Source organism: Gobio gobio, assembly GCF_949357685.1.
Source record: "Gobio gobio genome assembly, chromosome: 19".
NCBI lineage: Eukaryota > Metazoa > Chordata > Actinopteri > Cypriniformes > Gobionidae > Gobio > Gobio gobio.
The window spans coordinates 29,213,394-29,458,503 of record NC_137112.1 but is presented as its reverse complement, the minus strand read 5'-3'; the positions used below and the strand labels follow the sequence as shown (position 1 = coordinate 29,458,503).

At 37.9% G+C, this 245,110-nt stretch overlaps 4 protein-coding genes across 11 annotated transcripts in view; 2 read left to right on the top strand and 2 right to left on the bottom strand.

The window, feature by feature from the left end:
• Positions 1-43,370: 43,370 nt before the first annotated feature.
• On the top strand, positions 43,371-46,091 carry rhol (rhodopsin, like). Its single transcript, XM_079844212.1, has one exon. The coding sequence runs from the start codon at positions 43,417-43,419 to the stop codon at positions 44,482-44,484; it is 1,068 nt and encodes a 355-aa protein (XP_079700338.1). The 5' UTR covers positions 43,371-43,416; the 3' UTR covers positions 44,485-46,091.
• Positions 46,092-47,805: 1,714 nt separating this feature from the next.
• On the bottom strand, positions 47,806-52,292 carry LOC307143121 (uncharacterized protein; the record flags this gene model as incomplete). The annotated part of the gene is made up of 3 exons (XM_079844426.1): positions 47,806-49,640; positions 51,892-52,042; positions 52,215-52,292. 3 exons carry the CDS (start codon positions 52,290-52,292, stop codon positions 48,475-48,477), a joined length of 1,395 nt encoding a protein of 464 aa, XP_079700552.1. The 3' UTR covers positions 47,806-48,474.
• A 97-nt stretch (positions 52,293-52,389) lies between these two features.
• Positions 52,390-210,430, bottom strand: magi1b (membrane associated guanylate kinase, WW and PDZ domain containing 1b). 6 transcript variants are annotated; one of them, XM_079845220.1, is made up of 22 exons: positions 209,630-210,430; positions 128,407-128,523; positions 98,471-98,590; positions 97,114-97,320; positions 93,783-93,999; positions 92,868-92,950; positions 92,176-92,211; positions 88,579-88,636; positions 87,699-87,802; positions 86,404-86,520; positions 84,657-84,842; positions 83,937-84,572; positions 72,290-72,321; positions 70,632-70,875; positions 67,784-67,875; positions 64,737-64,929; positions 62,298-62,600; positions 58,633-58,836; positions 56,283-56,376; positions 55,384-55,471; positions 54,807-54,950; positions 52,390-53,841 (listed from the first exon to the last, which is right to left on the bottom strand). In XM_079845220.1, the coding sequence occupies exons 1-22, from the start codon at positions 209,925-209,927 to the stop codon at positions 53,653-53,655; spliced, it is 3,762 nt and encodes a 1,253-aa protein (XP_079701346.1). In that variant the 5' UTR covers positions 209,928-210,430; the 3' UTR covers positions 52,390-53,652. The 6 variants fall into 6 exon arrangements, with proteins under 6 accessions (XP_079701346.1, XP_079701347.1, XP_079701348.1 ...); XM_079845221.1 differs by having other exon boundaries at positions 70,638-70,875; positions 209,630-210,426; XM_079845222.1 differs by having other exon boundaries at positions 87,717-87,802; positions 209,630-210,426.
• Positions 210,431-239,073: 28,643 nt separating this feature from the next.
• Positions 239,074-245,110, top strand: part of phtf1 (putative homeodomain transcription factor 1) — a 19,074-nt gene continuing 13,037 nt past the window's right edge. Inside the window, exons 1-11 of one of the 3 annotated variants that reach the window (XM_079845241.1) lie at positions 239,074-239,440; positions 239,638-239,736; positions 239,825-239,881; positions 239,980-240,049; positions 241,112-241,270; positions 241,463-241,643; positions 242,535-242,655; positions 242,741-242,914; positions 242,996-243,244; positions 244,382-244,510; positions 244,750-245,019. In XM_079845241.1, the coding sequence (XP_079701367.1) occupies positions 239,686-239,736; positions 239,825-239,881; positions 239,980-240,049; positions 241,112-241,270; positions 241,463-241,643; positions 242,535-242,655; positions 242,741-242,914; positions 242,996-243,244; positions 244,382-244,510; positions 244,750-245,019 (1,461 nt within the window). In that variant the 5' untranslated portion in view covers positions 239,074-239,440; positions 239,638-239,685. Of the gene's footprint in view, positions 239,737-239,824; positions 239,882-239,979; positions 240,050-241,111; positions 241,271-241,462; positions 241,644-242,534; positions 242,656-242,740; positions 242,915-242,995; positions 243,245-244,381; positions 244,511-244,749; positions 245,020-245,110 lie in introns of all 3 variants that reach the window. The other 2 variants (XM_079845239.1, XM_079845240.1) reach the window with 2 other exon arrangements.

Genomic DNA, 245,110 nt, shown 5'->3' with positions numbered 1-245,110 from the left:
TTGTTTATGAGAAGCCAATCAGATTATGTCTGCCCATTTCTTACACACAGGAAAACTCTTCCTCCCAACTGTAAATCTTTACATCAAAGCCATGTGCCTGTATAGGAGGAGGAACCACGGGGCAATATGCTTGGCCTCTCCAGATGCAGTAGCCTGGCCTTTTGTCATATCATATATAGCTTAGAATTCTGGGTCACAAACTCCATTCTCTGGTTGTCATTGGGATGAGAATGGCCTGGCCAGAGCCCCGCTGGCAGGAGCTTGGAGACCTGGGAATGACTGTGACTTCAGCCCCTCAGCGTCTGACAGGATCTCAGCGGTGCGCTCTGGGGCCCCCGCTGGAGAAAAACGGCAGCCCAAATTACCTCTACGCTCCTGTGTGACTGTGGGCATTCACTGAAAAGAGACCAAATGTGTGTGTGTGTGGAGGGTGTGCGGATTTAGAGATTCTGAAAGAGTGAGAGAAAATGCTGAGAGAAATCCTCAATATTTATTACAAAAACTGCACATTTTAGAATTCAGTCAGATGGACAACCTGGCTGAGTCTCAAGACATCAATGATGATGATCATGAGCCTTCATCCTTCAGTATTTACAAACTGCATAAATTGTAACTTGGCTGTCTGAACATTAGCAAATTAGTCATCTTTTGTGAAATGGTGCAGCTCAGTGCTTCTAATCACTGTGATTGACAGCTTTTCAGTCCAAAACATCAGAAGCTGCTGTTGCATGTCAGAAGATCCAACCGTTATAGACAAAAAGTTTGACAAACTTGAGGGAAACGTAATTCATAATTGCAATCCGGTAGAGCTCCTGGCACTATCTGAGAAAACTTGCCTCATTAGTCAAGATCTCTCAATGCATGTGAATTTGAAACCACAACAGAAACTATTGCTTTCACCTTTAAGCGTATCCTATTTCTCAGAACAGGGATATAATTTTATATTTCAAGAGAAATAAATTAACCAAAAATGTCAAAACTCAGAAATGTCAGATCTTTCTGACATTAGCCACCTCAACCAAATATTTCAGACAAGACATCTTAGGACATTTTGAGAAGGTTGCTGCAAAATTTCAACCTAATCAAAAAGCTGTTCAGGTGATCAAGGTTTCACACTGAACAGTTTATATTCTGCTATTTTGGGGGGAAAAGAAGCACCAAGAAGTTACAATACAATAGAAGATACAAATGCAGAAGCAGAAGATCACTATGGATCCTCTCTCTCTCTTTCCCAGCAGTAATGACATTCTGGCCTGAGATTGTCTTTTGTGTATGGCTCAGTTGTGAACTGAGTGGCTGGAGAAGTACAGGAAATATCATATGACAAAAGACTGAAATTCCTATACTTGTATACCCTGAAACACTCATTCCTCAGGAAAAGGCAAGTAAAGCACAGTACTTTATTAAACTGCAATCCTTCTTTGAGGCCAAAAACATTATATTAAACTCAAAATAACCTGTTTTTATAGTGTAAGCTTTGTTGGGTATAAAAGGAATGCTGCTCTGATTAAAAGAAGCAAAAGTGGGAGGATGTTGTGCCCCAAATTTACTATTAGTTTAAAACTACAATCAATCAAACACCCTTCAGAGTCTTACTGGTAAACAATGCGAGACTAGAGATTAAAACTTGCTTTTCTGAATATCACAATCACAAAGTCTTGCGAATGAGTGCAAGATGCAGCAATGAATGCGCTCATGAATGCTGAATTTCAGAAAGAGTGATCCATGAAGTTCACATGTCAAAGGTCCATGTGCTGTGAGAGTAAGCATTAGTCAGAGGTTTAGAGGCAAGTTACTAACACTGTTGTTGCATCAGCCACTACAGAAATAGTCCTGTTCGGAACCATTGTGATCACTGTTCAGGTACGATTATAAAACATTCCCGGTTCTAATTGCTCGGCACAATTAACTAACCATGCTCATAAGGTGGAAAGCTTGGTGGTTTTCATACATGCTCATTTAAAAAAAAAATTCAACAAGGCTTTTTCGTCAACGGTTAAACTCATTAAAACATCATTGTCAGAGTGCATTAATGCCCACCCACTTTTTCAGCAGCCTTGGTTCCAGAAGTATTTTTTTCCATTCATTTGTCCCATAGGGATTTTATAAAAAAGCCTTTGTTGAAGCGTTATAAGCCATGAACCAAGCCAACCAGCGACGAGGTGAATCCCAACATTAAAAACCTTTACCTAAAGCAAAAAAGTTTCTGAAAATTGGACAAAAAGAAGAAAAGACTGTTCGTAACAGCTTTAGTGAGGGAAAGAACTACGATCCCATTAAGCAATGCGCAACGATGGAACAATATATTTTGAGTGTATTTCAAAATAACAAGATATACAAATATTTAAGTATTTCGAAGGCATAGCGGACTAACTTAATTACATCATTCGCGACGCTTCACTGGAGTGGGCATTCCCTGCAAGCTCTTTTGGCATGATTTGCTTGCTATAACTACTGGTGGCATTTTCTGTACAGAAACATGGGTAATGAAGTTACCACTGTTAAATAATTTCAGCTTTTAAACACAATTATTTTCATAATTAATTGAAATAATGCGGACTAATGGCTTCAATTGGCTTCAACACAAGCATATGCCATCGATTAATAACCTCGGAACTCACAGTAGGTCTGTCAGAGTTATAAGTAATCGTTAAAAAATGTACTTCCTTTTAGAGACAATGAATGTTTAGAGTGTTATGCCGTCGCCTATACTCTTGCGTCACTTGCTCATCGTGATCATAGCAACACTGTGGAAAAAGAAACCACATTTACCAGTCCACCATCACTGATACCTTTGCATCACCTCACTTTTCTATATGTTTATGTTTGAAGAATTTCAGTGACTCTTTCTTCACGTTATATTGTTATGCCAGTAGGTGGCAACAAGTGACTGTTATCTATGAGTGAGTCATTGAATCATTCATTCAGCCAATTCATTCAAGCACACTGATTCATTCAGCAATGGAAAGAGTCGGTGCATCCCAATTCACTTACTATCCATCCTAAATAGTATTTGAAAATAAAATTAGTACATCCCAAATCATAGTATGTTAAAAAGAGTATTCCAAAGATAACCGGATGGTCTACTATTTACAGTTAGAATTCGAAGTGCAGCTCTAACGGCTAATATTGCCCACAACCTTTTGTGTGTTGGACAAGGATTCGATTAGAACTACAAAAGCAGATAAAAATAAAAAATAAATACAAACTGACGGACGTGCGAGTCTGACAGTTAAGTAGAGAGATAATTATCAGTATCTAACTTGACAAAAATATATTTATTTAATATCCACATTATATTTAATCTGCAACAGCATTGTGAACTTTTGTAATGATACGTTTGGCCAGTAACTTTATCAATATATTCAAATTGCAAACACATGAGGAAGGTGTCTCACGCGAATGGCAGATCAACGTGCTACCACAATTGTCTCTGATTGTCACAATTCACCAGTGTGAGTGCCTGTGGTTACCACCAGAGGGCACTCCATCCTGGACTGTCACTCCATCACAAACTACATTTCCCATAACTCACTGCTCCTCATCATCCCTGATTACATGCACCTGTGTCTCATTACCCTTTTTACCTCACCCTATATAAACCTGGTTATCTCAGTCATTCATTGCAAAGTCTTGTTTGTTGTAAACTGCATTTCTGAGCGGTTTCCCTGGTTTAATTTCTCTGGTTTTGGATTTCTTGCCTGTTCCATGGATTACCCATTTGCCTGTCTCTCCTGTCTTGTTTGCCTGAATGGACTGATTACCTGTTATGACTTATTGCCTGTTTGTTGACTACGAGTGTGGATTACCCTTTAATAAAGCTGCGTTTGGATCCTCAACCTCGTGTCTCGGAGCAGTTCCGTTACACCAATACGGTAGGAAATTAAATTAAATTGAATGTGGAGGATTTTAAGGATAAGATGATTGACAGGGCAGTTTAAACAGTGACAGGATGCATGTAACTAAGCCACAGAGCTGTACGTTAAAGATGACAAAGTAGTATCAGGGTGTCCGCGGGGTTGTAAAAGGTAGTAAATGAAATTAGCCAAAATTAAGGCCATTAAAAAGTATTAAAAAGTAGTAAACGTCATCTGACGAGGTATTACATTTTTAGAGCCAAATTTTTTTTTAGATACATTTTCAATTTGTGTTAAGTACAGGCCTTTTTTTCTAAAATTCGCGTGGATTTATTTATTTGTTGAGAGTAGGACCTGCGTGATATCATGTGAGGTGGTGTTCGTTCGCGCGCGCGCGCTGGCTGGCTTGCTGCCAAACATGTACGCGAGCTCGCTTCCATTCAGTAATTAAAGCATGGGGAAATGCAAGTTCTCGGACCTCTGGCTGGAGGACTCACGATTTAAAGACTGGCTTAGGCCAGTAGTTTGCAACAGCCGTCCACTAGAGGTCGCCTGTTCAAAACAAAGGCGTAGTTTGATGACGGCACGTTTGAGCGCAGAATCTCGGGACATGTGGTCTTCACCTCACAGCCGGTGGGAAACAGTCAGGATAGAAATCATGGCAGAAACTCGGGCAGAAATCATGTTCATGGATGCGATTATTAACATTACTGTAGTATGAAGCAGAGCAGGACCGAGTGTTGTGGAGCTGAGCAAGGCCGCAGGAACGATTGAAGAGCGGGACTGTTATTATGGCATAGTCGCTGGCGGGACTTTTATTATGACACGATTGCCTGCGCCACTTCCTCTTTTCCAGTCATGAGTTTGAGGTAACGCAACTCTGTTTATCGTATTAGATATATCTGAGTGTGTTGTAAAGGAAGTTATGACGTTCGCTCGGCGGCTGCTATGACACTTGTTCACAATGCAGTGAGAGTAAAGTGTTTCACTGAATTAAACCGGAGACCGAGGGTGACGCAGATATGACGCAATCGACAGGCGACTCCCTCACACACATAGCTCACACGTCCCGGTTCCTTGGTTAAAATAGCAATTTTCTCACGATTTACAAATAGTTGAAAACATTTGGGATATTCTAAGTACTCAACTGAACAAAATATATAACACTGGCCTAGTGGTTTCTGGATATTTTACTGCAAAAATCCTATATAGTTCACCTTTAAAGCTGGGCATACACTGTGCGATTTCAGCAAGGTTATCTACTCACACTGTACGGGTAGATCGCATGCGATGTAAAGCCAAAGCTCACGGTTTATGTGCTCACACCATGTCTCGGATCGTCGATCGCGACTTGTCTGCTCACTGTACGAGTGAAATATGTGGAAAAACCTATAATAGAGAGATAGCCTATCAAATGCATCAGCTATCGATATCAAGAGGATTTAGCATTTACAATTTATGTATATAAATGATTATTATTATTATTAGGGTAGGCCTACTTTTATTATTAAATTGATATTACATTTAATTTGCCCACGTGATAATTTCATAATGCATCAATGGATAACCGACACGCTGCATAATAAAAGAATAGATAGATTAGCTTGCTCCTCATTATTTAAATACATTTTGCCCAATTAAACAAGGAATTATAGGCCTATAATTAAAATGATTATCAGTCTATAATATGTCAGAACACTACAATAATATCAGTATTATCAGAAAGTAAGAGCAGCTTTATTTCAACATATTTCAACAATTTGTTTAACACGAAATGGGCCTATACTTCTCTTCTAATTTGTTTCACAATATGGGCCACGAGAGAAATATTAAGAAAATATAAATTCAGACAGTTATAGGCTATACGTTATCAGCATTAAAGCAGATTTATATAAATAAAGAGATATCTCTTGTCTCTGTGAGAATATGCGCCGAAAGATTTTACTTTCACTTTCTGTAGTGAATAATTGACTAGGTTTGAGACTTCACCGACTCTCGCGCACATTGCGTTTTTGTGTGATGTCCACTGACTTGCCTTCATGATTTAACCTTCTGGTCCTCTTCGTTTAGCGGTCACACTTGTCTCCTTCGCGGTCAAAAGTGACCGAAGCCTTAAAATGTCACTCTTTTTTTCTTCAGGAAAACCAATGTTATATATTTTTGTTCAATAATATTTTTTTATAATTATTTAGAATTTTGAAAGGATTCTATGGTACTATGCAATAATTATACAATTTTAATGAGCAATTTTTTCCATTAGAATTAATATTTAATTATTATAATTTTTTTTTCAAAAATGCAACATTTCACATTACAATAGAGTGCAGGCCTTTAAAATCAATTTTTTTAAAGTGAGAGTGCATTTGAGCGAGAGAGTCACTTTTTTTTTTTTTTTCATTTATTGATTTTATTTAGCAAATTCTCAATTTGCTGCTGCAGTCTTACCTGTTCATTTCTATGTGTGTGTGTGCGGGAGTGTGGGTGTCTAATTTGCACTCTTGACATTTTAGAGTGTCACCCCTTCATTGCTGTGCACTTTTTTTCTGCACAGTGGCTGATTTGTAGATTGTACCACCAAAAGTTTCTCTGAGTTTTCGTATTTTTGCGTATTTCCCATTAATTTCCTAAGTCTGTCTTTTTTGACTGCGAAGGAGACAAGTGTGACAAATTTTTTTTACGCCCTTTAACATATTCGAATCATCTCCTTGATTTTTTTTTTGTGTGTTCACATAGCTAATGCAACAAAAGTCACCAAGTGTCATCCCATTCCGATAAGGCAAAAAAATGAAAAATTTCAAAACGTAAAAGTTTTCGGTCAATTTTGACCGAAGAGGACCAGAGGGTTAAAACGAAAAAGAAAAAAAATCTTTATTGCGGCGTGAAAATTGCTTTCGTTTCCCTCTGTACACTGCACGAACTATGAAGATGATGTCTCCTTCCTCTTCTGTCTTTATTTCTATTCTCATCTCTGTGGGCAGTTGATGTTAAGTTATAATGACCTCGTTACATTGTGATGCAATATGTTATTCCGTTTGGAAAGATATTTAATTTACGCTACTATAGTTGCAGCTTGAAGTCGCGCTGGTATTAAAAAATATTTTGAAGGTATTAAAAAGGTAGTAAAAGGTATTAAATTCAACTTAAGAAGTTCTGTATATACGAGAAAAACTATCATTTGTTTGCCGAATGTTATAGTCATGGCCGAAGCAGCACGGAAAAATAAGAAAGCAAAGGTTTTGTCGGAGGAAAGCAAAAAGAGGAAACGAGAAAGTGATTGGATTAAAGGCAGGACCAGGATCAACATTGGGCCAGCGTTTGCTCGTTGGCGTGAGCTGAAGGAGGAGGGGCTACATTCTTGCAAGTAAATACATAAGACGAATAAAATCATATTTTAGGATACCTAACATGTCTGTGATATTTGTTTATTTGTCTTGCCTCAAGCTATAATGCAAATCGATTTTTCAAATTTGCAGATTCATCTAGGGTAGCTTGATATTATAATATTGACGATATATGGTTATTACCTACCACTCAAACATTGAATTGAAGTATCATATAGATTCTGTAAAACGGGAACCAATAGACTAGGCTACTATAATGATGCTGGCTTGTAAACGTCAGCATCGCGATCATTTGGCGTTTGAAAAAAATAAAACCCATTAAATTATATTCATATGACATGCTGAAACATATGCCACTGTACCTGGGATGAAGACATTTCACAAGCAACGCAAGCAGAACACCTGCATTTGAACTCCTGCAGTGTTCAGGGCTATCATATTTGTCATGTCAATAAATGCACGTGCGATGCATCCACTGATGTAGAATGACAGTTTACGACAGTAGTAGAGGACAATACTGTTTCTCAACTGTAGGGGGACCCTGAGACCAAAAACTACCTAGTGCTGCTTTAAAAGATTCGTTCAACAGTATATACGCAAATTAAACGCTGCCTTTCTTACATATTAGACACAGTATTTCCCCCAACAAAAATAGCTGAAATAGCAAACAAAATCACAACAGTATTAACAGTTACACTTTATTATGTAAGGTGACGTAGTTACACATTACTCATGTACTTACTATAGTAATAACAGTAAATTCTGCATAATTACAAGTAACTAACCCTAAACATTACTCTATAGTAAGTACATGTAGTTAATTAATATTACTCAGTACTTATCTGAGTAAGTACAATGTAACTACAGCACATTAAAATAAAGTGTAACTGTTAATACTGCTGTTTACTTATTAACTTCTTGTTCATTGAACTGTTGTATAAAAGTAATATCACACTCTTAATGGAGTAACAGAGGTAACAGACTATATCTCAATATAGCAAGAATTCTTTCATTTCAAGACAATGGAATTTTCCCCTCCTAATTTGTTGATATAGTCATTGCCCAACAAAGAGCACAGTTTTTGCATGTTGCATTCACGTGGTTATGTACCTATTCATTATTAAACTGCGTCTGCCCTGAAGAAATTGTTTAGGACAGGTAATTATCAACGATCAGGCGAAGAAGAAATTCCACCAATAATGCCGTTCTAATGAGGCTTTGAAACTTGGCAGGAAATCAAAGAGCAAATAGTTGCTTACCCCATAATTTAGATGACCCACCTAGTTCAAAAATAGTTTGTTAATAAATTCAGTCCTAAAGGTTTGCTGTTCAGACTGTGCTGCAATTCAAGGAAGAAAAAATCTTAAATTAAAGGCAGATTCTCTCTTGCTGCACACCACATATAGTCAGTCTATAAGACATCCTATAAGCCTTCAATTTTATTTCAGCTTTATTTTAACTCTTTTACAAGGGTACACTGGTGTTTCCCCTTTGTAGTTTGCACACCAAATGCTATGCCAAATCCCTTCTGGGCTTGCGGTTTCCTGCGACTATCCATCTGTACAAGCTCTGCGATGGACTCCAAAGGAAAACCAAGATGAACTGATGTAAATTTGAGCTGCAAATATACGTTTCATCTCCCAAGGACGTTTTATTTGATTGGGCTGCACATGAGCCTTTGTGCATAGTATCTTATCACATGCAATGCAATCATGTTTTACTCTTTCTGAAGTCACAGACAGAATACTGTCATTTTGTGTCTTTAGAGAGGTAAAACATTGCATACGAAAATCTCAACTACCCTAATGACCTACTTATCTCTGTTAGAAGGAGGGGACCCAAAATGAGAGGAGCAGTGAGCTCAACGGAAGCTACTGTAACTGATAAAAACATGAAAAAGGAAATGTTCTGTTTTATTACTTGCTGCTATCAAAGCTGCACAAAGGAAGTTGTAGGATCTCATGGTCACCAAGAGTATAGTCTTGCTTGCTGTCTCTCACTTCAGTTCTATGGACATAACCCGGAAAAGAGTGATGGAAAGATGCCAGTTATGAAACATGCCACATATAAAATAAAATTAACCAAAGCATATTCAGACCTCCCTTGTTTCAATAACTCTTTCCACTAGATGTTGGAAAAGCACTGATGTTCACTCAGGCACTGATGTTGGGTAATCTGGCCTGTATTCAACATTCCAGTTGACCCTGAAGGTGTTCAGTGGGGCTCAAGTGTGGGCAGGCCAGTCAAGGTCTTCCACGTTAACCACACAAAACATCCCAGTCTAATAAAATTTGTTTGGTTGCTTGATTTTATGCACCTGTTAGTAATGAGTGTAGCTGCATTGGCCAAAACCTGTAAATTAGAATGGAGCGTTTACATGCTTTTGTTCTATTTTGAGGCACACATGGGGGCATCTTTACAAATGAATTGCATTTGATGGAAGATCAGAGCAATGTAGAGTCTTAAGTTATGTCAAAGCACTTATCAAAGATAATTGCGGTCATTTTGTTGTAAAGTCCGTATATCATCTGCACATGGTCAGAGCATTTAATGGATGTTACGGGCCTTGCTGTTTATGCATGCTGTGAAAGAGACAATAATGATTGTAAATGTCAGCCTTTGAACTATGAATCGCCATTTCCGCATCAAGAACACTGCACGTAAAATGTTTGGTTTTTGTTCTTAAATTACACCCCATAATTTTGTTATTCTTTGTCTAAATTGAGAATTTATTTGAAAGCCACAGCAAAACAATCTGGGAAGAAAATAGCCTGAAATGTTTTATAATGTAACTTTCCTTCCCACATATTCCTTCTTCGTTGTGGAAATAATGAGAAAGGGAAATTCAAAGTGTATAATTAAATAAAAAAATAAAAAATGATTTCTCTAAAAGTAACTAGTAACTAAAATACACCTGGTTATGAAACTAACGAGAAATGTCAGAAATTACTATTTTTATTCAGCAATGATGCATATATATATATTTCTCTGTTATACATATCATACTTTTTTATTATTTTTTAAATTCATACCTGTGATGAAAAGCTGAATTTTCAGCATGGTTACTCCAGTCTTTTGTGTCACATGATCCTTCAGAAACTCTTTACTATCAGTTTTGATCAATTGGGTGCATCATTGCTATTAGGGTAGAGAAAAATTTCTGCAGCATTGCAGGTCCCAATGATCACAGCGGACTCCATCATACGTAAATGGAAGAATTTTGGAACCACCAGGACTGTTCTTAGAGCCAAACTGAGCAATCGGGGGAGAAGGGCCTTATAGTCAGGGTGGTGACCAAGAACCAGATGGTCACTCTGATATAGCTCCAGCATTTCTCTGTGGAGAGAGGAGAACCTTCCAGAAGAACAACCATCTCTGCAGCACTCCACTAATCAGGCCTGTATGGTAGAGTGGCCAGACGGAAGCCACTTCTCAGTAAAAGGCCGCTTGGAGTTTGGCAAAAGGCACCTGAAGGACTCTCAGACCACAAGAAAAAAAATTCTCTGGTCTGATGAAACAAAGATTATACTCTTTGGCCTGAATGGCAAGCGTCATGTCTGGAGGAAACCAGGCAGCGCTCATCACCTGGCCAATACCATCCCTACAGTGAAGCATGGTGGTGGCAGCATCATGCTGTGGGGATGTTTTTTCAACGGCTGAAACTACGTTAACTCCTGATGCAGACGATGCTTGTGAAGCAGCAGCGCAAGAGAACTGACCTAATCTATGAACAGTCAAATCCTTACACTGAATGCCACTAAAAATAGATCAGATATCTGATATACATACGATGTATTTTCATTCAAATTAACTGAATCAATAAGTTCAGACCTAAAAGCCTATTATGAACGGATTTCCTCAAATAAGTTAGACTATATACGCCAGCCATATTGTTATTCGCTACCGAGGCAACCACTTGCGTGTCAGGGTTTGAAAGCGCGTCTCATGTATGAAAATTATCTGTACACATGACGGGCGGCAATACTATCGCAAGAAAAGCCTGACATGTACTGACAACTGCATTATTTAACCGTATTTTCTTCATCACAATGTTAAAGCAAGTGTCAAGTCAGTTCATGACAGTTCATACTGGAGTGAAGCCGTTCTCATCATGTGATTGGGGGAAACATTTCTGAGGGCGTGGTGAGCTCGTGCTAGGGGCGCGGATAGTGAGCCGTTGGAAGTACCATCCTACGTCACGATGTACCACAACGTCCAATGGGAAAATTCAACTGCAGTCGCCACCGTTCAACCTTAAGAGGGCAGCACTTTCGCGGTTTTACACCATATTTTATAGAATTAAAATTTATACTCAAATGTCAAAACATTTACTCGAATCAATGAACAGCATTAATAAAGCCCCAGTATTAAAGATCATTAACTAAAAAAAGTTGGTTTAGGGTTTAGTTACCCTTGAATTTGTGTGAAGAAAATCCCCAAAAGCGATCCGCAGCGTCGAGTCCATCCGCCAAAGATCAAAAACAGATTTCAAATGTTACCGCCGGAAGAAACGTTACGTCAGGTTTGACAGCATTGGCTGTCGTATGTCTCGTGACCAATTGCGTCATTACGTCGGCTTTGATTGTAAAATGCCATTGGCTCTCGTGTGTCTCGTGACAGATTGCGTCAAGCTAAAGAGTCGTGTGTATTATTTGAATGAGTCACGGAGCGGCGGGATCATCATTTTAGCGATTAAAACATTAAGATCAACTCTGTTCTTTACATGAAGACATCGTGTGACTTCAGAAGACTTGGAATGCAACATGAGTTAATACTTTTATGCTGTTTTGGGTCAGTTTTTGCAATTAATACCTGTGACTCTACTTGTATTTGCCTGTTATGTGTTTTATATTGTTGAGAGTGGGTAGGTTTAGGGTAGGAGTGGAGTTAGTTGCTCCAAAATATAAAAGTAGCCTATAAATATTCATAAAATCATGTCTACTTTTTACTGTCATTGACTTGCATAGGAATCACTTCCGTGGACCCATCACGGAATTTTCGGCGATTCCGTGAAACTGCCACGGATTTTGAGTTAAGGGTCCCGTGTTCATTTCACAGAATTCTGTGAGACCAGGTTGTCTGAAAATGTCTGTGCACCGACGCTTCCCATCCAACCTGATGGAGCTTGAGAGGTCCTGCAAAGAAGAATGGGAGAAACTGCCCAAAAATAGATGTGCCAAGCTTGTAGCATCATACTCAAAACCACTTGAGGCTGTAATTGGTGCCAAAGGTGCTTCAGCAAAGGCTGTGAATACTTATGTACAGTACATGTGATGTTTTGCGTTTCATATTTTTAATAAATTTACAAAGATTTCAAACAAACTTCTTTTACATCGTCATTATGGGGTATTGTTTGTAGAATTGAGGAAACAATTATTGAATTGAATCAATTTTGTAATAAGGCTGTAACAAAATGTGGAAAAAGTGAAGCGCTGTGAATACTTTCTGGATGCACTGTATATAATAACATGTCACAATATTTCTGTTTTTACTCTATTTTGATCAAATAAATGCGGTCAAGGTTAGCATAAGTGACTTTTTTCAATAACATTAAAATAATTTAAAAAGTAATTAAAAAATCTCAAACTTATGAATGGAAGTGACATTTATTTACAGTTGCAGGTTTCCTTTTTGTTCATGCATATTCCACACACACACACACACACACACACACACAAAATGCTCAAAATGTATCATTTAGAATCAGAATCGTCATTATCATTCATGTTTATAGAACAGACTGGTGTATCTTAGATTTGGGTGGGATGTGAATCCCTATTGGGATTGTGACTATCACCCTCCCATCCTGCCAAATGAATCTAATGGGAGTCTAATGGGAGATGCAAACTTTGAAACTCAAATTCTCAACCAAGACTAAGATCCAAAATTTACCTATCAAGCTATTATCTTTCGTTTCTTTTTGGCAGAGCTGTTCATACTGTAGCGAGTGATTCTCAGTAGGTCATAAAGTGCGTGTTTAATCTTGAGGGACTTCCAGATGTACAACAAGGAAGCAGCTTTAGTTGTTTACGATTATATTGCGTCTCATCTTATCCCTCAACCTTTTTTAAAGTTGTATAAATATCATCCCAGTGGTTTGAAAAGTCAATCTTTGTAGTTTGTTTAAATAAACACTAAATGAAAGCATCCAGTCTTTGAGACATACCTAAAGTCTCTTGCTGTCTGAATACTCAAAAGAAACCACAGGCAACATTTAATTGCCAAGACAGCAATACAGTTTTTATGAGAGCTGAGTTTTTAAATATAATGTACTGTGATCACTACCATTCGTTTAATTTCCAGTGAAATGATTCTGCTATGGATGTTTAGCGCATGGCTTTGTGCCTCATAAAATGTGAGCTTACTGGGTATAGAGAAAAGCAAAGTGCATCATAAATAAAAAGGAATTATTGCATTTAGTGGAATTTGACCCATTTAACCTCTTTTAACACACTGATTCTTGTTTTTCAAACAGAACAATCAAAAGCATCTGGCTGAGCAGATTTCTGAAACCCCATAGAAAGCCAACCCATCTCTTTACAGAAGAGAATGGAAAACATAAGTGCTTAGTTCACAATCTCCCAAAACAATTTGTAATATTGGCCTTGATCCAACTGCTCGAATTATCATCATCTTTAAGAGAATCAACAAAACTGGTCTGAAATCAATACAAGGCGTCAACATTCGTAGTACCAGATGACACCATATGGATTTCTTTGAGAGCTATTTATTTTTTTTAACATACAGCTCTTTGAATAATACAACACTCTTTGAATGAGTCCTTACATGCAGGCTTATCCATTACTACACTTTATTATGACATCAGTGTCTTCTCCTTATAATAAAGAAAGCTAATATACTGTCAACATTCAGTCTAGAGATTCAGTCAGGGATAGGCTGTACATTTAAAAAGTTTACTGAATGTTTTGTGACTGGGAAATGTTTCATCAGTGTCTAAAACCATATGGTTATTATGATCAGCACAGTTGATCAGCGTGTACGAAATGAAAATAAATTCCCTAAGGTTCTGCAAAAAGACAGTTGTTCAGACATTTGCATAATGTGGGATTTTTGATGATGTTTGATGATGATTGATGCCTCGCAGAGTCGCAGCAACAGTGTTGCAATTACCAGAGGAGTTAAAACAATTTGATTTATTCACTATATTAATCATAAATTCAATTTTATTAGTAATATTCCAGTTGCTGATTAATTCAGATCCAGAATAAAAGACTAGCAAAAAAAGCCATGAAACGTCATGAAATATACTTTGACTCAAAAAAATATTACCAATCTCAACAACACTGAAAAAAAAGATTTTTACTGCTTGTTCAAATAGCTCAGTTAAACTGAGCTAAAGCAACACAATTGCTATACATTTTGTCCTAACTTAATTTGATTGTGTTCAATCCACTTAAATATGAGTCAAATTGAAGTTTACTTAATCCGTTTGTGTTGAGATTACATGAATGATTTGTGTTGCATTAACTGAAACTGGGCAGGGCTTGTTAGTTCCCTGCATGCTTTGCATATGGCTAAATCAAGGGAGAGTAAATGTTGTTATTTTATATGTAAAAGTGCTATTTTATGTATTTTGAGCAAGATGAGAAAGGGGGAGACTTGATTGTGTTTAATAATATTTAATAATGTTGGAATTATTAGAACAATTTAGATTAATTCAATTCAATTCAAATGTATTTGTATAGCGCTTTTCACGATACATATCGTTTCAAAGCAGCTTCACAGAAAATGCATCTATTACAATTTAAATTGATTTGTACATGTTATGCATTTCAGAAATGCACAAATACAAAGCACACAGATTAGCTAACAATCTATTATTAATCAATATAATAACTATGGCACAGAAATAAGTGAAATAAGAATACATGTTAATGAATAGGGTTGAGTCGTCTCTTCACAGGTGTTGGTCATCTGAAGTCTTTACGAGAAACTGGATCCAGACTGGAGCTGACGGACTCTCCAGTTACCTCGGGATGGGCGTCCCGAGATAAAACAGAACAGAAAAATAATTAGCGTAGCTGCTGTTCAAAGCAATAAGCAAAGACGATCATGTGCACTGATATAACTATAGAGAACAAGGTTAGGAGATGCATCATGTGAATGCCTGGCTAAAGAGATGCGTCTTTAGATTTAAACTGGAGGAGTGAGTCTGAGCCCCGAACATTATTAGGAAGGTTATTCCATAGTTTAGGTGCCAAATATGAAAAAGTTCTACCTCCTTTAGTGGACTTAGATATCCTCTGTATTACCAGAAGCCCAGAGTTTTGTGATCTTAGAGATTGTGGTGGGTTATAAGGCGATAGAAGATCAGTTAAATACTAAACCATTTAGGGCCTTATAGGTCAGTAGCAATACTTCATAATTGATACGAAACTTAACAGAATTGGTGTTATGTGATCATATTTTCTTGACCTAGTAAGAACTCTAGCAGCTGCGTTTTGGACTAATTGTAGCTTGTTTATTGAGGAGGCAGGACAGCCAGCTAGTAGTGCATTACAGTAATCTAGTCTAAAGGTCATGAACGCATGAACTAACTTTTCCACATCAGAGACAGATAGCATGTTTCGTAACTTAGCGATGTTTCTGAGGTGGAAGAAGGCTGTTTTTGTAGTATTTGAAATATGATTTTCAAAAGACAAGTTGCTGTCTAATATAACACCCAGGTCTTTAACTGTAGCAGTCAGATGAAGTAACAGTACATCCTTCTAAATGTAAGTTATAATTTAAGAGATTCCGTGTAGTTTTTGGTCCAATAAGTAATACCTCAGTCTTCTCTGAATTTAGTAGGAGAAAATTACAGGTCATCCAATATTTTATATCTTTAACACACACAGATTACACCATTGTGGAGAAGAGTGGAGCTTTTGCTTGGCTGTGGACTAATACAACTATTGTCATAACGGCTTTGCTGAAGGAGCTTTAAATGCTTAGCATTTAAGATACCAATCTGTGCTATATAGCTAAAAGTTTGTCAACTAGGTATAGTGCAGTATTATAATTCAGTTGTGTAACATTAAAATATATGAATTCGAAGTGGATGAATAAGTATATGAAATTGAATGCATCAATCATGTCAGGGAGCCATATAAAATTCACTTAGAGACTACTTAATTAAATCACTTAAAATGTTTTCATGCTATGATGTTGAAGTTACATGAACAAATTATGTTTGTTTAACTTAATTGATTCATGTGGGACCGATGTACACAATTAAATCATGTAAATCCAACACACCTTTTTTTCAATGAAGAGGTGAAGCTCACACACATAATTGAAGACATATTACAAAATGCTTTATTTATTTATAATGCTTTTAATACAAGCATTTTATAAGAAATCCGCTACAATTCTGTGTGTGAGCTTCTCCTCTTGTTGCAAAAAAAATAAAAAATACATTAAATAATAATGCATTCATGCTACTTGAATTTAAATCATTCTGCTTAGTTTTCTACATGAAATTCAGTCAGAGGTGCCTGCTTTATTCATTTCCCCATGCAGGAACTATTATTTCAATGACAAGAAGCAATTAGTGTTAGTAAATGTCCTCTGTCCTATATACAGTACCACCCATGCTGCTCATCTGCTCTCTCACGCTAAAAGACTGTGTGGCCTATTAGGATGCATGGAGTTATGTTAACATTTGGGTGCATCGCTTCAGTTTATTGCTTTAACCGAGTATAAAACTTCTGTCCAAAAATCGGAGAAATAAAGTCGTTAATACTAATCCATTATCATGTGGTAATTCTGGTAGGATCATTATTTAAGTGAGTGATCAAAAGCAATTTTAAATGGTCATTTTTGCAGCACAGTCTATGATGGATGTGAGTCAACAAAAATCAAAGTTTCTCATTTTACTCAATACTGTCTTTTTGAATGATTTATGCTTTCTAGCATTAATGAAATACAGATGTTCTCAATATCAGAGAGAGGGGATAAAGAGGAAAAAAGAAAATCAAAACCAAAACCAAAACATTTTCAGATGCTATCTTTACCTTGATAGCCCTCACCAGATACCCAGCGTACCGCACACAAAGCTCAGTGCAGCAGCACCTCATTTTGAACTTCAGAAACAGACACTTCAAACAAAAAGAATCCATGAAGCACAGATGTTTTGTCTCCCTAATGCATCCCTCCTGCAGCACTATTCATAAAAATAAAAATAAAAATCTTATTCATAAAATAATCTTGTGTATATAATCTATAATATTTTTCACCAATGATTAGTAAAGGGAAGGAACTGTAAAAAAAATAAAATAATAATAATAATAAATTCAATATTCATATAAGGTAAACTTACATATTCTGATCTTTTATTTAATAATTATTTGAATCACAAATTATTTTATTTTATTGACGGATAAAATACAAACTTTTTCTCACAGTTTATATTACAATTTATATTAGGAAGGAGATATTCATACATGAGGGTTCAGGGCATTTGAAAACATCTGCTTTAAAGCTGTAATGTTTTGTAATATCCAAAATATAAATCTGTAAGTCTATAATGTTTTTGTTATGTATCTGTTAGGGTGTTGCGGGGACGTGGAGAGATGACGATAAGTGCGGCGGTTTTATTGAAGAAAACACACAAACAAAGATCCAATCATCTTAGATGAACAAAATGTTCCACAATGAGTATTGAGGAGTGTATTTTTTCTGCTAGAAAACCACCTCAGAGCCATTTCACATATTCTTCTTCATCTTGTTTTGTAATTAAGAGTTTTAATTAGAAGCCACCCTTAATGTCACAGTGTTACCGCAGCCCTCAAACACTCAGACAGCCAAACAGGCCTGGAATTCTGCAGAATGTGAAGGAATCATCAGCTCCTCACTCTCTACAACAGATTATCTGTCTGCAACACCCACGCAGTTTTAGGTAAGAATTTGGGGGAAATATCAGATTACTAGTCTAGTGTTGAACCCATTACAGTCTATTTATAGTGGGATGTGGTGAAGAAACACTCAGGAACCACAATGAGAAAGCAGCGTGAACTGACACGGCCTGATGAATAAAGTAGGGAAATTTGAATAAACGGATGTGTTTGCATACTGATTGGTTCCCAGCTATGTGTTCTTGATTATTAATTCTTCCTTCCTGCCGTTTCCTGTTCTTTGCTTGCATTGTGTGAAAGTTCTCCTGATCAACAGGGCTCGGCTCACAGGGGCGCATGAAGGTGGTGATTCAGCAAGTGTTCAACAGCACTGGCTCACGTTCAAGGCAGGCTGCCTGGGTCCTTCGCTGAGCTGGTTAACCACTTTAAATGAGCTGACATGCAGAAGATTCAAAAAGCCTTTGCTGTGGGCTGTTGTACTTGCTGACTTTCTGAAAAGTAAGGCATTTAAAAAAAAAAAAACACTTCTCCAGGTGTATTTCCTGTCACTGTAGTGGGCATGTTGAGTTCCCATGGCATCGTAAAAGCTTGAAGTGCGCTAGTTTGTAAGTGATAAGAAACCACATACCAGGTTTCTCAAGAAATCTCTGAATATTTTTGGTTCCTTTTGGAAGGCCACAGGAATACCAGAGCTGTCTCAAGAGATCAGGGCCCTTATTCATAAAGAATCTTAATGCAAAGAGTAGCTCCTAGTGACAAAATTCTAAGAAATTTCTTAGAAATGTGGGCGTTTACTCTTAAAATTAACTAAAAAATCCTAGTAAAGAAAAAAGTAATTCGGAAAGCATCTTAACCCTTAAAAGAGGTCTTAAGGTCAAATTTGTTAGGAGCACGGACGAGGACTCTTAAGAGGCTTAAGAGTTTCTTTAGCAGCGGAGAAAATGGCAGAAAGACGAAGAGGGAGAAGAAATGTGATGCAGACAATGGATGACAGTGACTTAATAAGACGCTATAGATTAGATCGTGCAGGGATCATGTTTGTTGCATTAAACCCAACTTTCAAACCACCAATTAAATAGACATGCCAGCAATTGGAAAGAGTGGAACAAGAGTTTATAATTCTAAGCCAATCAAATACCTTATAGGAAATTAACAGCATGGTAAATAATAAAAGGATTTATATACAAATATATAATGTGTGTGTGAGTGAGAGAGAATGGTAAAATAGGACAATTTGCGCTTGTAATTTCAAAGTGAAGGCTTAGAATAGACCCTATACTTAAAAGCGCTCCTTTTTCCCCCTTTTTGGACAACCAACCAATCACAGTCTTCAAAAGACTGTGTCATACGTAGCAACGGGGTCAGCCCCGCCTCTTCACTAAGATAAAAGCTTTTGTATTTTTGGAGTTGCTCTCAGATCGGTCCCGAATAGCTCTTAAGCTAAGACTCCTACGTAAAAGTTTTTAAGCTAAATTAGGAGTTTTCTGAGAGGACTCTTAGAATCTTTATGAATACGGGCCCAGGTCTTTTTGAAACGGCCGGCTAAGTGGGAAAATGTTGATCCACTCTGAATATACTATAAATCAAGGAAATGCCTTAAGAGTCACTTCCAAGTCACACTTTGCATGCTTTCTGCATGCAAGCTCTCATTTCACATTTCACATTTCATGTCTCGGTTAACTATAGACCCGATATAGTCTGGCTATGAGTAACCCTCTTCTAGCCAAAATAACCTTGAATTTGGTTACATGTCGTTTTGGCCAAAATAACTTGCGAGATGTATGATTCCATCAAGTAAGCAAAGTCAACAGTGATTACAAGGTGTTTGGTTTTGTTTCTTTGACATGTTCATATTCTAGATGACTAGTGTATTCTTGGGCTATGGTTAGACATCTATTCAATTTTCACTGACAGCCCAAATTTTGTCTTGTTTTAGCCTAGACATCAGGGCTGTTTGACATCTTTTAAATGCAAAATTGCTTGCTGGGCCTTAGCTAGGTTATGATAAATGATTTTCTGGCACCATAAGATAGTTAAAAAATTGTAGTTTTTGGTCCAGTGTATCAAAAATAAGGTATTTGGTTCCATTTGGGGGACAATAATACCTCATGTGTGTGTTTATAGTGTGAAACTGCAGAGGAGTCGTCGAAGAGATGAGAAAGATTGAAGTTGGGGCAATTTTTCTGCATTCAGAACTGGTGGTGCGTTTGGTAAAAGATGGTTAAAAGAGCACACTCGTTAATTTGCAGAAGGATGATGTCAGAACACAGCTGCATTTCATGTCAAGAAATGGGCAGTCAAAAGACATCATACACAAGTATACTTCACTCAGCACGAAGGGAGACAAACCACAAACAAAACGGCTGAAAAAAGTCACACTTGAACACAATAAAGACTACATTTCCAACTTGTGGCCAGATTACATGCAAAGTCCCTGTAGCAAATGTTTGAGAAAATGATTCAGAATAATGGATGAAGAGAGGACAGAATGGAAGATTAAATGAAGAAAGTCGATTGGAGGATATTTTTTTTTTTTATCAAACCAGTAAAAGGGATTGTCCACCCAAGAATGAAAATTCTGTGATCATTTCATCACCCTTGTCGTTCCAAACCTGTATGACTTTCTTTCTTCTGCTGAACATAAAAGAAGAGTGTTCATTTTGTATGAAACCAGCATTTTGTATGGACAAATTGAGACCTTTGAAAAAAAAAAAAATCTTCTTTTATGTTCCACTGAAATAAGAAAATCATACAGGTTTGGAACGACATATGGGTGACACAATTATGACAGAATTTTCATTTTTGGGTGGAGTATCCCTTTAAGTGCAAACCCCACCCCACAGTAGGCTTACTGCGGTAGTCTGTGTTACTTACCGGTAGTGTTGTAGTCAAGACCCCCTAATCCGAGACCGAGTTGAGACCAAGACCAATGTGTATTGAGACCAAGACTTTGAGGGGTCGAGATCAAGACAAGACCAAAGGCAAGGCGAGACCGAGTCAAAACCAAGACCAGACCAGCACTCCTTAAATTCATAAAGATCCACATTATTGCCTGAGAAATTACTTATTTTTAATCAATAAACATAATTAGTATAAGACACTATATATAGAGCTGTTATACCAATCAAATGAAATCATCAACAACAAAATTCAGACTTCATACAAATACTTTTTTGCAATGATATCTTGAATTTTGTGAGCATTTGTATTAATGTTGGTGTCTTTTTTGACACAATCCCTCATTTCTGAACTGGCACAATAAATAAATCAAAGTAGAAATAAGTTATTGATTGCATCCGAAGCAGTACGTTTTACATCCAATCACATTAATAAATCAGACAATGCACCAGCAATTTAGTAATATCCCAGCAGTTGTGGTCTTGACCGGTCTTGAAACAAAATCAAGAGTCCTCTAAGTCTGAGACCGAGACAAGACCGACTACAAATGTGGTCGAGACCAAGGCCAAGACCTTCAAAAAATGGTCTTAAGACCGGTCTCAAGACCAAGACCAGTCTCGAGTACTACAACACTACTTACCGGTATTACATGGTGTTCATCCGTACACCAATTATTCTTTTTTTAAAACTTATTTTTAGGGTAAGCACGGTCGTGCTGGCGTGGCAATTTGTAATTTGAATGTGTCTGGCTTCCGGTGTCATTAGCTTCCAGTTCTTTTTAGCTGTACAAAACAGCTCGTTATGCTGCTTAATATTGCAAACTGGTATTTCTTACCATATTATTTTAATGTACTGTCTTATCTTAATTATAAACAGACTGGTTATAGTTGGTTTTATAGTTCACTGCCCTTTGACATATTCTTCTCGTTATTTCCCTCGCTAATAAATAGCAAGTCTCACATATTCACAGAAAACATCTTACTTCCGCATTGAAAAATAAGGTTGATAGAAATAAAAACCATTTAGTTCAGTTGGATAACAGACATAAACTGAAAGAGTCTGCTCTGCTCCATACAGCACAAGCCTAGGCGCAGCACAATGCACTCAGCTTTCGCTTATCACATGAAGAGAGTAAGGAGAGATGACTGACAAGACTATGGCAGAGGATTTGGTGCGTAACAGATCCTGAGCAAAATGTTTTGTAAAATGTGCGTTCAGTACCGCCGCTCTCTATACAAACAGTACTAGTAAATGTGATCGTGAAAGTAAAAAAGCAAGCGCACATTCAAGTGATTTTAATACCCCACATATTGATAGTGTCTTTCATTGGTCATGTCAATCACAGTGCTGATTGCCTACACAACACTGAAACAATACTAAATCCTAACCCTACCCTAAACCCTAACATAGGCCATGTGTCCACCAAAGTGTTTTTTTTTTTCACGTGGCTGGCGTATTTTTCCAATTGTTTTCAATGGGAGCGCTGTATTTAAAAAAAAAAAAAAGCCATGAGCACAATGAGGCGATTTCACGCTCAAGCACTGAGCGCTCTTAATTTTTTTACCAGTCGCAGAGAGTTGAAGAATGTTCAACTTTGAATAAATTCAGCGCCTATCACTGTCTCTTTTTACCCAGCTGTATAATCACAGTGGAGGAGGGGCGGGACAAATACAACATCAACCAACTGCCACATTCTGCTTGTACAGCGTTGACAGTAACACTTCCGCGGATATTCCGCATCATAGCAAGCAAAGTGTGTTTTCAACTAAAAAAAGAACCCCGCTGCGCTGCCAAAACACTCTCAAGCGCCCACAACTAGGTGTTTTCAGCAGAGCACTTTGGTGGACACGCAGCCTTAAGTATAGCATTGGTAGCGATCGTCTCTATCCATGATTTTTCTGAAGCCTGAACTTTTCTTGACAGGTGGTTTTATTGACCAACAAATTCGACTGTTGGACAGGGTTTGAGCTCAAGTGACTGAGATAAATAAAATCACACTTTGGATCATGGATCACACACAGACACAAACCAACAAGAAGCAGGATCTCAGATGTGCATTTCAACTGGGGAAAAGGTACACTTGTGGAAAAGAGGCCTGTGGACAACCGAGACAAGTAGTGTAGCTCACATTCAAGCAGCTTTTTGGGGGCTGCTGTCTGTCATTCAACACCTCTGAATTATGTTCTTTGTTAAGAATGATGAGAATGATGAGGTGTCTAGAGAGCTGAAAGCTCTCTGAGTGTGTGTGTGTGTGTGTGTGTGTGTGTGTGTGTGTGTGTGTGTGTGTGTGTGTGTGTGTGTGTGTGTGTGTGTGTGTGTGTGTGTGTGTGTGTGTGTGTGTGTGTGTGTGTGTGTGTGTGTGTGTGTGTGTGTGTGTGTGTGTGTGTGTGTGTGTGTGTGTGTGTGTGTGTGTGTGTGTGTGTGTGTGTGTGATATAGAGAGAGATATACCGAGTGGGCCTCCAACAGCTGGCACTGCTGAGGTGGCAAACTCTTGGAATATCTCACTGGCATCTGTCAGTACGTGACAGTGTCTCTGGTAAAGCCTACAAACAGATGTTTACTTAAACTTTGCCACATACTAAAAAATTAACCACATCTCATTATTCCCTGAAGCCTTGACATGCAAGCGTTTCACTTGTGAAGCACCTGCAAAGTTGCAAATGCTTCATAGAGGCTTATCGTAGAAAATTCTGCTGTTATTTATTGGTTTGTGTCTGTAAATATTGTTAATTCCATAATAATTTACCATGCATAATAAGAAATGAAGCTACACCAGTGTTATGGTAATATAAGTGTGAGTGCGTGTGTCTCTCAGACCTTCGATGGCAGTGTGATAATGCATCTCTGTGGGTATGTAGACGATTATTTCCAAAAATCTTTGAAGGAAAAAACGAGACCGATGGAGAGAGAAAGAAACAGAGTGAGGAGGATGAAAAAAGCCAATGAAACTGATAAGAGTAGCCAGATGCCTCACAGGGAATTTCAACTGTTCCAAAACCCAGCGAGGTGAGCTGCACTGCTATCTACTTACTAGCTATATAGGCAGCTGCCTTCTAAAGTAGCATTCTAACTAAAACAGAAACTCAAAAGGCATCACTCATAAGTGGTTTGACATGCTCTACATGGCAATAACATCACACAAATAGCGCTCTACACAGGAGACTCGGCTGACGGTTGTTTCCAGCTAAATTTGACATTAGAGTTTTGCTAAGCTAATGACATAAGCAAATACCCAGCACACAGAAAATACTGAGTAAAACTACCTTGAACTATATCATTTTCAGTAATAAATGAACTAATTCGGCTGGGGCAAAATTTCTCTAAAATTATATTACAATGCTTGTCGCACGTTTCACAACTCTTTCAAAGTGAAATGTCCAGTAAGAGAAGCTGAAATCGAGTTTAATTTTATTTAAAACAGATTCATGTTAATCTGGCAATGTTTTATTATGCTGGTTGTTGTACACACCACAGCAGTTTGGAAATGTCCTGAGTGTGCTCTGTCGCGTTTGAAAAAAACGTACTAAACCATACCCTAAACCTAATGAACAAAGGTTTTGACAACAGCAAACATAAGATAAAAACGCATTTGCTGAAGCTACCATACAAAGCTTGCTTCTACAAGTCTTTGATCTGTTTTATTGTGACTTTTACAGGTCTCCACTGCTCCGCGACTCAACAGTTCCACATTGAAAGTGCAATGCTGTACAAGGAGAGCAAGTTTAGTATGTCAGAAAAGCCATACATATGGAGCTGGTTATGTAATGCAAATGTCAAATTGTACTAGTTTAAAAATCATGCAGTATTGTAAAGGTATTTTGAAGTCATAGTAGGCTTATTGTGCAATGAATTGCACAAAGTGAAGTTTAATTGATTAATTTGACACTGCAACTAATAATAATTTGTGTGAACAGGAAAAGTTTGTTCATGTTTTACTGCCATTTAAGCTAGAAACTACAGTGAATTGTATAGGTACATTTTAGGAGTTTTGCAAAAAAGTTTGATCAATACATGTTTTTTCAGTGAGCCTGCACGGGTGTGGGTACCCGACTGGTGACCCGCGAATATTGCTGAAACGGGTGAAAAATATCCTACTGTGTCGGATACGGGTGCGGGTGGGGTTGGACAAGGAAGAAACACGGGTCTAAACACGGGTTTTAAACAGTCACGTGCAAACGAATATAGGCCTATATATAAAAATATGCATGCATATTGTAGATGTGTTCCTAAAAATATGCATAGGCCTATACAAAAATATGCCTTGCCTGCATTTCAAGATGATAAAATAATATCAAATCCATATCAGTTTATTTGTGGCCGCGCGCCCCCTCCCAGAAGGATCACAACCGCGTGTCAAGATGGACCATGAGGAGTTGAAGAAAAGATAGCCGCAAATGTGGAAGTTCATTGCTGAGGAAGCACGCAGATAACTGTGGTAACAAACCATGCACAAGCAGTTCTATCGAACAGTATTTTTGTTATGTTTCCTGAGTTTGGTCTCTTAATAACTGTGTCTTAGTAGGCTACATTAAGCGCTTTCTTATAATGGTTTTCTATGGGAGGAAAACGCTTAACGGGTTATTAAACGCGTTGCGTTCATATTCTGGGCTCATCTTATTTTTTTGTACATAGTATACGTTATTAGTATTATGTTTACTGAGTTTGGTCTCTTAATAACAGTCTCTTAGTACATTAAGCCACGTTAAGCGTTTTATGAAGTTGTCCTTGTGTTAATGGTCGTGTAATAACTTCTGTCTGCTGTCAATAAACATTTTTGTAAGTGTGTCTATAATGTGATATGCTAAACTGATTTTATTGCGGGTGAGGTTCGGGTGTCGGTTCTATTTTAAGCGGGTCGGGTTGGGTGCGGATTTTATTTAGTGCTGTTGTCGGAAAACGGGTCGGATGCGGTTTTAAGCACTGCGGGTACGGGCGGGTGCGGATTTACAAAATCGGACCCGTGCAGGACTCTGGCCTGGGTTGTAATCAGTGTTGGGGTAAGGCATTACAAGTAAGTAAAGTAATGCTTTACTTTTAAATTTACAAGAAAATACTTTTTCAACTAAGTAACTCAAGTTACTTCGTTTTTTCATTTATTGACTGACACCTCTTTCGTTCCCATGTTTAGAGATATCGAGAGTGAGGTGCAGAGGCGTTGTACTTTTTAGGGAGTAACACAATATTGTAACGCGTTATTTTTAAAAGTAACTTTCCCCAACACTGGTTGTAATATGGTGGGACTTATTCCGCCATATTACACATGTACACTATATTGCCTAAAGTATTGGGACACCCCTCCAAATCATTGAATTCAGGTGTTCCAATCACTTCCATATCCACAGGTGTATGAAATCAATCACCTATGCATGCAGACTGCATTTGTGAAAGAATGGGTTGTTCTCAGGGGCTCAGTGAATTCAAGCGTGGTACCGTGATTGCCACCTGTGCAATGAGTCCATTTGGAAATTTCCTTACTACTAAATATTCCACAGTCAACAGTTAGTACCACAGTTATAATACCACAGTTAGTGGTATTATACAAAGTGGAAGCAATTGGGAACAACAGAAACTCAGCCACAAAGTGGTAGGCCACGTAAAATCACAGAGCGGGGTCAGCACATGCTGAGGTGCACAGTGTGCAGAAGTCGCCAACTTTCTGCAGAGTCAATAGCTACGGACCTCCAAACTTCATGTGGCCTTCAGATTAGCTCAAGAACGGTGTGTAGAGAGCTTCATGGAATGGGTTTCCATGGCCGAGCCGCTGCATCCAAGCCTTACATCACCAAGTGCAATGCAAAGCATTGGATGCAGTGGTGTAAAGCACGCCACCACTGGACTCTAGAGCAGTGGAGACGTGTTCTCTGGAGGGACGAATCACGCTTCTCTGTCTGCAAAGGGTGGGCCAACTCCATTTTAAACCCTACGGATTAAGAATGGGATGTCATTAAAGTTCATGTGCATGGCAGACATCCCAAAACTTTTGTCAATGTAGTGTATTTTGAAGAATTTTACGATTACACAAGTGACAAACAAAGTTGAACAAAGCTCAAATTTATGCAAATGAGTTATGATGTGCCGACTACCAGTTTGAGTGTAGTGATCTTCCACTTGATATAGCAGGATTGGCAGCACAGCTATGTTTTGGAGCAGAGCGATAGTTTCCACTTGAACATTGTATATACAGTAAGAATAGCAGTACCATATTTTTAGTGTAGTATTCTCTGTAACATAAACTGTCTTCTGCCTCTTTGAAACGGCCATTTCCAGCCGGGCTGGCATATCTGTCTCCTCTCAGCATCTACGCTTGCACACACAAACAGTTATACGTCTGTGCTATTCACTCCATCGTACAGGCTGATAGCACGAACATCTAGGGAATGTGCTTTTACAACAACAGTCTCCCACTTACCTAATGGCAAAAGCAAGACCAGAGAGTTGTACAACATGTTTCTCTTCTTTTACATGTTCCCTCGTTTCACTCATCCCTTTCTTCTCAGTCTCCCTCCCTTGTAGAAGATGCAGGTGTTTGGAGGAATAAACAGAAAGAGTATCATTGAAAATAAGTTTAATCCATTCAACAACTGTTCTTCTATTTCCGGTATCTACATCAGGTTGTAAATTCAGAATCAGGTTGGCATTGAAGAAAGCGTGAAAAGCAGAAGAGAAACAAGCCTATCCAAATCTCTACGCACATTTATTTTATAATTTGTTCTTTGGTGATGTTTAAAGTGGTTTGTGGTGTACTACAACAGTCTGGAAGACGATCCTCCAGGCTATGCACACAGTTTTAGATCGCTTTGAGACACTCATCATGACACCTACCCAATTACAAAACCTCAAACACAAGCTCACACACAGACCACAACTCAAAACAGACATTCCAGCTAATTATCTGCAAAAGCCACTGTCTCACATATGCTACAGCAAAACTATGATTAAACTAGTTCTTATGTGCGCTGTAAGAAATTGTTAGGTCAGTGTGCTTAAAAGAGACAAAAGTAGAAGCACTCTTGGCTGTAGTTGAATAGGCTTTATCTACACTAAAGAGGCCAAGTGTGTTCAAGCGATTAACCACTTGTGCATATAAACAGCACAGACCTCCCACACAACATTAATATGAATTTATTCATTTATTGGTTTTCCTCAGACACACTGAAATTATTCTGTCTGTCTTTCTTTTTAAACACCATATGTTTTGATGCATTGTCCCAATTATCATTCTACAGGAATCTCTCTATTAACACAGAATACTTTCTTTGGGTGCGATACAGATTTTAAAAAATGCCACATGTCGGAGTTGGTTTGGGAAAGAAAAATATTCTGAAACAGAGTGCAATCTGTTTAAAAATATTGTATTGAGTTTGGCATGTTCTTGAATGCCATTCATTCAAGATTGAGAAGAAAAATCTTTTGTGAAGTGAAGTGTGAAGTGTGTCATTTATGCACCACTAGAAACACCAAACAGAATTGGAAAAACAATGATTGTTATCAAAAAGTTTCCCTAAACAGTCCCCTGTCTGTCATTGGTCAAACAAACAGACAGCACCTCCCCAAAACTCGTGCCATTGGTTGAGCCAGTGTTGCAGTTGCCGGGCTGGTCGTGATGCTCAAACAAAGAGTGCAATGATAGCGTTTACACTCAAAATGAATGGATTATCTGCATAGTAGACTGGGACTGGAGAAAGTATTTTAATAGTCTTTTAAGTAATAGTTTTTTAATAAGTATTTCACATAAAGCGGATATTATATGGTAATGCTCATCAGATTTTATGTGCAAGATTCAGAAAAGTGAGTAGGGATTGCAACCCTTTCTCAAGCCCCGCCACGTTGTCTTCCCAGAACTCCTTTGTTCACGTCCCTTTCCTTTGCCATCTTCCTTTTCTCTACTCGCTGGTCAGTTCCAAACACACTCAGTAGCTGCAGACGTCACTGTACTCATACACATGCACAGAGATATGAGAGGACTACGTCATTGGGCTCCTCTGCATCTGGGAAACGGCGTAGCTTGAGTGTTCTTTCAAAGCATGACTATAACTCTGTGAACATGGTGGATTTTACAATAATCTGTGTAGCGTCACTCTTTGTTCAATAGAGATATGTTTTTAATCCGGGACAGGCGTGGATTGTAACAGATAGAGGGTTGACATAAAAATAATCTTGAACAAGCATAAATGCATAAATAAACAAGTATAAATAAAATTTACCCAGTGTGTAGATTTCAAAACAGCTTTAATTTGATGTGAACAAATATGGAGACATTATATCAGAGTTTGAAATAAATATTAACACATATAACAGACATTGAAACAAGGCGTTACAGCCATCCCTGGCTTCCCCTATTTAGTTCACAATTTTTGGCTTTACTCCTGATACAGTATCATGGTCTGCTCAGAAATGCTCTGTGTATTTTGGCCAATGTTTGTGTGTATTAGCAAGTGTGTAATCGTTCTATTTTTTGCTCTCACAGCAGGCGTGCTGAATGAGATCTGCTGCTTATCCCGAGAGGCGCAACCAATGGCCTTTGTTCTACAAGGAAGCTGAGCATGCTCACTTGGTTTTTCCCACGGAATTGGGCCGATTCGGCACTCATGACATTCACACTGGCTCCCCTCCCCTCATATGCAACGTCAGAAGCATGTAGCTCGGTCACTTCCTTCTGTCAACCCAACCTATTATTGTTCAGGACATCCTGTGAACACCTTCATTCCATCATCTTCCTACCTCTTCCTAAGTCATGAATGGGATATGACAGTGCCATCCTAGCACAAGTGACCCCACCTCTGTTTCATTGTGCAGGCCATTCCACACGCCTCTCCCAGCAGTCCAGCATTGTCATATCGGAGCTGTAATCATCCTGGGAGGATGCGACCTCCTCCCTACTAGTACTCCTTACTGTAATAGCTGAAACATAAACCAGATTCATTAGCTGAAACATGTAGGCCGACTTTGAGATGAATTTGTGGAAGGAAGTCCTGGCAGACATGGAGAAAAGAAAGATCCGAAAGGGAGACAAGCAGCCTTGCCAAATGTCTGGAAGCAGGAAAGAAGAGAAGCTGACCAAGTTTGATAGTGTTGAAGAAGAAAGTGGCTGAGTGCATCTTCTGGAAGATATTTCCTTTCCAAAAAACTTGTGTGAAGACACCTATCTCGCTGAAAAACTTACCAAGCTGGGCTGTGTTTCTCAAAAGCATTGTAGACCTACCCATGGTCTCTACGGTCAACTTAGCTCACAAACGCAGCCCTGGTTGAAAATATCCCTGTGATACTGACTTTCAAATCTGTGCCGTCTCAGATCTACCAAAAATGAAGTGTGTTAAAGAAAATTTAATGTGGGATCCAAAAGGCAACAGTGAAAATCTAGGACTTTATGTCCAGGACTGAAAATAAATAATTGTTTTTAGTTTTTTTTTTTTTTTATGTAGCCAAAGACTAGAATATATTCTTATTTCTTGAGTAAATACAGTGTAAATTATAATCTTTGCATGCCCACTCACAAAATAAATAAATATGTGATATGTGTACATGCATCATCTTAAGGCTTTGACATTATGGCCCTGTCCAAAATGGCACACTTAATATTCACTTACGAGGCCTGTCCCAATACCCACACTTGCTGTGTGTGCACTTGTCCATTTGTCTACACACAACGTATTTCTGGAGTTTGGCCAATATGTTCAAGTGGGTGTGAAGACCGCAAGTGTTTTAAGACTTTTGTTTACTCAATAGGACACACTTATCGAGTCCATGATTGTGGTGCTTGATTTGCAAACATTGAACAAAATGTAATCTCTGCATTCTCTGCGCAAATAAAATGTGCAACACTTTACATTTTACAACCAAATTTTATGTTACATCGAATTAATTTAAGTTGGAACGTTTTCCTAGACATGGCGTTAGAGAATACCTATTAAAGTAATTTGAGCCAGTGGAATTGCTTGGGGTCCTAACAGATGGTGCATTCAAGTCATGTCGGAAAGATCGTTTTTACGAGTTGAACGCACATGAACAATGTCTTTAATGCAAGTAGGAATCTTGGGATTTTCTTCAAACCCAGGGCCCGTATTCATGAAAAATCTTAATGCAGAGGGTAGCTCCTAAATGACAAAATTCTACGAAATTTCTTAGAAAGGTGGGCATTTCCTCTCAAAATTAAAGAAAAATCCTAGTAAAGAAAGTAATTCAGAAAGCATCTTAAGCCTTAAAAGTGGTCTCAAGGTCCGAAAGTGTCAGGAGTACGGACGAGGACATTTAAAAGGCTTAAGAGTTACTTTAGCAACGGAGAAAATTGACAAAATGCAAAGAGGGAGAAAAAATGTGTTGCACACAATGCATGAGTGAATTAATAAGACACTACACATTAGATTGTGCAGGGATCATGTTTGTGACCAATCTTATTAGAGACACGCTAACATCTCCATCACAGATTAAAACAGGAAAAATTACACCTGTAATTTCAAAGTGAAGGCTTATATAGACCCTATACTTAAAAATGCTCTTTTTTGAACGCACCTGACATCGTAAACACGACTTCCCACCTCGTAATAACAAACTTCCCAGGAGGACTTGAACGTACCAAGAGGACATGATTTTTCACCATAAATATCTGGGGAAATATCTGACCTTCCATGACTGACCAATCAGAATCAAGTATTCCAGTGTGCTGAGTAATAAATAAACTCTGCACTATAGAGTGGTGCAGGTATGACATCTTTTTATAGGCCAACGGACAGTTAGCATCGCACTTGTTCCCTCGATTAAAAACCCAATGGATTTTCCCAAAAGCTTTTGGATTATTGCATAAAACAAGCTCTTTGATCAACAAAAGTTTATGATACTAACACATTTTGTCCATCAAGATAATTATCACAGATGAACACAACCTTTATGAATTTTGAAGCCTAAATGCAGTCGGCAGAAGTAAAAAGCTAAAGGTAGGCTATAAACGAACTACACCACAGTCGCTCAACTTCAACATCACCATCACTAAGCTTCCAAGTCTTTCAGTTTTTATCTCAAAACATTTTCCAAGAATGTTTGAGTTAAACTAGTTTATGAGAGCACAATTATGAGCATAACAAGGCTGTAAAAGCAGACTGAGGTTACCTGCTGTAACGTCCCATTTAACCACTTGTTAGCTTGTTAGCCACAGCTTCCAAAAATCACGAGTGGGGTTATACTGATGTATTTTTTGTCGTAGAATAAAACGGGAAAGTGTCTTGAGCTTGTGTTCACCACGGACCTTATTTCAGCCATTTAAACAAAATCCCATTTTAAAAAAACATTGAGTTTGGGACGAGGAACCGGAAGTGCTAAAATGCTAACTCGCTTCTGTGTTTTGGTCTACAAAGTGATGTCATACTTGCACAACTCTATTTCAAGGTCAGTAGCCGAATCTGAATGATAGCCTACCTCTCACACATTGCCTCACTGCAGTGAAGTGAATTTATTATTGATAAGATGTTAGTAAAGGACAAGGATAATGTCCCTGGAAGTGAGAATTCAGTTGACAGCTGAGTCCAGTATCTTCTGTGGTCATCTTATCTAACTTATGTAATGACAGTCTCCAGATATCATTTTTGTTCTTCACTGCCAAGACATTTTGGTCTGTTCTGCTCATATTTTTTGCTTGCTTATCACTTATTCTGAGTCAAAACAGACTGTTTCACTGCGACTGATTAATCAGCATTATGGAGACCAGTTTAAATGACCCCTACAGTCAGGCCAGTGTTACAAATGAGCTGTACAGTGAAAGCAGTCTGCCTGATGAATCTAGTGGAGAAGCGAGCCTGTTCATATGCAAGCATCCTGAGGATTCAATGCAGACTCCTCTTGCATCAAACCCCTAGTCTGGTGTACGTCTAACAAAGGCTAAACAAACACTTCTAGTCAACAGATTCCAGCTGAGGCAATGTTAGCTTGGTTACGTTTAGTCTGAAATTGACTGAAAATATTCCAGATTAGATTTCTGCCTAATTTATGCCTACGCATACTTTTTAGTTTTTGTATGTTCAGTGCCAACTTCTAACCACATATTGGGTAAGAATGACTGCAGAAGTGATCTCAGATCATTGAAAAATGACAACATTTTACAGACCAACAGATGTCACCCCAAAATCATTCATTGGAAGCAATTGTACACTCTAAAAAAAAAAAAGGTTCTATAAGGCACCAAAAATGGTTCTTGGTTCGTAATCATAGGGGAACCTTTTTAAGTGCTATATAGCACCAATTTCGGTGCTTCAGTGGTTCATCAGCGGTTCTTCAGAGGTTCTTCACCGGTTCTTTGACTAAGGTGCTATATAGCACCGGTAACTAAGGTGCTATATAGCGCCGCTACCATATACAGAACATGTTAAGATATGGTGCTATATAGCACCAAAAGTGGTTCCTCTATGATTACGACGAAGAACCATTTTTGGTGCCATATAGAACCTTTTATTTCTAGAGTGAAGTGTGTTGTTTCTTGTGTGGTGACAAGGTGTTTCATTCTGAACAAATGATCAGAAAGCTCTGCTGAAACACTTGATATTAACAAAGTTCTACCCATCCTGCACTTCTTGTGTGCAGATTATTCATGGATAATTTGATTTTGATTTCAGCAACCAATATACACTACTGTTCAAAAGTTGTTGTTTTTGAATACTTTTATGCAGTAAGGCTGCTTTACGGTCAAAAGTGATCTTGAAGACATTTATAATGTTTAAAAAAACATTTATATTTCAAATAAATGCTGTTCTTTTGAACTTTCTATGAATTAAAGAATCCTGAAAAAAAAAATTTCAGAAAAAAAGCAGCTCTGTTTTCAACACTGATATAATAAGAAACGTTTCTTAAAGCTGCACTATGTAACTTTTCCGTCCACTAGAGGTCGCCTATTCAAAACAAAGGCATAGTTTGATGATGCCACGTTTGAGTGCAGAATCCTGGGACATGTGGGCTGCGTACCAATTCGCCTACTTATACTACGTCCTAAAAGTATGTACTCTTTTTGTGTAGAAAAAGTTAATACTTTTGAGTGTGTAGCAGAAGAGTATGCAAGCTTTGGGACATACTACTTCGTCATCTTTAACGGACTCTGTTACGTGCGTCCCGCCACCGTTTAAACTGTCAATCATCGTCACACTTAAAATCCCCCACTTTAAATTTAATTTCCTACCGTATCGGAGAGAAATGTAGTCGCTCGTTGATCTGCCTTTCGTGGGTCTTTAGACTCCTCTCATGTGTTTGCAAAGTTAATGGCCAAACGTATCATTACAAAAGTTCTCAATGCTGCTGCAGGTGAAATATAATGTGGATAATATTGAATAAATATCTTTTCGTCAGCTTAAATACTGATAATTGCTCACTCAAACCACTTTATCTAATCCTCTCCACTTAACCGTCAGACTCGCGTAACCGTCATGTTTGTAGTTTTTTAACACTTTTTATCCGCATTTGTAGTTCTAATCGAATCCTCGTCCATCTCGCAATGGGTTGTGGGCAATATCAGCCGTTAGAGTGCGCATCGATCTGCACTTCGGATTCTGACCGGAAATAGTAAACCACCCGGGAATCTTTGGAATACTCTTTTCAACATACTACGATTTGGGACATACTAATTCTTTTTTCGAATACTATTTAGTACGGATAGTATGCGAATTGAGACGCAGCAGTCGTCTTCACCTCACAGCAGGTGGAAAAGAATCGGGATAGGACTCGGGCAGAAATCATGTTAATGGATGCAATTATTAACGTTACTGTAGTATGAAGCAGAGCAGGACCGAATGTTGTGGGAGCTGAGCAAGGCCGCAGGAGCGATTGTTAATAAGAGTGGAACACACGCCTCGCGAGCAGAGGGACTGTTATTATGACATAGTCGCCGGCGGGACTTTTATTATGCCTCAGTTGCCGGCGCCACTTCTGCTTTTCCGGTCATTAGTATGAGGTAACGCAGCTCTGTTTATCATATTAGATACATCAGTGTGTTGAAAATGATGTTATGACGTTACTCTGTGCATTCGCTCGGCGGCTGCTATGACACACTGCATTGAGAGTAAAGCGTTTCTGCAAAATAAAACCGGAAACCGAGGGTAACGCAGATATGACGCAATCGACAGGTGACTCCCTCACATGTCCCGGTTCCTTGGTTAAAATAGCAATTTCTCACGATTTACAAATAGTTGGAAACATTTGGGATATTTTAAGTACTCAACTGAACAAAATATATAAGACTGGCCTAGTGGTTTTTGGATATTTTACTGAAAATGTTTTACATAGTGCACCTTTAAACAGCAAATCAGTATTTTAGAATGATTTCTGAAGGATCATGTGACACTGAAGACTGGACTAATTATGCTGAAAATTCACCATACCATCACAGGAATGAATTACATTTTTACATATATTAAAATATAAAACAGCTATTTTGAATTGCAATAATTTCATAATATTACTGTTGTATTTTTGATCAAATAAATGCAGCTTTGGTGACTTTTAAACGGTAGTGCTCTGCTCCTTTTAAAGCCACAATATGTAATTTTTCGCCACTAGAGGTCGCTTATTCAAAACAAAGGCATAGCTTGATGAGGGCTTGATTTCGCTGAGCTTTTATTATGCCGCAGATGAACGCTTCCACTTCTTCTGCTCTTGTATGTGGGGTAACGCAGCGCTGTTTTATAATATTGGATACATTTGAGTGTGTTGAAAGTTATGTTATAATGCTACTCTGTATGTTCGCTCTACGGCTACTATGAGACACTTGTTGCACACTGCAGTAAGCTAGATCGATATTAGGCATGGTAAAACACGGTAAATCAAGAAAACCAGATTTAAACAATAAGACTAACTGTGTTGAGCTATATAACCATGATTCGTTTTCTGTCGATAAATACATCCAAACAGTTGATCACCTGTCTAATAAAAATCAAGGGTAACACAGGTATGATATCACTGATAGGCGACGCACGGAAACCATCCATGTCCTGGTTCAAAATTGCTTATTTCTCCGGATTTAAACATCCAGTGTAAGTACACAAGTCAACAAAATATATAACATTGATCTAGTGGTTTTGGGATATTTTAATCCAAAATCTTACATGTTGTGCCTTTAACAGATTTTGCCATGTTTGCATAAATGGTGTAGATATTCTTCACCAGCACAGAAACTGCACAATAAGTCTGGAAATGCAATCTAGGCCTACTTGTCACTTAAAACAATGTTGAAAGCATATGCTTATTATGTCAGATGGCTCAAGTCTTTGTTCGATTGCCGTTTCAAAATGGGCAAATCTGTTTCTTATGTTAGTATTTCACAACTGCATACAACGGATGGCCCTCTAGCAGTAGGTGTCTGTCTCATTTGTGTATTTTCCTTGGCAGAGGGGAGCTTGATTCGGTATTGTGTTTCTCATGTGCATTGCTCCATGGTGCTTTTTGAGCTTGTTGGACCCAAATTCAGGATCAAAAACTATACAAGAGCCCTGTTGCAATCACAACATGCAGAGTATTTCATTTCAGCATTCCACTCATTTCAGTGTCTTACAGTAAGTGAGTGGATACAGAAATAGAAAGGATGAACTAGTATAGATTTCAGTTACAGTCCACAGTTTTCAAACTTTAATGACCACAGATTTAATTTGGTGATTGATAAATAGTCTCAATGATAACATATTATACAGTAACTTTAGAGTCACATTTACCCGCTTTTATTATCATCATACAATCAGTGTTGTTGTTGTTAAATCAGCTCAACATAAAAATTATAAAAAAATAATTTGGTAAAAAAAAGAAAAAAAGAAACATTACCATGGCAATTTACTGTAACTAATTTACTGTAACTTTATATATATATATATATATATATATATATATATATATATATATATATATATATATATATATATATATATATATATATATATATATATATATATATATATATATATATAAAGCTAATAAAATGAAAAAAGCACATAAAATTAAACCTATACCAAAATTAAAACATAAAAAATACTGAAAAATAAAAAATTACTCAAAATATAAATACTATAGTATATAAATAGGTAACACTTTGTTTTACAGTGTCCTTGTTACATAATGTTACATGTACTTACCATAGTAAATTATGTATAATTACATGCAACTAACCCTAAACCTATAAAGTAAGTACATATGGTTACTAAATATTACTCAGTACTTAAAGGAACTGTATGCAAGAAATGTATTTCAATTAATCATAAAATGGCCCTGATATGTCATTAGACATTAAGAGATCATGTTAATTTCAAATATTTATATCACTGACAACAGTAGTCCGGCCAGGATATTGTAATTTAAAAGTGAAGTTGCATCCCTCAACTGATGTTGATGTTGACATGTTGTGTTTTGGCCTGAAGCGCCACCCTCCACCTGTCTACCAATCACGACGTCAGTAGTGTTTCGGTATCCGGGTTGCCAGCTCTGCTCTAGTTACCACAGCTGCAGCTACACACTTTTTGGATGAAAAATAAAACTTTACGAAACCTAAAAGACCTCGTTATGAATCAGAAAAACTTGAAAAAAAAAACTTGCTGTGTAGGACTCGTCACTTGCCATTGGAAGCTCATTGTAGCAGCTTACGTTCCTGCTGGATCCTGCAGCCTATCTGGCAACCTCGAGTCAGGGGGAGGGGGAGAGGGGATACACCGCTCTACAGTCATTTGAAAGTGATTGCAGTACCAGTTTTGGCCACAATCTTACATACATTTCCTTTAAAGCTGCTGTCCATAACTTTTTTGTGTTGACGATTTACAAAAAATATATAATGAGAATGTACAACATGAATCCATTTTTCCAAACCATGTTTTTGTCTTACCCTGAATCATTACGGTACACTTATAATAAGTGTTTATATTGGGACTATTTCAGACCGGTCTGGTAGGAACTGCTGCGGAGGAGCACAGTCCCTGCGTGATTCGCCATAGACGTAAACAGAAAGAAGTAGCTCCGGCTGCAATGTTCTTCCGCAAGACTCATGCAGTTCTGTTTATTAACCGCTAGAGCGCCAAAAGTTACGGACTGCATCTTTAAATATATAATTACACTGTGACACTGACACCTTAAAATAAAGTGTAACCTATACAATATCAGCACATCAGTGTCAAATTGAAATGGGACATTTGTTCAGATGACGGCCAGCAATTCTGAAAGCATCGAAATACTTTTAACAAACATCAAAGCAGATAGATCCTTAGTCACGGAGTTGAAATTAAAGTTAACAACATGCATCCATTACTTCAAAGATCTGCCTTAAATGAATACATTGTTAGCTAACTGTGTGATTTTGTATATGTATGTTCTGAAATACATGGACACAGTCACCTCTGATAACAGATTACTCTAAATTGTAATGTAGACACATGCATTTTCTGTAAAGCTGCTTTGTAACGATATGTATTGTGAAAAGTGCTATACAAATACATTTTAATTGAATTGAGTCAAAATCCTGGAAGACCTTGAAACTTTTAAGGAGGGTTTTTGAAGTCCACTGTGGCAAAGCGGAAAGAAACAATCCAAGACAAATTGAGCAACTGGTCAATAAGAGCAATTGTTAGACTAAGGGGTCAGTTGCAGCACTAACAGTGTTTCAACGCTCTCTGGCTAAAACTGGAGAGACTATCCAGACATCAGTCGTCTGCTCAACACTGCTCTTTGGTAGAGTGACTAGACGGAACATAAAACCTTTCGGAAGAAAATACTGACAACACTAAAGCTGACTTGAAAGGCAAATGTTATGTCTGGCACAAACCAAATATAGGCTGACACAGAAGTATCACTATTGCCATCAAGTGTGGCAGAAACATGTCCTGGGCTTCGCCTACTGGAAAGCTTACTGCCATCAAAGGGAACATGAATGGTGTCATAATCAGGCAAATATTTCTTAATATCTATACATAATGACAAAGATTCATTTCCAGCAGGACAGTAATCCAAGACACTGTGCCTTTATAGGAGTGAAAGAGAGAGAGAGAGAGAGACCACTGTGTGTGTGTCCAGAGGTGGGTGGGGGGATGTTGGACTGAGAAATGGGCTTCTCCCTTATTTGGAGAAGATACAACAACCCAGAATGTGTCAAAGAAACAGACTGTTACCATCAGTTAGCACAAAACGCTTTTGATCCTGAGGTATTAATAACAGAATAAGTTGTGTAAGTTTTATCCTGAGAACCAGCACTAAATGACCAGAGAGAGAGAGTTTAAGACACACAGGAAGTTCTGCTGATGTGAGAAGAGCTTAGTTTGGTCTTTCTGTGTCACAGGCACAGATCATTTAATACACTACTGGAATGAAATAATTCAACTCCCCAGGACTGATTTCTCGTCAAAGTCAAGAACCCGATTGTCTTCCAAAAGCTCCAGGAGAGTGATGGAGTGATGTTTCAGAAAATACTACATTCATTTCAAAGAAACTTGTGAGGAGTGCAACGGCTACTCCAGTGCTGCAGTTTTAGTGTCTCTGTATAAGTGCATGTACCAATGCATATCAACAATTACTCCTATCAGGTATAACATTGTGTTGGTCACCCTTTTGCTGCCAAAACAGCCCTGACCCGTCAAGGCATGGACTCCACTAGACCCCTGAAGATATGCTGTGGTATCTTAGCAGCAGATCCTTTAAGTCCTATAAGTTGCTAGGTGGGGCCTCCATGGATCGGACTTGTTTGTTCAGCACATGATGCTCGATTGGATTGAGATCTGGGGAATTTGGAGGCCAAGTCAACACCTCAAACTCATTGTTGGGCTCATCAAACCATTCCTGGACCATTTTTGCTTTGTGTCAGGGCGCATTATCCTGCTGAAAGAGGCCACCATGGAATACTGTTTCCATTAAAGGGTGTACATGGTCTGCAACAATGCAGGTGGTACATGTCAAAGTAACATCCACATGGATGGCAGGACCCAAGGTTTCCCAGCAGAACATTGCCCAAAGCATCACACTGCAGCCCCATACACAACAAACTGCGATGCACTGTGTATTCTGACACCTTTCTATCAGAACCAGCATTAACTTCTTGAGCAATTTTAGCTTCAGTAGCTCGTCTGTTTGATCGGACCACACGAGCCAGCCTTCGCTCCCCCGTGCATCAATGAGTCTTGGCGACCCTGACCCTGTCGTCGGTTCACCACTGTTCCTTTCTTGGACCACTTTTGATAGATACTGACCACTGCAGACCGGGACAACCTACAAGAGCTGCAGTTTTGGAGATGCTCTGACCCAGTCGTCTATCCATCACAATTTGGCCCTTGTCAAACTCGCTCAAATCCTTACGCTTGCCCATTTTTCCTGCTTCTAACACCTCAACTTTGAGGACAAAATGTTCACTTGCTGCCTAATATATTCCACCCACTAACAGGTGCCGTGATGAAGAGATAAATTCACTTCACCTGTCATAATGTTATGTATGATCGGTGTATAGTATATAAAACTGCAGACCTAAATTTAACTGAATAGAAAAAGGTAAAGAGAGAAAAAAACTAAATAGAAAAAAAATATATTTTTACAATAAGACATCAATGAAAACTGGACTTTTCTTTGAAAAGCATAAATCCAAGTACTGAATTATAGCAGTTCAGAATTGAGACATTATTAAATAAATTGCATGATGATGATTTGAGATGGTGATGATTTGAGATATAGCTCATGGTTTGATGAGCCCTTGCTCCACTACAAACGCTATATAAACAAACTCTTAAAGTATTAGATAAAAAGCCATCAGGTTATCACTACTGTAATATCATCCAAAAGCACAAACTCTTGACTTTTGACAATTTTATGTGCTTTAGCAATGTTTGTTTAGTTTACAGAGTAATTAATAATCTGGCTGCGCCCCCATTAAAGGAGTTCATATTATTGCTCTCAGATAGTCGGAGAACTACCAGGGCAAACAGTAGAGGTGACTGTGTTGAACAGCACAAACGTACTGAGTTTGGCAGATCAGCCTTCTCTATCAGAGCCTCTAAGTATTGGAATTCAGTCCCAAATGAGATTAGAGACATCAGTTCATTTACTTGTTTTAAATATAAAATAAAATTATGGTTAAAATCAATACAATCATGTACCCATTAATCATAAATTAAAAAAAAACAACAACCTCATTTTCAGTTGTATCCTAACATTGTATTGTTGTGTCTATTAATATTGCATTTTATTTTGTTCTGTTGTTGTGTTCTATTGGGCTTTTAAGAATGTGAAACTTGTGTGATGATGTTTTATGGTCTATTTATATGTGATTGTTAATCGTATGTTACCTTGTCCTGCCCAGGGACTACAGATGAAATTTAGCTTGTAGCTAATTCTGGTGTGGCTGAGTGCCATACACTGTCCCTGTTAAATAAACGAATAAATGAAATAAATGAAATGAAATGTCTGGTGGGAATGGGATGGAGGTTTTGCACACTCTTGCAGGGTTGTGTGTCAGCAGTAGAGGGCGTGTGTACATTCTGACAATGAAGGACCTCTATATGGGCCCCAATGTTGTCCATTCAAACAGCCCATTAAACTAAATATAACATTGATGTAGTCTGTAAAATTCTGTTTTGATCATAATTTATGTAGCTATCAATAACAGAAATCTTCAAAACAGATATCCACAGAGAATATAAACTGATATCCAATTATAAACGAATAATAAAATCAATATTTAATGGCTTCTCCGGATTTTAGATGTGTTCATAACAAAAAGGCTAATAATAATAATAATAATAATAATAATAATACATAGGCTACAATAAAAAAAATAAAAAATAATAAATAAACAAACAAACAGTTCATTTATGGGATTTCCGTTGTAGAGAAACGGCATTTTCTAATATTCACCACAAGATGGCGCATGGGAAGTTAATGCCCAAGAAATGCACAAATGTTCATGCTTTCTCCATCTCCTGACGTTAAACCTTTTCCCCCCTTCTCATCTCTTTATTTCTGTTGACGTGGCACTATCCCTTAATGGAAAAGATATTAAACCATTTGAAATTATAAGTATATTTCGAATTTCATTATGAGAGAAATATGGAATAATAGCCTTCATATGTCCCCAGGGCTGAATACTAAGTAGAAGCTTATTAAATTAATTGCTGAAATCAAATAATAATAAAAAATAAAACGTCAGACATTATATCGTAGTGGTCAACTGAAAAAAATAGATGCTTCTCGAAATATGATTAATAGAAATATGCAATAGCAATATGCTATTAAAAATATGGGATAACCTTATTTAAATATGAATAAAATATATGCTCTAAAACAGATGTTTTCAAACTTTATGATGCCAAGGACCCCCAAATATGATGAACCTTAATGAGGGACCCCCTTCCTAAAATCCATCTATATATTTTTAGGAATGAAAAAACATTTAAACTGTTAGATAAACAGTAAGTGTGACAATATAAATACAACATTTTGTTTCCAAACTTAAATGGGCAATTAATGTTGGATGTATAAACCTGAAGAAGAAGGTCCCCGGACCCCAGTTTGAAAACCCCTGCTCTAAAACTTGCTATAAGAATATAGATATTTGCATAGAATATAATTCTAGTAGAAGTTCAAACGGTCCCCACAGTTTCCTGAAATAACATGTAAAGTCTAATTTCTATACAGGCAATTTTTGACCACAACTAAAGAATTTAAGGACAATCCTGAAAATTAGAAACTGGATGGATGGATGGATGGATGGATGGATGGATGGATGGATAAATATTGAAACGTTTCCTGTCATACTATAAATATGTTCAACAGTGTTTATGACAGTTTTTATATTAGTGTTTTGAATTGAACTACATAATACATTATCAAGCCAATTATTAATTAAATCTACAAAATAGAAATCAAATAAAAAAACTGATTGACACTAGTGAATAACTTACAAAAGCAAGATCAGATAGGCTATAGAAAAAGTACACTCTAAAAAATGCTGGGTTAAAAATAACCCAAGTTGGGTCGAAAATGGACTAACCCAACAATTGGGTTGTTTTAAGCAAACATTTAACCCAACCGCTGGGTTAAAACAACCCAATTGCTGGCTTTGTCCATTTTCAACCCAACCAGCATTTTTTAGAGTGTAGGCCATTTGTCATGTACAATTCCATTCATCTGATCTTAGACTCTTTAGTTGTTGAGTAAAATGATAAATGAATATGTTAAAGATGTGAGTCATGAATAAGAAAACAATGTAAGGTGTGTTGTATGAAATTTCTCTACGCACCAACTGATCTGTTTACCCCAATTGATGTAGACAGATTAAATCCACATAACCTGATCACACCATGAGTGTAGTGCAAGTGTGTCAGTGTTGGCAGAGATTATCATAAGCATTGTCTAAACCATATTCTGCTGAGCAGTCAAATATGCTAATCTATAATCTGTCCTATAAAGGCACCTAACCGGAGTGTGCTCAATTTCCCAGACAAAACGAACCTACAGCGAGGGGTGGAGAAACAAACCAGCGATCATGAACGGCACGGAGGGACCGGACTTTTACGTTCCCATGTCCAATGTGACTGGCGTGGTGCGCAGCCCTTACGAGTACCCGCAATTCTACCTGGCATCGCCGTTGGCATTTTATTGTGTCGCAGCATACATGTTCTTCCTCATCGTCACCTGCACCCCTGTCAATGGCCTCACGCTGTATGTGACCATTGAAAACACGAAGCTTCGGACCCCGCTGAACTACATCCTTCTGAACTTAGCGGTGGCTGACCTCTTTATGGTGTTTGGTGGATTCACGACCACCTTCTACACCTCTTTACATGGATATTTTGTCCTAGGACGTGCTGGCTGCAACATGGAGGGCCTCTTCGCTACGCTCGGCGGTGAGATTGCACTCTGGTCTCTGGTCGTTTTAGCCGTCGAGAGATGGGTGGTCGTCTGCAAGCCCTTCTCCAAGTTTCGCTTCTCGCAACTCCACGCCACCTTCGGTGTTGCCTTTTCCTGGACAATGGCCTGTTCGTGTGCCATACCGCCTCTAATCGGATGGTCCCGCTACATTCCCGAGGGCTTGCAGTGTTCGTGTGGAGTGGATTATTACACGTTGAATCCTGAGACTGAAAACGAGTCTTTTGTTATCTACATGTTCGTTGTGCACTTCTCAATCCCCCTCACCATCATTTCTTTCTGCTACGGCCGTCTGCTCTGCACTGTCAAGGTAGCAGCCGCCCAGCAGCAAGAATCTGAGACTACCCAGAGGGCCGAGAGAGAAGTTACCCGAATGGTAATCCTCATGCTCATCGCTTTCCTAATATGTTGGCTCCCCTACGCCAGCGTCGCCTGGTATATCTTCACCCACCAGGGGAGTCAGTTCAGCCCCATTTTCATGACCGTCCCGGCATTCTTTGCCAAGAGCTCAGCGCTCTACAACCCGCTCATTTACATCTTCATGAATAAGCAGTTCCGTCACTCCGTGATGTTAATTGTGTTCTGTGGAAAGGATCCCTTCCAGGACGAGGAGGAAGACAGTTCCACCTCAAAAACCAAGACAGAGACCTCATCTGTCTCCTCCAGCTCTGCGTCTTCTGCCTGAGGGTCATGCTCAAGGTTATTTGCGGAATACACAATTCGACTGCCTGCAACCTATGACAGCTACTTCGCTGTACGGACATATGGAAAACTCTGAAACGGAGTTGTTTGCTAATATCGCAGTACACAGGCGTTTCAATGCAGCTCAGACTGTGAATGGGATAAAACGATTTTAGATAAAAAATTATAATATGTGCAATCACTATTATTATAGCGTGAGAAAAACAGCACTTTATGTGAATTCAGGGGCGTCACGCAACTATAGTAGGCCTATTTCTTCTTCCAACTCCTAGTGTGCAAGAGAACCTGGGTTCAAATCCTGATTTTATACATTATATTCTTAATTGGGATTTTATATAGAGTACAACAGGGCTAAAGGCTCCTTTGATTTTATTTTCCTCTAAACCACTAGATAGCACAAAAACTTGTCGTAGCACTTCGGCTTTTCAAGATGCACGTGGAAATTTGGCTGAGCCTTGATATGATAGCGGGCAGCGGCGCAAAGTTGATAATGTGCTAATTTGATCGAACATTTTTTTTTTTTAATGTTGAAGATTTAAGTAGCAAATGAGAATCGCTAAAATTATAGAATTTTTTTGAGACAAAGGTCGTCCTAAAGGGGGGGATGAAACACTAATTTTCAGTCTCATGAGTACCTATAGAGTAGTATTGCATCTTTCATATCTCCGAAAAGTCTTTCGTTTTATTATATATTTAAAAGAAAGATACGCAGTACCGAGTCTTTCCGAAAAAAGCCAAACGGCTGGGGGCGTATCGTTCGGGCAGAGCTAAAGAATGACAAGCGCGCAGCTATTGCTGAGCTATGCATGTTTACATAGAAAAACAATGGAATCGATAGCTAAGAAATCAAAGACATTTGAAGCAGTTTTACTCACCGCCTGCTACCAACACACAACCGTGAACCTTAATCGCGGGGATTGCTCCATCTTTCAGCATTAGCATCCCCCATGTCCTTGTACAGCCCGTACAAGGACATTCCGCCCCATCTGACGTCACATATACCCATACTCGAAAAAAAACGTTCAGAAACTTATGAGAAACCGGAAGGAGTATTTCTGGCAGGGAAATACTCCATCAAACGTCTAACTTTTTTAAAACATTTTTTTTACTTTGTCCATGTTTAGGGAATCCAGGTCTTTAACAGTGTAAAAAGCTCAGTATGCAGGAAACAGCATTTCACCCCCCCTTTAATGATTTTCAGTTAATAACGGAAGAATATGTAAAAGTATGGTATTTATTTGGGGTAAAAAGTGCAACTGTTGGGGCGAAAGGCACAGTAACTAATATGATAATAAATAGTTAGCTGACTTTTCCATTTGTTGACATGACATGGTTAGATTCAGATGTTAAATATCAAATATTAAGTAGCGTGTCCACCTTAGAAATAATCAGAAACAAATATTTATAATGAAACCATCATATTTAAAAATATGATATTAATCATTTCATATAATAAAATACGATTTATTGTTACTACTGTAAATCTATAAGTTATTGGATCCATTCAGTGGTTTCAGAATATTTACTTTTTAAAATGATTTGATGTATTTTTAAAATATATTTTTATATTAACATATTTTAATCAGCATATTTATCAAAATTAACAAAACACTAGTTCAATCTTTGCTAAAGTGATTATTTTGAACAAGTATTAACTTAGCCATTATTAAAAACATTATTTTAGCTAAAAAAATTGTATAACTAATGTGATCCTTTTACCCTGTGTGGGGCAGTCACACACTATGGGAGTAGTGGAAAGCACATTTTTTCTTAAGCTGTGCCTTTAGTCCTGTTGTACTCTATATTTGAGGTCAGTAAAAAAAAAAATGTTGTTTGTTTTTAAGGAAATTAATACTTTTATTTAGCAAGGTTGCATTGAATTGATCAAAAGTTATATTATTTGTTATTAATATATAATGTATATATATTATATTAAAATGTATAACACGATGTCATTTACTGTATGTACTGAAATCTGTATGTACAAAATATCGAACAGTTCATGGCAAAACCTAGACATGTCTTTTACTTACAATGATCAAGGCACCATTGACGCAATGACATTGACTGCAAAAGTCAACTGTAAACAAATGCATTTTCTGTATGTGAGCACGGAAAATTAAACATTTAAAGTCCAATCAATGTTTCCATGATCATTATTTTTTATCTGCGTTTTATGGTTTTTGAGCCATGCTCTCTGGAAACAAATGCCTATATGAACCTCTGTAAAAATGACCTTGAGGTAACTATAGCAACCCAGAAACCTCCTACCCTCCCCCTGATGTACAACAGAATACAAATTCAAACCTGCATAAACAGTAGAGAAGAGCACACATGCTAGGATGGATAGATGGGTAGATAAAACACAAGAACTATAGTTAAGACAGACAGACAGACAGACAGACAGACAGACAGATTTCTTTGCTTGGATCTAGATGTTGGGAAGTCAGCATACTTTGCAGTGTCCGTAGCTTACGTCACTCCGATTCTTTTTTCATTCTCCAAAATGTAGGCCTTCTATTCTTGGGTGCAGCAGTGGGACTAAAATGAGGTCAAAATAACTGCCATTCACACCAGGTAGCTCAACTAACACTATGTCATTTCAGGGACTTTTGTCTTGTGCCAAATATTAGAGAACTCAATCACACATTGTTCTTCTGCAGAGTCATTTTTTCAAGATTTCTACCTTGAATTTTTAGCTATAGACCAAACTGTGGCGGCATTAACTAAACAGTTTTAAGCCCCTTTAAGACGTTGAGCAAACCTAAATTAGCTGAGAGTTGAATAAAAAGACTTTAATGTTTATTATCATTCTGTAAAGTTACGTTAGTGAGGACATAGGCTACTAATTCCCTCTGATCCCTGGCCGCCCTATCCCTACCAGAGCTGTAGCAGAGAACAAAGTACACCTGATGCGCCTCTCTCTTTTTATGCACGCACACCATTCTCTTTAAGCCAGAGAGGAAGGCTCAGTCTCTTATTCATCTGATAACCCGAGAGGAGTTGTTCTCGCTGGATTTTTAAAAATCTGTCGACTCCGTGGGTAGTGTATTGAATCTCTTTTCCTTCACCTTTTGAACTGCCAAGAAGATAAAGAAGTCTTTGTTCTCTCCTCCTCTTTATTTTCCAGACATGTTGGCAAAGTGCTAAAGAAGCCAGTGCATTTAAACGCCATCTCTACCTCCCACACGCATCCATCTTGAATAAACTTCACAGTCCAAGTTCTCCTCGGCTCGACCGGCTAACTAGCCTATTTCCTCATTGCGAGCTTGAGAATTATAAGAAAGACCATCAAAATGTGTATATATACTGTTTTTATTTTTGAACATTATCATCATAGTTTTTATTTTCATTATCCCTTCATTCTTTTAAAATGATCACCTCTGAATGTACACATACTGCAAACTGTCAAAAATATACAAACGAATGCAGGCTTGTGCTATACTCTGGTCAAATGTCTAAAAAACAGTGGCACTGGGGAAGAGAAAGAAAACAAAAGAGAGAAAAGACATTGAAAGTGTAAAGACATGCACAGTATATGTCTGAGCACCACATTGACTGAGCTGCTCGGTGCATGAGAGGGCTCTCTGTAACAGAAGGTTTCATAATCGGACAGTAGTCCAAAAGGCTGTCCTTTGTAAAAGAAAAGAAAACAAAAGAAAAACAAAAGAAAAGAAAAGAAAACACCAAGAATGGTACTGTTAGGCACATAATCGTTTTCTTTATACATAGTTGTCAAACTCTGTAGAACTGCTAGCAGATTTATAAAAAGGGTCATAAAAGAAACCAAAATGACACTTCGATGAAAAGAAAAGAAATCATTCTTCTGCTGTTGAGAGTTGTAAAGATGTTCAACCATGAGAAAACACCAGTTTTCAAATCAATAATTTAGTATCCAGGGTCTGCGCAGTCCTTGGATGAAGGCTCGTGTGGACAGTGGGCTCTGGGTATGGTGTCCTTCCTGGTTGACCCATCAGATGCTGAGGTCTTTGGAGCTCTCTTTGTAGGCCTTCCTCTTCGGCTCGGGCACGTTGTTGTTCGCTCTACTGTAATTGGATCTGAGCGTGCTATAATACCCACTCAGCTGGGATCCGACCTCCTCTTCCTCCTCATCGCGGTACCCTCCGATGGGAGACAGGTCTCGACTTAGACTCCTCGTCCGGTAGGAAACCGGAGACTCGACTCTACGGTATCCATCCTGTCCGCCCCCACTTCTCACAGGGGAGCGTCCCCTCAATAAAGAATTGTAGTTCCGGAAGGCTGAAACCGAGTCGGGCGTCCGAACGCGGGGAAAGGTGCTGTCACGAGAAGCCCCACGGAGAAGGGTCGAATCGCGATAGGATTCAAGGTAGCTGGGTGGCTCTCTCCGTAGGGTGTTATCCAGACTGAGCCGGTCCAGGGATGTCGCCAAAAGTGGAATGCTCTCGGAGCGGGATGGAGGCTTGGGAGGAGGAGGTTCCTTTAAGGTCACATCCAGCCCCCGGTCGAACTCATCGTTGTAGGGTTTATCTGAAGAAGCCATAGGGCGTCTTGAGGGAGACTGGTATCTGGGGCGTTGAGGGGAGCGGTGGGGAGATCTACGGCAGTAAGGAGAACTGGGGCGATAACCAGATCGGTGGGGTGAACGCTGGGGTGAACTGTGTCTTCGAGGGGAAGAGTGGCGTTGATGCCGTCTATCCGGTGAGCGGCCCTGTCTCTGGTTGTATCTACTATCCAAGGTGTTCTCGGCGCTCCGAGCTCTGCGCCTGTCTGGGGAGCGGTGCCTCCGGTGGTGATGGTGGTTCTGGTTGTGGCTTTGGTGGTGGTGGTGATGATGTGAGTCATCCGTGCTGGACCTCTTCTTGTCTCCCTTCCTCTTGTGAGGCTTTGAAGTTCCGCTGTCCTTTCCGTGACCCTTGCTCCTGCTTTTCTTTTCGGGGGAGCGGTGTCTGTGGTTGTTGTGACGCTGATTTGACCGGTGGCCGTGCTCCCGTTGGCCCGACTCCCGCCCCCTCCTGTCGTCATTACGTGATGATTTGTGAAGGTCTGGTGGATAGCTGGACTCCGATGGTAGGTGGGGCCGACTTTCGGGAGGAGCTGCGTTCACTTCCGAAACAGTTTGTGCACCGGCGCTGAGGCCGTTGCCGTCGATGATGCCGTCTGTAAGATATGAGTAATTATGGGTGAAATCGGTTATCATTTAGTGCCTGAACAAGTATCATGTTATGTGATGGATTGTGAAGGTGTCTTTATCCTTACAATATTTCCATGAAAAGCTGATATTGGTTTGGCCGTTACCATGACTAGATTATACCATCAAGTACGTTTACATGCACTTTAAAACTTTGATTTCAGTTCAAGGCTGGAATTCACTACATGACTTTTGCCCATATTTGCAGTCTGGAGGCAATGCTTGTGGCCGAAAGTCAGAGTCTGACTTTACAGATTTCACAGAAAGTCATGAAGTGTATGAAGGGCACAGAGTCTGATTTTCTAGCTTCAGACTATGATTAATTCCAGTCAGAGGAAATCAAATATACAGAATTTGATATTTTGATCCGATTTTAAAAGGGGTCATGAATTGAGAAATCAACTTTCCCTTGAGCTTTTGATATATAAAAGGTCATGGTAATATAAGAATATTCTGTAAGTTTCAGAACTGAAAACTTCCTTGTTAGTCAAAGAAAAGCATTTATTGACACCAGGCCCAGCAAACGATCGATTTCAGAATGTGCCCGGCTATGACGTGAGAGTGTAGGGAAGCACCGCCTCAACAGAAGAAGAACAACGCCTGATTCTGTAGCCCCGCCCACCGACTCGTGCCACTAACATGACAGCTAAGAGCAGCATAGAGCTAAACAGCATAAAATTTTTAAGCAGTAAACCTACCACACAAGCTTTTCGGATTCAGATTTTTAAGCATTCGGATTCCAATATTATGAACTTTATTTTTAATGAATATCCAGCTCATGTGGGGAAAGCTTTGCACGTATGTTCATTTAACCACGGATTCGTTTGTAAACAAGAGACTGGATTTGCAGACAGGATGAGATTACATGAACGAATGAAGCAACACACTTATGTGAGTAAAACATTTTTTTTTATATGTGATAGTATTGCATTGTTACAGATCGTTGGATATCTATGGATTATGTGTACGTGTCTAACAGAACATTCCTTGGCACGCTGTCAATATATCGATATTTGAAGGGCACGTGCATGTGTACGGTTCGTGGTTATATTCATCGATCGGGCGGGCCAAGTAACGTTAATAAAAAAATAACATTCCAATCAATCGCTGGTGGATGAGAAATGAATTATTGTGTTTGTTTGATAAAAACATTTTGCGAGCCCTGGATGTTGGCTGGGTGATTAATTCCGGTTGCCGTTTGCCACACGCTTTCACTGACAGGGAGCAGAAGCTCATTAAATATGCAAATCTTATCCAATCCTAACTGTGGGCGTTTACGTCCAAGTCTTCAGTGTGGCACGCCCATCAAAACTGTGCGTGTCTCGAGAGAGCCTCAAAACCAGGGCAGAAAATAGCCTATTACTTATTCATTATGATGTTTTTGAATGTAAAAACCACGCGAACGCAATAAGTTGACCTCAGACAACAGTATACAAATTTTTTAAAAGCCAGTTCATGACCCCTTTAAAACACATTCTGTTTTCATTTGCAATGCATCTGCATGGATCTGTTGTGTTTGGAATGACAAGAAAGGTAGTGTGAAGTAATGTATGATGTCTAGTTTATCTCTGTAACCATTTTAACTGTTGGCAAGACAATGATGCCTGGTGTATAAAAATCTGTTCAGATTTTAAAAGTTTTGTAGTGTATTCCAGTCTTTTTTTGTCCAACTGAAACAGTAGTAGTGTAACTTTGTGAAGTCGATCTAACAAACCGAAATAATGCGATTATGGCTCAGCTGTGCACGGCATGAGTACATATTAATCTACAAGTGGTTACTACAATTGGGACAGAAGTGATGTGTTTTTTTCAAAGCATTTGATTACGCGTTGCCATGTATACTCGGACGCTGGCGCATGTTAACGTACTTGATGATTCTGTTTCTACTCTGAAAGCAAGAATTAAGAAAATTTTAGTGTTGATGCAGATGATGATGATACTCATCTGACACAAACTCATGCATTTGCTCCTTCTGTTCAAATTGATTTCGAATTATTTAACACCAAACATAATTAACTGGTTTGTGATCGACATGTCCATATGATTAGAAAAAAAGATGTAACAAACCTGAGGCAAAACTTGCAGGCAAACATTTTTGTTCCCACGACTCTTTTCTGAAGCAGTTCAAAACTAAGATTCTACACGTAGAAGCACTTTCGAGCTACATATTTTCTACATGCCTAAGATAGACAAGGATCCAAAGAGTCAAAGACAATTTACCTGTACCGGGTAATGGCTTTGGTGGGTGGCAAACGTCGAAAAAAAAAAGAAACGCATGACAAAAAAACCAAAAGAAAAACACCCAGTAATAAAAATTAAAAAATGCATTCATTGATGAGGTTTTCATTTTGTCTGTGGGGATGTCAGCAAACTTTAAATGCAAGAATGAACCCACTCATTCAGGTCACAATGTCAGGAATGGCCACAGCACTGGCAATGCATTCTTGTGTAAATGAACTTGCAAGGGACAGTACAGTTGAGTGGAAGCCACAGCACAGAAAACTGCCAGAGATGTGATGAGACGGAACACGGGATCTACAAACCGTGGTCTGATTTTGGTAGAAAGCAGGCTCTCCTGTCTTTTCAGATCTCATACAAGCAGCGACTTGGGGAGCAACCATCGCTATGGGTGGAAGGAAGAGCCCAGAACAACAGAAAAGAGTAGATAAAAAAGAAGAGAGAGAAGCAGAGTATTTAGATCCCTGAAACAACAGTCGTGAGAGAGTTATGCTCTTTTGCAATGGAAACAGTGTTTATTTTATCAATTAGTCAAAGATAGAGATTGTCCATAAAACGCCCCCACCCTTGAGTGAAAAATCAACAGTAACAGAGAGAGCCGGAACCGAACGCGCACACGTACACGCAAACACACGCGCACACACACACACACACACACACACACATCCTCGCCCAGCTGCAAATCAACCCAAAGACAGTGAGATGTGGATGCCGTAACAAGCTTATGTGCACAAACACACACACACCATATGAAGCAGTTTACATTGCAAACAGAAAGAAAACAAAAGTGGTGAGACATGGAAGAGAAAAATGAGAAAAACAAGTACAAAATGGTATAAAAATATACAACCTCACAGAGATATCATGTTGGTGCAGGAAAGGACACATTATATCACATTCTGAACTCGACAAAATACATGAATGAGCATCTTTAAATGGCCAAGACCGAAAACAAAAGCATAAAAAATAACTGTGGCAAATTAGTACATGAATTTTCCATAAATATTATGGAAATTGACAAGAAAAAAAACACATTTAGATATTCACTGACATCATGCGGCACTGACATTATGCTCAATAAGTGAGTTGCTTTCTGTCTGTAAATGAAATGATGTAACGTCCGAAAACAATCCGTTAGATACAAAAAACAACAAAAGAAATCGATAATGGAATGTGGAGTTTAAGAACCATCTGCAACGTTTGCAAAGAAGCAGTTGACATGAACAACGTGCAAAAAAAATCGGTGAATATGTGTACAGTATTGTGAGTTTTCACCGAAACGGCTAATGATACCAGAATGCGTTTGTAGTCATGGAGTCTCTTTAAAGACCCTTCTCAGTAGCTTACATTCACCTTCAATAAATATCATAAATATGTTACAACTCACTGACATGGTCATGCCACCTCAATGGAGGGCATGATGGAGTTTATCATATTTTTTTCTCTTTGAAAAACAATAAACGTATATCCAGTTTTAGAAACGTTAATATTTCTGCCTCCTCGCTTTGCTTTTTTTGTTTGTTTTTATTCTTGTGAAGTATTACGGAAAGCATGTGCCACAACCACCACCCAAAAGCCACATATCCCATAGTCCCCTAGGGTAGCCCAGTGCACAGAGGCAAGGGGGGCAACAGCAGCAAGAGGAAGGCCCATCACCCAGGAGGAGGTCAGAGGAGAGGACCAGTGCGCAGAAAAGAAGAGGTGGGTTGTGTTGTCGACCCCCGTGGGGGGGGGGGGGACTCCTCAAGGTGTGAAGACAGGGGAGAAGGGGATGTTCTCGTAGATTGACCCACCATATTCTGGCACCGAGCCGTCCCCCCTCCTTAGGACCAGGTGGACTTTTCGGCCACCGTTTTTGATCAGTTCAATGGCACGGGCGTGCTTCATGCCCTTGGTGCTCTCCCCATTGATCTCCAGGATCTCATCTCCAACCTACAGAGATACAGAGCGGGAGAGAGGGTGTAGAGAGAATAAAAATAAGGCAATGGTACCTATATTTAGCGGTGACATCCAGTAAACATCATCATGCATAGGGAAAGCTAAAGATGAAGAGGAAGGTAGAATTTCCTTTGTTCTATTTTCCCTCTCTGCCTCTGGTTATCTGTCAGAGCTTACCATCAAGGGAATACCATTTCCACATAAATGGGTCTTCGGCTGACAACTCGCTACGCTTCACAGAGTCGCTATGAGTTGCTATCCTCTCATCTAACTTGCAGAGCTTAGAACAGCGGCTGTGCGATTCATGTGTTAGCATTGATGCTAATGGACAGTTGATTTCTCTATTACTCATTTAGCCTAATTTTAAAAATCCAAATCTTCGCATCACTTCTAAGATGACTTCTCTTGATCTTTGAATATAGAAATATAAGGATCGAAATTAAATATGCTAGTCTGATGCAAGACTAGTCCTGAGACGGACAATGTGTTATACAGATACAACAGGATTTGATGTGTGTGTGTGTGTGTGTGTGTGTGTGTGGTGGGTGTTAGCAATAGTTCTGTGGAAGCAATAGTACATTAAATTAAATTAAATGCATCAAAGGTATTGTCCAATCATACTTCAGCAGAAAATTCATCTATCAGTTAAAAAGGTTAATAATACATACAATTAAATTAAAATTAAATTACCAACTTTTAAAAAATAAAGGAGGAAGTGCTTATATATATATATCTTATATTTTGTTGGTGAGAAAAGCATTGAATCCAATCAAACGTCAGCAATAAGTAATAAATTATTATACTATAATAATATAATTAATGTAATAATACCAATGCATGAAAAATGCATGATATACCTTTTGTTGTTGTCAAGGCATTGTGTGCAATCAAACTTTAGTAGCCAATTCATCTATCCCAAATCCTAATAGGTGCACATGTTGAGGGTTAGCTGCACATACCCTCATCTTTCCGTTTCGCACAGCTGCTCCGTCCTCTGCTAGTCTCAGCACATACAGGTCCATGTTGTACTCTCGACCCCCTCGAAGGCTGAAACCAAAGCCTTTATTGTCCCTCTCCAGATCAACAGAGTAGAATTCAGCATCCTAAAACACAAACGCATACATGCCAAGGTCAGTGATGAATCTATAATTGTGCATTTTTTTTCATCAAGGCTCACATTTCAGCAAAGGGACTCGGGAGCATAAGCCACCAGCAGGAAGCTAACATGTATTTGATAGTAACATCATCAGAGGAATAGCTTAAATAATTGATCTGGCTCTGATGGTATTTTGGGTATGGGGAAAGAGCCAAACAGGGCAATCACGAGGCAAAGTCCAAAATACCGCCATACAATCATAGAATAACAGAACCTCTAGTGTAAAATAAGTCATAATGTATACGTTTCACAGATTCACTTGGTTTAAACATTTAGCTGTATTTTGTTTTTGACAGTTTATCAAACTACTGGCATGCCTTCTTCAGAGGGCAAAACATCTGAAGGAGATGGCAGTGTAGGGAATGGAGGGAGCTATGTACCTGATTTGAAGGTTGTGTCGGAGCTGGAGGGGGCGGAGCTTGTGGGGCTTTGAACTCAAAAGACTCCTGTTTTGGTTTAGTGTTGTTTCTGGGGGAAAAGACAGACAAAACTTTTGTAAAATATTGAACACTGATATATCACAGCCCCAAAAAGCATTTGGACACTTAAGCCAATCTTGAGCTAACGGTTTTCTATTTTAATACAAAATTCAATTTATTCCTGTGATGGCAAAGCTGAATTTTCAGCATCGTCACTCCAGTCTTCAGTCACACGATTCTTCAGAAATCATTCTAAAATGCTGATTTTCTTTCTTTCTTTTAACTCTTACTGACCCCAAACAAATATTTTGGAACCAGTAAAAATGGCTCAGAAAAGTTAGCTTTCAGAAAAGTGCTGATATCAACTGGTTTGATTTATTGTTTATCCAGTGCAATGAAGTTCATTAATTTTTAAATGTGACTTAAGAGTCCAGTACTTTTTGGAGCCACATTACATTTTTAATGGAGTGACCTGATGTGATTTTTCATAAATAAATAAAGACAACAGAATATACAGTAGTTTTTACAGTAGAACTAATAGTTGATTATAAGTAACGTTGCACCTACATGTCTACTTACTCTCATTCGAGTGCTAGTAGAGTATTGACTGGTAGGGTTGGGGTTAGAATAAGTTGACGTACTTGCAAAGTTGCTTATAGTCAGTAGTCACAATAAAGAGTTAGTAGATATTAAGCAGACAGTCTACTAATACTCTAATGAGAGTTAGTTGACATGTTGCAAAGTTATATATAGTCAACAGAATGTTCAAAAGGGACTAATTACTTCAAATCCCTTTTTTAATCCAAATAAAAATGGCTGTATGGCATGGATGCTTTTAAGTTCAGCTGTGTGGCGTGTACCTTGGCTCAGGTGCAGTTTGCTGTTGAGGAGTGTGTGTGGTAGTTATGGTTGCAATCTTCTCAGCGTTGGTCAGCAGTGATGCATTGGATGACTCTGCGGGAGGAACATCAGAAATGTTAAGGAAGATAGAGAAGCCTCCACATCATTACCCATAATGCATGTGCAGTGTGTAAGTGTACCCTGTGGACCAGGCATCAGAGGCCCATTTTCCATACAACAAAACATTAGCACTAGTGCACTGTGCAAGCGCACTCCAGCTGGGCTGCAGGAACACCGGCACATTTATCATTCTGGCTGTAACTTTCTCCTCACAGATTACATTACAGCCTAATGACCGAATACCATGCAAAGCCGCACACCCGATTTCCCTCTTTTGTCAATCTCATGTCACAATCTACCCTCACATTTACAATTACAAGAGTGTGTGTTGAAGGGATAATTCACCCAGAAATGAATATTCTGTATAATTCATTTACTCTCATGCAGTTCCAAACCTGTATGATTTTATCCTTTCAATGGAACATAAATTAAGATATCCTAAATAGTGTTCATGCTGTGGTTAGAGTTTGCAAGTGGGTATGGTACTGTACGTTTTATGGTACTTTTATAGTGCCTCTTAGTCTTTTTGGATCTTGACAGACTGTAGAAATTGTATGCTTTTGTCGAAAGGAAAAAAGCAGCTTAAACATTCTTCCTATCCATTTTTGGGTGAACCACTATACTAGTATAATTGATCTTGGATCATTTGCTTTGACCGCATCGGCTTAACTCTTAAATCAGCTGTCACCTATGAAATGCAGGCTGCTGTTGCTTGCGCTCAAAGCTGCTTTAATTCCGCCCCACTGGGCAGTCACTGTGGGGGAGAGAGGGGACTTTGATGAGTGCACAGCCCGTGAATCCCACCGTCTTAAAATAGCCTTTCCCATCACTCTGCTGTGAACAGACTCTCTTTCCTCATCTCATGATTTTATCTTGTTGTTTTTTTCTTCCTCTTTTCTCCGCTCAGAAAGCACAAGAAACGCATACATTATAAATGATGCATAAATTAAGTGCAGAAACCAGCAAGAAACCAAAAGACTACAGTTTAATAACTGCAGTCAAGTAACATTCGGGGAAGCACGAAAAAAAAACCTACCCATAACGAACCATCTTCACCCTCCTGTAAACACAACCAGACATAGACACCCACATTCTGTCAATTTTGGAAATTCCCATAGTATGCCAGCACTCTCCTTCCCTCTAATTAAAGAGTATGAAGAACTCAAGACGGACCCCAGTGGGTTTGGCATCACGTATTATAGCACAGCCGAAACTTCGCTTTCACTTCACTTAGTGCATGCCGCCCTCCCTCTGAGGAAAACACTCAGTATAGTGAACAGACACACTGGCACATGCATGCACGCATATACCATGAGCTGTTGTACCATTGGCCAAGACTTACGTTTTTGAGCGGGAACCAGTGTCAGTTCTGGCTCACTTGGTGGCCTAGGTGAGATGAGACTTAATCAAAGAAAATAAAACACTTAGTACAACTAATTAGTACTTGGATATAGGTCAGAGGAAGTTTTTGTTTAGCATGAAAAGCCAAAAATAAATAAAATACATTTGATTATTTTCTATGAATATATATATATTTTTTCTATAAATAAGCATATAAACATATTTTCTCACAAATAAAATATGTTGCTAAAACCTTAATGTTCAGTTCTGACTTCATTTTAAAAGAATTTAAAAGTTACGTAAAAAAAACCTTTCCTGTTTTGTTTGTTCATGCTCTTCTGTTGCCATGGTTTTCGCCATTTGCCCTCATGAATCACCTGTGTCTTGTTAATTATTGCGTTTAGTGTTTCCCTGTGTATTTATAGCCCTCATTTTCAGTTGTTCTCTGTTCATTATCGTCAATGTATACTAGTTCTTCAGTTTTTGTCTATTTTTTGATATGCTACTTTTTTCATTCCTGCGGCAACCAATGGTGAAATCTCTGGGGAAACATTGGAATGTGCATGACGCTTATGCACGGCTGTGTCTTTGTTCCCCGACCAACCTTGTTGGTGTGCCATCTGTCATTATTGCGACAGCACAATATGAAGGCTTTCTGCCTCTAAGGTTATAAGAGCGTGTTGCATATTCAGTGTGTTGATCCCCTCGCAGGTTCCTGTTCATTATTCTTCTTCTAATAATGCTGAATGTACCGTCTACATTATTACCGTAAGGCTCGCGAGAGCAGTATGCTGAGATGCGGAGCTATTACATATACTGCACACACCCAGATGCCCAATGTGTTCTCATCTCAGCTATGCTGGTTGAGCGAAGGGAAAAAGAATGAGAGAGAGAGAGAGAGAAACTGACCGTCTCCTGGAATTATCCGCAGCGTCACCGTGTTTCCAGCCTCTTTGATCAGGTTGACGATATCCGAGTGGGACTTGTTGGTGATGGAGCAGCCGTTTACAGCCAGGATCCGGTCTCCAACTTTTAGTTTCCCGCAGCGGTCGGCTGGGCTTCCCTCGATGATGCGACCTATTTTATGAGGCATTGCCACACATGCGTTTCCAGCTTTTGTGATTGAGCATGTATGAGTTTGAATTAAGATGGTTATTTTTGTTTATATTTTATTAATTTTTTTGGTGGGGATGGAGAAAGAGAAACAGAAAGAGAGAAAAGGGAAAGAGAGAATGTGTAGGGGTTAATACACCAAGCCACCAAGCTAAAGTGCCAACATTTTCATAGAATGCCCACAGATTGTGCCCTGCAAGCTAAACACACCTCAAAAGAAACTTGTGACAGACAAAAGCATGTGACTGAATGGACAGCAAAGCTATGGGGGGTTGGCAATAGCAAGAACGGACATAGTGAATCTGCTAAATTTGGCGATATTAAACACTTTTGGATGCATGCTAGATCACCCTGAACATCATTTCTGTAGCGCTCTTCAGATCCTGTGAATAATCATCACTGCTTTTGAATTATTCATTATGCGAAAAAAGGTGTACACTCTTGAAATTCCCTCAGAGCATTGCTTTGTGCTACTACTCTGCCTATGTGATGAATTATGAAAAATTACTGAATAATATTAGGATTATTCAAGTTTACCCTTTGTGGTTTACTTACTGCAGTGTGCCCCTAAAGGCGCCGTTAGCCGTTTTGCTCATTTCTGCCATTGTGCTGAATTCAACCCCACACCCTCCATTCAAAATCCCACCTTCCAAGGTTTGCAAATGCATAAAATATTTTCCAGTCAGACAACACCTTTCTGATTGGCTAGTTTTCTGACGCCAAAATATAAACACAGTAAGCCTCCCTGACTCATTTCTTTGCCTGTTTAATTTTTAGTGCTGGCACAGAGACCTGCCAGGTTATAGGTACATTTATGGCAACAAAAATAGCTTAAGGGGCCATTCACAATGCATTTTTGTGCTTAAAAAAACACTAGATAAAATAGCAAGGTCTAAAGACTTGTTTTTTAAAAGTTGATCTTTTAGCTTGAACGCTGCGTTTTTTGCACGAGACGCAGCAAAAGATGCAAGACGTGAGCGTAACGGTCAAACCCGTTAATGTAGCGCATGTTTACATAAAAACAATGGAAAAGCAACGCAAGAGAATGCAAAAACTTGTTCTGTGTGGCCGTGGCTCATCTGTATGGGCAAACATTCATCCAAACATAGACCTCTATACACACTCAATTAATAACAAATTATAAATGTGCTCAGCATTCAGCAACAAATATTTTCTAGACTACTTTAAGCCGTAAAGTAAGCAGGATACATTAAAATGTATCGCATGGATTCAGCAGGCATGTATCATGATACTAAGCGGGGCAGCTGGTCCAGCTCTATAGCGCCCCAATTTCCAATGTAAATCTGTGGTGAAAAATGGAACCGTAGCGCACTCTAATTGAGAGCCATTGGGGCAAACTTCAGAGTTCAGACTGCCCCGGTTATTTTCACATTACCTTTACGTAAATCGCTCCAGACCAAGACGATATCAGTTTGCTTCAGCTATTTGTCTGGATCAAGTCAGTAACTAGCCTAGTTGGCATGTCTGTTCTTCCTATGTGGAGTAGCGTATCAATTTAATGAAAATATAAACCCTTTAGTTTAAACGTGCGAATGGACATGTGAATAGCCTTTTTATATAGTAGTTCTGTTGTGTCTGTTTTCTGTTTGTTCTGAGAATAGACATGACCTAGTTATCCTAACTGGAATTCCTACACAACTTGCAATATTCTAAAACAACATTTGGATGCAATAAATACTACGTCAAGGCAATTCTAAGATGGGATTCTATGCGTTTGTCATGTTTACTAAAGTCTGTCAATCATCATTAGAGAGCCACTCTCGGGCTGAATAATGCAAGGACATTAGAATTCTGCCAAAAGCGTGTCTGATGTTTTCAGCGATTATAGGACATAAAGCTTACAAAATGTTTATCATAAACTAGCGCTAAGACCCAGAATCTGCCCTACCTAAATTTATGGCCAGGCGCTGCTTCTGGTTCTGTGTGAATGGCCCTATAAATGTTTAATGTGATATAACAGGGGTCAGCATCGTTTGATTATTTTTTATATCAACCAATTTTTAGTGGTCTTATCTTGCGAAACATGCATGTTTGATCAATTTAAATGCTGTGATGGTACTTGGGCAGGAATTTTAGTACTATAAAACTAGAAAATTCAACCTGTCACACTTGTCATACTGCTATGAAGAGGATTTGTAGTTTGATTGTAATACTAATGACTGAAACTTTGCTTACTCTGAGGTCCTCATTCACAGTGACTCTGGCACAGGAACTCGTTTCATCACTGTAGTAAACTAGTGCCATGCACTTCTTTTATTCCTCTCAAACATGGATCTGTCATTCGTCTCTTCCATCATAACGCTCTGAACAAAACTCCCACGTGGAGTAATCACAGAGCCTGCTGGATCCAGTGTACGCTTACGTGAAGGCTGCCAACGGCACTATTGTGAGTTTAAAGAGTGTGAGCGTTCTGATGAACACGACGAAGAAGGATCTGAGACTGTAAACATGGGATGTCATACTTGATTTGGCTTTTTACTAAATTGATCTCTCTATTAATTACAAGTGCTAAAAAAATAATAATGATGCCAAGTGCTGCTGGCCACTTCTGGGATTAAATGGTGAGATTTGGACAAACTAAATGCTGTTTCACTAACTCAGCAGCCATCTTTTGTAATGGAGACTTGTCTGGCTTTTGGAAGTAGAGCGGAAATACAGCCTCAAGAAGAGAGGGTGGATATTGACCCCCTGCTTCAGGCAGGCGTTGCGAACGCACTGCCCTTCGAAAAAAGAAAATCACAGGACATGCAGATTGCCGTAAGGAAAATACGAAGAACCCACACCCACCAAAAAGTGAAAACCACAACCAAAGCATTCAAGGCAAAAAGCTCCCAGAAGAATGTAAATCTCTTAGTCCTTCCCTGTCTTTGTAATATAAAAGTAGTGAATATGCAAAAATGCAAATATGTGATTGCTTGTTCCCATTAATGCATTTGGCAGACAATTATATCCAAAGTTATGTACAGTGCATTCAAGCTATACATTCTGTCATTTTAAGTGCTTTCTGGGAATCAAACTCAAGACGTTGGTATTGCTAGCATTATGTCCCTCCAGCTGAGCTATAGGAATTTTAATGTACTTTGTCTGGATATTTAATTTAAGAAATACATACATTTTTTAGGTCACACTTTAGATTAGGGTCCAATTCCCACTTTTAACTATGACTTTTGCCTCAACAAACTCCTGATTACTGCTTATTAATAGCTTGTAAGGTAGTTGTTAAGTTTAGGTATTGGGTAGGATTAAGGGATGTAGAATATGGCCATGCAGAATAAGGCATTAATATGTGCTTTATAAGTACTAATAAACAGCTAATATCCTAGTAATATGCATGCCAAGCAACTAGTTAATAGTGAGAATTGGACCCTAAACTGAAGTGTAACTATTAATTAATAGTAAAACAATTCATTCAAATCATAACACTTTCCAAGCAAACTTACCGAAAGTGGTTCCCGCCTCAGGCCTCGACACTGATGACACGATAACAAATCCGAATCCTTCGTTCTCTCCACGTTGGATCTCCACATCATAGGGCTGGATGGCATTGGGTACCACCGTGTTGTTGCTGCCGCCCCCGCCTCCGCTTCCGATGCCGCTAGTGGAGCCTGACCCGGAGCTGACCGTATTGAGGGAGTTCTGGCTGCCCTGTGGCGTGCGCTTCTCCTCGGTTAGAGATGGGGCTTGTGTGCTGCTGTGGTGAGAGGAGGCTGGAGAAGGAGGCATCTCACCATCCACCTTTGCCACTGAGGAGGAAGAGGGTTGGGGGAGGGTTAGGAAGGTCACTCTGAGAGATTTATGTTCTGCAAGTCAAGGAGAAACCACTTCAGGAGCTCCTTCGTCAACAAGCAACAGGCAAAGGCTCAATCACGTTTGTAATCTATGCACAAACATGCTTCTGAACTGCATAAGTGGAAACTTGTTTTTGCCATGCAATAAAAAAAAAATTGGTTAAACTTTATTTTAAGGTGTCACTGTTATTGTGTAATTATATATTTAAGTATTGAGTAATATTAATTAATTACATGTACTTACTATAGGGTTAGTTGCATGTAATTATGCATAATTTACTGTTATTACTATGTTAGTACATGTAACATGTAACAAAGACACTGTAAAATAAAGTGTTACCAAAAATTCAGAAGGTAATTGATACTTTTTTCTTTTTTTCTTAGTTATACAGTCTGAAAAAGATTTTTTCTCAGAATTGCAAGTTTATATCTAAGAATATCTTTGATTTTTTCCCCCGCAGAACTGTGAGTTAAATTGTGAGTTTATATCTCACAATTCTGATGTTTTTCCTCAAAATTCTGAGATTTAAAGTCTGAATTTAGAGATATTACCATGCTCGCAATAAACTCGCAATTGCCAGAAAAAGTCAGAACTGTGAGCTAGAAAAATTGCAATTATCTTATTTATTTTTATTCCATGGCAGAAACAAATTTCCATAGCTAGGAGATGTAATTCGATAAAAACAAAATGTCCCTAGTTTGCTCTGCTCTTGTATATAGGTAGGTAGGTGATCTTGGATAAGTGAAAAAGGTTACCTTATACTTTGAGACCTGACATATGGGACTCAGAGCCACGCATAGTTTAATTAGCCAGAGTCAGCAGGCGTACCCTCATTATCATGTGCCATGAACTCTCATTTAAATAAAGTCTGCCTGATAAGAATGGATAATCAGGCCGCAAAATCCTGCATAATTCACAATTCCACCAGTCATGCTGGTCATTACGTAAGTGTTGCAGAGGGCAACACGTAAGCTGCAATTAACACTTCCTCTGGAATTGACACCACATAGTGATATGAATGACATATAATACTGACAGAAAAGCTTTGCAGCTGCTCAAAGACATGCTGGAGTTTTCTATCCTTTAGGTACAGATTATCTTTTCTGGTCATCAAATGCTTCATAACAAATACAGGATACAAAATTAGCATTGGAAAAGTGTCTATGACTCGGAATTATTAACATAAAAAAATAGACAAAACATTTAAAACTATATAAAATGTACAATATCTTTCAAAGGTTTGGGGTCAGTAAGATTTTTTGAAAATAAATATTGTAATTCGGCAAAGAATATTACTAAGGATTTCTATTTCAGCAGTGATAATAATAAAAATAATAAATATTTATTTAGCAGCAAATCAGCATTTTAGAATTATTTCTTAAGGATCGGGTGACACAGAAGACTAAAGTAATGATGCTGAAAATTCAGCTTTGCCATCTCAGGAATAAATTACATTGTAAATATATTAAAATAGAAAAGTTATTTTAAATTGTAATAATATTTCACACAATTACTGTTTTATATATTTTTTTATCAAATGAATGCAGCCTTGGTGAGCATAAGAGACTTCTTTAAAAAACTTTTTTTTTTTTTTAAATCTTACTGACTCCAAACTTTTGAACGGTAGTGTATAAAACAAAATAAATAAATGAATAAATGGTTAGTCAGTCAGTGACTTTATAAGGAATGCATGGTTAGTTAAATGCAAGAATGATAGTTTGAACTTTGCAGATGTAAGTGAGATCTACGGTTCAAATGCATGATCCAAATCAATCCAAAGTTTTCTTTTTCTCCATGTTCAACACACATGTTGTACATTTCCTGCATTAAGCCATCCAAACGGAAATATGAGCGACAAAATCTCAATGTGGTTTATCTCAGGGACTGACTGGCTTATCTCCATCATCTCTGCAGGAGACCTTTTGACCTGTTTCTAACAATAATTCAAGGGAAGAGCTAAAATAATTCTGTTGTCATAGGGACAAAATATATTTTTCAATAAAAATGTAAAATACAGTTTCATGACTAGTGTTAAATATTTATGGCCTGTAATTTTTCTCAACGATAATATTATTTTGGAGCCTGCTTACATCCATATCCAGTCTTGCGTCTCACAGTCAGGTTGACGTGACCCTGTTTTGCGGCTTGCTGCATGAGTTGAACGACTAGCTGATGGGATTTTCCCACAACAGCCGTTCCATCCACACAAATTAGCTCATCTCCTGATCGCAGACGCCCATCTTCATCTGCAGCTCCATATTTCACAATGTGGCCAATATAAATCTGTACAGACAGACACAGAAAGAGAGTTAACAAGAGTTTTGAAATAAATCTGTCTTGGTCAAACTGAACTTCAACCCTTGAGGTTCATAACTTTTCAAGCTCTGTGTCAGTGTTGTGTCAAGGGGTTTAACTTCACTGAAACACTGAAATTTCTGCTTATTTTAAGTCTAATGGTTGTGAAATGTTCTCCAAATTGTAAAAGCTCTATGGAATTTTTTTACACCTCTTATACCAGTTGAAAGGAGCAGTATTGCGGACAGCTCGGTTTTTCATTCATCAAGGACTAGAGTCCGAGAAACCGGCTCATCAGCTCTGAGATGTAACGTCGCCTCATTAAAGGGAAGAACTGGTGGTCTGAGAGATATTTTCTGACTTATCGAGGCTGTACTGCACAGATCAAAGCCTTTGTTAACCTACACACACACAGGGCAGATGCTTTCACTGCGGACAAGATTTGCCTAAAGCTGAGTGTTCGTAATGTGCTGGGCACATTTCACATAGAAATGGGTATCATGCACAAGCTATGAAGACTAATTATGAGAACTTGGCCATGCTTGGACTATTACATTTGGAAAATCTTCAAAGGGTATACAGGGAGTGCAGAATTATTAGGCACGTTGATTTTCTGATCATATTTTTTTTCCAGGCATATTTGACCAATTCCAAACCACAGTAATCCTAATAACTACTATTGATTTAGTATTTAATAATGTATAAGTGATATATAATTGTTCATGAAGGCTGGAAATGAAAATCACCTTATATTCAGGTGTGCAGAATTATTAGGCATGTTTTCTTTTACAGATAAATTGAGCCAAAAAAGAGATTTAACTCAGACTGAAAAGTCAAAAAGTATTAAATGCCCATGAGAAGGATGCAATACTAATGCAATACTAGACATTGCAGTTAAGGCGTGACCATTGGACAGTGAAATGCTCGTTGGGACAGCAGGATCTGACAAAAACAGGTGGTGAAGAAAAGACACCTGTTAACTGCAAAAGAATTAAGAATTAAGGTGAAGAATTAAGGGTGAAACCATCAGGAACCCTTTAGTCTCCAGCGCCACCATTTTCCAGAGCTGCAACCTACCTGGAGTCTCCAGAAGTGCAAGGTGTCAGGATCTCAGAGACTTCAGTTAGGTAAAGAATCCTAAAAAAATGACCCCCACTAGATAAGAATCATAAGCTGTAGTGTTGTAAAATACATGAAGAAGGTTTTTTTATAGGCTTTATAGGTTTTATAGGTTGAGAGTGACTCTTGAAGGACCAGCACCACATCCTCTAGTACCACTGTTTGAAGAATTCATCTTCCAGAATCTGGCAGTACGTTTTGGGAGTTCATTTTAGTCCATCCTGAAGTCCGTTTTGCAGAGATGGACTAAAAATGAACTCCCAAAACGTACTGCCAGATTCTGGAAGATGAATTCTTCAAACAGTGGTACTAGAGGATGTGGTGCTGGTCCTTCAAGAGTCACTCTCAACCTATCTGTCCATAAAGCCTATAAAAAAACCTTCTTCATGTATTTTACAACACTTCAGCTTGTGATTCTTATCTAGTGGGGGTCATTTTTTAGGATTCTTTACCTAACTGAAGTCTCTGAGATCCTGACACCTTGCACTTCTGGAGACTCCAGGTAGGTTGCAGCTTTGGAAAATGGTGGCGCTGGAGACTAAAGGGTTCCTGATGGTTTCACCCTTAATTCTTCACCTTAAATCTCTTTTTTGGCTCAATTTATCTGTAAAAGAAAACATGCCTAATAATTCTGCACACCTGAATATAAGGTGATTTTCATTTCCAGCCTTCATGAACAATTATATATCACTTATACATTATTAAATACTAAATCAATAGTAGTTATTAGGATTACTGTGGTTTGGAAATGGTCAAATGTGCCTGGAAAAAAAATATGATCAGAAAATCAACGTGCCTAATAATTCTGCACTCCCTGTATATTTGTTGGGTGCCTTTGGAACTGTCAAAGAGTGAGAGTGCATTTACACAGGCATCAAAAAATTAAAATATAAAATAATAATAATAATAATCTGTGTTGCATTATAACTAATTAATATAAACTAATATATAATTCATGTTTTTATATATTTGTTAATCAAAATAACTAAAAGGCACTATTTTATAATTGTAACTAACTAGTAACTATTAAAAATGTTTTTATTTTATTTTATTGACATAAGCTGAAATAAAAATAATAATAATAATAATAATAATAATTAGAAATGAGAAATGTTGCCTTGAGTATTAAAATGACTAAAACTGAAATAAAAATAAATAAAGCTAAAGTAAAAATACAACAAAATTACTAAAACTAAAATGAAAACGCAAACTATAAAAGTAAAAGCATATTCAAAATATTATAAATAATACATTTATTAGACTATGAATAAAACTCAAACAACACTGGTGTTAAGATTAAATGGACAAATCCATTATATAAAAATATATAAAAATTTAAATTAAATTAAATTATATTATATTTGAACGTATATATTTTAGGTCCTGTAAGTGGCCAAAATTTCTTAATTTATTCACAAATTTTGTTTGCCTTCATCATTTCATTTTAAATGGCCCTGCGGTGAGACAAATATATAAATATTTAAATATATATATATATTCCATGTAGGCAGTATGACAACTGCATGCATAATTATAAAATATTTAGCTAAATTCTATTTAAAATATTTTTAGATGGCCTACAACTTCAAACCACAGGAAATTATTTTGTCATCTACACATAACCACAACAGATTAAACGAATAAATAACAATATAAATATCAATAAATGAACAAACTAATGAACACAATACTCAATGAGGCCTGTACTCAGCTTTGCACTTACCGGCTCGCCAGGTTCATTGCCTCCCAGGATCCTGAATCCAAAGCCAGTATCTTTTCTCCACAGGAAAATATCCTGCTCCTGGTAATCAGGTACTGAAAAGGAAGAAAAATAGCTTGAGACCGTGATCAATTCACCAGCAGAATGACGTACAAGCTTTGATTTATAACCCGATCCTGCCTCTTTCAAGAACGGCTGCTGGTTCAAGGAAAAGCGAACATGTTGCTTTCATGATTGCATCTATAGTATACTCACACATCTGGATTTTTTCTATGAAGATGTAATATAATGACTACTCTGCTCCAATGAATTCACATAGCACAATCTGATTAACAGGTATTTCCATCTGAGAAAATGATAAGCACTGACACATGTGCTTAAATCTAGAGTACAGATCAAGTGAAGCAGAAGAGAGAATCCAGAGGTCTTTTGAAGCAGCTGGGCCCTTGAGCTTACACCGCCGCCTGAGCGCCGTCTCCACCACAGCACTTCCATGTCAAATCAGTCAGGACAAGCACCAGTAGAGCTTTCCCCTCTTTTAGGCTTGAAGTCCTGCAGACATCAGCAATCTGTCAGGTTTTACATTATTGACCCTGTAGCTCTCCAATGCATCACATGATGTTCTGTCGGGGGGCGCTTATGCCTGTTAAGTAAGAAAAAGCTGGAAACCGTGGCTCTGGGCAGATATTTCTGATGCAGGCTTTTACCGAAGATCTTTTGCTTAATGTGCTTACCTTTAAGAATGGGCTTCGTTTATCGTAAGCTATAACAAATGCTATGCATTTGTGATTCTGCTGCAAAGCTATTACAATGCAGCTGAATGTGTGGAGCAACTGCCAGATACAAGGACCTCTGTCTCCAGTCTAACCAGATGTACAGCAATTTACTGTAACAGAGACAGGAAGTAGAATTGCTCCAGAGCCATGCAAAATGGCTGCTGTATGGGCAATTTTCCCACAACGTTCGATCTCCATTAGGAAGCAAGGATGATTGTGGCAGACTCTGCAAATTGTGCATTATGGCAAGGGTAGACCAGCATCAACTTACATTCATTTGTGTTAAAGCCTCTCAATGCAGCTGCTCACTGGGTTTAGTGAACTGAATGTTTTCAAGATGGTCCAAAAACGCCTATCAGACATCAATGATTTATCTCTCAATCCGTTCAAGGACTGCAACAGTCTAGCTGGTTCAGTTAAGCGACTTAAAAACAGTGAAGGCTGATTCTCAAACAAATGATTTGGTTATATGAATCCAAAACATAGAGTCCAACAAGTGTAATCCAACTTCCAAGTGAATTATTTCAATGAGTTGGTCCTTTTTGGAGAATCAAAAACACTGGCGCAATCAGTGTAGTCTAATTCCCAAACAAATGACTCGAAAGAGTCATTTCTTTTTTGTGAATCATTAAAAAGTTTGTAAACACATGTTTTGCAAGAATTATTTTAAGTAACAAGTAACCCCATACTTGGAATTTGTCCTCTGCATTTAACCCATCCAAGTTAGTGCACACACATTAGGAACAGTGAGTAGTGAACACACACACATACACACACTGCAAGCCATAGACGCACACACACAGAGCAGTGTGCAGTGCCGGGGAGTGATTGGAGGTTAGGTGCCTTGCTCAAGGGCACCTCACTCATTTCCTGCCAGTATTGAGAATCAAACTCGCGTTAGGCCACGACTGCCCCTAAAGCCACCCAGTGTTTCCGCCCACTTGATTATTGAAATTTTATCTGTTGGCTATGGAATAAATAAAAATCCATAAAGGAAATGTAGTTAAAGTAATTATTAATGGAACTGTTAAAGAACCGGAATAGTTAAGCAAAAAATTCTGCACAATTCGCATCCCTGTATTCCCTATAGCCTCCTTCTTAAGGAATTTACTAATAAGAGACCCTAACAAAAACAAGAGGCAATGAAGACATTCCAAGTTAGCAACATTTTCCAACCCAAGCATTGGAATGCTCCACTCCACAGCCTCTTAACATCCGCTGAAAGATATTCCTGTTAATTAGCCCCTCTGCTCTGGCACACATGAAAGTAGTATTGGATTCACTGTCTTCCACCACTACCAATTATATGCACATTTGTCAAAAGACGTGTTCCAAAGCGCACTGGAGCATGTGAACGCACTGATGACAGGGAGGAGTGTAATTGGTCAGAAGTGCCTCGCCGTTCATGTTGGCTTCTCACTGCCAGTGAGTGAGTCGACGAAAGCAAAGTGAAGGAAGGAAGGAATGGGAAAAGCTAATGAATAGCTTTGGAAGTACAGATGACAGATTCATCCAAACACAGCTCTCTGATCGCAACAAACACAGGGGATTCGAACCGACAGCTAATGGTTTACATTAGGTTTGGACAGCTATTTGAATCCTGAAAGACTAAAGCCATGTTCATGGTTGATGTAAATGGACTTTTTAGCTATCTCACCACATTTGAAATACACAAATTACTTAAAACCACTAATTAATATACTTAACACTGAAAATGTAAATATTAAGCATAAATATAAAAATGCGATGTTTTTATGTATAGATTGACTCTTAAAATAAGCATCAACTGTTAAAATCACATAGAAATATAATGACAATTGCCTTGATTTTAAACCAACCCAACCATGCATAATTTTTGTTTCCACCAAGGTTAGATATTTTTTTAACAACAAGTATCCCCAAAATGTTGATCTAGATGTTAATATTTTAGTGGCAAAGCAGAGCAACCAAACGAGAAATACAGCCTGTTCCCAACCAACTAACCAAACCTGCTATCCCAATCCCAAACAAATATAAACGAGAGACCCAGTGATCTGCTGCCAATGCACCCGCCACCAGAATCCCATATTACTTACGCCTACTTTCATACATGCTCCTTGACTGGGCCCAGATTTTAAAGGGATCTGGTTTCTTCTGAAGAGTTCCGTCTACTGGAGGGTCCTGGGGCAGGCTAGGCAGAGGCTGGGAGGGGGGAGGTGGGGCGGCCGACTCGTTGAGCAGGGCCTGGGAGACGTGGAGCGGAGAGTCGGTGTGGATGCTGCGCTGACTGGACACGCTGTGCTGGGAGCTGCCCTGACTGTCCTTGCGCTCCAACTGTTGCTGTGTGGGGGGGAAAAGAAGAGAGAGGAAATATGAATAGAGGAGAAAAAAGCACCACAACCTCCCCGGTGTATTTAAGATGGAGTGAAGGAATTGAATAAATGTGGAGTAGGCAAGTAAAAAAACAAAAACAAAGAAAGAAATGTGAATGAATGAGTTGAAGGACAGAATGACCCACATCTCTCCTTTACCATTCCGTCAGGATTCATTCAAGCCAAGGATTATATTCAACTGCTATTTTAATATTCTGCCTCAACTACCATTCAACCTCTCTCAACAAATACCCTCCAAGCAACTCAATTTGAATTTTAAGTTTGTTTAGTAACAATATATACATTTGCCACATTATGGTTAATATTAATTTAATAAATAGGCTACACTATGAATATTAATACTGATACTGACATAATAATACAGTTGTTATATAGATAGTATAGTGCAGTGATAGTTGTCACCCAAACGGTTATGCTGACAATTGTTTTTAAGTTTGCACTTTACATAATTTGCAAACAAACAATTAAATGATAAAAAGCAAAAATGAAGCATTTTCACCATATTGTATATACTAGCTATTATATAAATAATGTCATATTTTCAATTCATGTTTTAAATTTAAAATATTTATTCCAAGTAATTTCACTATGAAATACCTCCAGAGGGGTTGGGTTATGAATTTTTTATTGTTCTCTCCTCCACTAAGTCATCTGAAGTTCTTTTTTTAAACCCACGCACACACCTCTGCATCCTTTTGCATCCCAGCACAACCTATGAATCTGTACAGCAGACATCCCGAACAGCAGACAACCAGCAATAAAAATCAAACCACAATTCAATAAGTAGCTAATAAATCCATCCAAATAAAACAGAGGCCATTTGAGAATTGAGAGACGCCCGTCTGGCATTGAGGAGTCATACAAGCATGGACTCCATTTCAACAAAGTAAGAAAGAAAAAACCCAAGGCTGCCATTTTAACAGAAGAACACTGATTATTGTTTCTATTGTCCGCAAACCCTCCATCTATCAACAGGCTGGTGGAACAAAAGATTAAAAATAAATGCTATTCTGTCCCTGAAGCTCCAAGGATGGAAACTTGCTGGTTTTGTTGTTTTCGGTAAATCATTAGAGGGCTATTACAGGATGCCCATGTGACCAATAAAATCAGCCCTCCTCCCAGGGGTCAACACCACCCTCCCAACCCTGACCACATGGTTTCACCGTTCGCTGATGGAGTGTTTGCATTGAAGTGCATATCAGATTCTCTCTGCCACAGCAGTGACATTGTAAAACCTCTTTTGAACACTAGACCAATGCCACGGACAATGAGCAAAAACAATCGGAAACAGATTGGAAAAGACAAAAAAAAATGGTGGTGAAGAGGAAAGAACAGACTGAGAATAAAACATCTGTACTCACCAGTTTGGGGCTCTTCTTCGCAGGTGCCACCCCTACAGAAAGCGAAAGAGACAGAAACATTAATTGCGCGCACACAAATATTTCACCTTCCCCACAGGCACAAATCTGAAAGCAATCCCAAGACAAATGGATGACTCCAATTAGGGTGCGTGGTGTGGCGGCAGCCCCGTTTCTCTTTCCGTTTCTTCTCTCGTTCCTTTACTCCGACAGCACAAACCATAAAGAGGGCAGCGCGGACTATCCACATCAGAGGACCGACCCACATTACCCTGATTAAATGCTAAGCAGACCCCATGAACTTAAAGGAACAGTTCGGTCTTTTTTATGCAAAACACAAAAGAAGATACTTAACAGAGTGTCCCAGCTGCCATTTTTTCACATAATAAAAGTCACTTCCATTGTATCGAGAGAGAAAAAAAGCAGCTGGGACATTCTGCAAAATATTTCCTGTTATGGTCTACGCAAGAATTGGAATGACATGATGCCAGAAATTTCATTTCAGGGAGAAAAATCCCTTTAAACCTACCAGACACTGCGCGAGAGATGAAGACAGAAAAAGAGGAGAGCGAAAGAAAGAGAGAACGAACGAGACACAGGAAGAGAAACAGAGAGGGGCTTATGCCCAGACAGGTGCTAAGCTATTACCCATGGAGAAGGAGTCCAAGATACTGAACATTAAATTATAGGCAACGGTCAGTTCCCCTCTTACTGAAACCATCTTCCAGCGTCCCTGCCCCTCGCGATGTTGTAGCCGAAGGATCCTGCATCTAGAGCCAGTCCTTGATTCTCCTGTCTTTTGAGCTTCTCTTTTTTCTCTCCCTCTCCCTCTCTCTCTCCTTCTTCTTTTTCACCCTCCCCCTCCTTGTTTCGATGTGCATCACCCTCGCTCCGTCTTCATGTGTTTGCTGCTTCTCTCTGCTTCTCTCTCCCTTTACCATCGCTTACCATCTCGCTCGCTTCACCATCGTACTCCCTCCTCCTGAACACTGATTCCCTCCCACTTCTACGTGCGCTGATGTGCCATCGCCCCCTCCCACGCCTCCATCAGAAAGGCTGGGTATGACAGGCCATGCATAAATTATGCATTCATACATAAAAATGTGAACATCATTTATAGCATGAAAAAAAAAAACTGAAAATAGATGAAAAACTAATGTCTCTCAATGTCGGTACGATTCATTAGTGTGATCATAAGTTGTGGTTTCGCAGCTGGGTGCATGTTTCACTGCGTGGTGCTGTCGGATCCCGATCGGTCCTCTGATTACAGTCTGGGCTGCTTACTATGAAGCCCACGGTAACACACATGCGCACTCGTGATATTCGTCACAAGCAGTGTCCAGCCTGTCCTGCACACATTGTTCTCTATTACAACAAAGTGCTTCTGCGCTTTAATCTAATACAACTTTAAGCATTCAATCGTCCTTTCCATTGCAAATTGACCTGCCCCATAAAGCCCTGCCCCCAACCTGAATCATTATCCCCAAAACAAACACAATCATCCTCTGCAGTCTGCCGCCTCCCTCTCCTCTCTATGCCCATCTCCACTACAGCCCATTAATTGTTAAAAGTTTCTGCAGCATTGCTCCACGCCTTCTTTGCTAACACACTCTCTTCATTTTTCTCTCACTTCAAATCTCGCACAGTGGTTTGTTTGGTAGAGCAATTTTTTTTCTGAATTGACAATGGTAATTGTATTGATTTGGCTAAACGGTGATAATTCCAATGACCTGAAGTCTAATTTCTATAATATTTTCCCTGCTCAGACAAACTATTCCACAGCGGCACAGCAACAAGAATGCATAAAAAAATGAATGAATCTATGCTATTTTGTGAGTTTAAGAGTGGATCTGCACGGGTCTGATTTTATAACCCAGTTGAGTGTCTAGAGGTCGTTGCTTATAGAGGAGAAAAGCTCCGTAATACCTTGTAATCAATCAATCCATTTCACTTTACTGGGCACATAATGGCTTTATCTGAATCCCATAAAGCAGTGCTGCTTGCTGAATGAAAAGCAAACAGAGTGACCAATGCATTAAAAGTGGATGACTCTTGTTGTGATTGCTGCTTAACTCTTGGACCTGTTTCAAATCCTATAGTCGAGCACTTTGAGGTAGTTTCAAGAGCCCTGCCATTTCCTTTGTGCAGGACTGATACCCTATCATCTCCACCAATTCGTCATTTATTTAGAGGTTGAGCGGAACATCGAAGAAACGACAACTGGCTGAGATTAGTTATGTTTCAGTCAAGAAATTTAGGTGAATTAATTCAGCTCAATCTCAAATTAGCAAAATTGTTGGTGTGAGAGACTAAGCCAGTTAATAAAACCCAAATGGCATGAGAGCTCCCTCCATAACTACATGCAGAACATGCAGGAGTTAATCAGCAGGAATACAGGTGACAGTTCAGTGTGAATCACGTCAGGCACAGGGGAAACTAATAAGAAGGTTTAGCAGGAGAAGATTATGGTGCACTGCATGTGCACGTGCATGTGCATAAGGGAATGAAGAGAGCGAAGGGTTTGTACTGGACCCCTTTTCCTCTGCCTGGCTGATAGGAACAGATTCTGATGGTCAGGACCATCTGTCAATGATGTAGTCTGACACACACAGGAATGAGAGACAGTCTCCCAGGAGCGGCCGCAGCATGAGTCTAGTGCGGAGAGTGCGACAACACAAAACCAATTTCATGCAAGACTATTGTGCACTTTTCAAAAAACTTGTCAGATTTCTATGCAGGCAGGATTCTAGGGCATCACAAACAGTGAAGTCTGTTAAAAACGGTACTGCATGCAATCTAAGCTGCATGCTGCAAAATTTATTTTAAGGCAGCATCACATTTATTTACAACCTCTGGTCTTTGTGGACAAAGCGGGAGAAAAGTTGATTATAAATATACTTTATTTAATACTCAAAAGTATCAATGAAAAATTGTTCAATGTAATTAAGATGTATTATTTAATCCAATAATGCATTTGAACAAGTTCTGTGATCAATTTAAAAATGGAAGACAAAGTGTGAGAGATTATAAGTACACTTCCTTCAATACTTTAAAATATCAGTAAAACATTTTCAGTGTAAAGGACCATTCACACCAAGAATGTTAACTATAAAGACAACAATATTAGTGTTCATACCACTGGATGGTAATGTTCTGTTTAAAAGCTCGCCCTGCAGATATGTTGTCTGCCGCTTTAAATACTCTGAAAGTAATTCCAACGATATTGTGACGAAAACGATATTGTGTAACGATATTGTGACGAAAACGATATTGTGACGAAAACGATAATGTGTAACGATATTGATTCCATGATAGTTGATGTGGAATTTCCTATTCTAACCTAATTAGAGTGATTATTAAAACTTTATAGTTATGTAAATGTTGATTATTAATACACTTACACCTAATTTAGTACACTGTAAAAAGTGATCAGTTGACTTAACTTTAAAAAAGTGAGGAAACCCATTGCCTTAAAATGATGAAGTAATAAATTGTCAAGTTCACATAATTTTTTCAATTACGCTTTCAGTTTTTTCTCACTTTTTAAAGTTAAGTCAACTGATCACTTTTTACAGTGTACTGAAAAGTATCAATAAAAACATTTAAGTATAATTAAAATATATTATTTTTCCAATAATATTGAGATACATCCAAGATAGAAGACAAAGTGAGAGAGATGTTAAATATATACTTCATTCAATACTGTTAAGTATCAGTAATAAATTATTTAGTGTGAGACCATTTTGGTTAACTTATAACTACAATTCACTCATTACTGAAAAGAAATCAATTCTGATCAATTGTTAGTCCAGCGTCCCATGTGACATGCTATTTGTGTTAAGTTGCTGCCAAAGCGGACTGATTTCAAATGGTTCCAAAATGGCCTAATACAGCTGCCTATATAGGCTGCTCACTAGGTTTTAGAGCACAGCTTATGTGTGCACGATTGTAGTTGTGTGTACACTGGAATAGTCTTAACATGACATGGCCTTCAATTGGAGGTGACAGGCCATGAGGTGATGTTAAAATAGCCTTGTGCAGACACCGATGCGTGTACACACACACACACACAGCTCTGAAGGCTATTGTACAACTTCCCCTCCATTACTTGTGTGGATTCAGTAGGCCTGCACAAACATGTCAATCAAAAATCATTCAAGGGTAACACATAATGAAAGAATAAGATGCAGAGTGGACTTGAAAACACCTGTCTGTCTCTGTCTGTCTGTCTGTCCTCACTGCCTGCTGGCATTTGTTCCAGAATGTGATGCGCCTGCATGTTGTGTGCAAGACAGACCCCTCCGCTTTATCATTTTAACAGAAAACCCCACCGCAAAGTGCAGCAGAGCATCGTCATGGAAACAAGGTGTGAAATCATGCGATTGGTGGGTTCTATGCTTCACCTCTTTAGCAAGCCAAAGGGTGAGCAGTCAGGGAGAAGATGCTCCCCACAACCATTATCTAAAACATATTTTTCACCAAAAACCTCTCGTTTTGATTTAGAGCCACTTTTTTTGGACTGTTGCTATCCTGAATATTAGTCTGCAACACCATTCATTTTTGCTGTTGGACAAATCAGCAAAAATTTATGCAAAAAATGACAAAACCGTGCTGGAATCCTTCCTTTAAAACATTAAATCAAGTTACTTTGGTACACACCACCAATCATGGTTGTTTATCTTTCCCACCGCTGTATTTGTCCAGCCAAGAAAAGAAAAACAAGACTGTAATGCTGTTCCATGCTTAAAGGCCAGCTTAGATTAATTTCCCTGCTGATTTAAGGGCCGTTCATATCAAGGATGATAAACATAATGCCAACTATAACTGTAAAGTTTTAATAATCTTTCTAATTCTGTAAGAATAGGGCAGTCCACACCACAACTATAACAATGACACATAGAAAATATATAGTTGGAATCATTTTCAGAATGATGTTTTCCAGCTGATCAATGATAAAAGGCCAATCAGAATCCAACTCATTTTAAAGAGCTCGAGCATTTAAAACGTCAGCTTGCACATATATTACCGTAAACAGCACGTTATCGTCAGTGGTGTGGGCACTGTAATAAATGATTTTTGAAGTTACTATATCAGTCATTCTACGCAATTTAAAATTGTATTCAATGTGTTACTTGCCTTTTCTTTGTAATTAATCACGAAATTTACGAGCAATTTCTGAGTAAAATTTGTTTTTACACCAATTTTTTTACAGTTTCATATACAGTAGTTATAGTCATCTTAGGGTGGTTTGGTGTTGGTTAAAACATGCATGATCTATCTTGTTAAGACGCCAGGTGGGAATCAGCTAGGGCTGTACCAGAATATTCGTTTGATGGGTTGGTATTCGTTTCTCAATTTATTTATTTTTTCACGCACACCTGGCATCCCCCTCGAAACAGTTCTCATTCGTGCTTGAATTGTGGATTCATTAGCCTCTTATTCTTGATGAAAAACACAACAACAAAACAGTACAATGACAAACTCCCTTAAATAAGCTCTTTTACATTTCGCTTTGAACTCCTGCTGTAGTTTGTGCTGAGACTCTTGTTCGGCTCACATGGCACGTTCAGTTTTTAATTGTAGATAATCTGTTCTCTAACTGAACAAAATTATTTTACTACTATAATATATAAAAACTGGGACGTAACACCTGTGTGTTTTGTATCACTACAGTGTCCGTTCTCTGAACATAAGCCCTGCCTGCGTGAGGCGCGCCACTTCTCGAGATTCCCGCTTTTATGAGAGATGGATTTGTTCAGGCCCTTCCCCTCCGAATATTCAATGTTGATTACTACGAAGCTTCAAAGCTCAATAAAAAAAAATTTCGGACCAACCCTAGGAATCAGCACCCAAAACGCAATATTTTTTTCTTATCTATGTGTTAATAAGCCTTAACACACTTATTTGGATGCTTGGAGTAGCAACTAATGAGACCAGAATACTCAATGCCTGTGTAGAAGCCGGTTTCATTACTGCTGGGGAAATCGAGATGTGTGCTGTCATGATTGATGTCTCATAAAGGGAGAGGATCAGATAGTAGTATGCACCTTTTCATTTCATCACGCTATCCATAGCTGGAGCATCCCTCACTTTCTTTCTCAAATCGGCAGATTCTGATATACACACCGGCAGGAAGAATTGCAATGAGGCTAGAAATGGCCTTCTGTATGTCGCGGCGTAAGTTCCACACTGATGTAAATACATAAACATACACACACTTCAGGAAGACAGAATGGACCATTGGACCACTAACTTAAAGCCATGATGTATTCACCTCACAAACACACATTGTGTTGAACTGATTACCCCGGGCATAACAGATGCATGAATATCCTTTATACTCAGCATTTACGAGCATGACATTTAGACCTGAACAGCTGAGAAACATCTAGAGAAAAACAGACAGCGGTCAAGCCTCATGGGAGGAAAAAAGTCAACGACGATGACAGCCTAACATTGGAAACCACAATTTTGGTTTTATCCTGTCAAGCATCAGACAATTTTATAATGTTTGGTTCTTAAAGGAATATTTATGGGCTTCAGCACAAGTTAAGCTTAATTGAAGGCACTTGTGGCATAATATTGATTGCTAGAAAAATTCATTTCCATTAGTTCTTCCTTTTCTTCAAAAAAGCAAAAATCTCAGTTACAGTGAGGCACATACAATGAAAATGAATGGGGCCAATCCGTGAATGTTAAAATACTCAATATTAATAGTAAAAATTTGAAAAGCTTTACAGCTCAAATAATACAAGTTTTATTTATCCTTTTTAACAAAAAGATAACGCCATTCCCTTGTCCACTTCCATTGTAAGTCTCAACATGACCAGGTCTTAAAAAAAATATATATATAATAGTGGTAAATTATTACATTATTTAAACATTTTATATATATATTTATTATGTATATATATATATATATATACATACACATAATAAATATATATATATTATATATTGTATTCATATATATATATATAATATATATATATATATATATATATATATATATATATATATATATATATATATATATATATATATATATATATAAATTATGTATATATAAGATGATTACAAAATCTCAATTATTTAAAATGATTACAGAATAAAACAAATTTTGGTTATCAACATTACAAAATGCAAAACAAAACAAATGCTGTCGATTGGGTTTAACCTGTATATCAACCCAGAATAGTTCTTAAAGGAAAAATGCAGTGTTATAGTGCAACTATCCTAGGCGAGTAAAATGTTCAAATAATGATGTAATATAGCTTTGAAACCACCAACCTAACCTGCTGGACTAGAGGCACAAAAAGGGACACGGCTAAAAAAACAACTCTAATGATGTTATACCCTCTCTCTTTCTCTCTTTCTTTATAAATATACTACATATACATACACATATATACACACACGCACACACACACATATACACATATATATATATATATATATATATATATATATATATATATATATATATATATATATATATATATATATATATATATATATATATTGTAATATATATATATATACACACATACCCACCCACACACACACACACACACAGTCAATTATCCAGAAAACCAGCCGAGCCAGCAGCAGATTTCCTGCAATGAGAAATAAAAATGTAATGGGTCAAACATGCTGCAGATGTGAGTACATGTGCGTATGTGTTTTAAAGGAATGAAGAGACATATATCGTGTTACTACACATTAGATCTTTCTTCGGACTCTACTCTAATTGGTAGGCCAGTGATGAGTGAGTGTTGATGAAAAAGAATGTGTGTGTGTGTGTGTGCTTATTTGTGTGTGGTGGGATTTGCTGCCTGACATCAAGGCCAGCAATTAAGGTGAGATGTGAGCACAGAGAATACTTAAAACATTCCAGACACATTTCACAGACATTAGAGAACGCCTCTGGTGTGTACCAGCATGAACTGCTGAACTTGGATTACTCCAATGACAATTAAAGCGGTTTTAAAGGTTTTTATCTTTTTACCCTTAGGCCAACATATAATGTTAGTCAAGGTATTTTATACCAAAAACAGTCAAAGTTTAGTATTAAATGTTCATTTTCCACCCTTTCTATGACCCTTAGAATAAAACATTTTTAGAATAAAACACTTTTTTTTGGTTAAAAATGATCCAAAATCAATTTTATTTAGCATGTACACAACAAGCCAGTATTCAAAATGATCGCCTTACCTTAGCACGATTCACAACGGTAAGCTTGTAATAATGTGTTATAATTAGAGTGGTATGGTGGATTTCATCATTACGTCACATCTGTATACATAAAAAGGAGTCCGGCTAGTAGGTTATCGCATGTGAGGAGCGGATCGCATGTTCTTCAGCGGATCATTTATAGTCTTTCTCACAGCAGCTGGAGTAATTAAACTTATCATTTTGATGGCGGAATGTAATCCAGAAAGGCCCAAATGACATCATCAGTAACAACTGGAGATTCACCCATGGTCAAAAGCAAAATATTGGACTGTACGGAATCTACAGGTAACGCTAATACACACTAAATACACGTAGTCACGCAATGCTAAGGCTGTTAACATTAACAATTTGAGAACAAAGTTTAACAATCATTTGCACAGTTTGATGTTATTAGAGCGATCATTAGATTTAATCACCGTTGATAGCATGATTTATTGTAAGGTTTTGTTCCAAAAAGTGGCAGACATGTTACTTACTTTACTTAATTGCAGGTTTCAAACAGAGATGGCGACACAGAGGCAACACTTACGGACTGCAGCTTTAAGATCTCAAAATAAACATTTTGTCAATGTTGTAGCACTTGGACTCGGACTCTGTCTTGAACTCGGTCTCGAGACCATATTTTAATGGTCTTGGTCTTGTCATGGACTCGCGTGCATTTGGACTCGGTATTGACTTGTACACGAACATATTAGAAATTGGACTTATTCCCGAGTCCACTCAAGTCCTATTCAAAATATTTCATGATTATTACTGTACGTTAATATTTCTTTAAATTGATGTTTGATTGACACGTCCAATGATTGGTGATTTTCTTGTGCGCAACTGTGCATGACTTGAGACGTTAGTGCAAAGACTCTCGCCAGGTTCTCTCCCACACCAGTGACCCGCCCGCTCTCGATTCTATTTTCGATTCTACATTATTTATCTTCTATTGTCTTTTTATTGGTTTTGGTATTTAACATAATATGAAAATAAAATAAATAAATAATAAAACAACAACAAAAACATTAGATACAATTAGTAGCAGATGATAGAATAATTGAAGTCATAATAATAAAGATATGTAAATAAATAATAACTGTAGAAATTACATTGGGGGAAAAAAACTAAAACAAACATAGAGAGGAGTACAGTTCCAACTATGGTCAAAAGCATGGTCGTACATTATGGTCAAAAGCATGGTTGTACGCTACATTATTTCTCATCTGTGTTATTTTAATATATTTTCTGTTTACAAAGTAGGACAAAAGTGTCACAGAGAAAACCAAATCTTGTTTAATTAAATAATAAAATGATTATTTTATTAATTACCGCCTGCCCTCTCTCTCTCTCCGGCACATTCACACTTTTGCATTAAAAAGACAGCAGTTTTTCTGCAATCACTCTTGTGCATGCCCTCCGTAACTAAAAAGTTAATTAAATTAATTGGGGACTCAACCCTCTCTGAACTCGGCCTCAACTCGGACTCGAATGAGCTGGTCTCGACTACAACAATGCATTTTGTTAATGGTTGTATACATTTTTTTTAATATAAATATATATACAAATACATATATCATTTCTATTTCATGAAAATATACAAATATATGCCTAAAAAATTATAATATATATAATTTTTTTCTTTTTCTTTTGGTGAGGCCAATGAAAATGATGGCAGGGTTTTACTTTAAAAATGCTTTGCAATAGATCATGTAAGCTACATATAAGCCAGATATAAAACAGGCCATTCTGTCCTGCTTTCTGCAGTTTGTGCATAAATTACACTACAAGTTATGTGACATCAGTTCAGCAGGCCATCAAATCCTAGAGGATAACTTGGCCTTTTTTTTGCTCTATTGATGAGCCCTAAAAGATATAAGCACTGCATACTCTTTTGTTTACATGCTGGTAACTGTCCCAAATGACAAATGGGGGCGTTTTAATACAACAAACACTGGCCTTGCAATTGGCATGCAGCAATTTCATGGCCCTGTTAAAAGCACTTACACAAGACAGATAAAAACGCTTTCAATTCATCAAATTAATAATCAGAGTGCCAGGCTCTGTCTGAATGCTCCGAAAACAGACAAAATAGGATTTTGAAGCTCTGAGGTTCTGAAAGGCCTTGGGATTTGTGCACACAACTCTTGGAGTAATTCTCTCAAACTGTAGCTTTCTATGAGGAGAAACTTCTTCCTTTAACAGTCAGATGCTGATATTCAGTGTTTTCTCTCATTTCAAACACACACACACACACACACACACACACACGAATCTCCCTTTCATTCTCTTTTGCTGTCTCTGGACCGTAGAGGCAGCGGTTTTCCACCAAAAGCAGGTAACCTTGACATTTCTATCTCAACTTCCTCTCCCAAAATGCAAGATAGAGAAAAGGCTATGTGGAAGTGTCAGATGGGGGTTAACAGACAGCTGATTTTGGTGGCCCTCAAGGAAAAAGCAGATGTCACAGACTTCATATTCATGATCGGAACAGACCTCTCACCCGAGACGGTCTCTGTCTGGACATTGTCTGTCTGTCATTCTCTCTTCATCTCAAGTGCACAAGCTCTCTTTCAGGAACACTGACTGAACAACCTCTTCTCTCACTACAAGAGGTTTTCTTTACACTCAAGTAGTAAGACTTTTAACAATCTTTCGGTCCACATTGCAAGACCCATTTCACATTCCCAGGCTTGGAACGCAGAAGAAAATAATACCAGAGTGAGAAAAAGCGAGACTGAAAGTGTACTAGATTTATAAAAGCAGAAATATGTAAACAAAAAGGGCCAAAAAGCACCCACTTAAACAGGATACAGCCATCTGGCTCACTTGTAAACCAACCAATCAGTTTATTTTACTTAACATTTAGGAGTGGGAAAATCTAAAATGGGATACAACTCAAGAAATAGACAGTTTGCTTGATAGGGATGCATAATATACACTATATTGTTCAAAAGTTTGGGGTCAGTATGATTATTATTATTTTTTTTAAATAAACTAAAAGCTTTAATCAGCAAGGACACATTACATTGATCAAATATTACTATATATTATGTTTTTGCTGTATTGTTGATCAAATAAATGCAACCTTGGTGAGCATAAGAGAGACTTCTTTCAAAAAACATTACAAAAACTCTTTTCTTCCCCAAATTTTTGAACACTAGTGTATCAGTACCAGATTGGAATTTGGTCATTCTTGGTATTTTTTTTAAATTTTATTTACCATTTAGACAAAATAGTTTTAATATTAACTATTTGTGGGTTATCAGCCATAATATAAAAAGAATAATAATTGAATGGTACTGGTCAGAATTGTATTATCTGTGCAACCTTAATTATGCCATAAACCTTGTAAACTTTCAAATAGAGCTAGTTTTTCATTGCAAGTGCTTAAATTTAAATTAAAAAAATAAAAATTTCGATGTGGGCTCACCTCTTTGAACCAGCATGGTCACCTCACTGCCTTTGGGGCACTTGCTGAGCAAATCGACCACCTGATTGTGCGTCAGGTTCTGCACATTCCTCTTGTTCACCTCCATGATGATGTCCCCCTCCCTCAGGCCTCTGCATCGTGGGTAATCCACTATCTGCTTCACTCGCTGGCCTCCCCCAGAAGGGCTGTCCGCTATTGTGAAGCCAAATCCTTTGTCGCCCTTCTCCATATGAACAGTAATCAGCTCGGGCTGGGTTGCAATCGAAGATGCCAGCGTCACCACGTCACTGGGATAACCATGAGAGCCATTGGAAGCCACCTCTGCTGAAGGGCTATGGGGGCGAGGTGGGTCGCTGGAGCCGTTCAAACTACCGCCGCCACCTGTAGTTTCGCTCCCGTGGCTGGATGGAGAGTCATAGCTTTCTTTTCCATTGACAATGATGGGTTCCTTGTCCAGAATGGCCACAGAAGTCACCAGGCTGGTGTTGGGGTCATCAGGGTCAAAGGGTAATGGGTAGCCACGGCAGAGTTCAAGGTCGACCATAGAGCCGATAGGGATGGACTGGAAGATCTTCACAACCTGGGCGTGTGTGTAGCCCAACACGCAGGTGTCGTTTACACTCACGATAACGTCACCTGAGAAAGCAAAATATATGTTGGCCCAAGAACAAAGACTACAGCACAAAGATGTGTTTTGCGACACCACAGTTTAAGTTTTACCTGTTTCCATCTTTCCGTCCAGGGCAGCTGGTCCATCGAGCACCAGGCTCTTAATCTGTAGGAACTCATCCGGTTCATCTCCTCCTACTACGGTGAAGCCGAACCCACGTCTGCTCTTCTTCAGCTTGGTGTTAATGAATGTTCCCTTCAGTTCTGCAGGGTTCCTTGTGAAAAATGGCTTCCCTCCTGCAGTAAGAAAAGCATTGCACAATTGTGAGCTATGGGAATAGATGAAGGTAAATCTGTTGGCCCCTCTGTATGAGATGATTACGCATACCTCTGTGTATTAGAGCAGCAAATCTCAAGAACAATTTAAGTTTCAAGAAGAAGCTGAACTACAAAGTTAACTTTACCAACCATAGAGTAATGGAGTAGGCTCTAAAATCAATCTATAGATCAATCTATGAATCAATCTATAAATAAATCAATCAATCAATCAATCAATCAATCAATCTATAAATCTATAAATCTATCTACGTCACCGGACTAATTTGCCTAATTTTCACAGTACTTTAGACTGTGATGGAAACGCAGAGAGCAACAGGTCTGGGGAAAAAAAGTTCCTGGGACAAATTGTTTTGGGTAATTTCAGCAGAAACGCGGCTAATATCACCTTTTAAACATTTAATCTGTCAACATACAAGTTTGTATTGACAATCTGTCCTTTTTTACATTTTAGCATTGCTCTGTCAGAAAATAAATTAACAGTGTGCACTTCTGAAGATGTTTTTGTGAAATAATCATGTTGTGCATTATTATAGTTATTCAGGAAAATGGTCAAATGAATGTTAGTAGATGGATCAGCTGGTAATCAGTCCTAGATCAGAGCAAAAGTGACATTAGTGCAAGAAAGAATGAGAGGAGAGAATGGAGGAGTGAGCAGAGAGGAAGGGTGTGAGCGGCTAGAGAGATGATGTGTGATCTGTTCATCATGGTCTGTCGTGACAGAAGGATCAGAGAAAGCTGCAGAGATACCCTGAGGAGAGAGACACACTGCACACTGAATGCAAATGACTGGACATGATAAAGATAAATATGAGAGAGGGGATATATGACAGACAGAGAAACTGAGCTGTCTGTAACAATACAATTTAAATGCACACACATACACAAAACTGCATATACAATGGGATCCAAAAGTCTGAGACCACTAGAGAAAATGCATATATTTCAGTTTTTTCTATTAAATTTTTTAAATTATTACAAATTACATTAACATAAAAATAAGTGGATAACATAACAAATACCACTATTTTCAGAAAGTCTTAGAACAGAAATAATGCAAAATATTTTATTGTAATGTGATTCCCAGACTTTAAATATGGACTTGTATAACCCCAATCCTAAACGTATCAATATGTATCCTAACCTACACCATTTCTGTTCATTAATTCCACACATCCTTGATTTTCAACCATAATGCATATTTTGTATGTGACACAATAGAAAACACCACATAATTTAAACGAGTGCCCACATTAAGACGCCAGTGAGAGATGGAAAATGGTGTGAGGGACAATGCAATATCCTTCATTAAAAAAAAAGAGTGTGTTTTCTAAATCTTTAAATAAGCAGCTTATCATTGGGTGTTCAAACAATACAGGGGCAGAAGAGACACAAAGCTAGGGAAGGAAGATTTGGAAAAAGTGAACAGGAGTGAGTGAATAGTGAATGTCCACAGAGGAATTTGCCACGTACGGGTGTGTATGTGTTTGTGTTACAAACAAAAAAAGGAGGCAGCACATACGTTTAGCCCCCAGTTGGGGTGGTAGTGGAGGGGCCGTGCCGGGGTCTCTGTAAGTCTCTTGGTGGTTAGCAGCATAGCTCGCTAGCGGTGCTCCTGAAGAATGCTCCTCTATCCATTCTGAAAGAGTGAAGGGTGCACTTCCTTTTTTGTGTGTCTCTCAAGTCAGTTGCACTTCCTGCCTATTCAAACTAATACTCAGGCTGTGCAACCACCAGCTTTAGACCTTTAAAGCCCCCTATGGTGTCCTAACTTCCTCTGTGTAAAACTTGCAACTTGTCAGTACTGTATCACAACCAGTGGCAGGATATGAGATACTTTAGATGAACTTGAGGGAGAAGAAGTTATTAGGTAATCAAGAAAGCAATATTCAGCTGAGTTGGCTGGGAACCAGACCAAAGCAACTTGCATTTCAGTAGAACTTTCTAGACCGTTTATGGAATGAGGTGCGACTCAAGCAGCCTTGAAAGTCAACATGAGCTCATAATCATCCCTATTCACCTTCATAAAGAGAAAGTTACAAACCTGTATGACTTTCGGAATCAGAATCTGTTTATTGGCCAAGTGTGCTCACACACACCAATAATTTTTTGTGCCATTGGAAATTCTTTCTTTCTTCGGTGGAACATTAAAGATGATTTTTTTTCATATTTAATTTCCTTTTGTGAAAGACAATGGTCACCAAAACGGTTTGATTATTAATATTCATCAAAATATATTTTGTGTTCCGCAAAAGAAAGTCATACAGGTTTGGAAAGACATGAGGGTAAATAAATGGAGATTTTGGGTAAACTATCCCTTTAAGAAAGTAATTGGGGACGATAATGAGTTCATGTTGACTTTTTTAAAATAAAAAATTCAGTTTCATTCGAAAAATGTCATATTAGTATTTCACATTGACTTTAATACTGGTTGCTCCTGGTAATTAACTGGGAAAATCCTGATTTATATACGGTATGTAATACAAAACAAGATTTTTTTTATTTTATTTTTTTATAACAGACTGGCCCAAAACATATACATTTATCCATTAAAATGCATCAAGTCATGTGTAGACTTCTCTTTAAAAAAAATGTTTTCTTTTTATATAAATAACATTTACCCAAAAAAAAATTAAGCAGTTATTTCAACAGTAATGAATTAGTAAAATAGGAAAATTAAATGAAAAACTTAAACCATGAGATCCCAACATTCCAAAACAAAAGCTGCAAAAAAAAACAACTCTAAATGACAAACATGGACAATTACAAACGTATAGAAAAAGAAAGAAATGGCGGCATGTTGGGCCTGAAACGAACCTTGGATATACCGCTCACCTTCAGCGGGCTGAGACTGCTCCAGTTGCTTCTTCCTTTTAGCCTCCAGAATTGGGTTCTCATACTGCGTCTTCCTGTTAATATGGCTGGGAGGTGGAGAAAGAGGGAGCGAGTGAGAAAGAGAGAGAGAGATGATGAAGATGAGTGAGCAGAGGACACAGTCAATAACAGAACCAGAGGGAGAAACAGGAAATAGAATGAGAGGGCAGGTAAAGGTTGAGCAGAAGGAGAGCAGGTAAGCGGACGAGAAATAAAGTGAATTAATTCAGAGAAAAGGCAATAAAGATGGCTTGAACTATGGCTGAAGGCCTCTGCATTTATTTAAAATTCATAAAAGTATGCTATTCTCTCTCATCATATGTGCTTAAAAGCAAAATCGGTCTACTACACTAGGCAAACTCGATAAACACAAATCAAAAGCCAAAAATAAAACCACATCACCACATTTACCAAAAAATACAGATCGCACCCAGCTGCGATCCAGGCTACTTTTCAAAAGGCCTGTGCAATTTACTAGGCAAATACTGCTCAAAACATACATAAACATCTCCAAAGACAAAAACCAAAAGGTCTCCTGCCTCGGAGGTATTGCTTTGAAACAACATCAAAACATATGAATGCATTCATATTTATGCGCTACAAACCCAAGAGTCCCTCTGAAGGGGAGGAAGAGAGAGAGAGAGCGAGAGAAAGAAAGAAAGAGAGAAAACAAGATTTCAAAATGGTAACAGTAACAAAGGGTGTGTACAGCCGAAATGCAACAGGCCCAATCGGAAGGATGGCAGCCGTCTCTTTTAGGTTTCAGGATGATGTCATATAGTAAAGATGATTTGAAGGTAATATTGTGTAAAATGTCACTTACTCAACATAATACACCCCATACACTGGATCATCGATCTTCTCCCAGCCTGTGGGCAGCTCTGGATAAGGAGAAAAACAGAAGAGATTTTCAGCTCATTGTAACTAATTTCATAAGGCTTTTATCAAATACTTTGTAATTTCATGTCTTGATTTTTCGACCAATTAAAATTCAAGAGGTTTCGAACTAACAAGCCAGCTATTTAAAAAATATATAATGACCATGTCGAGCAGATTATATAATTATAGCATGCAAATTGAACTGCATGTTTTTTTTTTATTTTATTTTTTTACAATTAACACAACTGCACTACAAAATGTTTGTTTCTGATTGGTTGCCAGATGTTCTAAGGTATTGTTTATATTGTCATATCACTATACTGAACTATTTCAGTGATGTCAAATAGCCATATTGTCTACCACAGCAATAGCAACAGTTAAATATAATTATAAAAAAATGATTTCTCTGTTTCTGTTTCCCAAAAATAACCTCCTGCTTTTAAAGTGATGCTTCTGACTCATTCAAACTAGTAATGATGGCTTGATGCTGAATCAGTGTTCCACACACAAATGCATTAAAGGATTAAAACATAAAAAAAATTTAACATAAGCACATGCAGATGAGGAAAACCATGGTATAAAGAAGAAAAATGGATAAATGGAACAGACTTTTTGAAAGTAATGCACACTCTGCTTGTTGCGGAAGCACTACCACCATTTTCAATAATTCAACAGTCCATCATCAATTCTTTTGTGCTGACTGGATGATTCCCATCTCAAAGTAATAAAAACATTGCTACATATCCGAGGAATTCCGTATTAAGTGTGACATCAGACTAAAGATGAAGTTTGTGTACAGGTCTGCCATTTGTCTTCAGACACAGCCTCTGACAAAAACTCTCCATGTGATATTTACACAAACAGCATATATATTCTCACAGCATTTCCAAATCTCTTGACCTGGCAAACAACAAAAACACGAACTGCTCCGAATATTTCAGGCAAAGGTTGACAAGTGTACAAAAACAACAGAAGATACTCATAGGTTTGATCGCGACACTGTAAAGGCGAAAAGATACACAACATGTCTTCTCTAGAGTAACAGAATAATCATGAAAAGGCTCTGCTGCACTTGACATTGAAGAGTGTTTTCATGCATATGAAAATATTGCTTTCTTTACCATAGCAACCCCTGTTTAAGCAGAAATGTCGTAGTGCCAGGGACACATAGCTGTTGTATTAGCATAGTGCCTGCAGCACACAGAAAACTCATCATCACACCTTCCATAGGAAAGTTATATTGTGACAGCTTCTAATTGGTGTGTGTGTGTGTGTGTGTGTGTGTGCGTGCGCGTGTGTGTGTGTGTGTGTGCAAAACAAGAACTCATTATCTCTCCCAAGCAGTAACAGCAAATAAGACAGACTCCTGTACTGTCCTAATGAAATTATAAATGTCAACCAACACTAATTACTTACAAATAACGATCTAACGGTGAACGATTCTCTCAGCAGCCTCTGTCTCATATATCTTCACTCCTCCTGATCTTAACATAATAATTAATCATTGAGTGTTTTTGGTGGGTGAAATTTACGTCATAGGATTTGCGCAACTGTGTAATAGACAAGCTGTCACAGAAAAATCATTGCTATGCTGGATAAAGGTGAAGTGTGCCATTTGGCCATTGTTAAAGCTTTGAAAATGGATATAACTAAGCCATTTGTAGCTTGATTTACCCCAAAAAATTAAGCACTGGGATTCTCTGTTGCTTTCAAAACATTCGTTTTGTCCCAAATGACATACAATACACTACGCACTCTGCTATCTAGTGTATGGATGCTGCAAGTTTATATTTGTCATCCAGCATTGGATTCGGAAGTGTACTTTTTCTTTCGGAAATTCTCAGTGTTACACTATTTATACTACAAAATAGCATAGAATAGTGTGTACATATGCAAATTGGGACACAACTATTGATCTGTTTGGTTGGGTGTTCAGACAAGACTAGCATAGCAACACAGGCAACCAATGGCGTGGTTATGTCTTTGTCTGACCAATAGCAGCAAGGGGATGTGTTCGTGGAAACCAGTTTGAAACCATTATTATTTTTGCAACTAGACTTTACAATAAGGTCCCAACGTTAGTTAGTAAATGCATTAACTAACAATGAATTCATTTATTTAGTAATGTTGTTAACGTTAGCTATTCTTATATCAATAGCTATTGACCGTGCTCTACCAATCAGCCCGGACACAAACACAGGCCTCCTCAAGGCCACTGCCTGCATCATCTAAACCAATGGCATGAGTTTGGGGGCATTGTTATGCGTTTGTCTGACCAATAGCAGCAAGGGGGTGTGTTTGTGGAAACCTGTTTGAAACCATTATTGTTTTTGCAACTAGACTTTACAGGAAAATACCAATAAGGTTATTTCATTATTTATTAATGTTTGTTAATTTTAGATAATAAAAGGTTTTAATCATGTTAGCTCAGGTCCATTAAATGACATTAACAGATATAACTTTTGATTTTAATGATGTATTAGTAAATGTTGAAATGAACTGTAGAAGTATTTTTAATTGTATGTAACTAATGCAGTTAACCAATGTTGACAAATGGAACCTTATTGTAAAGTGTTACTTTATTTGAATTTTACCCAACAATAAATCCTTTATAAATTATTACTATATATCAAATTGTATTTTTTATTTTATGTTGATTGGTGAAGAAGAAAGCGTAAGCGCCTACCGATAGCAACTGCTCAACAGTACGTCCTGTCCTTCCCCCACATCATTACTGCGACTCTACTGACAAATTGGCCATTAATCTGTTTGCATCCCATCTTCCCTCTCTACAGGATCAAGTCTCTACTGTGCGACCGGATACTCCCGTACCTACTGCCCACATCCCGCAGTCACGGCATCTATTTAATGGCTCCGATTTCTCAAATCAATAGCCATTGACCGTGCTCTTCCAATCAGCCAGGACACAAACACAGGCCTCCTCAAGGCCACTGCCTGCATCATCTAATCCGTTACTAATGATGAATCGGCCCTTCAATTACAAAGGCACACTGAACAGCAAGAGAGATCTGCGTGCTGATATAGTGTGCTCTGGCGATGGTAAAACTGATTAAAGCAACAAATTATTCAATGATTTGACTGTCACCGTTAGCACGACATAATAGTTTCGGCTCTCTTGAGCTATTTGCATGCATAATGAAAACGGAACCACTCCCAGCTGCGAGAGTCCCGAGTTAAACTCCAAACGCTTCAGCGGTAGAAATAGTAACAATGAATATTTTATATCATGCAGTGCCAATGACAACACAAATCAACCTTGTTTGAATGTAATGAAATGTGTTGTACGGTCATTCCAAAATGAATACCAAAGAACTAGATGACAGCAGTACTGAAACATGGCGGTGCAGGTGCACTGTGGTTAAACGTTGCCCTTTGCATTGATCTGGGATCAATTGTGAGGTCCGTTTTCATAATCAGTTCCAGGATTTGAGCAGCACAGAAGGATCAATCTGCCCCACAAACATGCAGGTTATGTGTCTACGGGTTTGAAAAAATGTTTCCCAGTGGAATTGTGGCCTACCTAGCTCATTGTCCAGCTCCTCTGTATGTACCCCTTCTTCTCGAGAGGGAGTAAAAGGGGAGCAGGTGTGCACAAAGTGGGACGAGAGAAAGAGGGGAAGGGTATCAGAGAGGCAGAGAGGGTTAGTTGATCATAAAAAGCAAAATTACTGCTCAAAGCCTTATACACTATGCCACCATATTACATAGAAAGTGGAAATATTACATTTCAAATCACAAAATGAGAAATTAGTGGCATTTATTAATAGCAAAATGATCTGGATTGTGTGAGAATTATTGTGAATTATGTGAGATTCCAGATTCCACCACATAGGGAAATTGGCTATAGAGGTTCATTATTTGTTTGTGTGAGGGGATTCAATATAATCCATTGTAGCATTATAGCAGCTGTGCCTGTCACAAGGTGAGAGTGTCTGTTATACACATGACAGCTCAAGAGCGCCATCTACAGGCCATCATAAGATTACAATGGACAATGTGAGGGACTTATACAGTGAATGCGCCTGATTAAAACTGTATTTGCTTTTCTGAAAGATATTATTTTGAATTTGATATTTTCTACAGTAAAAGCTTATGAACAACACCACAAAAACACTCACGAGCAAGCATTATGAATGCATGTAATCTAAAGCACATCATGTAACTGATGTTGGTGCATGCAAACCAGACAAAAACTCAACCACATGTCCATACCATCATCTTCACATTCCTCCAGGGGCTTTTGAGGTTTGTCCAGGCATCGGGGGTCTATCCAGGATGTTGTCTTTGTGTTGTGGCTAATAATAGATGCAGAACACAGACAGTCAGGCATTGTTCTAAAAGATGCATGCAGAACAACATCCTGTGGTCTTTTTTCTGCTTCCCAGCAGGCAGGAAAACTTATACTAAAGATACTGCAATGTTTGATACTTCCCGTCTTGATATCTGAAAAACTGCCAGAAGCAATATCCAAACTTAAAATAAGAAACACAAACCCATTGCAACCTAAGATATTTATAGTGCAGCTTGTGTCTATACATAAAACATTCTAAATATACTGATAGTGTTCCCAAGAAGCATTTGAAAAAGAATTAGGTTACAGTTAAAAATGTTTCATTTCATCAGAATCAAAAAGATCAAACCAAGTGGCATCTGCGAACAAATTATCGTTTCTCACATCTAACTTCACTTTTGTTCAGAGGCCAAAATGTGACACTCATTTAATAAATGAGTAAATCTATATATAAAAAATCAACTGACAAATCTATCAATTATTAATACTTTGATAAATATATTAAAGAATTCACAGCATCAAAAATAATAATATTAAGTTAAATTATTAATGTAGAAATAATGAACGTTTACTGGTTTACGCATTTTCAAATTTTCTTGATTTTCCTTAAAATCTTTCTCATTTAATTATGGTTTTAATTGATTTTAAAATAGATTTTACTATTTAAAAGATATAATTATTTATTTATAATATTTATTTATGCCAATATAATTGCCTTTCAGTATGACATATCCTTAGACATGAATTTTTAATGTGTGCAGTGTCCAAAAACTTTTCAGGGCCACTGTAAATGTCCATCTAATAAAAGTATCATGAAGATAGTAGTTGGTTCTTACTCTATGAAGTAGACCTCTCCATTCTCAGTGTAGGCCATCTCCCAGTTTTCAGGCAGAGGCCCCAGAGGGTCCTCTTCCGTGGGATAGCCGGGGTGTGTGTGTGTGTTCTGAGAGCTCTCCGTGGTTGACGCCGAGGTGTTGTTGAGCCCGTAGGGTTGAACGTGATCGCGGGCGAAGGGCCGCACGGAGGGGTGGTCGTCAGGTTCACTCGAGTCTCCTGCATGCACACATAAGATTAGACTCTCTCAGTTCAACATGAGGTTCTGGATGAGAAAAGCATCCCAAATAAATGTGGCAATTCACTTTTGCTAATGCTAATGGTTTGGAGAATGGCACCAGGCCCCCTCCTTCTCACTTCCTATAAACTCTGGAGTGATCAAACACTATTCACACTCTACACACAACTACTATACACAAATACACATTCCGACACATTCTGGTTGTCTGACACTTTCCCACCCACACCAAAAAATGTAATCCCGTCAATCAATAAGAGTGTAAACAGTTACACACTTAACCTTCTTGGAGAGGTGAGAAATCTAAACAAATCGACTCTCAACTACGTCGCATGGCCCGCCTGACTGAATTGGCTGCTTTAAATTAAACCACTCTTCCAAATTGAAAGGCGTGAACTTGTATGAATAGGACAGCTTATTGCCTATTTTAAATGAAGGGCCCTAGAATTAACTTGGATATTGAACACAACATGCAATATAAAACATTATAATTCCCTTGAAGTCAAATATGCAAATACAGCCTGAAGTATGGATTGGAAAAATGTCAATGCTTACACAAACCAGCTTGTGGGATCAGGAGCAGATATTTAATGATATTGACATTCGCCTAGGATCACAAGTCGTCAGACGAGACCGTCTGCTGTTTACACCTGGTTGTAACGTGTCTCAAATGCATTTCCTTTGCTGCAATTATGTGACTACACAATCTTTCAAAAAGTTTAGGGTCAGTAAGATTTGTATTTATTTTCTAATAAATGAATACATTATTTATATAATGTATGCAATAAATTGATCAAAAGTGGCAGTAAAGACATTTTAATTCAAATAAATGTTGTTCTTTTGATCTTTATATGAATCAAAGAATCCTGAAAGAAATGGATTCCACAAAAAAAATATTCATCCGCACAGCTGTTTTCAACAAATAATAAGAAATGTTTCTTGAGCAGCAAATCAGCATATTAGAATGATTTCTGAAGTTTCATGTGACTCTGAAGACTGGGGTAATGATGCTGAAAAATCAGCTTTGCCATCACAGGAATAAATTACATTTGAAATATATTAAAATAGAAAACGGTTATTTTAAATTGTAAAAATATATTTCACAGTACTTGTTTTAATGTAAATTTGCAATCTTGGTGAGCATGAGAGACAAAATATTACAGACCCCAAACTTTTGAAACGGCCATGCACATACATGATACATCACTATGTCTTCACAGCATGTTAATAAGGCACAAAAAAGGTAAAATAGATAAATAAATGTTGGCACAAAAGAGCTGCTTCCATATATATGACCAATCTCATAGCAAACATGACATTTAGAAAGGAATGCACAATATTACTGTAGTTGTGCAGCTGTATTAACTGAACTTTAGATGTGTAAACCTCCTACTTGGATGGGGAAAAGGCCTTTGAAGTAGTTTTAAACCCTTGCTTTATTATAACTGTTGATTGACAGATGAATAGGCGGCGCGATACTGTTCTCCAGTACTCCAGGATAGATTTGCATTTATAATTTAATGCAATGTGGACATTCGCATTTTTTACCATCTCCAAATACGTTTAGAGTAGTGCTGTCAAACGATTAAAATATTTAATCGCGATTAATCGCATTAATGTCATAGTTAACTCACAATTAATCACAATTAATCGCACATTTTTATTTATTCTAAATGTCCCTTGATTTCTTTTTGTCCCATTATTTTTTCTTATTTTAATGCTCGTATCAACATAGAAAAGTGGATCGGCTTGCTTTGTTCAAATGTTTGTTTTATTGAAAACAACATTGGCATACTTTAGTGTTCGATTTCACACCAACATTCTCACTTGGAGCAAATAATCTCACACAATGTAACACTGCCCATCAATAAAAGGGTGAAACAAATACTTTGTTGCACAAACAGCCCCTTCAACAGCCCTTTCTAAGGGATCAAAACAGGGTGATACAAAATAAAATTACAAAGTGCACATGCAAGGTAAACTAGGACTCCGCCTATAGTGCAGTTAAACCAGGGGTCGCCAACTAGTGAACTCCGGTCCGAATCCGGACCGCGAGATGCGTCCATCCGGACCGCGAAGCCTTTTGACGTAATGAAACAGTTAACGTTGCAATGCTCACTGTTACTACGTTCAGACCCAGACGCGCGGTCATCCGGTCAAGCATGCAGTGAAGAAGAGACTGATGGTGCGCTCACACCGGACGCTAATGACGCGACATGCACACCGCTTAATCCGCGCCGCAGAATGTCTATTTGCGTCTTTGCATTGACTTAAATCACTCGCGCAAAACGCTTCATTCGCGTCTGGTGTGTAGGCTACGCACCATCAGAGCAGAAAGCAGCGCTCAAGACAAGCACTTTTAGTTGAAGACCCCTGAGTTAAACCATGGCTTAATACGTTTCTCATTTCGGCGTCTCACGCTTGCCATTCACGTCTACTCTTTTAATGGCCCAAACGAGTGTGGGCAGCCGCAGCGTGCCTGATGTTTTGTTTCCGGTCTAGCTACATCCGGAGTGGTGTTGTAGTTTTTCTAACGTTACTAGTTGTTGCAACAGCATGTGAAAAAACTACAAAGTTTGTTAGACCAAAAAGAACGTTAATCTCGCGATAAAAAAATTGACGCCGTTAAAATAGGTTTGCGTTAACGCCGTTAATAACGCGTTTAACTGACAGCACTAGTTTAGAGCTATCGAATCGTATCACAAAAGCGTTGAAACCTGTACTTAGTGCTGCCCACTTGTGATCCGATCACAAGGATATCAATACCCCTCATCGACCAGCAGCTATTGCATGCAGCAATCCATTTCAGAGACAGACACCTTCCAAGAACAAACACAAAATGCAACCCATTCAATACTCTGATACAGAGTGTGAAAGTTGGCAGCGCATAACTGTCGGATCAATAAATAAAGACCAGAGTCCATCTTGGTGCTTTCTAACACAAACAAAATCCCTCTGCCACAGCCAGATGGCGCTCTTTCCCCCTTCCTCCCTGAATCGTGATGGCGAAGGAAGAGGAAAGCAACAAAGAGGCATCACTCTTCCCTTCTCCCATGTGCCAGACGGAAAGGCAAACAAATCGGCTCACTGCTGACCTGTGAAGCTACTGTTCATTTCAGGAACCTCATCATCATCCTCAGTCTCTGTAGGCACTATTCCAGCATTTTGCATCTCATTGTAGGACTTGGTGCGTCGTGGGGTTGACTGCTGGGAACCAGGAAGGCTGTCTTGCAGAGCATCGCCAGTAATCACTTTCCCACTAGGGGGCTGGCTGGGCGGCTTGGGTGTTCCATAATAGTTACCTAGGCAACAAGAGGATATTACCAGCATTCAGAACAGGAGGGTTAAAGGATATGCGAGACATGATGATGTGGGTTTTTGCAAATGCTCTATTATGAAAATGACTGCTTGTCTTCATGAAGTTGATGCAACTTTAATGGGGAGATAATGGTATCAGTGCGTATGGACAATCAGGCAGTATTGTTTAAGGGCAATGAGCGTGCACAATGGACAGAGCTGTCTGTCTGAACAAAAGCACTCCACATCATTAAATGAGTCATAAATTTAGAATTCAGTCACGTCAGGCCGAGTGATCAACCTTAATTTTAATTAAGAGATTAATTTTGATTAAAAACAACAGCAGCACACAGTAGAAACCAAAAAAAGTAAAGATTTTTAATTATTAACAAGAATTTATTTTGATTAAATATCATGTCAAGTATGTTACGCATATCTGAAAATCTAGCATTAAAATGTACAAAAATGTTAATATATATGTACGTATATAAAAGGCTTATTAGAAATAAATAAAAATTATAGATTATAACATTTTTATAACAAAAATATTTTATAATGTGGTGTAAAATAAATAAGAATTAAGGTTCTGCACTATTTCTAATCACTAATCAAATAAGTACATTTGATCATACTGTATAAAAAAGGTATGTTTTATTCACCATACAGAATCTATTTACCATCCCATAATCCACAGCTATTGTGAGCTGACCTTGATCTAGGAGCACTGCCTTGGTTTAACATATCAAAACATTTATATTGTTTGTATAACTTACAAAAGCAAATCCAAAAAAGTTATGCAATAAATAAAAGTAACTACTCTATGTTGTTATATGAGAAAAGCAGTTGATGTTTGTGTTCATGGGAAGAACTCGATAAGAATTTGCATCCCATAATGCATTACAGGTTTCCAACACCGTCAATGAATTTCCATAATCTTTGCAATCATTTGCGATTATTGGATAAGGATTTATAAAAACATGTTATAGCGATTGCATTCGCATATCATTACTAACATATAAAAGATGTTTGAGCGCAATGTAAAAACAAAGCAAAAATACACACACACACTCATTCGTTTTTTTAAATTGTCATTTACGTTGCTTATAAAGGCTAAGCAAAAAGCATGTGTTTAAACTCTATAGATTGGCGTTTTACCTTCATAAGATCCAATCTCCAACAGTGTCCCACTCTGTTCAAGCTTTAGAAACTCCTCCACTGACAAAAAATTATAATCTACTCCAGGCACCTCTCCGTCACGAGGACTGCGGGTCGTACCTGTGACAAGCAAAAAATTAGAAAGAACACATAAGATACCGACGACAACATTAAAAAAACTGCTAATTTATGCCTGAAACAACACATATACCACCATGTCTATGATTACCACCTACATCAGGGCCAACAACAACCACATGCTACAGTCTACAGGCTCCTGGAAGCCAATCGCTGGGTGTGAAATCAGCGTGAGAGAGCTTTGCACAGCTAAAAGTCAAGATGTTGTAACACCTTGATGATAATTGGTTGTAGGAGAGCAAAGTGTACCCCCAACCCCCACTGTATTGCTCTAACTACATATTCGATTAAAGTAGCTTTAGGGATCAAAGAGTCCATAACGGCTGCTCTGCCTCCTCTATCACATTCCCTTAGACCCTGTTTAAACCTTGCATATTAAATTCCACCTCAGGGAAAGCAATCACAAGTGGTCAGTAATAAATACAGGTGTAAATGCATCTCAGACAATGGTAAAAGACCGGCTACTAATCTATCAATCAACCATGCACTTAAATAAGGGTTTTAAATAAAACAGTTTTTAATGGATCAGTTATGAACGGAAATGTTCATAAAAACATCTATTAAGAAAAGTTTCAATTTAATAACTATAAGAAAATGTCATGTTGGATAACCATCAAGTAAGAAGTAATCACATGTTTTCCTTATGCTTGAACACGTGTGAGATCTTAAAAAGTATTTTCAACAAAGTTTTTAAAACCATTTGTCAAGATGAAATGCATTTATTACAAATACAATGAATAATTAATTCATAAATATTATTGAGTTTTTGGGGAGTTGCGCCACATGACATTTTGCAACCTGAACCTAAAAAATGTAAAAGGACAAACTATCTGGTATTTTAAGAGGCTTTTAATTTTATTTTATTTTTCAAAAAGTTTTGTAATTTTATTGCAAGAAACAATAATAAAGGATTATTAATATTACCTACTTGACACCTAGGTTTTCTTTTCAAGAATTGTATTCTTTTAATGAGGCTTTTGTTTCTCCATAATACCAGGATAATTGTATCACCCTGACATTTCTGAATTTATTCCCGAAAAAATATCTAAATGAATTTTAATACAGAAATTAAAAACATTCTCATCATAGAAAAGGTATGTTCAAGTGCCTGTATGGTGTTATTATATTTTGCAATAGATGTTTTTAATATATTTTAAAATAAATTAATAGTACAAAAAAAAAAGAAACTGACCCTAATACCAAGTGTAAACAGGGCCTTGCATCACATATTTCCTTCTTTCTTTTCTCTCTCCACGCATTCTATTCGAATGGACTCTGATAACCCTAGAGCATGTTTATTAGACATTATGATCAATCATAATATCATCCATCCACACACACACACAGCGCTTTTACAGATGTGAAGTGCACTTGCCCCTTGCGTTGTACCTGTAATCAATATCTCTGCTGTCATAAAGCACATCTTATCAAAACTGTATTTGTTTGCACTTGGACACTGAGGTCTTCTGCAGCTATTTGTGATGCTGAAGGTCAAGACGGTGGCCTGACAGTCAACGCGTGTCTCACACGCTCATCCTGCTGTATCTCCCCATCACTTGATGGAGCTGATGAATAGCTGATATAAATAGCACCCCGCGATGGGAGATGCTCTTTGGCAGCCATCTTAGTGACACTGGTGATAAATCAAAGATGTGATGATAACTCAGTTTTCTTAACAACCTTGCTATGTAATATTCTCTTTGGTTTGCAGGCCCTATCGGCAGCGAGTATAGCGTAAAACACAAGCACAAAAATGGATGCTCAAAGTCTGTCTGCCACTTTAAATAGCAATCAGGTCTTTTTAGCCATTTACATAAACATCTACGAAAAGTGTTAAGCTTGTGATTTATAGGAGCACAACAATTCTGAGATGATTCTTAGTTCCTCAAAAAGAGCTAGAAATTCATTAAATTGATCAAAAGTAACAGTAAATTGATAATGTCACAAAGGATTTAGATTTCAAATAAATGCTGTTCTTTTAAACCTTCTATTCATAAAAGAACTGGAAAAGAAATGCCTCCACAAAAATGTTATGCAGCAGAACTGTTGTCAACATTGATGATAATAAATGTTTCTTGAGCATCAAATCAGCATATTAGAATGATTTCTGAATGAGCATGTGACACTGAAGACTGGAGTAATGATGCTGAAAATTCAGCTTTGCTATCACAGGAATAAATTACAATTTAAAATATATTAAAATAGAAAACAATCCTTTTAAATTGTAATAATATTTCACAATATTACTGTTTTACAGTCTTGGTCAGCATAAGCGACTTTAAAAACATTACAGACCTCAAGCTTTTGAATGGTAGTGTATTATTAAAAAGTAATTGAACATTTTGAAATATCCTGGGGCAAATGACTATGTGTCTTGGAACCAACAATACAATATAGTCCCTTGTTTTCCATTGTATGACAAACAGATGATCCTACATGCTATTGGTTGAGCCAGAAGTTCACTCAACTCAGACTGCTCAAACAAAAGAGCAATATTTGCTATATCATTTTTTGAAGAAATCCACCAACAAATGGTTTACTTATAGCAAAATGCTCAGAGCATCACACGTCACCTTTATGCAATAACTCAATTACAGCATTGATGACAGACGATACATTTTCATGCTAACCTTCACTTCACAAGCTTTTTGAATCATGCAATAATACACCCTAGTTCTGCTCCAAACAGAAAACATAGCACTGATGAATATACACTTTACACAACATGCACAAACATGAACCAATGTCACTTCTGCAAGTACACTCTTAAAAATATATCCACAAATATATAAATAGCATGACTGTCACATGATGATATATTTTCTTGTTGCTAGGGACAACCCTTGAATGATTCAATCCCTGAGAGCCTCATCTCTGATTTCTGAGGGGATCAAACAATTTCATATCACACACTATGCCAGAGTGAATATCATGTGCAAAACAGTCACAAAAATGAACATGCCATTTCAAGGCAATGCACCTGTATGAAGTAAACTTTTACATCAGGCACGCAATGGATTGTCCAAAGTCAGATGTGGGATACTCCTACTTGATATCTCTGACTTCTGACTATAAAGGTACTCTCTTGTCCAAGGCTCGGAGGAAGATGTATAAATAAATGAAATAGGTTTATGGGTTAACAGCCTGTGTTTGCAGTGATACTTTTAGACATAGTATTGCCTCTGAAAAATATAAATAGCTTTTTTTTGTCATGTATTATAAGAACATTGAATCACTGGTGTGATGTCATTTCGAACAAAATCAGGCCAAAACAAAATTAGTTTCAGGAGATCGAACCAAAGCGAACTTTCCAGAAAAGAACTTTGAACAACCAAGGGTTCAGCAAAACAAATACTGTGCAAGGCACAGCAAGCTCACTGTTCGTGATGCTCAAAATATTGGAAGAAAAAAATAAATATTGAATTGCGGGTCAGGTGTATATGTATGCATCTCTGAAGGGAATGAACTGTTTTCGGAAAAGTTTGCCTGATTTGTGTACAGCAGTAACCATGGAAACAGTATACAACTGATGGTTTTGGGAGCGTTGTACACTTAAGCCGGGGACACACTTAACGATTAGCTGAAACATTCTAAGACTGAACTGAACACACTTAAAGACCGTTCCCTTCGACTGGAGCAGATTTCAATCTTTGACAGTCAGAGAAAAGCACAAACGTTTACAGCTGAGTCAGTCCACACAACACACTTAAAGATAAGCGAGTCACATTCGGCTGAACTCAACTGTGCATGATCTTGTACCGAAACAAAAACATGGATGTCAACAGACAGCCGCCACTACTTGTTTGCAGTGCAATATGTGCAACAAAAAAAAAAAAAACAAGGAAAAACCCTGCCAACAACACTGGTGTTTATTTTTATTTTTATGATACATTAAACATAAAGGTTTTCTTGTTGCCATTATTGTCTGAGCAGACACATTTCATTATGCATTTCTTGATTCATTAATTACAACATTTCTAGTGCTATTTTTTTAAACCTATAAATCAAGCAACAATGGAGACTTATTCACAAATCAGGAATTAAAAACGAATTGGTTCGAAATAGCAAAAACACTGCACTATTTATTTTTTTGTTCCGTTTCCAGAGTTACCGGTTATAACAAAATAAAATAGGGCTACTGCTTTACTTTACTCTGAAACAGAAGTCATTGAAAATGTAATTTTTATTTTATCAGTCTACAGTAATGCCGTGTTCCAGGCAACCCGTAAACCGTGTTTTTCCAACCTTCTACCCATGAAAGTGCACTGGAACAGCAGTCAAACCCGTGACTTCCCACCTGTGAACTCGTACTAGATCGATGTACTCCCAGTTACGAGCTCTGACGTCACATAGCCCGCGAAACAACAATGGCAGCCCCTACGGATGCTGTGTTTATGGAAGTCGTACATGTTATTTTACAAATAACGTAAAATAAAAGGTATAACAGCTTCTCTTGCCTTATGCAGCATTTTTCCTCCTCCATTTACCCTCTAATAAGCAAGAAGTGAGCACCTTTGGTGATAGAAATGGTACGGTCCGCCATGCTTTTCTTCCATCTAGCTATCACAATTCCTTGTGCTCAGTGAGTTTGGCGTTACTTCGCCTGGAACGCTACAAAGTTGTGAGTCGTGGTTTGAAGTCCTGACTTAAAGGCTCAAAAACCTGCCTGGAACGCAGCATAAGTGTACAACGCTCCCAAAACCATTTAACACCATTGACAACACTAGAAATTCTGAAAGCATGACTTCATTTGACAGAAGAGCTGCAGAGATACTCAAAGAACTGTATTTTCTCATCATATTTCCTCAAATATATTCTATATTCCATTCTATATATATATACAAATACACATACATACATACATAAATATAATTTTATTTACAAATGTCATGTTTGTGATTTTTTTTTTTTTTAAATTAACATTAGGCTATCAATCATTAACATTAACATTACTATTCTGAAACAAGAGCCGTTATATAGCCTACATAAGCTACCATTTTTTTCTGTTTAACTTATATTAGACTCCAAGTCGAAATAAAAGAAAACAATGTTTTTACACTGGGCACGTTTGCTGCAGTCCAAGTCCGAGTGTGAAAGTTCCCAGTTTCCCCCGCAGTGTTGGTCAACTTGATTCTATTGAACCCTTTTGCATTTGCGTGCATCTTACATAATCACAAACATGCACAGCGCATGACAGAAAACAGAACGCGGGTCAATATATAGTTTTTTTATTATTATTATGAATTTGGTGCTATTATGCGCAGCGGAGTAAATTACATTTGGGTTTACTGTATGTGTGTCGGTTGAAGGCAGCTTTCTGAGGGGCTCTTGAGGAGACGGTGGAAACCTGTACATATCCTGCTTCTGTAACAAATTTGCGGGGACCAATCACAAACCGGCTTATCCACCTGGCGCACTATTGGTGGGTTTAACACAATGACGGATAGAGAAGCGATGGATCGTTGGTCTGATTGGTTGAAGGGCATTCCAATTGCATACAGATTCATTTGAACTACGTCCGTTGATCACGCCTCTTGTGCAGTAAAAATAGAGAGCAGACTCCCCAGACCAATGTTCAGTCTTAAAAGATTGAGCTTGGTCTGGGGATAACCAGACAATGCCCTGATTGCACTCGCAATGCGCAAACACCCTGCAGACTCGCTCTCGCTTGTATCCAAGGTAAATCATCAACATGTGTTTTATTAAACTAAATACATTGTAATTGGCTAAAACGAATGCGCAGGTTACTTTTCTGAACAAGAGCGCACCTGAGTCCGTGTTTCTCACACTGTTCACGTGAATCTCAGAGCCTCCTAGTCTCGGGTTCGGTACCCTGGTGCGCTCCCAGGTTCGAATGACAGCTTTCACATTACCAATTTTTCATGCAAACCGTGTTCTGAACTAAACTGCCAGTGTAAAAATGCCCTTTATTTCAATTTTTAAAAAGAGAGAATTTTTTACAGAATGCAGTTTCACATTTTTCCATCTGCAGCACAAAATGAATAGCCTAAAACAGTTAACTTGCAATGTTAACTTATGAATTAATACAAAAGAAACATCAACAAAATTGTGTTTGATAAAATTACAAGAATGATGTTTGACAGGGAACGCATCTCCTCAGCATAAATCGCCTGCGCCAGTCGCAAATATCAAACATGTTTCATAACATTTTTGTGTGGACGACTGGCAACAGCTGGTTCTTAAATTCTAAGACTAGAATCTTTAGATACAGCAGCACACTGCATGATTTTTTAAAGTCCAGTTTGACCTGTAATAAAGCAAATAAACAACAAATAAATGTACTTAAACAAAGGGGGAAAAAATAAATAAATAGGCAACCGGCATCGGAATCTGACATTTTGGCCGTAGAAAATCTGCGATCGGAATAAGCCATGTAAAATCATGATCAGTGCACCCCGTCATTATTTACTGTGCCTCATGTCTTACCAAACATGTATGACTTTCTCTTCCGTGGAATATTAGAACATTTATGTTTTGGATGAACTATCCTTTTAAATGTGTACATCTCCCTGGCCTGCAGGCCACAATGATTGAGCCAAAATACACTTGCTATTCTTCAAAATCTGAGTTCCATATTTTCAACACCAGCCAATGAATAAAAACTCTGGCTTCACAAATATTAACTGAAAATTCAGCACATGTAGCTTTTTCTGTCAAATTTAAATATCATCAATTCGACATCCTGCTGGCTACCTCAAATCCATGATTTTTCCAGTCATTTTTTTAATCATTTAAATAAAATTGACAAATTTAGTGGGTGAAAAACCCTGAAAAAAATATTGTAAATACAAATAATTGTCTTACAAATCAAACAATGTTGTCCATATTACACAATAAAAAAATACTATATATTTAATATTTTTAACCCTCTGGTGCTCTTCGTTTAGGGGTTGCATTGGTTGTCTTCCCGGTCATAAGTGACCGGACACGAAAATTAAACTTCCTCCACCCCAGTAAAACCAATGCAATTTATTTTTCTTCAATAATATTTTTCTTTTTAATTTTGTATTTTGAGATGATTTTATGGTATTTTTTTTATATTTATGCAATAATTATGGTCTATTTTTGCCATTGAAAATTATTAAAAAAAAAAAAAAAAAAAAAAAAATTATATATATATATATATATATATATATATATATATATATATATATATATATATATATATATATATATATATATATATATATATATATATATATATATATATATATATATATATATATATATATATACATATATATATATATATATATATATACATATATATTTTTTTTTTTTTTTTTTTTTTTTATTATTATTGCAGTATTTCAGGTTAAAGGCCTTCAAAATAATTTTTTTTGAAGGCAGATTAGCGCCCTCTTTTGGAATTATTTAAGAAATCATGCAACCATGAGTGTAATCACTAGAGGTCTCTATGGAGAGGCTTGAGAATTCCCTAGTTCTCTTTTGAACACATTTAATGATTTTTCTTTTTTTTTTTGATGGATTTGAATATATATTTAAAAAAATCTCAAAGACTATTTATTATAAAGTTTTAGATTTTTTTTGTTGTTGATAGAAATATAGATTTTTTCCATGAATTTGGGTTTTTGCAGATTTCCCATTAATTTCCTATGGTGGTCATTTTTGACCGAAGAGCACAAGTGGGAGTATTTTTTTTTATGACCACTTAGCATGCTCGAATCATGCCCTTTTTGTGTGTTTACATACCTAATACTAGAAAAGTGACCAAGTTCAAAATGTAGTTTATATGTTCAGTTTTTCATAGGTGTGTGTGTGTGTGTGTGTGTGTGTGTGTGTGTGTGTGTGTGTGTGTGTGTGTGTGTGTGTGTGTGTGTGTGTGTGTGTGTGTGTGTGTGTGTGTGTGTGTGTGTGTATATAAGTGTGCGTGTGAGTGGATGTGTCAATATCACACTCTTTGATGTTTTAGAGTGTCACCCCTTTACTGCTGTGTACTTTTTTTCAGCATTGTGGCAGATTTGTAGATGTACACACAAATATTCAGATAATTTTTGTGTTTTTGCCGATTTCCCATTAATTTCCTATGGTCGGTCATTTATGACAGAAGACAATGAACGCTACTTTTTTTTTTATGACCAATTAACATGCTCGAATCATGACCCCAATTTTTTTGTGTTTTCATACCTAATGCTAGAAAAGTCACTAAGTTTCATATCATTCCGATGAAGCAGTGATTTTTCAAATTTAAAAACAGAAAACTTTCCGGTCAGAAATGACCGAAGAGCACCAGAGGGTTAAAGAAAAATAAAACTACAAAAATGTTCACGGGTTTGTGAAAAAAGTCTTGTATGCTCACCAAGGCTGTATTTATTTGATCAAGAATACAATAAAAACAGTAATATTGTGAAATGTTATTATTACAATATAAAATAGCTGTTTTCCGTTTGAATAAAAAATAATAATGTATTCATGTGATGGCAAAGCCACATTTTCATCATCATTACTCCAGTCTTCAGTGTCACATGATCCTTCAGAAATTCTAATATGATGATTTGTTGCTCAAGAAACATTTCGAGTTGTGCTGCGTAATATTTTTGTGGAAACCGCAATGCATTTTTTTCAGAATTCTTTGATAAAAAGAAAGTAAAAAAAAACGTAATTTATTTGAAATATTAAATATTTTGATATAGTCTTCACTGTCACTTTTTAGCAATTTAATGCATCATTGCTAAATAAAGGTATATATTTCTTTTAAAATATCTTACTGACCCAAAACCTTTGAATATTACTGTATGTTTACCACAGAAATGTCTATAATTTTCACTACAATTTTTAAATAGTTTATTTATTTGCATGACTTTAACATAAAATTCCTTGATATTTCCAGGTTTTCCATGATGGTGGAAACCTTGAATTCAGCTGCGAGTGGCCTTAATTATCCCTGGGTGTAAATGTGACATAAGCACACTGTGTTTAGCAGGAGTAAATTACAGTATAGAGTACAGTACACTTCTCTTTACAGACATTTTTTTCCCCTTCAAACAAAAAGAAGTCAACACACCTTCATGCTGATGTTATGCTAGACAAAAGCTCACTGGGCGTCCAAATGCTAAATGAACCAAAGGTGAGGAGCTGTGACAACAAACATCACAATCTGCAGCTGTTCGATCCCGGCCTACACACACTCATCCGTTGTGGGTCAGTGACTGTGAACAGAAGGGGTTACTGTCGCCAAATGGCATGATCCAGGGCCCAAAAGAGAAACAATTACCTAATGGGGGTTTACAACCCTCTGCTTAATGATAACCCCCTCACTGACACACACACAGCTGTGTCACAGGCTGTAGCTGCTACTACATAGGCACTACATAGGCTGCTCACTGTATTTCCAAGCAGTAAAGTGTATGTGTATGTGCGGCTGGACACATTTTCTCTCCGGAAAAGAACAGTGGTGCTTCACAATGAATCAGCATCAGGAGTTCCCACAATGCAGCCTGGAAACATGCAACAAGTGCATGTGTAAATGCACTCAATTATCACCTAAAATCTGTTCATAGGAAGTGACTATAATAATATATTATGTACTGTATATGGACAGGGTTTTCTATCACAGTCATGTTCTGTCTATAAGAGTGAAAAATATGGGTATTGTAAAGTAACTGCGACTCTATATCTCACAATTATTGCCTTATTTCTCACAATGTGACAATTTTGCTTTTGTTTCTTATTACTGAAACTTGATATTTTGTGATTGAAAATAAATTTCAACAGGGAAATCCATCCGATTTCACATGTTTCACTTTCTTTTCTTATGGAAGTGATGGTAAAGCATCCTCAAATGGGGTAATTTCATGGAAAACATGCTGTTTTGGTAAAAAAAAAAAAAAAGACCTTGACAGACTACGGAAAGCATTCAAGACCCAAAGTTGCAAAAACAGGTCATTCTGTAATTGTCACAGTATTGAAGTAACAACCATGAGGGCATTAACATATCACCGCCCACATTTACACATCAACAGCTATTCAGTATTCAACAGCATGGCCTGTCCTGATGAATGCAGTGTGAACTACACCAGTAGTTTTCATATGCAAAGAAGTTAGCCAATCTTAACAAAGGTCATTTACTTTTAGATTCCTTATATAAGGGTAGATTCACTAAAACAGCCTGTTTAATTCTAAAGGTCACAGAGAATGTGTAAAATGTTCAGGTAAGGTAAAACTCAGACTGTTTTGGTGCAAACTCTCTGGCATATCTTTTTCTGTGGTTTTCAGTGAAAAGAAAGGCAGTCTCTTTCTTGTTCTAGGTGTAGTCAAGGTCTGGCAGGTCTAGCTGAGATGTTGACATGCAGTCTGATTTTGGATCAGTCTGTCAGACAGTAATCCCCTTTAGACTCCATGTAGCTTAAACCTGGCTGAGCTGTTGACTCAGCTTATGACTGACTCTGGATCGGTCTGTCATGCTGAATGACATTTCTTCCTCTCACTTTTGAGCTAGTCTGTTCTCTCTGCAGAAGGAAATTTGGCAAAATGCTGGGATTCAAAAGAAGTAGGTAGCTTCCCGAGTGCATCATTTAAATAGTCTCTCTAATTTGAATATGTAGGAATTCAAATTTAAAATTTCATTGTTTACTCATCCTCCTGTAGTATCAAACACAAACTACCTTTTTCACTCCGTGAACACAAAAACATTTTTACAATTATAATTAGGGATGTCCCTGTATTAAAATTGTGGGTGATACAATACAATTATAATTATTTGTCCAACAACCAATAAATACTCAATATTCAAATTCTATACCATTTTGTCTAAATAAAATAAAACAATCATTTTAAATGCTACAACATTGTAATTTACATTATGAAAAAGGGATATTCATTTAGACTTATTGAAAAAAGTAATATGAATGAAAAAATAAAGGAAACAAGCATAGATTATTATTCATACATTACCAACTGATATATAACCCAAGCCTGACAAGCCAGACCCACATCAAGATGTTGGGTCTGGGAACACACCATTGGCAGGGCTCAATCCGAGGAGCGGGATAAACGGTTGTCTTTCAAAGTCCCTCTGCACGCAATAGGATAGCGCTACAACCAACCAGAGCAACGAGGAAGGTAAAGCGGAGCTAGTTGATAGATTAAACTTTTGCCGTATCCGGTTGGCCAAACTCCCTCCGAACACATCTTCCTTTTTTAATAATGACTTCAGTGCCGTTCTGGTCTTTTCTCAAAGAAAAGCTGAACTCCAAGTCTTCCAGAGTCGCAGCCAAAGCCGATTCAAAAGACCGCTGTTCGCCAGCTTCTTGGTTTACAACTCTGCCATCATTATGTTAAGCCCGCCCACCGACTCTATACACGATGTGATTGGCCTGACCAGAGTTTGGTTTTTCCAGCTCGCAAGCCAACGGAGAGTTGCTAGACGCCCTGGCTGCAAATTATATTTGCTGCCGCTAGGGTGCTTCTAGATTTCTAGGCTAATACTGTATAACCCACATTAAGTAATAAAATATCTAATATAGACAGATAATCCATATAGTACCAATATACCGTATCATGCATTCCTAGTTACAACCAGGCACGTGCACAGGTAGGGCTCAGCCTGTTCATCCCCTTTTTTTAGGTGGTGGTGTTTTTTTTTTTTTTTTTCAATAAATCAATGCTATTGGTCACCCTTTAGGTCTCTCTGTCGGTTTTACAAATATTTAGCCAATGAAAGGTATTAAAAAGAGCTGCGGCTGGATGTAACCGAGGAGCTGCAAACGGGCACGTGAAGTCTGACACTTTCTGCTTCCCGTAGTGATGCTCACACTGTGTTTGCATACTTTATCACAGATGAAGTGAAATAAATGCAATATAATGCACATATGTTTCAGAGACATTGTCATGTAATACTTTATGTACTCTTTAATACAGCGCGTTTGTACAAGAATGAAGTTCAACTTAAGTGAATTATCAATGGAGTGGGGTCTCCTTTTTTATCAGTTTTATTTAGATAAACAGAAGACAATATAACATCGTGACTACATGAAAAGAGGTTTTACTGTTATAAAAAACAGATAAGTGAGCATTAGTGGAACTGAAGGTTTTAGAATAAACACTAAACACGCGTGACCGCTGTCATGTGGTGAATCCGGCCAATCGTGGAACAGCTGTGTCGTCATCAGAGCTAGTGCAGCCACTCTGGAGAAGCTGCGCAGAATGAACCATCCGGCGGCTCACGAATTGCTTTCGTGGTACTTTGATGGCATACGTCACAGTAACGTGGCGTCGGTGCTGCCTCAAGTTGGACAACATTTCTAACTGGCATGCACTGCTTCAGCTGCCGATCAGTCTGCGTATCGCTGCATGAAGTCGAACAAGCCTAACCTCTTGTTGGATCCTCAAACTGTCAGTAAACCTCATAATTCCACCCCCTCTATCGTGTCTGAATGAACTGAAATAGCTATTTGTTTTATGATTGCTGATACACTTAATTTGTTACCATTTAATCTTATTATGGTTGCATGTTTATTCATGTTTACGCTGTTGCTATGCACGTATTCGCTAGCTAGCTAATTTTTGAATCTAGCATTCAATACTCTCCGCTTGTCTCCACATGTATAAATGTGGTAAAACATGGTTTTACTACAGTAATGTTGTCGTTTACATTAAGTGCAAATAGACCGCCTTTTTCACTGAAGGTCTTGTTGGGCCAGCCAAAATTACGGAATTATTTATAGCGGTAATAGAGTAGGGGTAAAGTACATGGTATGACGTTTTGATGCAAATCGGCCCGATGTTTGAAACCACCTTTGAAACCATCCCTTTTCTCATCACAGAAATTCAAAAAGGATTTTTTTTTTTCAATAAAAATGAAGAAAATGTTCAAAAAGTTAAAAAGCATCTACTGTTAGAGGTAGGTGAACAGACATGCAGCTGCCTCTTTTCAGTTTCAGCACATGCCCCTCAAAAGGTCTGTGCACGGCCCTGGTTACAATGGAAGGGGATTGAATCATTCAATCTTCAAAAAGGACACATATCGACATATGTATAATAAAAGTATCATAAAAGTGGTTCATAAAACCCATGCACTATATTTCAAGTGTTCTGAAGCCATAGTTTTGTGTGACAAGTTCGTGAGTTGAGCCGGTTCAGTCTTATTTGTGAACAAATGTGCCAAAATGATTAATTGAAAATCTTGTTCAGTCTGTCATATGACTTCAGAAGACTTGGAATATAATTCTAGACTAATGTTATAATACTTTTATGGTGATTTTGCATCAAAGCATTTGCTTTTGAACCCGCGCATTATTTAAAATGAAATCTTATGTATTCCATGGAAGAACCAAAGTCATACGGATTTGGAACGACATGAGGGCGAGTAAATCATGACAGAATTTTAATTTTGGAGGTGATTTAATCCTTTAAGTGAACATGTAGTTAAGGACAAGGACAGATTCTGAGAGCCGTGAACGGAATTCAAATGAGTGCAGCGATTTGGCAGCAAAAACGGAGGCTCATTCATTCTTAATGAAAGACTAGTCCCTATTTTAAGGCATTTCTCCTCAAGTGTCTCAAATGACAAAGTTTCAAGATTTTTATGCCCCAAAAAGTGATAAATAAGTACACAATTCATTCCACGGTGTGCTACATTGCTGAAAAACAGTAATATTACAATTCAGCTGTTTCCATGCCAGCTCTGTGTCTTATTTTCCACAAAATGGTGCCTGATATCGCTACACATCTTTGCATATGACATAAATACATGCTGTGGGTAAAAAATAGCTGCATTGTGAAGTGCAAAGCCAGCAAGAAACTTGAAAACACCAAAAGGACGACATATTTAACATCACACATTCTAAAATACATCAGAAAAACAGCAATGCCATGTGCACATCCAGCACACAAACAGGCTCTAAAAATAGCCGTGTCTGATAAATCAGTTTATTTTTGCGGCTGAGGTTGCAGGAGCACTGGAGCACTGCAGCACCCAGCGATGTGTTCCTGAAGTTCAGGTTTCTGATATGACCTACATTCGAACTTCATTGCCTGGAGAGCAAGGAGTTCATACTGGTTTGGAACGACATGAAGATGAGTAAATTATGACAGAATTTCCATTTTGGGGTAACCTAAAAACATTCTGGTTTTACAAAAATATTGGATGCCAAGACATTTCATAAGCATATTTATTTCATAAGCACAACCCTAGAATTGCTATTTTAAAGTCAGTGAAATCATCTGAATGGGTTATGCACTGACCCTGGTACACTGTAATTAACAACGCGACAAGAAAAGAACCTGAAGTTCGGCTCAGCCAAGTTTCAACTTCCTTTGAACATCTCTAAAGGCCGTGACACACCAAGTCGACATCAAAGAACTAGTGGCGACTAAAGCCGACTGTGTTGACGCCTTGCTTCATCTGTGTCTCGGCCAAAAATCTGTGCTTAAACACACAGTAAAGACTAGAGAAATAACTGTCTATATCAGCAGGTATCAATAGTCTATTTTCGTCATTCAAAAAGGGAAACCGAAACTAGGACTTGCAAACCGTAAACTAAGCAGCGCTTGCTTGCCATTTGGAATATCAATCATGTTGATCACTTTCTTCATTCCAGGTGGTTATGAAAATATTTGCATATTGGAATATTCAGGTTAAATTACATAACATAATTATAGAACCTGGAAGCGCTGTACTGCGTTTTCTACGTAAACAGCGTAGGAGAATGACGTTGCAGGCCATTACATACTCCGCAAGAACAGAGAAAAAAGTTCTCGCAGCCCTGGTTTGGGAGTTCTCACAGCTTGTTCTCGACACATCACCTGAGCAGAACTTTTTTCTTGTGGGTGTCCGAGAACTATTGTGTGATTCGTCAGAAATTTAAAATTGGCGGGGTTAATGCGGAGAAACGGAAATGTTCGGCACCTGCTTTTCTCGTGAAGTATTGAATGTCCTGGCCAGACCGAACTTTGTTCTTGTTCTTGCCACCTCGAGAAAACAAACAAATTTCTTTGTTCTTGCAGAGTATGTACCAAGCTTAAGTGTGGTTCAGAATTTGAAACCTCTCAGATTTCATCAAATATCTTAATTTGTGTTCCAAAGATGAACGAAGGTCTTACAGGTTTGGAACGACATGAAGGTGAGTAATTAATGACAGAATTTAAAATGTTGGGTGTAGGCATGTGCCGGTATCAAATTTTCATGTTGCGATTAATCGCTGAAGCTTTTATCGCGGTATACGGTATTATCACAGAATTTAAATTTGTTGGGAAAAAAGTGTTGTCATACCATAACAGGTTTAATAACTTTCTTATAACAAAAAGAACCAAACATTTAAATACAATAAAGCAATACACAAAACTGTATAAAGTAAACAAATATTTAAAACAGATTAAAGTGCTAAAGAATTATAAAGAACAATAGGTAACACTTTACAATAAGGTCTCACTACTTAATGCATTAACATCAACAAAGAGCTACATTTGTACAGTTATTATTCTTTGATGATGTTAGTTAAAAAAGCAATTGTTAGTCAGTGTTAGCTCAGGTCCATTAAATAATACAGTTACAACTTTTGATTTTAATAATGTTTTATTAAATGCTGAAATTTACATTTAACTAAGATTAATACACGTTTTAGAAGTATTTTTCATTGTCAGTTTGTTAATGAATTAACTAATGTTAAATTATAGAGCCTTATTGTAAAGTGAGTGAGTGAACAACAGTCAGAAAATATTCAAACAATATCTAGGGCATGTCATTTAGTCCAGATTAAAATATAAAATGTTTAAGTTTGAAAATTAATAGCCTTAAGTCTTTAAATATTAAGTATTTCGTTATGTGATGAGCACCGTATCGTTTTGGTTTACAAGGGTTACCGGGGAAACGGCTGCATTTCTGCTGTTCCGTCAGCGCCTTCTGCTGTCAGAGAGTGAATGTGCGTCTCCTTCACTCGTTCCGCCATGTGCTCGGCTCATGCTCTTTGGGTTTTGTTTACATCAGTGCGCGTTCCTCTTTGACGTGTTGTTCATTTTAAAAGGTTGATGGGTTAAGTATTCTTAAAATGCATTCTAAAAATCTGAATAATTCGTAAGAAATAATTATTCACAGTATTTTGAAGTGCCCACGATAACAATATTGTGCATGTTCATTATTGCGGTATATCGTATTACCGTTTACCGGCACATGTCTAGTTGGGTGAACCAACCCTTTAAGTGTCAAGCTTCACTGACCCACATGCCTAGAAAAGATTCCTTCAGCTTCGTTGTCACAAAACAAATAGCTGTCATTTGGGGGCATGCCAATACAAAATTCACTGCATCAATGTTGCCAAGCAGTTGCTAAGGTGTCCTGAAAGATTTTTAACACATTGTTATGGTGCTCTCCATGGTTGCTAGATGGGTTTATTGGTCTGTAGTGAGAACACCACAAATCTGTCATTCAATGTTAGTCTATGGCAGACTTTCCCAACAATTTAGACTCAAAGGCCCTAACTGTCCAAAACAATATTCGAAGGCCACCATATAGGCTAAGATATTTCTGTTACTTGTGTATATTATGATATTAACCACAATTCATTTTGCCGTTCCAGAAGTTTCAAGAACTGTATGTTGGTCAATAAAAACAATACAATGAATGTTCAATATAACAATAACCGTGTTCAATATAAACAACAATAACTATTGAGGTGGGAAAAGATATATGATTTCAGTTACATCTTGATTTGTTTTTATGTTTTTAACATTTTCATTTATATTTGAGTTAGATGATTTTAATATATTACTAACAATCTATTAATTGAAATGTATTAATTTAAGTCATCTTGTGCCACTGGGACTCATGAATGTTTTTTGTCCAACAGGCAGATATCCAATTGCTTAGAAAAGTAAAAGCACACCTCTCCTCAACAAGCTGCAAGATTTCATGGAAAAACAGATCAAAATATTGACGAATACCTTGAATATCTTGCTCAAACAGTCATATAAAAAATGGTCTAATTAAATGCTCTCTACTATGAAAATATCTCAAGCCATTTACCAATGACTTCTAATTAGAATTAAAAATAAGAAAATCATGGTTTCAAAACCTCAAAAACCTGTTAGGAGTTTGTTCAATTGATTGTCAAGTATGAGCAAAATAAATAGAAAAGCTTTAGTAAAACATTGGCAAACGCCAATAGCAGACACAATGACACAATGCAAACTCGATAAATGCCACAGAATAAACACATACACAAAAAAATTCAAGTAGGCAGCTTTGAATTATAAAGCTAGATGTTGGCTTTAGTTTCACCTAAGTATAACAAGGCTTTGACTTCAAAACGCTGATCTCTGAACCGACTTAATGCTCGGTATATATGTGCATGCGCATACTAATCTCTCAATGAGGAAAAATCACAGTTGCAAAGTGGACAAAAATAGTGTCTGATGACTCTTAAACATAATAAGTACTAAAATTAGCATGTATCCATATTCAAATCCTTAAAGGCCATGCAAAGGTGTGCCACACACTGAAACTAGCACCACATCAGAAGCCTTGGGAGCATTAAATACTTCTTCACTGTGTCTTGCATTTGTTCGAATGGTCAATAAAGACATCAATTTCACAGCAATAAAAAGGAACAAAGAAAACGTAATTCATATACTGTGAGGATTAAATGCTATTTCTTAAATAACAAGGTGCCCTATTTGCCCACAAAAGTTACGTTCCCTTCCCAATCTAGACACAAAGAAGTTTCGTAGCTTCTTTGTTATCTTTAATACTAGGTCAGCCTCACCTCTCACAGACACAACAACACAAATGTTACCTGGCCATTGTGAAATCGGACATAGCAACATACTGTCCAGTTATAAAGCAGAACGAGGTGTTTAAGGGGATGTATTGCATTCCTGGAGAGCAATACTGCAGTAACTGGAGAGGCAATCAATCAGACGCAACGCTTTAAGTGACTCGGAGCCTCACCGCCGTGATTCAGTTAGCGGTGTAGCGTAGGCTGTTGTTAAAGCATTTGGAAACGACTCATTATCATCATTCTAATAATAGTCAAGACTCTCGCCATATCAGCATTCGGATGTTTGTGCATTTCCAAAGTTATTAAAGGGCCTGTGGTTTTTGGCTTGAAATAAAAGCATGATTACAATATTTCTACAACTAAAACGGGTTCGTTTGAGATGCTACATCTTCAGCGCTCTTCTCACAGAAGCAATTTCATGCCTTTTCTGATGCCCTCCCAGTTAAATACATAAAAACTAATTGAAAAATGCTCTTGTACACTGGGATGTGTTTGTTCTGAGCTGAAGCTGTTATCTGCATGGCTTGATTAAATTTTTCATGAGCCTGACCCAGTGAGTAATACAGGCTGCTCTTTCTCTCTCGTTCTTCTCCTTCTTCCTTCTTTTTGCGTTCTTGTCATCTCTCTTTTTTTCCTACATGTGCTTCTCTCTATAATCTATAAATGAACTGGAAAAATTATTAAACAAATCAAATGAGTGGCAAAACTTCAAATTTGAAAGTGTTGGCTTTGAGACCATCTCAAACACTACATCAAAATAGCGTACTGAGAAAAGTTGGGTCTTTTAGCAGACATACACATCTAAAACATTCTTTCTCCTATGGAAAAACAGAAAACAATATTTCTACTACTCTCACAATTGTATAAAACATTTTTGTCCAATTAAATGCTCTCTAAAATGAGAATGGCATTCCCCATTACCAGCTACTTCTGATTAACATTGACAATAAAGAAAATCATGTTTCACAGCTGTGACGTAAAATAAAGGATATTGGCTTTTTTTTAAAAAGGGGAGGAGCCATTTGATATGTCCCGCCGCAACGTCTTGTTTTAAAAGGAAATATTTCAACATACAAAGAAGGAAACTGCAATTTTGATTAAAAATAATCCAAAAAAGAAAGAAAAAAATAATTATTACATTTATACATGCCACATCAAATTATAAATGCATGTTATTTATTATAAATGATATGGTAACATCACACCTAGTATTAACATCTGACTGTAGTCAGCTGGGACAAACTCAAGTAAAACATGTATCCTTGGTGTATCTCCAGTGATTTCATCACAGTTTTCTAAAAAAGGGTCTCTGGTTTTAGGACAGCATAAATAACCACTGCACCACCGTACACTCACTGTACACAAGAGCCACAGTTCATTCTTTCTAAAAAGAGACTTTTATCCACTTTTTCAAAGGAAATCAATCAATTCTGAGTAACAAAAAAAGTACAATTAGGGAAAAATGTGAAGTAAATTATTATGTGCAGCTCAACATACACAGTAAACAATTATATGATCAATAAGTTATGACAACATGTTTTCACATTGCTTTAAATCATCAAAATTAAGCAATTTTCAAAAAGAATTATAAGTTATACAAGACTCAACTTTTTTGTTAGTTTAATGTGATTTAAGTCGAAATGACTAAAATATTCAAGTTGATTGCATTTAAAAATTTTATATTTACATGTAATATGTGTAAATTGAACACAGTAATTAATATAAAGTGCAACCCCCCAAAAAAACCAATAAGAATATCATCTAGCACTGTAACCTAATTTTCAGAAACTGAAAGACTAGTCCAGTTTTTCGCCACACAGGAATGAAGTGTGGCCTTGGATTCACATTGCAGAAAGCATGTTAACATTTTGCATTTCTGCAAGGCCACAGTTTCAACTAAGATTGAAACCATGAGCAGGGCTCCAAATACCTTGTGGGATTTTCTCTGTAAAATGGTAAAACAAACACCTCTAAATTAGACTAAACAGGCCAAAAAAATAAATAATAATAATGTGATCCCCCCAAATAAAAACACTTTTTAACCTCTGACAAGCTCACCGAAGTTCTTTGACCATCTGTTGCCTATGCTGACTGATACAGCGGACAAGAAGAAAGAATTTTAGAAATACAAAAAAGAAAACACTGAAAGCACCTATACTTTGTCAGAAGCATTAATCAAAAGGCAAAGCACCAATAAATGGCATGTACAGGCTGGAGGCGACATCAGTAGAGTTCAAAAGGATATAAGATATTGACAGTCCTGTCACAGCAAAGGCGTTTGAGAGCCTCTACCTTCTCTTCTATGTGACTGATGCCCGCAAAGTGTTGACAGATCACTACAGATTTATCAAAACACACTGAATGGCACAACAGTTTACACTGGTAATGTTAATAATGGTTCATATTATTCATACGCACCGATCACTGTTAATTAGCATATGTGCACAACCAAGATATAATTAAAGCTAATCAATGCAATCAAGAATATCAAATCAAAAAGAGGCATTGCATTGCAGTAATCGAAGAACAAACTGGTGTGATGTCATTTCGAACAAAATCAGGCCAAAACAAAGTCTGTTTGGAGTTTGTTTTGGGAGTTCGAAACAGCTTGCCAAGGTAAACGTTACGGAAAAGGAGACTGGAATAAACTATATTAATTAACATTTTTTTATTTTATTGATTAAATAATTAGAATCTATAATATATAGATTTTTTTTTTTTTATGAATAATTCTTTGGGTTGTAATCAGCTGCCACGTACCTTTTTCTTGGACCAAGGCACATCATGTAATACATGTAACATCTCTACAAACACACACCGAAAATGTTGTACATTTTATGCCAGTCAACATACTAGGAAAAGCAGAAGGTTTAAAAGAGAGAGAAAGAGAGCGAGAAACTTGGCATCTCATGTTCCCTGTTTTTGGGAGATCTGGAACCGAGAGACACTGGGAAAGGGAAGACGCATGATTGGGAAAGGCTTGGGGATGTGCGCCCATGTTGATGTTGACAGCCAGCCCTTCCGGCTCAGTGGGAGACAGAACCATCTGTCCCACCAAAGGGTTAATCCACAACACAGATCCCCGATTCTAGCATTTTCCACCCCACATATTCCCATTAGCAAGATGGAGTTGCTTTCTGGAAGCATATTCCCCCTAAAAGACCTCCAGTTGGAGATCCACTTCAAAACAAAGCTCGGTTTTAGCATTCATAGACTCCATCGAATCAAATCTACTCAGTCCAATGATGTCTGTGCCGAAACGAATGATCAATGGATCAAGACATGCCAAATAATGCTTTGCTGAAAATATTGATCAATGCTTTGATGAGCTGAGTAGATTTGATTTGATGGAGTCTAAACACACCAAAACCAAGCATCCTGTGCAGGTACCACGCACACCAGGCCTGTTCCAGGCTTCAGTTTTACTCAAATCTTCATCTTCTAACGGCACTAATGTACATAGAACCCTTCAAAATGGGCATCTTTTCTGAGCGTACATGAAAAGGCGAGAGAAAAAGAGCATGAGAAAGCCCTTCAGACACAGATACGGCTGAAGACAGCGGCTGCAGCGGAGAGACAGACATGGGGCTGGTGTGGATGGGAGGGGGGCTGGGAGAGAGACGCCTGACACACTGCTCAACTCCAAACATAATGGCCTCCAACACGTCAAGTGACCACAGCTTAATTCAACCTCTACTCGCTCAAGCAGACAGGCACGTACACACACGTTCCAGCAGCTAACACGGACCGCGGCATCTCTGGTGCACCATTTTGCCATCCTCAACAAATCACATCCTCTCACATCTCTCAAGACATATTCAGCTGCGCTTGCTGCGTTGCTGCTCCTAGCTTTCTGTCACTCTTTTTCCATCCCTGATTCCCCACCTCCCACTGCCAAACCCCGGAAGCCAAAGAGTCCAGGTGATATTTTTTTTTTTTTACCTTAGTGGAGAACCTCGCAGCCGCTACTTCCAATAGATTCAATCCACTCAAGATCTTGCACAACCAGACACAATCCAATAGAAAAGAGCAGAAAAATCCCAGAATCCTGTTCCGGTGAGCATCAGATGCTTGTATCTCAGCTAGCGCTGCCCAGTCTGTCGTCCCTCCTCCTCCTCTTCTTCCTCGCGATCTCTTTCTCTGTAAAGCGATCGTCCAGCCCAGCGTTGAAGCTCAGCCAATGTGAGGGGCTCGCACAGAAAACACCATCTGAGCTAAACGTCTTCAGGCTCACACTCATCCACCTCCGCCCGCCCACCTCTTTCTCTCTCTCTCTCTCTCTCTCTCTCTCTCTCTCTCTCTCTCTTTCTCTCCACATTACCCCTCCTCTTCCTCCTCCCCAACACACACTTGCAGACAGATACACACATGGCTCCTGCTGCAAACAAGACGTTTGCACACTCTCACTAGCTCACACAAGTACATACACAAATACAACGTGACTAAGGCAATCAAATGGTGGGCTAGGATGGGGATTAGAGGCCGAATGAGATTTAGCAGATAAAAATCGGGCTGGTCAGGCCAGCCATGTGCATGCAATACAATACTATTGTTTAACTCCAGAAGGCCACTGGGGCTTTTGTGTGTGACCACATTTTGGCCAAAGTAATTTCCCTCCTTTTATTAAGCCTCCGCAAAAACAAAAAACACACAAAATGACTGGCCAATGACAGGAGGACTTTCTTTAGTCTAAAAGCACTCACTGAATGATTTGAAACCTATGATATTATTTACACTGGTGTTACTGGTGTTAATGTGAACAATTTACCAGTTCAAGCGTAATGGATAAAAACAATTCCTGCCTGACATTATTTTCCACTAAATATTCAGTTGCTCTCAGAAATAAGACCAAACTAATACTGGGCCTGGCTGACTTGTATTGTATGTCGAAAAACACTGAGCTATTTCTATATTTATGTTCCACAGAAAAAAAAGTCATGAAGGTTTACATGAGGCTGATTTATTTTTGGGTAAATTATCCCTTTAAATGTTATATTGGTCTTACCTTTGACTAAAACGCACATTGTTCTCCATCTTTCATTTAAGCTTAAAATGTGCATGTGAACTTCAAGTCATACATTTTTGGAACAGCATGAGGGTGAGTAAATGATGAAAAAATTGTCATTTTGGGGTCAACTGTCCCTTATATTTTTGTTGTCTTTTACAGGCATGTGGCATCTCATCAGCTTGAACTAAAATCCACAGATTGTTCCCCATTTTTCAATTGGGCTTCAAATGTATGTGTGAACTTGAAATTAAATTAAATCAAAAGAATCTGGTTTTGAATGGCCTTTTGACCACTAATAGCCACTCAATGAAATTACTTCCCTCATCCATCAAACAAGTCCCATACATCTCAAGCAAGTCTCTCAAACTCCCTCTCTTGCTTTCTCAACCCTCAAGTTGAATGATTGCAGTGGCAAAATGACAAACACGCATCTCCAGATGAAACCCTGAGGAAATAGGCCAGAGGTAATGACAGAAACAGCGTGTCGTCTAGCCCCTGTATGAGCTTCTATTTCTGGGTGGAGCTCAGCGTGAATCATCTTCTCAGCCCTGTGGAGCTGTGATTCGGATTTAAAGCTCACCTTTTACATAACATCAAACTTTCAACTGCTGAAGAATAGCAGAATTGCTTTTTTGGAGGTGAAGGCTTAGTGTCCATCTTTAGAGCTTTTCCTTATTGACTACATGATTAAAGGGACAGTTTACCTAAAAAAGAATGTTCTGGCATCATTTACTCACCCTCGTGTCGTTCAAAACCCTTATTTTCTTTCTAGTGGTATTCAGATTTATTTTGGACATCACTGACATTCATTGTATGGACAGTGACATTATTCAAAATATCTTCCTTTGTATTCCACCAAATAAAGGGGGGGGGTGGTTGGAATGACATGAGGGTGAGTAAATGATGACAGAACATTATTTTTTAGGTGAACTATCCCTTTAATTTAGAAACGAATAGTCATTTATTAATGATTGTGTTTAGGAACGTGTAGAAACTAGTGAACAAGGGTCAACTGAGCACTAGGTTGAAGATACTTTAACATTCCTGGAGTAATTCCAATCTTTGATTCTGAAGGACCTCTAAAAAACAGGGGAACTTTCTGCAGATCCCCCAGTCCTGGTCTTTCTTGTTCAAAAGCAGCACATGAATGGAGTGGTATCTGAAGAGGCATTCTTCTCCTTTTGTGCCTTTTTAAATCCGCCCGTCCAAAGTAGTGCCCCCTGGACAGGCCTGATGCTGGTCTCCAGTTTGTCCACTCTCACGGTGATCAACACTTTTCTGAGGGTGCTTTTGACTTGCAAATGAATTCACAAAATGCTTTTGAATTCAGAATGTCAAGTTCTGTGAGCAAATGGGCATTTCAGGCCAAGAACAGCCAAATCGCAAGACTCGTTTACGCTCAACAAGGTGTTAGCCAAAAAAAAAACGTGGAACGGGATTTGGATTCTGAACATGCCCAGATTTTTGTCGAATTTCTCAGTATGCCGCCCACATATGCTTGCTCAGTGATATCTAGCTTAAGCTGACATATCAAAATGGAGCCTGGGAACTCAAGACGAACCCAAACAGAGAGGACCAGACCTACAAATAACCCATTTTAGATAGCAAAAAAAGCAGATTTTGTATCAAACCTAGCGACACTATGCAAAAATCATACCATCCAGACACAGACTGTCTGCTAAAACTCACCCGAATGTTGGTCCTCCCTACAAAGAGCCCTCGGCTCCCTGCAGGTATTATCTGTCTTCTGTCTGCTAATCGTAGCTGACTTGCGACCGGGGCGCTCTTCAGATCTACCCTGTCTCCATGCCTGTGGTTGAAGCGCTTTGCTTGTCTGCAGACAGTAGTATTCATGCTAAATGCTAATCAGCTAGCTCCCACAGACATTGGTGGCTGTGAATGCTATGTTAACACAATTAGCTAAAATGAAAGATGCCAATTTCAAACTGCATTTGTTTTCTTGTATATTGGGCTGAAAGACATCAGATTTTTATTGAAATAATGAAAGCTACAAGATCTACCTAGAGATCAGAGATGCAGAGATCTACCTAGCAACAATGTTTGTGATGCCTAACATAAGAAGACAGCATATGACTGGGCAGTAACCTGTCTGAGGCAGCATATGAGGGATCCACAGCACACTCTGTGGTGCGAAGGGCAGTGACAAATTGAATAACGCTGTACCGCTTCGACGCTGGATGCTTTTGTTCAGGTGGCGAGTTGATCATTGCTCATTACATCAAGGGTGATGGCCCTTCAGTGCACCGTACTCCCTCTGCCACATCACCATTCCATCACACACACATATATACATGCGTACACACGTGTACACACGCTCACCAAGGAAAAAATGAGCTCAGTGCCCCAAAGAGACTCCAGACAATGGCTTGAAAATAAATCATATTGATGAGAAAGTTCCTCAGCTAGGAGCCATCTGTCCCTGTGAACGAGATGTGACTGAAGGGTTCAATCTTGCGCTCTTTTTTCGTATTCTTTCCCCTGACTCAACCCCACTACAACCCGACCCCACCCCCACAACAACCCCACCCCCAATCCAACCCTTTAGCCTATATATGAGGCAGCCACCGCACGCACTAAGCCCCATACATCACCCACAAACCCTCTAATCCGTTGCCCGCATCTCAGGAGATCGCGCGAAACGAGACCGAAAGCATGCAGAAAAATAAGACGACTTGCCTCGCCACAGTGCAGCCTCCAGACGGTAATCCTTTCTTTCTTTCTGGCGAGAAAACGCAGCAGCAACCTGTCCTCAGCTGCAATCCTGCTGTCTGCTACCAAGCAGAAAAACAAATGGAGGGATGGAGGGAGTGAGAGAGCCAAAGAGGGGGTGTGGAGGGGGGGTGTGGGGATGCAGGAGAGAGGAGGGGAGCGAGAGAGGGCAAGCAGGGGCTGGCTAACCACAGGGAGGCTTAAATAGACTGATAGATGAAGACGCGAACAGGGGGACTGAGAAGGAAATGTAAAAACAGTAAGGGAGGGAGCGCCGTTCCAGCGGCATCTGTTATGTTGACGGTGTCGGTGATGTGAAAATCTGGAGGACGGAACGAGGAAAAGACAAAGGGCACAGCTTTTTGTTCCTTACTATTACAACACAGGACAACAATCAGAGAAATAAAATGTACAGGGCCACAAAACTACTTCACATGCACCTGTTTCTAGCTGCTAAATATTTGAGAAACAGAGAGGGAAAAACAGCAATTTCTTCAGACAAACACTCTGAGGTATGGAAGCAGAATGAAATGTGCACTCGACATCTGGATTTATAGCTCACATCAGGACATTTTACATTAGTAGCAGTTGATTTTGCTTCCATCTGTCTTAATGAAATGCATATCTGTCTGCTTTCTCATAAAGAAAGGTTACAAAATACATTTGTTCACATTTTAATCACAGGTGCCATGTCTGTAGGCTTTTTGTACACGAAAGGAGCAATTTCGCTGGACAGAAATGTTCTATTATATATAATGCAAGAAACAATAATAACAATTAGGATACTTTTTATTATTTTAATAAATAATTTGGCATATCATTTTTATTTTATATACAAATGAAAAAAATAATATGACAATAATAATAATAATAATAATAATAATAATTTAATCAGAAATATAATTAAAACCCTTAAAAAACTATAACCAAAATAATTATATTAATTATTAATAGTATTATTTCATATTTTCATTTTCAAACTAGCACAGCAATGTTGCCTGGGAAAAAATATTTGAAAAAAAAAAAAGTGTATTATTATTATTATTAATATTATTATTTCATATTTTCATTCTGTTTGTTATAAAATATTTTAATTAATTAATTATTTGAGAAGCAAGAGATAATATTTATAATTAAACTAGCACAGCAATGTTGCCTGGGAAAAAAATATTTGGGGAAAAAAAAAAAAAGTGTCACTGCTCCGGTAATACCACTTTGACTTTGAGTTCACAGTAACACTGACAAACTTTGTGAGGCAATAGACCTTGGTCAGAGTAGACGCACACAATGACAGCTGAATCTGCCTCTATATCTTAAAATGTATTAGTAACATGCAGCCCTGTCTCAGGGTCACTTGCCTTCATTGTCACTCTTCTCCAGCCGGTCATTACACCCCCAACACAAACATACACAACACACACACACACACACACACACACACACACATCATTATACACACACTCCCTGCCACTGGCCACCTGGTGAGGCAACTAGCTGCTCGGGCCATCAGTGCACAAAAGAGACAGCTGCACCCACCACATTCCTCATGTATAAGCACCAACTGACCCTCACACACACACACACACACACACACCCTCACATTTACAAGATCTGATCAATCTTGACTCATCGCTGTCATGTTCACCAGCACCACGTCATGTAAAATTACCAGGTAATTGACTGCAAGACACCAACTGCTCCATTATACCTGATACTAAAACGCACATGCTTTCATCAAAATATGTTTGCATACCGCTCGAACAAACCGCTAATAAACGTGCAAGAATGTGAGCTAAAAATTTACATTTGGCAAGGATTTTCATAAATGGGAATAATTGCTTTTTAAAAATAAAAAAAAAATTAAAAAAAAAGGGGGGTGGGGTGGGTTGGCCTGTACGATATTCATCTTAATATAAACTTCCGTTCAAAACTTTTGGGTTTGTCAGATTTAAAAAATAAATAAAGTAATAATTTTTCTTTCCATTTATCGGTAACAGTAAACACATTTATAATGTTGCAAAATATTTCTATTTGAAATAAATGCTTGCCAACTCCAAACTTTTCAACAGTTGTGTTAGACTTGGGTGGTAAAATTTGTGGTAAAATCATACAATATACAACTAGCTGATTATGATCCCAAATCCATGTCCACATTTTGTACATCAAATGTGATCTAGATTAAGTATAGTGACCTAAAATCATCTCCAGGCACTCTTATCATCTCATTTATGAAGTTACGACAGAGAAATGCTGATCCCAGATCAGCATGAGCTGCTGTTCTATGAATAGTCCCAAACGCTGAACTGTTTCAGAAGTTGATTCTGAAGCATCTGGACACATCCCCCCGCTCAGAGGTGGCCGCTCCAGTTTCACATAGATGGCCTCTTTCAAGCATCTCATCAGTCCTCAATGTCCACAATCTACATAGCGGTGAAGCATACAATTTCTAAACCAATCTGTTTCTAAACTCAACCCTCACCCCGTCTCCCATTGTTCGACCAAACAATTCTGTTTGATGCCATTAGTGGCAGAAATGTCACACTTCACATGATTCCAATGATATTTGCCCTTCAAGTTGCACACATATGGGTGGCTTTGATTTCTAGAAGGCCACGTCTGTGTTTTTGTATCCACGAAACAGTGATGAAGTTGAGAAGGAGCCCACTACTTTGATCGGCCCTTCCCTCCCATCTGTCCCTCCAGCTGTCTCATGTCTATCAATCACTCTGAAACACACACTGCCACTCAATTTCTGTCACATCAGCAAATGGATCAGAGTGTTTAATCGGAGGCGGTCTACAGCTCTGTTAACTGGAGAAAGACACAAAACTCACCATCCAAACAGTTAAAAGCTGAGCGGTGGTTTCCTTTCGACTAGGCAGCATTGAGAGTTCTGCAACAAATATTATGACTTATTACAGAGCACAGAGAAGTACGTCAGCAAAGCTGTAGCAAAAATACAGTGAGCTGCCTTGCTGTCTCGCCTTATGTAATGCTAGAGTTTAGCTTTGTTGTCTTAGTTTACACCACACTCTATTGAAATAAATTGTCATGTCTCCTGCGCAGTAGAGTTTGACGTTAGCATGTTGCTAAGCTAACGAAGCAAACTCATACAACTTTTTACATAAAATATATACAGCACATACAAATAATGGCTGAAATGGTCATTTTTACTTGGTTTGCATTCTCCTTCAATACCTCTGTTATCAAAAGGGGTTTCAAGAAACGTGCTGTTGTTATCAATTTTGAAAACAGTTGTGCTGCATAATATTTTTGTGAAAATTGTGATACATTCTTTTTGTTTGATGAATAGAAAGTATAAAAAAGAACAGCATTTATTTAAAATTAAAAGCTTTTGTAACATTAAAATGTCTTTTCTGTCACTTTTGGTCAGTTTAATGCATCCTTCCTGAATAAAAGTACTGATTTCTTTAAAAAAGAATCTTACTGACCCCGAACTGTAGTTTATGTAGAAATGAACAATAATAATTGCTGTAAAAGTATTGTTGTGGTCATTTCATGTTAGTTGCTCCATTAACTGGTGTCAATGTAAAATACAATAGCAATACAATGTTACCTTTTTTCCTTGCAGTTTGAATTTCTTTGCAATGCATTCTGGGATTTACATGATAATATCAAAACAACAATGTTGCTGCCTACTTTTTAGAACAGCTTTAATGTTTTTTGTTTTTTTTATGAGAATTGCATCTGTGATTTCTTAAAATGCTAGGTAGGTCTAATACTAGGTTTTGCAGCAGAGCTTTAGTGTCAAATCATTCAAATGTAACAGGTTGCATGCGTTTATGAAAAACTCAATTTGTATATACACATACATGTACATCAAATTGTGCAAATTGCACAAAGATACAGTATTACTGGTTTAAAATACATTAAAATCCATGCACAAGGGAAAATCTATCTGGACTTCTAGAAACATCTGTCCTATAGAACTGAAGCACGTCCACTCAACTGCACATATCCAATGCTCTCCTCCTCTACACAAATACAAAAACACACACTATTTCAGCACACTTCTCCAAGAACATGGCTGCCACCTACTCGATCGAAAGGAGGATTTCTGTGAATATTGATAGCGTCCTCCCTTCCACCGCCTCAGTATAAACAGTCCAGCCATCACTTTGTTGCGCACACAGCTTCTGCATACGAACTTTAGCAAAAGAATAATAACGGAGAGAAATAGAGCAACATATAGAAGAGTACAGTACAGAGAATAGACTGTACACTGGACTTGAGTGTTTTGAAAGATAGAGAAAAGTAGATAAAAAAACAACAAAAATACTCACAAGGCACAGCATGGCGGTAGAGGTTGTCTCGTATGGTTTGCTGAAGCTCGTAGTCGGCGGAGGATTTTGGAAACCTCTGGCTCAGGTAGTGCTTCAGGTCTTTATTGAGTTTATTTCCTGCAAAACAAAGGGGAACACGCACGTTAACGATGCTGAATCATAAGCAAACTCAGTAGATATCTGAAGTAGTGCACTTTGATTCTGACTCATTGTTTCACTACCACTGGATAAAAGTTCCTGCTAGTGGCTAATGCTGCTAACAGGGTCTAAAATGGCTAATCGTAGCAAGTACATATTTGTGGTCGAAGGAGGATTTTTGAGCTTTCCTATAGTATTGCGTCGAAGGGATAGTTCACCCAAAAATTAAAATTCTGTCATCATTCACTCGCCCTCAAGTTGTTCCAAACCTGTATAAATGTCTTTGTTCTGCTGAACCCAAAAGAAAATATTTTGTAGAATGTTTGTAACCAAACAGTTGATGGGCCCCATTGACTTCTATAGTATTTTTTTTCCATAAATCAATGGTGCCCCACAACTGTTTGGCTACCCATATTCTTTAAAATATCTTCTTTTGTTTTCAGCAGAACCCATTTGAGTAAATGATGACAGAATTTTCATTTTTTGTGTGAACTATCCCTTTAACAACACTGAGAACACAGGTTTGTATCCTGTATTTATGGGAAATTCAACAAAAAAATACATATTTCTGTTCAAAAGTAAAGGCTTACATATTTACAAAAAAATATCTAATTCAAATAAATGCTCACCCCCCCAGCTCTTAATGCTTCGTGTTTCCTTCTGGAGCATCGGTGAAAGTTTGAACCTTTTTTAGTAGTTGCATTTGAGTCCCTCAATTGTCCTCAGTGTGAAAATTTGGATCTCAAAATCATATAGTCACTGCAGGAGAGGGTTCAAATATGCAAAAGATGCTGGAAAACTGAGGAATTTGCGGGACTCCTGAAGAACAGTGGACCGTTTAACTGCTCAGGACAAACAAGGGACTCATGAACAACCATCAAAAAACTAAGAAACAGCTGTGGATCATTCAGGGAACGACACAGTTTAATGGTTCATAAACTTTTGAACAGGGTCATTTTAATAAATTCAGCAATTTTTTTGTCTTTTGGACTATATGTATAAAAAAAAAAAAAAAAGAAAAAACAAAGTACAATATCTTATTCAGGACAGTACTAAATAAAACAATTACATGCATGATGATCTCTCACATTTTCACAGATCCTCCAAGGGGTTCATATAATTTCCCGCAACTGTATATTAAAAAAGAGATTTTAAATGTATATTATATATAAGTAGACTTAAATTATAATAATATTTTACGATATTACTGTTACTGTATTTTGATCAAATGCATTCCTTGGTAAGCACGAGACTTCTTTCAAAAAATACAGACGGCAAACTTTTGAACGGTAGTGTATAAACTATAATGATTTACAATAATGTTCTTGGATGTTTGCATCAAGTATGCCTGGCAACTATGTTTCTTGATGTAATAAATTACAAACAAACAACAACAAAAAACATTTGTAAACATGTTAATCGAATCTGTAATCCGCGAGACATTAACACACAGTAGCACACCTCCATTCACACTCATGGGGATACCTGGCTGCCACCTCAACCTAGTGCAAGCAATAGAGTGGGCCATGTGAAACATTTCCCACCCTCAGCTCCACCATCTGTTTAGAAGACACAGATCGCTTACCCAGCACCATTTCAAAGAGATGCCAATAGCCAAAAGCTGTTTATGTGTTAATGTGGTTCCGCTGGGTGCCCGCACCAATGCCAGATCACTCGCCAGCATTGCCTTTCCGACAAACCCTCGATTTCTCACATGTTCAAGTGACTCCAGGGATTTCCCTCTACCGGATTAATGGGAATATTGCATTTCTGGAGAATTTCTTTGAATGGATAGTCTCATTAAGGACTAATGATGTAATCAGTTTCTCAGTTTTCTCTCGCCCGCTCTGTCGTTGATCAAATGAAACTGCGTTTTTAAACTTTATGAACATACATAATTGATTTCCATGGTGATACTAAGGGCTGTAAGTCCCAAATGCAGTCTTCTGTCCTTGCAGTTTTCATTCAAATGCAAACTTATGTGACATAAACAAGCATAGACTGTCAGATAATAGTCCACTGTGCAGTTTACACCAGTCTGAGCTCATAGAGGGTGCATAGAAGATGCAAATGCTCATGAACAGACAGGGTTTTGTTAAACCTACAGGCCTTGATCAAGATGTAGAGATTTTTCTCAATAATTTCTAAATGTGAAGTGTAATACTTGTTCAGAATCATTGCCTGTAGTCACTAAACCGCTGTGATTTCCGATGTGATTCCTCCTGTGAGGTGTTTCGGGAATACGGGATTACCTTTGTACAGCACACTGACTATGATAAGTGTAGACTGGAGGAGTCTGATACTACATCAGCACTTCTGCATTGAACTCTGGCTAAGAAATGAAAAGATATATGGAACTAAAAGTCCAAATTAACCATCTGAAGGCGGCAATTATGAGATCGAAACAGTTTAACAACTCAAAAGTCTACATCTCATGACGTGGACAAAGCAAAATCAACATACAAATGCTTTTAAAATTGGGCTCTTATAGCAATTTCATTCCTGAAACAGATAATCATTTTGCAGAAACATTAAACATTTATGTTTGGAGGATGAGTTTGAGCATCTACAGTAAGTCTGGAACTTGTTGTCCTTTTTTAAATCCTCTTTCATTTTTACTCTTATCAGTGTGTTGAAAAAATAATAACCACAAAACATTTTTTTCAATATTTAATATTTTTGCAAAAATGAATTAGATTTAATACACTGTAAAAAAAAAATCAGGTCTCCAATTGAAAATTTTCTAGTGACCTAAATTTTTGATTTAAATTTTTCAGTTGGCCAAATTGAATTTCTTGAATTTAATTGAATTAAATTGCATCAATTCACAGAAATTCAATTTAGCCAATTGAAAAGTTTAGATGTTATCGGTCACTAGAAAATCTTCAATTGGAGACCTGAATTTTTTTTACAGTGTACTGTGGTCTACAAATCCAGAGCCTTTATGGATCTTTAAATTCATGAAATAGAAATTCACCCAATCAATTCACTAAATGCATGTTATTTATCTAATTGTAAGTGATTCATCTATGCATACATTTCATTTTTAAATTTTGATATTATATTTAATCAAAACGTCATAACTGGTTCTTTCAATGAAACCTGACTTCTCCAATCATTTAACTAATTTAAACCTCACCCCTTTCTTACAATTGACTGCAAGCTCGCATTCAGATCTGCCTCCATCCAATCAACAACTAAAGAATAAAACCAAATCCCACCCTGCATTTTTTTCCTCAATAATCTGCTTCGCTCGAATGTAAATCACAATAAGGAAGAAAAGACATGTTGCTAGCTAACCTTGTTACATTGAATCTGTTCAGGAAAACACAAAGAACTTTTACAACTGTCCATTCTGCAAAGTTTCTCATTTAAGAACTGAAAACCAGATCCAAAGCCTTCCTTCGGATGAGACGTTAAATCGAGGTCCTGACTCTCTGTGGTCATTAAAAATCCCATCGATAAGGAGTAGGGGTGTAACCCCGGCATCCTGGCCAAATTTGCCCATTGGCCTCTGTCCATCATGGCCTCCTAATCATCCCCATATACAATTGGCTTCATTACTCTGTCTCCTCTACACCAATCAGCTGGTGTGTGGTGGGCGTTCTGGCGCAATATGGCTGCAATCGCATCATCTTGGTGGATGCTGCACATTGGTGGTGGGAGAGGAGATTCCCCCCCTTCTATGTAAAGCGATTTGAGTGCCTAGAAAAGCGCTATATAAATGTAACAAATTATTATTATTATTATAAAGCAGCAGACATCTTCAGTTGCACACATTGCAACAAGGTAAACATTTACAGTTCTTGTTACGATTAGCTAAAAATACAGTGATGCAATAATTCAACATAGGGTTGTGCTTAAAATTTAAAAATGAGTTATTCTTCAGTAAAACATTTTTTTTTTAAAGACTACAAAACTACGTGTAGTTTCAGAATTTAATTGCAAGGTGATCAACCTAGCCCTACATTAACAAATTCACATGAGCCATGGCGAAAACGGCATCATCATCAGGCTAAAGCATTTTGGGGTTTTTTCATAAATGTAAATTTATTTTATACTTATAATAATACAATAACAAATTTCTATATTATAATTATAGGTTATATAGATCCAAACAGAACAATCAGTCAAAAAGTAAAAGCAGCTTTATTTCAAACAACTTGACAACTGAACAACAATGAACAAAAAATATTGCACATAGGCTTTTAAGATAAGATTTCTTGTTAAAGTGCAATGAAATACATCGAGTAAAATAAAGATTTAGAGTAAAAAAAAGTGGTCATTCGAACTACTCGAACGAACTTTAAAAACAATATGAAAAATCTAAATTGAATAGCTCCATAACGGATTGAGAAAAGTGCACTCAATGAGTAATTAGCGGGGTTCGAAAAATAACAAAATTATTGTTATTTTTTTTAAGTAGAAAATAATATTTATGTAAAGAGATTTATATTCAAATAAAAAGTGCTTAAGGAACACAACTCTTCTTAAGTGGAAGGAAGCTTTTTTCCCTCACGTGGAATATAGAAAGCGCGGATGCATTAGTTGGGTTAGTAAAGTAACAAAATTATAGTGTTTATATCGAGTCTATAAAACACGAAAGAACAACAAATATATCGGTGAGAACACTTATTTAAACAGCGTACACACCGGGACATTTGACTGCAAATCACATTTTTCACAATATTGATTCTTCTTGCAATCGTAATGCAATGGACTGTGGCCTACTTTAAATCTTTAAATAAAAGGTTTACACAGTCATATAAAATAAACAAGCTTGTACAGCGACAGGAATCGCTTTAACATTAACAATGTTAATGTTAATAAAAATTAACGCAAAAAACCTGCCTACCTTAACAGAGCATGTGAGCAAAGCGGAGCTTCGCTCATGAACCGCCCGGATTTAATAAATAATAAGCAAATAGCCCATAACAGACAATGTAACGCTATCTCACGACGAATTCGTACATATTTTACGAGGTGGTTAATTTGTACGAATTTGTACGACCTCACTCGCACTAATTTGTACGTTTTGTCTAAACCCCAGTGACGGGTAGGTTTAGGGACGGGGTTTGAGGTAGGTAATTCGTACAAATTCATACGAATTTGTCAACTCTTGGCAACTCGTCAAATACGTATGAATTAGCAAAAATCGTACACATTCGTACGAGTGAGGTAGTACAAATTCGTACGAATAAGCCACCTCGTAAAATATGTACGAATTGCCGTGAGATCGGGTTGGACAATGACATGGAGGCAGAGGCGGCGTGATCAACGGCTTAAATGAACAACTACTAGAAAATAAAAAAAACTTTAGTCAGGGCAGCCCTTACTATTTATTTCAGACAGGCCTATATTTGATCCAGCATGTCACAAAGGGAGTTCTGGTTTGAGCACGCGGCGCTGAGCGGAATGAGCTTCAGAAATGAACGGAATCTTCAGAAAGGCGCTCTCCACTGGAGGAAATATTACCGCTCTACACACACACCGCAACAGTCACAATATGACCTCATGTATGTTTTAAAAACAAAATTCAACTTATAAATAATACTTTTTAATGGGCCACTTAAAATGTTTATTACAAATAAATTTTTTGCAAACAAAAAAAAATTTGCATTGCATTTGCAATCCTTTGAAACAACCCCACTTCCCGCGCCCCTGATGATATCTGTCCTCTGGAACACTATCGCTTTTCATTTAAAATGGTTTATTTAAAACAATTATTTTTTTCAAATATGGAATTCGAAATACAGGCCTGCCCCTGATAAAAGCCTGCTTCAAATAAAACCCGGAGACCTTCTGCAGTTCGGGTAAATAAAGGCCCCGGCTTTTACTTGAGGAAATACGGTAATTGCTCCGCCCCGACGCGATAAGATTGGTATCGGCGATCTCACAGGCTGACGATATGGCGATTGGAAAATTAGGCATATCGCCCAACACTAATTCAACATCATACTTTTGTCAGTGAAAAAAAAAATAGCCACAGAAATGCTTTCAATATTTTTCACTAAAGTATATTTAATTTTGTGGTCTACAAATCCAGAACATGTAAGGATCTTTAATCTTTGCACAGACATTTTTACAAGGGTTCTCGTTTAAAAACTGAAAATGCACAGTGAGGTAAAATGTACTGCTGTATTGAGTAGGCTGTAGAACAAGTAACAGCTCTGCCAGGCAATGTTCAAGCTAGAAGGTCAGAAAAGAGCTCTTCACTTCTAATTGAACCTCAGGAGGATTGTTTCTTAATCTAGCCACATCCAAGTCTAAAAATACATTTTGATGCGAAAACCTATTAGACTGCTTTTTCAGAACTAAAACAGGAAAAATATGCGAGTGTGAAACTTCCTGTTGAGTTGGTGTGTGCAGTCTGGCGTTGATGTTAGCGCCGTGGCATACCGCTGTGAATTAATCCCTGCAACAGGTTGTGAGTCATTACTCAAACCAACACCAGCCAGACTACACACCCACCCCCATCCATCATCCCAAACTCACTTTATTCCAATTAGCTGCTTACTAGTCCGACTCAACGCCAACAATGGACTCCTGGCCAACCAGCGTTAAACCTGACAGGATCTGAGCTCACGGGCAGGGATGTGAAGACAGAGGGATGTGTATTGCTTGGCTTATTTTACACATTTTTAATAAGAGACATCAATTGGGTTCTGCATAGTTTATTTTTTGTTGAGTGGACATTCGCAACCAGTGTTGGGAGTAATGCATTACAAAAGTAATGCATTACAGTAACAGATTACATTTTGCTGTAACGCAGTAGTTTAAGGCATTACTAATCAATTTTCAGTAATTTTTTACTCTGTACATGTTCAGTAAGCTTGTGTTAATCGCAACTATGAGTAGGGCTGTGCAATTAATCAAATTTCGATTTCGATTTTGCCTCCCAACGATCACCAAAATAGTACAATCGAGAAAAAATTATTTTGCCATGTTCAGTTTTGCAAGAACACTCTTATTTTGTCTTGCGTTCTGAATGAAACGCGCACGAGCTCATCCACCCCTCTCGAAGCCACAAATCTCTCTCAGGTCGTCTCGTGAGCATATCATCCGCTGGAATTTAAAAACTCAGCGCGAGTAAAGATGGCAGAAGGAGGGCAGTTACAGCAGCGTTTGGTGAGCAAAAAAGGCAAAACCAACTCCGTTGTCTGGGAACAGTTTGGCTTCAAGGAATCAGACGACGAGCAAGAAACATGCTACGTGCAAGATTTGCTACATGGTAGTGTCTGCAACGCAAGGGAACACCACAAATTTGTTTAACCACTTGAAAATTAAACAGAGTGACCTATGACAATCTAATAAAGAAACAAAAACTGACGAGAGCAGGGGTGCCGTGTAAACGTCCTTTTTTCCCCCTCATATTTTTCAAATAATTCTCTCTTTGTAAACTTTGTTCAATGCATGCGAGTGCTGCCATATTTTCGAATATGACCAGTCGTTTTCACCGTCATCACCCGGGTTTAGTGCCAGAAGACGCGAATGAGAAGCCGCGCGCGCTGTGAGAAAATGTATCTCTGTGCCCTCATCCGAGAGCGCGCACACGTCTCACAGCGCGCAAATATTGAGTTCTCTTTCAAGTCTTGCTCTTGAACGGACAAACTCAAACAAAACGTATGTCAACATGTCCATCTTGATGAGTATCCTAGCAGACATAGTCTGTATATGCCTTAAGTGAACCTTATACAGTCGATAAAGACGACGCATATCCGATCATTAGGTCTTAAAGAGGCAGTAGCCTTTACTGCTGTCTGTCTGTTTAATGTCAAACAACAAAAGACAAGGACATCACTCACTGCTCTTGATTGAATAGCTTTTGTAAGTTTAATAGGATTAATCTTTAATTTATGCACTCAAATATGCAATGTTATTTTACATTTGATACATTTCTGTACCTGAAAACTAATGTTAGACGTACCTGAAAAGCATATCTAGCCGAACCATATTGTTGATCTTATTTATTTGTGGTTATCATTTTTACGTGAATACTTTTATACTTTGATTTGAATATATGTTATATTATTTATGTTAATAGTTCAAAAAGTACAACAAATGTTACAATTTCAATTGAATTGTTGAAAGGTGTATTTTTAATAAATACAACACATTCCCAAAGTCATGTGAAATAATCGTGTTACATAATCGTGATTTCAATATTGACCAAAATAATCGTGATTATGATTTTTTCCATAATCGAGCAGCCCTAACTATGAGTACAAAATGTTTTGCTAGAAGGTTATTCTGCAATCCCCTTATTTATAATCTACAGCAATGCTTTTCAAATTGAAACAGGGCCGCCATAAATATGTTAGTAAAAGCTAAAACAAAATAAATAAATAACAAATATATACAAATGTTTTATCTAAAGAGAACTGATTTACAATAGGCACATATTTCTCAGCTAAACAGGCCTTAATTCCTATAGAGAAATAAATAAGGAATAAAATAAATGTTTCAATATATTAAATTATATATAACATTGTATATAATATAACAGAAGAATAAAAAATAAAAGGAAATTTGTCAATATATTAAAAAAATTAAGAGAATATGTATTAAGTAAAATTTTTTTTTTAAATGTTTAGATATAAAAAAACCCACTTTTTTACTACAACTTTAACCCGCTGGTGCTCTTCATGAAATGTTTTTGACCAAAACATTTTATTTAGAATGTTTTACTCCATCGGAATGGTAAGAAAGCAATTGCTATGTGAACACACACAAACACAAAATCATGGACATGATTCGAAAAGGTTAAATGGTTCTGAAAAAAAAGTCCCCTTTGAACTCCTCAAAAACGACCATATTGGAAATAAATTGGAAACGAAGTGGAAAAAACTTCTGGTACTGCGCCCAAACAAAATCTAATTGAAGAGATCAAGCTCAAACTTGTTTAGATGTATGGCTTTATGATTTTCTTGCAATTGTACAGTAGAACTAGCCTGGGAAAACCCAGACAACTTCCGGCAAATTTAGATTTGCTCTGCGAATCTACTACCATTACCATTCTTACTACTACCATTCTTACTACTGAGAATGGTCTGGTTTTAACCAGGCTACAGTAGAATGTGTTTTGGAATTATTTGGACAAATGGAAAATTGCATTGTGCATTATTCATAAAAATAAACGTAAAATTCTGTAACTTTAAGTTCCCTTTTTTTTTTATGTTTTTTCAAAAGCGAAAATCTGCCAAGTGTTCTTTTTAAAAAGAGACCACACTTAAGCCTGCGCTCCAAAGCACAGACACTCAAAATGTACGATGGCTTAAGTTAAAAAAAAAAAAAAAATTTCAGGTTAATGCTTTAAAAAAAAAAAAGGATTATAACTACTTCATAAATAGAATGCACCATAAAATCCCATAAAAATACAAAATATTAAATAAAAAACATTATCGAAATAAAATATAGTACATTCATTTCATTGAAATAAAAAAGGTCATTTTTGACCACCACTTGAAGAACACCAATTTGGTATGATTTGAATGATTTGCAAACTGTTCCAAAGAGCAAAAACAGGATAAGGAAGGAAGAGGCCCACTTTGAGGACCCCTGATCTGGAATATTGCCTCCTTAAATTACTGTGCCGTTATCTGGTCTGGTAAATACAAAAGGGGTAAAATAAATAAATAAATGAATAATGTAGTGTACTGAAATGTTTAGGGTGTGTTTTACACAGACCCATGCACTTTTTACAGACGCTGAGTAGATTACACAAGATATAATCGAATTATGTGCATTGTGAGTGATATGGAAATGGTTTTAGTGCAAGGCAAAGAATGGATCTAAAAGCACCTTTTCGAGGAAACAAGTGTTTTGTGAAGAAAATAGGATTACAACATATTTTTAAAACGGGGAGTGCAGTCTTAAAACCAATAATAACTACATTACTCGCACAAAAAGTATAGAGAGAACCACACAAATCAAAGTAAAAAAGGACAAACAAAATGACTCCTGAACATGAATTAACAATGTTTTCTAAGTGGATTATTTATTGTTTATTAAGCGATTAAGTTTTTGGAGCATCTAATTCATCTTGCTGTATGATATCTGTTGTGAGGCCGGCGGTTATGCTTCATTTTGCGGACTCTCTGCTGATTTATGTAGACCCTCTAGACATAAATTACAATGGCCCAATGGTGCACATCTTATCTTACAAGGCTGACTGGGTTCTTCTTGCTTAGTGTGTCCATAATCCTTGTGTGAAGATGACCAAGTAGCCGCACTCTCTTTATTTGTATTTTTTTTTAACAGTCTGTATTTTACCCCACCACTCTCTAAACACAGGCCAAAAGCTGGCGCTTCAGAGGGAAAGATAAGTCTGTGTATATTAATGCGTGTGCATCTGTGTATTGAAGTATGGGGGACACCATTTGGTGTCCGAGCCCCAAATCCCTCCTAAAACTGATAATTGGAGAACAAATTGCCACAGAACCAACTGCACCTGGCACAGAGATACTGATAAGCTCCCAACTGCGAGCACCCACTTAACACAGACAGCCAAAGCATGCTGGATTAATTCCAGCGTATTTATGTGTATCTGCATTTGCAAAAGTGTGTAATACAACTGTGTCAGTTGCCAGGGTGTATCTTCAATTACCTGCTGGATCGCAAAGCCCATCAGAATAAACTAAAGCACAGTGTGTTTAGAAGAGATTACTGGATCAGACAAAGCATCCGGCATTCAGAACGGCGAGATGAGAGAGAGTGAGCGTGAGTGTGTGTGCCTGTGACTACGGGACCTGGTACCACTCAGAAACATCACTGCCAGCTGACGCCATCCTTAAGTTCTAGGAAAAACGAAATCCAGTAACTGAACACAGTCTTGCTTTACTCACTTGGCTGTGGAGATGGAAAATGAAAGAACTGTCAGATTTGCACATTTCTTTGGAGTCGAGCTATTTTCTGAACGTTTTCCTCTGCCTGTGCATGAAAGCAGGAAATATAACTTTGTTCAGAAAGGCTCTTGGAAAAAACTGCTGCCTGACAGATAAGTAAAGAAAGTGTCTGACACACACAGGCCAACCAGCAAAGTCTTTTTGGTCCAAGGTAAATTCGTGTTCCAGTTCTGACGGAACAGTGTTCAGGTTAAAGGCATGTGGAGCACTATTTAACTTAGATAATCAAACAAGAACCAAACATATATTTGTATGTTTATATTAACATTTTGTAATATTTGTTGTTGTATTTTCTATGTATATATTATAATAAAATACAAACAAAACATTTAACATGACGTGTAATACATTTTTTTTTTGGTATTAATAATAATGATGTATGTATTTAACTTACATTATCAGACCAAAAACTGACCATATTTTTTGTATGTTTATTTTAACATTTTTTGAAATATTTATTTTATATGCATGTTACATTACAATTAAATGCTATAATAATATAATTAGTGCTGGGCAATGATTAATGATTATGATTAATCGCATCCAATAAAAGTTTGTGTTTACGTAATATGTGCGTGTGTACTAAGTATAATTATTATGTATATATAAATACACACTCCTTCATGTATATATTAAGAAATATTTGTATGTATACACTGCATATATATTTACATAATGTATCTTATATATAATTTTCCTTAAATATATGTATGTATGTTTGTTTATTTATATATACATAATAATTATACACAAACTTGTATTTTTGGATGTGATTTATCGTGATTTATCGATTACCCAGCACTAAATATAATTAATATAATATAATATAATATAATATAATATAATATAATATAATATAATATAATATAATATAATATAATTAATATAATATATCATTATATTAAAGGTAGGATTTGGTTAAAAAACTTTTTTTCCAAATTTGTTTAAACTTTCTTTATATATCAATACATAATTAAAATGTAAGTACTCAGAAAAAGAAAGTATAAAAATGGAGTGTCTGTAGACCTCTCACGACTGTTTTAAAGACAGCTCATTATTTCCATTCACTCCACCTTCTCCCTTCTGGGCTCTTTCCAAAGCCACGCCCCCAAAACACATGAACGCGCTACGCCGACCACGATCAGCTGAAAGACGCATTATTTACCTGAGGCGAGCGGAGAAGAAGTGCATGTAGTGACATCATGTCAGAATCACATGTAATAAAAAAATCTAAATTTATCATTATGAATATAAACAAATAAGATGTCTTTTAGTACTCACTATCAAGCTAGAATAACGATACTGGTAAAGTTTAAAATACACACACAACACAGTGTCTACGACACACAGATACAAGATAAAAACATTGGTAGAGTATATAAAAACAAACCAAGGGCCGAAATAAACGTGCAGGTAAAGTTCCCGGTGAACATGGTAAAAGAGTTTAGACAGAGGGTAGCAGCTAAAGCTAACTTAGTTCTAAAAAAAGTTCCTGGATGCGGTGTACTAGCTTTTACACATGCAATTTGTTATCTAAAGTTACATTTTGCGAAATTCAACACGACAGCGATCAACTTGAGCTAGGCATATTGAGTATTTATCATCTCTACTAATGGTTCGCTAAGTCTGTATAACATTGTAACTTTATGCTAAGTAATGTTATGTTAGCTATATTAGGCAGCTACGTGTGCTAGTGAGACATGCTTCATGAAAACATAAACCAAAAAAATGTATAATCAAAATGAAAGATTACCTGTCCAGCAGAAATACAGCCTCTAGAACTCAAATCAAACGGGTGCGCCAGGGTTGCCAGGTTTTCAAAACAAAATCCGCCCAATTGCTACTCAAAACTAGCCCAAAACAAGCCCAGTCGAAACAATATCACATAATTGGGGTCGCTTCAACCCGCGGACATAAAAAACAGCCCACGGCAACAGTGTTTGAAGTAGCCCGACTTGGCAACACTGGGGCGCGCGCATGTGGGCAGATCCTGGAGCAAAAGCGGTGGTAGCCATGGTAGCGAGAGAGAGTGACAGTCGGCCAAGCCAATCACTTGTTTCGGCCCGAACGAAAATAATGAGTGGTGTTTATTGCAGATTAAAAAGTCTAGAGTCACTCGATTTTTATACTCTCTTTTTCAGAGTACTTAAATTTTAATTATGTATTGACATATAAAGAAAGTTTAAACAAATTTGGACAAAAGTGTTTTAGATCATTCTTACCTACCCCACCTTTAACTCTGCAAGAAACATCTCATGGATGCACTGGGACGCATCCTCACTGATGTATCCCAGGATTTTTATTTATTTTATTTGTATGTATATGTATGTATGTATGTATGTATGTATGTATGTATGTATGTATGTATGTATGTATGTATGTATGTATGTATGTATGTATGTATGTATGTATGTATGTATGTATGTATGTATGTATGTATGTATGTATGTATGTATGTATGTATGTATGTATGTATGTATGTATGTATGTATGTATGTATGTATGCATGCATGCATGCATGTATGTATGTATGTATGTATGTATGTATGTATGTATGTATGTATGTATGTATGTATGTATGTATGTATGTATGTATGTATGTATGTATGTATGCATGTATGTATGTATGCATGTATGTATGTATGTATGTATGTATGTATGCATGTATGTATGTATATATATATATATATATATATATATATATATATATATATTAAATACTACAAAAATAAAATAAAATATTTTTTTATAATTCAAACCACACTGCAGGGGAGACTTGATCATAGTTAACCATCATTAAAAAACATGCTCAAAGGCACCCTGCGGACCGACCATAGGGCTGTCAGTGTCATCTAATGAGCCTCCTCTTATTAGACATAATGACGAGATCAGTCCCTACAAGATCAGTCTGCTGACACCCTCAGTCCACCTTTCACACTAAACACCATCTAAACTTTTTAAGTATTACTCTTATAAGGATTAGCCTACATTTAGCACAAATTATTTGAGTAATTTACTATAAAAGTAATTGTTAAAAATACGCAGTCTCACCGGTAAAAAACCCAGTGATGATTACGTACGAATACAGTGAGACAAACACAACCAGAGAGCATGCTGTTCCTCTGTAGATCCAAGATTCTGTGCAAAAAACAGGTATGAGGTCTGTAAACAGGCGTCTGTTTGGTATTCTGCTCTCGTTTCTTTCTCAGCTCTACACTGCCCTCTCTGTTTCCCTCCATTACGCCTGGCCTGCATCACACTGGGCCCTGTCGCCATGGCAACGCTGGTCAGAGCAGCACTCATCCAGCCTTGACGTTTAAGTGTGCCGCCCCCTACTGGTGGTTAACAAGCACATACAATAACAGACAGGTAAACTCTCTTTTTGGTGCCACATAACCAACTTAAAAGGCAAAAAATAAACATAGTACGGTAAATTGTGAGCTCTAGGAGTCATTCCAAAGTTATGGAAATAAAAAGTCTTGTGAATTTGAGCACTGTTGCACTGTTGTACCATGAAAACGCCCTTGGCATACACTACCGGTCAAAAGTTTGAGAATGGTAAGATTTTTAAATGTTTTTAAAGAAGTCTCTTCTGCTCACCAAGGCTGCATTTATGTTATTAAAAATACCAAAAAAAAGCTGTAATATTGTGAAATATTATTAAAATGTAAAATAACTGTTTTCTATTTGAATATATTTTAAAATGTAATTTATTCCTGTGATGCAAAGCTGAATTTTCAGCATCACTACGCCAATGATCAGTGTAACATGATCCTCCAGAAATCATTCTAATATGATGATTTGCTGCTCAAGAAACATTTATGATTATTATCAATGTTGAAAGCAGTTGTGTAAAAAATTTTTTTAGGATTATTTGATGAATAGAAAGTTCAAAAGAACAGTATTTATCTGAAATAAAAAGCTTTTGTAACAATGTACTACCGTTCAAATGTTTTAGGTCTGTAAGAATTTAAAGAGAGAACTTAAAGAAATTAATACATTTATTCAGCAAGGATGTATTAAATTGATGAAGTGACAGTATAGACATTTATAATGTTGCAAAAGCTTTATATTTCAGATAAATGCTGTTCTTTTGAATTGTACACAACTGTTTTCAACATTGATAATAATAATAAATGTTTCTTGAGCATCAAATCGGCATATTAGAATGATTACACACACACACACACACACACACACACACACACACACACACACACACACACACACACACACACACACACACACACAAACACAATTAATATTACAGACAGAATTTAAATGTTTGGGTTAAACTTTACTATTATTGCAATTACTTATTGTCCAAGCATTTACCCAATTTGGAAGAAAACAGCCAGTTTGTTTGTTTGTTTGTTTTTAACACCATGCCATCTCCTGTGGCTATTTTCATAGTGAGAAAAAATTGTGGTAAAACTTAATCAGGTTTTTACACAAAGAAATGTGCTCTAGTTTAGCCAACAAGCTAGTAAACAGAAATTCTCTTTCACATAGGAGTGAAATCATTTAAACATTAAGTGAAATTAATTACATTGCACGCCAATTAATTTTACAAATAATTGAATAGTATTATTGAAAAATACAATAAGAATCCTTTAATATCTATTTAATATAAGTGCAGTCCCAGTGTTACATTAACCCCTCACTTATACTGCTTTGGGCTCAAATTTATGACACTCGCAGCCTATCGCCGTTCATCCTGGGGATTTTAAATGACCATGCAAGATAAAAAAAGACAGGGACACTTTACAGCTGCATCTCTCTCAAGTAGCAAGTGAAATTGTTTACCACATTCCAGATTGCTTTTATCGATTCCCAGCACTCTGGGCAGAAAATATGCCTCCAATGATTCATCTCAGACATGCAGTGTTGATCAGATAGAGCTGTCATTTATATTAGTCTTCTCTGACTGCAGGCATCAGACAGGCTTTTTAGCTTGACTGGCCTTTATGGTTGTGTCTGACTACTGTTGTGGTTATCAGGGTGTTTTATGGGTGAGAGTGTGAATGGGCATATGAATGTATTCACGTCTTTGGTGGATCACAAAGCATCAGCGAACTCTGAAAAGCATCGGTGCATCACCGAAAAGAAGTCTTACATCTGCCTATTGTCAATTATAATTACAAGTTTATATCCACTACACTATAGTTCAAAAGTTTAGGTATAGTAAGATAAAAAAATATATATATATATATATACATATATTCAACAAGGATGCATTAAATTGATCAAAAGTGACAGTAAATATATTTGTAATGTATTACGGTTTCCATAAAAATATCAAGCAGCACAACTGTTTACAGCATTGATAATAAGAAACATTATGCCAAAAATTATTTCTGAAGGATCATGTGACACTGAAGACTGGAGTAATGATGAAAATTCAGTTTTGTCTATAGAAATATACATATTAAAACAGAAAACTGTCGTTTTAAATGGTAATAATCTCTTACAGTATTAATGTTTTACTGCATTTTTGATTAAATAAATGCAGCCATGGTGAGCATAAGTTAACATTTAAAAATTAAAAAAAAAATCTAACTGATCCCCAAACTTTTGAAAGGCAGTGCATGCATAACAGATAAAAAAAAAAACAATTAAACTTTAAACTTTCACGCCACCAAAAAATCAGAGCTTTCTGATAGGATTAAGAGAGAAGAGACTGAACACCCGGTGCAAAGTAACACAATTAATTAGCACAGCCTATAACACTGCTAGCTTGCATTCTATGCTTGATGGGAACGACAGTTAAAGCAGCTTAGCATCGTTGTTTGTCTGTTTACAAATATTTCCTCATTAGGGCAAACCTTACATGTGCTTTATGTCTACAGGAGTCTGGCTCTTTCAGGGCATTACAAAAGGAGATTGATAAGAGAGGCAGTATAATGGAAATGGATAGACCTGGGTTGTATTTTACAGTAAATGTGCCCATCTGGGACCTTCTTTAACCAAAATGCTGACCTTAGAGTACAGACAGTGCATTAACCAGATGCAAAGTGACAAGTTTCCAGCAAATTCAGATAGATAGATAGATAGATAGATAGATAGATAGATAGATAGATAGATAGACAGACAGACAGACAGACAGACAGACAGACAGACAGACAGACAGACAGACAGACAGACAGACAGACAGACAGACAGACAGACAGACAGACAGACAGACAGACAGACAGACAGACAGACAGACAGACAGACAGACAGACAGACAGACAGACAGACAGACAGACAGACAGACAGACAGACAGACAGACAGACAGAGTTGTGAGTTGTGCTTGCACAGCTGAGGGCCGACTCCTCACTCTCCTGCTTCCTGCCGCTCTTCTTCCTTCCTCTGAACTATGCCATCTTTCTTTCTCCCCACTTTAATTGTTCCCCCAATCCATTCTTGTGTCCTTGTCTTCCTTTTTTTTAATCATCTTGATGCATGTGTCACTTTCTTTTAACCTCCGTCACACTATGTCTCTCTCCCTTTGCTGTAGTTTCGGTATCGCCCCACCACTGGGTTTGATTAAAGCCTCTGTGATAACCCACTCTCACCCCACGCAGGGACAACAGCAGCAGGACGCACACAAGTCAATACGGCACCCCTCCACGCAACCAACACAGACCACCACGCCAGCCATGATAACAAGAACCCTAACAACCTGTCTCGCTCTCACTCAGCCGCAATGATTTTTCATTTTGCTGATGCAACACAATAAGTAAATAAAGCACGTGGTGTCCTCACAGTGCCCACAAGGAGAGCAGCTCTGTGAGCCAAGACCACAGATGCCACCTTAGATCATTCCAACACCGTCACTAGGGGGCATGTGTGAATATGATCTAAAGTTGAAACGGCAGATTTATTTATTATGAGGGTTAGTTAATGTATTATCTTCTGAGAATAATAACAACGGTCTCAGTTAAAGCATGTAATTTATGTAATTCTGATATAATTAGTATTAGTAATTAGGGGGGGGGGGTGATCAATACAAACAGGTCTACAACACCTGGGGGACAAAATAAATAAAAAATAATATTATATATATATATATATATATATATATATATATATATATATATATATATATATATATATATATATATATATATATATATATATATATATATATATATATATATATATATATATATATATATATATATATATATATATATATATATATAATGAAATAAATAATGAAATGAAATAAAGAAAAAAGAAAGAAATTAAATTAAATTAAATAATGAAATATGAAATGAAATAAAAGGACAAATTTAAATAAAAGGGAATGCTTTTGGCCGCTGAATAATGTAGATTAGAATAATGTGTTATGCATAATTTTGTCCAGCTGTTTGAGTTGATTCCACCTAGGACCCCAGGGGGCAGCTGTTTGTAATGCCTGATTATAAATAAATAAATAAATAAATAAATAAATAAATAAATAAATAAATAAATAAATAAATAAATAAATAAATAAATAAATAAATAAATAAATAAATAAATAAATAAATAAATAAATAAATAAATAAATAAATAAATAAATAAATAAATTATGTAAAAAAAAACAATGCATATGAACATTTGCATATGGTATTTACTAAGTTAGCGGTTAAGTGGTTTAAAATAAATCTAAAAGAATGACACATTTTAATTTCACAAACTATAGTTTTTTAATATATAATCAAATTAAAGCTTTAAATGGTCATTATAAGTAAATGATAGTGAAAGGCCTTCTTAAAGGGGCATTCATTTAGAAATGAACTCGGTAATTGTCAGGCTTTGTACAGTGGAATGAGAAGAAACCATCCATGAGTGAAAAACACGGGTGATCAAATGGACACCAGCTAATTCACACCAACACTTTCTTTTACCTTCACTGTTGTCATTCCCTACGGCTCCACCTAACAGTGCTACTATTTAACGCTGGGATTTCACTCCCACAACCCTTTACTATCACTCTTATTCAACCTCCAGACTTTTCCTCTCTCCCTCCTTCTCTTTTCCTGCCATTCTCTCCTCCTCGGGTTGGCGTTGACCCTTGAGCAGATGGCCATGACCTAGTTTCTGCAGCGGTGATGCTGAGTCACAGGCCAGCAGGATGTTACAAACGTCAGAGGGCAAGGTGATGTTATCCACATCAGGGCCTCCCTCCACACGCCACATCTGCCTCCATCTATATTTAGCAGCAGAAGCGCATTCACTCAAATGCCCTAGTCTACTACATTTAACTACACTCAGTGAGAGAGACTGATTGCATACATACATGTAGCCTAAACACAGGCTTAGGCACCTTCCCAAACAAGTCTTTGACACACTAATCTAACAGTGGCCCAAATGCAGCTTTGATCCACCCCTCTACAGCAGTGCACTGCATACTGTGGCAATTTACACAGCATATAGACCGATACACAACTTTTATGCCATTCCATGGCACTTGTGTTTTGTTGTGTTGCTAAAGTAATTTTAAATGAAATAAATGACTTTATAAATCAACAAAACAATCCCCAAATTCAACCCAAATCGCATGAGCTAAAAAAGAGAGCTTTAAATCCTAGATCAGTATAAAATCTAGTCTTAAGCCTCTGTTAAACTGTGGCACATGAATGTGTAATGAAAGTTTGTTAGATCTCTTATAAAGTGCTTTTTATATGCATACTCTAGCCTAGGGTATCATACATAAATAAAAGTTTAAAATATATATTAAAAATATAAGAACGTCCACAATTAAGATAATGAAAGTCAAGTTGTTAGGCTTGATAAAGTTTAAAAAAAAATGTTCATACCATTTTTAAGGAAAGGTTAGTCTAATGACATTAATAATGAAAAATAATACACTTTATAATAATAATAATGTCATGTGATATAAACAAATAAAAAGTGTAATTCATTTAGTTCCTTACACCTTCAATACATGTTAGTGTACACATCTTAATCAGTTATTTTTTTTATTTATTTATTTTCAAAAGTAGTTTTGAGTACACTACCATTCAAAGTTTTTTTTTTGTTGAAAGAAATTAATAGTTTTATTCAGCAAGGACAAATGTTTCATAAGTGACAGTAAAGACATTTGTAATGTTACAAAATATTTGTATTACAAATAAATGCTTTTCAATGGTTCTATTAATCAAAAATGGCTGCTGAAAATTCATCGAATAAATTTGAAAATAAATTAAAAAACAAATTTTTCACAAATTATAATAATTTTTCACAAAATTACTGATTTTACAGTTGTTTTGATGAAATACAAGCAGTCTTGCTGCAGGAGACCTCTTTCAAGAACACTTCTTACTGACCCCAAACGTTTAACGGTAGTGTATTTTTCAAAGTATTTTTTACAAACATCATGAATGATTCATAAATGAACTAACCTTGCCTTATTTGATATTTCAAGAGACATGCAGATCATTGAAGATGTGTATTTATCTAAGTTTGTATGTATTGCATTTTTAATGTATTTTTGAATAAATTAGACCAAAAAATTACTTTGCATCACTGTTGCACAAAAATAGTTTCACGGTTATCCTAAAAAAAAAAACACAACAACTATAATTAGGTTATAATACAAAAACGTTCTCTTTGAGTAGCCAAGGGAATGTGAAGCATATGCAATTTTAATGCCTAGCCTTCCAGATTTAATTTGTCCCTAAATTTTCATGCTTAAAATATCCAACGCCCATATGTGCAGACTCTGTTAACGTCGCACACCCCGAGGGGCTTCGCAATCTGTCAAGCCGACCAACCTGCACTGATACAAACAAAGGCATGATGCATGACTGCGCTGATCACCTGCATCACATCAGACACTCTGCATATGGAGCTCATGGTTCTTTTTCATATCCAACAACATTACAAGGCATATTTTGAAAAGTTTATACGAATACACTCAAACAGTACAAGAAAATGCAGACGTTTAGTGGATTCTCTATGCTGTAGTGGCTGCAGACTCTCTTGTACTGTAAGGGAATTAATCATGAAGCTGGTAGTGACAGCTTTCTGCAGTGCAGGCTCCTTCATCATTCATTCATTCATTCATTCATTCCACTGCACTGTGACTAAACGCTTTCATGCTACATGTCATCAACCTCTTTATCCGCAACAATAGGCTCCTCACAACATCATCTCCATTTCAGTCCCATCTCCCCTCATTACAAGAGCCTTGTCGTTTCATCTTTTCTTCTCTGGAAAATATCATTTCCTCTTCTCCACCTGTCCTAAACAATATGCACATGTTCAGGAAGTGCTATGGAAATGAAGCACAGAGTGGGAGGTGATCCAGTGCAGCCCATATTTCACTTGGTTAAACCAATCAGTGAGCTTCTCACTGGTTTGCATAGAGAGGGGCCTGAACATAATGAACCAATAGAGATGGAATTTAAATCCAAAGGCTTCATTGATACTCATTAATCTTCAGCACTTTATTCTCTTTTTACACACCTTGAAACATCACAATGCAAGTAGGATGAGGGAATCACCAGGGACTAGACTAGACTAGACTAGACTAGACTAGACTAGACTAGACTAGACTAGACTAAAGTCACGTTTCCACCGCAGGAACTTTCCCCAGGAAAAAGGGACTTTGGGGTGGTAGGCTACTCGGTGTATTTCGACCGCAGGGTCCAGGATCTAGATGAAGTCCCGGGTAAAAATTTCCCCATCAAAACCACCCTGCTTGCGAGGTGTTACTTTTTCAAAGTTCAGGAACTTTCGGGGGTGGGACTTGGGCACTAAACATGCTGATTGGCTGAGCTTACCCAGTATTTTATTTCAACCTAAACGTCAGTTGCGGATGGTGCTTACAGTAAGAGTTGTTTGCTATTCGAATCAACAATGAAGTTGAAAAAAATACAACCAATGGACCAAAGACGAGGTTCAGGCTTTATTAAAAGAACACGCCGACTTTTTGGGACTTTAGCTTATTCACCGCTTATTCAGGAAAATGTTGGTGTTATTTTGTCACTTATTGAGCAGTAGGCTAGACCTCCAGTCTTTGTGCTAAGCTAGGCTAGCGGTGGGTGCGTCAGACAGAGTTATGGCACACACTGAGATGACAATGGTATGTATGTACTTGTCTAACTCTGGGGGATACAGTGAATAAGCTATAGTCCCAAAAAGTCGACGTGTTCCTTTAAGTGTATTTGTGGAAGACAAAGACAAAGACAAAGTGCAGTCCTATGTCACCGGACTAATCTTCGCAGTAGCCTACTTTAGACCGCGATGGAAACGCAGACCGCATCAGGTCTTGGGGGAAAAAAAAGTTACTGGGACAAATTGTTCCGGGTAATCTTGGTGGAAAAAACGGAACAAAAATAAATAAATAAAACGAAGGAAAAAAAAAACAAGTTTTAAAAAAAACTTTAAAAAAAAAAACATTTTAACAAGTATTGAACCCTGAACATTTTAATGTAAAAAAATATAACAACAACAACAACAATAATTTTACCCACAAATACAGATTTTTGCCATGAAAATATTGATAGAGTAAAGTAATATTTCCCCACTTAATTGCAACATTGATGTATTAGACTACCCTGCAGCTGAAAAGTAACACATGTACGAAACACAAATAAAGCTATGATTAATTTCATATACCGTAGCTAATAGTGCTAAAGAGCACAAGCTTTGTCAAGGAAACGTGCAGTGGGGCCGTTGTATAGCCACTTTACTGCCGTCTAATGAGATGAAGGAGCTCGTGCACAGAGTACCAGAGATAATGATGCAATTATCCAACAACTCCACCTGGCAGCGCTCCAGAACATCCAGACTCAACCCTACACCGCTCGACCATCCCTCCCACATGCTAACAAAACGTTTTCAGTCACTCCTCCATCCTGCCCTTGATGCCTTTAGCCCTGCGGCCACAAAACAGTCTGAGCCTCCACACATTAGATAATGGAAAAGAGACTAAACATTCAAATGAACACAGGAAAACATGGAAAAAGATGATCATAAGTGCAGTAAAATAAAGAGCAGAATAGCATTAATATACACATGCACACACATGGGGACCATATGTGTTTGCTGAACCGTTTTTTGCAATAACTATTTCTTCTGCTTATTTAGGGTCAGAGAACAAACCCATAACCTTAAATGTGAGACATTTTGACATTTTCCTGTATGAGCTATACACATAAATGAAGCCTCAAATCATCCTTGCTCAGGAGAAAAGTCTGCTATTAATGTTTAAAGCAATCAAACATTTGATAATGGGCATATAACATTTATTTTTTACAATTATTAATTTTTTAATATTTATTTATTAGGCATATTTAACAACCAATATATCAGGGATTTTAGAGAGGGCCATTTTAAATTTGGCCATTGTGCATCCACCCAGAACACCCGAGCAACCACATAACAACATGCTAAAAATAACTAAGATCTTAGCAACTGCTTAGCAACACCCTGGCAACCACCCACAACACATCATGACACCAACTTTTTACATGGGCACACTGGGAAAAAAATCATATAGGATTTACAATTTTCACTCAGAAATGGCTATTAAGCTTCACAAGTACAAAGAAATTACAAAGACACATTGAACTAAACATTACAGATAAGTAGAAAGACTGAAATATTAATTTATAATATTATCCAATAGTCTAATAATAAAGTTTGATTATAATATGTTTGAACATATTGCTGTCGAAACACATACATAAGGCCTTAACCCTGAGAAGCCGTTTCATAACTGTGAACATATTGTGGTCCGGCGGTAACATCATGGCAACATTAGAGCACCTGATCCTTCCCTTCCTCTGAAGAAGAGATACAACAACTTTAATGCCTCCTCTTTCCCTCTCTCTGCAGATAAAGACGAGATCCTAACTAAGCTGTAAGCTCTTTAGCTGAAGTGCTTTACGCCACATTAAGACGTAGATTCTTCAACCGTCGCTTACTACTTTACCTCCTGCAGACTCGCTGACATGCACGCTCATACGCCATGTGTGATCACATGCTATGTTAACATGTCACAGCAGATTATCATTTCTCAGAGGCTCACACGCTAAACACATCCAAGTACTTCCAAAGTGACTACGTTTCCCTGATGGAAAAAAGGGAATCCAAGAAGGTGGACCTCCCCTCCCCTTTCTCCAGATGTGCACAGGCGTGCAATGTGCTGAATCAGTAAAAAAAAAAAAGGGCCATTCCACCCATTCGCCTCCACCCTGGACCACCTACAACCACCACACAATGCCCAACCTGTGCCAAATGGCAGAGCTTTATACAAGACTTCCAACACAAATGCTTGGGGAATTATCTTTGGGAGTTGTTTTTCAAATGCATCTTAGGCTACATCAACACTAATCCAGATACATTTGAAAACGCATCGTTTTTCTACGTGCCCTCTGGCCGCTCTGAGGCTAGAGCTCTCCATCCAAACTAGCTTTTTTCAAGCATTTTTCCAAGAGATTTTCATCCACACTGAAACCTCGGAAGACGCTTATATCATCTTACTGCGCATGGGTATAAAGTAATAAAAGATCACTGAGATGATACTGAATATTCTTCACTTACTGGTGCATTCAGGTCGCACTCAATCGCCACTCATAGAGTGGTGCAGGTAAGACAAAACGCAGAAGCGAGTCAATCGTCCCAAAGTCAATGGGGTTTTTGAATGGGATTTTGTTTAAAAGGCTGAAATAAGGTCTGTGGTGAACACAAGCTCAAGACAATTTCACATTTTATTCTACAACATAAAATACATCAGTATGACCCCACTCATAATTTCTTTGAAGCTGCTACATGTCTTGAAAAAGGCGGTTGCTAACAAGTGGCTAAATGGGACTACAGAGGCAGTCTGAGAGATTAAAGTTCACCCAAAAATGAAAATTCTGTCATTAATTACTTACTGTGGCGAGGGGGACGAGCGAGAGACATGGGAGGAGCGAGCGAGATCGGTGTGCGTGATTGAGAATGAGCATCACCTGCGAGGCACACCGGTCTCGAGTCCTCTCATGAGGGAGCACGGAGGCATTTAAGGATGAGCACCACCGGTGAAAGACGAGAGAGGACCAGGCCTGGGCTTCACGTTGTGTTTTGCAGGTGACGCTCACCTGTTTGGATTCAAGATGGCTGCTGTGAGTGATGTTTGTAAAGCATGTGAGGAGTAAAATATATCTTAACTTCTAATCCAGCGGGTTTTGGGCAACGTGCTGTGATTATAATTAACACTGACTGCCACTGACTGTGGGGCTTCAGCGGAATGGGCCCAAAAAAGAACGCGCAGACAGAGGAAGTCGATGACATTAAAAAGTCTCTCGACTTCCTAACTGAGGAGATGATTACTGTGAAGACGCAGCAGAGCCGTCTTCTGGAATTATTAGAGGAGGTTAAACAGCTGCGCCTCCTAAACATCGAAAAGGACAAACGGATCGTGGAGCTTGAACGGAGGGTGGACGATCTGGAGCAGTACTCCCGGATGAATGACTTGCTCATCACCGGTATTCCCATCAAACCACGCTCGTACGCTCGCGCGGTAGCCGCGGACAGCGGAGATGAGCAGGGGGAGAGGGAAGTGCACTCAGTGGAGCAACAAGTGGCAGCCTTTCTCCAGAGCAAAGGAGTAGAGCTGGACCTGGACTGCATTGAAGCATGCCACCCTCTACCTAGAAGGATCAACAAGGATAGACCAGCAGTCATTTTGAAATTTGTCAACAGGAAAAACAAGACGGCTCTGTTAAAACAAGGCCGCAAACTCAAAGGGACGAATGTATATATAAATGAACACTTAACAAAAAAGAATGCAGACATAGCCAGAAAAGCAAGATACCTCAAGAAGCAAGAAAAAATCCAACACACATGGGTAACAAATGGTAAAATCTTCATCAAGTTGAATGGATCTCCAGAGGAGGCGAAAATTCTCATGGTAAAAAACATGGAGGAATTGGACAAATATCAGTGATCATGATGTACATCAGTCATCTGGAAACAATTAAGGTAACATTTGACTTATACTATCACAATGAGTACTGAGCCACACACAGGAGGTCAAAAAGACAATCATACAGAGACAGACTTTTTGCAGAGAATTGAACAACTTCGTCAAATGGATCTGGGTGCATCTGAATATACTGAGTACAATACGCATGATGTAGAGTCTGATATTGATCCTGATAACAATTTCCTTTCTATTATCAACAACAACTGCAACTACTATACAAACGATCAATACAACAATAATTGTATTACTAAGAACAAATTGACTATTATTCATTTTAACAGCAGAAGTTTGTATACGAATTTTAATGCAATAAGAGAATATCTACAAAACTTTGTATACCCCTTCAGTGTGATAGCGATTTCTGAAACCTGGTTCAATCAAGTGAAAGGAATTGACTTTGAAATGGATGATTATGATCTGCATTTTGTGAATAGACAAAATAAAACTGGAGGTGGGGTCGCGCTATATGTGCACAAAACTCTAAAATATTCACTTCTAATGAATATGTCAATTGTACTTGATAATGTAATGGAATGTATAACAATAGAAATTAATAATGGAAACAAAAAAAACATTATTGTAAGTTGTGTTTATAGATCGCCTGGGTCAAGTATTGATACTTTCAATGGAGAGATGGATAATCTGTTTTCAACAATTAATAATAAGTCTTTATTTATTTGTGGGGACTTCAACATTGATCTCTTAAATCCAAACAAAAACACACTGATTGACGAATTCATTGAAAGAATGTACTCTATGTCCTTAATTCCAACAATAACAAAACCTAGTAGAATCACATCACAGAGTGCAACCTTAATTGATAATATCTTTACAAATAACTTGACAAATAACATAATTAATGGTTTGCTTATTTGTGATATTACAGACCATTTACCCGTTTTTGTCGCATATGACTGTAATATTTCTAAAACTAAAGAAATTTGTAATGTAAGCTGCAAAAGATCACAAACTCAAGAAGCTATTAATGCTTTTAATGATGATCTGAGAGTACAAGACTGGAGTTGTGTTCTTGGGGAGACCGACACAGATAGAGCTTATAATATCTTTTTAGAAATATTCACATATTCATATGATAAGTTTTGCCCCATTTCAGTGTATAGTAAACACAATAAATATTTCAAATGTCCCTGGATGACTAAAGGTCTACAAAATGCATGTAAAAAGAAAAATAATCTCTATAAATCTTTCATTAAACTAAAAACAAACGAAGCGGAGATTAGATATAAATTGTATAAAAATAAGCTAACTGATATAATAAGAATAGCCAAGAAATTGTATTATAAGAAACTATTGATTAATAATAAAAATAATATAAAAGGAACTTGGGCTGTATTAAATAGCATTCTCAAAAAAGACTTAAAAAAAAATACTTACCCTGAATATTTTGTTGACGCAGATGGTGAATATCGTAATAAGAACAGGATAGTTAATAGTTTTAATAATTTTTTCGTAAACATTGGCCGTGACTTGGCATCTAGAATCCCAGATGTTGAGCACAATATTGATAAAATTGAGAACAATTCAAACACCATCTTCCTTTCAGCAGTTAGTGAGGAAGAAGTAATGGATATTGTCCAAAAGTCCAAAAATAACTTCACTATGGACTGTTATTCCATCAATATGGCAATATTAAAAAAAGTTATAAATAACATCAAAACACCTCTAACGCACATCTGTAATCTGTCACTTCAAAATGGTTGTGTTCCCAAGAAAATGAAAATTGCAAAAGTTATTCCTCTATTCAAAAATGGCAATAAACATACATTTACTAATTATAGACCAATTTCATTGCTTCCTCAATTTTCAAAAATTTTAGAAAAAATATTTAATACTCGATTAGAAAAATTTGTTGATAAATATAATCTGATTAATGACAGTCAATATGGATTTAGAAGCAAAAGATCTACATCTATGGCTATAATTGATGCAACTGAAGAATTATCAAATGCATTGGACAATAAAAAATGTACCATTGGAATATTTATTGACTTGAAAAAAGCCTTCGACACTATCAATCATTCAATATTACTTAAGAAACTTGAAAGGTATGGGATACGAGGGGTGGCTGGAAACTGGGTAAAAAGTTATTTGAGTGACAGATTGCAATATGTGCAGATGGGTGAGGCCTTATCTGATTGTCGTGAAATTCATTGTGGTGTCCCCCAAGGGTCAGTATTGGGGCCTAAATTATTCAATTTGTACATCAATGATATATTTAATGTTTCAAAACTACTTAAGTGTGTTTTATTTGCAGATGATACCAATATTTTCTATTGTGATGACAATCATGATAAGGTTATCAATGTGGTAAATGCGGAACTAAGGAATATAAAAAAATGGATGGATAGTAATAAATTATCTTTAAACTTAGAAAAAACTAAAGCTATATTTTTTGGTAATTACAAGAAAAAAATTGATAAGACGATTGAGATAGATGGGATACAAATTGAAAATGTTTCTGAAATAAAATTTTTAGGAGTTATAATAGACAACAAACTAACTTGGAAAACTCACATCAGACACATAAAAACCAAAGTCTCCAAAAGCCTTGCAATAATAAATAAAGCCAAACAGGTCCTTGATGAGAATACACTCCGTACCTTGTACTGTTCCCTAATTCTACCGTACTTAACTTACTGCGTGGAAGTATGGGGAAATAATTATACTAACTTAATACAATCACTATTTATCTTACAAAAAAGGGCTATACGTACCATACATAAGGCTGAATACCTTGAACATACAAATCCACTGTTTCTTAAATCAAAATTATTAAAAATACATGACCTAGTTAAATTCAATACAGCACAATTTTTATTCAAAGCATTTTACAACTTATTACCTGATAACATACAAAAGTTATTCACGCAGAGAGAGCAGTTATATAATTTGAGGGGTTATGGGAACTTTTTACTACCAACAATCAGAACCACCAGGAGAAGTTTTTGTGTGTCTGTGTGTGGAGTTAAGCTATGGAATAGTCTGGGGCTCGAACATAAACAATGTAAAAGCATTCATCAATTTAAAGCACTGTATAAACAGAAGGTCTTGTCTCATTATAAGGAGTGCGTGGTTTAATTGTGTGGTGTAAAATCATGTATACAGAGTCTGTGTTATCTTACCTTTTAGGTATTCTGATTACCATTGTTGGTATTACTATAATAGTATAGATCTATGAATTCACAGTCTGTGTTATCTTACCTCGTAGGTATTCTGATTATCATTGTTGATATTATCATAATTGTTACATGCGGTAATATATGGTGTGTATCTAAGGAATGTGTTTTTTGTTTTGCTTTTTGGGGGGATTTCCCCTTCTTTTCTTTTTGGAGTTTTTCTCATATTAATATATATCAAATTGTATTGGAATGTTTGGATAATGTCAATAATTAAGGAAGCACTACCTTTGTTCATCTTTGTAATTTTTTTTTGTTTTTTTTGTTTGTGTTTTTTTCCTTTTCTTGTTTTGTTGTTTTTCCTGTTTTAAATTGTAACCGGGGTGGGTTTAAATAAGTTAACTTCTACCCACTCCTTTTCGAGCAACAGTTGGAATTGTGATGTTAAAGTATGATGAATTTAACTAGTTGTACAGACTAATCATAATGCTTCTTTATTGCCGTTGTTATGCGTCTTTATATATTGCTCGAAATAAAAATAAATTCATTCATTCATTCATTCATTCTCAATCATGCACACCGATCTCGCTCGCTCCTCTCATGTCTCTCGCTCGTCCACCTTGCCACACTTACCCTCATGTCGTTCGACACTCGTAACCTTTGTTCATCTTCGGAACATAAATGAAGATATTTTTTGTTGAAATCCGATGGCTCAGAAAGGCCTCCATTGGCAGCTATGTAATTTGCACTCACAAGACCCATAAAAGGTATTAAAGACGTCGTTACAAAGTCCATCTCACTACAGTGGTTCTACAATAATTTTATGAAGCGACGAGAATAGTTTTTGTGCGCCAAAAAAAATTCTAAATAACGACTTTATTCAACAAGTTCTTGTCTTGGGCCTGGGCCTTTGACTTGAACTCACGAAGCACCATGACGCATGCGCAAGATCATTATCTTGATGGACAAAACATGTAAGCATCATAAACTTTTGCTGGTCACAGAGCTTGATTTTTGCGATAATCCAATATGGGAAAATCCTATTGGGTTTTTTAATCGAGGGAACCAGTGCGATGCTAACTGCCAGTTGGCCTGCAAAGTGACGTCATACTTGCAACCACTCTATTGTATGGTCTAAAATGCAATTGGCCTCATGATTCGCCACAAGACATTGAGCCTCAAGACAATTTTCTGTCATCTTTGTAGGTATTTAATATTAAAATTGTACAAAGTAACATGTATCTTTAGCAAACTTTGACATAGCAGACACATAACTGTATAAACATAGATCTATTGGTACCATATGCATCACATGACTAAACATGCATCATCGTTTTGAAATACCTCTGTTTTCACAGTCCACACCATTTAATTTTCAAGTTTATCCACTTGGGAGGATGGACTCAGTATTCGAAGGACAAAGAAGCGGTCTCAGTGTGGACAAAGGGCTGAAATGTCGAGAAAACGTGTTTTCAATTGTATCCGTATTAGTGTAGCTGTAGCCTGAGATGGTGTTTTTGCCCTGCATAAAATTAGCTATTTGAAGACGCTCTTTCAAGTTGATAAAAATTCAAATGCAGTTTTTGTGTTGTAGTGTGGACTGTAAAAAAGGAGGTATTTGAAAGCTGACGCATATTTAGCCGTGTGACATATTGTACCGATAGATATCTCTGTTAAAACAGTTATGTTCCTGCTATGTGCTATTCACTGTCACAGTGTTACTTTGCGTCTTCATATTACGTTCCTGCAAAGAAGAAAATGTACTTGTAATTGCTGTCCTGTGGCAAAACATGGGAAATTGCATTTGATGCCAGACATAGAATGGCAATTGAGTGCGACTTGGACGAGTAAGTGGTGAGAGAGATTTGCTAATAAAATGATCGTGCCAGAAGAATAAGAACTTTATTATGTCTGGTCTCTCTGTATCATCTGCTTTTATTATGTTTTATGCGCAATAAGATTTTAGTGTCTTCTGACATTTCCAAAACTTGAAAATGCTAGTGTGGACAGGGAACTTTTTTGATACGAAAACATCCTATTCAAATGAATCCGGATCAATGTAGCCGTAGCCTCAAGCACAGGTGCGACTTTAATCTTATTTTCAGTCCCGATCGTTCCAAATAAAATCCCTCTTGCCAGAACATATATTTTTCAGCACTCAATCTCATTCAGCACTCCGGCCCTCTGTGTTTGTGGATAAAAATGGAGTTAGACCTCCCCAGTTGTGTGGCAAACTTACAGAAAGTGTAATTCCACTGAGAGCCATCTGAGGTGAACACAGAAGAAATGGGTTGGTAAACCAGACAAAGATCTAATTGAGAAGAATGTGATTTTTTTACAGCATTGACACAGCTGTGATGGAGATTACAGGAAGATGGGGGTGGGACTGAGGGAAGGAAAGACAAACTTTCCAGGTCTCTCTCATTCCACACTGTCAGCACATTGGCACACTTGAGATCTCCATACCTTTTTTTGAGCCCCGGAGAACCACAACCTCTCCTCACCACCAACACACTGTAGTTTAAGAGATATGTGCAAGATATATTTGACTTCACCTCAGCAGTTTCATTTGGATTATGTTGCACCCTTGAATATTCCATGCAAAAATGAAAAGCTCATGTTGTGTATAACTTTCTTCCATCACACAAGATATTTCGATTTTTTTTACCCATACAATGAAAGTCGGTGGGGTCCAATGTAATTTTAGACTAAAAATTTTGTGTTCCATAAAAAGAAGAAAGTCACAGGTTTGGAACAACATGAGGGTGATAAATGTTAACAGAATTTATTTTGGGTGAACCATGCCTTTAAGTTGTCAACAGAGCGATTGATGAACTTTACAGAAGGATCAGAATCAACACAATACAATATTAATGATTAATAATGACAATATACCAACCCAGGTTGCATTTTATTACGGAAGCGAGGTGCACGGTTTTGGCAACACTTTACAATAAGGTTCCGTTTGTACTTACTGTGTTCAAATTGTATTGCAAAACACCTTTGCTGATATTGAGGTGGCATACGGGTAGGGTTAGGGACAGGTGTGGTGGTATTGGGTAAGTTTAAGGGTAGGGTAAGGTGGAAGTGTCAACTGTGTAATTACAAATGTAACTACAGAAATTAATTACAAATGTAATTACATGCAGGTATTTTTTTTAAATGTAAGTACAATGTAAAAACATGTATGTACACAGTAAGTGCATTGTATCAAATTATTAATTAAAATGTTAGTACATAGTAGTTAAGGCCACTTAATATAAAGTGGGTCCCCTAATAGTTATAGGCATTTATTTATGTCTAAAAATTACAGCAGCAAAAAAAACAGCCAATTTAATCAGAGGGAGAGAGTGTATGATGGTCCTGTAAAACTAAAAAAGACTGTTTATGGCGCAAATATACTTGACTAACATTATAAGTGCAGAAAAAAGTATGATATGACCCCTTTAAAAATTAGAGGAATAAAGTGTTTATACATCCCATAAGGAGAAAAATCAATGGAAATGAGTCACAAATCAAATCTGGCAGGTATGGGAAGTAACGTGACATTTGAACACTAGTACCTGTGAACTCTGAGTGCACCCTGCATATATTATAGCACCTAAAGGAATGAATGATGTGTGTGTGTGTGGGGGGGGGGGGGGGTGACAGTGTGTTTTCTTTGATCTTGTGGAAGTGAGGTCCGTACAGAGGATAATTTCATGGCTTATCAACTCCATTTACAATTCTTGCTCAGTGATGACCTCAAATGTCAACTTCAATTGAAACCATGTGTGCCTGTGTGTGATAGAGCGAAAGACCGACAGACCCAACAAAAAACAAAGCAGAGCACAAACTCAGTGTCTAATATTTCATGTAACTTGAAATGAGGTGTAATATTAGCCAGGCTCTCCAATGGCATCCATCTGTTTTCTTACAAATTCTTTCATGCACACTGTTAAAATGAACTTTTACGCTATTATTTCATTAAAGAGGAGTTATTTTCATTTCTAATCAGCGTGCTGAATACATTAAGTGTGAGAGACATGGCGGTTGATCACACGGATGTGAAAAAGTATGGAAAGATCACTGTGGCGACAGCGCAGCAGAGCGGAGGCTGAGGAAATGAATCCGTCATGCAAACAGCAAATGAGTCCCAGTGGCTGACAGCGTTCCTGTGATCCGAACAACACCCTGAAGGGACCATGGAAGGGACTGCCATCAAAATGCAAAAAAAAATAAAAAAATCCTAAAGAAAGATGGCTAATAGCTATATTACAATGGACATGTGTCAGAACATTATAATAATATGAATATTTCCTTGTCATGAGCAAATGAAGAGAATGAAGGAGAAAAAAAAAACTTCACACCAATCAAAATTCAACGGCCTGATAGATGGACTGCTTGTCCGCACATGTCACAGCATTTCATATCATTTCGAGAAAATCTCATAACCAAATTGGAGTTTTTAATATTCAAGCAATACAGAAATAGCAAGCCAACACTTCAACCTAAAGCCCTACATTTTTAGCATGACTGAGTTTAAATAAGAAAAATGTATGATTATAAAAAAAATTACACTATTGAAATATAATTATAAAAAATATAATTATTACAAAAAAAACAAAAAAAAGAAGGATTTTACTATTAATTGAAATACCAAAATGTGAAATAAACGCTTACTTTGGTTTTTTGGGTTTTTTTTTTGAGTACTCGAATAGTGTCACTGTTTTTGCTCTATGTCTTTCGATATGTCCCACCCCAAGTTCCTGTTTCGACCGGAAATATGTCATATGCATCCCTGAGGATGTCCCCATATGCATTTGTCAAGTTATTTTTTGTGTGAGCAGTATGTTTTCAATACATCAGTCATATTTACATTTTTACATAATTTAGCAGAGGCATTAATCCAAAACGACTTACAAATGAGGGATACTCATACTCAAATTAAGAAAAAGAATCACCATCTCATGCTCTGATGAGTATTTTCTGGGCTAAAGCTTTTGCTCTGTGATGTCATGCACACCATCTGACTACACTGGGTGACGTTCCGCATGGCGTGTTAAGAGGGCACGGGAGGGCCGTACACACACAAACATACATGAAAACATTTCTAAGTGAGAGAGACAAGGGGGCTGTGGTAATGTCATACCCATTTGCTCAAGCAGGGCAGCTGAGACCCAGGGCAGCGATCCTGAGTTTATATAACCGCCCTCCCCTCTCAAACAACACATGCCTCACATGCCAGGATCCAACCCCGCCTATCAGACATGCAGCGGGAGGAAATAGAGGGTTATCTCTCAGGCCGATCTCCTGCGCTGTCTTATGTCCTTAACCTTCAGTTCTAATTATGCTAAGAGACAAACGAAAAAGAGAGAGAGTGAGCGAAACCGAAACGAGGGCCCTTAGTTTTTATGGTAAGGTCAATGTGAAGGCTGTCGATCTCCCAATCAGATGAGAGCTATTTCCTTTTGGTCTGATTAGGAACACAGCAGGCTGTAATAACCGGCAGGGGTGATTGTCCGGCCCAAAGAACGGACCAATTAGATCAGACAGTGAACAAACAATTATAGCTTTCCGTTTTTGCGGTAGCTCTGTATATTTCTATGCTATCGCTGTCAAAGAGTAATTCGCTGGTGAAGTGGACTTACTTTATTGTAGAGTTGACAAAAGTTATCATGAGCATTGTAATATTTGAAACAGATGTCATAACAAATGTCAGAAGACCGGATAAACTAGAGGACAACAAGCACAGCGCTGAAAAAGCGGCAATAGTCTAATGTGACATATATCTGAGTGAAACGGCGTCTCGAACAAGAACAAAAAATGTCGGGGGAACTTGATTCTATCCATTGGCAATTGATTGGATCGTTGGATCTTAGCACATGAATTAAAAAAAGAATGATGTACACAGATAAATCAATATAAATAAATACCGCAATATTCCATAAAAAAAAATAAGAATGGTCAACTATTTAAAATAAATCAAAATAAATAAATAATAAAGTTGAAATTATAAAATGACTAACTAAAACTGAAAAAAAATAAATGAAAGCTGAGTAGAAATATTAAAAAGTAAAAATGACTAAAAATGAAAAACTAAAATATAAAAATAAAAGCTAATTCAAAATACACTACGTTAATTCAATACACTGTAAAAAAAAAAAAAGAAGCCCAACTTTAAAACATAAATAATACTAAAATAACAGAGCGTTATTAAGTTGCTTATCTGCTTACACAGAAAACAGCTGCCCAGAGGTGTTTACTAAGGCGGCTGCTGAGTGACCTGACTTGCCTTAAAGGGACTTTGTGACTCTGCAGTGACTCTGCAGTTTTGTTTCCTTTCCTTTCTTTTCCTTTTTGTCATCACTCAATAAAATGCAAATTTAGTTTCACGCTTTGATTCATTTCAGTAACATTAAACTGCTGAGAGGAAAACAATCATATATAAAAGCTTTTCTTAAAATTACCATCAACATAGGGAACAGGAGCACCATTAATAGCAGCCATTAGCCATTCATCACAGGACCTTTTCCAACAACATTTTCCCTGACTCTTTTTTTTTTGATGAAGGCACGACTCCTGGTAAGTGCTGAGAACGCAAAAGCAGTCTTACAAATGACATACTACTCAATGAATCTGAAATTCACATGAATTAGTAGTAGGTGGGAATATTGCCCCCATCGGACTTGCATAAACTATGTTAGAGCAGTGAGGGCTCTTAAAGAGGCAGCAGGAAAAAATCAGCACAGTGCTGACTAAGTTCTTCGTATTGGAAATGCTACTAGTGCAGTAAAATTGACTCTATGCTATTTTACGGGTCATCGTTGGCCAACCTGGCCTCTAATGTATCATTAGTTTAATTTTTTATTATTATTATTATTAGTATTATTATTATCAGTGTTGGGGGTAACGCATTACAGGTAACTTGAGTTACGTAATAATACAACTTTTTCCAAGTAACTAGTAAAGTAACGCATTACTTTTCAAATTTACAACATATCTGAGTTACTTTTTCAAAAAAGTAATGGAAGTTACTTTTTCACATTCATTTGACTGACAGCTCTCCTGCCCTCATGTTGAGAAAAATAAGTGCAGAGGCGTTGTGTAAACATGATGGTTATTGTAGTTCTAGACTAAATGTGAGCATTTATTTATCTCACTTGCACAATAAAGATTCTGTACTCCTCAAAATGAATAAAATCAGTCAAAAGCAAAATCAGAATACTATGCAAACTATTTTTATGCATTTAATCTACCTTTATATTTAATCTACCAATGTCTTGCTGCTGCCCTTTGATGATGAAAATTACTAGATTGTTTGTTTTTATTGGTAAAACTTTTTTCTCCTGCATCCTATTCTACCATTATCCAGAATGGCAGCACAGCAGAACTGCGCCCTCTACTGTTCATGCGTGAATTTTGCATTTTTACCTCAGCCTGGGTCTTATTATTTCAATTTTGGTATGAAGAGGTCTTTACAAAAATATAACTTTTTTGTTATAAAAAAACAAACAAAAACAAGCCCAGCCCAGGTGAGAAAAAGTAACGCAAAAGTAACGTAACGCGTTACTTTTCTTAAAAAGTAACTAAGTAACTAAATTAGTTACTTTTTAAGGGAGTAACGCAATTTTGTAATGAATTACTTTTCAAAGTAACTTTCCCCAACACTGATTATTATTATATAGAGTGATTTCAGGGTAATTGGGACACTTTTTGCCATTGAAATGACTTGGAAAAAGTGTCCCAATCACCCAGAATTCACCCTATGAGTGAAACCTTTTATCCTTTTGATATTTTAATAAAAAATTCGCAAAAATCGAACCTTTCATTGAAGTAACTGAAAGAGGAGGGTAAATCACATTATGAAATAAATGTTTTTTTCCAAAACATGTTGGCCATAATTATTGGCACCTTTTTATTAAATACTTTTTGCAACCTCCTTTTGCCAAGATAACAGCTCTGAGTCTTCGGCTATAATGCCTGATGAGTTTGGAGAACATCTGACAAGAGATCAAAGATCATTCCTTAATACAGAATCTCTCCATATCCTTCAGATTCCCAGCTTCATGTTGGTGCTTCTTCTCTTCAGTTTACCCCACTCATTTTCTATAGGGTTCAGGTCAGGGGACTAGGATGACCATGGCAGAAGTGACAGAAGAGTTGTTGTGTTAAGTGACACTTTTTGAGTGTTAAGTGTTGATTTTGATTTTGGATCATTGTCCTGATGAAAGATCCAAACACGGCCCATTATAAGATTTCTAGCAGAAGCGGTCAGGTTTTGATTTTTCATCTGATGGTTATCTGATGGTATTTGCTAGAATCCTTGATACCATGTATCTGAACAAGATGTCCAGGACCTCCAGCAACAACAAAAAAATAGTCCCACAACATTAAAGATCTAACATTGAAGACCGGGAACACCCCACAAGAGCTGCAGTTTGGAGATGCTCTGACCCAGTCGTCTAGCCATCACAATTTGGCCCTTGTCAAACTCGCTCAAATCGTTTCGCTTGCCCATATTTCCTGCTTCTAACACCTCAAAATGTTCACTTGCTGCCTAATATATCCCAGAGATAAAGATATAATCAGTGTTATTCACTTCACCTGTCATAATGTTATGCCTCATCGGTGTACTTTGTGTGTGTGTGTGTGTGTGTGTGTGTGTGACGTGTGTGTGTGTGTGTGTGTGTGTGTGTGTGTGTGTGTGTGTGTGTGTGTGTGTGTGTGTGTGTGTGTGTGTGTGTGTGTGTGTGTGTGTGTGTGTGTGTGTGTGTGTGTGTGTGTGTGTGTGTGTGTGTGTATGTATGCATGTATATATGTATATAGTTTATGCCCAACATCATCCTCAGGGACTGCAACTAAAACCTTACAGAAAAACAAATAAATATGGAGAGCAGGACAAAAAGCGTTAAGGGAATAGGGTCAATAATATGCTCTACACAAACCAGAAGTCAAGTTCCGAGATCCACAAGAAAACTTTTTTTACTACTGAGAAACTCAACTCATCCGGTAGAGAGAGACACTGCAGATGTTTCGGTACAATACATGGCAGTTTGCCACAGCCTGGGGGACATCCTTCAGTGCTAGCATTGTTTCCAGCTTGACCCACCTTAACCCATCCCACGAGAACATGGTCCAGGACCTTCAAAACACTAAATCTTTACTTTCTAATTGTAACATTATAAAAGACAGAGTTACAACTCTCAATACTGAGTGGATGAGCCATGTTCAAAGCCTTGTAAATAGGCCACTAAAGGCTTGCCATAACTACACATTTAATATTTAATACAAATTATTCCACTCAGCCAGTAAGTTTTATTCAAATGGTTGTACATCAATATTGTTAGTGTTCAGTAAAAAGTACAAATTATTATTATTAACATTATTATTATTTTTATTTATTGTCAAAATACAATTTGACATTTCCATTTCATAAAAGAAAAGCTTTACTCTTATTTCTAAATGTTTTTAAACTTTGGTTTCTGTTCCTTGTTTACATGTAGTGATATCATGCATGTGTAACCACATGAAGAGATGTCATGGTTTGATATTAATAAGATGTATTGACAACTATTATATATAACTGAGGACAAGAGAGAAAATACATTTCGAAAGCAGCACATTATAGCAATTAGTGAACTAGATCAAACTTCCCTGAGGGCGGTCTTAGCACAAAACCACTGAAAACACCCCGCAGATGCCAAGACCTCCACTTTAACCATTGCACGGTCTGAGTCTGTACATTCGTTCCCTCTGTTTTACCGTGACAGAACTGCTGAAAGCGGTAGAAGCTATTTTTTGTGACCCGTTTCAGCTAATTATTTTCAGGCACAGATACCAGTGTTTAAATATACTTGCCCCAGAGAGAAAGAGCAGAAAGAAAAAAAGAGAGCAAGAGAAGGTTCAAACGGTTAATAAAACACAGCCAAAAGTTGCACAGCCTCCGTTAAAAAGAAAATTTCCATGAGCTGTCCTTTACTGAAATGTCTGCGAACAGTCAGCTTGAGGAATGCCAGGGTGTGCCGGTCTCTTTGGCTCTGTTTGAACTCATAACAGCGAAGGTGTCAATGGAAACAAAAGCGCCAGTCTGGCCTGTTCTCTGAAGAACGATAAAATAAACTGCAGAGGCAAGCGTTGTGCACATTTGTCTCTTGAGGTGCTGTGAGGGGAAAACCTGAGAATATTTTCCCTTCACAGTCTTCTGTCCAACATCTCAAACATTAGGAATCCTGATAAATTAAATGAACAATACTGTGGGCCAGATGGAGTCCCCAAGCACCATTTCTACAGCTCACCATTTCATGATCACTGGTGTTCTGTACTCTCTCTGGCTGCAAAAAGTCATTAAAACCTACTAAAACAACTAGTATAAATGTATTTTTTATGATCTGAATAACTTTTTGCTAATTAAAAAACCCATACACTCAAATCATAACAGAAATTTTGGGGGGATTTCAAGTATTATAAGAATATGAGTAGGCAAGACAAGAGCAAAATGTTATACTGAAAAATTAATAAAAAAATAACAAAAATCGGTTAGAAGTTAGAACCAGGGGTTGGCAGAATAAAATTTGAAATATTTTGCACCCCGAAAACATTTCTTAAAAATTGTATTGTCCTTTAAAAACTCTAAAGGTAAGATTTAATGAATTTATTGGGTTGGTTCAAATATTAAGCATTGCAACACAAAACTAGCCTTATTTCTGTAATCTGCATGCTGTGCAAAAGACGGTCTTTGAGGCGTTTTTCATTGAGTTTATCAGCGAGTCTTCAGTAAGAACCACTATACAATCAGTACAACACCAAAGCTTTTTCTTGAGAAAATATTTGAGAACTTAAAAGGCACAGTATAGCTGTGTCCCAATTCAGAGGCTGCATCCTTCGAAGGCCATGAAGGTCGGACCGAAAATTACTAGGGTTACTTCATTAACCCTAAACACTACAACCCTGAACATTAAGTAGGTTTACTTCACCGATTAGCATTAAGCTTTGTATCAGTAGAAACCCGGTAGTATAATCAAATGACCGTGCTTCCCTCCCTCATTTCCCCCTGAGACAAGAGATTTCTGTAAATTTTTGTCTGGGAAAAAAACTCTAATGACACAAAAATCACAATTTAGTGTCATCAGAGGCTTTTTTGGCCAGAGGCTAGAGACTACAGCCAGTAGTAGGAGCAAGTTCCGCATTTTTTCAACCTGCCCATAGGGGGGGGATCTCACTCACAGAATGTAAAATGCGCACAGATGCTCGGGCATTCATAATGGAGCGGTGTGGAGCAAAAGCGAGTGGTTTCAATTAATTCCTATGAAAGTTAAGCTTCCATAGGCATGAACTGAAAACGTGGCAGACTGGACACGCGCCGTGAATGACTGTGCGGCCGTGAATGAATGACAATGCGGCCATGAATGAATGACAAGGCGGCCATTAATGAATGCCATGCGGCCGTGCTCATTTTAGTTTAGAATTAGCGCCAATTCGGGGGCGGGTTACTTGAATTGTGGGTTCATTAGCCTATTATTCTTAAATGAAAAACACAACAACAAAACAGTACAATGATAAACTCACTTAAATAGGCTCATTTCGCTTTGAAAGCAAATCTTCCGCGATCATCTTGTCTGTCAGCTGCTCTTGTGATGAATTAAATCTGACTCCTGCTGCGTTTGTGCTGCGACTCTCGTTCGGCTCATGCTGTATTAGTCAGAGATGTTCAGTTTTTAATTGTAGAGTCTGTTCTCTAACTGAACTAAATTATAAAAATGCTATAAAAATGAAAACGACGGTGGGGTGGTGCCGCGGTGGGCAAGTGATGTAACCGGTAGCCGTGGCTTTGGGAGTGGCTTCGTAGGGCAGCGAAGCAAGTGCATTCTAGGAGTTGTTGTCTTTCATCCACATAAGCCAAAAATACATTTTATGGTTTTTCTCAGGCTAGAAGGCACCAACTTCTAAAATAATTTCACATTTCTACTGTATAAATGACCCAAATAAAATACATATTCATCTTTCCAACAGTGAAATATCCCTTTAAATAGAACGTTCTAGCCTACACTGAAAAAAAGTGTTGGATTTACATGATTTAATCTTGTACATTGGTCCCACATTAATCGTTTAAGTTAAACAAACATAATTTGTTCATGTAACTTCAACATCAAAGTATGAAGTCTTGAAGTATAATTCAGGCATTCAATTTCATATATTCATTCATCCAATTCAATTTCATATATTTTAATGTCACACAACTGAATTATAATACTACACTAGCTACTGACAAACAGTTGACAAACTTTTAACTAGCAATAGCACACATTAGCATCTGAAATGCTAAGCATTAAAAGCTCCTTCAGTAAAGCGGTTATGACATTAGCTGTGTGACAGCTCTTCTCCACAGTGGTAACCCACAGTCATTTAAATTGTTCTAATAATTCCAACATAATTGAACATTAAACACCATCAAGTCTCCCCTTTTCTCAACTTGCTCAAAAATACATAAAATAACACTTTTACATATAAAATAACATTTACTCTCTCTTGATTTAGCCATATGCAAAGCATGCTGGGAACTAACAAGCACCGCCCAGTTTCAGTTAATGCAACACAAATCATTCATGTAATACCAACACAAACAGATTAAGTAAACTTCGATTTTAATATATTTAAGTGGATTGAACACAATCAAATTAAGTTAGGATAAAATGTATAGCAATTGTGTTGCTTTAGCTCATTTTAATTAAACAATTTGAACAAGCAGCAAACTTTTTTTTTTCAGTGAACAAAGTACTGTACATAACACGGTTTTTGGATATTTGAATACAAAAATATGACATATTGTGCCAGAATTTGTCAAGACTTGGACTTCTTACAAATATCTTAAATTATATCTACATTTCTCAACCTCTTTCTTGAGAAGACTACTGTGAATCCAAGCCCAATTTTTTTTTTTACATTTTATAAAACAAATTTGATTTGTGTTTGTCTAGAAAATGCTAAAGTGTTATTAGTGGTTGTCAGGATGTTGCTATGCTATTCTGTACACACTATACAGATTTAGCAGATATAGAGTGAATTTGGTTTGAATGCAGTTGTCACTCACGGTAATAACCTCACTCTGTGGGGTCTGATGGCACAGTAAAAGAGTGAGAGGCAGCAAGAGACAGAGCAGACGGGGCTCTAGAAGTGATGGTTGAGTAGATACTAGAGAACAGCTCTGAGCCTCTTTGTCAGTGTGTGAATGCATACAGAGCAGATTATCAGTGATAGTGCTAAAGCAAGCAGGTAACAGCAGTGATAACTCCACAGGGAGCTGGACTCGAGTCAGACGTCTCAGGAATGGACTCAAGTACTACAACACACTGACTAATCCACTTCCTGAACTGTAAACATGCTACTTTGCCAAATCCCTTTAAGATGCCCTGATGCTAAAAGCAACATTTAGAGACTGTGGAATTAATTTAATGAACAACGTACATCTACACTACTGTTAAAAATGTTGGGGGTCAGTATGATTTCTTTTAAGAAATCAATACTTTTATTCAACAAGGACGCATTAAAATGATCAAAAGCGTTCTTTTTTTTTAAATAAATGCTGTTCTTTCATCAAAAATGCTAAGCAGCACTGTTTTCGCATTGATAACAATAATAATAATTTCTAAAGGATCACATGACACTGAAGACTGGAGTAATGATGCTTAAAATTCAGCTTTGCCATCACAGGAATAAATTACATTTTACTATAGTTTACATTAAATAAATGCAATTTTGGTGAGCATAAGAGACTTCTTTCTAAAATATAAAAAAAAAAATGTCTTACTGATCCCAAACATTTAAACGGAAGTGTATAGCTCATATTTTGCAAAAGGTAATGTAAAGAGTACATAGAACCACACATCTTGTGAATTTACATTTGTGGATCCGGACTGCCCCACTTGAGCTCGATATTCTGAAGAATAAAACTCCTTGATGAAGTGTCAAACACTGGTATTAAGAGAACCAAGAGACTCTGGCTTTGTGTAAAACTCTGAAATAGGAATGTTCAAGCTTTTGTGGAAGAGAGCGACAAAGCTCCAGTTGAGTAAACAGAGCTCAAAGCTCTCCTCCTGTGTCAGATTCTTAGAACTGAATACTGCGTTATACCCAAAAGTGGAAATTCTAAATACACAGCATACTTCTATACCATTTTTAATAGGAAATCTGATAACCCTGTATGGTTATGTTTCATATAATAATTGCTGGGCTCTATAAAAAAAAGAGCATTTCACTGACCACCAACATCTGGGGCCTGATTAACAATTTCTCATGAACACATTAATTTTAAAGGCATTTAAATATTTCTTAGACAATATCAAAACATTTTTTAAAAATGATCGGTATCATTTGCTATTTTCCTAGATGTTACAACCAAAAAATGCTATCTGTGGGAACGCAGCACAGGCATACAGATTTTTAAACCTGAAAACATTTCAGAGTAAATCCACATCAAGTTTCATACATGAGACCCATGAGGACCCTGCTGTGTATTCTACATTTACAAATCATTAACCTCGACAAGTGGAATGAGAAACAGTACAGTTGAGATAAGCTGTTTATCTTGAGTCAACAGGACAATTTCCAGTCTTGGCATCAGTGCCCAAAGTCTGACCTTCTTCTGTATCCAAACCAAACATTAATGGATTGAAAAATGCTGCTTCCTCCTACTCGACTCATAATTCAATTCATAATCCAGAACTTTGGAGAGATTTCTAACAGAAAGTATTTTCTATCAGCCGTTAACATTACGAAGGAGGCTTAAATCAATAGCATGTTGGCTTTTGGTGCTTTAACTTTGTGGTATATAATTGGATATTGAGTAGTGAGAAATGTGTAGCTTAAAGTTGCAATGTGGTCAAGAGGTCAAGGGAATTCATAAGGAGGGATTTTGTGGGTGTACGCATAACGAAAACTACAGATAGCGTGCCGTCTATGTGGAATGATCTTGTTCCAACCGGTGATAGTCAACGTAACCCCCAGCCATGTGTGCTGGAGATAAAGCATCCCACAAGCTACAATTAGTGCCTGGTGCGGCTCATGCAGGATACAGAAGGCCAACCGCTGGTCACGCAGCAGGCATGTGGAGCTTTCCTTGTTCCTGAGTCAGAGTTATTAATGATAGATGCATGGAGAGACGTCCCAGTGGTTGGACAACTGGAGCAGCATGAGCTTAACACCATGACGCTGGTCAAGAGCTGATAAGGCTGGGCAGTCCTCCATGTACTCTCTCCATTAGCGGTGCTGACTAAGCTGTGTGGCTGTAAACTATTTCAACAGTGAATATTGGACGGAAACGCCAACTAGGGAGTGGATAGACCGGGTCTTAAACGAAAACAGAAGAGTTTTAATTGTTGGGAAACAAAAGACCAAAAAAAACAACAACACAATCCTGAATATGCAAAGGATTCAACAAATCAACAGGGATAGTCCAAATATCCAGTTTAGGTTTAGTTACAGATTTAAAGTGAAGGCTTTTGTTTCTGCAACACTGGCATCACTAAAGGGAGCTTGTTAAATCATAACTGTTAGCAAACAGGTTTCTCAAACACCATTATCTGCCATTGGTTGAGCCAGAGTTGGTTAAATAGCTGGTTTATAGTTGTCTCTTTATTATTATTATTATATTATTATCTCTATATTATATGCAATTGTATAATATTAACATGAGATGTCATTATGAGAAAATAATGAGTTCTGAGCCAACAAAAAATTGTTTTAAAGGGAAAGTTCCAGCTGTCGCAGACACTAGGACAAATCCTTTCTGAATCCTTATCCAGTGGAAAGCAAAATGCAACTATCAGAGACAAACATGCTTTAATTTTCTTAATTCAATCTAAATGAGCACTAACTAGAGTTCAGGATTTAATTTTTAATCAGAGCTCAGTTAATTACTTGTGCATTCAACCAAGTAATCTCACAAGTGGTTTTTCCTCCTAAACATGCGTCTCGGGCTATTTGATGCAATTTGTGATTAAAGATTAAAATAATAAAGCCTTTTCTCGATTACGTCGTAGCAGAGTCATCAATTCAACATGACATCTACTTCTTATCAGAACCACTTGAAGACTAGCAGTTGAATGGCTAACTGGCATGTGTGCCCTCCACAATAAGGCATTTTAAATCATAGATCAATATTTTAGCTTACAAACAGAACTGCAAATATTTATATAGTATATATTATATCCTGAGTAAGAGCAAGATGAAAAGTAAGACAGACCAGTTTTAAAACAGTGTGTGTGTGTGTGTGTGTGTGTGTGTGTGTGTGTGTGTGTGTGTGTGTGTGTGTGTGTGTGTGTGTGTGTGTGTGTGTGTGTGTGTGTGTGTGTGTGTGTGTGTGTGTGTGTGTGTGTGTGTGTGTGTGTGTGTGTGTGTGTGTGTGTGTGTGTGTGTGTGTGTGTGTGTGTGTGTGTGTGTGTGTGTGTGTGTGTGTGTGTGTGACACAAAAAATAAGATAAGTATTTCCATGCCTGATTCTACTTTGCACTTCCTAAAATGACTTGACAGATAGAAAAGACACATTCATAAATGCCCGTTGGAATCCCTTTCCTACATTTTTTTTTTTTTTTTTTTTTTTTTTTCAGCAGATGAGCGATAAAAACATTGACAGCCAATCAGAATCCACCCTGCTTTAAAAGAGCTTGAGCATTTAAAGCGACAGACAACAAAACTGCATTTTGTTTTGTGCATTTGGGCCATTAACACATTGTATGCTTTAGTCACTTTATATAAGCATTTACATGAGCAAAATACAGTGCTAATGTGCGTCACAAACCCTCACTGCTCTGCTCTCCGTGTCTGTTCCAGCGAACACATCACCTGTCTGACTGTGGAGATTCATGTCACTTGACATGAAATAAAGTGGCAAACAAATGGAGAAAGAAGTCAAGCATGAATCTTCCTCCATCTCAGCTGCTCTGAGTTCATTTGAGTCCTGCTAGCACACTGTTCTCTGTTACAAGCATAAACCTGGCACAAAAGATGGAGTGTCTTTGTGTGTGTTCAACCTCGTGATGGACAATCTTTGGAATACTTCAGCCGGACACATAATCATCTGCTATGTGTTTACCAGCCGGCTCGACAGACAAATATAACTAGAGATGGACCCTTTCTTGATAAATATAGCTTCAACAACAAATACCAATATTTTGAACACAGTAGGCCTATTACATTATATGTTTGCCAGTTAATTAATCATAACTTCACAAACCTCTTATGACATAAATAAATAGAAAGTGAATCCTTAAACTTCTCAGCTATAAGTGAAAAATTCAGACAGCTTGGATAACAAATCATTAAGCTAACTATTCAAATTGTCCTGAGCTGCAGCGCCATTTCCTGGAAGTGTCTGAAAATTCTGGATAAACGATCTAAAACTGAATCACACAAGACAAACAAAGAGCATCATTGGACAAGAGGTAAATGACATTAAATTACATTCAACTGACTTTAAAAGATGAATTGAATCTTGTAATGTGTTATTATAATGTGTTATCTTTTGATGAGATTTTATTTGATGAGATTTTAATGTAAAACAAATATGTTGTTATAACTTATTGGTCATATCCTTTTTTACAGTGATTATAATATTCAGTGAAAAGCCGTTAACTTCAGGGATGTTTGATAGAGGAGCACATTTAACTTTTTGCAATTAAGTGCACTGGACTCCTAACACGCACATTACTGATTTCAACCGTAATGCCTTACCATTGGACAGATGTCCACAATCCACCCTAAAGACATGCACCCAATGCTAAAAATGTCCCATTAATTGCCAACGTAACATTCAGGATGGCTGATGTCGTTTGTTCGGGGTTGGTCCATTAGTTGGCTTGACATTTGCAGACTAAATTTATCACTAATTGCTTTTTGGGGTTTCCAGAGCCATTACAAAATGCAAATAACTTTGCCCACAAATCAAGACTCGATCCCTCAGAGATGACAGAGGGGGTCCGGGTGCAAATTGATTTGTTGTGCTCACAATGCGCTGTGACATCAAAATTCACCGATATCCTTTGTCTGTACCTTGCATGTGCTGATACGAACTGCCAGCCACACAAACGTTTCCATGGTGATCAATTGTGTGCCTTGACACCTTTAAGATCATTAACATTAATTCCGGTCCCTGTAAAGTGTATCATAACGACAGCAGACTTCTGGGGGCGGGACTACAGGACAGGGCGCTGCTCTGACTGAGACCCTCAGGAGAGTTTAGAGAAATTAGAGAAAAGCGCACTGCCCGCCCCCTCATCTCTCAAACTCACACAAAGAGCCAATCAGACAACACCACAACCTAAACTTCCCCACCTACAATCATTTATACCACTAAAGGAAGTGGATGTTAATCATTTTTACAACCCACAAATAAACCATTCGGAGATGCTTCATCAGTCTTTCTCCACAAGCCCAGCTGGGACAGGCCACTTAGCCCTATCTACACCTCTTTGGGGCAGAAAGCAGTTCAGCTGGTTTAAATCACTCTCACTATTAAGGATTACCATCAATTTAGAATTTATATTGGTACACAAGTATTTAAAAGGGCTAAGAATTACCAAGGATTCCACAATGCAGAGGTCAAAATAGGATACAATACATATTGCAAATCTGTGGTTTATATAGAAACTCTACAAACTAAATCGGATATGTGAGTTCTATTATATTATATTATAATATATTTAATTATTATATATTATATTAATGTCTTTAAAAAAGAAATTAATACTTCAAGCAAGGGAACATTACATTTAACAAAAGGCACAGTACAGGCACTGTTTCTACAAAAATATTAAAAAGCACAAGTGTTGTCAGCATATATAATAATAGAATAATAGCTAGAGATTATACAAATCAAAATCAAAGGATCATGTGATGCTGAAGACTGTAAACAAAAAATAATATTACTGTTTTTACTGTATTTAACAAACAAATGCAGGCTTGATAAGCATAAGAGACAAAAACACGAAAAACATATTTTTTTCCTTTTCAAAAACTGTATGGCTCACTCCGAATTCTTCTCTACAATGTTGTAATGCCACTGTAACTTTTCCCATCAGAATTTTCATTCAAATGACAGAAAAAAAAAGTTCACTGACTATCTTTATTACGAGCCTATTTTGTTGCAAATATCATGAAATGTCAAAGCCTTGGAATATGCAAATACAACATTAATATTGATAACTATTTTAATTAGGGATACCAATTTAACATTTTAAATCTAGTGCGATTCATTATTTTATAAAAATATGCAATACAAATTTGCATAATTAATCATGCCCCTTAACCCATATGTAAATTCACTAATGAGGAATTTTGACAACACGACTGACAGAATGACAAACTGAATTGTAAAATGAACTGCCGTGGACTGCAGGAGAGTAGTGTTCTTAATGTCTATGATATGGACAAAAACAATATATGGACTTCTAAAGCCACTCTTTCTAATCAATGCTTGACTTGCCTGACAATAATGTCATGTCTTTGAAATATCTTCATATCGGGGCTTTTCTCAACTACTAGTGTATATGCAATTAACCGTGATTAATTTGATCGATTCATGTAATTAATTCAAATAAAAGTTTTTATCAGTTTATCAATATATGAATTGATATATTACTCATGAAAGAAGAGTGTTGATGTCCACTATTGATTTTATACCCCTGCAAATCAGACTAATTTAATCAGGGTGAGAACTAATGTCACACCCAATGATGACACAATGTCTTTGTTTACATAATGCAAATACAATAATAAAAGATTTAAGCAATATTGCGATTAAACATTACCTCATGTAAGCATAGTACTTTGATCAAATTGATGCAATTAAGCTCATAGTAACCATAATCGTAGTAAAATATGTGGTGTATGTTGATATTAAACGCAATAAACAGGCATAATCTCTTCCACTCCGACCAAAGTGTGCATGTGCTTCTTCTGACATACACAGATAATGTTATGCGTATATTCATAAACATAGTGGTAAAGAAGGCATCACATTTTTGAGGTGCTGAAGAAACGGAGTTCATGTTGACAACATTGTGCAGCAAATATATTGCAGTATATTTATGGTCGAAAACAAGGGTCTTCCCTGCGGGGTTCGTGACCTCTAGGGTGTCCGCAGCGGTCATGCAGGGGGTCCGCAAATTAGTGTTTGATCAGAAATAATTTTTGTTAAAATTGTTAAAAGTAATAACTTATTATCTTAAATGTCTCACGTACACTGTATATTTCTATTGTTATGGAGCTGTTGCTTTCATCTGCACTTTACTGGAGAACTCTCACTAATTTCACATACTCATTGATTTGTCCATCTCACGGTAAACATTAAAATCTGAAGTTTTAGTTAATTTAAAGCTAATGTTCAGGTAAATGTTTAATTATTCACCTGATTAGTCAAATGAAAATGTATGAATAATTTACAACAACTGCAAACAACTAATAAATTGCAACACATTTTATTACAACATTGTCGTTTATGATGCATGTGCAACACCAATAATGCTCATTGTTCAGATCTACTGTCTTAACATAATACAACTTGTTCGTAATCATAATATGGTTAGTTTCTATTGAAATCGAAGTGTATATGTTTAATATGTAGCTCTACAAATTTTGTATCGGGGGTCCCTGCTCCATGTCTCTATTGCCTTAGGGGTCCTTGCCCTGAAAAAAGTTGAAGACCCATGGTCTAAAACATCAAAATGAAGAAATTTTTAAGCACATCACCGAAAAAAATCCTAACTGTCCATAGAAATGTGTTTTGTATTTGACGCAAGTCACAAGTAGATTAAAACAGTGGCCACTAACACACTTAAAGGTCCCATGGCATGAAATTTTCATTTTATGAGGTTTTTCAACATTAATATGAGTTCCCCTAGCCTAAATATTGTCCCCAAGTGGATAGAAATGTTGATCGGTGTAACCCAGAGTTCTGGCTGTCTATCTCTGCCTTTGAGAAAATGACAGGCCAGACTAGCCAATCCTGAAGTCTCCTGGTTTGACGTCCAAGCAGGAACGGTTACCTCCCTTTCCTCCGCCCAGAGAATCTGGCACGCCCATGCAAACGCTCATGGCTTGTGAACGAGTGAATGTTGGCAGTTTCTCAGTGTTTGGATGTACAAATGAAAACAGAAGTCTTTTTTCAGTTCCTTCTGATATGTGATCACTGATCAGTGATTTCTGATGTGTAGCTAATTATTTATTATTCGTGCACACGCAGCGGCTTCTCTCTCTCCCGGTGTTTTCGTGTTTTCTATCTTGTGAGTCAGTGTTTTTGTATGTCCTCGTCGCGTCTATCTGTTCTAAAATGTGCATACAGTCGTTTCTGCTCAAAATCAGCAGAGTAACATTTTTAGAGATAAACCTCACACACGCCGAAGCTCGGGTTGCACTGACCGGTCGGCCTTCAACAACCCCGACCCCCAGTACTGCATCTGGCCCACAGCGGAGGCACCAAACGCGGCGCGAGATTAAGCAGAAGGGGGGTAAGCGTGAGCGTATCCGGGCTAGGCTAGCCAGCTATCCCCACAATAAACTGGATTACATTCGATTACTGCTGTTGTGTCTTTGTTTGCGCTGTGTACTCAATGCGCGTCACTGACGCTTTCCATATGATAGGAAAATATCTAAAAATAATGCTATTATCAACACTTACTCGTAACTCGTTCATCTCGACAGCTGTAATGGTACTTTGCATGTGTTACAAAGTTGGTAATAATGATGAAGACGGACTCGGCGTGACTGGGACTCGTGTTTATTCAGAACTCTCAGATACAAACACAATAAACTCGCGCTGACAGTGCTCTCACAACTCAGTAGTTACTATAAATAACTTTGTTAGCAATCGCTGAGCTCTGTCTCTGGTACATTAGTGATGTCCGGTTCGCGAACGATCTTTCATTTGAACCGGTTCTTTTTAGTGAACCGAATCAGTTCACCAAATCGGACTGAATCGTTCTAAACAGTTTGCGTCTCCAGTCAGCGCTGATCCATAATTTACTAAAGTTACTAAATTTCTGACATGAGTGACAGCCCCTCCGACTAGAAATAGACTAATAACCTGAAGTATATGCTGTAACTACAACAGTTCACTGAACTGAGACGTGCTGAAAACTGATGTGAAGTGAACTCAGGTCCATCCGTCTCTCTGGCAGCAGCTCGTGCGTCGTAGACCTCGTTAAACCACGCCCCCTCCGCTCATATCAAATGCAAAGATGTCAGCCAATCACAACAGTGGCCGTTTTTACTGAAGTCTCACAGCAGACACGCCTCTTGAAGCAGGGCATTCAGCCACAGGGCAAACAGCAGTATAGAAAAAATGCCTTTTATTTCTAAATTATGACATTTTATGATGTAAAAATCATACTAACAATATAAGTACACCTCAGGAAACATTATAAAATAATAGAAAAATGCCATGCCATGGGACCTTTAATGTATAGGAATTCATCATTTGTGCTGTGCATTGGGTTATGTGAATAATGACCATAAAAATAGTCACAATTCTAAGTGAATATCAGAATAATGAAAATTGCATATTGCAATCGAAGGGAATGAAGAGGTTTGCTTGTGTAATGTAAACATCTTACTGTGATTAAGTCCTTACTCTGATTATTGGTGCACATGTACATGTAGTTTGTGTTTAAACAGTATCATGCACAAGGCTACATATATACAATCTGCATTTTTCTATTCTAATAATAAAACATAGGATGATATATGGTTTATCCAAAAAGACCCTAGAGTTAAAGGGGGAAAAAAATTCCTTGCCTTTAGGACACCCTTTATGTGACCCTCCAAAAGCCATTACAAATAGTATGTTTTGTGTTTACCACCAGCTACAGTACATGGACAACGACACGATTATGAATTCTGACTTAAACCCCCAAATCCAAGCAGAGCCAAAGCAAAGCACAATAATGAATCTTGTCAGCTCCGTCCGCTATCCTCAAGCTAACTTTGAACTATGAATCCTATTTTGCATAAGCTTTATACATCTGTCCACACAACTGATGTAGTAAGCTCACCGTATGCTTTGGCTGGTGTCATTTTTGACCGTTGTCAGAGCTGTGTGAGTTGAATGTTTATTTTATGTTGTCTATAAAAAATTTTAAAAAAAGGAACATGCTCTGATTCACTTCACATTTCCTGTACTGCACATACACACACAGATAATAGCCATAGCCCGGGGTTATGTCATCACCCCTCCAAAATGTCAGAGCAATATAAATACAAAATAAATGTTCACCAAACTCCAGTGGTCCGAGTGGTTTTAGTGATTTTGTAAGGATTGTTAGTACACACGCGTTTCTGCACGTCCATCAACCACAAAAAAAAAAAAGAACAAAAGAACAAGTCAATCTGCTGAACCGCATTGGAATATTTCAAAGAAGATGAAAATAAAGCAGAACAGAGTTATTATTAGAACAGAAACTCAGTGATGTAACGATAAGAGTCAGTTAAAATTGAAGGCTGATGCATCGTAACTGTGGAAACTGGAGCGCAGACAGAAACCGGCTGTAAAGGAGAAGTCAGACGGGCCAGAAACTGACAGACTGAATTTGAGAAACATGACATCAGACCACACACACATTCCCCTGTAGCAAGTTCATCGACATGTGTGGCATTCTTTCACTTTTCTCTTTCCCTCCACTCACTTTGGCTCCCGTACTCTTATACTGTAGCACCACATCAAAGCTCGCAACACATCTTTTATGGTTTATAAAAAAAATCCTCTCCAAACCGGATTTGCCAAGTCATTCTTCATCACACCTCCTTTATAATTCTTTCCTGCTTATGACTTTAAAATAAACATTGTGCATGATTCATCAACCTCTAAAACAACTGTCCTTTTCAGCTCGTCACCTTTTCATATCTCGTTTTAATTGGAAATGCATCAGATTACAGAAACAAATGGGTCGTGAAAGAAATTTAATGTTGACTTCTGTCTTATCAGCTCATGGATACTGTTGAGATTTCATAACACTGAAATAGTCTAATACTAAAGGCTACTCGCGTCAAGCTCTTTTTAGTTTATTTGGCTTACGGTTTGAAAAGGGCTTCCCCCTAAACTCTTACTAAGAGCTTTCCAAGCTAGATAAATGGAGGATATACATTACCACTGACCTGAAATACCAACAAAGCCATAACTTCCCATAAATGGAAGTTAAGCCCATTCCCTGACAAAGGAAAAGCTTTTAGGCCACTAAAAGCCAGACATTATACTTTTAATAACAAGGAACGGCGGTAAAAAAAAAAGAAAAAAAAGAAAATATCTTGCAAATCGTAAAGCGAAATATCTGCCTTGCCTGGTCGGCAAAATATACAGTAGGACGAGAATCGCATTGTGTGAAAAAAGAGATTATTGTCAGAGGTAATCTATCAGTTGTACTCATTCCCATAGTCCCACTTTTCTGTTCATTTGAGAAGGAGATTCTGGACTGAATCTGCATAAAACTGAAAAGGACTGAAGATTACACTGAATAGGTATAACACTTTCTCTTAACTTCCATGTCCCAACACGCTGAAAGCGAAATACAGTGGGAAGCAACACAATCACAGCCAATCAGAACACAAAGTAAACATAGGTTTTAAAAAACCATGCACTACCGTTCAATAGTTTGGGATCAGTACGATTTATTTTATATATAAAATATTACTGTAAAATATACAATTACATGAAGCCTTGGTGAGCATAAGAGGTTTTTGTCAAAATTATTTAAAAATCGTACTGACGCCATACTTTTCAATGGTAGTGTATAGCAGTGTTTCCCAACCACGATCCTGGAGGTACACCAACACTGCACATTTTGCATGTCTTCTTTATTCGACACACCCATTTCAGGTCTTGGAGTCTCTGATAATAAGATGATCATTGGAATCAGGTGTGTTTGATTAAGGAGACATGCAAAATTTGCATGGTGTGCCTCCAGGATCATTCGACCGTAAGTGGACTGCGAAGTGGACTTCAGAGGGTATTCCACCATCTTAAGTGTGATTCCAATCCAAAGGGAGCGAACATGTTCAGTTCTAAGGGTATTGCGAACGGCGCAGGGAAGAAGGGAACATCGACACATCACTTCACAGGAAGTGGAGAGTGAAAATCACCCAACTGTCATTGCGCGTCGCGTCACCTGTCTGAACGGAGCAGCCCCGTTTTTAAACAGCTTTGCGATGGAGGAGTTTTGCATTTGAATATTCATAGTTATTATACAAACTAGAGTATTTATGAATGGTTATGGCAATAACTGTTACATTCGCATATTATATTTATGGATATTAAACACATTAAAAGTGTTGAGAAGCAGCTGAGGGCTGTCATTTTTTATACTTTACTTTATTTACCTCAGGAATGTTTGCTGTACTTGGGAAAGAAAGTGGATGAGATGAGACCGCTACAAAAACCATTGATTAAGAATACATTTATACATATTTAACCAAATCAAAATGTATTTTCATATTAAATGACAGGTGCAGCTTCAAATCTGTTCATAGTCAATACAGGTGAATGTAAACTAATAAAACTAATGGACAATGTTTGATTATATTTTTAGATACATACTGTGTTTTGTAAATGTATATGCTTATTATATGCTTTTAAATTTTAAAGTAAAGTACATTACAATATTAATTTATGTTATATCATAATTTGCGCGACCCCGTCTTTGCTTTTCTTTGATGACGTTGCAGGGCGTTCCAAATGAGCGATTGTTGTCAGGGAAGTCTCAGGGAGTAGGGAGCAGTGAACAGTGTGTAGGGACCCTGTCAAATGGAACGCATCCTGGGACACAGTGTGAAAGTATTTGCTTGACTCTTAAAGGAGTAGTTCACTTTAAAATGAAAATGAAATCTGAGTTATATTAATAAATATCCTGACGCTTCCAAGCTTTATAAATGGCAGTGACTGGGTCTATTGAGTTTGAAGCTCAAAAAAGTGCGGTATGAATACGGAAAGGCGGTCTGGTGGAAGCCAGATATTTTCCTTTATAAAGTTTTAAATATGGATATTTTGGATACTGCGATTATAAACTTGGAAGTGTCAGAATATGCATTAGTACAACTCCGATTGTGTTCATCAGAAAGAAGAAAGTCATATACACCAATGATGGCTTGAGTAAATCATGGGGTAATTTTCATTTTAAAGTGAACTACTCCTTTAAGAGTCAAGCAAATACTTTCACACTGTGTCCCAGGGTGCGTTCCATTGAACTAATCCTTTAACATTACAGACATTTGTTCATAGTTAATTAACATAATGAATAATAATAACAGATTTCATTTAATAGCGCTTTTCCACTGCATGGTAACGCTTAGTACAGCTCGGCTTAGCTCGCTTCGCTTTTCCACTGCGTGATACGACTCGGTTCGGCACGGTTTGGCTCGCTTTGGCTCGGTCTGGTTTTCCACTGCAGTTAGCACAGCTTTAAAGTGGGTGGGATTATAGAATGATCATTGTAATTGTGCCACCTCTACTTCTCGGCATGTGGCTGTTAACTACAAGACGAGGAAGTTTGTTTCAAAGGAGGCTGATGGCAGCAAAACAAAATACTGCTAAAAACAAGAGAGTCTTAGGCACTCGTACAACAAAGCACAGATGACGACATCACTTGATTTGCTCGACGGCGCACAAGGGTAAACTAATCTTGTATTTAGTAATGTGTTCAGGGTCTCAATCACTATATTACTGTCACAAAATGATATAATGGTAGTGACGATTCTGAACAATCAGTGATCTGCAGCATTTACCCATACCGAGCCGTACCGAACCGCACCATGCAGTGGAAAAGCACCAAAAAGTGAGCCGTACTGAACTGTACCATGCAGTGGAAAAGGGCCATTAGTCTTAACTAACCCATTAGAACTCTAGCATGCAACATGGTATTCCTTCACAGCCGGGGCCGAGCTCATGACATTTTTGACCAGAAGATAATATCAATACTGTCTGCTTTAGGAGATCAGCTAGAAGATCATTAGCTCTGAAAACACACTGACATTCCTTTTCTCCTCCATTCCTCTGTCTAACTTGTTATTCTTTCTGGGTGATAGTTTTTCCTTCTGAGTGATAGTTCTTCTGCTTGCTTTCTAATTTTTTCTCCATCAGGCAGGAAGATAACAGAGATAATACACAGATGATCAAAGAAAGGAAAATAATTACATTTCTCAGTCTAGAGGTATTGTGTGTCATTTAAGGTGGTGATGCACATGGAGGTTGTGTGATCTACAGCATCTGGCGCTGATTGAGTGGCAGAAAGTTCAGTACGGCACCCTTTTTTCAAAGATGGAAGAAACTAAAATGACAAGTGGCCACATGTATCCCAGGATGCACTGCAACAAACTTAATGAAACCAAAATCTAAGATATTTTACTCACCTATTCTGTCGTCATGTCACAATAAATTATTTTGACACTGAATACTTTTTAGCCCCTTTCAGAAACTTTGTTATATCATATTGCCTTCATTTGTGACCACGTGGAGCTTAATTTATTCTGTTAAAAAAAAAATCTAAAATGGTCTGATTTCAAGTGTGAACACTACTGTTGTAAGCACAGGTGTGTGGGTAAGAATCCCCCAGTGGGTGGTGGCCGGCTCAAGCACACCGTCCTGACTGCAGGGGTGTATGTGCCCATCTGGCACAGGCAGGTTTTGATGCCAGTTTGTGCCCACTAATTAGTTGTTTACAGCCCACATTCTAAAATTATATCCTCAAAAATTCACTTTGTCCTGTTTTTCAGATCCCCATGTGTTCTTGGACTGGCCAGTTGAGAGAAAGAGAGAAAAACAGAGACAGAACAAGACAAGAAAGCAAAAGTACATAAAAAGACAAAGAGGTAAAGACAAAGTTCAAGATGAAGTGCAAAATACTGTTAGTAATACTGTTAATATGAAACTTTCTGTAATGATTGGTCACAGGTTTGATTTGAATTACGCATTTTATTGTGTTGTGTTTGAGGGTTGACGGAAATGTCCGTAAACTAAAAAAAAAGGTTAATTCTCTGCTAGTAAACTTTTTTTTCTTACAGTGTACTATCAGCATTAAAAAGAATATTAAAAGTTAGAAAAAAGTATGTTTAAAAAGTTTCTTCAAACACTTCTGTAGTCTGCTATTGGTCGAAATACAGATAGCCCCGCCCCAAACTCACACCATTGGTTGAGCTAATGCATTAAAGTCACAGTGTTTACACTTTTCTAAGAATCGTGAAGTGTATCCCGGGCTTAAGGCATAAAAAAAGAAGTGAGAAAGATCGACAAATTAAGAATCAAAAAGTGTAAAGCAAGATAACTTACGTATATGTGTATATGAATATATGTATATTTCCTTTTTTTTCTTTCAGGATCCAAAGGTCTGAAATCACTAGTTAAAATTTGACATCCTGTGGTGATCAGAAAACAGAGGCCTGATTAACCAACACCCACTCAGAACACTACAATAAACTGCTGTGGTAAGTCAGTCTCAAAACATCATGCACTCTTATGCTGATGTTGAGTGTTATTTGGGTCTCTGAGACAGAGAGAGAGACAGCAGGAGGAGAAGATTATACAGACAAATAGCTTCAGAAGACACTACTGAGGATGCAGCGCATCAATCACACAGCACGCACACCAACAACAGCAGACGCTCTCATACACATGTACAACATGACGAAACACCCAAACACACCAGAAGGTGAATACACTCATACGCACGTTTGGGTCAAATATGGACAAACCCAACCGTTGTCATTCAAAAACTTAAACCAACAGTTAGGTTTGTCCATATTTGACCCAAACATGGGTTGAAACAACCCAGAATTTTTAGAGTAACAGACCCAAACACACCATAATGAGGATAGCATGTGATATTTCAGAAGCACAGCAATTAATGACTTTTCTGTTAAACAGAAAGTAGATATCTCAAAACCTCTTACATACACACATACTACACACATACATACAGTTAAACTAGAGCCTGCATGCTGCTTTAAGGGGCTTTCCCACTGGGAACCTACAGAGTAGACCAATCCACAACCCCTGTGAATTATGGTGGCAATATCTACTGCCTTCTGCTCAAGGGCCTGACAGCTTAATGATCTCTCCCACTCCCATTTTACACAAACACACACACACACACACACACACACACACACTCTGCATTTCATGCACACGTCAATTACATTACACACCACAAAGAGCAATCGTGATGCCATCCCCTCCTCGCTCATAAAGTATCCATTTCTAATAAGCTCTATGACATATGCCCAATAGTAAAAACAAAGAGTCACTTTACTGTACTTACTGTACACCACAGCACACACTAAAAAAATACATGAGTGACAAGAGAAAACAAAGAAAGAAAGGGTGAGAGAACAGAATGAAAAAAGCACAAGAAAACAAATATGTTAGAAAAGAAACGGCCCCACTTTATATTAGGTGGCCTTAACTACTATGTACTTACATAAAAAATAAGTACAATGTACTTACTGTGTTCAAATTGTATTGCAAAACACCTTTGCTGATATTGAGGTGGCATACGGGTAAAGTTAGGGACAGGTGTGGTGGTATGGGTAAGTTAAAGGGTAGGGTTAGGTGTAAGGGAAGTGTCAACTGTGTAATTACAAATGTAACTACAGAAATTAATTACAGATGTAATTACAAGCAGGTATTTTTCTAAATGTAAGTACAATGTAAAAACATGTACGTACACAATAAGTGCATTATATCAAATGATTAATTAAAATGTTAGTACATAGTAGTTAAGGCCTTTAAACTTTTAACTTTAAAAAGTCTCGGCCGATCGCCTTCCGTATCAATTTATGGAAAAAGTGTTGAAAGTGCCGATCAAAGGCTTACGTTACCAGGTACACTCATCAGACGTCACGTACGTATCTTGAATTGCGAGAAGGCACTTTCAGCACTTTTCCACGGAAGGCGATCGGCTGGAACTTTACATGATAAAGTTTTAAATATGGTTATTTTTCTTACACAAACGCATCGATTCACTTCAGAAGGCCTTTATTAATACCCCAGACCCGTGTGGAGCACGTTATTCGACTGACAGATGCATTTTTTATGGACTTCAAAAACAGAGCAACTATTACTGCTATTATAAAGCTTGGATTAGCCAGAACTTTTTTAATATAAATTATATAATAATAAAAGAAGAATGTCATATACACCTAGGATGACTTGAGGGTGAGTAAATCATGGGCTAATTAAAATTTTTGGGTGAACTATCCCTTTAAGGCCTGTTCACACCAAGAACAATAACTGTAAAAACAATATTATATTGACTATATTGATAACTAGTATAAATATATAGTTTCAAATATAAAAGAATAGCAGAGTCCATTCCACAACTATAATGATAACAGAACAGAGAAAAAATATAATTGAAAAAAACTTTCAGAATTTTTTTCCCCAGAGCTTGTGCATTTAAAGTGGCAGATGATAAAACGGCAGCGTGCACTACAAATAAAATGCTAATACAGTTATCTAGTTGTCATCTTTATAAACAAAAAGTGTAAGAGAAGTGATACAACTGAAGAACAAGGGAAAGAAAGAAAAGCAAAGGAAGGCCAAAAGAAATAAAAAATAATGAGAAAAGACTGATAAGGAAAGAGAGAGTGAAAAAAGAAAAAAGGAGGGAAAGGAAAAAAGTAAGAGGAAAAGAAAGTGCAAAATAGAAAGCACAAAAGAATGCGCAAAAGAAAGTGTAATAATGACTAAAAAGAACGCAAGAAAGACAGCACAAAGCACAAATGCAAAAGAAAAAGAAACTGCAAAAGAAACGGCAAAATAAATAAAGAGTATGTGCGAAAGAAAAAATCTTCCAAAAAAAAAGTGCATAGTGAAAGAACGAAAGAGAACGAAAAAAGAAAGAAAGAATGAATGAATGAATGAATGAATGAATGAATGAATGAATGAATGAATGAATGAATGAATGAATGAATGAATGAATGAAAAAGAAAGAAAGAAGAAAGAAAGAAAGAAAGAAAGAAAGAAAGAAAGAAAAAGAAAGAGAGAAAGAGAGAAAGAGAGAAAGAGAGAAAGAGAGAAAGAAAGAAAGAAAGAAAGAAAGAAAGAAAGAAAGAAAGAAAGAAAGAAAGAAAGAAAGAAAGAAAGAAAGAAAGAAAGAAAGAAAGAAAGAAAGAAAGAAAGAAAGAAAGAAAGAAAGAAAGAAAGAAAGAAAGAAAGAAAGAAAGAAAGAAAGAAAGAAAGAAAGAAAGAAAGAAAGAAAGAAAGAAAGAAAGAAAGAAATAGGGAAAGACTTCTGTAATAAGGAGATGGACACATGGGTATCTCCAGGCAGACAGCAGCATGTGACTCATTACAGAGGCTGCAGAAGAGCCTCGCATTCCTGTTACAAAGTCACCATATGAAAACAAACAGCTCTAGCGAAGCACAGAACAGCTCTAAATAAACTCAAGGCAACAAACACAGACATTTGTTGAAGGAAACCACAGTAGGACAGGTAAACTAAACATTCTGCCTCTGGTATTCCAGGGAAAAGCCGTCCTGCGCTGCTCACAACACACACTATGACTGCACATATTTGATTCATGCTTCACAGAGCCGACAGAGCGGGCGGCAGGCAGACGGACAAGCCCAGTGAAGGGATGAAAAGGCTTACTGCACACATCCTGCTGCTGGATCAGAGAGGGGAAACACACAGCAGGCGGCTGACCGGCCTCCTCCGGTTCAAACGAGTGTAGCTGCTGCCTGCGTTACACTGGCCTACTGGAATCCACCCTACAGTCATCTGCATTGAGTAAATACTACAACATCTAAAGGTCAAAGCAGTCCTGCAAACAATGGCCTCATACCTCACAGTAGAAAATGCTAGTTCTTTATTTAAGTGAATTAAAAACCCCACAGAGACGTTCCTGCTTGTCCACAAAAACCATCTCACTTAAAATAAACCTTCTTGCATGGGACTTGCAAAGCAAAACTCACAATTAAAAGCACCACAAATTCATGGTGGAGACATGTGAAAGGAAGTTCAGCATAATATAATTTTCTCAGCTCTGCTTTACAATAGGGCTGTTTGTGTTTGAAAGGCATGACATCACTGTTTGGATGTCTACAGTCCAGCGCTTGGTGCACAAAATGGAAGACGCCTCCAGCGGTGTCAAACTGCACATCTAGCTAGCACTGTTCTTTCCATCGCCACGGATTCTTTACAAACCTGCACGCCCGTTATTTTTAGTTTCAAAACGACTAAATTGATCTATCCACATATTATTAAAATTCATGCTGTAGATTTTTGTCTTGTCTACACAATAGAAGAAAGGATTATGGATGCACCAATTACAGTATTTTGGTCAATAATGATAGCCAAAAAATATTTGAAATTTAGTAAAAGAATGTTATCAAATAAAATAAATCATTTAAAAAAAGCTAAAATAATAATATGTATGTATGTATGTATGTATACACACATACATACATATAGATATACATATATATAGTCAGTATATATAGATATCAGTGCACATGGCACCAGGACACTCTAGGTCGTAGGTCAATGATCGACTTGGTGGTCGTTTCATCTGATCTGCGGCCGTATGTCTTGGACACTCGGGTGAAGAGAGGGGCGGAGCTGTCAACTGATCACCACCTGGTGGTGAGTTGGATCCGATGGCGGGGGAGGAAGCTGGACAGACCCGGCAGACCCAAACGTACTGTGAGGGTCTGCTGGGAACGTTTGGCAGAGTCTCCTGTCAGAGAGATCTTCAACTCCTACCTCCGGCAGAACTTCGACCGGATCCCGAGGGAGGCTGGAGATATTGAGTCCGAATGGACCATGTTCTCCACCTCCATTGTCAAAGCGGCCGCTCGGAGCTGTGGACGCAAGGTCTCCGGTGCATGTCGAGGCGGCAATCCCCGAACCCGGTGGTGGACACCGGAAGTAAGGGATGCCGTCAAGCTGAAGGAGTCCTATCGGGCCTGGTTGGCTTGTGGGACTCCTGAGGCAGCTGACATGTACCGGCAGGCTAAGCGGACTGCAGCCTGGGTGGTTGTGGAGGCAAAAACTCGGGCCTGGGAGGAGTTCGGTGAGGCCATGGAAAAGGACTATCGGCTGGCCTCGAAGAGATTCTGGCAAACAGTCCGGCGCCTCAGGAGGGGGAAGCAGTGCCCTACCAACGCTGTTTACAGTGGCGATGGGCGGCTGTTGACCTCAACTGGGGATGTCGTCGGACGGTGGAAGGAATACTTCGAGGATCTCCTCAATCCCGCCATCACGCCTTCCATTGAGGAAGCAGAGGCTGGGGGCTCAGAGGAGGACTCGTCCATCACCCGGGCTGAAGTCATCGAGGTGGTCAAGAAACTCCTCGGTGGCAAGGCACCGGGGGTGGATGAGATCCGCCCTGAGTACCTCAAGTCTCTGGATGTTGTGGGGCTGTCTTGGCTGACACGCCTCTGCAGCATCGCGTGGCGGTCGGGGTCAGTGCCTCTGGGATGGCAGACCGGGGTGGTGGTCCCTCTTTTTAAGAAGGGGGACCGGAGGGTGTGTTCCAACTACAGGGGGATCACACTTCTCAGCCTCCCCGGGAAAGTCTATGCCAGGGTACTGGAGAGGAGAATACGGCCGATAGTAGAACCTCGGATTCAGGAGGAACAGTCTGGTTTTCGTCCCGGTCGTGGAACACTGGACCAGCTCTATACCCTCTACAGGGTGCTGGAGGGTTCATGGGAGTTTGCCCAACCAGTCCACATGTGTTTTGTGGATTTGGAGAGGGCATTCGACTGTGTCCCTCGCTGCATCCTGTGGAGGGTGCTCGGGGAGTATGGGGTCCAGGGTCCTTTGCTAAGGGCTGTCCGGTCCCTGTACGACCAAAGCAGGAGTTTGGTCCGCATTGCCGGCAGTAAGTCAGACTTGTTCCCTTGTTCTTGAAAGGACAAGATCCCGGATACAGGCGGCCGAAATGAGTTTTCTCCGCAGGGTGGCTGGGCGTTCCCTTAGAGATAGGGTGAGGAGCTCAGTCAGTCGGGAGGAACTCGGAGTAGAGCCGCTGCTCCTCCACATCGAGAGGGGTCAGCTGAGGTTGCTCGGGCATCTGTTCCGGATGCCTCCTGAACGCCTTCCCGGGAAGGTGTTTCGGGCATGTCCAACAGGGAGGAGGCCCCGGGGAAGACCTAGGACACGCTGGAGGGACTATGTCTTCCGGCTGGCCTGGGAACGCCTCGGTGTCCCCCCGGAAGAGCTAGAGGAAGTGTCTAGGGAGAGGGAAGTCTGGGCATCTCTGCTTAGACTGCTGCCCCCGCGACCCGGCCCTGGATAAAGCGGAAGAAGATGGATGGATGGATGGATGGATATATATATATATATATATATACACAAATATTTTTTTAATTTAATTTTACTTTTACTTTTATATTATTAATAAAAATAATAATTATAATTTATTATAATTGTGCTTTGTATTCTGTGATATTACATGAAACATTGTACAACATTGAGAATCGCTGGCCAAGGCTTACTAAAGGAAAGGCTGTTAGCCATCAATCAGTGTATGAGTCCATTAAGACCCTCTGGTGGGCCATAAAGCCTCAAATCATGTGACCGACGTCTGTCCACTCCTCACATCAATATCTGAGCCTCCACTCGAGTGGGTTTACAAAGAAAATGTGTGCTGATGTAATGGTGGTGCCGTTGTCTTTTGACAATCCAGAACCTTCTGGATTCTAGAAGCAGAGATGTTCTTCTGTTATATAATCACTTGGGAGGAATCATTAAGAAAAAAATCTCATCATTTATTTTCTGCAGGAAATTATGCACTGTTAATATGCTAATGTCCTGAACCTGCTTCTCCCGCCACTAGAGTATTAACAAAAGCCCTCATTAATATTTCATAGATTTTAATTACGCTTGACCCTATTATGAAGACTGAAGTGACTTACAAAACACATAAATGTGATACAATCACTACATTCGTGTACGTTTCAGTCTCTAATCTAATGATTTATAAAAGGGCCAAAAGATAATTTAGGCAATTAAAATGGAGAGTTTTTTAAGAAAAAGATCTTCAAATGCAAACTAGTGTAAAAATATTAAGATAATATTACAAATATAATAATTCTATGGCCGCATGGTCACATTTTATGACAGTTTTAATAAATACTGTAATAAAATCAAGAAAATTATATTATTCAGTTAAGTTACAAACAGCCACATTTAGTGTTTTCTAGATATTATGATAAATAAAATTTAAATCTTCAAAATGATCTTAAAACGTAACTTGAATTGTATCTTAAAATTAAATTAAATTAAATCATTAAAATTAAATTAAAATTAAATGAAACTAACTAAAGCTATAATAGTGAAACGAAATTGTTACAATTAAATTATTCAAATAAAATAAATAATTACAATAAAATTAAATTATTAAATTAAATTACATTACATTCAATTATTTAAATTAAATTAAATACATTTTCAGGTCAAAGTTCATGGCATTCAATCTGACACGGACATCTATCCCACAAAGAACATTTACATATGGTGTAATAGATTGCGCAGCAATTGATGTGTTGAATTGAAGCTGTCATTATGGCACTTAAACAAAAAGGGTTCTCTTCCTGAATCTACTTGCACCTGTTAACAGGTGGAATGAAGATATGTGTCGGTTTCACCCCAACCTGTCTGACAGGTCCCGCCCAGAGAGCAGGTGTGTTACATATACAGTCAGTCCACGGTTTGCTAGTGGAGCAGTTTCGTAATCTCTGGTATTCAGGATTGAATGTACAATAGTGCAGGCCAGTGCCAGTGCAACATCTCAATCTACTACCCATTACCAGCCAGTAGAATTTAGTGGTATATATTTAAATGTATAAGTACAATGTCTTAGCAAAGTGTTTTTGTTTCAAAGGCATTTTGTAGAGTGCAGCTTCAAGTACAAGATAAGATATGTGAACTATTACGCACAAGAGACAAAGCAGGCCAAGAAAACAGAGATAATGTCAGAAGAGACTGGTCAGACGAGATTCCTGAAGTTCCAAAGCGCGAAGCGCAAACAGAGGGCATGGATACGCATAAACATCCAGCAGAACATTCTAGAGCACTTCCACTATGTGGTAAGCAAACAGGTGTCATGTGAAGTTTCTGGCACTATGGATATTTTAGTCAGCCCTTTCTCATTTATTTGCTTTTAGAAGCCAAACTTCCTCCTGACCCTCCTCAGAGTCAGGTGTTGACTCAAAGAAACAAACTACACTAAGATTTTCCCAGAAACAAAGTCTGACACGCACAGCAAAAAGTGAAGAGGAAGAGATATGGCAAACACAAAAAGGTAGGAAGTAAAGGAATCAGGAAATGATACTGAGGAAGTGACATTGGTCAGGGCTAAACAGCAGAAAGGGCTCATCATGTTGTCTCTGACTGGACTTAAAACTTTCCCAGCATCTGTGTTTCACAAGCGCTGCAGTATCTGAGTCAGCATACGGTATTAAATTGAATGCAGCTTATGCCAAACTTTTTCCCCACCTCAGCTCTTGAACTTTACTCAGGATGTATTTCAACAAAGTACTTAAAAATGGACTGTTAGTTATTGCCCTTTAAATATCGAAAAACCTCTACATTATTCATTATGTTCTAAATATGGATTTTTACATTTCTGCAAATTAAAAGGGGCCTATTTAAATTTATTTATCAACGGAACGATATTACAGAACAATAAATAAAAATCAACTGATACAAAAAGCATTAGTGAATAAACAAATTAATAACTGACATTACAATAACTAAATTTATGAAAATATTACTGAATACAAATATTAGCAGTATTTAAGCGATAGGACATTATAAGGGAGACAAAGAATGGGATTTGGACAAAACACAGGTCAGACGCAAACCAGAATTTCTCATACGAGCACCAAAGCTCAACGCGACCACGTTTATTATAGTTAACTAAAACTAAATCCAATCCACCTAACCTGCTTGTCCTTGGACTGTGTGAGTGAAACCAGAGCGCCCAGAGGAAACCCAGGCTGACATGGGGTGAGCACGCAAACTCCACACAGAAAGGAACCTGGGACCTTCTTGCTGTGAGGCAACAGTGCTACCCACTCAGCCACCCATAATAGTATCTCGATGATACTAAAATAACACTGACCGTGACTGGAGCACATATGCTAACCACTAGGCCAGAGCTCCAACAGAGAATGAGATTTGAACATTAATGAACACATATCTGGCAGGACTCAAACCTAAATTTCCCATATCTGCACCAAGGCTCAATGTGCTAACCTCTAGGCTCCAACAGAGGCCTTTCGTGGGCCCAACAATCCCAATTCTATTTGATATCCCTTCACCTTCCCCTACAGTGTAACGGGTAGGGGAACAGGTAGGTGTAGGGCCTACACCTACCCGTTCCCCTTGCCCCTTGAAACAGAGTGGCAAGGCGCAGAGGTGAAAATATTCCCCTAAGAAATGGGACACCACCACTATACCATTACACGTCATCATAGCCCATTTCTTTGATAAGTGTCCTGTAACATTTAACCAGTATGAACAGCAATGAAGTGCGTAGGCATATCTAACAGAAATCAGGCACGAGCACATTTAACAAATTACTCACTCCCAACGTAGTTTTGCTCTGGTTTTGGACCTAATAAAACGGCACTCGTTTTCAGTTCAAAAGCGTATAAGCCTTTCGTTTCCTAAGATGATACAGAATAATACAAACCATACAAGCCTGGTGAGGCCGCTTTTCAGGCCAAACTGTTCTCTTTGTTTACTAACCTTTCCATTCTGTGCTGAGCCGAGCCAGCCGGTACGGATGTGGTTTCATTTTCTACTGTGGTGCTGCGATAACGGACACGTTGTACGTCAAGTCAGCCGTTGCCTTGATAACAGTTTACAGACGATACGTGACGTAAATATCGACTGCGTTATGAAGGATGACCAGATATATTTTTTTAACTGTTATTAATTAGTGTTCACATAACTCAAATAGCACGTTTAGCAAGCTACGAAGAAACTGGCAGCCAGGCGACACACAAGTGATCGATCCCGAGTGGCAACAACATTATTACACACATTCTAGCAGCATGGTAGTCGGTGTATGGAGGGAAACTCCTCATACCCCTTCGTTCGAAGTGTGGTCCTGAAAAAGCCCTTACCCCTACCAGCCAAAAGAGAATCGAGACACCCCTACCCCTTCATGTGAACGAGCTAAACGAAGGGGTAGGGGAAAGGGAAGGGGTAAGGGGTAGAAATGGGATTGGTCCTTAATGTACGAACAGATCAAGTTGTGTGTCAAACTGGATGTTTACTGACATACTAAAAATAGCAGTGTGCAACAGGGGAAGGAAGGATAAAGTTAAATGAAAAAGGGGAAAAGGAGGACATGCGATGGGGACAGAAAAATGTAAGCACTGAAAAAAAAATATTGAAGGAGAGATGCTGCAGTCTGCACTTTTCAAATGAGGACAATGCACTCCACAGAGAGATCTAATTGCAATACCTGGCAACAGGACTTATTCAATTAGGTAATGTAGGAAAGAGTCTTCGTTTATGCAGTGCAGCTCACCGATGAGATGAGGTCAATGTAAACTTTTCCAAACAAAACATGCTGAGAGAGGGTAAAATATAAGCAGCAGAAAGATATAGTTCACTCACAAATGAAATGAATATTCAGATTTCTCGCTCATGTCATTCCAAAACCGTATGCAGTTACTTTTTCCCTTGCAATGACGTACAAAACAGTTCATAAAGATCACCTCTGTGAAGTTTCAAAATGGACACAAAAAAAAACATTATAGAAGTCCATACAACTATACATTTCAAGTCTTTTGAAGTTATACGATAGCTTTGTGTGAGAAACAGACCAGAATTGAACGACTGAATCAATCAGATTTGGGAACTGGATCAACTAATTCGTAGGAAGAAGAACTTTCCCAGTTATTAGTAAAAAAAAAAAAAAAATACACATTTTGAAAGTCAAAAAGTCAACCTATTTTGAGAATGACCTCTAAAGATCTGAGAAATGTACACATGTGAGAAAAACCTCAAATTCTCCTCCCTAATCCCAGTGACTCCCAAGAATCACAATTTGTCTCAGTCTTTGTCAATGACCTAAGAAGAAGAAAAAACATCAAAGTCTGAATTATTTTTCCACCACAAAAAAGCGACAGATGGAGAGAATTGGTTCGTCATGCCTCTTCCTCTCAGAGGTGCTGAAGACAACTTTGTTTTCCTTCCCTCTGTATAGAAGGAGAAGAGGTCTAAAGCATGCTGCTAGAGGAAAAAGACCTTCCTAAATGAAAAACAGACAGAAAGAAACACCAACTGCACCGCAAGGCAACTTTAGCCCTTTAGCTTAGCATAAATTATTCCCGCCCAACTATCCCCAGAGCAAGAGAGGTGCAGATTCAAAAAATGGCTAACAGGCCTCCTTTAAAGCTGTTGACACAATTACAGGCCATGCCAGTAAATCAGTGCCGTACAGCCTAATTTAAACTGACGCTGCTATATTAAAGGGTTAAGAATAGCATCAAACGTTAAATGCACCACCCTCATCTTCACGCTTTTCTGCCATAAAGTTTGAGGAAGAAATATGGACAGAGTAGAAGTGAGAGCGCAGTACTGGGTGGTATAGTATTTAAAGCAATTTTGTATTTTTTTTATTCGACATTAAGGCTTGTCCGTCAGCCTGATCCTGTTTTCAGTAATATTTCTCTTTTATATGTTTAAATTCGCTACAGATTTATTTATGCATTTGTTTATCATTTATATTTATGCCCTACATTTTAAGTAGGGCTGCACGATTAATCGAAATCGAACCGCAATCGCGATTTGGCTTATGTGCGATTATAAAAGCACAAAGGCTGTGATTTTAATGAAATAAATACTGTATGCCCAGCGTGTCAGTGAAGAGCGGCTCTGTGATCAGTAAACGCTGCTCCGTCTGAAAGCACTGCGAGTTTTAGTCACTTCATTTTATTTTAACTCACTTCATATAGTCAGTCAAGCTGATGTGGCTTCTTATCACAGAATGTCAATCAGCACTGAATACTTTATTATTATGAAAATACCCGAGAAGGCTTGAAGAACTCAATACACCATATCTTGTCGCAGAAGTATTATCTTCATGTTTCATAAGTCAAAGCGTTTCTATCTTCGTTTTATTCAGCTACACAGAGCTAGCTTCACGTTAGGGATTTCCCATTGGGATTTCCTGAAAACCATTACTTCTCTGAGGAAAATGTGGAGTTTCTGCTCGAGGGCGCCCTCTGGCTTCCAGTATTAAACTTTTGGGTAGAAAATAAGAAAAATAATACTTCTAAATAAATGTATATGACAATGAATCCATACGTTTTCCTTCAATGTACAGGAGTTTTAATCCCCACAGTGGATGAGAAGGCTCATATTCCACAGAGGCTCATATTTCATATTAAAGACATAGACTTTCAGAAATTGATATCCCAGATAAAAAGCACAGATTTTTATAATATATATTTTTACAATAAATCCTTAGACCTTTCTAATGATTTTTAGTCATATGCTGTCTGCATACTAATAGGTAACCCAGTTTCCAGTAAAATATAAATATTATTATTATCATACTGTTATATTTATTCTTAAATACTATTTTACATTTTTAATAATGAAAAGTTATCGTAATAGTAATATTTCTTATTTCTATTTAGAAATAATAATAATAATCATAATTATTATTAGCCATATTAATATATAAACACAAAATGTTATATACACACACTTTTCATTTGTAAAAATATATAAATAAACCGCATTTTACGTCGCAATCACAATTTTAACCAGAATAATCGCAATTAGGTGTTTTCCCCAAATCGTCCAGCCCTAATTAGGAATATTTCCATAAATGTTTTTAAGATAAGGCTGTTTATTATAGGTTATTTATTTTGATCTAAAAAAAACTGAAGTATAAAATGACTCATGCCCAGGCTTAAAATTAAATTAACACAGATAAGATATGACAAATCGGACCAATGAGTGTGTGAGCGTTTGACAAAGAAGAGAGAGAAATTACCCTGCTGACTTACTGCAGGCAGAATATGATGGATCTCAACAGACAATGTGTGCATCTATGTGTGTGTGTGTGTGTGTGTTAGGGCTGTGCAATTAATCGAATTTCGATTTCGATTTCGATTTTGCCTCCCAACGATCACCAAAATAGTACAATCGAGAAAAAACGATTATTTTGTCTTGCGTTCTGAATGAAACGCGCACGCGCACATCCGCCCCTCCCGAAGCCACAAACTTTCTCAGATCGGGAGTCTCGTGTGCATATCATCCGCTGGAATTTAAAAACTCTGCGCGAGTAAAGATGGCAGAAGAAGGGCAGTTACAGCAGCGTTTGGTGAGCAAAAAAGGCAAAACCAACTCCGTTGTCTGGGAACAGTTTGGCTTCGAGGAATCAGACGAAGAGCAGAAACATGCTACGTGCAAGATTTTCTACATGGTAGTGGCTGCAACGCAAGGGAACACCACAAATTTGTTTAACCACTTGAAAATGAAACAGAGTGACCTATGACAATCTAATAAAGAAACAAAAACTGACGAGAGCAGGGGTGCCGTGTAAACGTCCTTTTTCCCCTCATATTTTTCAAATAATTCTCTCTTTGTAAACTTTGTTCAATGCATGCGAGTGCTGCCGTATGTTTGAATATGACCAGTCGTTTTCACCGTCATCACCCGGGTTTAGTGCCAGAAGACGCGAATGAGAAGCCGCGCGCGCTGTGAGGAAATGTATCTCTGTGCGCTCATCCGACAGCGCGCACACGTCTCTCAGCACGCAAATATTGAGTTCTCTTTCAAGTCTTGCTCTTGAACGGACAAACTCACACAAAACGTATGTCAACATGTCCATCTTGATGAGTATCCTAGCAGACATAGTCTGTATATGCCTTAAGTGAACTTTATACAGTCGATAAAGACGACGCATATCCGATCCGGATTGAATAGCTTTTGTAAGTTTAATAGGATTCATCTTTAATTTATGCACTCAAATATGCAATGTTATTTTACATTTGAGACATTTCTGTACCTGAAAACTAAGGTTAGACGTACCTGAAAAGCATATCTAGCCGAACCATATTGTTGATCTTATTTATTTGTGATTATCATTTTTACGTGAATACTTTTATACTTTGATTTGAATATATGTTATATTATTTATTTTAATAGTTCAAAAAGTACAACAAATGTTACAATTTCAATTGAATTGTTGAAAGGTGTATTTTTAATAAATACAACACATTCCCAAAGTCATGTGAAATAATCGTGTTACATAATCGTGATTTCAATATTGACCAAAATAATCGTGATTATGATTTTTTCCATAATCGAGCAGCCCTAGTGTGTGTGTGTGTGTGTGTGTGTGTGTGTGTGTGTGTGTGTGTGTGTGTGTGTGTGTGTGTGTGTGTGTGTGTCTGACCCTGTCAATTGGGACGGCACTGTGCTCACGCGGTCACCTAAATGCCAATCAAATCACAACACCATGACTTCAGTTACCATAGCGAGAGAGTCAGCCAGAGACACAACGGAACAGCATGTAAAGTCTAATTAATGAAGATGAACAGTGAAAGAAAGCAATTAAAAAGGTGTTGATGAGAGGTACGACTCTCTTTCACACACAGCAATAAAAGACACAAACAAGGAAAGAACTGCACAGAATCCAACCTAATAAACTAGTACAAGATCGCACACGTCCCTCATTTCATTGAAAACAAAGATGGGGACAATGACAGCAGATGCCGCGTACAGTGGCCCTCGCTGTCAGTATAAATCCTACTGTAAACATATGGCAGCCTCACCTCCACAGCTGCGTACTGTCAAACGCACCCCCCCTCCTCCGTCCCGCCATAAACATGCTAACAAAAGGCATCAGGATGGTTTAGACATCGACACGCTCCAGTCGTTAGATTCGGCACCACAAGTGTTTCGAATCACGCTGATTATTTTGCAGATGGAGGCTTTCGCAATTCAAACTGAAGATCTGATTTGTTTGGAAAGCAAGAACGGCATGTTACTGTGTGAGAAATGAATTAAAAACAAAATAACTGACAAGCGGGGAAACAAGTGATCACAGCTGGATTTCTTTGATTTAATAACTGAAATGTGCAGAAAAAGTTAGGCAGAATGTTCCGGGAGGGTTTGTTGTGGGAGAGATTCCGACTTCCTTCTGTAAATACTAACACATGGTTATTAAATTGAATTGCCTGATCTTCCGAAAGTGGGGTGCATCCTTCCACGGGTGGGTGTGTATGTGGTTGGGTGAGTGTTTAAGAAACATCAGTCTCTGTCTCCAAACCAAATCCCTTTTCAAGCAAGTTTATTAATAGTTTTAGTTAATGATAACAACACTGCCAGACACAGCAGTTCCTAATTTGAGAATAGTGTACGGATTGTACTAAGCTGAAGACATCAATATGACATTCATGTGCGTCAAGACACACTATTCTTGACCCTGAGGAAGTATTTTGATTATTTTGGGACTGTTTACAGAAAACCAGAGAACAAAACTTAATGCATACATGAAGGTTGCATTCATTTACATTTTAAAATCTCTGGAATAATGCATTCTGCAATAAAAACATACTTGAAAAGAGCAGGAGCAAAGCAATTAGCTCGTGCAAGGCTCTCTTACAAGAAAAGCACAAAAAGAGAAGGCACCAAAGAAGGATCCATGGGCAGCCGCCGACCATATCGGACTCCATGGTGGCACAGTGTGTTGTCTGTCTGCTATTGTTGACAATAAAAGCCTGTCTAAATCCTCTTGAACTAGTCTGACCCCCTCCGAACTCTCTGCGAGACACCCCATACTCTTTTTCCTGCCGTCTCTCTTTCAGTAATAAGGCCGTACGAGAAGAGGCAGAGAAAGAAAAGGCCTCTTCTTTAATGAGAACTGTGTATTCAGACCCCTGGGCATCGGCTGAACAGAACCGTGCTGGAAAAACACAACGTGCTGGACACACAGCAACTTCTCCAGAGACCCTGGGATGATGAAGCATAATACAACCGAATATAACAGGGTATTCGATTAAAGTTCCAGTCTCGCAATGTATAAGCAATGTGCACTGCAGGAATACTAAATGTCAAAGCAATAGCATTTTCCCAATACTCCAAGCAATGGTAGTTTCTAAAGCATTAATAAGAAATAATTCACTAAAATAAACTTCACATTTAAGCCGGACAAAGAAAATGAAGTGGCCGGGTGTTCTTATATGAACCAGAAAAAGCTAATTGGAAATATCGGTCTGGAATATAGGGAACCGCCGGTGACTATTCGCACCAGGTCAAGATTATCCCGACACTGCTTGTGTGAGAGACTGCTCTGAAAATCATCGAGAAAAGAGGGCAACGACAGCAGAGCTGTGGCTATGCATGGGTGATCAGAACATCTGATGTGCGCTAGTATGTTTCTGCAGCCTTTCTCCCTGCAGGAGAAACTTTCAAATCGTGTTTCTCTGCACTAACCATTGCCTCTCACAGATGTCACTTAGAATAATATTATCCAAAGGAGATATTCTCTGGGTTTTTCCAACTTTCATCAATGTCCAAGTCTGTAGTGTGTGATTCCAAAGCAGCCAAGGACATTGCGAATGCAATAACAAATGTTTTCCAAACATTCCGTTTTCTTTCATCCTCAAAATTAGAAAAATAACCATTCATCGAATCAGAATCAGATTCCCATCCTTAACCAAGAGTTTCCTTTGTCATAATTACTGCGAGATTTCAGCTATAAATCTGCCTATAAATAAACTGATGAAACTGATTCACAACTGACATATGCAGATATATTTAGCCTTTCAGAAAAGGCGCAATGTTCTAATAGCCATCACTCACCACAAGCTTGTTTGCCATTCAAAGCATCTGCTGATTCAGAAATCACATCTTTCACTTTCTTTCAGTTCTTGTGTGACTAATTGATCTTCACTGGCCAAAAAGAGACAGACTGTGACAGTTAAATAAAAATAAAAAATTCTAATTATTTCTGTCATTAATTACTCACCCCCAATATTGTTCCAAACCCATAAGACCTTCGTTCATCTTCGGAAGACACAAGATATTTTTGATGAAATTCGAGAGGTTTCTGAACCAAACATAGGCAGAAACGTCATTCCAACTGTCAAGGTTGTGAAGCGCCAAGAATACTTTTTGTGCGCAAAACCCTCCAAAATAATGACTTTATTCAACAATCTCATCTCTTCCACGTCATTCTACTACGCGATTGATGCAGTAAACACAGTGCAGCGTTTCAGGGTTCTACGTCAGAACTCCGGCTCATTATTGGCCAGCTCCTGCATCAACATCACACGCATGAGTCGTGGTCCTCGACCTAATCGATATCAATAAAAAATGCGTTCGATAAAACATTCAATAATTTTTTTTCTTCGTCAGAAGAAACCAGAGGCTGCGAAGCAAGTTTGGTTGCATTAACAAAGGCACTCACTCTTTGGTAACCAAGCAACTTAGGGAGTGACAGGCTAACAGCCAATCATGTAACTGTATCATGTTTGGTTGCGCCATATCATTGTCTCGTGATGGATTCATTCTTCAGTAACAGAACCGTCGTGGAGTGATATGAAAATGAGTGCCGCAGCGAGCGAGGAAATTGTTGATAAAACAGGAAAACAAGTCACCTCGCCAGTATGGCAGTTTTTTGGATTGTATAAGTCTGACCGTAGTCAGACCAATGTCGTCTGTAAGACTGTCATCCCCTCAAACTTATACACAGATAAATTATACTTTTGTCTGGCTCCGCATCGTGATCCAGTTTTCAGCCATATCGCACAGCCCTATTCTCACGTGAACAGCGTCAGCCAATAATGAGCAGGCATTCTGATGCAGAACCTGGAAGCGCTGCACTATTAATTATTTTTGTTTGACTTTTTGTGCGCAAAAGACATTCTCATTGTAATTAATGACAGAATTTTTCATTTTTGGGTAAACTAACCTAACTAATGGAAAATTGGAGCTAAATTATTTTTTCATAAGCACTAACCAAACTTGCATGGCTTGCTGAATGCCTTGACCGTGATGTTGTGAAACATGTGGGGCAGCATCACTGACCGAAAGGTGACAAAAGCTTTTCAAAAAGGATGGCAATGATTGTTTTAACAATAAACAAAAGTTCTATTTAAGCTCAGATTAAACTGAGAGAAAAAACAACAGCCAAACATAGAGAATGTTTTGACTCAATATGTATTTTTGAGTATTTAAAAGGTGTCATGAACTGGCTTTTTTTTACTTTTTTATACTGTTGTCTGAGGTCAACTTAGGATGTTTGCGTGGTTTTTACATTCAAAAACATCATAATAAATAAGTAATAGGCTATTTTCTACCATGGTTTTGAGGCTCTCTCCTGGAACGCTCGGTTTTTATGGGCATGTCGCACTGAAGACTTGGAAGCAAACGCCCACTGCTATGATTGGATAACAGTTTTGCATAATAATGAGTTTCACTCCCCCGTCAGTATATGTGGGGAATTGTTTTGAAAACTTCCAACGTGGAGAAACAGCAACCGGAATCCGCCCAAAGGGCTCACAAAATGTCTTTATCAAACAAACACAATGATATATCTCATCCCCCAGCAATTAATAAGAATGTTATTTTTTATTACTTGGCCCGCCCGATCGGTGGATATATCCGTGAACCACGCGTCACTAACACACACACGCCAAGCACGTGCATCAGCAAAACTTCACTGCAGACTAATTATCAAGTTCAAAACTCCCGCAATATAATCAGTAGATATCAAACGATCTGTAACAATGCAATACTATCACATATAAAAAACATGTTTTACTCACATAAGTGTGTTGCACTCCTGTCAGATCCAATATAGAAGGCACAGCATTGTGTTTTAATCTCAATATGTCTGCAAATTCAGTCTCGACCTTTATCTTGTTTACAAACGATTCCGCGGTGAAATGAAGCGAACAAACATGCAATGTCTTACGCACGTGAGCTGGAACTTCATTAAAAATAAAGTTCAACCACACATTCCTAATATTAGAATCCGAAGGATGCTTACACAGTGACTGTGTTTTTCCATAACTAGGCACAGCGCAGTATCTTGTGTTATGTTTATTGCTCGGTAGCCCGATCTGTTTAGCTCCACGAGTCGGTGGGCGGGCTTGAGGCGGGCTTGATTGCTTGGTGTCAATAAAAGCTTTTCTTTGACTAACAAGGAAGTTTTCAGATCCGAAACTTCCAGGATATTCTTACATCACGATGAACTTTTATATATCAAAGGCTGAATGAAAAGTTGATTTCTCAATTCATCACCCCTTTAAAATGTGATATCTTAAGAAAAGTGACAGGCAAAACAAATACTAAAGAGTTTTATCTAAGAGTCACCCCAAGCCTTCCCCAGAAACCTCTATTGAGACAGGTAAGCTGTTGACACATCACTGAGCACACACCAGCCCAGAGTATCTGACATTCAGCTGAATGTTTGCTCATCTCTTTGGTAACCGGGGCTTCAGATGAATGGAAGTAATCACTATAACCTCCAAAACTCACACACACTTGCAACAGATAGAAACGACAGAATGAAACGGTTCATGTGCGATAAAAAAAATTTAAATAAGAAATAAAGTTAATCAACAAAGTCACATGTGAAATGTAAAGATATAAAGATACAGATACATTTTTGTGCATATCATAGTAGGCTACATAGTGATTGTCTCGTAATTGTGACTTATGTACTATTAAACAAATAACAACACAATTTGCTCCATGTCATGCATCCCACAATGTGGGTCAGCTTTTCAAGCAGCAAACAAGAAAGCGACATAGTTGTGCGTGTCTGAGAGCAGAGGGGGAGATCACAGAAAAGCAGCCACCTCACGAATCCCCTTGTAAAATGCTCTCTGATGCTGATAGATACAGTCAAATCCAATTTGATCTGTGAATAAGAATTTCTTTACGGCATCCTCCACAGGACAGTCACAAGACCCCATTAGCCCAGTTGGACGGAGACTCTCCCTGTGGATACACATAGCTTGTGGGGAAAAAAACGCTTTTGCCCGGGAACGGTCATTCTGTACAAACAGCAGTGTAACCAATTCCCCTTACTTACCACTTATATTTTTAAAAATGTCCATCATTGAGGTAGAAGAAGGCCAAGCCCCAGTATATTTACTATATATAAAGCATTTTTGTTTGGTATGTTTTAACATTTAGTTTCATCAGCTTATCAATGATATCGGCATCCAGGTCAATTAACTCAAAGGGTTAATAGTTCACCCAAAAATGAAAATTACCCCATGATTTACTCACCCTCAAACCATCCTAGGTGTATATGACATTCTACTTTCAGACGAATACAATCGGAGTTATATTTAAAAATGTCCTGGCTCTATCAAGCTTTATAATGGCAGCCCAAAATTTGAAAGCCAAAAAAGTGCTTCCATCAATTATAAAAGTTATTCATACTTCTCTGGGGGGTTAATAAGACCTTCTGAAGTGAATTGGTGGGTTTTTGTAAGAAAAATATCCATATTTAACACGTTATAAAGTAAAATATCTAGCTTCCAACGGACTGCCTTCCGTATTCAACTTACGAAGAAAGTGTTTTACTTTACAGTGTTTTCTTTTACTTTTTACTTTAATTTTACTTTATAAAGTTTTCAATATGGATCATTTTCACAAACCCATCGATTCGCTCCAGAAGGCATTTATTAACCCCCTGGAGCTGTGTGGATTACTTTTATAATGTATGGATGCACTTTTTTGGGCTTCAATATAGCCATTATAAAGCTTGGATTAGCCAGGACATTTTTTAACATAAGTCTGATTGTATTCGTCTGAAAGAAGAATGTCATATACACCTATATGGCTTGAGGGTGAGTATGTGTGCTCCATCAGACCTTTCCTATCCAAGCATGGTATAAATCCCATTATCCAGGGTCTTGGTATCTCAAGTCCTGAGTTCAAATGCACGGTTCCTCAATAGTGGCACGTTTCAAACTAAATCCAAAAAGCTGGATCCCTCTCTACCTTTGAATACCATAAAGACACAACTCTACAGTGGACACCTGATTCAAAGCTGCTTTAGACAAATCAATGGTTTTATATATATATATATATATATATATATATATATATATATATATATATATATATATATATATATATATATATATAACCTTAACACCATAATACAGGGGTGCCCAATTCTGTTACTGGATATCTACCTACCTGCTGAGTACAGATCCAACCCTAATCCAACACACATCTTTAATTATTAAGTTCTCCTGATGATCATATTTAGCCGTTTTAGTTGTGTTTGATCATGGTTTGAGCTGAACTTTGCAAGAAGGTAGATCTCCAGGTATAGGATTTGGCACCCCTGCCTTAAATAGTAAGGTACACAAATTGCTGTTGCATAACCATATGAGGATGCACAAACGTGCGGTTGAAATAATTTGGTTATTCATTCACTCCTTTTATTGTTCCTTCCTTTTTTGAAGCACTGAAAGAATGGCTAGCTTTCCTTATTGTTTTAAGTTGTTCCGGCTCACAGACTATGATAGGAAGCAGAGTGGGTTCCTCTCTTTCTCCTGAAGAACACAGATGTTTAAACTGAACTCAGGAAAAGGAAATAAACACTTCCACATGAAATCTACCCACTGAGGCCTCCACTCCTCCCTTCAGCTAATTTACACTGCCGTAAATCTATCAGCCGGTCATATAAAAACCTACAATATGTATATATGAAATGGAATTGTGTTTGATATATGTGAAATGCAGCAGGACTGAAAATCGACTGTGTAAACAATAAAAATGGATGTGGAACGTAAGGGCAGAGCCTCGACAGCCTGATGTGATCCAGATACTAAATACCTTCATGTTAACCCTTTGACCACTGGCTTAAAGGCATTTCACAGTCCTCTTTCTAATGGGTCACGTTAGATTAGCATGATCCCATGTGCAAACTGACACTGTGAACATGCTAAACACACACGCATTTTCTCCCCAGGCATAGCCTAATCCAACTCGATGTCAAATCCCACACAGAAGCTCCCAGACAGAGGGATGTAGAGCAGTGTGTCATTCTCCCCTTCAGAAAGCAGCTCAGAGTGGAAACTGATCTAGGATCAGCATTTGTTTACAATGAGCACAGACATGGGAGAAATCTGATACAGGATAAATTGTCCTACTGTGAAATGCATCATGATAACAAGTCAACAGCCAGTCTGGAGTCCAGACGGGCATTGTATATGCACTAATTTGCAGCCCAACAAAAACTTGGCATGTAAGAGTATCCACAAAAAAAATAAAGGGAAATATCTTTTGATTTGAAAATATCATTTAGAATACATATTCTTATAATTGTATTTGGTTTCATATGGCCTGAAAAATTTTAATCCTGTTTTCGGTTTCAAAAATGACTCTAAAAATGTCATAACCATCACAAAGTTGTAATTTTCCTTACAACTTAAACACGTGATTGTACACAATCAATATTTTCAAAAGATACTTCCAAAATATGGCATTAATTATGTTTTTGGGAAGTCACACCACATGATATTTTACAACCTCGCCTTATAACTTTTATTTGGCGGACAAAACTGTTTCAAATATATGAAATTAATGCAAAACATTTACAGTAAATTAATAAATAGGACAAAAAGAATAGTGTCGTGTCATTGATTGACCCATCAATCTTCTCATTTTTCTCACTTTGTTGTCCATAACTGCCATGCATGTAACTTTCAGCTCAACTCCGCTGACATTACCAATAACAGTGTTTTCTCAGCTGAAGAGGCTTATTCCATCAATCAATACAACCGCGTTGAAAGGTATTCCTATTACATATTACCTCAAGAGAGAGCTGCCAGGGCACAGACTGTTAGTGAGGTCACCACAGAACTGAGAGTCTTAATGTTAAAATCAATGAAGATTAATGAGTGAATTTGTTGTGCGCTGCATTAACTGTGCCGTAGGTTATGGATGGGCTGTGTGCTCACGATTAGACACTGTATATAATAATGGCCCACACAAGGCCACATGACTGCCATGAAGACCCACAGGTGCTTGAACAAGGGCGTACAGAGTCTTGATCCACAAGAAACACACTTCAAACTCAGCTTAATGCATTTCATATCAATTATTCATCCTACAAGTCTGAAGAATGGGAGAGTTTGTGATCATCAGCTTGTAGAGACAAAAAAAAATACTTTTTGCGCACAAACTCACAGAAACACAGATGGCATTTGTTGCCAAAAACATTTTCATAATTAAGGCTGGTTACAACAAAGAATTCCCAGACAGCATGATAGATTATAAACAGTGAAACTCAACACCAGAATGTATATGAGGAGTGTATGAGAGCGAGAGCAAGAGCAAGAGAGAGAGAGAGAGCTGGAGCCGGGCCCAGTGGTGCTCTGGGAATGCAGTCCGAGTTGATTGGCTGGTTTCCTGATATTGTCTGAAGTCATTTGGTGAAATAGGCAGAAGCATAGAGAGCAGCATAACTCAAACCATGTGATGAGGCAGAGCCCTGTGGGGAGTCACCACAGCTTCAGCACAATGGACAGTCTGTAGTGCCTTTACCTGGGAATTACGGCTCACTCATCAACTCCTCATAAAGGAATCAAGCGAAATAAATGACAAATGGGCCTAGAAATGTGAAGAACGGTATCACGTGATTTTTTTTTTTCATTGAGTCATGCTTAAAATGCATCAGAGTGCATTTACAAAGGATGTTCAGCAGTATCTGACCTTCTGTGAATGTGCCAAGTTACTATTATTTCGACTTAAACTGGGGCAAAAAGTTCCACAATGCTTAAGAATATAGATTTACTCATTCTGAAGTGAGAAGCGCATTACATAAAGTAGAAAACAACAATGAAAAGGAATGTGCAAAATGCAGAAATGTCATGGTATAAATAAAAAAACACTTCTACTACTACTTGCTGCTGTAGATCTGGGCTTTCCTTATAGGGAGGCACAACCAAGGTCCTTTACTATTGTAACTATTTTAAAAACTACTTGTTTACTATTTTAAACAATTAAAAATCGGTTCTATTTACTAGTTAATGGACAATGATTTCTTGACTGGGTAATTCCTTGATGATTTGTTTACAGGAAATACATCACATGGAAAAAAACAAAAGCACTCTTCTTACCTTGCCTCACAGTTTTCAACCTAATAGGTCCCTTGCAGTTTTTGATCACTGTCAGCACATCATATAGCGGCAATCCTGAGACAGAGAGCGTCTCCACTTCCAGCAGTAATTCCCCCTCGGACACTTTCCCATTTCTGTACTGTACGGCATTCCCGTTAACGTGTCCGATATAGGCGAACTCCCCATTCTCCGCACCGCCGAGCAGCTGCACGTTCAGCTCGCCACGGGCGTCCTTAGAGACCGTGCACTCGTTAACTTTGGTGGTCCAGTGATTCTTTTTCTGTACCACTTTGGACATGATGAATCAATAAAATCCGTCCAGAAACAGGTGGTTCCGCTGACAGACGAGAAAACGAAATAGTATCATAGAATGAAATATCCCGGCACGCACACGCGGTAAAGTTTCTTTTCCGTCCCCTCGGTCATGAATGCAGCTTCCTCGCAGCCCAAAAAAGAAAGAAAAAACAAAATCAAGCCATTGTCCGGCTGTTGACTAAATGAAATCCCCTGTCCCACCGCTTCCCTAATTAGCCTGTATTGTTTTCCTCATCTTCTTAACATCTTTGCCATTTAATCCTCTTGGTTGCGCTCTTCTGCTTGTTTTAATTTCATAAACCTCTTTAACTACACTTCTTTAAGTCTCACGCTGTTTTCAAAATAGTTTAATGTTTTCTAAAACACTTCTAAGTATAATTCCCGCAGCTTTCTTTGGTGTTGGTTAGGGTTTCCTCATGGTTCACGGCTCCTTTAAACAGGTACAGCGTTGACGTCTGTTTTGATACATTTCATTCTGCTCTGCCTGCTCGCGACTAGGGATGGAGCGAACGTAACGTGCGCGCATGCGCACTATCTCCCTTCGGACTCTTAAAGGGAATCCTCTCTGCGCCCGTCACCAGGTCCTAAAGCCCGTCTTAGAAGGAACGATTTCTGGAAACTCCTGATTAAATGTCTCTCACATTATAAATCGTTCAAGTGCCGGCAATAAATGAATGCAACCATAAACATGTATAAATAATCGCACCTGGACTGTATTCAAGGCTATAATCAGCATCTAAAATGGGTTAATTGTAATGAGAGGAATTGACAACATGTCCAGAATCAAAGTAGGCCTACTGGGCCTTAGTTGTAAATCATGAAAGATTTTCAAGCGTAGTTTTGTCTTTGTTATGTTTAAGACTTGCTGTTTACAAAGACGGGAATTGTTTTCTAACACTCCTGCACGACCAGTTTTGTCGGTTTGCCCAGAGTGGCAGTTTGTGTAGAAATTTAGCATAAGGCTATAGTTCATCCCATAAATCCTTGTTGTTAAACAGGTTCAACCTACCTGCCTATCATGTCTGTTGTCCTAAAAGAATTGTGCCATATTTCTCAAAACTGTTTATAGTGTCTGTATATTTAGGCTACTAACTCACAAATATATTAATCATAAGATTTTAAGAACGTTGACACTCTAGATACACAAAATAGAATAGGGGACATCGGGGCACAACCTAACGCTTCTTGACTTCAGGAGTTCAGAGTAATTATTTTTTCCTACATTAATTTCACACGTCTAGTACAATTATGTGGTTTTGTTTCATTAACACAGTATACTTTTTTCTTGATTTAACCCAAAAGAATGGAAGTGAAATGTGACATGGGGCATGTTGTAACATGTGAGGGGCACAGTGTAACATGACCAAATGTTATCTGATACAATCAAAATAAAATATCCAAGACAACTACAATATTTAGTCAATAAAATACAATTATTAACTTTTTCCATTATTTTTTAATGATTAAAAATAAACTAATTTTATAAAATAATATTGAAAGTCCCTTTTTAATTACACTGTATTTTCTTCACCTCTGTCCCTTTCTATGTCAGTAGTCAGTATATCTTTCCTGCATGTGTTTGTCTGACACCGTGTGTTACAGCCTGACACGTGAAGGCCCGTCGTCGGGATCAGATGGGCTTCGCTGTTCACCATGGGAAAAGCAAATGAGCTCTCTGATCCTAAAAATAACATTCAAAGTACTCCTTCTCCCTGGAGACGCTAACCATTGGCCTGGATGGGACAGGAAACAGAGTGCTTTTAAGCTTAAACCATGCAACTTCTCATCCAATCATCAGCGGAGCTATCAGACGCACACTGCCTTCATGCCTGCTGCATCTGGGATCTTTGAATGATGATGTAACGCATCTAACCCGATTTCACTCCTGAGATAATAAGGAGCAAATTTGAAGTGGTAACTAAATATTGTTTGGGTCCACAGCTAAAACCTGATGTCCCTCTCATTGATGTTGCCGGCCTGTGCCAGCTGAGACCTAAACCTCAATCCACTCGCATGTTAAAAGGGCTTCAATGTCGTATTGAGACTTCCTGATTCAAAAAGGAAGTGAGGTATATGGTACTCACCTGATGTGGAAGTAGAGTTGTATATTTGAGAGTGCAACTTAGCAACGTCTCTCTCAATTTGCCAGTCAAATCCTCTATGACCTGAGAAAGGACATTCTCACTGCTGGCCTTCTACCGCAAACCTCCCTGCCAGAACACGTCATTTAATTCAGAGTGGCTGATGCACTGATGACCCCTGTTTCTTTTTTTTTCTTCATTTGATTCATCTGCCTTTCTGTTTCTTCTTGCAGCCCCTTTGGCTGTGGGCGAACTAGGCCTATCTATATTTTTTTCTCCCAACCCCCTCCTTGCTCTCAGTCGATGAACACATGAGAAACACGTTTATCAACTGACCTACAGTATTGAATATGCAGCATTACTTCACCACCACACAATCCCATATTTTAAAAATAGATTTCTGTTTAGACTTAGGTTTCTGCTTGTTTATTATTTTATGCCTCTAATTGTATTTGACATATGTGTAACAGCAAACACATGACTAGATATTAAATATTGATTGTAATTGTACTTGTAAAAAATCTTGTCTGACTGGAACACTGATGAAGGTCATTGTACTCTGAGAAAAAAAAGACTATTCAGCTTAATTTCAGTGTTATAGCAGCTTAAAAGTGACAAGCATTTTATATTCTGCAACCCACTCATGAACACAATAACTCTCTTTTACTGGCTTTGCAATAAACTTGTCTCTTTTACTTTCATGTTCATTGAAAACCAGGAATGCTAGCTCTTTCTTTCCCAGATCAATTCATTATAGACTGAATTAGTGTTAGACTGCCATGAAACAGGAGGTGAGACTCGGAGATAAACTTCACAGGTCTTTATTCACAGATGTGACGTGAAGAGCATAAACAGTTTAAAGGACACTTAACCGATGAGTCTTTGCAGGATGGATGATGAGCACACAGATGATAAAGGAATAAGTAGCTTGATGAGGATGAAGAAGGTAGGTAGGCCTACAGGTGAGTAGTCGGGTAGGTTCACTCTCGTGTAGACACTGACGAGACCGGACAATGAGTGAGTGTGAGCTGTGCGCTTATAATTGGTGCTTGATGAGGGTCTGACAGTTGACTGGTGATGACTGAGTGTGTGCAGGTGGGAGCCAGGAGGGATTCTGGGAAACGTGACTAGGCTGGTGACAGGAGATCGTGACATAGACATGGGGGGAATCCATGATAGTAATAACAGGTCAAAACCACAGAGCAAACCATCCAGATAATAACAAAAGTCCAAGGCACAGGCAAGCAGGGAAATCCAGGGAGATAGGATCAAAACATGGACACGGAAACCAGAAGTAGCGCTCAGAAATGCAGTGTAACACAAACAAGACTTTGCAATGAGTGAATGAACACACAGGCTGAATCCGAAATCGCCCCCTAAACCCTCAATCACTATTCCCGACCTTAAAGGGATAGTTCACCCAAAAATTAAAATTAGCCCATAATTTACTCACCCTCAAGTCATCCTAGGTGTATATGACATTCTTCTTTCAGACTAATAAAATCGGAGTTAGATTACAAAAGTCCAGGCTAATCCAAGCATTAGAATTTGATTAATAGTTGCTCTGTTTTTGAAGTCCATTAAAAGTGCATCTGTCCGTCAAATAACGTGATCCACGTGGCTCCGGGGTGTTAATAAAGGCCTTCTGAAGGGAATCGAAGCGTTTGTGTAAGAAAAATATCCATATTCAAAACTTTACCTAGTAAACTTTCGGCCGACCGCCTTCCGTGGAAAAGTGTTGAATGTTGAAAGTGAAACTCAAGATGTGTACGTGACGTCATGACGAGGCAGAGGAACTTTCAACACTTTTTCCATAAATTGAACAGGGAAGGCGGTCGGCCAAAAGTTTACTTTATAAAGTTTTAAATATGGATATTTTTCTTACACAAACGCATCGATTCAAACGCCACAAACGCCTTTATTAACACCCCAGAGCCGCGTGGAGCATGTTATTTGATGGGCAGATGCACTTTTTATGGACTTCAAAAACAGAGCAACTATTAATCAAATTCTAATGCTTAGATCAGCCTGGACTTTTGTAATATAACTCCGATTTTATTCGTCTGAAAGAAGAAAGTCATATACACCTAGGATGACTTGAGGGTGAGTAAATCATGGGCTAATTTTAATTTTTGGGTGAACTATCCCTTTAAAGGTCCCATGGCATGGATTTTTTATTTTATTTTATAATGTTTCCTGAGGTGTACTTATATTATTAGTATGATATTTACATCATAAAATGTCATAATTTAGAAATAAAAGGCATTTTTTCTATACTGATATCAGCCCTCTGAATGCTCTGTTTGAAGGGGCGTGTCTGCTGTGAGACTTCAGTGAAAATGCCCACTGTTGTGATTGGCTGATATCTTTGCATTTAAAATGAGTATTAGATTCTGTGGCGGAGGGGGCGTGGTTTAGCAAGGTCTGCAAGCAGCTCTGCCAGAGAGAGACGGACTGGGCACTCGTGGACCATAGAGACGGAGAGCTGGAGAAAGATTGATGAGAAAGTTATATTGTACTGAGCTGTTGAGAGCGCTGTGAGCGCAAGTTTATTTTGTTTGTATCTGAGAGTTCTGAATAAACACGAGTCCCAGTCACGCCGACCCTGTCTTCTTTCTCCTTATTCTACGAACTTTGTAACATAAATGAACAACCAAAAGGCATAAAAAGTTTTACATTTTCAGTTTAAACTTGTGCCGTGTAAACATACCCCTAGATGCTTTTTTAAAGGAATAATACACAAAAAAAAATTACAACCCCAAATCAGAAAAATTTGGGACAGTATGGAAAACGCAAAAAAAAAAAAAAAAAAAGTGATTTCTACATTTACTTTGACTTGTATTTCATTGCAGACAATATGAACACAAAATATTTCATGTTTTGTCTGGTCAACTTCATGTCATTTGTAAATATGCATCCTTTCCTGTCATTCAGACCTGCAACACATTTCAAAAAAAGTTGGGACAATAAAGCATTTACCACTTTGTAATGTTGCCATTCCTTTTCACAACACTTAAAAGACATTGAGGGACTGAAGACACCAAGTGATGAAGTGTTTCAGGTGTAATTTTGTCCCATTCTTCCTGCAAACAAGTCTTAAGGTGGGCAACAGTACGGGGTCTTCGTTGTCGCATGTTGCGCTTCAAAATGCGCCACACATTCTCTATTGGAGACAGGTCGGGACTGCAGGCAGGCCAGTCAAGTACCCGTACCCTCTTCCTCCGCAGCCAGGACTTTGTAATGTGTGCAGAATGTGGTTTTGCATTGTCTTGTTGAAATATGCATGGACGTCCCTGGAAAAGATGTCTTCTTGAAGGCAGCATATTATGCTCCAAAATCTCTATGTACTTTTCAGCATTAATGGTGCCTTCACAGAAGTGCAAGTTACCTTTGCCAAGGGCACTGACACAACCCCATACCATGACAGACCCTGGCTTTTGGACTTGTTGCTGGTAACAGTCTGGATGATCCTTTTCTTCTTTGGTCCGGAGCACACGGCGTCCATTCCTCCCAAAAAAATACCTGAAATACTGATTCATCTGACCACAGTACACGTTTCCACTGTGTGATGGTCCATCCCAGATGCCTCCGAGCCCAGATACGTCGACGGCGCTTCTGGACACTGTTAACATAGGGCTTCCTTTTGGCACAGTACAGTTTTAACTGGCATTTGTGGATGTAACTACATATTGTGGTACTTGACAAAGGTTTGCCACAGTAGTCCTGAGCCCATGTGGTGATATCGCTTATAGATGAATGACGATTCTTGATGCAGTGCCGCCTGAGGGATCGGAGATCACGGTTGTTCAGCTTAGGCTTGCGCCCTTGTCCTTTACGCACTGAAATTCCTCTAGATTCCTTGAATCTTTTAATTATGTTATGCACTGTTGAATGTGAAATATCCAAATCTCTTCCTATCTTTCTTTGAGGAACATTGTTTTTAAACATTTCAATAATTTTCTCACGTATTTGTTGGCAAACTGGCGATACTCGGCCCATCTTTGCTCCTAAAGGATTAGACCTTTCTTGGATGCTGCTTTTGTACCAAATCATAATTACAATCCCCTGTTGACATCACCTGTTTCAAATCACATCATTATTTAACCATTTTACCTCATTACTAGCCCTAAATTGCTCCTGTCTCAACTTTTTTTGAAATGTGTTGCAGGTCTGAATGACAGGAAAGGATGCATATTTACAAATTACATGAAATTGACCAGACAAAACATGAAATATTTTGTGTTCATATTGTCTGCAATGAAATACAAGTCAAAGTAAATTTAGAAATCACTTCTTTTTTTTTTTTTTTTGCGTTTTCCATACTGTCCCAACTTTTTCTGATTTGGGGTTGTAATTCTCTCATAATTTGCTAATTTTGCTGACTGGTTCATAAAGACATTGTAAAAGTAATCCATATGAATCGAGCAGTTTAATCCAAGTCTTCTGAAAAGACACTTGTGCATCCCAATTCGCTTACTATCTGTCCTAAATAGAATTTTGAAAATAGAATTAGTACATCCCAAATCGTAGTATTTTAAAAAGAGTATTCCAAAGATAACCAGATGGTCTACTATTTCCAGTTAGAATTCGAAGTGCAGCTCGATGCACACTCTAACGGCTAATATTGCTCACAACCCTTTGTGCGTTGGACGAGGATTCAATTAGAACTACAAACACAAGTAAAACGTAAAAAATCTACAAACTAAAGTGAATTATCCATATCTAACTTGACGAAAATATATTTATTTAATATTATCCACATTATATTTCATCTGCAATAGCATTGTAAACTTTTGTAATTATACGTTTGACCATTAACTTTTAAATGCGTCATTATATTTGAATCGCAAACACATGAGGGGAGTCTCCGCATGAAATACCTACGAATGGCAGATACAGTAGGAAATTAAATTTTAATTGTGACAAGATGATTGACAGGGCAGTTTAAATGGTGACAGGATGCATGTAACTAAGTGACAGAGCTGTCTGTTAAAGATGATGGAGTAGTATGTCCCAAAGCTTGCATAATCTTTTGCTGCACTGAAAAGTATGTACTTTTCTTCAGAAAAAGAGTACATACTGTTAGGTCTTAGTATAAGTAGACAAATTGGGATGCAGCAACAGTGATGAACACTTTATATGATGAACAGAATTAATTCAAGCTTCAAGCTATATACAGTATATATATATGTATTTATATGTATATACAGTATATATATATATATATATATATATATATATATATATATATATATATATATATATATATATATATATATATATATATATATATATATATATATATATATATATATATATATATATATATATATATATATGTAAACATTGATAAACTCACATAGAGTACATCAAATTTGGTAAACAGAAGTTCAACTGCGTTTGCTTGACAAGTGATTTTCATTTTTGTGTGAACTTGCATATAGCCCATACAGATTTTGTAGCATATGCCATGATGTCCACTTGTTCAGTGCTGTTTATTCATTTCTTAGGTTTTTGGCATTGCGAGCCGTATGTCCTGATCTATAATACCATGTGACCTATTGACCTCTTTTTTTTGCAGGGAGAGATAAAGAGGGAAAACAAACATAAAACGTTGACATACTGATTTTGCGTAATCTTCTTTTCCCCTGACTCAGTAAATCTCTCATACTCATAATATGCAAGGAAATAAATAAATAAAGAATTTTGAATAATAGAGGGGGACAAGCTGTTTTGTCTTGGTTGATTGAAATTTTAGCTAAAGCCAAAATGATGACTCTTTTCACAAGTTTGCACACTGACTGATTGTTCTCTCATTACAAAGTTTTAACCCTAAATAGATGACTTGCAGACTCTATGAATGAAGTGTTATTTTACATGTAGTGATTCACCTCATGTTGAGATCACAGAACCTGATGAATAGTTGATTTATCTCAGTGTCTCCTCTTTTATCGGACACTTTTGCTCACTGAATAAATTAATAATGGCTGGCTGGTAAAACAAAATGACACTGGTATAGTGTGTTCAATGATGCTGAATACACACCTCTATAGGTGCCATATCAGCTAGAACAACAAATACAAAAAAACAAGCGCATTGTGAGTAATTTAATAAAATATTTTAACAACAATGTATAGATAAATTACTTTTTCCAGAAACAGGACACAATGATTATTGTCAGTTATTATTTAATGTGTGGTTATATACTATCTTATGAAAATTAAGTAAATTGCTTATTTTCCATTAAATGCAGGCTAGGTTAATTTAAGTAATATATAGCAATTATAAGGGGACATTAATGTGATACTGTATTTACAGTATTTTCTTAAACGTCAGCCTCACTCTTGCTGCATAATCTTTGTTAACTAAACCAGCTGACTAGATGCTCAGATTTCTCTGTCTTTGCTCTTTTTCCGTCTTATACTTTGTCTTTCTTTCTCTGTGGCTGCAATCCTGTTCATTAGCTTAATACAAATGCACTCTGAGTGCTATCCAATTGCTGGAAAGTACCATAAAACCCTTCAAACATCCTTTGGTCAGAATATGATCCCTTAAAACTCTTCAGTGGGTGGATTAAAAGAATCTCTTTTTTTTAATCCAGTTTGATTTTTGGATTAGCTTGAAATGTTTCACTGTAAAATGTATCCTTCTTTGAAAATAATTACCAAAACATTAAATCAAACCAGCCAAAAAACCTTACTGGAATTCATTGGCTACTAGATGAAAAGAGGCACATGCGAAACCTCTCTATTAAACCCAAATGGTCCCTTCACAGTGATGCTCATGTATTCTAAATAAACTGTCACTCGAAGCATGAATGGACATTGGATTCAGCCTTGCTAGGCTTTACCAGGCATAAGATGAATAAAAGGCTTTTGTTCTGTTTTAATTGAACTGCTGTCCTTGTCTATGTTTGATCTTGTTTGACTGTTTGAAGAGGAATGTTAAATGCCTGGATGGGAACTTTGTGACCTTGCTTAGTCTTTTGACCCTGAGAGTGTGTTTATGTGCACAGATGAGAAAATATTTTGTGGGTGTGTTTACTGTGGCTTAGTGTGTATAGCTCAATCATGTGACATTCTCTATTCACCCTATTTCTTTGATAATCAACTCAGATTTGTTATGCCATTCATGTATTCATTTATTCATGATCCCATTTTGATGTTCTGCTTTGTACTTTTTGTCATCCGTATGAATGGCAAATTAAATTAACAGGTGAAATTTCTTCCTGTGCATGTAAATGTTGACAGGATTTAAAGTGCCCCTCCTGTGCTTTGTTTTGTTTTTTTGAAGGTTACTAATTTTGTTTCTTCGTTCTCCTACACTGTTAGACATTTTATTGTATTTTTGCGGTAACTTACTGGCAGCACTATTGCCAGTAAGTTACTGTAACTGCCCCTTTACAGTAGCTAACCGTAAATAATATAAATGGTATTTTACTGGGCTTTTTTTCAGTAAGTAACTGTAAAATTGCGGTAAAGTCTAACAGTGTACAATAGGTTTACATGCATCCAAGGTCAAAAAACACTTTAATTTTCCAGTAATGCAGCATCACCTCTTTTCTAACAGTCTAAAATGGTTCGATAAAAGATTAAGTCTCTCTAAACCTCTCTTTTCCAAGAGCCTACTCTGCTCTGATAGGTCAGACCCAGTCTGTTGTGATTGGTCTACAGCTTACAGCATGTGTCAGAAACAAAGCATATGTTTAATGTGTAAGGCAGTTTGAAGTAGACGTTATTTGCAGGCAACCAATGAAGACCATGGGCTGGCATTATGCAAATTTGTTACAAACCTAGTAATGCTGGAATTACTGACTCCATATATCATGCATTTTGATCTATAGCCGTGTTTCCGCCGCAGGAACTTTCCCCACGGACTAGAAACTTTGGGGTGGTACTCGATGTGTTTCGACCGCAGGAACCAGGGTCTAACTGAAGTTCCGGGTAAATATTTACCCCTCCAAACGGTCCTGCTCGCGAGGTAGTACTTTTTCAAAGTTCCGGAACTTTCGGGGGTGGGACTTGGGCGCTGAACATGCTGATTGGTTGAGCTCATGCAGCATTTTATTTCAACCGGCATTTTTAAAAGTCTTGCGAAGTTCGTTCTGCATTCAGTGAATATCAGTCTTGCTCTTTCTGTCCGATGGCACGCGTTGTCTCAGCAATCGCATGGTCAATGTCCGTAATAGCTGATAATAACATTAAATCTAGCTTTACGAGCTTTCAGAATACGCTTTAGTATCAGTGCTCGTCTCTTTTCCACCGTTTTGTTAATTACATATTTAGTAAACCACATGACTAGCAAAAGCAGTGCTGCTTGCATCTCCTCCATACTTGTTATTATTGCAGACAGTGTCGCGCAAAAGTGATTCCTGTCCGTCGCTGACTGGGAGGAGCAGTCGCGCGCAGTCCCACGTCTCTGGACTAATTTGTCTAATCTTCCCGGTACTTTAGACCGCAGTGGAAACGCAGACAGTAGCAGGTCTGGGGGGAAAAAAGTTCCTGTAAAAAAAGTTCCTGGTACAAATTGTTCCCGGTAATTTTGGTGGAAACGGGGCTTTTGACACTTTGTGGATCTTTTATTCACAAACAGCTTTATTACAGACTACATTAAAGGTAATATCCCAAAAAACATTATTGGGGCCCTTTTAGGGTGAACTGTCTCTATAAGTGTACATCTGCTGACATCAATGCTTCAATTCAGCTTTGGCTATAGCCCCGTTTCCACCGAAATTACCCGGAACAATTTGTCCCAGGAACTTTTTTCCCAAGAACTTTTCCCAAGAACCCCCCAGACCTGCTGCTGTCTGCGTTTCCATCGTGGTTTAAAGTACCGTGAAGATAAGTCCTGTGACGTAGGACTGCAGGGTTTCCAGAGCCCAACTGGAATTCGTCTTCCGCAAATACACTTAATAAAGCCTGAACCTCGTCCATCGTCATATTTTTTAAATTTCACTGTTGATTCGAACAGCAAACAACTCTTACTGCACGCGCCACAGCCGACTTTTAGGTTGAAATAAAATCCTGGGTGAGCTCAACCAATCCGCATGTTCAGCGCCCAAGTCCCATCCCCAAAAGTTCCTGAACATTGAAAAAGTACTACATCGCAAGCAGGGCCGTTTTGAGGGGGGAAGTTTTAGCCGGAACTTCATTTAGACCCCGGTTCCAGCGGTCGAAACACACCGAGTACCAGTGGCATGCATAGATGGGGGCGGGGGTTTTGTTTAAATTGCCTCCGGTAGAAATCGCGTCCGCGGGGGCACTGTGGTGTGATCGAAAAGGGCACCCCCCGCCCCATCCATGCCACTTCCGAGTACCCCCCTAAAGTTCTTAGTTCCTGGGGAAAGTTCCTGGGGTAGAAACGCGGCTTATATGTGTGGCAAGCCCCTATCTGGAAAAGCTCCAAAACATACCATGCTGCTTGGCCCTTATTTTTATATGGTTCCAATGTCAGCTTCCTCTGAGACTGCAGGAATGCTTTGAAAGTGATGTGGAAGGATGAGCTCCATTCTGGTGTGATCAGTTTCAATAACAACATTACCTAAAAATGACACTGCATTTTTATCCTTTCCTTCTTTCTTTTTTTTTGAAGCATGAGTGGGTGAGTGTATTACAGCAAGCGCATAACCTTGACTGGCCCGAGTTAGACACAATATGCTGAATGTGATTATGCAAGATTAGGACTTTGTACCTTTAAATGTGAATATTGCAACCTTATGAAAGGGTATGGGATATTTTACACACACTCACTCATATAATATAATATACACCAATCAGGCATTACATTATGACCTGATATTGTGTTGGTCCCAAGACGTTAGCAGCAGATCCTTGAAGTCCTGTAAGTTGCGAGGTGGGACCTCCATGGTTCGGACTTGTTTGTTCAGCACATCCCACAGATGCTCGATTGGATTGACACCTCAAACTTGCTGTTGTGCTCCTCAAACCATTCCTGAACCATTTTTGCTTTGTGGCAGGGCGCATTATCCTGCTGAAAGAGGCCACAGCCACCAGGGAATACAACGCTTAGGTAGGTGGTATGTGTGAAAGTAACATCTACATGGATGGCAGGACCTAAGGTTTCTAGCAGAACATTGCCCAAAGCATCACACTGCCTCCACTGGCTTGCCTTTTTCCCATCATGCATCCTGGAGCCACTGCCTCCACTGGCTTGCCTTTTTCCCATCATGCATCCTGGTGCCATGTGTTCCCCAGGTAAGTGACGCACACGCACTCGGCTATCCATATGATGTAAAAGAAAAAGTGATTCATCAGACCAGGCCACCTTCTTCCATGGCTCCGTGGTCCAGTTCTGATGCTCACATGCCGACTATTGGCGCTTTGGACAGGGGTCAACATGGATACCCTGACTGGTCTGTGGCTATGCAGCCCCATAAGCAACAAACTGCGATGCACTGTGTATTCTATCAGAACCAGCATTAACTTCTTGAGTAATTTGAGCTTCAGTAGCTCGTCTGTTTGATCGGACCACACGGGCCAGCCTTCGCTCCCAACATGCATCAACGAGCCTTGGCCGCCCATGACCCTGTTGTCGGTTCACCACTGTTCCTTCCTTGGACCACTTTTGATAGATACTGACCACTGCAGACTGGGAACATCCCACAAGAGCTGCAGTTTTGGAGATGCTCTGAGCCAGTCATCTAGCCATCACAATTTGGCCCTTGTCAAACTCGCTCAAATCCTTACGCTTGCCCATTTTTCCTGCTTCTAACACCTCAACTTTGAGGACAAAATGTTTACTTGCTGCCTACCTAATATATCCCACTAACTAACAGGTGCCGTGATGAAGAGATAGTGTAATTCACTTCACATATCGGTCACATATGACTTCACATATGGTCATAATGTTATGCCTGATTGGTGTATATAGGCCCCACTGAAGCAAATGTGTCTATAATGAAGCACATTTGTGGAACAGACTAACATTAGATGACAAATAATCTTCTAAGAGTGGCTCCGGTGTTCAGTTTGTAAAGTAAGGGCCCTCTTTAAGATTGAACTGGATGCACCAATGGTTTCCGCTCTCTCTCATTGATTCTGTATCTGGATTTTATCATTTGAAATGATGACATTGTTCCTGACATACTGTATATAGCAATGAAAGGTCAAAATGGGTTGTACTGGCTCTAAGGCGCAATGAAATAAAAACAGGACAGTATGTTTGATAGCTTTTATAAATAGTTGAGCGAAGGAAAGAGGAAAAATATCTGAGATATCTGCACATGGTATATTCCAGGCTTTCAAAGACTCCTGGACTTACAAACAGTGTCATATTTCCTAAATGATGAAAGTTTTTTTTTTTTATAATATAATATAATATAATATAATATAATATAATATAATATAATATAATATAATATAATATAATATAATATAATATAATATAATATAATATAATATAATATAATATAATATAATATAATATAATGAAAATTGAGATGAAAAGAGCTAGGTGCTCTGTTCATAACCCATTAAAGGTCCGGATTGAATAAGCGTTAAACTTTTTACATAACTTTTGGAGATAACCTCTAATTGCTGGCCCACATTTATAAGGTTTTCCTGTACAACAGAGACCGAGCCCTTATAAGTGCTAATTCAGGATAAAGGATTAGCGGGCTAACGCTAGCACTTTAATTTATGCTAATGTCTCTTGCATGTGTTAAAGTGCACTTTGAGGCTCTGTGTGGCAGAAAGTCTTTACATTTCTTTATGTGTGCTACGCTATAATGCAGTGTTGGCTGCAATCCAGATTTAAATAAGGAAAGTGAGCATGTACCAAGCAGAATAAGGGGCCATGTAGCTCATTGTTACAGTGCCTACAAGTATATAGGTCAATGTAAAATGTATAAAGTTTCAGGCAGTGCAAGACCAGAATAATTCAAAACAGCACCTTTCCAAAATAACTTTCAGAAGACGCATGCGTTACCAGAATGTGGCTATATACTCACAAGGAAAATATTGTTGAAGTCCTTTTAGAGCCTTGCTCTTTCTCTCTCTCTCTCTCTTGCTCTGCTACATTTACTCACTACCTCAGGCTTAACATGGCACATTCAATTACATCTCTCACTCCACAGTACATCAGTTTCTGCTCATTCTATGATATGATTTGAGGAGTACAGGGTGAAATATAGGCTGTAAATATGCATAGATACCGACTTAATGTACATGTACGCCATTCATTTCCATAATACTTATGGAAAATTTCCAAATGGACCTGTTCTTTTACTTTTGAAGAAAACCCCAGGGACAGTTTAAGTCAACATGAAAGAAACATACTTTTTAATACTTATACTTGATTAATTGGTGCAATCCTGTTCAACTTTTTTATTTTTTATTTTATTGACTCTTATTTCACTCAAAAAATATTATTTAAAATATTCTATATTATCATGGAAATAAAATTCTGGTGGTGAATGTGATTTCATTGCTCAAACAGTTGCAATTACATTTGGTGCCACTAGTGGCAAAAAACACAGGCTTCATCTTTAAAGGAACACTCCACTTTTTTTTAAATAGGCTCATTTTCCAACTCCAAACAATTGAGTTATACCGTTTTCGAATCCATTCAGCCGATCTCTGGGTCTGGCAGTAGCACTTTTAGCATAGCTTAGCATAGATCATTGAATCTTATTAGACCGTTAGCATCTTGCTAAAAAAAATTACCAAAGAGTTTCAATGTTTTTCCTATTTTAAACTTGAAATGAAAAGTTGTGATTTTCTAGATGATATGGCAAGGAACTATACTCTCATTCCTGCATAATAATCAAGGAATGGTAAATGGACTGCCAACCACCAATACTATAAGAGAAGGAGGCTTCTCCATGCACTTTGTAGCCGCGAAAATCATAATCAAAATGGAGTCAGACATGAAAGCCACGTTGCAACGACTACTGTCGGAAAATGATACCTCAGTTGTGCCGACATTTCTGGGCAGTCTGAATGAACCAAAAAGACGGCGGGAAAAAGCCATACGCCAGCTGCAAGACATTTACTGCACGTGCGTGTGTGTGTATGCGCATGCGTGCCTGTGTTTGTGTGCGTTTGCATGGAATTTAATGTGTGGCATTGTTTAAGCTGGATTTTAGTTCAATAAAACAATAAAAAATACATTTTGGATTTTTATTCATCTAAGTGGTACTGTGTACTGTACTGAATTTTTTACTGTAACTGACAGATTCTGGACAAAAAAACAACATGGGAATGGGAGGGAACAGGAGTAATTCTTCTGGGATTGGGACAGGATGGGTTTTTCCACCAGTTTTTTGTGGGTTGGGATGGGACGGGTCGAGGTTTGAAAATCCACTGCCGTGTCACCCTCTAGTGGGGCCTCCATGGATCAGACTTATTTGTTCAGCACATCCCACAGATGCTCGATTGGATTGAGATTTGGGGAATTTGGAGGCCAAGTCAACACCTCAAACTCATTGTTGTGCTCCACTGCTCTCATTGTTTTCCAGCTGAAAGAGGCCACAGCCACCAGGGAATACAGCTTCCAGGGTGTACATGGTCTGCAACAATGCCTAGGTAGGTGGTACATGCCAAAGTAACATTGACATGGATGGCAGGACCCAAGGTTTCCCAGCAGAACATTGCCCAAAGCATCACATTTCCTCCGCCGGCTTGCCTTCTTCCCATAGTGCATCCTGGTGCAACAGTAGTTCATCTGTTTGATCGGACCACACTGGCCAGCATTCGCTCCCCACATGCATCAATGACCACTTGGACCACTTTTGATAGACGCTGACCACTGCAGACCGGAAAAAACCCTACAAGAGCTGCAGTTTTGAAGATGCTTTGACTTTGTCTAGCTGTCACAATTTGGCCCTTGTCAAACTTGCTCAAATCCTTACGCTTGCCCATTTTTCTTGCTTCTAACACATCAACTTTGAGGACATAATGTTAACTTAATGTCTAATATATCCCACCCTCTAACAGGTGCAGGGATGAAGATAATCAGTGTTATTCACTTCACCTGTCATAATGTTATGCCTGATCAGTATAGTAAATACAGTGCAGCACTTCCGAGTTCTACGGCAGAACAGTGGCTCACCACTGGCCAGCTCCTACGTCAGCATCACACTGTAGTAAACAGCACATTCCAGGGCCCAGTTTATGGCCGGGCCACTCTCTGTCCATAACAGTGGACAAAGGTTTGCTACATTTTGATTGGATCTTGGTAGACTGACACAAACAAACTGTCCAACGGCATCAGATAAAGATTCTAGGACAACAGCCAGAGACCTCTTAGAAGGCAATAAGAAGAACTCTTGTACCAAGCCCAGGAAGGACAAGACATCTCATTGGTCCACATGCAGTTTCTGCCCTTCACCCAAATCCCTAGTGTCCTGGTCCAAGACATAAAAATTCCACAGGACCTTAGCAGTAGTGGGTGAAACAAAGACCACAATGATCCATCTAAATCCATTCATAACTATGTTTGGAAACCTTAAGACTGATGTAAACTACACACATCCATTTCATACTTATTCAGAGAAATAAGTATTCTCAATGACAGCTATTTGTAATGCAACATCTTACACAGAATCAGCTGTTAATGAACAAATCAATGAATGCATGACATTTCAATCTTTTTCCATCATGTTTGGTTTCTATTTGTTTAGAATATTGCCAAGGGTATTCTGATGGTGGTTTGGAAAGTGAGAAAGACATTGGTAAACTTTAAAGACACTTTAAAGACTTATAACTGTGCACAGTATGCAAATGAGTTCCACAGGAGAAAGGAGGGTGGGCCACATGGTGTGCCCCCTCTGATGCCAGCAGCCAATCGCAACACTGGAATGGAGAAGCGCCAAATTGCAATCTCCTCCTATTCAGAAAAGGATAAAGGAACCCTTTCAACAGACACACCTTGTTCTGAGTCTCCCCGCGAGGATGAGATTGTGACAGAGCAACAAGTTCTGAGTTTCTCCTAGAGAGAGACAAACAGTTCACCAAGTTCTGAGTTTCTCCTTGAGAGAGACAAACAGTTCACCAAGTTCTGAGTTTCTCCTTGAGAGAGACAAACAGTTCACCAAGTTCTGAGTCTCCCCAGCAAGGATGAGACTGTAACAGTTCATCAAGTTCTGAGTCTCCCCAGCAAGGATGAGACTGTGACAGAGCAACCAAGTTCTGAGCCTCTGGTTAATCCAGAGAGACAACAAAAGATCTGAGGATCTGATTCTACAGCTTGTGAGGCAGCAACAGTTACGACCACGTTCTGAGCCTCCAGCCTGTGAGGAAAGAGATATTAACAACCACTACTTTCAGAGTTTTAGTCCAGCGAGACGACTACAGCACGTCCCGAGTCTCCATGCCAGAGAGACCAAAGCGGATTGACCAAGTCCTGAGTGTCTGACCCACAGAGTCAGAAGACACACAGAGACATTTGCAACAAGGTTAAGCTCAGGAGAGCAAACCTTCACTTCGAGGTTCCTTCGTCTGCGTGTTCCAGATGAAGAACCTTCTGCACCTACTTCAGGGCCTCATCTGCGTGTTCCAGATTTTAGGACCCTTTGGTGCTCCAGGAGATCAGCATCCCACAGATCTTCGTGTTCAAGACTGTTGAAACGGATTCCAGCTCCTTTCCCACTGCATTGTCACCCAGCACAACCAGTGGAAGAATCGCCGCCATCGGACTGCTTACTCAACCAAGTGGAACGTAAATATCACTTAACCAAACCAAAATGATGCTAGTTAATAACAAATAATCTTTCATTATTTGTTTGATGCATAATAAGGTTCTTCACCTTAGTTTCAGAGAAACAACATTTTATCTTTCCATAAGATAACGCAACTCTTCCATAGCCACACGCAACTTAATCACATGTATTTTATGTATCTTATGCACTTTATTCCTTTATCATTCATTGTATTAATTTAGTAGTTGTGTACGTTATTCTTGTTTATCTTTTGTTAATAAAATCTATTTTATTACAATTGTGTCTTACTTGTGCTGATAATACAGAAAAGGCTCTACAAGTTAGAAATCTCACCAATCTTTCAGATAAATCAGCTGACCAACTCTCCCCACTTTACATTCAATCTAAAACGATTGAACAGCCTCCTGTTTGGAGTGTTCTCATAGAGCCAAGGTAAAAGACCTTGACTAGTGTCCCAAACTAAGAGAGGGGGAAGGTGGTCATCTGATATACTCATAACCACACCTTAAGTGACGTGTGATCCAAAAATCACAACGTCAGCGGTGACGTGAGTACCAATCATTACCTTACTTAACGTCCTTGGATGGACGAAGGTAAAATCACTACATAATTGGCGTCCCTTGTTTGGGAGAGGAGATTCTTGAATAAAGTCGTTATTTTTTTTTTTTTTGGTGAACTAACCCTTTAAAGACCACGACCTCTGCTGAATCTGAAATCGCCCCTATACTCTCAAATAGGCCATTATTCGAAGGGATAGCCATTTGTAGTGGTGTCCTAAACCATGGTGGACATCATCATTGTATCCCACATTGCACCGCAATACAGAGTGTACAGCCATTGTACACTCAACGACTGTCCGACTTCACTCACTTTATTCACTCCTTCAAATGAACTGTATTAGTGGACTAACATGGGAAATAGGGATTTAGGGTTTAGGGGGCGATTTTGGATTCAGCCCTACTGTGAGATACAAGGTTGTCCGTGCTATTTGCTTCTGTTGAAGCCATCAGCCCACATTATTTCAGCTTATTTAAAAAAAAATATATGATTAACAGTGGAGTTCCAGGTGAAAAAAGGTCAGGGTATTTTATCAAGTATTTCAATTTATATTGAGCAAACACATGTGCACACACTCCAAGCATTTATATAACTCCAGGAAACAAAGTGATCCATGTCAGCGAGCAGCTAGTAAAGCGTGAGCTTTGTGGGCCAGGGTGCTGTCAGCACAAAACACTCTGTGCTTCTCCTGAGTTGGATGATGTGTGAGAGAGAAAGAGAGCAAAGGGTAGCAGAATATTCTGTTTTCCTGTCATCTCCTCTGTATCATCTGTGAATATGTGTGTGAATGTATGTTTGTGCCTGAGGCAAGTCAAGTCAGCTGTGCCTGAGAAGCAGATGTAGAAAATACTAAGAGGTGAAATGCACTAAATAAATACTTATAGCCAGATTGTCAAATTTGTAGACGCATGTAAACAAATCATATCATTATTTCTGTTTAAAAAAAACTCCAGGCTCCAGCCTCAATATTTTTGGCTACATTGTTTCTTTGGCTTGGACTGAGATGAAAGAAAGCTTAGGTGTGTATGTAACATACTGATGAGATGACCAGACCTGTGGTCGACCCACAACTGACAGTCATGTTTAATTAATGTAAGAAAAACATGGTGTTTAAACATCGCTATTCCCACCTCTTACTTCACCATGCCATGAATAATAATAAAAAAAAACTTTTGATGATGAGGTCTAAAAGCTCTGGATAGATATACATGACAACAAGGAAATACAGTGAAATCATCTATCTTCTCCAACTGCTGGAGGTGAGATCTGGCTTGCGTTTGAGTCTCATTAAGAGGGGTCTCACAGGACAGGTGAAGTTCCCCAGGACCCAGTATTAGTGGACTGAAAAATTGACTGAGACATTTCATATAATGCCAGTCAATAGCAACCTCTTACTGAGGCAAGGGAAATCAGAGAGAAACATCACAAAATGAAATCTATAAGCATACACAGCACTCGCATACACTCTGGGTAATACTGGACAAAATATCAGGTGATCTATGGGTATATTGAAGGCAAGAAAGCATTAGTGCATTCAAATGAGAAAACACATGTAAGCAACTTGGAACTTTGTCTGTAATTTAATGGTAAAAGTTCCATTGCTCGATTTAAATTACACAGATAGAAGAATGGCATGTCATCAAGTTCCCAAATCGTGGATTTAAAAAAAAAAAAAATTACAAATTGTTTAGCAGTGGAAGAGTGGAAGACTGCCTTCATCACACCATCAGGCCACTATGAATACCGGGTCATGCCGTTTGGCCTGTCCAACTCTCCTTTTGTGTTCCTGAATTATATGAATGAGGTGTTCCGGGAGTACCTCCATCGCTTCGTAATAGTCTACATCAATGATATCCTCATTTTCTCCCGGAACCTGGTCGAACACCGCCAACGTCTCGTAGGTCCTAGAGAAGCTTCGTCAACACCACCTGTACCCAGTGGTTAAAGTGGGATTTGGCAGGTGGGGGAATCCTCAATTTTGTGTAGGTGAAACAGGGAAAAAATACTCACCGTGGGAGAACATTTTGAGCATCGTGGTATAGCAATACTTTTTGGGACAAGAGTGTCACTGGCACCAAGTATCACAATACTTATTTACTTTATATTTTAATTGATTTATTTTGGTCCATCTACATCTACACTGATATAATGATGATGATACTATATTAAAATAATATGGAACACAACCTTGTTTTTCACATTGTATATTCAAACATAAAAGGGGAAGTATAAAAATTCTAAACATTTAACACACCAAAATGGCTGAAGACACAACTGCAATAGAATTAAACTTTTGAGTATAAAACAGTTTAAAACTGGAATTTTAAAACCGGTGAGGTCCCAAATTCGAGCTATTTAGGGGGGTTTGGGGGGCATGGTCCCCCAAGAAAATTTGAATTTCTCTGATTTACTTATGTGCATTTTAAGGTGTTTGAATGCTAAAAAAATAAAATAAATAATAATAAATAGCTTTTATCTTGTCACACCTGTTTTCTCCTCATTTCATTACTCTCTCATTTCCATCACTCTTTCTTTTTCTCTCAGTCTCCTTCTCTTGTCCTGTCTCTTCCCATCCTAAAGCTGAGCTCTGACTAGTAGGGTTGGGTACCGAAATCCGGTTCCAATATGGCACCGGTACTTATATAACCGGTATGTACCGGACCGAATCAGAACGCAGATTTCGGTTCCTCATTTCGGTGCCAAAATTCAAACGTGCTTTCGCGCTTTGGCTGAGCCAGAGACAGAGACAGACGCTCAGCGCTGGTCACATCACAACTCATGACAACTATTCAGTGTTTTCAACGACATCATGTTTATTTCAGGTTTCAGACATTTAAATGTTCATAAGTAGGCTACTTGCAAAAAACACACACTGATGTCTATGAAAGCGGCAATGACAATCCTTTCAGACGGTTATAATTTGACTAACGTTACGTGTTTTATTCACATCAGATAAATGCACATTATATAGTAACTATATAGTTTACTCTATTCTTCTTCCAGTTCACTGGTCACTTACTTTCATGTATTTCGTGAGACGAGAATGAACTCAAGTGTTGTAAATCCGACAGATCCGATTCTGAGGCGCAAACTAACATGGCGCCGCCCATTGCGCTTTATAGATCAACTAACACACATTCACTCACACATTTGAACATCAGATAGTTCGTGACACAGTTAAGAAGTTTGTGAATATTTTGAATAAAAAGAAAAAACGAAATAAACCCGATACAGCTGAGCTGTCAGCGCTATTGCGGCTGCTGTGTGTCATGTGAGAAACATGACGCGTCACCATGGAAACATTAAGGCGATGCGTTCAAAAATATTTAGCCAGAGAATATGATCATATTTCAAAATAAAGCTGAAGCTCGAAGCTGGTTTGTAGCAGAGCAAGAATACAGACGACTGCTGTTATTACTGTAACTGTTTAGAGTTATATTAGGCTTGTTGTAGTTGGGTGGCTTAGGTTTTACTGTGAATTTGTAAATATGTCAATTATAATTTGTAAATAAGTAAATTGTGTTTTGTATTTATTTATATTCATACATTTAAGTATACATTAAACTTTTAATAAATGGTTCAATTTAAATAATAAATAAATAAATAAAAAGCCATTTAATGTCATCCACCTCGTTTGGTGGCCTTTAAAAAAAAAAAAAGTATCGGTTCAGGCACCGTTTAGGCACCGGAACCGTTTTAAAAGTATCGGTTTGGCACCGGAATCGAAAAAAACCCAAACGATACCCAACCCTACTGACTAGTCTCTTCATTTTCGCCTCAGTGAAGAAAGTAAACATAGGGTCAACTGATATTTTTAGCCTATATTTTATTAATTCACTGAAGGCTACGAAAGCTAGGTAAATACATTTAATAAATGAATTCACAATATGTACACACACATTCATTATTCAATGCTAATCTGGTTTAAATTATTTTACAACATTTATTATATAGCTACACCTCGGAAAAATACCGGTGAGCTGACTACGGCCATGATTACAGTCGTGTAGGCCAGTGTTTCCCAACCTTTTTTTGGTCATGGCACCCTTTGAAAATGTTCTCCATTTTGTGGCACCCCCTCGCATACGTTATGCTAGGGGTGTAACGGTACAGATTGCTCACGGTTCAGTTTGTTTCACGGTTTTAGGTTCACAGTTTCGGTACGGTTCAGTTTTGCTATGTTCAGGGAAAAAAGGACTACTGTCAAATAAAAATAAAGAAAATAATAAGAACAAATAATTTAAATACAAGCAGCAGCACAAATAAATACTATTGAGCAGATACTAATAAAATAAACTATGCTTTTTCAGGTATGTCTAACATTAGTTTTCAGGTACAGAAATTGATCAAATGTAAAATAACATTGCATATTTGACTGTATAAATTAAAGATTAATCCTATTAAACTTACAAAAGCTATTCAATCAAGAGCAGTGAGTGATGTCCTTGTCTTTTGTTGACATTAAACAGACAGCAGTAAAGACTACTGCCCCTTTAAGACCTAATGCTTGGATATTCGTTGTCTTTCTCGACTATATTAAGTTTACCTAAGGCATATTCAAACTATGTCTGCTAGAATACTCATCAAGATGGACATGTTGACATACTTTTTGTGTGAGTTTGTCCGTTCAAGAGCAAGACTTGAAAGAGAACTCAATATTTGCGCGCTTTCGGATGAGTGCACAGATCCACTCTGTGCACTCCCTCCATGTTATTTGCACTGTCCATGGAGCGGACCTGTTTACATTTCACTGCCAGTTGTATATTGTGTATATAACTGTGTATGTGACAAATAAAACTCTTGAATCTTGAATCTTGAATCTTGACACATTTTCTCACAGCGTGCGCGACTTCTCATTTGCGTCTTCTGGCTCTACACCCGGGTGATGACGGCGAAAATGACTGGTCATATTCGAACATACGGCAGCACAGCATGCATTGAACAAAGTTTACAAAGAGAGAATTATTTGAAAAATTTGAAAGCGTACCCCGGTTGGGAAACACTGGTGTAGGCAGCCTTACCTCAACACTTCACTTTACATGGTCGGACTCTGAGCTCTTCAGTCTGGTTCAGCTAGTTTCGCCACAGAGCCTTTACTGAACACATGATGTTGCGCTTGTATTCAAACGGATAAAGCGACTGCCTGACTGATCCTAGGGTACGTCATCAACCAACACGGCATCCAAATGGACCAGAGGAAGGTGAAAATCATCCGAAGTGGGCCCTTACCCACTACAGTTAAAGAGCTCCAACATTTCCTGGGGTTTGCGAACTTCTATCATCGCTTCATCCATAACTACAGTCTGCTCCGTACACCCCTCACCTCGCTCCTCAAGGGCCGGCACAAGTCTCTGTCCTGGACTCCATCTGCCCGAGAAGTCTTCCATCAGCTCCAAGAGGCCTTCCAGACCACCCCGATCCTCGTGCATCCTAACCCGGATCTCCCCTTCGTTGTCGAAGTTGACACCTCATCTACAGGGGTCGGGGCAGTCTTATCCCAGCGGCAGGGTGACCCTTCACAACTCCATCCATGTGCCTTCTCCAAGAAGCTAGAAACCGAGAACTGCTTGCCATCAAGCTCGCCTTGGAGGAGTGGAGACACTGGCTGGAGGGAGCAAATCACCCATTTGAGGTCATAACGGATCATCGCAACCTCGAGTACCTGCACAACGCAGAGAGACTGAACCCCCGTCAAGCTCACTGGGCCCTCTTCTTCACTGGATTCAACTTCACGGTTTCCTACTGGCCCAGAACCAAGAATTGCAAGGCAGACGCCTTACCCAGTCTGTATCAACCAGATCCTGAAAGCTCCGATCCACTATTGGTGGCCCTCCATGCCTCACGATGTCTCCCGTTACGATGCTCCGTTTGTGCCATTGCCAACAATCCTAGGAAGCTCCCAGAGGGCAAACTGGTCTGAGTACTAACCTCAGTAGCAACCGGGCCAGAAGGTGTGGGTCTCAACTCGAGACATCCATCTCCGGCTGTCCTGCCGTAAGCTGAGTCCCCGGTACATAGGTCAATTCACGATACAGAGGCAGCTCAACGAGGTCACCTACCGACTCAACCTCCCAGCACAGTACCGCATCTCACCATCATTCCACATATCACTGTTGAAACCTCACACTGAACCTGGTGACGATGCGGTACCGCCTCCTCCCGACGTCATCGAAGAGGAAGCCATCTACCGGGTGTGGGCGATCCTTGACTCCCGACGACGGGGTCCCGTATCGAATACCTCGTGGACTGTGAGGACTACGACCCAGAAGAACACATCTGCCCAGATGTGTCGTCAGGAGCCGCCCGTGGAGGAGGGGGTACTGTCACAGAGTCACACCCAACATTAATTCTTATCACTTTATTGATATACTGACTCCGTAACCAACACATCCATGACTTGGTAAGTGAAAGCTATTTCTGTTTATGTATTTTGTCCATTTGATTAATCCTTAAACATTGGCTTTTGGACACTGCAGACTTGCAACATGGTCCAGATAATAATCACTGTCAGCAATGTGTCTCTGTCATAACTGCTTCACGTAATTTATTTTTGTTCATAGGGTGACATTATGGTGTCAAACTAGTACTTGTGCTGATTACTGTGATTATTTTCGATGTCCTTCATTATAAGTTGCTGTGATTCAAAGCATTGTTCAAGGGAAGTGACATAACCCATCCAAAAGAGTGTGGGAGTAGGTGTATAGTTATATAGAAACTTCCGTAGAAAGTCATCACAGTAACACAGAACTTGCTGCAATCAGTAACTAACAATATTCACATAACATTATTGTTAGCTGCAGTCATTTTTTTTTATCCATTAAGCTGTGAAAGGCCTGTTTGTATGATCACAGACATATTACTTGGATATTTTTCAGTGAACAAATATGTTTCAAATAAAAGTCAACACCCATCTTACTATTTATGTTGTTAGTTAGGGTCAAAAGATTACATTTGATTACTGCAATAATTTTGTCAGAGAGAGGAGCAAGCATATGAATTTAATTTTAGAAATGAGGAGTTCATTTTTTGCTTGAATAGTGAAAATAGATACTATATAAATAGGAAATGAAGAGCCAGATTCAAGTTTAAAAAGTGCAACAGTTCTGTAAATGATCTTCTCGTATCAGATGTAAATAGATGTGATGTGATCTAATAAGATTAAAATGCTGACATCTAATGGTGAAAATCTGGCAGTACATTCTTGTGAGACTACGTTCTTGTGGCAGTGGTATTGTTAGGCTACTTTTTTCAGCGCTGTCCACAATGGACCAATCAGTAATTTGTGATTACTGAGAAGGCATGTTATTAGTTTACTTTACAGAGACATCTAACGAGACTTAAATTAACCAACATACTTTAGCACATTATTAAACACACTCTGCATTGTTCAACACATAAAAAACCACACCAACTATCTATTAACTTTCTGCTAACTTATTTATAAACTTTATTTATTTTTTCCCACATTAATCATATAGATCAGTGGTTACAACTAACCCTGAGTTAGGTTGTGCCCCGCAATCCCCTACACATAAAGAAATCAACAGCAAAAAAAAAATTGGTTTAAAATGTTAAAAAAGACGTATCCTCATAAAATGCAGTAGCTTGGTTCAATGTTGATTAAAGGGATGGTTCACCCAAAAATGACAATTCTGTCAACACTTACTTACCCTCAAGTTGTTCCAAACCTGTATGAATTTCTTTCTTATGTGGAACACATTTGGAAGACAATGGATATCCAAAGTTGATGGGGAAAAAAATACTATGATGTCAACTAGCCATTTGCAGCATAGACAAACTACATAGACACCTCGTTGGCCGCTGGATCGTACATCAACCAAGGGGGTAGCCCAGCCCCCGGAAAGCGTACCACCCATAGGCGGCCATTGCTAACCAAGCCATCACCTGTTGTTAGCATCCCATTGACTCCCATTCATTTTGGCCTCACTTTGACAGTGAATATCTTTACATCTGAGGCGTTTAAAGACTCAATTCGTCCATTGTTTATTTCTAAATAAAAACACGACAATGTATAAAAGGCTCCATTGCCTTGTATCTTACACTATCGCCCCGTTGAAGCTGTTTTTGTAAAATATAGGCTAACGATTGCGTCATAACCAACAGACAACAGTACATTCCTGTTGTCTCTCAACCACGCTAAATAAATAAATTGGTTAAATAATAACCTAAAGCGGGGTTAGTTGTAAATCATTTATATAGATCAGTGGTTGTAACACACATTTCCACACATGCCAGGATGACGAAACTTAGTGTATTTACTAGTTGTTGAGAAACCATGAGAAAAATGTGAATTAAGACAGAGTCAATGTTCAGAAATGCTTAATTTTGTAACTTTGCTGTATAAATAACTGTTTTGGGGTGTGTTTGTGGTCAAACTCAAAAATGTGATTTTATTTTATTTGAAAAAGTTAATAATTGTATTTTATTGACACAATATTTTAGCTTGTCTTGGATATTTTTTTTGATTGTATCAGATAACATTTTAAGCTGTCATTTGGTCATGTTACAATGTACCCAAGGGGCATGTTGTCACATTTCACTTCCATTCTTTCGGGATAAATCAAGAAAAAAAGTATACACTGTATTAATGAAACAAAATCACATAATTGTACTACATGTGTGCAATTAATGTGGGAAAAAATAAATATTCTGAACCACAAGTGGGTTTACACAAACTGAGAAAGTCCAAAAGCGTTAGGTTGTGCCCCGCTCTCCCCTATATATATATATACATATATATATATGATACCCCAAATACCGCTTTATATAAATATATATCTTCAGTTATTGAAAAACTATTGCTGAGACAGTAACATCTATTTGCTTAAACAGCATGAAAATATAAGAAACATCCAGAGATGAAGAGCGTAACCTACTCACATTGTGGGAAAAAAAAGGTAAAAAATAATAATAAATAAAAAAAGAGACATGATCGCATTTTGTAGGGAGTCGTTTCACAATCACTCGACGACTCCCTACAAACAGAGGTGTCAAAAGTACTCGCATTCATTACTCAGGTAGAAGTATAGATACTAGGGTTTAAAAAGACTTCTTTAGAAGTTGAAGTATCAACTCAAGCTTTTTACTCAAGTAAAAGTGTAAAAGTACTGGTTTCTTAAAGTATAAAAGTAAAAGTAATGTAAGGGAAAAAAATGCCATTAAAGGGGTAGTTCACCCAAAAATGAAAATTCTGTCATCATTTACTCACCCTCAAGTTTTTCCAACCGGTATGAGTTTCTTTGTTCTGAAGATATTTTGAATATTAATTTTGAATATTAAATAATTTTGATATTTTGACTGCCATAGTAGTGGAATGGTTGCACATAATCTGGTTACAAACATTCTTCAAAATATCTTCAGAACAAAGAAACTCATACAGGTTTGGAACAACTTGAGGGTGAGTAAATGATGACAGAATTTTCATTTTTGGGTGAAGGCCAATGACTATAATGTTATATTAAAAAGTTAATGTTGAAAATGTTTAGATGCACTAGGCTATCCGTTTCAGCCGCATATATTCCCATTGAAAATGAACGCATTTTAGGACAATGCAAATACATTAAAGAACCATATGTGTACTACTGAGCATTAACATGTTTCATGGAGCGGAAGATTTGATGACTAGTTGCCTATAAATATTGTAAAGGTGCAAAAAGTCAAAATTCAGAGGCATGTTATCAATAACCATTATTTGAATGTGTGATCAGTGTTGCTAGATTGGATCAACGATTTCCAGCCCAAAAACTCACCAAATGTACATTTATATTTAAAAAATGGTTATGGATAACATGACTTTTTGCACCTTTACAATACTTAAAGGTAACTAGTCACTCCAAGAAAAAAAAACGAAACTTAAACTGCCAAAATAATGTGATATTATTGTATTGCCATACCAATCAAGGTTGATAAGTAAGTTACCATTTTATCTCCTTAAAACATAATATTGATGATAAAAATAAAATAAAAATTCCCAGTAAAACGGATCAAATATGACTATATGTCCAGGTAGAAACTGTCAAAACGGCTATCCCTCAGAAAAACACATGCATAATTTTCAATGTCAACAGTAAGAAGCCAATTTACGCGCAAAAAGTGCACAATATAGAGATTGGAAAAAGCAATGTGATTAACAGGCATTTCACACGTTAATGCACACACCAATGCCAATTCATCATAATTAATTGATACTGTACAATAATCCGCCAACAAAAAATAACAACAATGCGCGTACCTTTGTGTTGCACTTTGTTTTGACAAAACTACAGTATGTTTTTCGTGAAGTATTTGTACTTCGTTAGTTGACACCTCTGCCTACAAAATGCAATCATGTCTTTTTTTTTTTTTTTTTTTTTTTTTTTTACAGTCTATGGTTATAGTTCACCGAACTGAAGATACTTTACAAACATTGGAAACGAATATGGATTTTAATTTGTGGTTGTTTAAAATAATGGAAGTCAATGGCTGTCAACTGTCTGGTGACCAACATTCTTTAAAATATTATTTTGTGCTCAACAGAAGAAAAAAACTCATACAGGTTAACTTGAGTACATGATTTATCTATTTTTGGTGATTTTTAAGATTCGTCGTAAATACTCAAATACTCAAAAGAACGATTCGGATCAGAAATATAACTTAACCTTCTATTTAATTACAATACAACACTGTCACATTGCTCTATGAACATTCGACTGAACTGAAGAATTTTCACTGACAATTATTTTATTTTATTGTATTTTAATTAATTCTATTTATTATTTACTAATGTTTATTTTGTACAACGTAGTTCCGCCATTTACATTTGATGTGCAGTTGGTTGTCGTTGGTTGCTTGCTTCACACACTTGCTGTTGCAGCCAGGCGCTGATGAGAGTGGGAACTTTAACAATCACTTCTCTTTTACAAGAAGTTCTTTCTATCGTCGATCAGATTTAACCGAACTAATGCCAGGGTGTTTTGACAGTAAATATAGTAAGTTCATAACTTTAGACGGCTGTTTTTACATTTTAATGAGATGTTTATGATAGCGTCTGATAGTTTTGCTGTAAGTTAGTAGGGGGCGAGGTTTGTTTCAGCTCCGACATAAATATCTGAAAATGTTGACAAGACTCAACACGCACTTCTGAGGAACCTCAGCTAGATACCGTTTATTGGGCCTCGGGTAAGTTTAATATTGTATCATTTTTTTATTGAACTAATAGCCAGCAACTTTACCTGTAGAGATATTTATCAAATGCAGTCTAACAGAGCCGCTCTCATTATTTGCACTTGAGTCGCTTCCTATGTTTGTACCTTCAACTGTGAGCAGTCGTGTATTTTTTCTGCAATGACATAACGCGGATATCTGACTCTTTCGAGGAATGAAATGTTCTGTGATTGATATCTAACGTTACTGCCTGAGATGACATGACCGAATGTATTTCAAACATGGCAGGAATAGCATGGTATCAGAAAAAGGTGAGCCTTTTTACATCTATCATGTAAATAAAGATTGTTATTGTAAAGTGGTTAACGTTACAAGTTCTCTAATGATCTTGTGTCAAAGATTGGAGCATATGATCAGCAGATTTGGGAAAAATCACTGGAACAGAATGAGCTCAAGGTAATGTGGCAGTTTGTGTTTGCAGCATATATGTGGTTCTTGAATATTGCGTAAAATGTATGCAATCAGACTTGTGAAACTTTGTACCTTTTGAACAGGGCTTTGGAAGCAAACCTAAAAAGACAGGCCATATCAAGCCAGACCTCATTGATGTTGACCTGGTGAGAGGTGAGTTATCATCAAGTTTAGCATCTGAATCTACACCTATAATTGTTATAGGCTGTCAGATCAGATAAGATCACATGCCTACGCTGTAAAAAATGTAAAGTAAAACAAACAGCAAAAGTTGCTAGAAATTCACTGCAAAAAAGTGACATTGTTTCAGGCATTACAGGATGACATTTCCATGCCTATATGTTTTACAGTTTAATTATAACCACGTATTAATTAAATTATATAATGGTAATGTACCAACTTATTTGAACTACTAAGTTCAAAGTAAGATAATCAAATATAATGTGTCGCACAGGGGCTTCTGGGAACATCCTGTTTTGATTTTCACTGTCAATCATAGTTTTAACTTACTAATAGTATATTAATGTCAAGTATAAATTCCAATTCCCAAAAATTATAAGGTCATTTATATTATTTACTTGCAATAATTTACTGTAAAATTATTATAATTTTAATGAACAAATGAATACTTTTATTCATCAAGCGCTTATCAAGCACATTTATTAAAAACTGTCAGTAAAGACATTTATAATGTTACAAAAGATTTCTTTTTCAAATAAATGCTGTTCTTTTGAACCTTCTATCCATCAAAGTGTCCTGAAAAAAATGCATCACGGTTTCCACAAAAATATTAAGCAGCACAGCTGTTTTTAACATTGATAATAATAATAATAAATGTTTATTGAGCACCAAATCCGCATATCAGAATGATTTCTGATGGATCATGTGACAAAAAAAATTCAGCTTTACAATCACAGGAATAAATTACATTTTAAAATATATTTAAATAGAAAACAGCTATTTTAAATTGTTTCACAATATTACTGTATATTTGATTAAATAAATGTAGCCTTTCTGAGTATGAAACATTAAAAAATTCTTACCAACCGCAAACTTTTGAATGTTTAAAAGAATGTCACTGTATAGATTACGGCAACTAACAGGTAAATAATTAACATGGTTTTACTTTTACATTGTTGCATTATTTTTCTATTCAAAATGAGTACTGTTTTACAGTATGATGCCCTTTTTGAACTAGTGTCTTTACAACTGCAGGTTCCACGTTTAGCAAGGCCAAACCAGAGAGCCCTTGGACCGCTCTGACTCGTAAAGGCTTGGTCAGGGTCCTTTTCTTCCCTTTCTTCTTTTATTGGTGGATCCAAGTCACATCTAAATGCATCTCCACCCTCATCTTGGTTCTGTATTTCCTTCAAGGTATGCAGTTTTTCTTCTTATCAGCAAAACAGTCACATGGACATAAAATGTGCATTGAACTGTTTTATCCTAGTTTCATTAGTCATTCTTAGAATATTTCAGATTTCTTTAAAAGATTATGCATGTGGCTTAGTGATGATGCATTCTAAGCCAATTGGAAATGAATGCTATCATGATCTGTGTTCATTGCAGTGGCTGGAGCTGTGTTGTATTTTGAGGTACCGGTAGCCTGTGCCAGTGAGGTTGTGGGTCCATTGTGTCTCATGCTGTTGATGGGTACAGTACACTGCCAAATAGTATCCACAGAATCTTCCAGAAGCCCGGACAACAGCCCTGTCCCCAGCCGGACAGCCAGCCCTGTTCGCAGGAAAAGGTTAAGCTACTGCTGTGTCAGATTTGTGAGAGACTGACTCTGAGCCATAAAGGACCAAGTGTTTTTTCTCGCTCTCATCAAATGTCCAATACATCTAATCTTCCACAAGGCTGGCAGTTTAATCAGCAGTGCCAGTGTTCAGCTGACACTAGTGGGTCAATGACAAATAAAGAGAAGGGAAAAATCTAGTTTAAAACACATGTGCCAAGTTCTTGAAAATGTACTCTTTGTATTCATGTTAATGTCATGTGGTTTTGGAAAACTTCATACCATTTTAATGAAAAGTTTACATGTTGTGGTGTCATAATCAAGTACAAAGTAATGACATTAGAATATTTAAAAAAATATAATAAATTTTTTCAAGGTAAAAATTGTATTTTATAAATGTCAAGAATTATTCATAAATATGATTTGGGAGTTTTTAAATGTTTACAACCTGAACTAACCTTGCCATGTCATAAAAAGGTCAAATGATCTGATATATTAAGAGACTTATTGACCCTTACACACAGTCATGAGTATCTGCGGGGTTCCTCTTTTCATATCCTGTTTTTTCCTTATTTCTGCATGTTTGTTGAACTACATGACTTTGGCTGGGCAAATAAAGTTTTATTTTTTAAATATGAATAAACAGTAAAACCATTATTAAAAATATATATATTACATTAGGCTACACTACTTTTCAATGACACAATTTCGGGGGGGGGTACTTTATGCCTATTTTATCAATTGATTTAATTTTAATTTTGTCATTGACCCTAGTGTCAAAACAGGCACCATTACATTATTTATATTATAAAACGGATAGGTCCTGGCTTCTGTTTAGTCAACGCTGCATTCTTTTGATTCATTTGTGTCATGTTTTAAATAATTTTTGTTGTTTATTCATAGACCGAGGAAGAGTAGAATAGCAAAGAGGTCCGAGGATGAGGGCAGCAGAGGGGGAGGGATAATAGAACTCAAACCTCTGCAACTTGAAGACGACATGCTCTACAGAACAGAGAAGAGACTTGTAAAACACTTTCCTTTGTACTGCACTATTTGAAGAGTCATGAACATTTCTGTTTGTCTTGGATAAGATCCTGTGGGTTTTGCAGGACTCCCTGAGGAGGCCTCCGTATGGCGCTTCTGAAGACCTCTCCAGTGAGGAAGAGGAGGCAGATGAAGCAGAGCTGCAAAGAGAGAGACTTTTCTCATCAGCACCTCCAAAATATGCCCGAGCGCTCCGGAATAGACTTCACAAAGTCCCCAAGAACATTTCGCCACCACAGGTGTGTATCTGACTAAAACCAAAGGCAAAGGTCTGTAAAATAGTTTCCGAATATTCATCACCATTTTGTGATTGCATGCAGGGAGACCGTAATGGGATGCCAAAAGACACCCCAGCTCTGCCACGTGACGTTGAGCTTCTGCGGCCTTCAGAGGGCTCGCGTCCAGCCTCTGACACAGATGATATGTTATGGGAGGAGCTTCTACATGATCCTGACTCCGTCTCCACAGGAAGCAGTGACAGTGGGGAGGAGGAGCATCACAGTCATAGCCACTCCCTCCCTCTGCCCAACATCATTCTGACTAGTGATGAGGATGAGGCCTTACCGCAGGTGGGCTGCAGTTTTACTTTAATCAATTGAATTTGCTTAAAGGGTTAATTTACCCAAAAATAACAATTCTGTTATCATTTACTCATCATGTCGTTACAAACCCGTAAGTCGGAATTCATCTTCGGAACACAAATGAAGATATTTTTATAAAAATGTAGTCCAAATGTAGTTTTCTGAAGAGACACGATTGCTTTATATGATGAATAGACTGAATTTAGGCTTTCATTCACATAAACATTCATAAATGCACACATCAGTTATGATAAACGGCAGCTCAAGCATGTTCGTTTGACGTGCGAGAAGCAGTGAGGTTCATTCTCGTGTGTTACGCAGCACGTTTGAGCTTTCATAAGAACCAATGAGGTTTGTTCTCGCACGCCAAGATTGTGGTGTGAACTTTTTTGCTGTAATACATTTTCACACTGCATGTGAAACACACTGCGTGCTCCTTGCATTCTGTGCTTATCCATATTATTAATCTCATGAATATGCAAACAATAATGTTAACCCAGGGTTTATTAATGTGCAGTGTGAAATTTGTTAATCTTACTGCCCAAGATTAAATTTAAATTTAACATTATCATGGATTAAGTTAATCTATTCTATGATAATCTTAATCCAGGGCTAAAAATTTATTATTTTTCAAGGTGTAACTTTTTTTTTCACACAGCATGACATTGTACAACCTGAACTGACCTTTGCATTGTCACAAAAAGGTCAAGTTATCTGATATTTTAAGAAGCTTATTGAATTTGACACAATCATTAGCCTCTGACTGTGCAGGGCTCCTCAATGATATTTCCTTCTGCATGTTTGTTAGACCACGTGACTGGTTTTCCAGATAATATTTCTGAATGTTAATATACCAATAATAAAACATTATGTTGCTCTACTTTTCAAGAATTTCATTTTCTTGTTTCGTTTTTTTTAACCCGGACATTTGCACCACTGTGACAATTTTGACAACTTGACGTCCCCCGTTATTTAAAAAAATCTAAGAAGATTTAAAGTGTGGAAATCAGAACTGGCCTTAATTTCTTTACTAGGTTTAACAACCACATCAAACAGCATATAAGTGGCATAGAATGGACTCTGACTGAATTATTAATTTTGTTCTTTATTGAATCTCCCTTTTAGCACCAGTTTTCATGGCTCCAGGCTTGTCACCCCTCCAAAGACCGTGTCAGTGCCATTATCTGGGAGCAAGGAGAGTGTAAGAAAGCTGACATGTCCGTGCTGGAGATCAGTGGTATCATTCTCACACGAGTAAAGTCCTTCTTTACCTCTCTGCCTTGTTTATTTATACTTTAGTAGTTTAAATTGCCTGGAAAGGGAAGAGAACTGTTGACTTGCTCTCTAAAAGTACATTTTATTCAAATTAAACACCTCCTTGTAAGCCTTTGAACACTGACTGTTTTAGAGATTTGCATTGGTATTTGCATTTCAGAAGTAACAGATCAGTGTTGTTGCTGTTGTCTTACTCTGAATGACTGTTCTGTTTCCAGGTGAAGGTGGTTGAGCAAGGGATGGGTTATCTGATCTTCGGCAGCTTGGTCACGGCCTCACTGGCTCTGCTGCCCTACTGCTTCAGACTGGCACAGAAACTGGATGTGTCCAATCTCAATTCTGTTTCCCTCGAGGAACTTCCTGCAGTGGCCATCGGGCCGCCTTGTGCTTTGTCTTATGCGTTTTTTGTCATCACCACAATGGAAAGGATTTTCCTCTCTGGACTCTTCTTCTTCATGATGTGTGTGGCTGAGAGGACATATAAACAGGTAAACAAATGTTTTACATTTAATTATTAATTAATTATTGCGCTCTTGAGTGTTAGCATTATTAATATTTATGTTTGAGGCCACCATTTGA

What these genes read in the sequence shown, in the direction of transcription:
- rhol (XM_079844212.1), top strand. Translation starts at nt 43,417, where the DNA reads ATGAACGGCACGGAGGGACCGGACTTTTACGTTCCCATGTCCAATGTG.
- magi1b (XM_079845220.1), bottom strand. Translation starts at nt 209,927, where the DNA reads ATGTCCAAAGTGGTACAGAAAAAGAATCACTGGACCACCAAAGTTAAC. An exon ending in GGAGAGGTCTACTTCATAGA is followed by an intron (nt 92,951 to 93,782) that starts GTAAGAACCAAC and finishes ATCTATTATTAG; the next exon opens with CCACAACACAAAGACAACAT. An exon ending in ACCCCAACTGGGGGCTAAAC is followed by an intron (nt 84,843 to 86,403) that starts GTATGTGCTGCC and finishes TTCTTACTGCAG; the next exon opens with GAGGGAAGCCATTTTTCACA.